This window comes from Schistocerca piceifrons, unplaced genomic scaffold, assembly GCF_021461385.2.
Source record: "Schistocerca piceifrons isolate TAMUIC-IGC-003096 unplaced genomic scaffold, iqSchPice1.1 HiC_scaffold_798, whole genome shotgun sequence".
Lineage (NCBI taxonomy): Eukaryota > Metazoa > Arthropoda > Insecta > Orthoptera > Acrididae > Schistocerca > Schistocerca piceifrons.
Genome location: NW_025729056.1, coordinates 137886 through 426243, shown reverse-complemented (window position 1 = coordinate 426243; position 288358 = coordinate 137886). Strand labels below are relative to the sequence as shown.

The 288358-nt window shown below is 39.3% G+C and overlaps 2 protein-coding genes and 1 non-coding gene across 4 annotated transcripts; 1 reads left to right on the top strand and 2 right to left on the bottom strand.

The window, feature by feature from the left end:
* Positions 1–75425: 75425 nt before the first annotated feature.
* LOC124770366 (xylulose kinase-like) lies at positions 75426–205543 on the bottom strand. 2 transcript variants are annotated; one of them, XM_047249198.1, is made up of 13 exons: positions 205367–205543; positions 181768–181850; positions 181524–181668; positions 148522–148701; positions 142305–142406; positions 123719–123850; positions 123393–123546; positions 109424–109568; positions 102205–102320; positions 89551–89724; positions 89013–89110; positions 79216–79359; positions 75426–78057 (listed from the first exon to the last, which is right to left on the bottom strand). In XM_047249198.1, exons 1-13 carry the CDS (start codon positions 205409–205411, stop codon positions 77986–77988), a joined length of 1590 nt encoding a protein of 529 aa, XP_047105154.1. In that variant the 5' UTR covers positions 205412–205543; the 3' UTR covers positions 75426–77985. The 2 variants fall into 2 exon arrangements, with proteins under 2 accessions (XP_047105154.1, XP_047105155.1); XM_047249199.1 differs by having other exon boundaries at positions 205306–205434.
* On the bottom strand, positions 182102–182176 carry Trnat-ugu. The gene has a single exon. It is a non-coding gene; the product is annotated as a tRNA-Thr (tRNA).
* Positions 205544–244474: 38931 nt separating the features above from the next.
* On the top strand, positions 244475–288061 carry LOC124770360. The gene is made up of 3 exons (XM_047249193.1): positions 244475–244561; positions 286222–286327; positions 287537–288061. Exons 2-3 carry the CDS (start codon positions 286295–286297, stop codon positions 288059–288061), a joined length of 558 nt encoding a protein of 185 aa, XP_047105149.1. The 5' UTR covers positions 244475–244561; positions 286222–286294.
* The last annotated feature ends 297 nt before the right edge of the window (positions 288062–288358 follow it).

Genomic DNA, 288358 nt, shown 5'->3' with positions numbered 1-288358 from the left:
CTAGTTCTTGTAAAATGGTAAAAAATGTATACAGTGTGTGTGCACTTTATGTCATTTGTTAATGTGTTTTGTACTCATTGCATATACATTTTGTCATTGCTTGATATGTTCTGTACTCAATGCATGTGCACTCTATTTCATTTCATGTTCTGCACTTATATATATATGTATATACTCTGTGACTGAAAAATAGATTTTAGAAAAATTTGTTGCTCGTGGCAAGTCCAATTGACTCACCATCGCTGCCAAATTTTTGCCCCCCCAGTGGAGGGTTATGTGAGAGGTCCGAGCAGATGTAATTTCGATGAATTGCTCATGCGCTGCCTGCAATACGCAAGGTATAAGAAAATCTCTGACCAGAGAGCAGTGTTGACTGCAGTAGGAACTGTGTAGCTGTAGCAGTAAGTTGTTGCTAGTCTGGAGTCTGCTTTGGTGTGGCATGGTGTATCGTGTTGGCTGGCCAGGTCGCTGTGCAGCGATGCCGGAGCCTGAGTATTATTGTATAAGGTAAAAATGTTTTAAAACTCTCGTAATAATAATCTTCCTCATAAAAAGTAACTTTTAACAACCATTCATTTCAATTTAAAGAATTTACTGATTTCTCCCATCCATGATCATCCCGATTATTGCAATAGAAAAATCAGTTGCTTCTTTTCATAAATGACAGATAGGTCGGCCAGCGTTGCACAGAGCTGTGCCGGAAAAATTTATTGTAAGAGCAGATATATCCGGCGACTTCATTGAGGTAAGAATTTCTCCTTTTTTTATTCAGAATGACCTTTCAGGGCCATGACGCAGCACTCCTGTCGTCCAAAATTTACCAGGTTAAATTCACAGTGAAGTATTGAAAAGTCATAAGTGAGCGACAATTTAATTGAGAGGTTAGTTACATTGTTTTATTACCAGGTTACTGAATTTTTTTTATTGGGACGTTACACTGAATTTGAACGCCATAATTATAATTTTTATTGCTGAGAGGTTTAGGAATTTTTCTGTTATGAGGTTATGCTAAATGTGAATGAATTTTGAGCTTAGATTAAATCAGAAAGAATTTTGTGTGGAGATTATATGCAAATGAATTTTGTTTTGAGGTTACACTAAATTAGAATCATATTCATATTATTTATTTTATTTTTGTGAGGAGGTTACAAGATGTATTTGTAGTGCGTGGCCTGGGTAATGGGGACTAGGAGCAAGAGGAGGTACCTTAGTGCCAGTTCGCTCATGGACAATGAGGAATGAGGTTTAATCACACTAAAAGTCGTCAGAAAGGATGGCAAAACGTCTTGGAAGTAGGGTGCAAAGTGGTTAACCATCCTTAAGGTTCTAGGAAATTGATGGTTAGCGTGCAGAACTGGATAGTGTGGGGTAGGATTATTATAGGTGAGGCGGTGGGAGGCATTCCAGTACGGGTTTATGGGTAGTGTAGTGTTGAGGTTGGTGTTAGTCCCCAGCGTTTCTATGCGTTTGGTAATGTAGTGTAACCCTTTTGCCGTCGTCGTCATCATCGTCGTCTCCGGCGCCGCCGTTATCCTTCCTCTCCAATGATCCATGGACCTTGCTGAAGAGGTGCGGTTAGCGTACCTCAGCGATACAGATTGCCACACAATAGGTACAACCATCGATCTACGGTGATGTATGTGGAAGGTTGGATATGTTAATCGGGTAGGTAGCTTCGAGAATTTAAAAAGGGGACTGGATAGGCTGAAGTTGGGTATAGTGAGAATTAGTGAAGTGCAGAGGTATGAAGAACAGCACTTTAGTCCGGTAGGTATAGGGTTTTAAATACAAAATCAAATCGGAATAATTTAGTAGAGGTCTAATAATGAATAAGAGAATAGAAATGCAAATAAGCTATCATGAACAGCGTAGTAAACTGACGATAGTAGCCAACGTAAAAACGATGCCAACACCCGCCACAGTTATACAAATTTCCGTGCCTACGTGGCCCGCAGATGACGATGAGATCGAAACAATGTAAGTTGAGATAAAATAAATTATTCAGAGAAGACAGACCAACATTTAACTTTAATGGGCGACCGCAGTTTGATGGCAGGAAAACGAAGAGAACGGAAAATAATAGGAGGTCATGAACTGGAGGAAAGGAATGTAAGGGAAAGAAGCGTGATGCAATTTTTCACAGAGCATAATTTAATCATTTCTAACATTTGGCTGAATAATCATGAGAAAGGGGGTATGAGTGGAAGAGACAAGGAGACACACGAAGGTTTCAGATAGATTACGTAATGGTAGGGCAAAGATTTCGAAATCAAGTTTAGAGCTGCTAAACATTTCCAGGGGCACATGTTAACTCTGACCATAATTTATTGGTTATGAACTGCATAATGCAACTGAAGTAACTGGAAGAAACGAGAAAATTAAGGAGATGGGGCCCGGAAAATTGAAAGAAATAGAAGTTGCTGACAGTCTCAAAGGAGGCATTAAGCAACGAGTGACTGAGAATGGAGAAAGGAATGCAACTGCAGACAAACTTTTCCATCTACTTGACCAGAGGTCCTGTTCTTCCTGTCACTACACTTCACTAATTCTCAATATGTGTAACTTCGACCTATCCATATCCCTTTATAAATTCTCTAACCGTCCCACCCGATTAACAGATCTACTGTTCGACACTCAGGCCCATAAATAGGTGGTTGTGCCTACGGTAAGGAGTGGCGAAATACCCTCTGACTTAAAAAAAAGTAATAATTACAGTTCAAAGGAAGATACGCGCTGATAGGTCTGAATATTGCCGAACTATCAGTGTGGTAAGTCATGGCTGCAAAATAACGAGACGCTCGCCTAAATTTCCGAAATCAGGGATAGTTTCTATACGGGTTTAATCGTAGCGTAATATTAACGTCTAAGGCAGAATGGAAGGACGCCAGTATTTTTGTCATTCTTCATCGGCCAGTTTCCGTAACCAAACTTTAAACTCGGAGGGCGGGAGAGAGTTATTGATTACAGCGCAGGAGATACATCCTTCGCCAACTGGAACACCTTGTCATTGTAACCCATATCTACACGAGCTTGAACCCATAGAAGGTAGATTCCCATACCTCTTCTTTTCTTCTGTAGTGTGACTCCTAAAATTTCCAGAATCAGGAAGTGCATTTTACTGTCCGCAACATACAGCTAGCATTCTGTCTCTGTAACTCCTGCTCGCCCTCCGCAAATTACCACACTTCCCGACGGAAAAAGAACGAGCAATACGGTTTAATAATTAACCAGCGACGGTAGGAAAGTTCTCTTATACACTTGTCCCTGTCTTCCGTCTTAAAGCACAACCAATTTCCTCGGCACGTGAGTGTAATCGCACGCTGTTGTTACAGTGTCCTTTCTACAGTGTCATTTCATCCAAGTAAAATCATAAAGAAAATAGTACTACCGAGCAGACGTCCATTATTAAAATGGTTTACGTCGCAACACAGCTGCCGCCTACACAACTCGTCACTCATGTTGCACAATTGGATTCCAGCTGTTACTTCGTACCGTGTTGTAAGACCTGAAAGGGTCTGTGCCGAAGCAAGTATGCTATTTGGCCAAAGGCCTTGGTTTGTTTTCGATTTCTGCCGACTGAAGACTGCAAATTACCACCGCAGCCAGTAATTTTGCTGGAACCATGATTCGGTTGGTATATTCTGCTGTGTAAATCAAAAAGAAATCAAGAATAAGACTTCTGCGGCTGTTTCATACTATTATGGGTGTTGTTAGTCCTTGTGCCTTAGGACAGTTTTACACTGTTCATAGAAGCCGAGCCTTTATGTAAACAAGTGATTGCACGGCCATTGGTTGTCGTCTACGTTGCTGAAACATCTGAGACCCAGAGACAGATACAGAGACAGAATGCTAATCGTATGTCGGGGATAGTAAAATGCACTTTCTAATCATGGAAAAGTTTACGAGAAACACTACAGAACAAAATAACTGGTATGGAAATGTAATTTCTGTGGGTCGCTCTGTAAGTAGGCCCCACTTATGTACGTACGGGCTTCTAAAAGTGGGCTACACATGTCAACCCAAATTGATTTCTGTCATCGAGAAACTGAACAGAGGCCGGCCGCTGTGGCCGAGCGGTTCTAGGCGCTACAGTCTGGAACCGCGCGACCGCTACGGTTGCAGGTTCGGCTCCTGCCTCGGGCATGGATGTGTGTAATGTCCTTAGGTTGGTTAGGTTTAAATAGTTCTAAGTTCTAGGGGACTGGTGACCACTACAGTTGAGTCCCACAGTGCTCAGAGCCATTTTTTTAAACTGGACTATAGGTAGACCTTTCCGTTGCTTATAGAGACTTGTTGACTATATTGGGGGTGGGGGGGGGGTATAGCTTTGGCAGTTCTGCCAGCGTCGTAGGGTCACCTCGATGCAGCGGCTGGATCGTGTCCAACAGCGTTCAGAGTATTGTGCTATTTGTTTACAAGAGACTGATGGTTCTTTTGTAGGTCAGGAAGTGGGGAGTAGGGTATCCCACGTCAAGGAGTTTCAAAAGCGACCGGGAGCCAGGCCTGCGCTGTAGACCCCTTCAGCGTGCCGTTAAGCTAAAACAGCCCGCTGAGCTTCTGCGCGGAACTGAACCAGTGAGGCCGGATTATTTCAACCTCGGAGCTACCGTGAGGCGAAGCACGCGCGCAGCTTCCGAGAGAGGCAGGGGGTCCGCTTTGTAAACAGCTGCTCCGGCGGTTCCTCTCGTAACACGCGGAGGGCCCGTTTGTTAGGCCGCGAAAATACACACGCTGACAGCGCACCGCAACACGCGGCCGAGTGGTCCAGCCACGGCGGCCCACCGACCTTGCCGCTGCTGCCTAACCTGGATAGGCCCAGTCAGCACTCTCTGCCGAACCCTGCTGTAGCACCATCCGCTCTCCTCAATTCCTTTTCAAACGTTGTCGTCCTGTCTTCACTCCTGTGTAGAATAAGAGGAAAAGTGCTCCTGTCGGAGCGCAAAAAACGCTAATATTTCCCTGTTTATTTAAAAGACTGACTGAAAAGTGGGGTACCAGCTGCCTCACTCTACCTTCCTCTGCATCTTTAAAAATTTTCCCAAAAATTTTGGCTTGCGAACATATTCGCACATTTTTAACGTGCAAGTCACCTCAATCTCCCACAAGTTCCCTACCTTTAACTCACTCACACCCGCTAGTCCATCACTGTAAGTCGTTCATAACTATCCACTCCCGTTTGCCCTTTCCCACTCTTCATTCAGCCCAACTCATTACCATTACCTCTTTGTGTCTCTCTAGCATTGTCTCCTGTGTCACAGCCACAGTCCCCATTGTTCTATCCTACTACAACAGTCTCCTCTCACTATCACCTTCTCACTCTTGCTCTCTCTCACTGCTAATATTTCATTCCTTTCATACTACTGCTGCTGTCTCTCCTCAGTATTATTATCTCTCGCTTTTTCGTTGTCATTGTCGTATACTCTGTCTCTCATTATCACCGCGTGGCTTTCACCCGCTTCCAATTTCTCTTCCACTTTATTCCCCTCCCCTCCCACCTTCCCCTGGCACAGACTCCCTCGCTCTTTTCCTAGCACTATTCTGTCACTGCCAACCATGTTCCACACCCAATATGACCCTCTCTTTCTCTCACGCTGCCATTGTCTCCTTCGCTCTTTCTATAACACATACTCTGTCTACTATCTTCCACTATTTATTAATTTTCCGTCTCTTTGCCAATGCGATTGTCTTCTTCTCTCTCAACATAAAAAAGCACGAATATGTTTGCATGTCATAATTTTTTCGAAAATTTTTAAACATGCTGAGGAAGATAGAATGAGGCAGCTCGTGCCCCACTTTTCAGTCAGTCTTTTAAATAAACAGGGACATATTCGCATTTTTAGTGCTCGATAGGAGCATTTTCCCGCTAGTTCCCTTCTTCTCACCGAGTGGTTCTCGGCGCTTCAGTCTGGAACCGCGCGACCGCTACGGTCGCAGGTTCGAATCCTGCCTCGGGCATGGATGTGTGTGTCGTCCTTAGGTTAGTTAGGTTAACTAGTCCTAAGTTCTAGGGGACTGATGACTTCAGAGTTAAGTTCCATAGTGTTCAGTGCCACCTGAACCATTTGAACCCACTATCCTCATTACTTGCGGCATTTCGCCGATTCCCGGAAGAGTTCGAGCGTGGTGTCCATCCGCACTGAACAGATTACTGGCTGTCCTCGCCTTAATTATACGTATGTGGTGTCTGTTCCATGCCCAAAAGAACAGACCCCACATAAATATAATTAAGTGTAGGACGGCCAATGGCGTCTTCAGTACAGATGTACACCAGGCCTGAACTCTTAGGGGAATCGGTGAAATATCGCGAGTTATCATCACATATAGGTATATAAATTTGGATAGTTTACTGATATGAAGGTGCCGTGGTCTTCGGCGGAATCACATCTGACCCGTTTGCTGTGGAAAGAGGGGTTCGTCAAGGCTGCGTATTGGCTCCCACTCTGTTCAACATTTTTTTCTCAGCACTCCTCAAAGTTGCTTTTGGTGAAACTAACCTGGCATTCATCCGTAAACCAGAGCTGCTGAGAAGCTCTACAACATTTCTCTACTCAGAACCAAGCGCTTCCGAGAAGACTTGCTTGTAAATAGCCTTTTATTTGCTGACGATGCTGCATTTGTAGCGCATACTCAAGACGATCTGCAAGAGCTTGTGGATAAATTCTCTACTGCATGCAAGCTCTTCTCCTTGTCTATAAACGTAAAGAAGACGGTTGCCATGACACAAGGATACACAGATCCGCCTGTCATCAAACTGGACGGCTCCTTGTTGAAGGTAGTCGATGATTTCTGCTATCTTGGTTCAATAAAGACAGAAAATCTCTCCCTGGACGACGAGATAAATTCTCGAATAGGAAAGGCTGACAGCACATTCGGAAAGTTCCGTACACGAACATGGGACAACAAACATCTAACATTGTCGACAAAAATACTTGTGTATCAATCATGTGTGCTGAGTACTCTCCTATATGGAGCTGGGACTTGGACTTCGTATGCCAAACAGGAACGAAAGCTCAACGCCTTTCACCTCCGGTGCTTACGGAGCATCTTGGGTATATCATGGAAGGATCATGTGACAAATGATATGGTTCTGAAAACTCCAAAACAACAGACTATCACTGCCACGCTCAAGCAACGTCGCCAAGGGTGACTAGGACATCTGCATCGTATGGACCACTCCCGTCTGCCCGGCGCACATTACTCAGTGAAATAGCAGGAGCAAAGACACCTCGTGGAAGACCTTCACTACGATTTAGTGACAAAAACATTAATTTCTTTTTTAATTGTTTCTTGGTGAACGTTTGTTAAACTCTAATTCGTCTCTCTTAAACCTCCACCCTATGGGGAGAGGGAGAGTTTTAGTTTCAGCGAATCAAAATTTACGAAGTAAATAAGTATTTTTTATTTTCCACGCAAAAATGAGAACATGGATATTCTAGAATTACAGCGCCAACTACCAAGAATCAAAACAAATGTTTGAGACAGAATGTTCGTAGTTTTTATGTAGAATCTGATTCTGCAATAAAAAATAGGTGTTCCCATTTGAATTTTTAAAGTTGCCTCCCACCCCACTCCCAGGGGGCTGGGGTGGCGGGCTAATTTTAGCACCGGCAGATGTCCCCCTCGAAAATAATCAACTTTGGATTCTACACATTTTTTCGTGTGAAGCTTATTTTTCGAGTTATTCTGGTTTGTCAACTTGAAATTTAAACCCTGTATACCGAAAGCCCGATTGTCGAGGCACACTGAGTAAATGGATTAATGTTTTTTAATTTAATCGTTGGAGAAAGTAGGTGGATCAATGTTTGTTAATAATAGACACATGTTCGATATGTTAATAAACATTGATCTACCTATCTTCTCCCACGATGTAATTAAAAAAGTATGACTATTAACTATTTTATACCACATTTCCTTGTCAACCCACAAAACAATATCCGGACTCCCCGCCTCGACCGTCGGGCATTTGATATATATCGCTCGCAGTGAGGGTGCGACTTCGATGCCTAGGGTTTCATGGAAATTTCCGCTGGCTGGCATATATGACTACGAATTTCATAAGACAAGTTTTACTAACTCTGTGTTAAGAGTGACCAAAGGCGCCCATGCCCTTGGGTCTGGGCCGTCCCTACCCCCGCCCCCCTCCTAACCGCCAAGAAAGGAAAAAATATGGTGAATTCAGCTGTTTTTCATTCAAGAAAGCGATTTCAAAGTCAGTAGGATAAGTGACAATATATTCCGCCTTCTCCGTTATTGATAGACGAGTGAATGTGTCATTGGATGGATAAAATGTCTCTAATGGAAAATTTATACATATGACAGAACTTCTGGCAGTGTTATTGGGTTTGAGGACTTGGAGTTTACATGCACAACATGTTTTCCCCCCAATATTTGACAGTGGCTTGTCCCACTTAGAGTAATGTAAAGGTGGCAACAGGCTACAATGACTAAAACACAGTATGCCTACGGAACGACAAATGGTGAACTGACCCGTTTTGCATGTAGAGGTATATGTCTGTGCTTTTTACGTGTGAATCTGTGTGTTTATATTCTTTTGATATCAACGTGGTAAGCTACAGCTCTATTCAACGTCACAAGTGTTTCTTCACGAATGTGTTGTAACTTGCTACTGGATTCATGATTTTTATCCCTAGTTGCACTTATTTTAGAATTATTTTTAGAACATCTGTATCTTCTGATATTACACAAACTCTTGGAGGCGAAAAAAAATTAAAAATATTTCGTAAATCACATAGGAAAGGGATGCAAAACAAACATTATGCTTACAGACATCTGACGTTTTCCTTTCTCGCCGCTTGGAGTGGTAGCGTCGTTTCAGTTGTCAAAAGGCAATAACTTATACAGCAGTGAGTGTCGCGACTGTTATGTTAGACTGTGATTTTGTCTCTCTTCTACAACAACAAAACAGTTCACAAGAAAAATAATTTGGCCTAGATGTCACACAGGCTAGACAACGACATTATGTGCTCTCTATGAAATGGTTCGAGAGCTCTGTGTGTGAGAATGATTTCTGCCGAAGCCTGGAAGTTCGTATTCATTGACTGGCTGCATTTAGTCAGTGCAGTGCATCACAAGCTTACTCTGTGTTCCGTAGGATTCAGATCCGGAGACAACACAGGCCAGTCGATGTGATTGAGGCCTTCACCTGCAAAATTAGATTAGATGATATGTTGTACAGTGTTAGACATAAAAGCTGACCGCCAGCCAGCTGCCACAGAGACTAAGTCCGAGTCGTTCACTTAAGGTGGCCAATAAAACCGACCGCCCCTGACAATGCTAGATCCGGCCATCTGCACAATCTGGCAACACTGTAAGATGCAGAAGTGTCAGGAGGAAGTGTTGTCTACTTCCGAGGAATTCTTGGGTAGTGTGAGCCCTTGGTCTGGTGGTAATCGTCCGTGCATTCTAAACTTATAGTTTCGTGTTCGCGTCCAACCGTACTTTTTTTTTTCAGCACATTTCCGCTCTCATCTAAAGTTACGAGTCTGATTGAACGTGGAAGATAATTCGCTTCACATCCTACCCACCAGTGATAACAAATACTTCCAGAAACAAGTCCGCAGGACAGCTCGTGGCTGCATCATTGAGCAGAACAGCTTACACTCCAGCATTTCTTGAGCTGCAGCAGCCAGCTACCGGCCACCGGCCAGGCGCCACCCGCCGCTTGAAATTGGGTCCCGCCCAGGTGAATGCGGCGCGACACTTTCAGTGTATGTATCAACCGTTATTTTCGAATTTGAAATTCTAGCTATCATCTTGCAGTTAAACATTGGATTTTGCATACTTGAAAATCATGAACTACGGTTAAGCGTTTTAAAATTGGGTCGCAAGTGGAAAAAGGTGTAACATCTGCAACACATTATTTACTTTTGGTATAACAGAGGGGTGAATGCAGAGGAGGCAGCACGAAAGATTTGAACTGCGTGTGGAGCGCGTGCTTTTGGGAAAAATACGTCATAAAAAGATTTTATTGTTTCAACAACGATCGTTCTCGCATGAATGATTCTCCACGTTAAGGAAGTCTGGACAACTGATATAAGTGCTGGATTACCATTTAACCATCATGAGCCATTTGCCTTCAACAGGCAAGGTTCAGACGTCTGGTGTAGGATTACTGCATGTTCTAATTCGAAACAAAAAAAATCAATGGAGTGACTATTATTGTAGTTTTGCTTGCTCATTGAGCATTCCTATGCAATACTGTTACTGGTGACGAGTTATGATGCCTTTATCGTTAAATTCCTAAGAAGAAATGAAAGGCTCAGCCCCACCAAAGATCGTTAACTCGAGCAAAGAATAGTGTGAACATTATATTTTCCATCTGATAGCTCCAAAAGGGTGTTTTGCACTACGAATTCTTCCCCAAGGGTGTGTCCATCATAACTGGAATTTGTTGCCCACAATTGAGACACCTTTTAGTTGCAGTGTAAGAAAATGGGCCGACAAAACTACATCACGTGTGCTACTGCATGATAACACACCCTGTTGATTTGAGAAACAAAACTATCCAGGAGATTGATAGGGAAGTCATCTCTCAGGCACTTGTATTAACAGGGAAGTCATCTCTCAGACACTTGTCCATCTGACTGTATACTCGTAAAATTTTACCTTTCCTACTCTTGATCGTTCAACCGTTAAGGAAATCCATTTCTAGACGAAGATGCTCAACAAACTACTTTGGATTAATGACATGATTAGAACCAGTACGTTTGTACAGGCGTAGTATTTGTAAACTACTTTATCATTGTAAGATTGTTTTAGATATTGTGAAAGAATAGTAGTTTATTACCGACTTTCGACTTCGAGAAGGTCTGTATTTACTTCATGTCCTGTATCATAATCAGGTATTATGAAAATGTGGCAGTTCATAGATAAAATTATGTATTGACAGCAACAAAAAATATGTCGGCAGAAAACAAATGTGGCATTATGAATTTTACAGTATCATAAGGTTTTCGCTCTGACACTAAGGGATGCTGAAAGTAGCGAGACGAATTTTGCTCGAGTGTTGTCTTACGATTCCCTTTTTGAGTTTCTGCCTGCTTGTAGCTCTGCTACAAAAGAATTAAAAATTTGGCTTTCAGCGACTCCTGAAGGCGAATGGAAGCAGCTTGCACCTGGTAGACAAGCGTGTTACCTCGGAGCTGGTTTTTTCCTAAAGTGGGTAGACATAATTTTGAGGTTGTATTGTTGACAAATGTCAATCAGATGTGTGCCGTTGGTGTTGTTGTTGCAGGGTGCTGAATTTATACCAGTGATTTTTCTATAGGTTTTTTCTGTCCCAAATTGAGCGTTGGAAGTCTCCCATTAGGATATTCACGTGGTTCAAATGGCTCTGAGCACTATGGGATTTAACGTCTGAGGTCATCAGTCCCCTAGAACTTAGAACTACTTAAACCTAACTAACCTAAGGACATCACACACATCCATTCCCGATGCTGGATTCGAACCTGCGCCCGTAGCGGTCACGCGGTTCCAGACTGCAGCGCCTAGAACCGCACGGCCGCACCGGCCGGCGATATTCACGTCATCTTGGTTAATTTTACTCATGGTTTTTTCGATTGTGTTCCATAATTTATGATATTTTGGGTTTTTCTTATTTTCTATGTTGGTGGGGCATGTGCATTGATGAGTGTATATTTTTTATTGGTGCTCTGAATGCGTATAGTCATAAGTCGATTGTTGATGGGTGTGATTTCTTTGACAGAGTTGATGATGGATCTGTGTACGAGAAATTTTATACCGAAGACTGGTACGCCTTTCGCTACCGTTTGTTGTGTTTTGCTCTTGAAGATGGGTAGTTTCCGTAATGCAAGGTTTCATTGTCAGTTAGTCATGTTTCTTGAAGAGTAAGGCAGAAAATTTTTTGTCAGTCAATTTCCTATTTGAGATTATGTAGTTTTCCTGTTTGGTTCAATGTATTGATATTTAGGTATTGATATTTAGGGTTCCAATGAATGTTTTCTGCTTGTAGGGAAGCTTACCAGAGATTTCCTATATTCTCTGCTGTGCTAGCCTGGAGTCACCAGAATACCAAAGTCCAGTTGCCATCTGTCGATGGGCGGGTTGTGTACCACCTGGGATAAAGCTGAATTTACTTGCACACTTCATGTTTGCGTGTATTTCATTGGTTTGGCCTAGATGAAACCAGGACCGGATAGGACCATCCTGCCAGATGGATTGGTCAAGGAGGAACAGTTACTTGGCCTTCTAGGTCTCCTGATTTAAATCCTCTGGACTTTTTTCTTTGGGGAAGCATTAAAGACGTTGTCTATCGCTATATTCCAGCAACCGCAGAGGACATGCAGGAACGTATCGTGCTTGCTTGTAATTCTCATCAGCAGGCAACACAGGAAGCAATAAATAATTCTTTCATTCCTGAGTGCACCAGTGTATCGGTGTTCAGGGTCACCACTTTGAGCACCTTTGAATGTTCTACTCCTGGGCAATGGTACAGGAGAGTCAAACTCAATTTTGTGTTACTTTTTTACTTGGTTTTCGTTTGTTTTCTGATAACTCCAACAAGTGGACGAGTTTGTGATCTCGGGCTCAAAGTCAATGTTATGTTCATAACGTTGTGTTTCAGTGAATGGCACATTGTGATACATTTTTGAATAGGTTTTTAGCATAATGAATTACCGAATAAAAAATACGGGGTGCTGTGAAGATAAAAAAACTAGTTTTTCACAATTATCAGATGTAAGATGAAGTTTGTCCGATTCCACTAATTATGACTGCATTATTAATTGTTGGTTCACAGGCGCTTATCTGTCGCCTATTGTAACTGTTTCTTTGAATGTTTGAGCTGGAAGAATAGAAACATCAGATTTTCGCCATATGGAATATTCAAGATCACCATAAGTCTTCACGTTTCGAGCAACGGCAGAATATCCGTCAGAAAAGCTGACAACAAGAAGCCAGGTCATGCCTGTCTTCTGGCAGGTGTGACAATGACCGTGATCTCAATAACAATATTGTATATCAAAGATATGTTGCCAACTCAACCACTGGAGAAGCTCCAAAATTGTGAATCGCATCTGATGAATGCGCTTTGAAGGTTGCGGTCCGATTAAGACAGTGAAACACAAATAACTGTCACAGTTATTAATTTATCACGTTTCGTTTGCACTCATTGCATCGATGTATTGCAAGTAATTACACGCTATCCCCTTCTAACATTCTGCGTGGTGTCTGTTTGTTCTAAGTCGTTTCGCGCAACGACGCTCTGAGCGTGTTTTTTAGGGAATTGACTAGTTTGAACCTGGGACCTGTTCCTGGTAAGGAGACGCCAGACCACACATGACATGCAGAGTTCAGAAGAGTCCAGTGAGACTACCGATGATATAACCAAATACTTAATGATTTCAGCGTCAGCTCCACTGCACTCCCTGTAAAAGAATCTTAATACTAACTAAATTTAGTGGAAGGGGTTCAAGGCTTTCCTATTTTTAGTTAGCTGGTAAAATAACGTCGAAAAAGCAGTTAAGTTTACCATTGGAAATTTTATTCTACTCACAAAACGTTGTTTATAAATTGCACTATTGATAAAAGGAAATATTTTAATACAGGATGATAAAAACCAACTGCATTCAACAAAAATGTGAACGAATATTCCCTGAATGGGTTTCCAAGTTCTACAATGGATCGAAGGATGACCTATGCCATATCACATCTATAATCTACGTTTAAATTAAGTTTCACAAAAGAGAAAACTATCAAAATGGTCTACAGTGACCCTCAATTATCTCTAATTACTTATCTAACTTGTCGTAAATTACAGTGGCTGATGTGGCTTCTCAATAATTATATAACAGAAAAATCATCGCGTTTCAGATTTTAACTTACGTAGCAAATGTGAATACCATGAGCTTCAATTGACGATCGACACTAGTATTACGTAAAAATGGGATGTAACAGATAAGACTTCTGCAGTTCTGAGTGAAGCCTTATGCACTCAAAAATGCGGCACCGCGTGCGTTCATTACCTTGTCGGTGTTCGTCAGGGGGTGGCGGCCGGCGCAGCTCCATGCAGCTCACCGTAACTTCTCCTTACTACAATTTACCGAAGTTGGTTTAAAAAAACACTACCTGGCTGTGTTTTCATCTGACAAATCAGGGTCTCAATGTTAACCTTAAGCTCCGCCTACAAAAATTCTGTCTATCCAATGAGAAACGTTATACTTTTCGTGGTGGGGCAATGTTTTTAACGTTTGCAACATAACAGAGACTCGAAAAAGTCTCACGCTAAAACTTGCGGCTGGTGTGGCCCTTTTTGTGTTATCGTAAGATCTATACTGTTCTTCTGGAGGGCTCTAGCTTTTAACATGGGCTGGGGGGTGGTCCTGGCGGTTACTTTTCGTGGTGGGGCAATGTTTTTAACGTTTGCAACGTAACAGAGACGCGAAAAAGTCTCACGCTAAAACTTGCGGCTGGTGTGGCCCTTTTAGTGTTATCGTAAGATCTATACTGTTCTTCTGGAGGGCTCTAGCTTTTAACATGGGCTGGGGAGTGGTCCTGGTGGTTAGCTGGAAACGTGGGTGTCCGTCCCTTATCGTAGGGCCTTCTAGCTTAACACGGTACTGCTCTCGGCTTCTATTCTCGTTTCTCCCCTCGGAACTGCGTCTGTCTCACGGTGGGAAGGTATGACATGCATTTAGGCATTCTTGTGTTAGTCTGTGGTATTCCATTTGCTCACTCGTTACTCGAATTACTTTGGTTAATTTAATGTCACGATTTATTCGGGGCTATGTGACATACTACTGGATTTGCTTATCATGTCAGGGTTTCCATGGAAGGTGTTGGATTTGCCTGACACCTTACACCCTAGACCTAGTTACTGAAATGCGAAAAAGACTCATTGACATATAATGAGGATATTCCGGCCCTTGCCACCCACAACTTTGAGATGGAGCTATAATCACTTCTGAGGTCACTCACAGAACACATCAGCTGGTATCCATCCTGGCAGTATAGCTGAAACATGGCAACAGCGCAGAATATGTTTGGCAACTCTGTGACTGACGAGTTACTTCCTTAATGGTGCAGAACTATCCTGCTAAATTCACTTGATATTATCGTGTCATTTAAAGTGAATAATGTCAGCGACATTCTCTTGAGATGTTATATAAGGATTTCACTTAATGCTTTTGAGTCCAGAAAAGTCGTTTCACACGGGAATTACAACTACTCTCGTCCCTTTTGTTGTGATTTATCTGTCATAGTGGCAACTGGGCCAATAAGTACGTCACATAGAGCCGATTGGCCTCTGGAAAAAAAAAAAAAAAAAAGAAGAAGGAGAGTGGAAGGATCAACAAACGAAATTGAACAGATGGCATTGTGACGTCCGCAACGACCAAACGCAAAAGAAAGGAAGAGGAAACATGACTGCCTGCCAGGTGCAAGCTCCTTTCGTTCTCCTTTCGAGACTCGCTGAAAGCTAGATTTTTATTTCTTTTGTAGCAGAGCTACAAGCAGACAGATAGAAACTCATTAAGGGAATCGTAAGACAACGCTCGAGCAAAATTCGTCTTGCTACTTTCAGTATCCCTTAGTGTCAGAACGAAAACCTTATGATACTGTAAAATTCATAATGCCACATTTGTTTTCTGCCGACATATTTTTTGATGCTGTCAATACGTAATTTTATCTATAAACTGCCATATTTTCATAATACTTGATTTATGATACTGGACATGAAGTAAATACAGACCTTCTCGAAGTCGAAAGTTGGTGATATCCTACTATTCTTTCACAATATCTAAAACAATCTGAGAATGATAAAGTAGTTTACAAATTTTACGCCTGTACAAACGTACTGGTTCTAATGATGTCATTAAACCAGTATAGTTTGAAGAGCATTTTCGTCCAGAAATGAACTGCCTTAACAGTTGATCGATCAATGGTGGGAAAGGTAAAATTTTATGAGTATAGGATCAGCTGGACAAGTGTCTGAGAGATGACTTCCCTGTCAATGCAAGTGCCTGAGAGATGACTCCCCTGTCAATCTACTGGATAGTTTTGTTTCTCAAATCAACAGGGTGTGTTATCATGCAGTAGCACACGTGATGTAGTTTTGTCGGTCCATGCTATTACACTGCAACTAAAAGGTATCTCAATTGTCGGCAACAAATTCTAGCTATGATGAACACACCCTTGGGGAAGAATTCGTAGTGCAAAACAGACTTTTGGAGCTATCAGATGGAAAATATAATGTTCACACTACTCTTTGCTCGAGTTTATGTTTTTTGATGGGGCTGAGCCTTTCATTTCTTCTTAGGAATTTAACGATAAAGGCATCATAACTCGTCGCCAGTGGAATGCATAGGAATGCTCAATGAGCAAGCAAAACTACAATAATAGTCACTCCATTGATTTTTGTTGTTTCGAATTAGAACATGCAGTAATCCTACACCAGACTTCTGAACCTTGCCTGTTGAATGCAAATGTCTCATGATGGTTAAATGGTAATCCAGCACTTATATCAGTTGTCCAGACTTCCTTAACGTGGAAAGTCATTCATGCGAGAACGATCGTTGTTGAAACAATAAAATCTTTTTATGACGTATTTTTCCCAAAACCACACGCTCCACACGCAGTTCAAATCTTTCGTGCTGCCTCCTCTGCATTCACCCCTCTGTTATACCAAAAGTAAATAATGTGTTGCAGATGTTACACCTTTTTCCACTTGCGACCCAATTTTAAAACGCTTAACCTGGCCGGTGGCCGGTAGCTTGCTGTTGCAGCGCAAGGAAATGCTGGAGAGTAAGCTGTTCTGATCAATGATGCAGCCACGAGCTGTCCTGCTGACTTGGTTCTGGAAGTATTTGTTATCCCTGGTGGGTAGAATTAGAAGGAAGTTATCTTCCATGTTCAGTCAGACTCGTAATTTTAGACAAGGCCCGAAATGTGCTAAAAAAAATACAGTTAGACCCAAACACGCCACTATAAGTTTAGAATGCACCACGGGCTCACACAACCCAAGATCATCTTGGAGGTAGATAACACTTCCTCCTGACACTTCTGCATCTTACAGTGTTGCCAGATTGTGCAGATGGCCGGACCTAGCATTCTGAGGGGCGGTCGGTTTTATTGGCCACCTTAAGTGGACGACTCAGACTTAGTCTCTGTGGTGGCCGACTGGCGGTCAGTTTTTATGTCTAAGACTTTACATATTGATGACCTTACGAAGTATATGCTGGAGCTAACGTCTGTTCATTTCTATTCTCTTCAGGGCGGATGGGTGGGAGGGTTGTTAGTCAAGGTGAGTTGTAGAAAGATTAATGTGAATATAATAAGTCTCAGAAAGTGGTTGATAGTATTTTCAACATCTACATCTACATCCCCCTGAACCAAGGACCTTTCTGTTGGTGGAGGGATTCGAGTGGCTCAGCGCTAGAGATTGTTGCACCATAGGTGCAAACACAATGGAGATGTATGTGTTGAGAGGCCAGACAAATGGGTGGCTCCTGAAGAGGGGCACGAGCCTTTTCAGGAGTTGCAGGAGCAACAGTCTGGATAACTGGTCCAATAATGAATAAAAAATAGGGTCGTGAATAAGCTACTACGAACATCATAATGAATGCATTACTGTATCCAAAATAGACATGAAGCCCACGCCTACCACACTAGTACAAGTTTATATGCCAGCGAACTCTGCATTTGATGAAGAGATTGAGGAAATGTATGATGCGAGACGAAAATTTAATAGTCATGGGGACTGGAATTGGATAGTAGGAAAAGGAAGAGAAGGAAAAGTAGTAGGTGAACATGGAATGGGGATAAGGAATGAAAGGGGGAACCACTTGGTACAATTCTGCGCAGAACATAGCTTAATCATAACTAACACTTGGGTTAAGAATCATGAGAGAAGATTGTATGTGTGGAAGAAGCCTAGAGACACTGTAAGATTTTCGGTAGATTATATAATGGTAAGATAGAGATTTAGGAACCAGATTTTAAATTTTAAGAAATTTCCATGGGAGATGTGGATTCTGATCACAATTTATTGGTTATGAACTGTAGATTAAAGCTGCAAAACAGCAAAATTTAGGGATTTAACAAAATGGGACCTGTTTAAACTGAAACAACCGAAGGGCATAGAGAGTTTCAGAGAGAACATTAGGGAACAATTGACAAATACAGGGGAAAGAAATATAGCAGAAGAAGAATGGATTGCTTTGAGGGATGAAATAGTGAAGGCAGCAGTGGATCAAGTAGATAAAAAGATGACGATTAGAAGAAATCCCTGGGTAACAGAAGAGAAATTGAATTTTACTGATGAAAGGAGAAAATATAAAAATGTACTAAATGAAGCAGGCGAAAAGGAATACAAACGTCTAAAAATGAGATCGACAGGAAGTGCAAAATGACTAGGCAAGGATGGCTAGAGGACAAATGTAAGGCTGTAGGCGCATATATCACTAGGGGTAATATAGACGCTACCTAAAGGAAAATTAAAGAGGCCTTTGGAGAAAAAGGAACCACCTGTATGACTATGAAGAGCTCAGATGGCAGACAAGTCCTAACCAAAGAAGGGAAAGCGGAAAGGTGGAAGGAGTATAAGAGAGGGTCAATACAAGGGCGAGGTACTTCAGGATAATATTATGGAAATGGAAGAGGATGTAGAGGAAGATGAAATAGAAAATGTGATACTGTGTGAAGAATTTGACAGAGCACTGAAAGACCTAAGTGGAAACAAGGCCCCAGGAGTAGACAACATTCCATTAGAACTACTGATAGCCTTGGGAGAGTCAGCCATGACATAACTCTTCCATCTGGTGGGCAAGATGTATGAGACAGGCGAAATAACCTCAGACTTCAAGAAGAATATAACAATTCCAGTTCCAAAGATAGCTGATGCAGACAGCTGTGAAAATACCGAACTATCAGTTTAATAGATCACCACTGACAAATACTATCACAAATTCTTTACAGACAAATGGAAAAATTGGTAGATGCCGACGTCGGGAAAGATCAGTTTGGATTCTGTAGAAATGTTGGAACACGTGAGGCAATACTGACCCCACGACTTATCTTAGAAGCCAAATTAAGGGAAGGCCAATCTACGTTTCTAGCATTTGTAGACTTAGAGAAAGCTTTTGACAATGTTGACTGGAATACTCTGTTTCATATTATGAAGGTCGCAGGAGTAAAATACAGGGAGCGAAATGCTATTTACAATTTGTATAGAAACCACATGGTAATTATAAGAGTCGAGGCGCATGTAAGGGAAGCAGTGGTTGAAAAGAGAGTAAGACAGGTTGTAGCCTATCCCCAACGTTATTCAATCTGTATAAACAGCAAACAGTAAAGGAAACAAAAGGAAAATTTGGAGCATGAATTAAAATCAATGGAGAAGAAATAAAAACTTTGAGGTTTGCCGATGACATCGTAATTCTGTCAGAGACAGCAAAGGACGTGGAAGGGCAGTTGAACGGAATGGACACCATCTTGAAAGGGGGATATAAGATGAACTGTTTTCGATGCTAAATAATTTTTATATGCTGCATGCATTTGTAGATGTTACTTCAGGTAGCGTCGTCCGCGGGATATTTTTTGATATATTCTGCCTTCTTATACTGCTTATGTACTACATAACCTAGAAATCGTTGCGTCTAGTGTTTCGAATTTCTTGCCATGCTATTCACCGTTTCACGCATAGTAAATGGGAGAAACGGTGAACTCGGGCAGGGGTGATACAGTGAAGGACTTTTCTTATGTGTAAAGGGTAAAGCTTTTATTTAGGTACATCCCAACCAGGGTTTTTGAGAAGTCATGAAATGTTAGCGTTTCCTATCTCATGCGAGTGTTATATTCTGTTTTATCCGACGTCTCAACACAATCGTTAATTTAAAAATTAGTTTTTATATATTTTTTGCGAGTGAAGTTCGGTTTGTCAGTGATTAAAAAAGTAAATGTTCTAACTATCGCCATTGTTCCAGCCAAAGATGCCTACATTTTACAAAAGACAAAAAGGATCCAGCCGTGCTGATTGGACAGAGGAGTAACTTAACGATGCCGTAAAAGCGGTGCAAAATGGAATGAGCCTGAATAAAGCCTCAAAGGAGTTTCACGTTCCATGGTCAACGCTGAAGAGACGATTAGCAAACGTGTGCCTTACGAAAAAACCTTTGGGTGGGCCGCCTGTACTAGCACAAGAATGTCAGAAAAAGTTGGTAAAACATATCATAAAATTACAAAACTTTGGATTTGCACCGACAAGGACAGAATTACGTACCATGGCATATAAACTAGCTAAGAAATACAACCAACATCACAAATTTAACGAGAAAAGGAAATTGCTGGAATGGACTGGCTACATTTATTCTTCAAAAGAAATCCGGAACTCTCAATCCGCAAATCGGAAGGAGTTTCACAAGCACGGTCAAGGGGTTTAAGTACGGTACGAAAAACGTTTCAGACTATTTTTCTTTGCTGCAGAACATATCGGTAGAGCATAACCTCCTTGATAAGCCGGTATATATATTCAACGTAGATGAGTCCGGACTTTAGCTGAATAATAAACCAGGTTACGTGTTGGCAGCAAAGGCGTCTAAGAGCGTTCCAGTGATAACATCCGGTGAAAAGGGTGAAACCATATCTGTAATCGCTTGCTGCAATGGAGAGGGCATGTTTTTACCCCCAGCTTGTGTTTTGAAGGGAAAAAAATGAAAAGGCGGAGTACAAGGAATGGTATGCCGCCGGGTTCCACGATTTTCATGTCACAAAAGTCGGAGTACGTAACAACTGATATTTTTCTTCTGTGGCTAGGGATCCATTTTGCACCGAGAAAGCCTGAGGGAACAGTCGTGTTTATTTTGGATGGACATAGCTCTCATTGCAGCAGCGTGAATACATTAGAGTTTGCAGAAGAAAAAAACATAATTTTGCTCTGTCTACCCAACCACACCACACACTATCTGCAGCTGCTAGACAGAGCATTTTTTAAAGCTCTGAAATCCTATTATTACAATGCTTGCAATTCGCACATTAAAATGAATCCAAATAGAAAAATTTCCAGACTAGCATTCAAACGACTGCTTACACAGGCATGGGTACAAGCAGCTACGACAGAGAAGCAATATCGGGGTTCAGAAGCACAGGAATCAACCCGTTTAATCCTGATGTCATCCCTGAATACGCATTTTCAACATCAGCTTCAGATCAACATCAGGAAAACAACGAACGTCATGAAAACAGACCTACTTCACCTCGACCAAGTTGTTCGCACTGGCAGAAGATACCTAATCCCCCAGAAGAAGCAACTACAGACGTAGATAACGATCAGGCATTTGAACATATACAAGCTTCACCACAACTGGGCTGTTCGCAACGGGCGGAAAATCCACAGGAAAACATGCAGTCTTCATCAGAAGCAACAGATATGACCTCGACAGTGGCAACAGAAGAATCTCAAATAGCCCCTGGCAAACTCTTGGACCATGTTTCACCGATACCTATCCTAGATAAAGTTGCACCTGCAAGGAAGAAGTCCAGAGCTTTAGCTGACGTTTTGACTTCTCCAGAAAACATCGACAACCTGGGAAACAGAAAACGACAAAATGAGTCAGTGAAGAGTAGAGCAAATGCTAAAAGGAGGACCAAAGGAGAAATCGTAACCAAAGGAAAAACCGTCAAAGAGACTACCAAAGAAATTATCAAACAAAAGCAGCCTCAGAAACGAAAAGCGTCTACCACTGACACCGAATCCGACTCGTCGCTGGATATCCAATTGCAAGACGATGATGACGACGCGGAAGATGAAGATTGTTGTTGTGTAGGGTGCAGTAAACTGTACGGTTGCACTAAAAAGAATGTGGTTTGGATCAAATGTATTAGTGCCAACGTTGGCTGCATGAAGACTGTTCGAAATATGAAGCTATGTGTGACGTATGTACCAAAAAGCAGAGGAAATAAGTTCACCATTTCACCCAAAGGGCATTCGCCATTTCACCCATATACATGGGTGAAATGGTGAAATTGATAAAAATAAGTATATTTTTTAACTTTTGTAGTGCCTTAAAGAGGACGTGGTACTGTTAATGTGTTACTTATGTATTTTGCGAAAGGAGAGTGTTTTTATTTCGTTTAAATAAACATTTTCTTGTCTTCTACGAGGCCAAAACCTTTTGTTCACCATATCACCCTGATTTACCCTGTAGATTTCTAAGGCTCAGACATTGTTTCCACGGAATTTAGATAAAAGCATTTAGGCTTATTTACATTCGTTATGATAAAATTACAGTTTTGAGCCCTCTGAAAATGTACCGCTATAAAGAGGCAAGGAATGGTTTAACGAGAGGAATTTAACATTTGTTGCCCAATGGAGGTATCAGTAAATCCTCAATACTGTCTCATTCTTACGAAAGCTTGTGACAATATGCCAATTCGCAACTTCTGAAAATAACCGCCGCTATACCTGCTTTTCCGCCAGCCGAAGTCTGAGCTGGGGGCAACGGACTGAAGGGACGCATTTACACGGTGGAGTCGTAAACCGTCCATTGTGCGCACAGTCACGCATAATAAAAATTGACAAGTTTTCGTGGTCTCCGATACCGCAATATGGCCAGTGACCCACTTCCATTGGCCACCTCGGTTGTATAAGAAACTCTGGCGTCTGAGAAACGTTTAGAAATAGAATCTTTATTACACCTCATAGCTAGGACTAACAAGCTCCAAGGCACAATTGATTTAGGTAAAGATCTATAAGACTGTATCTGTTTACTTGTTGCCGTGGGAAGCGACGCGACTTTGGAGAGAAACATCTTCCCCCTCTGAGAAAACTTAAGAAAGCCACTAATTGGTGGTTCCCTTTTTCTAGAGACGCAGGTTTCGTAACTCTTGCGCTGGTTCGACATGAGTTTGTGCTGTCGTGTAGGAGGGGAGATTTAGCGCCTCTAGAGCGCTGTGATTGGCTCAAGACGGCGTGAAGGCGGTGTCGTTCGTACACTTTGAAGGAAAACGGATTTTTTTTCTGAAGAGATAAGAGGCACTCTCGTGCTGGACTTTGGTCTGGAAGAGGGGACTTCTGGTCGATGCTCTGTCGTGCGTGGTTGGTGGTTGGGACCTGTCCTGAGGCTGACTTCACTTGTGAGTAGTTTAAACTGTGTTTAAGTTCTTACTATACTGACATTGTGACTTCAAATATCTCGGACTACTCGTTTGCCAAGGACACACTTATTCGTTGTTGGTTTACCAGTCTTCACGTTTAGTATCCTAGTGCGCTCTGTCGTATAAAAGAGCCAAATTGGTCCTTGGTACGACCAGTGAACGGGTGTGTCACATACTGAAATCTATCGTAACTTCAGAGCTCTGGTAGAGAATAAATTGCGATCCGTCTGCCTGAACGCCAGACTGTGAGGTTTTTGCATTTCTTTCGTGGCCGCGATCGATTCACAGGTGCTGCCTCATGTCTCCCCTCCGTCGCACAATATCTCGCCAGCTGCAAGCTACATTGCTGCTCCAAGTAAGCAGAGTAACGTACTGCTGCTCTGGCCTTGTCAGGGCATACAGATCTCAATCGCCGCTTGCTCTCATCTGCACCTATGTAGTGAAACCACAGTAGATTTAATCAATCAAAATCTGCTTAGCGTCAGATCAGTTCAGATCGCGTTATCCATATTTTTAGGGCCAGAGTACTTGACCCACTTCTACCACCCAGGATCCTTGTCCATTGTGGTCTTAAACCACCAGTTAGTTGTTTACAGGACTCAATCAAAACTTGTTTGGCATAATTTTTGTTTGTCTTTGTTTTGGGAAAATAAATGTTGTTGGAACTCTAGTAAATTTTGCTTCATTCTCAATCACTTTTTTATAGCACCCCCACAGGGTTAACTTTCAGTTTTAATGATTGCCACTCCAATTCATGTATCATGTCTGTGTCACTATCTCCCCTATTTCGCGATAATACAAAACGAGCTGCCCTTCTTTGAACTTTTTCGATGTAACCTGTCAGTCCCACCTAACGCGGATCCAACACCGCACAGCAACACTCCAGAACAGGGCGGACAAGCGTGGTGTAAGCAGTCTCTTCAGTACACCTGTTGCACTTTAACTGTTCTGCCAATGAATCTCAGTCTTTGGTTTGCTCTACCCACAACATTATCTATGCGACCGTTCCAATTTAAGTTATTTCTAATTGTAATCCCGAAGTAGTTAGTTGAATTTACATCCTTCAGATTTGTGTGACTTACCGCGTAATCGAAATTTAACGGATTTGTTTTAGTACTCGTGTGAATAACTTCATACTTTTCTTTATTCAGGGTCAACTGCCACTTTTCGCACCATACAGATATCTTATCTAAATCAGTTTGCAATTCGGTTTGGTCATCTGATGACTTTACAAGACAATAAATGACAGCATCGTCTGCAAACAATCTAACACGGCTACTCAGATTGTCTCCTGTGTCGTTAATATAGATCAGGAACAATAGAGGCCTATACCGCTTCCTTGGGGAACGCCGGATATTACTCCTGTTTTAGTCGATGACTTTACGTCTATTACTACGAACTGTGACGTTTCTGACAGAAAATCACGAATCCAGTCGCACAACTGAAGCGATATTCCATAGGCATGGAGTTTGGTTAGAAGACGCTTGTGTGGAACGGTGGCTTGACCTTCTGGAAATCTAAAATATGGAATCAATTTTACATCCTCTGTCGATAGCACTCATTACTTCATGAATATAAAGAACTAGTTGTGTTTCACAAGAACGATATTTTCTGAATCTATGCTGACTATGTGTCGATAAATCGTTTTCTTCGAGGTAATTCATAATGTTTGAACACAGTATATTCCGGTATTGCAAAACCGCCGGGCGGCTACGCCGCCTGGTCTGAGGCTCTTTCACAGTTCCCCCATTGGAGGTTCAAGTCCTCCCTCGAGCATGGGCGTGTGCGTTGTCCTAGGGGTCGATGACCTCAGCGGTTCGGTCCCATACGAATTTATCACAAATCAACAATTTTTTTCAAAAAACCTACTGCAATTTGGTTTTAGTGATATGGGCCGGTAATTCAGCGGATTACTCCTATTTCCCTTTCTGGGTACTGGTGTGACTTGAGCAATTTTCCAGCCTTTAGGTACTGATCTTTCAATGAGCAAGCGGTTGTATATAATATGGAGCTATTGTATCAGTATACTCTGAAAGGAACCTGACTGGTATACAATCTGGACCGGAGGCCTTGCCTTTATTAAGTGATTTAAGCTGCTTTCCTACATTGAGGATATCTATTTCTGCGTTTCTCATCTTGGCAGTTGTTCTTGATAGGAATTCAGGAATATTTACTTCGTCTTGTTTGGTGAAGGAGTTTCGGAAAACCGTGTTTAATAACTCTGCTTTAGTGTCACTGTTGTCAGTGACTTTACCGTTGTTATCGCGCAGTAAGGTATCGATTGCGTCTTGCCACTCGTGTGCTTTATTTATGAACAGAATCTCTTTAGGTTTTCTGCCAGATTCCGAGACAGGGTTTCGTTGTGGAAATTATTAAAAGCATGTCGCACTGAAGCACGCGCTATATTTCGAACTTCTGCTAAACGTTGCCAATCTTGGGGATTTTGCGTTCTTTTGAGTTTACCGTGGTTTTTTCGTTGCTTCTGCAACAGCGATCTGACCCGTTTGCGGGATCAGTAACACCGCTTATTGATTTATGTGGTATACGTCTCTCAATATTGCCGTCGATACTATTCCTTTGAAACCATTCCACAGCTTTTCTACGATTTCATGATGAGATCGGAAAGAATGGAAACTGTCTCTTAAAAATGCGTTAAGAGCATTTTTATTAGTTTTTTAAATAGATGTACTTCACATTTCTTTTTGATGGTTATGGGTGTTACGATATTCAGCCTAGCAGCAACTGCCTTGTGGTAGCTAATCCCTGTATCCGTCACTGTACTGCCTATTTGTCCAGGATTATTTGTTGCTGAAGAGGTCAAGCATGCTTTCGTAACCATTTACGCTTCGAATGGGCTCATGAACTAATTGTTGGAAATAATTATGAGAAAGCATTCAGTACAATTTCGGATGACGTTTTATGCCTGCCGCCGGCTGTAAACGCACAATTTTTCCAGCATATCGAGGGTAGATTGAAGTCACCACAGACTATAATTGTATGAGTGGAGTACCTATTTGAAATGAGCCTCAATTTTTCTTTGAACTGTTCCTCAGCTGTATCTTCTGAGTCGAGAAGTCGGTAAAACGATCCAATTAATAATTTAGTCCGATTGTCAAGTATAACCTCTACCCATACTATTTCGCTGGAACTATATACTTCAATTTCACTATATGGTAAACTACTTCAGACAACAATGAATACCCCACCACCAAGTGTATTTAATCTATCCTTTCTGAACAATGTTAGCTCGTTTGAAAAAAGCTTCGGCTGAACTTATTTCCAGCTTTAGCCATATTTCTATACCTGTAACTATTTGAGCTTCAGTGTGCTTTCTGTTAGGACTTGGAGCTCTGGTTCTTTCCCTACACAGCTACGATAATTTACAATTACAGTACCGATTGTTGCTACAACTACCTTACTGTGTTTTACCTGCCTCCTTTTAGACGGACGCCCTTTGTGCGGTTTCCTGAGACACTCAAAAACCGCCCAGTTCCTTCCACACCGTCCCTTGCACGCGTGTAGCCGCTGCCTGCGTGTAGTGGACTCCTGAACTATTAAGTAGAACCCAGAAACCCCCCCCCCCCCCCAATGGTGCAAGTCAAGGAATCTGCAGCCTACATGGTCACAGAACCGCCTGAGCCTCTGATTAAGACACTCCACTCGGCTCTGCACCAAAGGTCCTCAGTCGGTTCTATCGACGATGCTGCAGATGGTGAGCTCTGCCTTAATCTCGCAAGCAAGACTGGCAGTGTCTATCATTTCCACTAGCTGCCCAAAACCAGAATGAATCTCCTCCAATCCAACGCGACACACGTCGTTAACACCAACGTGAGCCACCACCTGCAGTTGGCTGCACCCTGTACTCTTCATGGCATCCGGAAGCACCCATTCCACATCCGGATGGACTCCTCCCGGTATGCACACAGAGTGCACACTCGCTTTCTTCTCCCCCACCCCCCACCCCCCCACCCCTTGGCAGCCATGTTCCTAAGGGGCCCCATTATCCGCCTAATGTTGGAGCTCCCATCTACCAGCAAACTCACCCTCTGTGAATGCTCAGACCTAGTAGGCCGAAAAGCTTCCTCTTGAATAGGGTGGACAACTGCATCTGGCTTAAAGGCTTCATCAGCCACAGATAACGCCCAAAACCTGTTCGTCAAACAAACTGGGGAGGCCCTACAATCGGCTCCTCGGAAAGCCCTTCACTGCATGCCAGAGTTTGGAATGACCTCCCACTCGACCATGGATGAGGGGTCATCCTCAGTGCAGTCAGTACCCGGGGCAACTACAGCAGTGGACCAGTCAGGGGACATGTGGGGCATGCTCATCGTCCCTCACATCCCCGCTTCCAACCCCCCACAGTGATGTCCCTTGGCAGGAGCCTCAAGCTGTGTGATAGAAGCCAACACTGCCTGGAGCTATGAGTGCAGGGTCACCATCTCAGCTTGCATCTGTACACAGCAATCACAGTTCCTACCCCTTACTGAAATCACTCCAGTTTAAAGCTCATAAAAATATGTAACAAATGAATGGTATACTCAGCTTATTAGCAGCAGGAACTCAAGCTTCTCTCTCTCTGATGGTCTAACTGACACTGAGCTACACTAACCAAAACAAACAAAAGCCTGATAAGAGGGTCGATAACAATGGCGGTACTATACATACACTGTAATTAAAATAAAATGTTGTGCCCAATAAGCACTCAAACTCGCAAGAAATTACAAAAATAAACTAGTTACTACACAGACAACTGAAAATAAGTAGCTCCTGTTGGAAGTTCCTAAAAATGTATAACAAAGAAACGATGTACTTGCCTTATCAGCAGCAGGAACTCGAGGAGCTATCTCACTGATGGTCCAACCAACAAAACAGTAGAAGCAAAGGAAGAATGGCTTAAAGATAACTGCTAATTATTAATGACAAGAAAACTGTATGCATTAACTTAAACTGTATAAGAAACAGAAATAGGAGCAATTTTAAGTGTACCTTATGGAAGAGCCAAATCTAGCAGAAGAGTCACATAAAATTTTTAGAATTATGGGTGGATTAACATCTAAGATCAGAAAGACCATGTAGAAATGCTTAACAAAAAATTAAGCAAGTTCTGTTAAATATTAAGAATGCTGAAAGATTGTTGCAATTCTGAAATCGTGTTAATTGGATATTACACCTGGATGCATAGTTTGCTAAGGTATGAAATATTATTCTGGAGGAATACCTCTTTTGCAAAGCAGACTTTTAAACTTCAAAAGACAGCTATTATATTGATGAAGCATGTTGCTTACAGAGAATCATGTAGAGGTATTTTTGAGGCGTTAAAAATCATCACCTTACCACCTATATTTAAATTTGAAAGTACAGATTACATTAGGCCTAAGTGCCATAGAGAGTTTTCAGCGTTGAACAGTGGGATTCACAATTATCAGACAAGAAATAGGGATTGTTATCAGGTGGTCGTACACAAAAAACAAAATATCAGGGCAGTGCATTTCACACACCAAAAATCCTCTACAGTGCATTCCCAGATAACATCAAAAAATACCAAACATTAATAATTTATAAAAGAACTAAAAACTCTAGTAATAAACAACAGCTTCTGCACTCTTAATGAATATCTGGAATATTGCTAAAATCCGTAACTTCTGCCTCATAACCTTTCTAAGCAAAAATTCCTAATTATCAAAGTATTCCTAGGTAAAACAAAACTCCTTTCACTAATGTACTCATGTGTCTAATTATGTACGTATCTTTTATGTGGATATGAAATTGAACATGTTATTATGCCTATTTAACTATAATATTTTATACTTCAATAAAATCGACCAAGATGTTTAAGTAACTGTTCAGCAATATGTCTATTTTCTCTATATGTATGTACAAAATGATTATATTCTTACCCCTCATTATGTGGAATACTTTTTATGTTGCTACAGTCATGAAGATGTGCTGATAAGAAGCACCCAGCCTTGATGAAATATTACTTACTAATTATATGTGACTTTATTTTGTATGTGATATAAATACGTTTCATTCTGTTTTGTACTTTGACGAGTCCAGCATCATGAATGTCATAAAATTGGCGCTAAATAAAGAAATAAAAGTAATGAAGTACCTTGAAGGTGCATTTAGATCGGCCGTATTTTACAGTATTGGAGAAGTGGACAAATTAAAGGACTGCAAATTCTTTGAAAGTGATTCATCTTCGAGCAGAGCTATGGGACATCGAAAGTAAAGAGTACAAAGATCACAGTCAGGAAAAGCAAGTTGGCAGGTTACTGCTGAATGTTCAGAATCGCTCGATGAAGCATTTTGAAATCTTTGAACCTATGTCAAATGCAGGACAGAAAAGTTGCATAGGAAGAATGGAAAGGCATGTAGCTTGCGTTTGATGCCATGTGTTTCATATAATAGTTGAACCAGGAATTGATAGTGTGAACAGTGGTGTGTGCTGCTGAACAAAAAATAAAATAAAAATCAAAAGTGTACTCTTATTTCAAAAGTTTCTTAATGAAATATTTGAATCCTTATACCAAAGCGTTGCATATTTCTGGTACCATTCTGGTTGACGAATAGTAAACTTTAAAGAAGTAGGGCCTAATGCAGACTTCTGTAAGAATCATCAGTAGAAAACTGAAATGTGATTGCCAACTAGGTTGTAACTGGTGTATATTCTCTCATATTTGCTCTGGTTTTGATATATGCTGCGGTACTGAACACAGTGCAGTTAAACACTGCTGAGCAAGTTTATTAATAACGAAACAAAGAAACTGATTCTCCTCTGTGGAATAAGTTTGTACAGGACATTAAATACATAAGTTTAGTTGGAGACTTGAGTTACACAATAACTGTCTGTTGGGTGAAAGGTCCCAAGAAAAGTAAAAGATATTTTCTGGATTCATGTTAGATTGAAAAGTTGATAACACCAGGCATTACAATTATCAATATCGAAGTCCACACATATCCCCGGTGCAGGGGCCACTTCATGACAAAGCTGGCTGCTTCACATGTCAGAGGTCGCTGCCTAGAGTATGGCGTCGAAGATCCTGATGATTCCTTAATGAGAACTATGATTCATGAACCGCTATTCCAGTCAGCTCACGGCCCAGAGAACTCAAAGGACTGACGTAATCTGACACAGCCCAAGTGCGGCCTAAACACCATGCAGGCGACAGTATACAGCGAGATCTATCTGCGGCCATGTGATCCTGCTCAGGCAAGTTGGTCCAGGGGGTCAGTGGCCTTTGGTGGCGACCGTGCTGCCATCTGCTGGTCTGGTGGACGTGTGAAACCTTCGGGTTATCGTCTGTTGGAGTGGGTCCTGCATCTCTGCTATGTAGGCCACCCACTTAGTGCCATTATAAGGTTCACTGCAATATGATGGGTGTAATGTATCCATCAAAATTTATTAAGAAAGAGAGTATGAGATTGCATTGTATCTCTGAAAACTAATTGTTCTTGAGACAGGATACATCGCAGAGGCCGCAGTAGTAGCGGAAAACCGTCATGTGTGAATTGAAATTTGTGTTAGAGATAAGTAAAACTCACACTGGACCAGTAGCTGCGCTTTTACCTTTAAGACTACCGGTATATTTTGATGTGAATTCAGGCAAAGATATCTTTGAGGGAGAGCAGATAAGTTTGGAGATCGTGGACCGTGATAACACATAGTACAATACGACGAATGAGTTGGATTGGACAGCAAGAATAATCGGACTTCACATTTAAAGCACTTTTGACTGTTGGTTCGAATTAAAAAGATGGAAATTCGCATATAAAGCCGCACTGATAGCACGTACGGTAATCAACACATCACCAAACTAATTGCTTCCCAACTTGATTAAGTCACTGAAATATTAAACTGACATTCACATATTATTAGTAATGATTAAGGGACTTTCACGATGAGATGACAACATATATATACTTAAATATGATTATTATTATTCTAGAGTTACACAGAGTGACAGAACGGCGAACTTACACGACTCTGAACAAGAGAAAAAGCAGTTACAGACAAGGATACAAAGTGTGTGTCGATTTTGAAGGGCCACACACACAAGTGATGGATTGCAGCGGTCGGTTGCATGGGTGACCAATCGCTTCGTAGATCTCACATGTGTAGGCATATGACAGCAATCAGTATCTGATCATGATCGCATGGAAGTCCCAGGCAATCTGATGGATCACATGCAATTCGTGTTTGCAATGTGGGTGCCTGGCTGGTTGGCAGCGAAGCTTGACATTATGGCTGCAACTCACTTCTCTAGTTATTAAGTGTGGTTGTGCAGTTTTGTTACTTTTAGCTTTGCCCACATTGAGTAAAAACTGTACATAAGAATATACAGCTATTCGGATACTATGAACTACTCTGAGAAGTGAAGTGGACACAGGTATTGCCATTTATATTAATAACTTATACAAAACACATCCTCCGATTTTTTAGTGATTACCATTTTGAAATTTGTGCTGTAGAATTTGAGAATCCCATACCAACTACGGTACCCTGGACTCCCTCGGATGATTGAGTTATTTATGAAGCAAATACATGCATTATTAAAGGTTTTAGCTTGTAAACAGAGTGACATGCCATAGTATTAAGCAGACATTTAAATTTAAATGTTCACACGACATTTATTTGACAGCTATACTGAAGTCAATTGTCATTTCATGTAATTTCTATCGCCCTTATACAATTTATAACAAGAGTTATGATAACCAGTAGTATGGATGATAGGAGGAAAATTGTGGGGTCATCAGCAATTTCTACGCTATGTACTCATGTATTTTCAGGCACAGTACCTGTAAAATAGTAAACTTAACACAGTGGGTAATTGGTGACAATAACAACCATACTAGAAAAAATGGTTCAAATGGCTCTGAGCACTATGGGACTTAACATCTGAGGTCATCAATCCCCTATAACTTAGAACTACTTAAACCTAACTAACCTACGGACATCACACACATCCATGCCCGAGGCAGGATTCGAACCTGCGACTGTAGCAGTCGCGCGGTTCCAGACTGAAGCACCTAGAACCGCTGGGCCACCTCGGCTGGCAAACATAGTAGAACCAACATTTTATCGGCAGTCACTGTAGTGTTGGTTTACACAACTCTTCTCTGCCTTACACACTTTTTTCAAGAGGTATACTTTTTTTTTGAGGTTATCCAGTGACGATATTTTAACTCTGTCTTGCAACTCCAAATACATGCGTATTTTTGTCACCAGATATGTTTCGTTTTATTGAAAGAAAACAACAGCAGTGGTCTTAATGAAACAAATATACCATTTGGTTCGCTTTCTCCATCTAGAAACAGTTCATTGAAAAAGATGCTGATGTTAGCATTTAAGATTTTTGCTCACACGTTTAGAAATACAGATATCCTTACATTTTGTTTGTCAACCTACGACTTTACTTACCCTTGAGAACTCAAAATTTGTCCCCCCAGGGAGCCCACAGCTCTTTTGTGCGTACGTGTGTGGCGTGCAAGAGCCCCTGAGCTGCTGCAGCCTTTATTTTTTTCTGGGCTGCTTTACCTTTCTCTACCTTCTCCTTCCCTGTCATTCTTCCCTTCCCTTTGCCCCTTCCTTTCCTTCTCTTTGTGTTCTTCTTTATGTCGGCCTTGCTATGCTCATGACTTTCCTTCATCTTGCAGTTTTGGTTGGTTGCTTTTCCTCCTCCTTTTTGGCCTTCCTTTTTTGGTCCCCCTCAAGAGTTTGACCTCCATCTCCAAACTGGAAATCTGTAGTGTGAGCCAGATGAGGAAGAACTCCCTTCTTAGCATCTTCATCATAGGTTCCTCTCCCCCTCCTCCTCCTCTCCCTTTTCCCTCTTCCCCAACCTCCCCACCAAAGCCCTTTCACCTCCTTGCTAGGTCACCAGCTCAGCAGCCATTCCATGTGGTGGGGCTGTTATATACCCATCTGGCTCAGCCCCCTGACAGCATAGGGATCACACTGCTGGTACCTGTGCTGTCAACACTTTGTGCAAGACAAGGAGTGGTTGCCCATCTTTTTGGGGCATTGGATTCCTGGCAATGACCATCCTGCCTGTGGCCATTGCTGTGGCTGGGTGGCGCCCACAAGGCGAGTTCCTGTTCGGAGTGGATGGTACCAGAGCAGATGTTTGGCACATGAAATGCGTTAAACTCTCTGGCCGCTCCACTGCGGCTGCGTCTCTTTCTCAACATAGTTCTGTCTCACATCCTGTTTCTGCCCTCCCGGTCTTACCCTTCTTGGATGCACCCTGGGAGGAGGAGGGCCTGGCCTGCTGGCTTGGGGCGAAACACTTTCCACAGTTCCTGGTCTGTATCAGGACTAACAGCGAGACGTTTACTGTCACCAAACCCCTTTTCTTTGGGGAACATATTGAGGACAATTTCAGACAAGTTGAGTCATTAAGCAAGATGAGATCTGGCTCTCTCCTTGTAAAGACAACTTCTGCCAGTCAGTCAGCCTCCCTCTGTGCCTGCTACCATTCAGGAGACATCCTTGTGACTATCACTCTTCACCTCACAAGCCACTCAATATGACACAGGATGTAATTTTCATTAGGGATATTCTCCTCAAGTTCGATGATGAACTGACGGCTAATCTGGAATGACAAGGTGTTCATTTCATCTGGCATTTCCGGATAGGTGCCAAGGGCCATCATGTAGACATCAGAACTTTCATTATCGCATTTTAGGGGGATACCCTGCCCGAGAAGATCAAAGTTATGATGTACAGATGCAACGTGGAACTGTACATTCCACATCCCATTCATTGCTCCCATTACCTCAAGTTTGGCTACATGCAGTGCCATTTCCATCTGTGGTGACTGTGGCTGCACTCATCATATGGGGAGCCCTTGCACATTACCACTCAACTGTGTAAACTGCTCTGGTCTGTATTCTGCCCAGTCACCGGAGTGTCCAGTGTACATGAAGGAAAAAAGAATTCAGGAAATAAAGATCCTTGTCCATATCAGCTACTTTGAGGCCAAGAAGAAGTTTGACAGACATCACCCTGTAAATCTCTCCTCTACCTTTGCCTTAGCTACATCTTCCCCTCCTCATCCCTCTCCCTTACCCCCATCCTGTCACCCTTCCTTTTCCTCACCATCTGTGGCTCCCGTCGCTTCCCCTCCAGGAACTGCTGCTCCTCCTCATCGTCCTCCTCCTCCTCCTCCTCCTCCTAGTCCAGGGAAGATGTCCTCTTCTCTGGCTTCTGCTAGGGATAGGGCTCCATCTTGGAACACCCCTCCCTGGCATTCTCAGGACAGGAAGCTTGCACCTTTGGGCCAGAAGGGAGTCCGGCACTCCAAGGGTCCCAGCTGTCTGACCCCAACATCATTGCCACCTATTCCCTCACTGATAACTCCTTCTCCCTCCTTTCAAGGGAGAAGAAGAAGCGGCACAAGTCAAAGGATGAGGCTTACCCAGGTTCCCCCTCCACCTCATCTTGAATTAGACCCAGCTTTATGGATATCACCCCATCCTTGTTGGTGATGACCACCATAAAAGTAACATGACCTCCCCTTGGCTTCTTTATGTCTCACCTGGACTCTCACCACATGATAATCCAGTATATTATCATCAACTCCTGAAAATACAACGCCTTGTTTCCTCCCACTCTTCATTCTGTCTCGCTCTTCAGGAAATGCACCTTTGTGATCACCACACTCCAACATTTCATGATATTGGGCATTCTGTTGGAACCATGCCGGCTCCGGGACAGTGCCACTTCATCAGATAGGATTTTTCTATTGACCAATTTGCTACTGACTTTGATTTGTGTCTCCTCAATGATGGTTCCCCTACCCACTTCAAAGCCATTCTTGGCACCTTTATTGCTATCAATCTCACAATCTCCTCCCCTACCCTCATGACTTGCCTACATTGGCCAACCCATGATCAGCTTTGTGACAGTGACCACTTTCCACTGATTCTGTCACTCCCCTGCCGCCACTAGGCAGACAGGCCCCCACATTAGGCATTCCACAGCGCCAATTGGCCTTCATCTATGTCTACTGTGCACTTCAACAGCTCTCTCTTGAACTGGATTTATGCAGTCATGCAGGGCATCTCTGCCACTATTCTTCATGCTTCTGGCACTGCTAAACACATCATGACACATTTTGCGACAGCATTGGCGTCCTCTACCTATCCTGCTACCTTTCCCTGGCAGAAACACAGAGTTTAACAGACCCCCATCCCCTGTTTCAACCTTCACCGAGTTGAACCCTATAATGACAACTTCACTGAATGGGAATTCTTGCAGGCTCTTACCTCTTCACATGACATGGCGCCAGGCCCAGGTTCCATCCACAACCAGATGATCCAACTCTTGGACGTTACTCAGGGTCTTCAGCCGCATTTGGCTTCCAGGTGCCTTCCCCTCACAGTGGTGAGACAGTGTAGTTATCCGCATTCTTAATCCTGTGCAGAGCCAAATGTCTCTCATCAGCTACCATCCAATTAGCCTGATGGGCATACTTTGTATACTGCTTGAGAGGATGGTTAGCTTCCAATTATGTTGGGTACTCGAATCTTGGGGCTTTTTGTGACTTCAGGGAAGGATGATCTCCAACTGACCATTTGCTCGTATTGGAAACTGCAATCCAATAGGCTTTTACTAAGCGTCTGCACCTTGTTGCGGTCATCTTTAACCTACATAAGGCATACGACATGGGTTCATGCCATAATATTTTAGTTACCATCCACACCTGGGGCTTTTATGACCCCCTTCTAATTTTTATTCATGAGTTTTTATCCCACCGGCTCATCAGGGTTCAGGCTGGCACTTGCCTTAGCACCTCTCGGATTCATGAGAATGGTATCCAACAGGGTTCTGTATTAAATGTCACACTCTTCGTCATAGCCAATCCAGAACTTTATTTAGGCAACCAGCTCCTCCATGTTGTAGCATGGTCCCATTTCTTGGGCCTTATTTTTGATAAAAAGCTGATGTGGCTGCCCCACATTCACTACCCGAAGACTACATGCATGTGGAAGCTTAATGTTCTCCACCCTATGTTGGCCCTCAGGTTAGTCCGATGTTGTATGTCTATGATTTTTGCATCTGATGCAGCTCGCATTCAGTAGCATTGCTGAGCACCAGTTCCAAGGCACCATCTGACAGACCTTTGCTTGGGCCATCTCCCATGGCTCCAGTTTTCTCCCCCCAAAACATGTGTTATGCATTTTTATCGTCGATCCACAGTACATCCCAATCCAGAACTTTATTTAGGCAACCAGCTCCTTGATGTTGTAGCATGGTCCCATTTCTTGGGCCTTATTTTTGATAAAAAGCTGATGTGGCTGACCCACATTCACTACCTGAAGACTACATGCATGTGGAAGCTTAATGTTCTCCAACTTCTGGCCCACACATCTTGGGTTGCAGACCATGCTACTCTTCTCCATCTTTACCGTGTGCTCTGGTATTGTCCAGACTAGATTATGGAAGTAAGGTTTTTGGCTCAGTGGCTCCATCCACTCTGAAAGTACTTGATCCTGTGATGACCACTCCCCTGTGTGAATATTGCCCTTGTTTTCCTGTTTTTAGATTTGGCCTAGCCTTTTATGCTTTTTACAGAGAATGTCTTAACTTCATCATTTTATAGTTTGACTCCCCTGACTGCATCCATCCACTTATAGTGAACCCTCTTTCTTCTGTGAGTAATTTTTATTGTGCCATAACATACAGAGTTAAATCACAAGATTTAATGTACAGGTACTCATCAATACTGGCTATTGGTGTCTTTCACACCACTCCTGTTGACAGTGTCCTCACAGAAGAGGGGATTCCCTGGCTATAAATATGATGAATCCAACTCCTAGTTTCTAATGCAATCACCATTAGCAGTTTCCCTGACAATCCCATGTACCTGTCCTCTTTGCAAGTGAGGAACGTCTCCCTCCTGATCACCACCCACAGGTGGTATTGCTGGTTGGAATAATCTCACCTCCCTCTGTCAGGTTCTACATCTCCACTCCCTGAAATATGTCCAGGGTGCTGTCACCTTCTACACTGATGGTTCTAAGATGATAGATACAGTTCTAAGATGAAAGATACAGTGAGATATGCTTTCACATCTCCTACTGGCTTACAACACCATTTATTGCTAGAATCATGAAGTGTGTTTACAGCAGATCTGCTAGCCAATTGACAGGACCCTTCATTTTGTTACTCAGGCCTCCCACCACAGTGTTTTAATATGTACCGACTCAATAAGGAGCCTGCTACTCTTGTAATCCTTTGGTCTCTGCTACCTGTGACCTTCTCTCTTCCCTTGGCCATGCTCAGTTTTCTTTCTCTGGGTACCAAGTCATGTGGGCATCCCAGGGAATGAAATGACTGACTGTTTGGATAGAGAAGCTGATACTCTCCCTCCATTCCCTTTCATAACTCCAGCTGCGGGTATGCAGATCTATGTCAAATCTCTTTTTTCTCAAAAGTGGAATGACATCTCATGCACTATTGCTCTCAGTAATAAACTCTGCACAATCAAGGAGATCACTGTGTTTTGGTGTTCTTCCTTCTGCCCCTCTCAGAAGGAGTCCACTGCTTTATGTCATCTACACATAGATCATACCAGGCTCGCCCATTGTTTTCTCCTGTGCAGCGAACCACCCCCACAATATGGTTGCGGAGCAAGATTAACAGTATCCCACATATTGGTGGAATGTCACCTTCTTTTGGACCTTTGTGCTATGTATAGTCTCCCTTAATTTTAATATTAGCAGATAATTCATGGATAATTGAACTGGTCCTCAGTTTCCTCTGTGAAAGTGGTTATTTCCAGGTACTAGGCTTTGCTTTACTCCAGGAGCAGGGGCAGAGTGGTTTGTGGTTGAGGCCTCCCTTCATGTTTTCTCGGTCTGGGACCTGATGACCACTCCCCTGTGTGAAGATTGCCCTTGTTTTCCTGCTTTTAGATTTGGCCTAGCCTTTTATGCTTTTTACAGAGAATGTCTTAACTTCATCATTTTATAGTTTGACTCCCCTGACTGCATCCATCCACTTATAGTGAACCCTCTTTCTTCTGTGAGTAATTTTTATTGTGCCATAACATACAGAGTTAAATCACAAGATTTAATGTACAGGGACTCATCAATACTGCAATTTATGTGTATTACAGAAACAATAATTATTAATTTATAATTTACAGATGCCATGTGTATCCTGACAACAGTATTACAGTAAAAAGAGAGAATAATTATTACCGTCATTTATTAGACATAAAACTTCTAAGCTTATTTAACAAAACATTTCAGCCACTTGCTTTCTTGCTCTGATTGTCGTATTACCATTAAGAAATTCTTATAAGGAATAATAGCATTTCTGTACTAACAGTTGTCATAGTTTTTGCTTTAGTTGCCCCATCTCCATGCTGAGGATTTGTTTCATTTTTAGAGTGTTGTAAATTTTCATGCCCATGTATTATGGAGTTTGTGCAAACAGTTTTGATCTATTAGTGGGAAGCATGAAATTCTCCTTGTTCCTAGTACTGTATTGATTTATAAAAGTTATTGTCTATGAATAACTTGGGGTTACTTTATACAAAAATAATCGGTTCATAAATGTACAAACATGGAGCACTCAACATTTTTAAATTTCTTAACAGTAGGTGACAGGATACTTTCGGTTTTGCATTAGACATATTTCTAACAATTGATTTTTGTAATTTTAAAATGCTAGTGATTTTGCTTGTGCTTCCCCAAAAAATAATGCCATACCTTGTAACTGATTCAAAGTAGCTGTAGTAAACTATTTTTCTTGTCTCCGTGCTATTTGAATATGACAGAATCTTTATTGCAAATGTCAGGCTGTTTAATTTACTTGTTAAATACTTTATGTGTGAAGACCAGGATACATTTTGGTCCAAATGCATCCTTAATAATTTAACATGGTCCGTTTATTTCAGTTCTTGGTTTCTACGGCTAATGTGGAATTCTTCTACCTTAGAGTTTTTAGTTTTAAACTGCAGCAAATGTGTTTTCCCAAAATTCAATTTTAGCTCATTTAATTGGAACCAGTTTTCCAAACTGTCTTAATAAGTTTGTGACAGTTGAAGGAATTTTTTCAGGGTCATTGCCTTCAACAAGGGCAGAAGTATCATCAGCAAATAAAACTGAATGTGAATTTATTTTCAGGGGTAGATCATTTATATAAAGAAAAAACAAAATTGGACCCAAAATTAAACCTTGTGGAATGCCTTGTGAAATAATCATCCATTCACAGAAGGAATTTTCCTTACTTGATGACATAAATTCCCTTTGTTCACTGTTCATGAGGTATGACCTAAACCACTCTAAAGCACAACCCCCAATTCCATATCTTTCCATTTTATACAGGAGTAAGTGATGGTTTACACAATCAAATGCTTTCGTGAGGTCACAGAATAATCTTGCAACTTTTCTTGACTTGTTTAAGGCAGAACTGATTTTTTTCACAAACTCATTAAAGGCCTCTATTGTACTCTTGCCTTTTTGAAAGCCATATTGATGACTTGAAATTATGTTTGATTTCTCTATAAATTTTTTTTATTAGTGTTACCACCACTTTTTCAAATGGTTTTGAAAAAATTGGGAGAATAGAGATTGGGCAATAGTTCCCTATGCCTTCCCTTGAGCCTTTTTTAAACAATGGTTTTACCGCTGCATACTTCAGAATATCCGGAAAGTGGTCTTCTTGGAGTGATTTATTAATTATTGAGCAAAGAGGGTGAGCTATGATCCTGGCAGCTGCTTTAACTACCTTGGCAAGTATGCCGTCCCACCCAACAGAATTTTTGTTTTTTAGCTGTAATATAGTTTTCTCTGCATCTTCAACTCAAATTTGTTAAAGTATTCTTCTGCCCTGTGTCTTAAATGTACTTTTTCTTCATAAGCACATACATTTACATCTGATTTAGTTACATTTATAAAGAAGTGTTGAATGACACTGTCATCTGAGCCAGGTTTGTTACAATTTTACTCCCCATCTTAATTCTGGAAATACACTACTGGCCATTAAAATGCTACACCAAGAATAAATGCAGATGATAAATGGGTATTCATTGGACAAATATATTATACTAGAACTGATATACGATTAATTTTCATGCAATTTGGGTGCATAGATCCTGAGAAATCAGTACCCAGAACAACCACCTCTGGTTGTAATAACGGCTTTGATACGCCAGGGTATTGACTCAAACAGAGGTTGGATGGCATGTACAGGTACAGCAGCCCATGCAGCTTCAGCATGATACCACAGTTCATCAAGAGTAGTGACTAGCGTATTGTGACGAGCCAGTTGCTCAGCCACCATTGATCAGACGTTTTCAGTTAGTGAGAGATCTGGAGAATGTGCTGGCCAGGGCAGCAGTCGAACATTTTCTGTATCCAGAAAGGCCCGTACATGACCCGCAACATGCGGTCATGCATTATCCTGCTGAAATGTAGGGTTTCGCAGGGATCGAATGAAGGGTAGAGCCACGGGTCATAACACACTGATATGTAGCGTCCACTGTTCATGTGACCGAGACCTGTAACCAATGGTACCCCCTACCATCACGTCGGGTGATACGCCGGTATGGCGATGACAAATACACGCTTCCAATGTGCATTCACTGTGATGTCACCAAACATGGATGCGACCATCGTAATGCTGTAAACAGAACCTGGATTCATCAGAAAAACTGACGTTTTGCTATTCAAGCGCCCAGGTTCATCATTGAGTACACCGTCGCAGGTGCTCCTGTCTTTGATGTAGCGTCAGGGATAACCACAGCCATGGTCTCTGAGCTGATAGTCCATGATGCTGCAAACGTCGTCAAACTGTTCATGCAGATGGTTGTTGTCTTGCAAAACTCCCCATCTGTTGACTCAGGGATTGAGACGTGGCAGCACGATCCATTACAGCCATGCGGGTAAGATGCCTGTCATCTCGACTGCTAGTGATATGAAGCCATTGGGATCCACCATGGTGTTCTGTATTACCCTTCTGAACCCACCGATTCCATATTCTGCTAACAGTCATTGGATCTGAACCAAAGCGAGCAGCAATGTCGCGATACGATAAACCGCAATCACAATGGGCTACAGTCTGATCTTTATCAAAGTTGGAAAGGTGATGGTATCCATTTCTCCTCCTTACATGAGGCATCACAACAACATTTCACCAGGCAATACCGGTCAACTGCTGTTTGTGTGTGAGAAATCGGTTGGAAACTTTCCTCATGTCAGCACATTGTAGGTATCGTCACCGGGACCAAATTTGTGTGACTCCTCTGAAAAGCTAATCATTTGCATATCACAGCATCTTTTTCCTGTCAGTTAAATTTCACATCTGGAGCACGTCGTCTTTGTGGTGTAGCAATTTTAATGGCCAGTAGTGTATCTTTGCTGTCAGTTCTAATTCCCAGTTCTGATTTTACGATTGACCATACTGCCTTTGATTTGTTTCCATGAGCTGCGATGTATTTATTATTAACAATTGTTTTGCTGGTTTCACTACCCTTTTAAATATGCTTTTGAACTGTTCAACATAGTCAAAGAAAACAGGGTCTTTGTCATGTTTCAGTTCCTTGTGCATTTTTTTTTTTTTTTTTTTCACTGGATATTTTTTTTTCCAGCTTTGATCTAATTTAGCGTGTTAGACACTTTTGTCTGGTGCAGTCTAAGTGGAAATATTTCATTAAATACATGTAAAAATGTATCAAAAAATATGTTCAAATGTACAGAGATTGGAATCTCATCTTGGACTTGCCACTTCACCTCTTCTAATTTAGAGCAGAACAGTTTTAAGTTGTCAACAGTAAAATGTCTTTTGCTGTAATGTTTCTAGTATTTTGTTCATTTGTATTAGTCACTTCAATAAACAAAGTGGAATAGTCTGGAAGTCCTAAATCTATTTACAGCTTCCTTGCATCATCTGGCTTATGATTTGCTAGAATATTATCGATACAGGTGTCTGTATTGTCATTTTTTCTTATGAACTCTGTGCAGTTTGCCTTGAACCCAAATTTTTCGAGTAGGTCCATAAACTGTATTGAGTCACTGGCTCCATTTGATAAATTTATTGAAATCAGAGGCTATTACAACACTTTTCTTTTTGTCATTACTGACTTTCTGTAAAGGACCCATTAACTTTGTTAAACACAGTTTTGTTACTGCTACACCGGGGATTATGTATATTGATATAATGGCAATATTTTGTTTTTCTAATTCAAGTGAACAGCTTTCAAATACAGCTTCTTCATTTAGAAAATTGATATCATCTTTAACTTAGAATTCTATAGAGTTATTTAGAAGTATGCATGAGTCTCCATGAGTACTATTTGTTCTACAGAAACTTGAGGCTACACTGAAATTGTTTAGCTTCTTTAAAATTGTGATATAATCTTTTGTAAGCCAATGTTCATTTAAAGAAATAATTTTAATACTTTCGCATTCTGAGAGTAAACTCTGCAGTTCATCAGTTTTATTCACTCTACCATTATGATTGGTTGTACCTAATCCATTTATGTTCAAGTGCATTGAGAAAGTGTTGGTATTTCTGTCTAAAGTCTCAAAATTAGCATTCTTTGTAAGATTTCTACAATGACTCTTTTCTGGTTTCTTATTTATACTAGAGTGTATATGTACTGTTAAACATTTGGTTCTACTTAACATAGTTTTTTCCTCCTCCTTGTGCCTGATATTAAAAAATCTTTCAGGTGGGATGGAGGCACTATTTTTCACCTCCCTGTTTCACTACACATTTCACTTGCAACTGTTTCCTCTTCTTCTGTTGGTGGGGATGTTTTATGTGCTGGTTCTGGTCTAGACACACTGTTCATACTGCTGTTATATGGTTTGACATACTTCACTGCACTTTGCATGATTATTGTTTGCACTTTGTAAAACTATTTGCATTGGATTGACTTGGGTAAAGGAATGGCTGCTGAGCTAGATGTGCCATGAGCATTCCTCAAGATTTCTACAATTTTTTTACAAATGAAACTTTTTCCCTTCCCATTAAGGTGCAAACCAAGTCTGGTGTAGAATTCTCGGTCCATGTCCGCAGTGTCAAGAAAGAATGTGTTTTAGGAGGCCTGGCAGATTTTATAATTCTGCCTGTTGGCTTTCTCAATCTCCTTGTTTACACGTGAAGAGCTTGGGAGGCCAAATGTGTGTGGTATTCAAAAACAATTGTTGTTTGTTTCTCTAGTAGCATCAGTGTTTTTGCTAATGACTTTGTGGCTTGTTTGAGTTCATTTTCATAGACGCCATTGGAGCCCGCAATTAATATCATGCATCAATTGTTACTAGTTTTGGAGCAGTTCTTTATGACTTCACACATGGATGCACATGGTTTGACAAAATAAGTGTCGTAAAATTTTGATGATTCCTCTCCCATGACTGTCAGAATGCAAAGAGATATCATTGCTATTCTTCTGTTCTTTAATTTCATTCATGTGGCATTCTGTACATGGAACAAATTTGTGTTTCGTTACTGCATTTCATGATGTGAGAGAGTTATTATGTTTGTTATTTATTTCCGCTGCTGTAATTCCATTTTTAATAACATTTGGAGTGTGCAAACTTTGTGTCGGTATTTCGCATCTGTTATTTAGCGGTACACGTTTTTTATGTTAGTTTAGGCCTAGGATGGTAAGTCAATGAACTGTGACTGTTTATTGTTTGTTGCCTCCACAGAAAGCTGAGCAAGGTACCGTAAAATGCAGTGAACAGAAACAGCAGGTTGAATGGAAACAAAACTTAATCTGCACAACTACTTTCAAAACTATAAGGTTGTACTGGACATTAATTTTAACTATTATTGTTTTTAGGTTGGCAACACTTCAGACCAAAAGGGAAATTATGTTTTGTTGGGTTGGCAGCATTGTAGGTTGATGTTTATCCTTGTGTCTGTGTCAATAGTTTTTAAGCTGTTTACCTATCTACTTTGAACTTCGCTGGTAAGTGAACATGTATTCTACATATGACAGTTAATGGCATCATAAGTACTAGGTATAACATCTACATAAAACAGTAAGGGCTGGTTTTGTTTCACTTTCAATGAAATCAGGTCTGTGAATTTTCAATTTTTGTTTTGTTTTTGGTTATGCTTATAAACTTTGTGGGGTGAAGAGAAACATAGGAATTCTGGTGTTTCTATTCACCCCACAATAACAAAGTCTAAAAAAATCTTTTAGTATGCAATATTAATACTATATAATTCTCTAGTTATTACATGCACAACTAACGTATCTTCCATGTTTCAGACTTGCTGTTCAAATACGCCATGGAAATACAAACCCATCGTAGGAGGTGGTTACAAAACACACAGACCTACTTGTATAAACAATGCTCTCTCTGACATGAAATCAGGGGTTAGCTTGAGGAAAGCAGGTGAAAAAGATGGGATTCATTATAGTGTACTACACAGACACCTAAAAAGAGGCACCAACATTAAACTTCAAGGTGGACAAACTAACTTGTCTTTTGAAGAAGAGAAGCTGTTTGCAGACAGATTGAAAATATGCAGCGAATGGGGCTATCCTATTGACTTTACAACCTTAAGAGTTCTAGTAAAGGATTTTCTAGACAGAAGGGGGAATGAAGTGAAAAGGTTTACAAATAATTTCCCTGGTCATGATTTTGTGGAATCATTTATGAAGCGACACCAAGATCAATTAGCAGTGCAAATGTGCCAAAACATAAAATGCTCCAGATCTGGTGTTACACCAGAAACTATCAATGGTTACTTCAATGAACTGTCAAAGGAACTGGAGAATGTGCCACCATCTAATATAATAAATTATGATGAGACAAATCTTACAGATTATCCAGGCAAATGAAAGGTAGTCACATGGAGGGGAATAAAATATCCCGAAAGGGTCATGAACTCCTCAAAGGCATCAATCTCCTTAAAGTTTGCAGCTCTTGCAGATGTCACTATAATACCCCCTTATGTCATTTATAAGGCTTTGCATTTACATAGAAGCTGGACCAAAGGTGGGCCAAAATATGCAAGATACAATCAAATAAAATCTGGCTGGTTCAATTCGTTCTGCTTCGATAATTGGGTCCTTACAGTTGCTGTCCCATACCTGAAAAAGCTGAAAGGTAAGAAATGTATCATTGGGGACAATTTATCTTTGCATCTGTCCATAGAATCAGTTAAGTTGTGCAGGACAATGACATAAGATTTATATTCCTAACAGCAAATTCAACACACCTGACACAACCACTTGATGTGGCATTTTTTTGGCCTCTTTGAACTGCTTGGTGCCAAATATTAGAAGAATGGAGAAAGGCCCAGGAAGAAATGAGACAACAGTTCCTAAGGATAAATTTCCTCTGCTTTTGAAAAAGTTATGTGACTCCTTGAAGGAAAAAAATGTGATTGCAGGATTTAGGGAATGTGGGATTGTGCCTCTACACTGCAAAAAAGTGTTGTCAGTGCTCCCAGGTACTGGTACCGGTATACCAGTAAATTAAAACTGGGATAAGAACAATTTTGAAGAATCCACTAATGCTGTTGACAACGTTTTTAAGAACTCTTCCAGAGTCTTAGATAAGACCAGACTCCTAAACAAAGGAGAAAAATGACAAAAGTTAATGTCCAACCTGGTAGAAGTGATAGCGTTGATGACTTTGAGGACATGGATGAAGAGGATGTAACCCCCAGTTCTTCACTTTACGGCCGGCCGGGGTGGCTAAGCGGTTAAAAGCACTACAGTCTGGAACCGCACGACCGCTACAGTCGCAGCTTCGAATCCTGCCTCGGGCATGGATGTATGTGATGTCCTTAGGTTAGTTAGGTTTAAATAGTTCTAAGTTCTAGGGGATTGATGACCTTAGAAGTTAAGTCCCATAGTGCTCGGAGCCATTTGAACCATCTTCACTTTACAGTGATCCAATCCCTTGCACATCCAAACAAGCCAAGACAAAGAAAACAAAATACCAAGAAAAATAGAAACCGTCTTGATTCATCATCAGAGGATGGAGATGCATACTCAGTGCAGGACAGTGATGAAGTCTTGATTTTGTCCTATTCAGATTCCTCAGTTCAAGATGAAAATACTGGTATCTCCATAAGCCAAGGTGACTACATGGTGGTCAAAGTATATGGTAAAACATCATCTTTTTGATGTTATGTTTGCTGAGTTAATTACCTTATTGACAATGGTTTTATTGTAACATTTTTAAAAAAAGTTCCTCAAATGAAAATGTTCACAATGACTGAAGAAGAATCCTTTGTCTCAAGAAATGATGTTCTCCTAAAATTGTCGTCGCCGGTTCTCAGTTCAAGTGCTCGTTTCAAAGACATGCTATGTTTTGAGGATGATTTGTCTGATTTAACAATTTAATAACAATACAGTACCAGGCTCATGGTAAACATCTGTGCTCTGTTTGTTCACCTCAAGTTTGAATAGATTAGTCATGTGACACAAACATTTTTGTATATTTTACTTACTTTTAAAATTAATAAACCATCATCTTTTGAAATAAATGTTCATCTATTTATTTTATAATAGAAAAAAGATATTTCATAGCTCTTATCAACCTCTCTTTGCTTTTAAAAGAAACAATGACAGTTTTATAACACTGTTTCTGTTCACCATCTGCAGGGTGATTAGGAACACCATGTTTAAATTTTTTAATTTATTGAAAGAAAATAATTTGATAATAATATCATAAGCTGATAAGAGCGATACAGGCCTGAGTTTTTGGTAGTATTTTTTTGTTTAAACTTGCCAAACAATAAGTAAATTTTTCAACCAAAACTCAAATTTCTTGCTATTCACTCTGTCTTATGGTACCTTAATGCATCGTCGAGCATCTTGACGTAATTTTTTGCATCCATTATTTCACTGAGGAGTGACTCTGTCACAGAAAGTTCCACGCCTTTGTTGTATATTTGTATTGCCAATTCGCGACCTTTATATTTTAATCTGCATTCACACATTTTTTTCTTCATTAACTCACCCAAAACAGTCAGACTGGCACCATTTCTGAAACACTGAGCATACAAGGACTCTTTTTGTCATGTTTTCACTACACGGAAGACACTTGGTGCATATAAAACTCTCATTAAATATGGAGCGATTTGCCACCACCTGGATAACTGCTGCCGCCATCTTGTGAAAATTATATTGAGGGAATTAATAATAATTTTGATGCAGAAACACATTATCATAGGCTGAGAAGTAGGTATTAACATTAAAAATGCTACTATCAATAACAGGTAGTACGTTTATAAAGAGGTTGATTATTTATGAGATGCCAACTAACACTACTGAGAGAAAAAATACGCTTTTCATAATAGAAAACAATACGCTGTGAGCATAAAACAAATTTCTGTCTCATACTATACACAAACAGCTTCAACACAGTTCTAAAGTAAAGATTGAAGTGCATCAGATTTGACAAAAGTCTTAACAGACACAGAAATTAAATATCTTGCCAAGTGCAAGGAAAGAACTCACTAGAGTTGGGAACCTATAAGAAAAAATTTGTTTTAATGTTCTTTGTCTAGAAAAACTTATATTTATTGGGTGTAGTGGGACAATATCCTGTCCACCACAATCATCTGATTTAACCTGAATAGACTTCTATGTATGAAGCTACATAACAGACAGAGTGTCTTACCTGTGGTTAACATAACAGACGGTTATACTATAATTAAAATGCAGCTACTCACGTTGATCCAGTGTGAGCTGCAATTATTGTATGGCAGTGACACTTGGTAGTTACGCTAATGCGATGTGTTAATATGGAACTGATTTACTGGTACACTGAAAGAAAATTAGTTCTAATTTTGGGCACCAGATACAAATATGGCACTCTACTGCATCTCGTTGATGTCTCCACTGCTCATACTGAGCAGTATAAGCTGTGGTTAGTAATGAAATCAACCTTATGCCATTCTCACAGGCTTAACCTGTTCTGTGGATGACCCATTCCTAATCCTTTACATCTGGAAAGATTTCTGTATCTCTTTCTTGCATTCCCAGTGCCAGATTTGCACTTGCTGGCCAAAATTGGAACTAATTTTTTTCAGCACAAATTGGTTTCGCATATCACATTACAATATCTACCAAGTTTTGCTGCAACATGATAATTACAACTTACACTGGACATCTGTAAGCAGCTGCATTTTAATAATAACCACTCAGTATATCTTATAGTTAATAAAGAAGTAATGTTGCAGATTTGAAATGAAAATGGAATGAAAACAATTTTATTACAAAAATATTGAATTGCTTTTTGCAAATGAGTTCCCCATGCACAAAAGAGATATTCGTCATTCAGCCACACTAAAGAAATGTGTTACGTTCCTTCAAACATCAGTTGTATTTCGTTAGGCTCTTGGTAAGACCTTTAAAAATGAAACTAAATCTAGTGCTCATGAGAAAGATATGCTTTCTTCTTTTAAAATATGATCAGTAGAGATATTCTTCAGTAATGTAAATAGATTTCTGAATCTCATTCCAATTCAATTCAATTCAATTTATTAGCATCCTTGTAGTATATCATCAAAATGACATAGGACTTGTCAATAATCATTTCAATTTAAAATACATGTACATGAAAATTTATAATTGAATTTACTTGTCACTTAGACATTACAATTTTAATAGAACTATAAGAACATTAACATAAAAATATACAAGTAGGATAACAACATACAAAAAGAAAAAGCTAGTGATTCTCACATCAAATATTATTTCCATTCTTACGTTAACACTGTTTCACACTTTCATAGAAACAGCAAGTATTTAAATGTGAGCAATTACACATATTTATTATGTCAGGGAAATATTAACTGTGCATTTATTGTCAATGATTCATAAACTCTTCAATACTGTAAAAACTATTGCTCAATAACATGTTTTTAAATTCTCTTTTAAATATGTGCAGTTTTGGTATTATTTTTAGTTCTTTGGAGAGAGCACTGTAAAGGATTTTGGGTTGGTATAGTACACTTTTGTGATACATAGCTGTTTTATGAATTTCTCTGTGGAAATCATTCCTATTCCTCGTTTCGTAGTTATGAAATTCTCTGTTTAATGCAGAAAATTCCTTGTGTTCTTTTAAGAAACACATGCTTTCATATATGTATAAGGATGGTAGTGTTGTGATTTTTAATTCTTTGAAAGCATGCCTACAAGAGTCTCTATATCCTATACCTTTTATTATTCTGACTGCCTTCTTTTGTAGTCTAAATGAATGTTTTGTTAGGCTGTTGTTCCCCCAAAACTGTACACCATATCTTAATAAACTGTGCACAAATGAGAAATAAACACATAACACTGTTTTAATATTACATGAGCTTTTAAGCATTCTAAGTATATAACATGTTTGACTTAATTTTTTATTCAATGATATTACATGCTTTTCCCATCTTAAGTGTTCATCAAACCATACTCCCAAGAATTTAGTGTATGATGCTTGTTCAGTCTTACACTTACCCAATTCTACTGTAAGGTTAGTTTTTATTTTATTTCTAATATGTTTGAAGCTGATCCATGTTGTTTTTTTGGCATTCACAATGAGTCTGTTTCCATTAAACCATCTGTCTGCTTCGTCTGTTGCTAATGTGACTTTTTCCTCTAAGTCAGCAAACAGTACTGCCTCTGCTTCAGATAGTTGACTTGGTAGGTCACTGATAAATATTAAAAACAATAATGGCCCTAATACAGATCCCTGGGGTACTCCGTACAAAACTCTCTCGAATCTTGATGAATATGTCCTATCTGCATGGCTTATCTCCACCTTCTGATACCTGTCCGACAGACATGATTCAAACCATTTGTGGGCAACTTCACGTATCCCATAGGCATATAACTTCCTAAGCAGTAACTTATGGTCGATGACATAAAAGCCTTTGATAAGTCTAAAAACAATCCACAATTTAATTCCTTTCTCTTTATGGGATTTAGAACAAGTTGCAAAAAATTGAAGATAGCTGTTGCAGTTGATTTATTTTTACGGAAACCATTTTGCGCATTAACCAATATTCTATTCTTAATAAGAAATTTGTATAGTCTATGATACATTATGCTTTCTATTATTTTTGAGAAACCTGACAACATTGATAAAGGCCTAAAGTTACTAACATCATATTTATCACCGTTCTTGTAAAGTGGCTTTATAATTGACATTTTAAGTTTTCATGGAAACACCCCTGTCTTAAAAGATTCATTTATAATTTTAGTGAGATGTGAGGCTATGTTTCTTGCACTTTGCTTAATGAATTTGTCAGGAATCCCATCACACCCACAGGACATTTTATTTTTTAACTTATTTATAGCATTTAGTAACTCTGATTCAGTTACTGGATAAAGGAACATCATCATGTCATTCACAGGGATTTTTACCTTGCTATTGGAATTGCATTAGTTTTAATTAAATTTATGGATATATTTGTGAAATGTTTGGCTATCTGAAGTGGGTCCTTAACAGTTTTGCCCCCACTTTTAAATTGGTAAGGAATTATATTTTTCCTCAGAAAAAAAGTCATGGATTTGCTATCCAATTCTTCCATTTAAATTATGATTTTTCAGATGAATAAAATATTCCAAAGTGACCCCCCCGCCCAAGGGGGGGTGCAATGCGTCCCCAAGTGAGGACATTGTCTTCAAGTGGGTGCAGTATAATCCGAAAGGTCAAAGGATTTTATTTGATTTTATTTCACTGAAGTAGATAAATTACACCAATGAAACATTTGTATAACAATTGGAATCCACGATATCCAATGTCTTATGGCAGTAGACAATCCACTCTATTATTTGGATAAAAGTGTATGGGGCCTGAAGATGCCAAAATGAATTGCTGAAACCAGTTGCTTTCAGAATAAAATAAAATATCTTAAAGTATATGGCTGTCTGTGAAGTTTATTGACATTGAAAAATTCATTTCATGTCAATTTTGAGGTGGGCACAAGGCCGTATAGATTTTTTCAGTGCCTACATGATGGAAAATGCTTCGGGTTGCAAAACCAGCTAAAAACTGTGAAAATGGCTGTCGAAAATCGTGTTTAGTTTCAAAAGCAGCTAACTGCATGTTGTCTTCAGGTGCAAAGCCCACTAAATGCCCAATAGGCATGGCTGTCACACTGCCATGTCTGGATGCAAAGCACATGAACAGATATCAGACTCGCCATTCTGGACATTCAAAGCTACCTTTCAGTCTGTTACTATTAGAATGGATATTTTTCTTTTTGAGGTTTAGGTTGGCTCTGCTGTAACAAATTCATATGCAACTATAACATTATCACTGCCAATGCACTATCGTTTGGATGGGAAGAGTGTTTCGTGATTATCTCAGTATCACTTATTAAGTAGTTAGTGGGCTTTGCATCTAAGCTACTCAGCTTTCAATATATCATATGATATAAAACATGTAACATTACCTACATCATTATCCTCTTGTTCAAAATTATTCCCAGGATCATTGGATGGATTGTCAGTTTCAGATGAATTAAGAAGTTCTGTAACTTTTTTTCTGTAAGTGGCCTTCGTCTATCTTGGACTTGGGGCAATGTGAAATCACCGTAAGATGACTAAAAAGACAGCGAAATAATGTCCTAAACTTCTATACTATTACAATGTTTCAATCACAATGTCCTCATTTAGAGACACTTACCTTTTGATCTGAAAGACACTTTTAGTTTTCACCTTCGAGAATGCACCTTCTACGCACAAATAAACTTTTTTACATAAACTCAGAAGGTACTAACCGGCTGATGGGAGGTACAATGATTACAGGGAAGTGTTCATGGAGACTAATCATATTCAGTTTTGTTTTGTGCTACCACAGATTGACAGGAGATGTCAACACTGTTCTCAAATAAACTCTCTGCTTGTGACAATGTAAGTACAAAAATCAAAAATGGTATAATTCAATGAATTTTAATATATTAATCACTTATTTAGTATGTGCTTATATGATGTACCGTGACTGAAAGGGTTAAGATAATTCCTGAGATCTCTGTAAGATTTTAGTGAAAGCAGAAAGAAAGAGACCTACTTTATTCTTCTAGCTTCAATAAAACTGTACTGTATATTAAACTAGGTGGACAGTATTGAAATATAATCTTGGTTCTCAAGTCATGTCATTTCAAGTAAAACACTCAAGCTTACAATGGCTGTTCTCCATTATCATTGTGAGGAGTAAAAGACCACTGACTTCTGCAGCTGCCACACTTTTCCACTTATATAGGTATGACTGCAGCAACTGGCACCAATCAGAGAGATCCGAAGCAATTAGTGCATCGAAGGTGAATTGGATAGCTCATAGCAAGCCTGGCCTGCCACGGAATCCGAATAAGAGGTGACACGAGGGGCTGGTGTCACATTTGAAACTGCCACTCAGCCTCCCTACAACAGTCAAGTATCCATCTTTGACATCCTAACTTGCTACATGTTGCTTCTCAGAATGCAGAAATGCAGCTGGATTAGCCTCTTCCGCCAATCCACAAAGCATCCTTCATCAGTGGCACCTGAAAGCATTTGCAATGTCTCCCTTGTTACAACCATTCCCTCTGAATTTAGTCTTAAGTGCTGCAATTCAGACTGCTTATGACCTGCCTGCCACTCAACTAAAACATCCAAGAATGTTAGTTTGTCATCCTTCTCCATATCAGTAGTAAATTTACTGTTGAAATGGGCACTGTTCATATGACCAATGAACTGTCGCAGTGCATTTTCACTGTGAGGTCATGTAAGAAAGATGTCATTAGTGTAACATAAGAAGCAAGATGGAAGCAGCATTGCAGAGTTCAGAGCCTGCTCCTCAGAGTGACTGCTAGAGACAGTGATGATCTGTGCCATCTGTCATCTCATAATATTCATCGCCATACAAGATTTGAGTCTATAGCAAAGCAATGGACACTGATCAATACTTCAGTGCCAATAGTTTTCAGCAGCCTGTATGAAACCTAGAGTCTGAATTGCAACACCTGAGACACACATTTAGAGAGAATAGGTACAGCAATGAGTTTTTGCAAATGCTCTCAGATGCCACCAATAAAGGACACTTTGTGGATCAGCAGATGGGGCCAAGCCAGCTGCTTTCCTGCCATACTGTGGGCCAATGGGCAACACATTAGTACAGGGACTGTGGAGGCATGGACTGAGACCAGTGTTCCAGCCCAACCCCAGGACATGAGATGTGCTCTCCACATACCAGATGTGTATGGTGACTTTGCACAGTTGTGGAGTGTTGTACAGAGTACAAGCAACAAGCAACATATTGAGCATGGGGAACTTGTTAAGTCCAGAAACAATTTTAACAGAGATCAGGGGTACACATTTAACACGATGTGGGGACAGGCTTTGTACATCAGAGGGGCGGGGGGAGGGGAGGAAGCTAAACGGCTGCTTGACTCTTGCAGGGAAAGTGAGAGTAGCACTTTAAAATTGTTGTGCCCTCTTCTTGGTGGTCTCTGTCACATATGCTTGCAGTTCACAAGTTGATATTTTGGCTGTCAGCAAGTTCAGCTTGTGTCACAGCTCCTTGTACCTTATAATGTTATAGACTGGTTCAAAAATGGTTCAAATGGCTCTGAGCACAATGGGACTTAACATCTGAGGTCATCAGTCCCCTAGAACTTAGAATTGCTTAAACCTAACTAACCTAAGGACATTACACGCATCCATGTCCGAGGCAGGATTCGAACCTGCGACCGTAGCAGTCGCGCAATTCTAGACTGAAGCGCCTAGAACCGCTCAGCCATAATGGCTGGCTATAGACTGGTGTATTACCAGTTTTCTCATCCTGGCCTTTAACATCTTGTGTAGTGGCATAGATCCAATCATCGCTCCACATTCGCTAGTGCCTGTGGTGCATTGTCCTATTTTCAGTAAGTGTCTAGGATGTGGACCATCCCCCAATAAGCAGTGTATAGCTCCCTTAGTCAGAAGAAAATGTGACATTCTTGATCTTTCTTTTATGTTAGGAAGGAACTGATGAGTTCTGATCTCATATTTCCTTTCATTCTCTATGAATTCATGTTTTCATTTTCTTATCTCATTTACCCTATCATATGTGCCCTTTATGAGCCAGTACTCCGCATCTCTGTTCATTATGACTAGGTCAAGTGGTAGTGCATGCACAGGACTACACTTCTCTGTGATCACCTAAGAACCTGTGCTGTCTTTATCTTTGTGGCTCTATGAGCCCATATGCTCGACCTGTAGCCCTCAACAGTAATTTAAGATTGCATTATGGTAGACTCATATTGCACATAGAGGCAGCTGGTGACTTCTTTGGCCAATTGCTATTTTGTTCAGAATTTTAATGCCTCTAAGGTAAATGATTTCTACATGTGCGTTAAAGTTTTGTTTCTTGTCATTGTTTATACTTAGGTTTTATTCTCTTCACAGGTTGGTCATTTATTCCGATTGTGGGGTTTCTTGATCTTGATAACATTCGTATTAGTAATACATAAACTGTTAATTGTATGCTATTACTGCTGGTTTATTTTCTACACATCATTTACTAATTGTTTCAAGAACTTACCTGATATTTTCCTCAAATTTACTCCTTGTGTTGGCAAATACTATAATTAGCAGATCTTCTATGTAATCATATTATGAAGCTGATTCTGTTATTGACAAATTGCCTATTAGCTTCTGTCTCGGGTTCTTCAGCCGACATTCATCTAATGATTTTACTGTCATGATTCTGTAATTGCTCTATGCCAATATCCTAAAGCTCTGGACCACAAACAGATGATACAATGTTCTTTCGGGGCATTCTAGTTTCACTTGCCCACCTGTGCAGTAATCTCATAGGCTTTCAGGAGACATCAGGGACAGTCCATCTGCTCAGTCTTTTGAACAGGACAGGCCACCATAAATTAACGAATGCCTCAGCTATATAAGTCAGTATGCCTGTAAAATACTAGTCATCTCATGTGTTCACAGTATGCATTATGTGATTTACTGCATCCTCAGTAGATTAGAGTTTACTGATAGTGTATGGCAGTGGGCTCCTGTCAATTACCTGTCCATGATCCCTCAGGTGGTGGCACAGAAACGTTTCCTGTACTTCAGCTAGAGCATTTACCAAACAAATTGGCCCTTTAATGTTTTGTGGATCTTTGTCTTCTCCCTTTTTTAGTATAATAACATTCATCATTTTCCAGATTCTAGGCCCTACAAGAGACATTTGTGTAATAACTGTTAAATATGGAACAAGTTGGTCTTTTAGCTAGTGCAACACTTCTTCTATCTTCTTTATCTTCATTATTGGCAGCTTTACTTCTTCCTGGGCAAATGGAATAACAATTCTATTATTCACATGCTCCTCTAATAATTCAGAGTGAAAATACTGATGGTTCTCTGTGCCTTCCATCATTGTGTCATCTGGCATTAGTGTTCTCAGTAGGTATTGTATTCATGTCTCCCTATCTGACATTATTGTGCCATCAGATTGTCTCAAGGTTCATTATACAGTTGGTGACTGAACGTTGTTTGTTACAGGTTTGTATGGGAAACCCCAAATATCAGCTGCCATTTGGTCCTTGACACATGCCTCCCATTTTTCTACTCTTGTTAGGTGTAATAGTTTTTTATATTGTTGTTTGACTGCTCAATAGGCACTCAGCAGTCATCATCATTCTGTTTTCCTCAAGGATCCCTGGAAGTTTCTTCTCACCTGCCTTGCTGTGCATGTTAAATACTGTAGGGTGAGACTCCAGTAAATTTTAAATCCTTTTGACTTTCTAACAAATGTTGGGATTGCCTTGGTCTTGTGCATTCTGCAATGCTCGCACCAGTGTGTTAGTTTTGGTATCGACAGCAAATCTGCTTCCTTCCAGTGGCTGCATCTTGAATTTTACATTTCAACATTTCCAATTGGATTTGCATAGAATATATATTGCCTTGGACTGGATCTTAGTACCCAAGTCAATATCTGTGGCTATAATTATGAAATAAATGAGATTATGGTCACTTGTAAATCTGTCACAGTCCTCCTTGTTTCAAATGTCGTCACTGACTTTTGAGATTGTGAGGGTGACATTTATATTTGTTGCAACACTTGCCTGATTTTGGAAATTAGGCAGGTTGAGTGGCCTATTCATGACATTAAGTCCAAGTTCTTATATAGAGTCTTGAAGGCAGAGTCCTATCTGTTATTCTGCTATGCCACAATGTTGATTTCACTTTTGCACCTATTATGAAAATGTTTCAGTCATGTCAACCCAGTATTGCTGGCATTTTATCTCCTGACCATTTTGGAAATATTGATTAGTTATGTAAAATTATCCTAAGGCAGTCATTATTTCTGTCATCACCACATGTTCATTGCACCATTGATGTATCTTTGTTATTGTTATATTTTTATCCAGCACCGCAGTGGCAGTCGCTAGATGATTGTAATCTGTGCCATATGTGGCATATGATGTAAAGCCCCATTCCTGTAATATGGCTCCTATATGTGGAGGTCCACTCTTCTAACACTTTCAAAAGTTCTTGAATCACTATGATGCTGCATGCACATTTACCTGGTCAGTTTTAATCATTTGTCTGTTCCCTATAGCCATTATGGTGAGAGCTGATTTTAGGAAAAAAATAAAGGATGGAAGATTGGGTTTAACATCTCATCAACATCGAAGTCATTAAAGATATGGCACAAGCTTGGATTGTGCCAAGGATGAGAAAAGAAATCAGCTGTACCCTTTCATATGAACCATGCCAGCATCTGCCTGTTACAATTCAGGGAAATCATGGGAAAGCTAACTCTGGATGGCCAGACACTGGTCTGAACCATTTACCGTCTGAATATGAGTCCAGTGTACTAACCACTGTGCCACATCATTTGGAGTTGATTTTGGGTTTAACATCCCATCAACATCGAAGTCATTAAAGATGGAGCACAAGCTTGGATTGTGTCAAGGATGATGCTATGGAAACTCAGTGAGCACACACCTATGGAGCCATTCTCATCTATGATCATATAAAATTTGGCTATGTGTCATCTCTAACTGCTTGTAAGGATGCTTGATATCAGGTGTCTCCTGCCTCCTCTTAAAGATCACATCAAGCGGTCTGTGTTTGTAGGCAAGTTTTTGACACTGAGTTGAATATGATCAACGGGGTGGATCACAATTAATAATGAAAGCTCAGATGTATGAACATATATGATAAGACAAGCAAAAATATTCCAGTAAACATTAGTGAGTCCACAGATCAGATCAGCTAGCTGACCAGTGAATGACTAATCAGACTGCAGTGGGAAAAGATGACTCAGACAATTATTCACTGAAAAACTCAGATATCAGCAATGAGACACCAGAGTTCACTCATTCTGAGTCATTGGAAAGAAGTGCAGTGTTTTCCCTCCAATAGTATAGGCTGTTTCCACCCACTGGAACTTATTATTTCCACCAGCAAATCTCTTTCATTCCTGAATTTCGCCATATTCCACCTAAGTGTCTAAAATACCACCCTAAACATTTTGAATTGGTTCCCTGGCACCATATAAGCATGCTGCACTAGTCGCATCAAGGAAACACCTTGATAATACCATGTAACACAAGTCTACTCTCAACAGTGACTGCAATTCAGCAAGCAATTGAAATCAAAACTTTCTTCATATATGCTGTACCAATTTGAAGCTCCTCATTAAAGATTACAGCACATAGCTTTAACAAACTGCAAGTAATTGATTGCTACATTTCAGCCAATGTTCCAAAACACCCCAGACATTTCCTTTAAGATTGCGTCATTTATGAGGCCAATCGAGGTGTAATAGGAAGTCTTAGTGTTCGTCAAACGCACTATGTGTTCAGCCCTGTGAACACAGCTGTTGTCCATCTTGGAAGACAGAATTATCCATCATGAATGAGTCAGTCCAAGTTATGGCCTGACCCATGCCCCCACACACTATGGGTTGAATGACTCATTTGGTGATTGGCAAACTCAACACCTTGCATCATTTTATAAAAAAGCAAAATCATAACTTGTCACACCACACTGCATGCCTCTACTTAGGTGCTAGCCAATTTCTGTGTTGTTTGTCCCACTGAAGCCATGCCACTTTCGCTGTGAGCCATGCTGCACAACCGCAAATGTCCTATACATGCAGCTCTTTGCGGTGTTCACTCAGAAGTTGCTTGAGCTGGACCTGCATTCACTGACAATAGCAATTTCTGTTGAGTCTGAAACTGATTGTCACTGAAAAGGCGTGATAATCATCTCAGGTCCCTTTTGGTTAGGATATTTTTAAGACGGCTGTTCTTATGCAGTGTCACATGGCTCCGAGTGGTACACCATTCCTTGTAGACAAGTTGGACAGTCTGTCTGAGACACCAACAAAATGGGCAACATGATACACTGCTTGGTTATAGGCACATCCAAACAACACAGCTCCTTTCTACCATTCTGTCATGCCTCCATGTGAAAGCCATCTCATTCCACTAACTCCATACAGCCAACCAACACAAGCACTCCACTTCACTGTTATGACTTATGTAAGTGGTGCAGTGTGATATGAGTGCTTGGTATCAGTTCTGTGCCATGCACAGCCCTCTCAAATGACCAGAGTTCTCTTTGAAGGGGACAACTAATATTTTGTCTGGAAAGTTTATCTCTTCATAAGCATAACACAGATTGTGTCCAGTATCATCTCAGGTGGCAAACCATTACTGAGGTTATACAGTAGATGAAACAGAAACCTCAAATTAGTTTTCACACAATCTCTGTCAGTTTTCATTACTAATTACCATAAGCCTACATTCTGTATTCAAATTTTGCACTTGGGTGCTTCCAGCACCTCTCTGAGCTTGGCACCTCAGTGGTTACTTGTGTCACTAGGGCCATAAACCAGCCTAGACTAAACTTGTTTTAAACTTGTGTGTTTCTCATAATCCAAATTTTGCAAAAAATGATGTTACCCAATTTGAATGGAGATGGAAAACTATTCTGAATTCCACCGACCGTCATATGAAGTCTGTATGTTCGAGCCCCGAGATTGATTGCACTGAGACTATGCATGTACATGCATGTTGGTTCCAAACGGTTTTCTGCCTACCTCCTTACTGTTTTGGAAAGATCATCCAGATCTGGATGATTTCAGTCACCAACAGAATCCCTGATGTCGATGCCACAGTGACCACAGCCTAAGTCAGTATGCATAGTCTGTGGAAGAGTAACCCCTCAAGTATTGTCATCAGTATCCTCTTCAGAGTCCTTCAGGTTTAAGATGAAGGCTTTTGCTATTTATAAATGAATCCAGCAGGGGATCAACATTGTTTGCAATCTTCATGCAATGTGTGTCCACAGATCATAACAGCTAGTCAACAAGTGAATGAGTAATCATCAAGCAGTTGGAAAAAAAAAAAAAAAAAAAAAAAAAACTTTAGTCATATCAAGGAAACACCATGCTAATATCAACTAACACAACATCTACCTTTCATAATGGCCTCATTTCAACTAGGAAGATAATCACAAATTTCTTCAGATGTGCTATATCCAGCCGAAGCCAATCATTAATGATTACAGCACATAGATTTACCTAACTGCAAGTAACTGATTGCCACATTTCAGCCACTATTCCAAAACGTCTCAGACATTTTCTTTAAGGTCATGTGGTTTATCAGGCCAATTGAGATGTGATAGGATGCTTTAGTTTTTTCAGACAAACGTATGTGTTCAGTCCTGTGAACACAGCTGTTGTTTATCTTGGAAAACAGAATTACCCATCACCCATCACACAAAAGTAGAAGAAAGGGCTACACTTGGTCTCAGTGACTGTTGAAATAAACATACTCATTCGTATTTATGGTAATCTGATTGAGTCAGTGCAAGTCATGGCCTGACCTATATCCTGCGCATACTGTGGCTTGAATGTCTCGTTGGTTGATTGGTGAACTCCACATCTTGCATCATTTTATAAAAAGGCAAAATAGTAAATTGTCATACTATAATGCATGCCTCCACTTAGCTGCTGTCCAGTTTCTGTGTTGTTTGCCCCATTGAAGACATGCCACTTTAATTTTCACTGTGAGCCGTAGTGCTTGACACCAAATGTCCATTACATGCAGCTCTTTTCACGGAGTTCACTCACAAATTGCTTGAGCTGGAGCCGCATTTACTGACAATAGCAATTTCTGTTGGGTCTGAAACTAATTGTCACTGAAATGGCACCATAATCATCTCAGGTCCCTGGCAGTTAGGTTATTTTTAAGACATCTGTTCTTGCGCTTGTTGCGTGGCTCCAAGTGGCACACCACTTCTTGTAAACATGTTGGACAGTCTGCGCTGAGTCACCAACAAAATGGGCAACTTCAAACACAGTTTGGTTATGGGTGCATCAAAATACAATAGCTCCTTTCTGCTGTTCTGTCATGCCTCCATATCAAACCATGTCATTAAGCTAATTCCATAGTGCCAACCGACACAAGCACACCACTTAACTGTTATGACCGAGGTAAGTGGTGGACTGCTTGGCACCATTTCTACACCATTTGCAGCCTTCTAAAATGACCACTGTTCTCTTTTAAGGGGGAAATTACTATGACGGTCACCCAGAAAGTAATGCACTGCAGTTTTTTCTTCTACAATTCTTTATTGAACATAATGAGAATTACATACAAAAGAATGGTGTTTTATCTACACACCCTGTTTTTCCACATAATCTCCATCCCTTCCTCCAGTGCAAAACAAGGGCTTGTATGCCCTGTCAGTACCAATCATTGTCGTGGTGGCGGAGTCAGTGCTTCACTGCATGAATCACCTCCTCAGCATCCTCAAAATGCCTTCCACGAATAGCATCCTTTAATGGCCCAAACAAATGGAAGTCTGAGAGGGTGAGTTCAGGTGTGTCAGGTGTGACAACTATGGATGGTCTCCCCGACTGTTACAAATCGTGGAGCTCCACCAAACCACCTTCTGATGACCTCACCCCCCACCCCCTGCCAAGTGACTAACTGTACTTCTGTTGACAGCATATGCTCCATAGACTTTGCACAAGTGTTTGTGAATATTGCGAATATTTTCCACAGTTTCTTTCTCTGCAGTGAGAAATTCAATGACGGCATGCAGCTTGCAATTTGTATTACCTACAGATGCCATTTTGAAAGTGTCCTGCAGCTACGCTACCTGTCAGGAGCGACAGAAACTTGGTGGGCTCACTCAGGAGACTTCAAATAACACATACATAACATTTCCCATTTGTAGCATTGTGTTCAGCAGAGAAAAAAAAAAGTGATACATTACTTTCTGGGCAACCCTTGTATTTCGTCAGCTGAGCTTATATTTTTGTAAGGGTAACACAGGTTGTGTCCAGTATCAACTCAGGTGGCAAATTTCTAGGGGGGTGTACACCAGGTGTAACAACAGCCTTAAATTAATTTTCAGACTTTCTCAGTACGGCACAATATCTAGTGTCCTTGTATTTGCTCACACTATAAGCAGCTGTTCTGCACGAGGAATGCTGTTCTATGTTGTGGCCCTTCTAGGCCCCAGAAGGTTGTGGTATTGGGCAGTTATCACTGGAGGGAAGTTTATCTCACTGCAGTCATCTAATTTATGAATGCCTTGTGCAAGGTAGGCATCACATATGCCTGACAACATATTATGCATTACAATTCTGAGTTCTGGATATTAAGGATACAAACCACGAGCTTGTTTCATAAACACAGGGGTTCATTGGACTAAAAATAATAAGTAAACAGAAGCACCAATGCAGTAAAAAAGTTATGATGTGCTTGCTCTTAATTGAAGGACTTTTATTTTTAATCTGAGGGATTACAGCCATATGAAAGAAGAGGACATGGTACTGGGCCTCCTCAACTAACCTATCACTCATTAAACTTTTGTGTTAGGCATTGTGTCCAGTAATAAACAGCATGCGTTAAATTATCCTGTGAAGTGCATGGCCCTACGAATCATGTCAGCCACAGTTGCTGCCCATATATTGGAACTAAAGCAAATCTGATACCTTGCTTCCATGACTGCTTGAAGATTTGCATCTGCCCATGCATGAATGTTATGATAATGAGTTATCTCACTCTGTATGAATCTTGCTTCATCCATAAATAAATTGAAAACTGTGAACTGTGGATCTTGAATGCTCACATTGGCTGAACTGTATCTGGTATTGTGGTCTTGTCCCGACAGCTTGCACATGCTCTAAATGATATAGATAAATCATCTGCTCATGCAGAATTGGCCATGCAAGAGTGTAGTTCATGCCTTCAACAGCTGTGTCTCTTTGCACACTTGTTTCATGTTCATCACCATATTCATCATGCAAAGTGTGTAAGTTTGTTGTGCTCTCTCAACCTTGTTACAAATGATCCTATGTCTGCAAGTTTCTGGAATAGTTTGCTCAACATGTCATCAGATGAAATGCACCTTTAAAGATTTCACTTTCATGATACTTGCCTGTCAATTAAAATAATGGGTTTAACCTTAAAATACCATGTCTGCCATCTCCTGCTTGGAATGAGAGGACTCTATTCTACGTTGTTCACACTTCATGACTGGGTGATTTTGCAGACCAGGTGAGGTGCCATGGGATGCCTGAGTTTTTGTCAAATCAAGAAGATATGCATGAGGTCATGCAAACATGGCTATTGTACTGGAAGATGTGGGTGCCAATAAGATACTCATTGTGGAGATTTAGATGATACGGCAACAGTTGGTCACTGAGAATGTTGAAATAAACATCCCATTTCATTTACATGGTAACTTGAATGATTGGCCCAAGTCAAGGTACAAAAAACGCCACTAAAATACCAGAGAACCATCTCCAGGCTGAACAACAGCTTCTGCATCTTGTAGATTAAATGCCTCATTGAACAGCATGCCGAGGCAAAACCACAACTTGTGATACCACATTATATGCCTCCAGTCAGTTACTTGTCTAGTTTCTGAGCTATTTGGTCAATTCAAGATGAGCAGCTTTACGTGCTGCTGCAAGCCATGGCCTTTTGAAAGGTACCACACTCATAATGTCCATAATATGCTGTTCCTTTCACCATGTTCACTAGGAAACCAGTTAAGATGGAACTGCATTCACTGACAGTGCCAATTCCTGTCATTTTTTAAATAAACAGTCATTGATAAGATGTAGCAAGTATCTCCAGTCCCTGATGATTAGAATATTTTTAAGAACACTGCTCTTACACCACATTACATGGCTACAAGTGGTACACCCCTCCTTATAGACATGGACAGTCTGCATCAATTTACCAACAAACCAGACAACTTCACACATGTTGTGGTCGTGGGCACTTCTAAACATGACAGCTCCTTTCTGTCATTCTGTCAAATCCCTATGTATACCCATCCTACTATGCAATTTCTAAACAACTGACAGGCACATATCATACATGAACTCACTGCCATAATGTACATCAGGGGTGAGTGGTCATGAGCTCCCAGTTCTACAGTAAGTAGTGTGCTTCAGTGTGACCAGTCTGCTCTTTAACGTGGTGAGTATTATTTTGTCTGGTGAATTTATTTGCAGAAAACTTAGGCTGCATACAGTATTATCTCAGGGAACAAAGCACTAATGGTGGCTTCAATAAACATTCAATCAGTTACAAATGAAATGTGTGTTGCATAGAGAACAGTATGGAAAGAAATATCAGAAGAGTAGTTACACCACTATTATCATGGAAAGTGAAATCTTCTTCAGACTTTGTGCCGTCTTCAGCCAATAGATGCTATAGTGTTGTGTGATGGACCCTCAGTTTCCTGCACATGTTTCTTCTCAGCTGAAGCTTCTGACAACAAAAACAGAATTTTTAGTAATTGCAAATAGTTTTGTCTAGGCTGATGAGGATCTACATGCTACTGTTACAAAGAGCTGTTACTGATGGGTAACCATAGTCTGTGACTGGTTTATAGATTAATACCTGTTTACAAAGCAAGGTGGTGCAGTGGCCAATTCACTGAACTCACAGTCTGGAAGATGGTGGTCCAAAACCTCATCTGACTGTCCAGATTTTTTGCAGTTTCCCTAAATCACGTAAGGAAAATTCTAGAATGGTTCCTTTGAAAAGTATATGGGTGCTTTTCTTCCTCAGTCCAAGCATGTGTTCCAAATATAATGATCTTTTCTTTAAAGGGATGTTATGCCCTAATGTTCATGCCTTTTATTGTATCTTCTTGCTCTTCTCTGTACTGCAACCATTTATACTGTGTTACTGAGTAACATACTCCTAACATTGTTGATAGAAACCTCACATGACCCTTATGCATCATGTAGCTTCTATGTGATAGAGCTCAGCTTAGTTTGGCCATGAACACCTGTGTCAGATGTTCCTTGAGAGTTATATAGTTCCATGACCATCTCATTCATTTGATCAAACTCCACTTGATTACTACATCTGTATCTATGTGTATACTCCACAAACCATTGTAAAGTGCATGGCAAAGGGTACATCCCATTGTATCAGATATTACAGAGTTTTCCCATTCCATTCATGTATGGTGCACAGAAAGAATAATTATTTAAATGCCTCTGTGCATGCTATAATTAATCTAATCTTGTACTCACTGTCTCTATGGGAGGCAGAAGTATCACTTTCTTCAGCATCTCTGTGACACTCCCACATGTATGAAATAAACTTGTGACCATTCAAGCTTCCCTTCCCTGTACATATTCAATATTTCTTTTTAGACCTATTTGCACAGGCCCCACAGACTTGGGAAATATTCTAGGGTGGGTAACAAGAGTGATTTGTATGCAATCTCCTTTGTAGACTGATTGCATTTCCCCAGTATTCTACCAAAAAACTGAAGTATAGCAGCTGATTTACCCGTGACTGGACCTACATGATCATTCCATTTCATATTCCTACAAAGTGTTACACCCTGGTATTTGCATGAGTTGATTGATTTCCACTCTGACTCACTGATACTATAGTCATAGAATACGACTTTTTTCATTTTGTGAAGTGCACAATTTTACATTTCTGAACATTTAAAGCAAATTGCCAGTTTTTGCACCACTTTGAAATCTTATCAAGACCTGACTGAATATTTAAGCAGCTGCACTTCATTATAGTTAACTACATCATCTGCAAAAAGTATGGGGTTAATATTAATATTTTCTGCAAGGTTACTAATATACAACATAAACAGCAAAAGTTTCAACACACTCCCCTGGGACATGCCAAAAGTTACTTCTATACCTGCTGATGATGCTCCATCCAAGATAACTTGCTGCGTTCTTCCTGCCAAGAAAACCTCCATTCAGCCACAGATTTCTCTTGATACTTCATATGATTGAACTTTTGATAATAAATGTAGATATGGTACAAGGTCAAATGCTTTTCAGAAATCAATAAATACAGCATCCAGATTGCCTTGATCCAAAGCTTTCAGTGTGTCATGTTGGAAAAGTGGGAGTTGGGTTGATCAGTGATTATGGAATCCATGATGACTGGTAGGGAGCAGGTCACTCTGTTAGGGATATCTTACTATGTTTGACCTGACAATACATTATAAGATTCTACAACAAATCAACATCAAGGGTACTGGATGGTAGTTTTGTGTTTTTTGTAGATCACTTGTACCGTCCTTCTTATAAACAGGTGTGATCTTTTTGCTTGAGGGATCTATCACAGATTACAGTTAAAGGAGGGGCTTACTCAGCAGAAAATTCAGCATAGAATCTGACTGGGATTCCATCGGTCTCTGGAGCTTTATTCATTTTTAGTGACTTCACTTGTTTCTCAAAATGACTGACACTAATAGTTATTTCACCCATCTTTTCATTGGTACGAGGATTAAAATGGGGGCCATATCTCCTGGATTTTCTTTTGTAAAGGAACAATTGAAAATGTTGTAAAGGATTTAATTTTTGCTTTGCTACCCTCACAGTCCCTCTACCTTACATTTCTGAACATTTAAAGCAAATTGCCAGTCTTTGCACCACTTTGAAATCTTATTAGCATCTGACTGAATATTTATGCAGCTTGTTGCAAATGGCATTCATTATAGATAATTAGATCATCTGCAAAAAGTGCCTTATAAATTTTTCATGTGATCCCCCAATCACATGAAAATTTTATGAGGCACGTGAGGAGACTGAAGCCTGTGACATAGTTCAAATAATATCAAGGGTTGTTGGAACATGTACAACAGAACTTTATGCAGTGCTGTAGACGTAGCACCCTGTGCAAGTATTTTTCTTATTTGATTTTACTGGCATTTGGTGTACGTAGCATCCAAGCAGCAATACATCTGATAATTACAATAAATTTACGTTGGTACTTACAGAACACAGAGAGTGACGAACTGACACTATACTGGCAGAACATCAAAGTTGATAGGAGAACAAGGCATGAACACTGAAAATTAATGTTAATATGTAGTCCATGGAGCTTCAATTTGAATCATCATCATCATCATTTAAGACTGATTATGCCTTTCAACGTTCGGTCTGGAGCATAGCCCCCTTATGAAATTCCTCCATGATCCCCTATTCAGTGCTAATATTGGTGCCTCTTCTGATGTTAAACCTATTACTTCAAAATAATTCTTAACCGAATCCAGGTACCTTCTCCTTGGTCTGCCCCGACTCCTCCTACCCTCTACTGCTGAACCCATGAGTCTCTTGGGTAACCTTGCTTCTCCCATGCATGTAACATGACCCCACCATCTAAGCCTGTTCGCCCTGACTGCTACATCTATAGAGTTCATTACCAGTTTTTCTTTGATTTCCTCATTGTGGACACCCTCCTGCCATGGTTCCCATCTACTAGTACCTGCAATCATCCTAGCTACTTTCATATCCATAACCTCAACCTTGTTGATAAGGTAACCTGAATCCACCCAGCTTTCGCTCACATACAACAAAGTTGGTCGAAAGATTGAATGGTGCACAGATAACTTAGTCTTGGTACTGACTTCCTTCTTGCAGAAGAGAGTAGATCGTAGCTGAGCGCTCACTGCATTAGCTTTGCTACACCTCGCTTCCAGTTCTTTCACTATGTTGCCTTCCTGTGAGAATATGCATCTTAAGTACTTGAAACTGTCCACCTGTTCTAACTTTGTTCCTCCTATTTGGCACTCAATCCATTTATATTTCTTTCCCAGTGACATTACTTTCGTTTTGGAGATGCTAATCTTCATACCATAGTCCTTACATTTCTGATATAGCTCTGAAATATTACTTTGCAAACTTTCAATCGAATCTGCCATCACAACTAAGTCATCCGCATATGCAAGACTGCTTATTTTGTGTTCACATATCTTAATCTCACCCACCCAGTCTATTGTTTTCAACATATGATTCATAAATAATATGAACAACAGTGGAGACAGGTTGCAGCCTTGTCTTACCCCTGACACTACTCTAAACCATGAACTCAATTTACCGTCAACTCTAACTGCTGCCTGACTATCCATGTAAAGACCTTTAATTGCTTGCAAAAGTTTGCCTCCTATTCCATAATCACATAGAACAGGCAATAACTTCCTCCTAGGAATGCAGTCATATGCCTTTTCTAGATCTATAAAACATAGATGCAATTCCTTGTTCCACTCGTAACACTTCTCCATTATTTGCCGTAAGCTAAAGATCTGGTCCTGACAACCTCTAAGAGGCCTAAGCCCACACTCATTTTCATCCAACTGGTTCTCAACTAATACTCGCACTTTTCTTTCAACAATACCTGAGAAGATTTTACCCACAACACTGATTAAAGAGATACCTCTGTAGTTGTTACAATCTTTTCTGTTTCCATGTTTAAAGATTGGTGTGATTACCGCTTTTGTCCAGTCTGATGGAACCTGTCCTGACTCCCAAGCCATTTCAATTATCCTGTGTAGCCATTTAAGACCTGACATTCCACTGTATTTGATGAGTTCTGACTTAATTTCATCCATCCCAGCTGCTTTATTGCACTGCAATCTATTGACCATTTTCTCCACTTCCTCAAATGTGATCCTATTTCCATCATCATTCCTATCCCATTCTACCTCGAAATCTGAAACATTACTGATCGTATTTTCACCTACATTGAGCAACTCTTCAAAATATTCTCTCCATCTGCCCCAGGCATCCACAGGATTCACCAGCAGTTTTCCTGACCTGTCCAAAATACTTGTCATTTCCTTCTTAGCTCCCTTTTGAAGATTGCTAATTACACTCCAGAATGGTTTTCCAGCAGCTTGACCCATAGTCTCCAACCTGTTTCCAAAGTCTTCCCAAGATTTCTTCTTGGATGCTGCAATTATCTGTTTGGCTTTGTTTCTTTCTTCAACATAACTCTCTCTGTCTACCTGAGTTCTAGTATGTAGCCATTTTTGATAGGCCTTCTTTTTACTTTTACAGGCTGCCTTGACTGTGTCATCCCACCAAGCTGTTTGCTTCATCCTACTTTTACACACTACTGTTCCAAGACATTCTTCAGCCACTTCTAGTACTGTGTCCCTGTACCTTGTCCATTCCTTTTCCAATGACTGTAATTGACTACATTCAACTAACTGGTACCTTTCTGAGATCACTGTTATGTACCTGTGCCTGATTTCCTTATCCTGAAGTTTCTCCACTCTTATCCTCCTACATATGGACCTGACCTCCTGCACTTTTGGCCTCACAATCCCAATTTCACTGCAGATTAAATAATGATCAGTGTCATCAAAGAATCCCCTGAATACACGTGTGTCCCTAACAGCCTTCCTGAATTCCTGACCTGTTATTATATAATCAATGACAGATCTGGTTCTCCTGCCTTCCCAAGTATACCGGTGAATGTTCTTATGTTTACAAAAGGAGTTTGTGATTACTAAGCCCATACTGGCACAGAAATCCAAGAGTTGTTTCCCGTTCCTGTTGGCCTCCATATCCTCTCCAAATTTACCCATAACCTTTTCATACCCTTCTGTTCGATTTCCAATCCTGGCGTTAAAATCACCCATGAGCAGAACACTGTCCTTGTCCTTTATTCTAACAACTAAATCATTGATTGCCTCATAAAAACTATCCATCTTATCTTGATCTGTCCCTTCACAATGCGAATATACTGACACAATCCTAATTTTCTTGCTAGACACTGTCAAATCTATCCACATCAGTCGTTCGTTTACATACCTTATTGCAACTACGCTGGGCTCCATTTCTTTCCTGATGTAAAGCCCTACACCCCATTATGTTATTCCTGCTTTGACTCCTGACAGGTAGACCTTGTATTCTCCCACTTCCTCTTCTTTCTCACCCCTTACCCGAATGTCACTAACAGCTAAAACGTCCAGTCCCATCTTACTTGCAGCCTCTGCCAGCTCTACCTTCTTCCCATTGATATTAATAGCTCCCCATCTCATTACTATTTGTTTGCCAAGTCGTATCTTAGGAGTCCCTGGTTTGTCAGTTAGAGGTGGGACTCCGTCACCTCCAAAGGTCCGAGGCATTTTGCTCTGATTGTTGCCAGCATCATATTTAAAGTACCAGGGAAGCAGGTTGCTAGCCTTACTTGCCCCGAGTCCCATTGGGTTTTACCCCTAACGGCTGAGGGACTAACCGGTGGATTTGGTAGTCTTTGCTGCATGAGCACAAAGGTGACCACGACTCAGAATATGTCCAAGATGCCCAGCCTTATTCGAAGTAACTGGCATCCCGACTGTCGGGACCACTTACTTGGCCACTCATATGTTGCACGTGGTTCATGAACTAGGACTTGACTACAGGAACCCACACCAAGGGGTATATATTCAATTTGAATATGAAAAGAAAATTAAATTGTACCAATTCTTCAGTACATATTCAATTTATGTGATTTCCAAGTTAATTTCTGATGACCTTATCACATTTGATGATGTCCCATTAGTCAACTTGCTTGCTGGTATTAATATTAGAAGTTCATCCATTTTATTCAAGAGTCCTGTTATATCTTGATGGTTAGATGTGCTTTTCTGTACTTATTGTTCTATGCAAGATGTAATCTGCTGTTCATTGCAAGAATTTTCCAGGTCTGCATACTTCAACTGATCCAAAGCCTTTCATATTGCTCAGAAGGAACTTTATATAAGACTAGTGTTGCAAAGAATTTATGGATGTCTGATACATTTACTGTTGAATTATTGAGGCTTATGTCCAAACTAAGTACTACCTGCGCTCCCAATATGAACTACTTCTAAAACATTTTTTCTCCCTAGAGCATAAATCATAGACTACCTTGCTGACATCTCCAGATAATTACTTTTTATTTGTTACGGTAACAGGCCTATTCTGAAATTCACACACCATGATTACTACTACCCAGCGAAGCAATTTTGATTTTCTTAACCATTTCCTTCCTAGTGTTTCCTTGCACTGCTGCTCATATTTGTCATAATTTTGTAGCAATAGTTGTGATAACACACCATAAGAACTGCATCATTGTTATAAATGCAGTATTTTACATAAAATTGATACTGGCATTATTTATACTGATATCCATTTTATTTATTTATTCTCATTAAAGTTGTAGCAGTTTATCCTCTCATTCAATGCAGTAATGAATTTGATTTATTTCTTGAGTTTAATCTACTTATTTAAGAAAAGACAGTGTTTTGTGGTTTCTACGTGGTGTTGATTTGCTTAAATAGCTTGTAAATCAAAATGATTTGGCAGAACATAGAATTTCTTGAGTTTAAAAGTGTTGTCCTTTGTGCTATGGCATTTTTATTAGTGAAAATTATTCTTGGAAAATAATATGAAGGTGATTTGTAGGTGACTAATTGTAATTAGTCAACAACATGCAATAAGGTTTTCAGATAGATGATATCTGTTGCAAAAAATATGGTAATGTAGATACGATTGCTACACAATTGGGGACATAATCTTACTAAACGTCTTAGGTAAGTTCTATATGACCAGTAATTTTGCAATCAGTGAAGTGACACAGAAATTAATAACTTCTGTTAAGTAATAATATATACAAAAATTTAAATTTAGTCTGTTCATTATTGTAAAGTGAATCTAAAATCATATTTCTAGAATCAACACTCAATTTCAAATTTCTTTTTGAAATATTTTGTACATTTCTTCTGTACTCACATGAAACAGGGACTTTCATCTTTACCATTACGATTTTCACCAAGAAAAGATAGTAATAAAGCGATATTTTTGAGTTTTTATTATTATTTATTGCCACAAAAGTAAAATATAAAAGCTATCAAAAATCTATTAAAGTCACAGTGTCAACTGTATTAAAATCTTTGGCTACATCATTAAGTGCACATTTAGTTAAAGTACAACCATTAGATGAACAAGAATAAATTACAATTAAAATTAGCAACTTCTGTTCAAAATGAAAACCAATAATTTTAACTCTACAATTTTTCAGATAATGTATTATGCATAACACTTTACCAGTGGTGAGTTTTGCAACATTATGAATATACATGAAACTCCTTAGTGTAAAGCTAACACAAACATCAAAGACACAATTGTGAATGGTATTACTGAGGAAACAAAAGCTCTTAGTTATAAACAGCAGAAAAATCAGTAGCTGCCATGAAACTGTTAAAGGTAAGTTTCAATATTTCAGCATCAGAAGGTTTTTCACCATAAACAAAATGAAAAATATTATAAAAGGAGAAAAATGTGAAGATGTAGAAGAGGAAGAGCAGCTTTCATAATCAAACAAATGTGGGATATCCAGACATATTAAATTAAAATTTAACAATGAAACTATACTATCTGGAGAGACAGCCAGACTGAAAGATAAGAAGCAAAAGTAAGAGACAAAGAGGCACTGTATGGCCTTCCAGGTACTGGTGACACTGTAATAATACCTGCTTGTAGTTCTTACATGCAAACAGCTCACTTAGAATGTTGCTGTGAACATTGTCTGTAGTTAAGTTTCTGCCTCAACACACATCATGTACTTGAAGCAAAGAAATATTTTGCAGTATTTGGAATACTTTTTTTTTACTATTACATTAGACAGCTTTCACATTGCACACTTAAACACAAAAACTGATATCAAGCTGTTATAAAACAATCTCAAAATTATCCTTCTCTGTGAGATCTATCACAATAAGACACTGAATCAATTAAAAACTAAGGTTAAAAAAGACCACTTCACAAGCTCCTCCATAAATACAAGTTGTCTAGAAACTATGGAGAATTTAGAGTGATAAAATTTCACAACCATTGTTTAAATATAACAGTTAAAAGCTAGAATCCTAAAATACACTCGTGTCCATAAATAAAGGGTTCTTTGAGTTCCATTAAAAAATATTTCATCATGATGGACTAAACTGTGCCTGGATAGTAGGGAGGAAATCATGTGATGTATCATGTGACTCTGTATCACTTAGGTATAGTGATTCTAATTCCATGTTTTGTGTGTCTAACACACTGCATTTAAGATGTAATGTTAGGAGGATGACATAGTGAGCACCTCTGGATGCCACTATGTACTGGTGTTGCATTATTAGAAGATAAGTCTCCAGCTGCCTTAAGCCCCATGTGTCCAGCTGTGGAGAGGATACCAGAAGATAGGTGTGTAGATGATGTGACACAGCCTACTGCCAGAATTGTTATCTTTACTTATGCACCCACAGACATCAAACCGGCACAGCAATAGCTCTGACTTGAGACATCACTGCATCCTCTGGGTCATCATATCATCATTATTAGTTATCACTGCCGTAATCTCCATAAGAATAACACAGACCGGAAGTGAATTCTTCTGCAACATGGATCAAGTAAATATACGGGACGCGCAACAATGGTGCAACAATGCTGCTACTAGGACGCGTGTTGCGCGGCAGCCTCGCTCTGCGGCTAAGTCCCGCTCAAGGTCACCCGTATATTTACTTGATCCGTGTTGCAGAAGAATTCACTTCCGGTCTGTGTTATTCTTATGGAGATTACGGCATTGATAACTAATAATTGCTTAAAAATAATTTATTTAAACAGTGTACGTACTGTTTGGGTGGACTACTGAGTTTAGGAGAGGGGACGGTGGGTGAGTATTGTGTCTTACGCGTTTTACTGCACTTGACCTTGAATTCGGACTTAGTTTCTGGCCGCTGCAACACAATACTAGCAACTCATCAGCTGTGTTCCCCACATGGCTCAATGAGTACAGTGCCATGCCCACTTAGCAAGTGTTGGCAGTCACCTATCCATGCGACTGCTATGTTTAAGCCCAGAGAGTGACTTTTCCTATGTGTTTACCCTTGGTAAGTGTTAAAACCCTGCCATAACTGTGAAAAGGGGCCAGTATGGCGTTTTCAGCATCCTGGATTGGGAGAGCATCATATCAGGAACACTTATACCACTACATGTGTTTCACAGGGCAAATGTGATGGCTGCAGCTTATAGATGTGATGCCCTGCAATTCTTTATGTTCCCTTTTTATCGTACATTTAACCCTGACGTACATTAGAAAGACTATTATGCCTTACTACACAAGATTGGCCTAGAAGACAAGTACTACCTGTATTGTGAGGGCATTATGAATCTAGAGTGACAGTACACTCTTCAGAGTTAATTGGAACATGCATAGGGTTCTCTAAGCCGCCAAATAACTACAATCCTCATGCCACCAACACATTACCAATGCTGACTTACACTGGGTGCCAATCAAGCAGTTAGAGGAATTATCTACTGGATACACTAATCCACATTATACAGAACCATTTGCATCCTGTACTGCCATGCAAGGGTATCATACCTAGTACTGACTTTCTCCGTGTCACTGGCAGGTGGATGTGACACAGAGTAAGAGCTCCCCACAGTCCCTGGTCAGTTTTCAAGTACATCTTGTATTTATAACATTATATCACATGTTACAACATTTACAGGTCAGATTTATGTGCATTTATCATCATCATGCCTCCCGTTTTGAGAATCTCGTAGATTCCTTCACTTATGAACTTAGGTGTACATAGTCTGTTATGAAAACTCAGTCTTATATCAAATAGGTGCATTAGTTACTCATATAGTTTCTGCTACATGCTGCTCTGACTTGAATTTGCCAGTATTTCAAAAGGAATGTTTCTAACACCAAATAGAAGGTAAACCCACAGATTAAATAAAACATTTTAATTTGTCTTTCACCATAGACCACTTTTTCTAAAGGTTTGCAGTGATTAATCCTCAAAATACCTGTCCAGCTTTAAATTTATCTAGTTTTATACCTTACAACAGATGTTCTGCATCTCAGTTATCTTGACTAACTCATTTGAGATAGCCGTCTTTACTTCATTTTCTCTTCCCTTTGTATTTACACTGTCATACTTCCATCTCCTAGAAGTTTCTCCTAGATTCTCCTAGCTATTCCCACCACCCTTGACTATCCATCCCCTGACTCCATATTGACAAATTCTTGTTTCTCACTGCAGAATAATACTTTTACCACTAACAAAGCTGGATTTCCTTGTTACTGATCTTCACTGAAGTAAATTTGCAAACACAATTGAAGAGGCTCAGTTGTTGTAATGGTACTTTATTGTTGTGTATTCACTTGCTGTATAACTATGCAAACACACATCTTCAACACACTCAATACCCTCCTAATGCACATGATCATTCTCTTTTCCATAATTGTTTTTATACTGCACTCACTTGGTTTCCACATTTATTCTTACTGATTCATTCCAATTTTTTTCCTCTTATCTGTCTGTTATGGTTGTTGTATTTAATTCTTAGATATTTATAGTCCCATTCATTTAATTTTTTCCCTATTTCTTCCTATGGACTGCATCTCATCAGTTTTAGGCTTAGCCAGAACCTTCTGGTGAACTAGATGACCTTCCCTCGCAAACATATACACAAAAGTACCTGCACTTCCTCAGCTGGTAATGCCATCTATCAGATCATATGCATAAAGATGAGATGAACGAAAAGTATATGACAAGTATTAGATCCTACAGACAGGCTGATACAGACACAGACCATTATCTAGTACTCGACAAACTACAACTTCAGTTGTGTTGTAAAAGGAGGAGGAACAACAGGGTCAAGAGACAATTTGAAGTTGAGAAGCTTAAGGATCCAGAGTTGTATCACCAGCATAATATCAGAGTTCATAACAAATCTGAAGTAATGAAAGAAGTGTTAATGATCAATGGGAAGATTTAAACAGGCTGCAGAAATATGAAAGTGTGAGAAGACCTTCAACTGAGACGGCGGATATAATCTAATTGGTGCATGGAAGCAAGCTCTTGATGCAGAGAAGAGCCAGAGATATTCTTTGCTATGTTTATGCTATGATGGGAGTGGTGGTGCTGCCAGAACCGATGCTGACACCATCTGTGACGGCATGACACAACTACCAAAAAATCAGAAGCTGTCTTTGGGATGTATAATGCCACCACACCATCAGTTTTGCAATCAGTTACTCCTGATGAAAACAATGTTGTAAATATCATAAGCTTGAGGTTTTACCCTGAACTGACATGGCAAGATGTTCGAGAATGTTTTATATAGGTGGAGGCAAGTTGTTGAATGCTGAAGATCCTGAAAATGTCTTCCATGAAGGAAGAATTGCAGAGGGTGTACAGAAAGAATAATCTCAAGTAATTCAACAGGACATATGCAGAGCAGTTAAGAAACTGAATAATAATGAGGCACCAGGATAATTGCAGAGATGTCAAAGATGGAAGGTGGAACACTTCAGAAAGAGCGATATATTTTTGTAAGTGAAGTATAGAGAAAGGACGTGATCCTGAAAGAGTGGAAATCAGCTACTATCATCCCACTGCACAAAAAGAACAGTAAAAGGAATTACTGAGGTATTTCTTATCTAAGCACACCACACAAAGTTTTATCACTAATAATTCTTGAAAAGCTGAAGCCTTTCACTGAAGACATTGTTGGAGAGTACCAGGCAGGTTTTCAGGAAGGAAGATCAACTGTGGATGAAATTTTGACAATGAGGTAAGTCTGGGAGAAGTGCTGAGAATTCAACCATCAATTCCTGATTACATTTGTGGATTTCTCAAAGTCTTATAATAGTATAAACACATTAAGCATGTACAACATCCTGAGGGAGCTTGCCATGCCAAGGATATTAATTAACGTTTGAAGGTGTAGACAGCAGAGACAGAAGCTAAGGTGAGATACCACAGCAAGTTATCCAAGCAATTCAGCATCAGAACAGGTGTGAGACAAGGTGACGCCATTTCCCTATTGTTTTTCAATTTGGTCCGGCGAATGTAATTCTGGAAATGAAAGAAGAAGACAAAGGGGTGAAGCTAAACTGAAGAATGCAGTTATTGGGATATACAGTTGACATGGCAGCCACAACGGAGTCAGAGAGAGAATGGCAGAAACCATAGAGAACTTAGCAAAGAATGCCAATAAGACTGGACATGTTTAAGAGAAGGCTCAAATGATAAAAGTATCCATAGAAACCTCTAATAATGCCTAGTTATGTGTTGGAATATGAAACACAGTGAGAGTTGAAACTTTTAAGTAGCTTGGCACATGGTTCAGCAGGCATAATGACCTGAAACAGAAATTAATCAATGTACTGTCAAAGCACCTAAAATTTATTTCAGTCTGAAACACCTAATGTCATCAAAAAATCTGTTAGTTAAGACCAAACTTAAAGTGTATAATGCAGTGATAGTACTGGCAGCATTATGAGGGACAGAAACATTAAGCACCACAAAAAATGAAAAGAACCTGTTGATCTTTGAAAGGAAAATCATGAGAAAGATTTTTGGATCATCCTGCGAAGACAAAACTTGTGGACATCAAAAAGACCAGGAACTGCATGACCTGAAGAAACAACTAAACATCATTCACAAAATGAAAGAGCAGAGAATAAGCCTGGCAGGGCACATTGGTTGGGGGCCAGACAGGTGTCAGGCCAAAGTTGTGCATTTGGGAATAATTGAAAGAGCTCACCCTACTGGAAGAGCAAGGAAGTGAACTGAAGAAGAACCTTCAGCTACTGGGTGCCCATGAGAACTGGGCCCACAGTGCACAAGATCATCATCTTGTAACATTTGCATTAAAGCACCGCTTCTGGGACAGGGAGTTGTGCCGGCCCGGGATCGAATATGCATGACAGATTAATAATGAGGACTGGTGTGCCAGCCAGTCCAGATGTGGTTTTTAGGCAGTTTCCCACATCCCATTAGGCAAATACTGGGCTTCTACCCAAGTCCCACCTCAGTTAGACAATTCACAAACATTCAGAAACTTTTACTCACTTCCACACTACTTGAAGGCAGTCGGGGTTACACATACCTGTAAGAGTGTGTAAGAGTGGTGACAGGAAAGGCATCCTGCCACTCATTAAATTAGTCATGCCAAATCCATAAGTAATTATGCCAACCCTATGTTGATGTGGGAAAAGATGCAAAAGAAAGAAGTTTTTTTTAAAGAAATTGTGCTTTACTTCCTCCATCCCTCTCACCTCCACAAAACTAATGAGCTAATGAGCTGCCTTTCCTTTTAAAAAAAGGACAAAGTTCAAGGTCAGGTCAGCATGTGAAACAGACTTACTCTTACCTCCTCTATGTCATTTTAAATGATACAGTTAGCTTTTAGCACATACACCATGTTCACAATGCAAATCTTAATTTTTTGCTGCCAATTTAAATCTGTCAATATTACAAAATACTAATATTGCCATTGAGCAATAGGAAATAGTTCTTAGATAAATGTGTATGATAAATGCAGAAATTACACACATATAACAATGTAGATCACTCTGAATATCGTCCTGTTGCAATTTCTCTTTTTACAAAATGAACACAATGTTAAAGCAACTCTTAGAGAACAAGTAGCTATTAGATACATTATAGCACAACCCAATAACAAAATAGTTGGTGTTCTTAATAATAAAAAATACTAACAGTTTTATCTGGTAAGTATTGCACAAACAAGAATCTCATGTAGACAGAAAATCATCTGAGGTATTAATAATTTGCTATCAACACATAAATAGCAAATAGATGGTGAAGATTGTGGTTATAATTTTTGATGGCCATTGGTAATTGCCTGTATTATGTTTCGGTACCGTTTCAGCATTGGATCATATATCTGAAATCAAAATATCATTTGTTATATGATGGGTAATTAAAAATCTATTTTGTTAAAAATACAGCTTAATCATAAAAAATTATGCACATAAACAAGCAGTAACAAATAACTGGCAGAAGTTGTTTCAGTTTTAGTAGATAAGAAATGAAATAAATGTTGAATTGTCAACACATATTCCAAACATTCAGTAAAACTACACTGAACAAAACCAGAGTTGTATATTATGAAAATTTCCAAATTTATGCTAGTTTAAGAACAATGATGAAAATTATTTTATAGTAATGAAGTGAAAAGTTATAATCATGAGGGAAACAAATCCTGCTGCAATTGACAAGCAGTTATTGTAAGGGTGGACATGGAACAGACATCTACAAACTTCACAATGAAACAATGGGAGCTGGACCAGGGACCACATCATTTATGGTATATCATTAACTGCAACAGCAAATGTCAAATGGTAAAGAAGACACAAGCCCAAAGGTTGTGTTAAACTCTAAGCTTTCTTCTTTTATAAGAGAAGGACAATATTTTGTACTGTTCAAATAATCTGTCTCAATGCATGGTATTTATTTGGCTTGAAAACAGATGGCAGCAGGCCTGGTATCGACTTCAATTAATTATACCATGTTTTGAAGTATATGACATGTATTTGCAGCTGCAAATAGGGATAACCTTCAACTGTATAATGGAATGACAACAATGAAGATTTGTGCCAGCTGGGATTTATGCTGTGAGCCAAAACAGTTAAGATGAGAGATCGTTTAAAATGGGAAATCTGGCTATGAGTCCTGGACTAGAACATATTTTCATTGTTGTCATTCCATTATACAGCAGAAAGTTGTCAGTAATTGCAGCTGTAAATACAGTTCATGTATTTTATTATGGTTATAGTCACTGCAATGCCTGTTCTTTCAAACAAGCATGCATATTGAAGGAAACTTGCACCATACTACTTACCAACACAGGCACTGCAATATCACATTTGGAGGTATAAGGACAGTCATTTTTTCAAACCATTCTAATTTACAGAACTATTAAATACTTCACAACATCTTACAAAATTCAAATGATCATGTAATCTGACAAAATAAGAAAATATGAACAGTCTGAGATTCTTATAAATTACATAAATTGTAAGTATAAAATAATAATACTTACAGAAGCAGCATCACGATGAGGCTGACAAACCAGATGAGGGTGGCCTAAATGTGAAACCATTTCTTTGAAGGAACTTCCAGAGGCATGAACTATAGCATGCTTGGCTTGATATGCAGCCCCCAAGACTGCAGAGTTCACTATATCCTACATTATACAGAATTATTTGAGCAAAATTGTATATCACGGTGTTCCAGTGAAAATAACTATGACATGGATAAGCAAACTGTGAATTAGCTTCAGTTTAATCAAGTATTCATTCTAAATAAAATACAACTTCAACACATATCTGCAGCAATATCATAAACTGAAACAGATACATCAGTCTTCTGTAAATGAGAAAATTAATGATATAATATGGGATTACTGGACAAATTCCATACAGGAGGTTCAGTTATCTTTCTTTCCTTGGTGATATGACAGTTATATCTAGAAATACGGAGGTTAGTGTAGAACAGTTGAATCTGTTAAAATCTGGAAACCAGGATTAATTACCATTAGAAATACAAGTATATTGTAATAGCACAGGCCAAAGCCAGCATCCAGTGCTGCATATAGGGCACCAGGTCATGGTAGATGATCTGTCAACAATAGCAACCATATTCTGTGTGCTTGCTTCCACACTGACTTCATTCTGCACGATGACACCTGAGCTTAGGAAACTGGGCCCCTTTCAGCAAATTTTTGCTTGATCTAGAAATGTGACAGAGGTCAGCTACTGACAGCATGATCAACTCCAAACAGCTGTATTTAAACCACGAGCCCAGCCGAGTAGGTTATTGGCACAGCAGGGTCATATTACATCATCTGCTAAGTGTCAGTTGCCACCACAAGATTGACAATGCTCTACAGACACAGTCATAATTGGTGTAACTGTACTGGATGATGCTGCCAATACTACACCAACACCTCTATGAGACCATCTGTCGAGAAACTTGCTGCAGCTTCATGGCCCAAGCCACAAACGGACAACCAACTGGCTCCATTTGCTGGGGGCTCCCTGCCACCAGCTGCTGCTCTCCAGGCAAAGGTCCAGAGTTTACCTCTGTGTGTTGCCATCATCTGCCATAGCACTAGAAGATGCCACTGGCTGCTTCTTGCCACTGGCAGATCCATGTTATGTGTTCCACTCAGCTGCCTCTGTGTCAGCATCCACCAAGTCAGCATTCCCTGAGTAAACAGCTTTCCTTCCAATAGTTTGTGTACATCACCAGGCCATACAGTACGCATACGCAGGGACTACATGGGATGATGCCAGCTTGTGGTCCATATAAGACACACTCATGTAATTGTTCAAGTCTACGGTATTGTTATCTTCACACTCATGTGCGTCTGCAGCCTGTCTCTCTCAGCTTCCTACGAAGCTACACTCTGGAGTCATTCCTACCTCCCTTGCCAAAATACAAACCCATGACACTCCAGGTGGAAGTTGAATTCCTCCTGACAAATGGCTCCCACCACCCAGTAGCAGCCATTGCACGAACTCGCCCACTTCATTGCATGAACTCGCCCACTTCATTGTGAAGTCAGATGTGGGATGACTTGAAGACTGATTGAGTGACAGAGAAGAAGAAGTCCACTTCATTCTGGTGAGAGAAGCTGATGGAGACTGCAATGGTGACTCAACTTGGACAGCACCAATGAAAGTAGCAGCTCAAATTTTGGATTTTCATTCATGGGATCCACATACCTGTCCATCCTCCTGACCTTGAATTTCCACCCTCCTACCACTGCGCCCAGTTTAGATTCAAATTTTAATATTTGGTAAAGGCCCCAGGGTTGAACTATTAACAGATGTTGGTATACACATAGTGCAGTTTGCCAGGACACAGCTCCATGCACTGAACCACAGAATTTAGTTTGCTGGGTATGCCAACAGAAAGGGCATTGCTCCAGGCAATGCAGAGAGGGTGCATGGTTAAGGCGATGAACCTTAGGACAATGTAAACAGTAGGTGAATATAAGCATGGATTGTTATATGCAATGGAGCAGACGTTTATTGGTCTACATGAGTGTATCTGATATGCCTTTGTGAACTAGTGTGAGTACCAGGAATAATTAAGTATTTGCTTGAGTAATGGATTAAAGCAACTTTTAGGCGAGAAATTATGAAGAATGTGTACTGTGGCAATGTGAATACTAGAATCTTGGCATGTTTAAATTAGTAAGAAACAATGAAGCTTTGTATCATGATATGTTGAATAATAGGGAATTTGACTGTTTTTGGAAATCATTTTAACATGGCGTTGTTTTCCTGCTTTCTAGCACTGGCCAAGGCACGCCAGTACCCTATGTACCTGTGGCAACTGAGGTATTCTGTGTGCCTGTATGTGTTGCTTCACATGAACTATTGTCCCACAGCACTGTTATTGCTGGCAGACAAGATGTCAGAAGTCAGTACCCATCTTCTCTGTTCATGTTGGCTGGTTGCTTGGCAATTTCTATTGCCTCTCTAATCTTCCTCCTGAAAGGAAGAGGCTGTTTCGCCAGTACACATGCTTCACCAAAATCAATCTGTTTGCCACACTCCTGCTGTTGTTCAAATTGACACAAGCACTGCTAAAGCAACTAGAATGAATTTTGACAGAGCCAGAAGACTCATCCCACAAGTTCCACAGGCACCAACAAGATATAGTTTATCGAAGGTACATAAAGAGGCCTTTCCATTACGACCAATTGTGAGTACCATTAATTCACCGATGTACAGTCTAGCAAAGGAACTGGCTCCAAAGCTCTGACATTTGGTGGGCCACACAAATTTGTACATTAAGGACTCCACCAACTTTTAAAAGAAAAGTGTATCTCAGCCACAGACCTGATGGTTAGCTTCAACATAAAGTCTTTATTCATGAATGTACTGTTATAAGACACCATGATAATCTTAGAAGAACGCATGGCACCTGATATCTGCGATCTAGTGCACCACTGTTTAATGACCACCTATTTCAGGTGGAAAGCGGACTTTTATGAACAGACAGATGGTGTAGCTATGGGCTCCCCTCTCTTGCCTTTTGCAACAGACATCTTTATGGAAGCATTCGAAGAAACAGCTCTCCAGTCCACACCATTACACCCAGAATGTTGGCTCCAATATGTTGTCAATACTTTCGTTATCTGGGCACATGGAGAGGAAGAGCTATGAAATTTCCCCCAACACCTCAACCAGCAGCACAGCAGAATTCAATTCACTATGGAGATAGAAAAGAATGGGTTGCTGCCTTCCCTCAATGTGGAAGTTTACAGAAAGTCTGATGGTAAACTGGGCCATAGAGTATATAGGAAGCAAACTAGTACTGACGGGTACCTGCATTCCTCCTCACATAATCACCCTATGCAGAAGAAATCCACCCTGCATGCTTTAATCAAGAGGGCTCACAGGATCAGTGATAAGGAACATCTAAAGGATAAACTACAAAACCTCAATTCCATTTTTTGTCCCAAGGGCTGTGGAATGAAAGTAACAGATAAAACTATGGTGTCAAAGAACAAAGGCAATGGAGGAGGGCAAAAGGAAGCACAAATCATCACTGTATTATCATATGTTCATAGTGTCACTGAATGGGTGGGAAAAATTCTCCACCTAGCAGGTATCAAGCTGATTTTCCGAAGCAACAACAGAGTAGAAGATGTTTTTTGCACAACAAAAAGATACATTTGACAAAATACATGCTGCTGGAGTTTATGAAATCAGATGCGATTGTGGATTAGTGTATGTAGGTGAAACAGGGTGACCTATCAGCACACGGATACCTGAACACGAAAAATATATCTGACTAAGGCAGCACACTAAGTTAGCAGTGGCAGAACAGCAGCACGAGTGCGGCAAACAGATCGATTTTTGGTGAAGCACGTGTACTGGCGAAACAGCCTCTTACTTTCAGGAGGAAGATTAGAGAGGCAATAGAAATAGCCAAACGACCATCCAACATGAACAGAAAAGATAGGTACTGACTTCCGACATCTTGGCTGCCAGCAATAATAGCATTACAGGACGACATCTCACAAGAAACAACACATACAGGTGTGCGGGAGGCCACAGCAGCTGCAGGTACATAGGATACTGGCACACCTCAGCCGGTGCTAGAAAGCAGAAAAACAATGCCACATCACAGCTGCCGCCTGGTCTTCCATTTACCAATTTCCACCAATTACAAGCAGTAATGCAAATACCAATCAAAATTTTGGGTTTCTACCAATGAAAAGAAATAATAAAAACACCAATAAAGACTTCTAAAATCCCTCCCATTTATCCTAAAGAGCCTATGAAAATTAGATAACAGCTATGTCTCCAGGTATATAAGAAACAAAGTTTTCTCATTCAGCAGTAAACAAAAACACCCTGTAGAAGGTCTCTTGCAACAGGGACCAAAACGTCTGTAGTTTTATATATATTGACAATGCAGTCACAAACCCAGAAAAATTTTATTGAATGTGACAATGGCCGCAGAAGCCTACATTTACATGTCATTTTATGTTCATACCATGCTTTTTCTTTCATGAATTACAGTATTCCTTCATAAAAATGGAAATGAAATTCAAAGCATTTGAAAGCCCACTAAAATGCTCTATTCGAGTCACATGATGCCTGTGATGTCAGTGGCTAGCTCACTGCTCCTACTATCATAAATATAATTCACAGTGATGTCTTGCTTTGGAATTTACATTTTCGAAAATGGATTACAAATGGTGTGTAGTAGAACACTGTACACATACAGCCATAAAAACTCTTCAAAAATTGTTTTTGAGTGTTTCAGAGAATGAGAAGGTGCATAAAAATTGGTCGCACTGTACCAGCAAAATTTCATTATGTTGATGCCTGAGTTGCCTTAATTAAAAATGTCTTTCACTCTGAAGTTAACAGTAATTTACCTCCAACATAGCTTTTCCACTGTTACAAAGAAGGGTAGCATGTCAAAAAAATTAAATTCTTACTAAAATTATATCTGCTTACAGTATATCTGCTTAACTGGTAGCTCGATTGACATGTTGTGCCTCTATTTGTGCACCTGTCTGTCTTTTTTGTGGGCCTTAGCTGTGTCCACACTGGCATCCCACATACGCACCCCCCACATCTGAAGGATTTCAACATTCAATTACTGCATGGCGTAGCATGCAGCAACATTGAGATTAAGTATCTATTAATGATGTAAACAGCGGTGTGGCACAACCTCCCAACATCTATCCAAGCAATGTGGTATCACATCGCTTGTGGAAAATTCAACACTAACCAGCATTTACAAGTGATTGTTTTAAAGGCCAGTCCTTTATGCTCCACCTGTCACTCAGTGAATAATGACACCCATCGCCTGACCTGCATCAGTGTTCATGAAGTCTGGACATTAGGGCAACAAATGGTAACCTGTTTACTCCTCGCCCCTCCATCCATGGTTGAAACATATGCTTTCATTTCTCATGCAACAGTCTGGGTCAAAGGATAGACGATCACCTAACTTCATGGGGTTGTGGACAAATCGTGCCTCAGTCTTTGGAACTTCCTACAGAATGATGTCCAAGCTACCATGCCTATTTTGCCAATTACCTCTGAGGGGTTTTGCACGATGCCCTGCTCAGTTGGAATGTGCCAGGCATGGTTGGCTCGATTGCTGTCAACGAGCACCACTAACACTTCCCTCATGTTATTTCAAGCCCCTGGCGGGTGCAGCACCTGATACCCCAGTGTCCTTGTTTTCCATTCCTGTCTCCCCTACCTACCACTGGTGTGTCACACGTTGAAAGTTCATGGTTACAATTAAGTATCTCATTCTCTGACTGTCCCATCTTGATGTCTTCTGGTTAGTTGGTAGTGTTCAAGACGCCATGGTGGCCAGGCCTTATGTGGCCGACCCCTGCCTACCCTGCCGCCCCCCCCCCCCCCCCCCCCCCCCACTGCCCTGCCACCGAGCTGGAGGTGACCTCCGCGTACTCGTGCCCCATTATAATATTTTAACTTATTTATAAAACAAATTGATGGTCCTTTCAAATGAAAAGCAAATCACAATTACAAAACTTCACCACAACAATTAGAAACAGAGTTTCAGATATTGGCATTAATTTACACTTACAAACAGTACAACCCTTATGTTTGTGTTACTTGCACATTGTACATGCTTCATATCTCTCCATATACAAAATCTCATTGTCCTAAACCTTGTATGATGATATCTTCACTACTCCCAGTGCTTTCCGAAAAGATAATTGTTTGTAAGGAAAGTAGATGCATTTATCCTCAGTTATCTACTTCTCAGCCTTAGATTAATTTGAAGCTATATGCAATACATCCCACCATCGAAGCAACTGCTGCAATGAGCTTTTGCTAATGCTACTTTCATATTTTGTGTAAAACTTTTAAAAATTAGTAAATTGTGTAGTAAGAATAATTAGGTGATAAGATGACCACCAGGCAACAGTTAGTGAATACTATTTCATTCCCAGATGTAAGTCAGATGATAACATAGATGTAAACAATGGTACAACGCTGACAAAGCAGACCATGGATCAAGTGTCATGATAGTATCAGATGGAGAAGATTTCCTGTCTTAACACTGTACAACGCTGACACAAAGCAGCAAGGCACTGAGGCACCACACAGGTTCAGAATGAGTCTTTGGTTCTGACATGAATTAAACTTTTTCAGGTCCCTTGAGATACAGAGAGGAAGATAGCCAAAAATCTGGCAACAATATCTGTCTAGGCTAGAGATTTGACATTAGGGGGTAATAAGTCAGATATTAAGAAATAATGTTGTATAAAAGGTGTACTATGGGCACTGGAGGATAGGTGAAAAGTGACTGTGCCCCCAGGAACTAGTAAGTTCATTGTATAGTTGAGCTCTCTGAAGCAGGGATGCTTCAATAGTCTCTAGGGGTGAAAGATAACTGTGAGTTAACGTATTAAGGTTTTATGCGAGGGATTTCTTATCAGTCAATGTGTCTGAGAATGTGATTATAGTGATGCTACCACTGACTTCTTTCTTTTTTAAATAGTTTTCCTCATTTGCTGTACCATAGTGATAAGGCAACACAACAGATTAACACAATTGAGTTCACAGAGGTCAAGAAGTATCTGGTTTTTTATTTTAAGTGCTGGACAGTGGATGACATTGTGAGAGTTAAGGCAGTGTCTAACTTAATGGGATATGCAAGAACTTTTAACTAGTTATTAGAGGTGTACTATGTTTATATTATGAGAATGTGTGACATTCAAATTTTCACTTGTGATGTTTTTATCATAAGACCTTGGGTATCAATCCAAATTGACAAAAAGTTAGTAGTGTTAGAGTGCAAATATTACTTGGGATGAATATCAAGGTTATGCTGATGGGTGCCATCCTGATACCTATCTCCTTTCCCATGGTGTGAAACAATAAAGCTGCTAACTGGACTGAAAAGAAAAAAGAGCAAACTAGGAATTGAAAACTCTGTTTTGTGAAACATTGATCTGAGTATAAAGAAAAACGAATGCCAAAGTGTGAAGGTTATTTGAGAGGGTTTACTGTGGACTCAAGATGAAGAATATGAAGTGTAAAAACAATTGTAACATATGCATGATTGCATTTCAGTTAGATCAATATCAGGAATCTGATGAGGAAGAAAGTCAAGGCGAGGACCCAGTGCCATATCTAGAACACCAGCAGCTACAGCCAATGACCTGCCAACACAGCAGCCCTCCCCTATGTGCCAATTTCTGCTCTGACCTCCTTTCACATGATAACAGCAAGGTCTAGGACACAGGTCCTCATTCACGATACTTCTGTGTGACCTAAGAACTCGACAGTGCTACATTCTCCATGTGGTCAGCTCCAGGCACTGGTATTTAAACCCTGGCTTAGCCAAGTAGATCATTGGCACAGCACGGTCATGTAATGTTGCCTGCCATGGGTCAGTTTCCACTGTGAGATCGACAGTGTTCTGTTGATGCACTCATAATCAGTACAAATGGAATATGTTGCACTGGACGAGGCCATACTTCTGATGCAGCCAATACTCTGCTGCTGCCTCTATGAGACTTCCTGCAGAGCAACCTACCACTGCCACGTGGTCCAAGGCATGAATGGACAACCGACTGGCTCCATGCCACTGGGATCAACCAGGCGCCAGCTGCTGCTCTTCAGCCAACTGTCCAGATTTTGACTCTGGTTGACAACAATAGTAGATGGCACTGGATGCCTTTTGCTGGCAACAGAGCCATGACGAGTGCTCTGCCTGGCCACCACAATGCCAGCATCCGCCAAATTGGCATTCTCCGAGTAAGAAGCCTGTCTTCCAGTTGTCCAGTTGTCTGGATGTGCCACCAGGCTATATGCTATCATGCCTTTATGATGCAGGGACAACACCCGACTGTGTTCTGTACAAATATGTACACATATAACTGTTCAATTTTAATGGAGTAACAAAGAATTGTTATGTTCACACTCATGTCTATATGCAGCTTGTCTCTCAGCCTTCCTGCAATGCTACACTCAGGAGGCACACCTGTCTCCCTTGCCATCATGCAAACCCAGGACACCTCAGGTGGGAGTTTAATGTTTCCCGAAAGACACAAATTTTTCTTCCATCACCCAGTAGCAGTCATTGCACACCTTCATCCGCCACACTATAGTTATGTGCATGAGTCTCATGATTAATTTTAAATTCAGTGTACTGAAAAAAATGAGATATTCAGAAAAGATGGATTTCTTGACAAATTTGTCACAAAGCTTATGATTGACCACTTTTCTAGTCAAGTGCAAGCATTCATCACAGGACGGAGAAAGTTGACTCATATTCTGATGAATTTGTTAACAAAAATTAAGTTAATGTGCATTGTACCTGACCTTAAAGATTCGCTTCGAGTTAACCAACATCAGTGTGGCCTACATGTTGAAAAGAAGTCACAAATTTGTGAAAAAAAGTTAAATGGAAATAAAATTATAGCACTAGGAATTGCACAAAACAATTTCATCAGATGTGAGTGCAAAATATGCTGAATTCCTGAAAAATAAAACAAATGTTTATTTCAACAAAACAAAAACAGCTATATACTTGAAACTGTTCAGCTCCCCGGTACTATGACAAAAATGAATGAAAGTAGAGTAAAAGCTGAATTCACAAAATGTTCGGACTACATTCATGAAAGTTGGCTTGACCAGTGTAATATAATATATTTTAGCCTAACCTCCCTTTATAAAATTCATATCGATAAAGACTCCAATGATAAAAGAGGACTATAGTATTACAAAATAGCACAAGCAACTATTATTTCTTGCAACATAATCTGTGAACAGAATAGCCTCTGCTGTAGTGTGTAAAGTGCAACATAAAACAAGGTGCTGTCTTAAAGACAGTATACACTCATTGAAAGTGTCTACATTTGGCAGGGAGTAGTCATTGCACATTATCCTGTTATTAATAACTACTGTATCATATTTAAAATACAAGGTTGACCTACACAATTTACTTTACTTTTTATCTCAACTTCTCTGATTTAGGTGGTACAGTGAGAAGAAATCAAACTCGAATAGAGGTGGACAGTGGTTTGGACCTCTGTCTGGTTATCCAGATTTATGTTTTCCATAGTTTTCCTAAACCAGTTATGGCAAATGCAAAGTTGATTCTTATAAAATGACTTGAGCAGTTTCCTTTCTCAGTCTGAGCTAGTGTTCCATCTCTAATGATTCTAATCTTCATTCCATTTTGATCTCTATTATCCATATTTCTAAATTTGTTAACAACTTTCAACAATGCAATATAATTGAACTATCGGTAGTTCATATGTATTTATGCACTACATAACAACTGTAAATTGTCTTTCATACAACTCACCAAAACATAGACATCTGCATTGAAAACATCTGCTAAGACCTGAAGAATAGTTTGGTTTGCTGATGCACCACCTGTTGCCAGGATTCTCATTTCATTGCCTAAAAAATATATAGTTATAAGATTTTTGAAGATTTGACAATCTGTCTTCACTAGAAATTGGTAATGTTGTGTTACATTATTAGGTGAACGACTAACAGAACTTAACATATATGCACTGGCACAGACATTCATCTACATAAAATTATATGAAGCCGAGGTCCCATTCCTTGTTTCAATCTTTTCATTATTCCTTGCATGTAAAAATAGTTGAGAGTATTTCTACAGTTTTTTGTACTTTCAAACTATAAAATACTAAAATGTTCAACCAGAATCAAAATTAAATGTCAAAACAGAAGATAAAAATGGTAAAGACAGCTAACAATCTGTTATCTGATGTGGGAAAAAATTCAAATTATCTTCTGGTTTAGATCATCTACCAGTCACATAACTGCACAGTGTCACATGCATTTGAAAAAATACTTAGCACAAAATTACCAACCTACAGAAAGACCAAGATCTTCTGCATGAGCTCTCCGTGCTATAAACTGTCCTTCGATGGCAGCTCGAACTTCTACTTCCTTACTACTGAACCTAGACACTCGATCACCAGCTTTGTTGTAACGAAAATCTCCTTGAACAAATGGTATAATTTCTTGTGCATCAAAGTAAAGACCTGAAACAGAATGGAATTGACTAGAATGAATCACTCCTAAAATTAATAATAAATAGATAGATTATGAAATAATCTGTGTCCATGAAAAATTGAAGTCAAACAAAGACGAAAAAACACGTATTTATACAGTATCAGCAGATACAAACATGAAAAATTCTATCTTTCAGAAGAAGAAGAAACTCCATCTCTTAAAAGAAACCAAGCTGATATTTGAGACAGAGATATTAAATAATTAAGTTGGACAATCGAACAAGATTCCTGATCAAGAAAAAAGCAGCAGAATAAAGCAGGGGGGAATCAACAATCAAATGTAAACAAGAGATGATGTTTGGAAGTTAGAATGCAGGGAGTGAAGATTAACAGAAGAAGTTCAACTGAGACAAAGGCGAACAGCAACAGAGGAAAATGAATGAACACGTAGTGGAGAAGAATTGGAAGGAGAGGAAAGAAAACAAACAAAGACTCAAACTGTTAAAGATGAAGGAGAGGACAACATAAATACACAGTAGGTAAATACAATGACAGAGATATGGTGGAATAAAACAATAACATAGAAGACAACAAGCAGAGAAAAGTTTATGAAAATAACCATGCACATACTTTGTGGCAATTTAAAGGCTACAGATTCTGAGATCCTGGTCCTGATAGGAAGAATCCAAATCACTAACATGATTAAAAAACCATCACAGTGACCATTACTGCATTTCAAAGTGTGCTCTGCATGGCCCATTAATACAGACTCTCTGCCAGTGCTTGGTGAGAAATTAATGGTGACACTGATTTATAATATTTATACCTACAAGGAAAGATGAAAACAGTTTTCTTGTCACCTAATACATGACATTGATTGTCCAATGAGTGACTCACTTTGAGGTGTAAGCCTTATTGATGAAGGTATTGGAAAGAGTTGAAGGAAAGTGCATAGGATAAGTTGTTGATGGGAGTCAATCTTGTCAATGCATACCACATGGCAAGGAAGTAAGTTGAGGAGCAGCTAAGTGTTTGATTACATCAATTTTGGGGTTTGACGGGTGACAAAAGCTATTGCAGGCTGGTGTGAAGGCAGTAACAGGCAGGAAGGGACCCACTTTGAAGCATGATGTAAGAAAATCAATGTTCAGATACAGCAGTTCGTTAATGATTGCCAGCTCATGACAGAAATGTATGACATGGGTTGCCCTGATTTGCTGATTTGTGTTATGAGTAAGTAGTACTGCCAATATTTCAGATTTACAGCAAATCTTCTTCTTAAATAGTTTGGTAGTGTGGTTGTAAGATGTGGAAATAATGGAGGCAGGTTGTGCATTCTTAAAGTTGTTTCTCTGTATATGTTTACACATGATGAAATTTCAACTCTCCTTCTCTCTTTCACATCTGTATATCTCATTTCCTTGATTTTCTATTATTTTAACATATATTTTTCTTATGTGTACAAGCATAATTCTTAATATTTTCACTTGTCAGATGCCTTACAAACTGTACAAACTGTTCCCATCTTTCAAATACACTTGCATCATTCTTTCTGCTATGTTCTCATTACTTCTATGTGCCCTTCCATTGAACCATTATTCATATTTGCTAAGGTACGTGTATTTCTTGTCCCACAAACCTGAGCGATTATTCCCACACTACACTTCTTGTGTGTCTATCTTTATGGTAATATTCGTGAGATCTGTAATAATCTAGGAACAATATTGATCGATCCAAATAAGTTCTTAAGCAACAAACACAAACACACACACACACACACACACACACACACACACACACACACACACACACACACACACACACATTTGCACGAAATCTGTGGTGACGAGCAGGCACGCCGCCCTCGCCTGCAGCTGTTGTCTGCCTTCGTGAGACGCGCACCTGTTATCTCGCTGACAGGCAGTGACTCGTGCCCTTCCATTGAATCATTATTCATATTTGCTAAGGTACGTGTATTTCTTGTCCCTCAAACCTGAATGATTATTCCCACACTACACTTCTTGTGTGTCTATCTTTATGGTAATATTCGTGAGATCTGTAATAATCTAGGAACAATATTGATCGATCCAAATAAGTTCTTAAGCAACAAATGTCTGGGGAAATATGGTACTCACTTAAACAGGTTAGGCTCCAAGACCTTCACTAAGATGATTACTGATATTTACAACATTATAAATAATAAGAGAAACTAAAAAGCAGAAGAAGGGGTGACCATGTACAGAATTTGCCTGAAGAAAGTGATATTTCTTTCCTACATTAAAATCTCGAGGGATTAGGTAAGAAGATTGATGTTTTTGACCATTATCTTACTGATATTACACCCCACATACTAGTTGTCAGTGAACACCAAAAATCTGCAGAAACATACACCTGTTTAAAATACAAAATTATTCATTAACTGATTTTTACTGTCATTCTAACCATAAAGGTGGAGGAGTGGCTCTCTACCTGAGAACAAATAACTTAGTAGAATCTTACAAAGATATCACTTGGGTAAAAGAGTATTCCTCTAATTTGCACCATGAAATTTTAGCAATTAAGTTAAAAGTCTTGTCTGTTGTATACTTTATCTTAGCATGGTATAGATCACCAAATGGAAATTTTGAATTATTTATTAATTCCCTTGATACAGTATTATGTAAATTAGTGTCCAAGTAAGACCATATAAATGTTATATTATTAGGGGATATTAATGTCAACAGGTTACAAGATTCCCAAGAAAGCAAACGCTTCAAAGACTGTATCCATTCTTATGGCGCAAAAGATCTGTTGGTAGACATAACCACCAGAATCACTCCAACTACTATAAGCTCTACAGACCATGTTATTACTAATTGTGAAAATATTGCAACAGCTGCTGTTGTAAATGGTCACATCTCTGACCACCTAGGCCAACTATTACTGCTAAAGGAAGATCCTTGTATAAAACCAAAGAAAATTTATGAATACAAAAGAAATCTCTGTGTTATCAACATTGCCAAACTGAGAGAGAGCCTTGGTCATGAATCTTGGCATCTAGTATTTCAAGCCAAAGGAGTGAATAATAAATGGGATGCCCTTCTAGACACATTATCTTATCATCTAAATAATACTATTCCCATCAGAAAGATAAATATTAATAAGAAATCGACAAGACAGTCACGACCCATGGAATTTGACAATTCTACCAAAGAACTGAAAGAAAAAATGGAAGAAATGTATATGATACAAAGAGCGACCAAAAACAATGAGCACAAGAATAAATACAAACAATACAAGTACAACTTTCGCAAGCAAGTCAAAAGATTGAAGGCTGAAAAGATTAACTCGAAAATATAAAATTCAGATTGTATCCCCAAGACCAGCTGGTCAATAGTAAATAAAATAAGAGACAATAAAACAAAACTAAAATGTACTATCAACACACAGATATCTAATAACAATATTGCTGTCACCAATGCTCAAGAGACCAGTAACATTTTCAATGACTATTTCATAGATATCATAGAATCTGACTTTTGTACTACAGATAAAGTACCTGTTGGAAGTCTTGCTGAGGACAATTCTGAAGCTAATCAACACTATGAACTTGAAATCAAGGATATTTCACAGCTTCTCAGAGAATGTAGAAACACAAAATCTGCTGGCTGAGATGAAATTTCTCCATTTTTACTTAAACAGTGCAAAAACAATCTAGCATATTCTATGGTGCATCTAATAAATAGCGTCCTAAAAGAAAGAGTGTTCTCTGACATACTAAAATTAGCCAATGCTAAACCTCTCTTCAAAAAGGGTGATAAACAACTAGTAGAAAATTACAGACCACTCACTTTAACTTCCATTTTTAGCAAGTTAATTGAATAAATAATTCTGTAATATATGTTAGAGCATTATAATAAGCACAACATCCTGGGAGATTTTCAGCGTTGTTTCAGATGTGGTCATAGCGCCATGACTGCAACACTTCAATTTATGCTGAAGCTCTTGACAAAATTGATGAGGGCATGCAAGTAGCTGGAGTTTTCCTAGACCTATCAAAGGCTTTTGATAGGGTTGATCATAAGGTACTTCTGTCAAAACTGGCCAGAGATGGCATAAGTGGAAAACTATTGCACCTCATCCCATCATATTCAAAAAACAGAAGACAGTGTACCTCAATCTCACACAATAATAGAGAAACATTAAAAAGTTATAAATCAAGGGTCAGGAATATTGAATTTGGTATGCTCAGGGATTGATAATTGGTCCCTTCCTTTTTATATGTTACGTTAATGACTTCCCAAAGATAGTAACAAATGATACCTTCATCACAATGTATGCAGATGACACTTCAGGCCTTTGTTGGGGAAATGATATTCTTAATCTTGGCATAGAAGTAAAAAAGTTATAGATATTGCAAAGGAAAAGTTTGAAAATGACAATCTAAAAGTCAACTTACAAAAAACAAATATAATCCCCTTCAATGTTGGTGATTTGCAAACTTGTATTGATTCTCAAGACAGTAATATTTTATGGAAAATCTGCAGCGAGTGTAAATTCCTAGGTATATGCATAGATAGCAAACTACTATGGACACAACAAATTGACAATGTATGTGCAAGGGTACCATCTAGCCTATATGTTTTAAGAAGAATAGCTCTATATGTCAATACCCAAATAATGAGGATGATGTATTTTGGTTTAATACATGCATTTATGGCATATGGTCTTTTATTGTGGGGCAGGGCTTCCAAAACTCATGTAGACTGAGTATTTAAACTATAGAAAAGAGCCTTGAGAATATTAGGCAAAAAAGATGCTAGAACATCATGTAAAGGATTGTTTATAGAATTTAAAATTCTGGCTATCTATTCTATGTATATGTTTCAAACAATAGTATTAACCATAGAAGATAAGAAATATAGATGTCGTAATGCAGAAATTTGTGATCACAATACTAGGCTAGTGCAAAATTATCATATGATGCACAGAAGACTGAAAAAACAGCTAACAGTCCATATATTAATGAAGCAAAATACTTCAATGCACTGCCAAATGAACTGAAGGTAATAACTGGAGAGACATTCAAAAAACATCTAAAATTGTGGCTCATTGAGCAGTGCTTCTGTAGCCTACTGTAGAAACTAAAATCTAAAGTTATTATATCAAATAATTTAAAGTACATTCTTAAGTTCCTATTATAAAGTAAAATTAGATTGTATACTGTTGTATTGTACTACCAATTACTATGCAAGTAATCACATGTTTCATGCAAATAAATTACAAATTACAAAAAATTACAAATCCTTACATACACTTTCTTTTTAATTTAAATGAAAAAAGAAAACAGTTGTTTCCAAAACTAGAAATTCAGTGCGTTTCATGTACTTACATCCACTACTATCTGCTACAGTTACTTCAATTCTATGATATCAACAGATGTTTTTCTTCACACACACACACACACACACACACACACACACACACACACACCGAGCGAAATCGCGCAGTGGTTACCACACTGGACTCGCATTCGGGAGGACGACGGTTCAATCCCGTCTCCGGCCATCCTGATTTAGGTTTTCCATGATTTCCCTAAATCGTTTCAGGCAAATGCCGGGATGGTTCCTTTGAAAGGGCACGGCCGATTTCCTTCCCAATCCTTCCCTAACCCGAGCTTGCGCTCCGTCTCTAATGACCTCGTTGTCGACGGGATGTTAAACACTAACCACCACCACCACACACACACACACACACACACACACACACACACACACACACACACACACCACAAGTGTGCATTGCATCTCTTCTTCTTTCACATGTTGTGAAGAAATTGATTTTATTGAATTAAATTATTTGCGCACCAGTAAAACACTGACATCATATACACAAGGAAAAGTTAGAGTAATTGGAGGCAATATCATGTTCAACCTGTTTTCCTCTTTTTCAACTTTGTTGAGTCATATGAGCTACATCATGTCTACAGTGTTTGATGGCTAGTCATCATAAGCAAAGAGGAGGATTGCAAAGGACTGCAGGCTGTCTGAAGACTAAACATATCTCAATATACAAAATTAAGACAAACATATCTACCAAGGATTTGGTTATTGTTCTTTATAATGTGCAATTCATTTAGTTTTTTGGGGCCATAAAGATAATTACAAACAGATTATAATTTTGAATGAATATCTATTGGGAGACAATTCTTGGTGTAGCATAAGATGGAATATCTCAATTTTGTTATAAAATCATGGAATTGATCGATGCCATCTGATTTGGGGAAAACAATTAGCAATGAGTCCACTCCAAGTATTGCATGTTGGCAAGCTTTTAAATTTTTACAAAAGAATTTGGTGGAAACCATTCCACCATTTCTCAAAATACTTGCCTTTCATTAATTGATGCACTCATGAAGTATGCTGGGGGTGCTGGGGGTGGGGGGGAGGGGGGGGGGGTGGAAAGAGCAGTGCCACTCGCTGCCACGGAGTGTAAATATCTCACTGTAAGCACTTAGAATGTGAAATGTTCACTGTTTTGATTCCAGTAAGCTGTTAGTTACTTGGCAGCACATGTTAATTCCTTTTGTGAAATGACTTGGTGTAAATAGTTAAGAAGGTTGAAGTTTTCCAGACAAAATGCAATAGTTACTGAGAAGAAAGACCATATACTGCAGGTAAAATTGTTTTATCAGAATGGCAGCAATAGCAGCACAGCATTTCAGGAATATCGCTGACAGAAACAGCTGCAAAGAGAGCCATGTCAATAAATGGGCTAAAGAATACAATCAAGAAATCAGGACAAACAGGTGAATTAGGTGGTGCAGCAGGGAGAAGGAAGTGGCCCATTCCCATGGCAGCTGTTGATGAAGTTGCTGTAGCAATAGCTAACTGTACAGTACATGCCTCAAATTCTGCAGCCAGTGCCCAAGCTGCGTTATGGGAATTATCTGTCCCCGAGTCAACAGTTCAAAAGATTTTATGGTGTATTTTATATCCTTACAAAATTCAGAATGTGCACCAAATGAACCCTCAAGATAGGCTTCTGTGATGTGACTTCACCCTTTATGTTTTGGCACACATCAAAATGGATGATATGTTGCCACGAAATATTCTTTGGACAGATGAGACACATTTTATACTGTATGGTACTGTGAATGCTCAGAACTGTCGCATATGGGGTTCTGCTCCATCACATGTCATGCAGGAACATCCACTGCACACCACTTATGTGACTGTATGGTGTGGTGTCACAAGCTCCTTGTGCTTGGTCTGTTTTTCTTCAAGGAGGCCAGTTAGGCCTACAGTGGCATCTGCACTTTATAAATACCCCCTTGTACAACATGTGATTCCAGTTTTATAAGAATACAACTGGGTCATGTACCACAGTGTTCATGCAAGATGGGTGACACCACATGGCACTTGTCAGGAGAAAGATTTGTTTTGAGAAATCTTTGGCAACAACTTTTGGTTTTGAGGATATCTGAAAAGTTAGGTCTATCAGGTATGTATCCACACTCTTCTTGACCTGAAGGACAGCATTACATCAAACATGCTCCAATAAACTATTCCCACCGCTATGTAATGGATGCAGCATGTCACTGAGTGTGGAAACCATATTGAACATGTGTTGTGACTCTTGACTATATCCTAATAAACATGCTAGAACAGCCGTTATTATGTGTTTTGTAGTTTTTCCCCATTTCATGCACCCGCATTACATTCTGAGTGCTTCCAGCGGCATATTTTCAGATGGTAGCAGAAAGTGGAACTGTTATTTTTTTCAGCATACTTCACAAGCACACTGATTAATGAACATATCTGCAATGTTTCAGCATCCTGTGATGTACACAGCCTACACTGCAGCACTCAAAGCACCATCAGTTTTATTATAACCACCTGGTACTTTTGCATGCACTTGAATTATATAAGAACATTTTTTTTCATTCTGGAGCTTGAATCTTGAAAACGTGGAAATCTCTAAAGAGCATTAAATTTGACTACTGAAACATGAAAATAATTTGAACATTATAGGAAGTAAAACAAAAGTTGTTAAAATAGAAAGTAGAGTGAAATTTGCATGGAAGCACAGGTGTTTGAAGAACATTCAGCCTTTATCCCTAAAGATGCAATACATAAATGTAAAGGGATATCTGCTACAGGCATAACTAAACAAAAGTAAACCACAGTAATCAGAATTGTAAGCAGTACTGCAGTTTTAGCTAAATCCAAAAACAACCTTCAAAAACATACAAAATTAAAATAAACTAGAAAAACTGACATTTTAGAATGTAGCAAAGTGTTAAAAATAGGAAATACAAGCAATATATGGAGAGAAACTGGAGCAGGCTGTCAGTAACTGACCACAAACAATGGGGCATCTAGGGTGGTTGGGTATAAGGACTTCAAGAAGCATATAGAAGATAAGAGTGTTGGGAGTGTAAGGGGTGAGGGGAGAGATGGACTTTGGGGAGAGGTACTGGGATGGGCCTAAGGATTTGAGGAGAGACTGGAGATCCTGCTGGATTTCTGGATAGTGGTCACTGTAGCAGAGTTTGTTGGTGAAAGAATCTCATGGCTGGCAGAATCCTTCTGCCAGGTAATCCTTGCAATCCTGAACAACAGTGGTGGAGCCTTTGCCAGTGGGTAATATTATAAGGCTGGGATCAGTTTTTAGGAGGTGGATTGTAGTTCTCTCTATTAATGTATGGGTAGTTTGCATGTTGAGGAATTTGTGCTACAATGGTGAGGCAAGGTGCATGGTTAAGAAATTCTGGAAAGTCAACAGGGGGTGATTTGGGGGCAGTGGGGGTTGATCACAATTAGATGGAGGAGTGAACTGAGTTAGGCAGTGTTTAACATTGGTCTCTGGTTGAGTCTGATTGGTAGTGTTGGCAGCAAAACAGTCCATGGTAGGGACTTTGAGAAGGGCAGAAGGTCCTTAACAAGTCCTGCATGATTGAATTTGGGAGTGGGGAAAATGGTGAGGCCTTTGAAAAGGATTGATACTTCTGCGGGGATAAGGCTTTTGGAGGAAAGATTCATGACTGTGTTACAGGTCTGTTTACCTTCCAGATTCTGTGTGGTAGTGGGAGGGAGTTTCTGAAGGTGGGGTAAATGTAGTAGGTCTGTGAGGCAGGGTTTGTCAGTTATGAGGGGATATGGGGGAGATTTGGAGGTTTTAGTATAGGTGGCTGATAGTGGTAGTCCAAGTTGGGAGTAGGAATTGAACACAGTGGAGAGTTTTTGAGGTGGCATGTTGCTCTAGTTCAGGGAGGGCAACAGTTTCATTGTGTGATATGGGAGTCAGGAATTTGAGATTGCATAATGGGAGAATTTTATGGATGGAGAGGAGGTATTGCAAGAAGGTTTGGGACTGATTGATATGGTTTTGCAGGACTATGTTGGTGACTGGTAAACCACAGGACTGGCAGAATCTGTACAGATGGAGTTCATTGAGGAAGGCATTGTGGCAGCCAGATATGGGTAATTTGATGGTAAGGCCATTTGGGGGGGATTGAATTAGCCAAGTAACAACACAGGAACAGAATGTGGGACTGGGTTCTGGCAACGGATAAGGAAACTTTTCTGTATCGACACAGATGGAAGGAGCAAGGATCCATGGGGGGAGGATAAAAATGCATAAAAATACATAAATAATGTAAAGGAAAACAAGAATAACTCTGAGGAACCAGGCCAAAAGTGAAAGGTGGAAACCAACTGAAATTGGAGTGAAGACACAAAGAGGTCAAAGAAAAAACAAATAAAAAGATTGTAATTTGGGTTTCAGGTCAGTGGGTGGATAAGTGTGAGGGGGGACATCAGATCTGACTAGATTAGGTGAAGTTAGTAGTTGTGAACTGGAATAGAGTGGAGAAGGGGGAGGGGGGGGGGGGCAGGTGGAAAGGGGTTGATAGGCTGAGATAAAAATTTGTGGGGCACTGGAAGGTATGGGAAATAAAAAGTGAAAATACAGGAGAGTGATGCAGGAAGATTGCTCAATTTGAAGGTATGGGATTAATGATAGCGGGTGTTGTGTGACATGAACTGCTGCAGCAACAATCAGTGCAATCTTGGAGCCATCTATTGTGTGCAGCCAATATAGCTGATACAGTGTGGCTCATAAATAGAGAGTGCTGTGTGGTTTGTAAGGCGACAAGAGAAACACAGGAAAGAAGAAAAAGAAGGAAGGTCACTGAGTATTGTAATGCATTAGAAAATAGTAACAAAGGAGAACAGCACTGGGTTATGGGATGGAAGAAAAGCCATTGGGCAAAATAAAACAATAGAAAATCCAGGATGGAATGCAACAATTTTATGAAACAAATAGTTGTTACTCAGCATATAGTTGCAGACAGGCACAAAAAAATGACTGTCAGGAAGTGAACTATCAGCCAAGTCCAAGGTTGGAAATAGACAACACACACACAAACACACACACACACACACACACACACACACACACACACACACAACCACAGTCTCTGGATGCTGAAGCCAGACTGTGAGCAGCAGCACATGATGTGGGTAAAGAGGACGCTGAGGCAGGGAGGGGGAGGAATAGCAGGTTAGGGGTGAAGGACAGTAACGTGTTGCTTGTTGGAGCCTACAGGGATGAGGTGGAGAGAGGGTAGAGCAGCTATGTGCAGTCGGGAAGTTTGACGAAGTGCAGGGGGGGAGGGGAGGGGGGGGGGGGGAGGAAGCAGAAAAATAAAAAGACTGTGGGTGTGTTGGCGGAACAGAGAGCTGTGTAGTGCTGGAATGGGAACAGGGAAGAGGCTAGATTCATGTGGACAGCATGCACACCTTCACTTCACTCCTTACTCCCACCTTTGGCCACCACCAATCACAACCTAAACTACAATCTCCAAACATCCCCCACATCCCCTCATAGCTGACAAACCCTGCATTGCAGACCTACTTCATTTGCCCCACCCTCAAAAACTATCCTCGTGACTCAGTATCACCCAGGACAGAGCAACCGAAACACATTCTCCACCAGGGTTTCGACTACCTCTTTTCATGCCCTGAAATGGGGTATGTCCTACCCACTATCCTTCCCATCCCAAATACTGGGGTCATGTACATGTGAGTTGAGTTCGTGCACACCTGTGTGTGTGTGTGTGTGTGTGTGTGTGTGTGTGTGTGTGTGTGCGCATGCGCACGCGCACACGCTGTCTATTTCCAAGCAAAGCCTTGACCGAAAGCTCACTTTCTGACAGTCTTCTTGTTGTGTCTATCTGCCACTCAGCATCTTCACTGTATGGTTAGTAGCAGCTATCCTTTTCATGGTATTGTTACATTTCATCCTGGATTTTCCATTGTTTGATATTGCCTTCCGAAATGTTTTTGACAGTTGTTTAAATGATTAATTTTCTCCTTAAAAAGCAGGGTTGCCAAACAGCAGCAGTGTTGGCAACTTTCTCTTTTTGAACTCTGTTAATGCTTAAAAATGATATATGAGTGAATCAGAATGTTTTGAAGAAATGGCTTTTTTGTTTAGTGTGCCACATAAAGGTGTCATGTTAATGTTTCTAGCTTTATTTTCTGCATTTTGATCACATTTAAGCTCATAACAAAATAGTGCCATTTGACATATGGCAATGTTTAGTCTACAATTTCATGGCACACTACCAGTCATTCTGACTTGACATTCTTTTTAACCTGATGCAGCCAGTAGAATAGCTGGGTACAGAACTGGGGCTAACAAACATTGAGGCCAGGGGGATTAATGGACTGTTGTAAGGAATCAGAGATGCTGGTAATTGGTGGAGGGAGATCCAGATGGCACAGACTGTACAGCAGCCATGGAAGTAGAGCATTTGGATGGATTAGAACGTTATGTAACTTGGGTTGGGTGACAGAATTTCATTTTGAGAGGAGTGGAAGGATTATGGATAAGATATGCCCCATTTACAGGCATGATTATAAACAATCACAGCCCTTTCAAACCACGTCATTAAGTTGTTAAGAGTCTGTAGTGATAATGGGTAATGAGGATGGTGCTCTTTTTCAGCTGGTTTGGAGGATTAGAGTCACGTGTGGATATGACATGAGACATCTGTTTGCAGACTACTCTTGGAGGATAGTGCTTGCCTGTGAAGGCCTTAGCAATGTCTTTAGCCTACTGGGCAAGGGGTTGTTTGTTACTGTAGATGGGTGAACAGCCTGCATGAGAGAGATTTTTTGCTGTGGATGAGATGCAGTTATTAGAATCAAGGCACTGTTAATGGTTGGCAGTCATGAGATGAGCAGAGCTTCTTATGCATCCACAGAAGATATGGGGGTTGTTGTCCTGATTGGAACAATTAGCTATCTGTCAACAGCTGTGCCAAACTGAGACTTAAACCTAGGCCTCAGATATTTTTTGCGACCGTTCTACCAATTATGAATGTTTAATGATCAGAAAAGAGGAATGATTACCAACTAAAATATCACTGACAAAAAAAGTTTAAAACATTAACTTGGAAAATAAACAAAGTAAACATGTCATGAATAGAAAAGTAGTTTAGTTTGTGAAGAAATTATTTACCCATATTTCCAAAGTTGCCTCTAGGTGTACTGTCCAGAAGCTCATTGAAAAGATTCCATGATCCCTCTGCACAGTCATCTCTAATCCGTTCCCTTGTGAGAGATCCATTCTTAAAACTGAAGCAAAACAAACAGTAAGTAAATGAATGACAACCAAGTTCATAGTAAATTGAAGCAGTCTACAACATATCACTAAAAATTTTTTTGCAGCAATGAGATGAGTCCAGTGAAAGTACATCTAGTGCAATGACATAAAAATTCATGTGTTCAAAATTATATCATGTGTTAGCTAACATTGCCAGTGAATGAGTATTTTATTCATTGATTTATGTGTTTGCTAACATCACCAGTAAATGAGTATTTTATTTTTTCCTTTATTTATCAAGTTCCATGCAACCATGCTACCCAAAGCTACTTGGTCATGGAACGAGTTTATTGTCGGTTGATTTGAAAATATATAAACAAAGAATAAATAAAACATAACAAAATTTGTGAGAGATTAAATAAACAGCATATTAGACAGAAGTACCAAATTACTGCAAAGGACTCCCAAAGAGAGTAGAAGGAGCATGCCACAAGGAAACCTGTCATCTTATATTCAAAGACTTGGGGTTTACCACCAACTTATCAAAAATAAAACCTGTTAAACATTTCATTTCTGTCAGTACAACGCTTAATGAGTGTTATCTCAGTGTATATCATTTTTCTGTTTAGTGTTCACTGAATGAATGTTGCAGTTTCTTCTGGTTGGGTCAGTATTGTAAACAGCAAATCCTGTAGTGGAATATATGTACAGGGATTGCCTTAGTATTCTGTGACACCTGAACAGTGGCCTACATGAAGTTCATGAATGACACCACAGTTCAGTCTGACTGCCCACTTTGGGATAAGAATATTCTCCGTGAGTGCACAGAACTTCCCCAAAATATAACACCATACAAGATAACAGAGCAAAAGTAAACAGGCCTTTGTGTTTCATTTTCAAAGACAGTGGAAATTATTCTTGCTGTAAAGACAGCAGCATTCAGTTTCTGCAGAACATCTTGAATGTGACACTTTCAATAAAGCCTTCCACCTAGCCCCAGTTCTAAGAATTTAAAATGGTCTGCTTTGCTGATTGTATGACCAAGTTGGGACAGTAAAATTTTGTTTTTACAAGAGTTCAGTGTCAGAAACTGTATGCATTGCAATTTGTTGCAGTTAAGCATTAACATGTTCTGCAAAAGCCAGACCCTATTAACTACCTTGCTTATATTACACTGCATGTTTTTCATAATAATGCAGAAGTACTAGGAGGACATTTCCCTCCCTCCCTCACACACACACACACACACACACACACACACACACACACACACTTTTCTCTAATCCCATAAAGTTCCAACTTACACAAAAGTATTGCATGATCCACATAATTAAATGTTTTGTTAAATCAAAGAAAATAGCTACTGTCCTCAGCCTAGCTCTTACCACTGCTAGTGCCTCACATACAAAAGAATACATTACATTTCCTGGGCATACTCCTTTCCAGAAGCCAAACTACAAGTTTGACAGCAAATTGTGTGTACTGATCTGTGGCACTAATCTCTTCTGTACTTTCTTCTCGGATATTTTTGTTAACACTTGTAGCAAAGGAAAATTTCTAAGTTATCTTTTTAATCATTTTATAAAGTGTTTTCACTAATGACAGTTTTAGTCTTTCGGGAAACTGACACATACTTGGGATAGCTAGAATTTCTTCCAAAGTGTTGTCAAATGGTATTGTTTCTCATCAATGAGTGAAACAATTAATTGCAATTAATAAATAGCATTGACCGTCTGACAGAGGTAGCAATCACTATGTCGATGTACATACACACTAATTGTGTCATCAGATCTGGAAAATCTCCTTCTGGTGCATGCACATGATCTTGCTGCACTGATACTTTTGCCATACAAAACATTTTGAAAAGGAAAGTTGATGATTTAATCCCAGAGTGTCTTTGTGTGCAGTTGTTGTTGTTCAGTCTAAAAGCATAGATGTGTGGCTTGTGATTGGTAAAAATTGTGAACTCTCTGGCTGCCAACTGGGGGAAGGGGGTGGGGGCAAGTACTTGATTGATTCATAAATACAATAAAGTCTTGATCGTAAGTGCTCCACTTTTGCTGTGAAGGTGCAAGCTTCTGTGAAAAGAAGGCAAGTGGTTGCCAAGCACCATCAACTAGCTGTTGTAATGCAGCACCAATAGCAGTCTGGCTAGCATCTACCACCAATCCAAGAGGTGCGACCATAGTGGGGTGTGCCAGGACTGTGGTATTTGCTATGCTTTGCTTTGTTGCTTCAGAGCCATGGCTCATCTCGTCTGTTCATTGGCTCAGAGAATTCCCCGTAGCTTTAGGTTCAGAAAGTGCTTTACTTAGTGGTTCTTGCAACTTGGCCAAGCCAGGCTGATGATGCAGGTAAAGATTTAGCAGTCCTAAAAAGAATATACTTTCCTAATGGTTATATCCTTGAATTTTTCATGATAGCTTCTACTTTGTCTGGAAGCAGTGGTCACCCTGCTGATGAAATCAGATGGCCCAAAAAGTAATCTGTGCTTAACCAAATACACACTTGGCAGTGTTTAATAGCATGGTTCAAATGGTTCAAATGGCTCTGAGCACTATGCGACTCAACTGCTGAGGTTATCAGTCGCCTAGAACTTAGAACTAATTAAACCTAACTAACCTAAGGACAGAACACAACACCCAGCCATCACGAGGCAGAGAAAATCCCTGACCCCGCCGGGAATCGAACCCGGGAACCCGGGCGTGGGAAGCGAGAACGCTACCGCACGACCACGAGATGCGGGCAAGTTTAATAGCATATTATGTTGTTCTAAGTGTTTAGAGACTTCCACCAAGTGTTGCTGGTGCTGTTTAGCAGTGGTTGGAAGACGAGAATGGCATCTAGGTAGGCTAAACAAAATGACAATCCTTGCAGCATGGAGGCAATAACTGTTTACGAAGACTATGCAGCATTGCATAGACCAAATGTCATGAATAGACACTTGAACAAGCCAAATGGCATGATTATGGATGTTTTCAGGATGTCCTCATCTGCATCAGGAATTTGCTTGAAAGCCTTTGCAAAGTTTAGCACACTAAACCCAGCCACACCACAGAGAGCATATTCATAATCTCTTAACATGGGAACTGGATATCTATTGGGCACTGTCCTTGCATTCAGTGCATGATAATCATCACATGGCTGCCACATGCCATGCTCCTTATGTACAAGGCACGGAGTTCATGACCACAGACTGCTAGAAGGCTGAATAATACCTTCTTTGAGCATACAGTTAAATTCTGCCTTTGCAATAGCCAGACAGTCAGGACCCGATCACCTAGGTCTGCACTGATTTACCTCTCTTGAAGTGCCTGGAGGACGTATTATAGCTGTCAACTGTTCATGTACTCAGCATATTTGCAACTTGCCATCTGGACAAACTTCGCACTGTGTATCGCTCCACTGCATTGGCATCCAGCACTTGTAAAGCCTGAGATGCTGTTGGCAAGTCTTGAATTCATCACATCTAGTACCAGATGATAATGCACATGAAGTCTGCTCCAATTATGGGTCCCGTGCAGTCAGCAACGGCGAAATTCCAAGGGGAAGGCATGGCGCAGACCCAATTCCAACTCAATAAGTTGACTGCCGTAAGTCACTTTGGATGAATTGTTTCCTGCAGAGAGACAGAATGAAGTCCATTTTATGTACTGTAAGGTACATGGATAAATACACAAGTTTTAACCAATCCAGATGAAATTTTGTCCTGTCATCTGAGACGCCGTGACTGTGATTGGCAATCGGATGTGTCTATGTCCAACTGCCACTGGCATTTGGGTAAGCATAATGTGATGCACATTTTTGCGTCTCATCTCCAAACTCCTTTGATATCAGAGAAAAGAAAGTGGCTGCACTGTGGCATTTGGGGCCAAGGAGACAGTGCAGGTACAACTGCACGATCTCTTGCAATAGCATCCCCTGCCACTGCTGGAGCAGTGACAAGCCAGCAGTTAATTAACTTTTCTAGTCAGAGCTTTGATCATGTCTGCAAGGCAGATGTAAGCTGCATGAGTCACCTTGGATGACATAGCACTGTTGCAAGGCACTGCCACTACATTTATCTATGCCATCATTATTGGAACTTGTGTCATCTCAGGTAGGTCCATGATGGTGGGTAATGGCATTTCTGTCTGAGACACTACTATAGATTTCACCTGGGCTAGAAGAAAGCTACCACAAAGTACACAGCAAGGTATTAGGTAAAATGCCTGCATCAACTTTAAGGCGTAAGTGCCTGAGATATTGTGATGGTTTTCTGTCATCGATTTCGTCTTGTATTTGGTCTTGTCACATGCACTCTTCTTATGAAGCAGAAATCCTGCAAATTAATTTGACATTATTTTGTCAAGAGAATCTCACTCAGGAGGTGCAGTTATTACATCTTCAACTTCAGCTGCATGATGATTATCGAGCTGGCTGATCAGGAAGGCAAATTCATAGTTATTCTGTCATAATAAAAGCTTGCTTCTGCCTGGGTGAACCATAATGCACAATTAAGTGGCCACAATGGAGGAAATCTCACAGTGAGTTGTGATACTGGAGGTTCTTCAGTGGCCATTGTGTCTTGCTTGTGTGAAAATTCCTTATTCACTCTTAAAAGTTAGTCCTGCTTTTTCTGATTATATAGACTGAACATGTAGGTGTCAGCCAACCAAACAACTGTAACTGAATGCTCAAGATACTCAGCCAATTCTACAAAATATAAACCCCAGTGTAGCACAAAGAAATAACATTTGTTATCTAATAAACAAAGAACAGAGACTTGAGACTAAACCCAGTCTGCTCAAACACTGCACTTGATGTGTGCATTTAAAGTTGGCAGTGTAACAGTTTAATAAGTGAAAAACGAGAAGTGTGAGGACTAGGCATGGGGTGCAAACCAGTCACAGCCCAGTGGTCACTGTCTGTTATGACGTCGAAGATCACACATTGTTAGGCTTTGTTTTGTGTGAACATAAGCAATATGTGTTTCTACCACATGCTTATCCTGCCCATGAAGTTGTGGAACAAAAATTAAAAACTTTGGGAATTAGTACAAGAATGGTAGTAAGTAAGGGAGTGTTACTGCAAAAGCTGAAAGATGTAGATGTGAGCTTAATGGTTCATCTTGCTTTGCAGAGTTATGCCCAGATATTTAAACAACAAGAGTGTGTCAAGCAGGACACTAGTAATACTGTATCTGAACATTACAGGGTTGATCATCCACATTAACTTACATTTTTCCACATTTAGAGCTAGTTCCACTCATCACACCAGATGGAAATTTTGCCCCAGTCACCTTATATCTTCTTACATTCACTCAATTTCGACACCTTACTGTGCACCAAGGCATCATCAGCAAACATCCGCAGGATGTTTGCCATATCATTTATATATAGAGAGAACAACAGTGGTCCTATCACACTTCTCTAGGGCACTCCAGATGATACCCTTGCCTCTGATGAACCCTCACCACTGAGGGGCAAGACACTGGGTTCTATTACTTAAGAAGTCTTCAAACCACTCACATATCTGTGAACTTATTCCGTATGCTCTTAGCTTCATTAACAGCCTGCAATGGGGCACCATGTCAAATGTTTTCCAGAAATCTAGAAATAAAGAATCTGCCTGTCACCCTCCGTCCATTGTTCACAGTATATCATGTGAGAAAAGTGCAAGCTGAGTTTTGCACAAGTGATGCTTTTTAAAACCATGTAGAGTACTGTTTGTAAAATCAAACTGGGGTTGCATCCAGGCTTGGTGGTAATGCACTGAAAGCTGGGGCAACAGAAGTAAATACAACCTACCCAGACAAAGTATATAATTCAGGATGAAACAGTAACAAAACATAAAAACACAGTACCAGACACAGAATTTATGTTTGATCATTACACATGTTTCATCTGTACAAAATACATGTGTCATTTGTTGTAGCACAAGTAACATGAATATCTTACCCCAAGTAGCCCCTGGCATATATAGAATGGCTGGCAGTTGGGAGCAGTGGGGTGAAAATCCCCATTCAGTCATCCTGTCATTTGACCAAATCCTTTGATGCCAAAGCATGAACAGAATTACAACGCTTTTCTATGAAGGCTGCGTTGTCAACAGAAAGTCAATGCATAATTCCTTCCCATTCTAATCTCTGATTTAACCTACCTGCAGTCTCCCTATGCACCTCTATCACAGATCATCCATTACATGATATCTCAATGTCATTCAAGTAAGTCAGAAGACCAGAAATGTTCTTTTACTTTCCGTTACATAGAGTTGTTGCAAGTGCTTAGTTGCATCACTGGTTTTTATGTATTAAATCTGTACTTCTATGGTAAAAACACATTAAAATTTCTTGACATTTTCTTGAATTTGTTGACTTGTTTGTCAATTTCTCTGATTTATGAAAACCAACATAATATTCATTCAGCTTACATATTCCAAGACTGAGTCCCTTCATGTATGATTTCTTGAATTATTGTTTTTGCTATAACCTAGTAGATGACACAAATATCAATTTTCATTCCTTGATTCAAATAATTGACACTTGAATGAACAATACAGATACAGAAATGACTCAAAACATTACTTATCTTTCAGAAAGTACCCTTCTTCTAGATAACTAATACAGAAAACACATATACCTCCACAGTTACAGCGTTGCAGCTGACTACATTGTACTGTGACTGCAGTTTGACTGTTGAGTAACAGTCCTGATACAATGTAGTTGTCTGGGACAATATTGTGGTGGTGGTGGTGGTGGTGGTGGTGTGTGTGTGTGTGTGTGTGTGTGTTTTCTGTTAGCTCTGTAAACGTAAATCATCCAAAAGCTCAGCAACATTTTCAGTCTTGTTTAAATGCCTACAAGGCACTCAATGCCCCAATTGTGTGAGTTGTTACTTTTACACCTCACATTATTTATATTCCACTAAAAACTTTCAGTTACTTCATTTCATTTTAAAAATGGTTGTTCCAACAGTATAGCAAAATATAAGTTGCTCACTTCAATACTTTTAACAAAATTTTTGATATCATATAACAGTTATTGTGTTAAAAATATAAGAGAAAAAGGCAGCTCAGATCACTATAGTTAACACATAAATAAATAATGTGATCTGGACTGCCTTTTTCATTATACTATTTAATCAAAATGTATTACCACAGCAGTGCCATATACTCCTCGCTGTTGAGTGGATTGCAGAGAACATGGCCATAAGGAAGGGTGTGTGGCTTTTCTAACCACAGGATTAGTGTGTCACTTGTGCCAAGACTTACGACGACGTCATTTTTAGTTTGTCGCATTCCTATAAATAAAAATAAACCTTAAAAACATAATAAGTATTTTGAAAAAAAAAAAATGGTGCGTTTTTAAAGAGTATAAATCTTTCTGACAGAATAAAACTGTCTTCCAGGCAGAGGCTCAAACCTGAATCTTTGTATTTTTACTGCCTTCAATTGTGAAAGGCAAATATTATTCAAGTCTCAGTCTTAGGTACAGTTTTAAACACAAAAATACATTCATAGAAATTTGCCTACACCACGGAACAAAATGGAAACACGGGGGAAAAAATTCTCTTCTATTAGGAAAGAATTTTAATCTCCACAATAATAGTGCGCAGAAATTGCTTTAGTTAACAGAGAAGTAGAACGTAATGTGCTTGCAGGTGGTTTAAGGTCATAATTTGTGAGGTGACACTGACTAATTGTTGAAATACCATTTCTCATGTAATCTTCGTTACAGTCTACATGTAAATTACTCAGTTATAGATGTAGTTATCTTTGTCAAGAATGTTATTTGAAGAAGTGGTACACATACAAAAAATTGTAATTGTCTCACTCGACTGTACACCAGGAACTCATTAAAAAACTTTCACAGACAAACTCAATACACTAATATCATTAGTTTCAAGATACACACATCACAAAGCTTTCATAACCGGTGACATTACCATAAACATAAGGGAAAAAGAGAGAATGTATCTTACAATAAATTCATTTAATCTCTACTGCACCCATGAACAACCCACAAGGCAAGGAGATTGCTTAGGCATAGCAACCAATGAGCATAGATATTATGTAGAATGTAGGGTGATTAAATTAGGAATATCATAAAGGGCCATGTCTAAATATACAAGTGCCATTCTCTGAATGTACCAAAAGTTTTCTAAAGTATAGAATACTAAATAAAAATAAGACTGAAAATGTTGTAAGGGAACTACAATTAGTGGACTTTTTCTGTAAACTGACCACTGAAAAAACTATTGATGATTGCATCACTTTGTTTCTGAACATTTTTCAATGCACGCTAAATAGCAACTGACCAAACACCTGCAAGAAAAATATTAATGACACTAAATGTGACCACAAAATACTAAAATATGGTATAATTTGAGACTGAATAAAATAAGAATGCTACTTCTTATAGCTAAAGACAGCTCTATTAAAAGGGGTGAAGTTAATACACAAAACTCAAACAAGTCTACAAAACTGATATTAAAACAGCCAAATGTGAAGCAATTGACAGCTACATTTTGAATTCTAGAAACAGTAGCACAGGAGCATGGAATGTCATTAAACGGTGAAATAAACTAATGTAAAAAAAGACAATACCATTCCCATAGGTTCAAATGCATTAAATTAATACTTTGTAACTGTACAGGCTGTCATCATTCAAGCTGCAACAACAGCTCAGTTGCTGAGACACTTCTACCCCAAGAAAAAAAATATAAATACGTTACTGTGGTCTAAAATTACACCACATAATATTAGCAAAGCAAATAACAAGCTTGGAAATTCTTTCCAACAATGGACTATTATGGAATGAACAATTTCGTCATAAAGAACATCACAAATGAAATTAAAATGCTGTTGCTTTATCGAGCCATCAGAATTGTGGCAGATGGTACTTTCCCTCAAACACTTAAAATAACTGCTACCTGTTGGTGTTTCAGAAAGGAGAAACACACCTCTCTAGTAAGTATAGACTAATCTCAATTCTCCAATTCTACCAAAAAAGAATAGGAAGCTTTTTATACAAAAATAAATATGCAACAATTTTGAAAATAATGAGTTACTGATTGCAAACCAACTTAGCTTTAGACCAAATCTGTCAACAGTAAAAGCAGTAGGGTATCTGTTCCATATTATGTTTGATAGTCTTGTTAAGTGATGAGCTACTTATGCTATGTTTCACCTACAGACTTTGGCAAAGCCCTGGATTAGATGTCACATGAAACTACATCAATAAAATTACCTCACTATGTCATAAGAGATACATTATTAAGCATATTTAGAACCAAGAACAGTTATTGAAAATAAAATAAATGATTTCTCAAATCACATAGTATGTGAAAATGTGCTGCATGCTGACGACATCACACAGATAGCGATAGCGACAGGTGAAAACTTACAAAATGTTCAAAATTACAACAGAGAAATAACTGAGATGACAAATCTGGGTTCTGGCCAACCAGTTGTCCATTAAGAAACATAAACAGAAGAACTTTATCTCAGTCTCAGAGTAATGAACACTGACAATAAGAATGTGAAATTACTTGGACTGGATCAATAAAAAAACTGTTGTGGGATGCACATAAATTACTTAAGCAGCAAACTAGCAAAGAGTATATTTTTTGTTGCCAGTACATAAATTAAGACAATATGTCAGTAACAGTCTGCTACTATACTCTTATTATGTGTTGTTTCACTCAAATCTGCAATATGAAATACTGTTGCGGGGAAATGCACTAGATTCGAATTACAGTGTATTCTAGTTTTGTCTCCAAGGAAGATTTGCAGAAGTCATTTCAGATCACTTAACATTATGATAGTCCCCAACTTTTAGTTCTATAGGTCTCCAATTTGTGCAAAAGAAAATTAAAACAAACTGAGACAAGAAATAATGTACTTTTGCACAATACAAGAAATAGTCACATGAGAGATTTACCATACCCAACACTTTCTCACATACATAGTAGCCATATACATATGAGACTAAAATTCTGTAACACATTGCTAAATTGACTCCCTTACACATGTTTAAAAAAGTTTTAGAGACTTTATTAAAAGAGCAAGAATTTTACAAGTTGGTGAATTCATGGATAGTGTTTTTCATGAATAGTGCTTTGAGTAGCTGTACTTTTCAGTAAAATCATATCTAAATAATCATACAATTAAAATTAGAATTGTGCATTTATCCACCAGTAAATAAGTATATTAGTATTATTGCTTAAAGAAGCTATAAGTAATTGTAAATGTAGGTTATTAATATGTAAATGCAAGTAATTGATATACAATTTTAATTATGCATTTATACATAATGTGTAAACAAGTACTCCAGTACCCACACATAGACATTAACAAGTATACCAGTAATCTGCATTGTACTCTACTTATACATGCTTTTATTTTCTGATAAAGCTATTGTATTAACTGTACTTTACAGGCTGGCAAGGCCAATTGTATCAAAATGCACTGTACAGCTGATAATAAACATTGTAAAATGTTAAAAGTAAAACCACAATAATTTTTTTTTTTTGTATATTGAATCCTTAAGTGGCACATTAGGAATGGTCAGGTAAGGAAAACGAAAAGCATGTTCTCCATCAACAAAAAGCAAATCTTATTGTCTACAGGAATTATTTAGTTACTTTCATGTTCCATAGACCATTCATTTCCAAATTGCTCTTTGTCAGACTTTTGGCATCATTGGGTAAGGGATTAAAATTTTTGGTAGCAGCAGGGTGCACATCTTTCTGTGCAACAGACAATCTTAATGTGGAATAATGATTGTCATTTTTCTTCTGGTATTGTCATTATGTACGTCGTTGTTCCATTTGAGTTGTAGAGGGTTAGTCACAACAAACTTTATGAGGAAATAAATATACTGTAAGCAGCAGTCAAAATGCCTAACTCCTAAAAAGGGTGTCTACAAGATGATTGTGGATGGGGACCACATTTTATTGTTACAGCACATTTTTGAGCAATGATAACTTTCTTTCCTAAGTGTGAGTTGGCACAAATTATTCCATATGTCATTACTGAATGAACATATGGGATGTGTGTTGATTTACTGATTTGTCTTTCCCCAAGATTTGCAATGATTTCAAGTGTCACATTTTTCATTGATGTAGTACCTTTGGTGTGCGGAAGGTGTTAATATGTTTTGCCTCTCTGAAATTGCAAAATTCTTCTGTTGTCCTGTGCATGTTTGGATTGATCACAATGCAACTGAAGACTAGAAATTAAAAAAATCCTCTAAATGCCATAATCATAAATTGGGGAACATGATTTTTAAGACTACGAGGTAATTAATAGTCATAATTTCAGTGTAATGTGTTTTATTTGAAAGTTAAGCATAACATGGATCTCGTTTCCAAATCAACTTATGAACATTATATTGTAATATAATGAAAAACTTACTGAAAGTGGACATTCAACAAAAGGCTCTAAGTTCCACAGTTCAGTACTCAGCACAAAGATAGTAAAGAGAACAAATGAATGAAACAAAAGCTTTCTTATTCATACACAAAAAATTCACCACGTAACGCTTTCGTAAAACCATTTGAGTCATCATGTGTCTGGTGTAGCATCATATCAGTCTAATCTTTCTTCTTTTCTTGAGATACATGGCTTTTAACACCTAGGGCACATAGTTGATTTTTCTTGAAGTCCTGTGCTTGTAAACATTTTTTGAATAGTGATATCTTTCCAGCCTCATTTCATGGGGCTTATGTTTGCCCAATCACAGCCACTATACTTTGGAAATGTTTAGTTTTGTTGTTTTTGTATTACAATTTGCCACTTTCTTGAAATCTAAAGCGTCAGATACATTCATGTTACTGTTGATAAATGGCTTTATTTGTGTAAATTCCTTTACATTATCTGGAACAATACACCTGGTAATTTTCTTTTCTGAATAACAGTGAAATCCCTGTCACAACTTAAATGGAGTGATCTGATATGAGGAACTTGGGGTTTATTTTTTCAAAAACATCTGTTATAACTAGGTACATCCAAAATCATGTGCACATCATTATTATCAGCTATATGGACACTGAAGTTGTAAATGAAAGTTGTGTGAGGTAAAACAGTAGACTATGAGTCAAAGTTGGAATGAACAGCACTTGCAAATCAATGAATTCTGTACAGATAACAATGCTAGGCTTCTAGGATTAATTTCGGTCACACTTCACCATATCTTTAGTATCTCCACCAGTGCACATTACAATGGAGGCAGATGAGCTGGTGCACATAGCACAGCAGAATGGTGTGGAAATCTGCCATGGAGAACGTACATGACACATAGTATGGATAGATATACTGGCTGTTTACCTTGCGGACAGTAAGCCAGGCAGGGCAGTTCTAATACTAAGTTCAACGACCGTAGACCTAGACTTGTGCTTTATATTGAGTGTTGTTGCTGAGCGCTCTATCATCAACCTGGTGCAGCCATGTGCAGGGTTTATCCCCGTGTCTCTATGTGGTTTCAGAAATTTCTGCTTCTCTCAGATTAACTTGCACAGCAAGTTTTTATTTTTCTTAAGGCAGTTCTGTTCCCCATCATTATTGAGCCACTGTTGGCCCATGAAGTACCTGCACCAACAGTGTGATGTAGCTCCATTGTCATGCTTTTGCTGGTACCAAAGTGCCAAAGTGGCAATGAAGGACATTCTTACATGCAATGAAGGAAATTCTTACATGTGAGAAACCCCTATTTTTTGTTTCCATTTTACCATTGTTAATTTTGGGCCACCATGGACTCAGCATTTCTGCAATTCAGGCAGGAATAGTTGCACCCACACAAGGAACAGCAACAGGGGCAGATGCAGGTGCTGATGAACCAGAGTGTGAATTTGGTTTGCACTCTTGCCAATGGAACATTAGGTGCCTTTTGTGCATTCTTCTTCCATGTCCCTGATGCTGTTGATCAGCTTCAATCAGTCTACAGAGATGTGGGAGAATTACCTGGACCAGTTCTTGCTGCACTGCCAGTAACACCACTTTTCTGTTGTGCAGCCACTTGGGTTCATTTGAAGCTGTTCAAAATTAAAGAACTCCATTCACCTAGAGAAGCTCCCCTTTCTCATTTGCTAATGCAGTATTTCAGACATCAGACCAATGTGGCGGTAGAACAGCCGCAGTTTAACCCGAATATGCGGCCTGGATCACAGCAAACCATGAGTCAGCCATCAGACACCCGTGCGTTTTCTCTGGATTCTGGGACCATCCCCTATGTTCAATATGGATCACCCCAGTGTATTTTGCTGACAGTGGTTGTGGAGCAGCAGCCAGTAGAATGTCAAGCAGACATTGGAGCAACAGTCAGCCACATTAACTTAGATACTTACAGCCTTTTGGAGTGCCAAGAGTAGCAATGACTGCTATGTCAGGTTGTGCCTTATAGTGAACTGAGTCTTCCTCTGTGGGGACAATTCTCCATCTCTATGCATTATAAAAAAATTCAGGATAGCAACTTACATTGTTAATGGCATCACTATTGGTGTAAAATACACACATCAAAAAAAGTTTTGCATCATCCTGGTTCCCAAACTCCTGAAGACAGATGTTGACTGTGGATATTGTATCACAGACACAGTCTCTTTCACTGTTCAGAGATGTCACTAAACCCACCTAAAGATGTAAACAACCATACATGAGCAGCGCCTATTAGATGGAGGGGTCTGACAGCCAATCAGTTCCAGTCATTACACCAGGAAGGAGGTACACGGCTCATGTTGTCTGTAGTTCAATCATGCCTAGATGGCCAATACTGAGGTTCGATCACGTCTGCATTGTTACATTCTGCCTTGAAGGGCTCTCAACAAGGGAAGTGTCCAGGCATCTCAGAGTGAACCAAAGCGATGTTGTTCAGATATGGAGAAAATACAGAGAGACAGGAAGTGTCGATGACATGCCTCACTCAGGCCACCCAAGGGCTACTACTGCAGTGGATGACCACTACCTATGGATTATGGCTCGGGGGAACCCCGACAGCAATGCCACCATGTCGAATAATGCTTTTTGTGCAGTCACAGGACATCATGCTACAACTCAAACTATGTGCAATATGCTGCATGATGTGCAACTTCACTCCTGACGTCCATGGCGAGGTCCATCTTTGCAACCATGACACTATGCAATGCAGTACAGATGGGCTCAACAACATGCTGAATGGACCATTCAGGACTGATATCACGTTCTCCTCACCGATGTGTGTCGCATATGCCTCCAACCAGACAATCGTCAGAGATGTGTTTGGCGGCAACCCAGTCAGGCTGAACAACTTAGACACACTGTCCAGTGAGTGCAGCAACGTGGAGGTTCCCTGCTGTTATGGGGTGGCATTACATGGGGCCGACGTATGCTGTTGGTGGTCATGGAAGGTGCCGTAACAGCTGTACGATATGTGAATGCCATCCTCCGACCAAAAGTGCAACCATATCGGCAGCATATTGGCGAGGCATTCATCTTCATGGGTGACAATTCATGCCCCATCGTGCACATCTTGTGAATGACTTCCTTAAAGGATAATGACATCGCTTGACCAGAGTGGCCAGCATGTTCTCCAGACATGAACCCTATCGAACACGCCTGGGGTAGATTGAAAAGGGCTGTTTATGGATGATGTGACCCCACCAACCACTCTGAGGGATATACACTGAATCGCCTTTGAGTGGGACAATCTGTACCAACAGTGCCTTGATGAACTTGTGGATAGTATGCCAAGACGAATGAAGGCATGGATCAATGCAATAGGACGTGCTACTTGGTATTAGAGGTACTGGTGTGTACAGAAATCTGAACCACCACCTCTGGAGGTGGTACAACATGCAATGTGTGGCATTCATGTGCAATAAAAAGGGTAGAAATGATGTTTATGTTGATATCTATTTCAATTTTCTGCACAGGTTCCACAACTCTCAGAACTGAGGTGATTCAAAACTTTTTTGATGTGCGTATTTTTAGGCTCGACATCTTCTTTGCTTTTGGCTTCCAGATAGTTGACAAAGTGCATTTAGTTCCTCAGTCCATGCTTTTTCTTGATTCGGACTTCGTACTGCAGTCATACAGCCCACTGTTTGAGAATATTTTGGGCTGGGCATAAAATTTTGAGACTTATATTTCTCTTAAGGCATCAGCAGTACCTAAATGTTGCATCCTATTTCATTGAGTCAATGTGCCACCCCTTTGATGGTGATACAGAAGCCCAAGAGCGCCATGTGCCTTTGTGGAAATTTTAAACAGACGGTCAATGTGCATTGTGCCACAGATTCTTATCCAATTCTGTGGTTAGTAGAGCTGTTGGCAAAGATGTTGGGGGAACCAGTATTTCTCACCTACCTGCAGTTTCCATTGCACACAGTCTTTGGGTCTTCCTCTGTACTCAACCCCTTTGGCTATATCAATTTAATTGATTGCCTTTTGGAATCTTGTCCATGCTTGTAATTTGTCAACAGCATTTGGAACACCTGATTCAGGGCATTCTCTGTTTCAGCAATGATCTTGGTGTCATCTGGGTAATGGACTCCGCAAGAAAGGAGCATTTATGAAACATTCATTGGTTTTACACAGCCTTGTGGAGAATGGCCTTCATTGCAAGCTGGGAAAGTATAGATTTTTTTCTCCAAGGATGCATTTTTTGGGATATGTGCTTAAAAAAGATGGCTTCATCTCTATGGACAACCACATCAAAGCCAACATCAAATAGCCACTGCCCAAGAACCTCTTTATGCTGGTGAACCTTTACCCTGGCCTGTGATGTGTCCCAATATGGCATTGCTAGATCAGAATCTAGATGGCATCAAACAGCCCATCACTCATGCATCAAAGATGGTTTCCACTGCACAACATGTTTGGGGTTAAAAAGTTTCAATTTTCTTGTATGGGATGAGGTTCCTGCTTATCACTGACCACAAGCTGCAGGTTTTCTTATTTGGCTCTCATTTTAAATTGTCTGATAAGATTGCCCACCAATTTCAGAAGTGGGCACCCTTTGTCAGTTACTGTTGCTACGACATTCATTACTGCTCCACTGTCCATCATGACAATGCTGATCTGCTATTGCAGCAGCTGGTGGGGCCTGATCTGGAGCCTGATAGTCAGGAGGCTCTCGTGTTTGCTTTGGATGATGCCTTGCAGCAAATTCTGTCAGATTTTCCACTGACAGCATAAGAGGTTGTGACTGCCATGGCTGCTGATCTGCTTTTCTGGAAAATTATTTCAGGGTCCAGATGCATTGGCCAGAGCATGACAGTTTTCAAATTGGATGGTCCTGGAGCTCCCTTGAGAATGGGTGGTTGTTGGTGGTTGATGCACTGTCCAGTTTCCCATACATAGACATCTGTCCTCCAAATTGTCAGCTATCAGTTTTCATGCGTTTTCAGTTATTTTTGCCATTGAGGGATCTGAAAGAACCCTCATGTCTGATAATGATACAAAATTTGTGTTGCAGGAATTTGAAGACTTCTGCATTTGCAGTGCTATCTGGCATCTGACTACCACCACATTACACCTTCCTTCTAACTTGGAGGGAGAGCGCTTTGTGTGTATGAAGAAGACCATGTCTGCCTCATTCTGTGATGATGTGGTGCATCAAGAGGCACAATCCAGTGGATCATTTGTGAGGCACCAGCCATGGATCTCCTGGATTTGCTGCAATCTGAGTCGCATTCCATATACCACCATGCTCTGCAATGTTTTCCTCTGCAGCTAATGTTTGGGCCTGGTCCTTTGACCAGCAGCAGCAATGGCTGCCAAGTGTCATGGTGGGTCACAAAGGTTGACAGATGCTTATGGCAAATTTCAGCGCAGGGAGCAGCCTACCCATCATACAAATAAGTTGTGCCCACATCTTGTTGGGTTATCAATCCTATGGTCTTCTAGTCAGGCAAATGGCACATGTTGTCATTGTGTTGTTCCAAGGACATGAATTCCACTAGCAGCAGCGTGCCTCTCCATGATAAAAATGTCATGTAATGTAAAACTCTAATTTATTTTCATTGTTATATTAAAAATTGTTCAGCAGTTGTAAATCATTGTTGGTCTTGATGGCTTTGAACATTTAATGTACATTAAGATAGAGACTGAGACATTCTTTTTCAGTTTTGCATCCACTTTAGTGATTTTGGTCTCATGGAAAAGTTCGTTCATGTTGTGTGGCACATGTTGTCATTGTGTTGTTCCAAGGACATGAATTCCACAAGCAGCAGCGTGCCTCCCCATGATAAAAATGTCATGTAATGTAAAACTCTAATTTATTTTCATTGTTATATTAAAAACTGTTCAGCAGTTGTAAATCATTGTTGGTCTTGGTGGCTTTGAACATTTAATGTACATTAAGGTAGAGACTGAGACATTCTTTTTCAGTTTTGCATCCACTTTAGTGATTTTGGTCTCATGGAAAAGTTCGTTCATGTTGTGCCACTTGATTTTCTATTCCTTCACTGAATTTTCTGTGTTGCATTTTAGTACCCCTTATCTCCTTGTATGTTGTAAGGCATTTTTTTCCCTTTCTTCCAGTTAGTACTTAGATTTCCTTCTGAATTAATGAAAATATTTTAGCAAATGTTCCTCTGAAAATTTACACTGCATCACCTTGCTCATCTGCAGCAGTGTAATGAATAGTTGCTTGTCTCCTGCTCTGTGTAGAGTCATCATTGGTACCATGACATTAGCCATATCAAGCTACTCCCTTGTTTTTCAATACCTGCCACATTATAAACATTTTCAAACAGTGCAACTTTGAGTTCATAGTTAAAGTTCTTGCATTTATACTTGATGTAAACTGACTCTGAAAAGCAAGAAGGAGAACACTGTGCACTATATCTGATTTGTTTTTTCTTTTCACAATCAACATAAGTTACTGGGATGTTATTGGTGCTTTCAAGCTAAAAGATTAAACAGTTTGTCCAGATATGGTTAGATTATTGATCAGTAATGAGACTATTTCCTGTGCTGGGCAGGCTTTTGCAGGAATGCATTTATTACTTGAACTTATGTATTCATTCCCTCCATTTTTCAACTTTTCTTCTCACTGCAGCCACAGTATCTTCTCCTTTAATTCATCATTTCTTCCCACTTAAAATGTTACAAACATCTGTTACCATCACCATTTTATTTAACTCTAAGAGTAAGTGTGGAGGACACAGCACCTTTCACATGTTAACAGCAGAAGCTGTTAAGCTGTATGTCATCTGTTGACTGAATTTGGTACTGCATATTCATTCATGGCAGTTCAAGACTTTTATACATTACTGGGCTTGGCATGTAGATCCCATAATACACAAAACTTCAAAATTCCTTATTATGGCACTTACAACATTTTTTATTTCAAGTTTTCAGTCACAATTAGCTAAAAGCTTATTTACATATATGAGAAACAATAGTGACCTAAGACTGAGCCCTGTGAAACCCCATAAGTGATGTCTATTCAATCAGAAGAATCTTTTATGGTCAAATTTGTTGAATTATTAAGTGCAACAAGTATTACGGGATGTATTTCATCTTTCTGACTGAAACAAAAGCCTTTTTTAGACCAGAGATATTTCATTTTATTTTAAAGCATCTTCAGTGGTCACTGTAACTATTGTGTTTTTCCTAAATAATATTCATATTACAGTTGCAAAGACTGAATATATCCTGTATAACTTGTAAACCTGAGACTGTAGAAGAGAGGCCTAAAAGATAACTTGTATTAAGTACAACTATTATGATTACTCATATGTCAGTTATCGCTACATCTTGTCAACTACCAGAGTGGGGGTTTTAACATCATCAAAATATATTTTTATTATTACAGATTCATTATGATAGACTACCCTAATTTTTGTAGTTGAGCTTCACACTTAATGAGAATTATTACAGGAATAACCATGATATTAAAATAATTTTTGTCAACAGTAGTGTTGAGAGCAATGAGACAATTCCTACAGACATTTAATATTTCAAATGTTAATGTACTGTAACATACATATATGAGTATACTTCTGCTGATATTTTGTTCAAAGACAATACAGTGCAATATGTTCACAAATCAAAAAATATGACTGACAATGTTCTAATGCAATCAACTAAGTGGTTAATGTTATTTTCTCTTTATCTTCCACATTAAAGAGAGGCTCTACCAAGCTATCATGCAGCTGTAAGTCTAGCAGTCTTGGGAAAAAAAAGAGAAGACAGAAAGAAGAGGATACAACGGAGAGTTTGACTTAATCAGGAACTTTACAGTAACACCAAATATCACTTCTAGTAGCTTATTTCCTCAAATTGCTCTATCCCTGCCACAATGCTTCCTCTCCCTGCTGATCACCAGCTTCACACTTCTCCACACCTCTTACTATATTTTTATTTTTACCATCATAACCAGATTTTTACATTAATGTGTTAATGTTGCATCGGGCAGGTAAATAAATGTTTAATTGTATCAGAATGAAATATAATGGGAAAAAACATTAAAAAATTGAAAAAGGTCAAATGTTTTGACTAAATTAAGAAGTAAAATGAATTAGAGAAACATTTGACGTGCCTTTGCATGATGCTCAAAACCATGTGAAGCAAATGACGTGCTAGTTGAGAGTTTAAAATTTAATGTTCAATTTACAATCTTAGAAATTTAAAGAGTAGTAGAGGATATTTGGCTACTGGATTATATAGACTGTGCAGTCTGCTGTTGTGTGGCTTTGACATGTTTACATCATCTATGACTGAAAGCATAAAAAAGTTCCAGTAAGTTTTTAGTCATAAAAATTTTTCAGTAGAGAATCCTTCAAATATCAGGAAGGAGCAGGCACACTGCCAATCAACACCTCATTTCCAGTAAATAATTTTGAGTATCATTCAAAGGTGCATCAATCAAATGTTTCTCTAATTTATTTTATTTCTTACTTTTAGACAAATCATTACACAAAAAAATGACCATTTTTTTCTTTATTTTTAAGTTTTGCTCAGAAATATGTTCTCAAAATGTCTTAAATGTAGAACTTGATTTGGAGGAAGCCATTTTAAAAATCATATTTAACCCCATGCAACATTCTTTACAAGAATAGCTATGCCCGGAACAGGCCAACTTTTTGATATGTCATTTCTGGTTCCACAATTTTCTGTTCTTGAAATGTCCTGAATTAAGTACTTGGTGCAAAGAAAGCCCATTTGACAGTTAATGTCAAACCAAAGCAACTTTTCATGTGTGAAACAGCTAGTCCTCGAAAAGATGAACTTTCTGACACCTTGTTTGCATTCCTTCTGTCTTCTGATTTCAAAAGTCTTAAATTTAGTTCTTGATTTGAAGGATACCTTTTTGACAGTTAAATATCACACCAGTGCATCCTTTTATGTGCATGATGGCTAGGCCTTGAAGAAATGAACTTTCTGACACTTCATTTACATAGGTGGGGCAGTTGTCATGAAATACCTCAATTTTTCCTGGAATCACTAGTTAAGTTTTTCATAATTACATTGATTTCTTTCCAAAAATTAAATCTTTTTTTTTTGCAAAACTATACATCACATTGGTCTACTTAATACCCCATTTGTCCATTTTCGACTCTGTTTGGCTTATGAAAATTCGAACAATATTTTCCCTCAAATACAGTATTAATTTTTTCTTAATTACTCTGATTACTTTGAAGCATTTAAACACTTTTTTACAAAACTAGACCTTATGGTCTTCAATTTGAAACCCCATTTGCCTGATAATCCATTCGTCCATTTCCCACTCTTTGTTTATCTATAAAAATTCAGACAAAAACCCATTTGTTTATAGAGGGTCATGTTTTCATTACATTCAAACATTTGACCAAAAACTGCACTGAGATAAAATACCTTCTGCCAATAGACAAGTGTAAATATGTCTATCGGCAGTACGGAATGTTGTCTCCCAGATATAAGTACTGGCCATACTTACTGTCTCTTTAAACTATTATAATTTAACACTCAGTCCTTTCTTAATGACCTGATTATTTAATACCATTCAGGCAATGGTAATCTTGCCAAATAAGGAATTTGGAAGTATACAGACAATAGTGAAATACATAGTGATTAGAGAAATGTCAAAATAAACAGTAAAAATTTAAGACAACTTTTAAGAACATGTGGCTTCATTCAAAATCAATAAATGTTGCATACTATACCAATAAGTGATGCTGGGTTATCTCCAGTAAAGGCCACTACTTTGCAGTCAGTATTGAAGTCAAACCGTTCAACGAAATAGTTAGAAACCGGGCCCAACAAAGTGTAAGAGGGTACAGGCTCCCCCAACTTTTCAGAAAGACCAGGAGCACAGGCCTATAAAAATGAGCAGGTGATTTCTTGATAGTTATTTTTTTGGACACAGACCTTAGAACATTAACAAAATCAATGTTTGTGTTGGAGTTCAGGTTACTTTGTGTCAAATTTTCACTGTTTGAAGTACAAAATGAAATTAAGTGTGCCTTAATAAATATTTCTAATATCTCACCTCAAGGCAAATTTTGGACCATTTCTTCTGTGTAATGTCCATTAGGTTCATACCAGAACCATCAGCATAGTCTATTGGAGCATAGTGACCCAGGAACAGTGAACATACAAAGCTGCTTACTACTGAGATTCTCTACAGAAAGCAAAACAGAGTTGTAGAGATGAGATATTTGTACATTTTTAACCAGACACATATTCATACTAGGTAGTATTTCATGAAATTATCACTATACTGATGTAAAACTGCTAACACTTTTTTTCAATTTTTTCCCATGAGTTTACAGGCAAATTTAGTGATGTGGTTCAGTCAAATTCATCACTTTTTTGTTAGTCAGTCATCAACTCCAAGTACTCAATTGACCTCTAATGATCAGTTGCTTCAGACTGAAATCTTTGTTTGTTTTAACCCACATTTTCATTTATTAAAAGTTAGTTCTTATGTACATAACAAATACATTTTTTTACTACATGAAATTACTTGACTTATTATCCGTCTCTTTTCTTACCTAATATTCTACTTGCACGTACTCACCCATTGATTCATAACTTCACTTTTGGTTTCCATTTTTGAGCTCCTAACATTTACTGAAAGTCTGAACAGTCTTTTATTTGCAGCGAGATAACTTGTTGTGTGGGGGTAGCTTCTATGTGATAATACCCTCCAGCATGATTCTTAAAACATGATGAATTACTTCATAATAATGCATGTAAACTTCTTCAACAACTTCACAAATATATTACCTTCTACAAAATTTGATTGCAATTCATACTCCCCAAATCAAATGTCATCAGTTAATAAACACAATAACAACAGAGCACTGAATTTTTATTCTTCTAACTTTACAGAAAGTTTTGTTTTGGCATGTTTTTAGCTGTTCTGTCCTTGAGTCATCTGGTTTGATCAACTTACTATAAATGTGAGTTGCATTCAAATAGAATTGGCATCTGTGGGGAACTCTTGCTTCCCTTAAGATACATTGAATAATACAGAAAACTGGTTTTCAGCTTCATTTAAAATTGTATGAAATATAAACTGAACCAAGCAATATGTCATTATGACATACTGTAATAAAACTGATTATGGTGAGATAAATATGCTAACTGATCTTGAATCATATGAAGTGAACGATCATACCAAAGACATAAAATCCAAAAATCTCTACTACATGATTATGCGAAAATCTTTAAATGTCAATGCTTATAAATAATTATGAAATTACAATAATGATTATGGACTTCTCAAAAAGGTAGACAATTAATTGTATTTTATTTATGAAATGTATGTTCCAATGATTGTTGTGCATACCCACAGATCGATATATGATACCAATTTCTTTGTTACATGTTGTTAGAGGTAAATCTTTGTTCTTTTGTTCAGATGGTTGTTCGAGTTTAAAGTGAGAGGATGGAGAATGAGTTATGTGTGTTTTATTGGTTTGCTTTGGCAAGTGAGATGACTTATAATGTACGTAGATGATTATAGAAAGATAAACCACAGAAAGCAAATGCACAGCAAGCCATCAACACACAACAAAGAAGAGCAACAACAGCATTAACAGAACTAGTTATTTAAATTTGACTGTCCCTGCTACTCACTGCAGAGTCACTATCCCAACGTGGCAAGTGCTGTGAAAATGTGACTAGCTGCCTAAGTTACTAACTTACTCCAAACATTAATAAATCAAATTTGGGCAACAAGAGGGCGTAGATGGTCAGATTATGGTGATGTCATCCAGGATTTTCTGAAAGTGGTCTGTGAATATGGAGTTGGACTATTTTTCTTGTTGCAGATTAAAAGATGTAGTGAAATTTTTATGTGAACAATCAGCCAGATATGAACCACAACTGCAAACCAGCAACAATAGCAGCAGAAAGGAGTTTTAAGCAAAAAGAAGAAAAGGATGAAAAATAAAAGGTAAGGTGAACAATTAACAATGTCAACATCCAACAACAAAGCTTAGTATTGGACTTTTTTTTTTTTTTTTTTTTTTTTTTTTTTTTTTTTTTTGTGAAGTGTTTTGATGTATAATTACCAACAATGACAGGCAGTGAATCTGGAACAGTAGGGAGTAATACTGACATGGGAGACTTAAATAGTGTAGTGAAACAAGAACAGGAAAATGTTAGTGATGAACATGTAAAACAGAAAAAGCTAATGGAGTACTTAAAATAAGATGATAATAATGACATAAGCACCATGCTGTAATTGTTAATAAATATGAGCAATGATAATAAGAATCAGTTCACAGAAACTGGTCATTAAATAGGAGCATTATTTGATTGTGTCAGTAAAAATATAGCTCAAATAAATGATATCAGCCAACAAATTGATAGATTAGATGTTCAATTAGAATCTGTTGAGTATAAATGAAAGAAGTTGGATGTAACTTTAATATTGAAATTAAAAATGTCACAGATGAGATCACTGAAGGTAGGTAGAAAAACAAAATTGCTTTCGAAAATGTGAATGAGGAAATAAGTCCCTTGGACAAAAATGTAAATAATTGAATTTCGAGATTGGAAAGTAATGCTGACACCAAAGTGGCACTTGTTGAAAACAGTTTTGTTGAACAGATGAAAACAGGAGACAGCAAATTCATAGAAAATGTGAAAGGTACCATGTTTTGCAACATTCCAGTGAAAAATTTTTCCAGTGAAGGTAGTTTACATACTGTAGATTTTCTGCAGCATTGCAGAGATAATTTTGTGTCTAGTATGACTGATATTATGAAAATCAAGTTTGTTAAGAAGTTTCTGGAAGATGAAGCATTAAGCTGGACAAATCAGTATACCAATGATGACACAACCTATGAAGATTTTGAAAAACGATTTTTAGATAAATTATGGTCAGAGACTGAACAAGCTAGAATAAATAGTGAATTTCTCAATGGACCAAGTTACAGGGAAGGGCGTATTAGCATGAAACAGTTTTGCAAAAATGAGCCAAAAAAATTACCACATTTGTGCAAACCTTTTGATGACCTGACCCAGATTGATGCTTTAAAAAGGAGGTCACTAGCTGAGGTACAGTGGTACCGAGTCTGTGGGCCAGATGACACAGTAGTCCATTTTTTGAAATATGTAGATAAATTAGATAATTTTGGGGGAAAAAAAGGGAAATACAACTACAATTGACACATAAATTTTGAAAGAGGTGTTAAAGTAAGTAAATCAGAACCGTGTTTCCTCTCCTCTCCTATGGTGGTGCTTGGTTCTTTGTTGTGAACTTCTTTGCTCCTAAGAGTTTATTTTTTCCTATGTTTTTACTCTTTGGAGTGTTTGTTGTTGCTGTGAGTCATCTTTTGGATATTAAGAGAAGAAGACCACTATTCCTAAAAGGGTTGTGCACTTGTTGTAAAATTGTATCCTAAGTCCATCCACAACAGGTTATGAGCCCAGGTTTGAATGCTTCAGACTCTGGGAATTAAAGTATCCATTTGTGAGACTATTTTTCCATTTACTAGGATATTTGTGAGACTGCAAAATTTTTGGAATGGCAGACACAGCGCTTCCATTGAGTGATGATATAAGTAAGACAAACATTTGCAAACTGTCAAGTAAAGATCAGTGGGAAACATAGAAATGGCAGATCCAATTTTGTTTAAAGGACCAACCTCTTCATTCTACTATAGATGGTACACATCAGTGTCCGTCATTAGTGGAAGGAGAAGAACCATCCGACACATATTGGTGCTGGCAACGGGCAGCTCATATCATTGGAACAGCGCTTGATGAGGAACCTGCTTTTCGTGTAAGAAAGAAGACTGACACAAAAGAAATTTGGGATACCCTTATGTCAGTATACGAACATTCTTCATTGCAGTGACTAGATAAATTGTTCAATTGTTTCTTTGAAATGTCAAAAGATGACGTCATGTCTATAATAATACACATGTCGCTCCTTGCAAACATTTTCCCTGACTTGTGCAGTAAACTGAACAAAATTAATCCAAATGCAACTTTTCCCCTTTCACTGCTCCAACATCGCATTTTCAAAACATTATGACCCGAATATCAGTTTTACAGGTCGACCTGGTATTGTGTTCCTGAACCTGAGCAGACGACACAGCTTCTAATTGAGAATTTGCGTTTGATTGAGAATTCACTAGCGACATAGACAGCTGGTGCTTCTTACACAAAATCAAAATTGAATGAGCAACATCAAAAACATAAGAGATTTGCAACAGAGGGGAGTAAGTCAAAGAAGAAAAAAAGTTGTACATGTCTGTATTGCAAGAAAACTGGACATATTATAGCAAACAGCTGAAAGCGCATAGCCGCAAAAGAAGCAAAAGTGACAGCTAACAACAATAATAATTCAAGTTCCAGTTTAAAAGTGAGTAGCAAACCAAATACATTTCTAGCCACTAGCTTGTTGTCACATGTTAATTTTGATAGTTCAGATTCTTGGATTTTGGACTCTGGCACAACACATCATATTCACCAAATAAACAGCATTTTGCTACATTTGAAAAGTTTCCGATTCCACAATGTATGCAGACAGCTGCCAAAAAAGTTATTTTTGCACATAGGACTGGCAATATCCATATTGAAATATTCATAAACAAAAGGTGGACACCTGTTTTGCTTTAAAATGTCTGGTATGTATGTGATGTCAGACACCATCTTTTCTCTGTCCGTCAAGCTACACATTGTGGATATAATGTGACTTACAATAACAAAGGTGTTATCATTCTGTGACATAATGAAGTAGTCGCAACAGGAAGACTAGGTGGTTCAGTATACATTATGAACATGTGAGTTTGTCCTCCAGGTTCATAAGTAATGATTAACATAACAACTACAGAAGAACTACAGTGTTGGCATGAGAGACTCGGTCATCAAAATAAACGTCATGTACAAGATGTGCTCTCTTGTTTCAGTATTTCAGTTAAGTGCCCTGATACCACATCATCTTGTGATGGATGTGTTCTTGGCAAATCCCATTGTAAAACATTTAGCCATCACAGAGATCGTCCACAAACTGTTGGTGAGCTGATCAATGCAGACGTTAATGGACCCATGTCTATTGACTCTATGAATGGTTTTCATTGCTATGCAAAATAAATCTCAAGTGGCTAACAATTTGAAAACATTTTTGAAGGAGTGTGATGCTATTGGTTATAAGGTAAAAGTATTTTGGTCTGACGGTGGAGGAGAGTTGAATTGTAAACTGGTAGCTACTGTTCTATGAGACCATAGTATTGAGTTTCATCTTACATGTCCAGACACTCTTAAGCAAAATGGTGTTCCTGAACAAGCAAATGCCCATATAGTTGAATCAGCTCACTCAATGTTAATGTCCAGCAAGTTACCTAAATTGTTTTGGTCTCATGCATGTGACACAGCCATTTTTCTACTCAGTCATACTGGGAAGTCAAGTGTTGAAGGTAAAGCATCTTCGAATTGTGGACGGGCAAGGTGTTTGACAGTTTTAACTATCTAAGAAATTTTTGGATTAAAGTACTATGTTTATTTCCCAAAGAAATTTTGGTCTAAGTTTGACGAAAAGGCTATACCTGGTCATTTCATTGGCTATGTGAATGAGAAAGATGGTTACAAAGTGTGGATTCCATCAAAACATCATGTGGTGACATCATGAAATGTTGATTTTCAATCAGAAAAGCTATGTAAAACTGGAAATTCGATTGAATTGTAATTTAATTCTGTGCCTGAAGAAACAGGAGAGGATAGTGAATCTACTGTTGATCAGATTGAAACTAGTGACCAAGAATATTGGAATGAGTTACCAAATCAATGTCCAGTTCGTGAAACATACCCCCACTAAAATTTAGTGACTACAAATTAGGATACCAGTCTCACCACTCTCAACAAAAAAAAAATGCATTAGTTTGCCTGACAAAACCAATCCATGAAGAGCTTGCACCAAAGAACTTCAATGAAACTATGGAAACTAGTAATTCCAATGAATGGTTTAATGCGATGAAAGAAGAAATGAAGGCATTTGAAGAAAATGATACCTGAGACTTGGTAGAACTGCCTAAACGAAAACGTGTTATCGATAATCGATGGGTGCTTCATATTAAATATAAGCCTGCTGGATCGATTGATTGATACAGTGCTCGCTTGGTTGTGCGCAGTATGTTTCAAAGTGCCGGACTTGATTATGATGAAACGTTTAGTCCAGCTGCTTGTTATGATGCCATTCATGCTGTAATAGCGATTGCAGCTGAAGAAAATCTGAAACTTGCTCAGTTCAACGTTAAGACTTCTTCATGACATCAGAAGTGTTGGTCAGCCAGACCATGCGCCATTGATCCAAACATGTGATAGTCAGAGGGAGCAACATCTGGAGAATATGGCGGGTGGGGTAGGACTTCCCATTTTAACATTTCCAAGTACGTTTTGACCTCTTTTGCAATGTGGGGTCGAGCGTTGTCATACTTCAAAATCACTTTATCATGCCTCTTGCTGTATTACGGTTGTTTGTCTTTTAATGCTCTCCTCAAATGCATTAATTGTGTTCGATAACAAGCACCTGTGATTGTTTCACTTGGTTTTTAACATCTCATAGTACACAACACCGAGCTGGTCCCACCAAATGCAGAGCATGATCTTGGAGCCGTGAATATCCAGTTTGGCCATCGACATGGAATCATGGCCGGGATACCCCCATGATTTTTGCATTTAGGGTTATTGTAATGAACCCATTTTTCGTCCCTGGTCACAATGCGATGCAGAAATCCCTTCCGTTTTAGCCCCTGAAGCAACTGTTCAAAAAACACACAAACACCGTTCAACATCTCTTGGTTTCGGCTCACACGGGACTCAAGTTCCTTCTTTCTGAATCAAGCCCATAGCCTTGAGATGTTTTGAAATGGCTTGCTGTGCCACTCCCACTAATCGTGCCAATTCTCCTTGAGTTTGACGTCAGTCTTCACTCAGCAATGTCTCCAATTCTGCATCTTCGAAAACATTCTCTCTTCCACCACTATGTCGGTCTACGACATTAAAATCATATCATGTTGAAACCACTCATGACATGTTCTTTCACTACTAGCATCCTTACCATACATACTTGAGAGCATTCGATGAGACTCAGCCACTGTTTTCTTCATATTGAAACAAAACAGTAACACCTCCCACAAATGACATTTTCAATCATGAACAACTTTATGATGCAGACACAAATCGACAAATGCTTGAATGAGGTTACGTTGAGTGAGGTCCAAGTTAACTTCCTGATGTCTGCGATCTGTTTTTTTCGACCGCTACTTACCGTTGTCACCACCTTTTGGCAAACGGCAAAAGCAAAGTTGTACACCTTATAGTTCAACAGCAGATCTATGCATTTACCTTCAACCAACCAAAGCAGAAAAATTGCTGATTGCTATTTATTTGATGATGGACTTATCACAGGAACAACTGAAAGTGCGGTGAATTCATTTTTAGATATGTTAAAGACTGATTTGAAAATAACAGTGGGTTCCTTAGACTCATTTTTAGGTATGCAAATATAGCAACAAGAGTCTGGCTTGTTTATTTCACAGCAAGCATACACAGAGAAGTTCTACATTGTTTTAACATGGCTGATTCAAAATGATTAAAAAATCCGTGTGATAATGAAAAATTAGACAGTGAATATAGCAATACTCTTGACAACAACATTCCTTATTGTTCAGCTGTGGGATCATCAATTTACTTGGCAGGCTCTACTCATCCAGATCTTGCTTATGTTGTTTCAAAAGTTGCTTGATCTATGGCTAAACCCACTTCTTCTGATTGGAATGTTGTAAAACATGTTTTCAGATATCTTCATAGTACTTCAGACTTAGGTCTCTTCTATACTTCATCCGGAAATAAACTTTGTGCCTATGCTGATGCTGACTAAAACAAGATGATCAACAAATGATTTTGTTTCAATGATTGGTGATACGGATGTATCATGGACATCTCAGCTGCAGAAATCAGTTGCACTATCCACCACTGAAGTGGAGTTCATTGCTGCAAGTGAAGGAGCCAAGGAGTTAGTTTGGCTCAACAGACTGCTGTTGAAGATCAGTGGAAAAAGAAACACGCCCGTATTGTTCATTAACAATGCAAGTGCATGAACTCTATCAAAATGGGGATATCAATGTAGAACACGTGTGTTCTGAAAATCAACATGGTGAATTGTTTACAAAGCCTTTAAAATCAAACAAATTCAAAGCAATGTGTACCAAGATGGGACTTTGTAACTAATGTGTTTTGACCTCTTATTTTTTATTTAAAAGTTGTTCAGTGCACCACAGTTTGATTTGGGGAGAAGTGTTAAAGTAAATAAATCAGAACTGTTTCCTCTCCTCTCCTATGGTGGTGCTTGGTTATGTGTTGTGAATTTCTTTGCTCCTAAGAGTGTCTTTTTTTCCATGTTTTTACTCTTTGAAGTGTTTTTTGTTGCTCTGAGTCATTTTTTAGATATTAAACGAAGAAGATCACCATTCCTAAAACTGTTGTGTTTTTGTTATAAAATTATATCCTAAGTTCATCCTCAACAAGAAGTAGTTATCAAAATTAGCACAGTAGTAATCACAACAGGAGGGAATATAGTGATAACAATTATCATAAGAAGGAACACACTAGGGTAAATGATAACAATTTTCATTCTGGAAAGCAACATAGTTGCAGCAAAAAGAGAAAGAAAAGAAAAAAAGTTATATGTATCTGTTCCATAGAAAAAAATGTTGCAGGAACAAAATGTTTTCTGCCATACGTAAATAAATATACAGTTACAGTTGTTCAAACATTTTTGTGCAAATGATTTAAAAGTGCTAACTTACTATTTTTGCTTGTGCTGTGTTACTTTCCTACAAGTTGTAAATAAGACATGATTTGTATTTTATCATTTCTTTTCGTGAGAAGTAATTAGTTTTTTTACAGTGTTATTTTCAATGTTTAGAGTAAGCTTTAAGTGCAAGACTCAAACAATTCCTGAGCATTTATTCAGATCTTAATATAATTTTCTTTGTGATATATAATATGTTGAATGTCATAAAGCTGGATTTGGAATCTGTAACGTGGTAATGGGAAAATGAGTGTTATGGTACTGTCATGATGTTTCTGTAAGGTGAGCTACTTACCCCCTCTCCCCTCCGCACCTTCTCTCCTACCCTCTGTCTAAACTGCAACACTTCACTGTCCGCCACTCCCACCATACTATCCCTCCCCTTCCCTGCCCCAGCTTCTTCCTTACCCCCACCCAGTCATCACTCCCATAATGCACTGGTGCTGCTGCTCACAGTGTAGTTTCAGCTCTCTGAGACTGCAGATGTGTGTGCAAGTTGTGCTTGCGTGAGTGTGTGTGTGCGTGTGTGTGTGTGTGTGCATGTGTGTCTACTGCTGGCAAAGGCCTTAATGGCCGAAAGCTATGATTGTGTGCATCTTTTTATTGTGCCTATCATGGCTCAGCATCTCCGCTATATGGTGAGTAGCAACTTTCCTTTTCTCGTAAAATATTACTATAGTCAGCCAGTGTTAGCAATACCAAAACATCTAGTGCTTTAGTGAATAAAAATGTGTATGGAAAATTAAAAAGTTAGCAGTTTACAAGCTATGTCAGTTCAGTTATTATTGTGGTGTCTTTGTGAGGGAAAGGCATAATGGAGAGTGTTGTTTTTCAGACCTATGTGAAGTTAATTATTAACATATTTTTCTTGGTTTATAACACATGTTGTATGATTATGAATAGAATACAGGAACTACAATGCAGAGCAATTTTTCTATTTGAGGTATATTAATGATACTGTGTGGTGTTGTGAAATATTTTGTAAAGTTGATAGGTTTATGTTGAGGTGAAGTGGTGTGAGAGATGAAGGTTTATTGTATTGTGAACTATAATGAATATGTGAAGTTTAAGAAGATTATGATGATGTTAGGGAAATGAAATATTAGGGACTTATTGGTGCTCTGTCTTGAAATGCATTGTACTTTTGTTTATGATGGTATGCTGTAGAAAATATTGAGAAATGAATAAAAGGAAGTTAGGAAAAGTGATGAACAGTAGTCTTTGATTAAATGATTGATGTTTATGAAAGCTTGAGCTCAGTCTCATTTGCTGAAAATATCTAAATTTTATTTAGCAACTGTATGATTCCACAGCATTGGCATGAGAAAGAGTTCACATTGGCAGGAATTAACTTACATGTACTAAATATCTTGTTGCTGACTATAAAGTATTAACAATTAGTAAAGTCATTTCCATGTTAATTTTAAAGCAGATTTCAGTTTTGGTAACATTTTTGGCATAATTTATGGCCAAGATCTTTTTTACATAAGTAACCAAATACCTCAGTTTTTAAGAAAACATGTGAGAATGAGCTAGTTGTCTCATCTTGCAACGTAATTTGAAAGACTTGGAAAGCAATTTTTCATATGCTACTGTACATTCTATTATGTGATACGAAAACTAATGAATGCAAAATATTTTTAACAATCAGAGACTAATGGACAAAATAAGTGATAAAACTGATTCACTTATGCATGGAATGCGTAGGGCGTCAGCTGACTTTGGTAGGCACACTATGTGGTGAGTGGTGCCTTCCCTAGCAGGGTGTATCCATTCTTTATCTCTGGTGTACTCTATTCTAACTCTTTCCTACCCAGTTTATGTTCCCACTGTGCTCTTCAATTTTTCTTTTTTTTACTATTTTTTATTCAAAGTGTATCCTATTTCCTGTCACCACAACTTTCATGGATGAAGTGGGACAACAATTCTGCACTTGTAGCTCCTGCCATGTCAGGCATTTAAAAAAAAAAGAGCCCCTTGCAAAATAGACGAAGAAACAAGTTTTCTTATAGCATGTTTTTATATGCCAATGGCTCAGTGTTCTGCATGAAAGGTAAATTTACAAGCAAGACCTGGTAAAATTTTACAAAAGTATTTCACTGGTGTTCTGAGAAAAAGCAGTAAGTTCCTAACTAATTACATTAATTTTGCCCTGTGATCTAAAGTACTTTGCAACATGCGTACCAACAACCTCAACCAGGCTTTCCTCTTGCACAACTAACTCACAAACTTTTTCTGTACAAATCTTCTAGACAGTCTCTTTCTCTTGCTTTTAAATAAAAACACATTCTACTTAAAAATAAAAACAAAACACAAAAAACACACTACGTCACCAAGGACATGGCTTTCTCTAGTCAAGCACTGAAATGAGATCCTCTCTCCCTAACATTCTTCCCACACTGTCCACTATCTTTTTCCATTGCCCTCCTAACCTCTGTACTGTCCTTGTAAAACCATATGGCATTCTCAGGCCGCCATCTGTATCCCTGCAGTCATATTTCTGTAAAACCGGCCCCATGCACCCACCCCACTATAACTTAATCCAGCCCCACCATTAGTAGATCTTTCATCAAAGGTAAAGCTACAAGTGAAACTACACACATTGTTTACCAACTAACATGTGATCATTGCATGGTTTTTATTTAGGAGTAACCACAACTATGTTGGCTGGGCATATGAATGGACACAGAAGAACTGACTGCCTTGGGTACAGCCAGAAAACAGTTGCTAGCACATTCTACAGCAGGCTGTGCCAACACTACCTACCCACCCAGCCCTCCACCCCCACTTTGTCCCTCCCCTAAGATTGGTGCCTGCAAAGGCTCTTGTACACATTCGCAGATAGGTGCAAATGTTGTATCAACCCCACCAGATGGCCTGACTGCAAGTCTTCTGCGCATGCACAATCTGATTTGCCACCCCTGCATGCCTGACCCTGGCCTGTAGATTACAATCAGATATGCTATGGGCTGGCTGACAGATTGGCATTTGTCCACTTCTGCCCATCCTGTGCCTGTACCCACAACTTGGGCAGTGCACAATCTGGAGCAGCCTGCTCTATAGCATTACTTAAGAGATGTGAGTGTCTGCTGCACCATATTGGCCTTTCATATCCCCCATCCCGCACAAATTTCCCTGAAATATGGAGATGGGAATTTGGTCTACATCAAGTTCCCACATCCCATCACCCTCCTCCTGAGTTTAACCTCTGTTAACCTCTCCCCATCCCTGCCCTTCCCCTTCCCCCACCCCTACCCCCACCACCACCACCACCACCACCACCACCACCACCACCCTCACCCCCACCCCACCCCACCCCACCCCCACCTCCACCCCCACCCCCACTCCCACCCCCATCCCATGAGTCATTTATGGGCAATGTGCCGGCATCCATAGGAGAAGGAGGCAAGTAGATTGGCTCTGACAGATGATGGTCATCCAGTTCCTGCATGGGCACGTCTCCTGGTGGCGTCCGTTCTTGTACTGGCACCGAGATGATGGTGAGAGGGCTGCGTTGTGAGTAATGAGAGGTGCCAAGATCCCAAGCATCAGGTAGAGCTGAAGGTGGTGTAGCGGAATTTGGAACAGGTGTTGCCGGCACACGATTCCGAAGCTGGTCCGAATGACGCACTGCAACACCAGTGTCCATTTGGATTTCATACAGGCATCGGCCACGGTGTCGTAAGATGTGGCCCGGACTCCATTTGGCCACCTGCCATATCCCCATACCCAGACAAGGTCGTCGGCAGTGAACTGGCCAAGCGAAGGCACCCGTGGCCGTGAGGTGGGAGGCCGCAGAAGATGAAGTAGCGTGCGGGGCTGTCGGCCATGTAAGAGCTCAGCTGGGCTGTGGTCACCCATGGGGGTGAAACAGTAAGAAGCCAGAAACTGTAGAAGCACATCATCAGCAGCAGAAGAAGTCAGGAGTTTCCACATCTGAGCCTTAAAGGTGTGGACCAGTCGTTCAGCCTCACCGTTTGATTGTGGATGGAACGGATGGGCCGTGACAAAAAATCCACAAATTCAGAAGAGGCAAATTGCGGACCATTATCAGCAACAAGAGTAGACGGAAGGCCTTCCAAAGAAAAAATGCGGGCGAGAGCACTTGTGGTTGCCGCGGTGGTAGGAAAGTTAGAGTAGGCGTCAAGTACGAGGAGCCAATAAGTACCTAAAATAGGGCACGCAAAGTCAGCACAAATGCGCTCCCAGGGCATCTCAAGCGAAGGCCACGGTGACAAAGATGACTTCCGGGCGGCGGCCTGTGACGTACAAGGGCCGCAGGCAGCGACCATGTGTGCTATTTCAGAGTCGATGCCAGGCCAGTACACATGACGGCGCGCCAGAGATTTTGTGCAAGACACACCCCAGTGCCCTTGGTGAAGGAGGCGCAAGACTGAAGCACGCAAAGATGCAGGTACCACAACACGCAGCGAAGCATTGTCGGTGGAAAGGAGGATAACACCATCCCTAGCCATGAGACGGTAGCGCAAAGCGTAGTAGTTCCGCAACGGGTCAGAAGTCTTAGCGGACGGACGATCTGGCCAACCCTTCTGAATACAGTGTAAAACCCGGGAGAGGGTAGGGTCAGAACCCGTAGCCGCTGGCAGCTGGTCCCCTGTAATGCGGAATCCGTCCACAACCCGCTGCTCGGCAACATCCACATGGAAACACAAATGTTCGTCCTTATCGAATGCCGGATCAGAACCCATGGGAAGGCGATACAGTGCATCAGCATTCACATGTTGAGCCGTCGGCCGGAAATGAATCTCATAATTGAAACGAGACAAGTAAAGAGCCCAACGCTGGAGGCAGTGTGCAGCCTTGTCAGGAAGTGACAATGATGGATGAAACAAGGAAACAAGCGGTTTGTGATCTGTAACAAGATGAAATTTGGACCCGTAGAGAAAAACACCAAACTTATGAAGAGCATAAATAATGGCCAAAGCTTCTTTTTCAATTTGAGAATACTTTTGTTGGGGATCCGTGAGTGCTTTGGAGGCATAAGCAATGGGTTGTTCAGAGCCATCTGAAAAACAGTGCGCAAGGACTGCACCGACCCCGTATTGAGAGGCGTCTGTGGCAAGAACAAGATGTTGGCCTGGTCGATAAGTAGCCAGGCACGGGGTCTGTTTCAGCATAGTCTTCAATTTCTGGAAAGCCGCATCACATGACCAGTGAAAAGGCACGTTTTTATGCAACAGGCGGTGCAACAGCTGAGCCACCGAAGCAGCAGACGGTAAGAACTTGTGATAGTATGCTATTTTCACCAACAAAGCCTGCAGTTCCTTAACAGATGCAGGGCAAGGAAGGGCATCGATCGCAGCAACAGTTTGCTGATGCAGACGAATACCATCCCGAGAGAGTTGAAACCCCAAGTACGTGATAGATGCCTGAAAAAATTGTGATTTCTGAAGATTACACTTAAGACCGGCAGTCTGTCAGACATGAAAAAGTGTGCGGAGGTTCTGAAGATGTTCTTCAGAGGTGAAGCCAGTGACAACAAGGTCGTCCACGTAATTTATACACCCAGGGACAGGGAGCATTAATTGTTCCAAGAATCGCTGAAAGAGAGCAGGGGCGCTGGCAACCCCGAATGGCAATTGTTGGTATTGATAGGGGCCAAAAGGTGTGTTAAGGGCCAGAAACTGCCGGGAAGCAGTGTCGAGAGGAAGTTGACAGGTCAATTTTAGAAAAATATTGGCCTCCCGCAAGTTTAGTGAACAATTCTTCAGGTCGGGGCATAGGGTAAGTGTCGACGAGGCATTGCGCATTTACAGTGGCTTTAAAATCGCCACAGAGACGAATATCACCATTGGGCTTAGCAACGACAACAACAGAACAGGGCCACTCACTGGAAGTGACAGGAAGCAAGACTCCTGAAGTAGTGAGACGATCCAGCTCCCGTTTTACCGGATCACGAAGGGCCACAGCAATGGGCCAAGCCCGAAAAAACTTAGGCCGAGCAGTGGGTTTGAGCGTGATATGAGCTTCAAAGTCATTTGCACAGCCTAACCCAGGAGAAAAAAGGGACGAAAATTTCGTCGACAAGGAATCCAATTGGGCATAAGGAATAGCATCAGAGACAATATTGACAGAGTCATCTATGGAGAACCCAAAAACGCGAAAGGCATCAAAACCAAAAAGATCCTCTGCATTATTCTGGTCGACCACAAATATGGAAACAGTGCAAATGACGGATTTGTAAGATACCTCAGCATTAAATTGTCCCAAGAGAGAAATCTTCTGTTTATTGTATGTCCTTAATTGTTGAGTGACAGGTGATAGGAGTGGAGAATCCAACTGAAGATACGTCTGAGAATTAATTATAGTGGCAGCAGAACCAGTATCCACCTGCATGCGAACATCCTGACCAAGGATTTGGACAGTGAGGAATAACTTCCCTGAAAGGGAAGAAGTGCAATTGACAGACAACACAGAATCAGAATCAGCGTCATGTTCATGAACATCATGTATGCAGTCGGATTTGCAAACGGAGCACACATGACCATTCTTTTTGCAATTGTGACACACAGCCAATGTTGGGGACAATCCTAGTGTGAATGTTTCGTAAAACACCGCGGACATGAAGGAAGTTGCCGGGGTTTTGATGCAGTTCCTTAGAGGGTTGTTTACGGTTAGGCCGAGGCTGCGCGTGGGAGCGTACTGCAGCCACGTCGGCCGGTGGGGACACGCCGCACGCGTCGTCAACAGCGCACAGAGGTTGTATCCCCCAACGTCACCCCATGCCTCTATTTGCACCCCAGCGGCACAAGAAATTTCAAAAGACTGCGTGATGGATAGGACTTCATCTAGAGTCGGATTTGCCAACTGAAGGGCACATTGCCTAACTTCTTTGTCGGGCGCCGACCGGATAATAGCATCCCGTACCATGGAATCGGCATAGGATTCTTTGTGAACGTCAGTAACAAATTGACACTTTCGACTGAGGCCGTGAAGTTCAGCAGCCCAAGCACGATAGGATTGATGCGGTTGTTTTTGACAACGATAAAAGGCAACACGAGAGGCTACCACATGCATTTGCTTTTGAAAATACACAGACAGAAGTGAGCACATTTCAGCAAAGGACAAAGACGCAGGATCTTTCAAAGGAGCCAATTGCGACAACAACCGATACATTTGAGGTGAGATCCAGGAAAGGAACAGAGACTTACATGTTTGTTTGTCCGTGACTTGAAATGCCAAGAAGTGCTGTCGAAGACGTTTTTCATAATCAGACCACTCTTCCGCCATCTCGTCGTAAGGAGGAAAAGGAGGCATAGCCAACAACGAGAAACGCCCTGCATTTGACACCGCGACGAAATCGCGAATCGCTGACGTTTGAAGCATTTGCTGTTCAATGAGACCTTGCAATAGTTGCTTGACAGTAGCCATGGAAACCTGTGGGTCAACGATGAAAAGGAAAAATCCACTACCTCGTCACCAATTGTTATAACGTCAAGTTGAGCACATATATTTCAAAACGACACAACACATATAAGTCACTGAGCAAGTTGACAAGCAAGACATGTGAACACGGTAACATTCGAATGAGCACTGAGTCCAAGTCTAGCGGCCGCTGGCTGGCTGGCTGCTTAGGTGGCACGGCTGCTGCATGGCTGGCAGACAGCGCCGCACGTAGAAGACGTGCGTAATTGCGCAGCGGCACTTTGAATGATCGGCGAGTCACAACAATTCTACCCCTCTTGAGCAATTAACTTTTTTTCTCTCTATATTTTAGTTGTGCCTAACTAACGCCACTATGTATATTATATACACTCAAAATTGAAAAAACACTATAATGCAATATTTCTCATTAATTTATTACTCAAGGGGTAGTTTTCACTCCACGGGTTAAGATGATATAGTTAGTTTTGCTGAAATAGGTGTTAACAAAGAGTACCACCAACTAATAATTTAAATTATTACTATATCATGTAGTGATAAAAACTGCATGAGCGTATCAACAGATTTGAGAGTACTGATATCACTCATTAGTTATCATTACAGCACATCCTCCAGTCCTATAATCCCTGTAGCCTCAATCTCCAGTAACTCATTGTCCCTGGACCATCCACACAACAGTTTCCACTTCCTCTGCTCTGTCACCCCCTCTCATATCATGTCCCCATGTTGCCTTCAGAACATGCTGCTTACCACCAGCCACTACAATCGTGCTGGTCCATATATCTGTCACCTCTTCCTGCTGCATTTCTAGCCTACAAACTGGATTTGAACAGTTAGCCAATGGCTGAAAAGTAACATTGGCACTGTTAGTCAAGCCAGCAGAGGTTTGTGTGTGTGTGTGTGTGTGTGTGTGTGTGTGTGTGTGTGTTTTGTTTTACTCTAGCTCATCAAAGGATAACTCTGAAAGATAGCAAGTTTTCTTTATTTCATGTGTGCCTATCAACAACTCAATGCTCCTGCTTTTCAGTCAGTTGTAGCCTTTAATTCTAAAGCATAAACAAATATCAACAACTCTTTCAAATTGTTTACTGTGATATTACATTTAAAGAGAGATTCTGTCATGTGAGAGTGACAACAAATCAAGAAGTGCATGGCTTATAAGATATCAGTGTCAGCTGTTATTAAGTAAATGCAAGACCAAGTTTACAATGGACAAAACAAATCAATATTATTTGAATGTAACCTCAGTATTAAACCACTGCACTCTGTGATATTAGGAACTTACAACAAAATAACTATTCAAAACATTTTAAGGTGGAATTGCCACATTTACAGCTTTGTTTTTGATGTGTCTCCTAATACCTCTTATTTTACTTTTTGCTGCTCAACACAAGTTGTTTACCTTTTTATTGTCCCTTTGCACAGATAACAACATTTAATTTCATGATTAGATATTATCTAAATTAGAATGACTGAATGGACTAATTAAGTTTAAATAAAAGCCCTTAGATCTGCAATCAGGCAGTTCGCCCACTCCAAACAATCACACATATATTGATCAATCCAACAGAAGATAGTACAAGAATTATTCTTAAAATCCTAAAATCCCCCCCCCCCCCCCCCTTCCACTCCCGTTCCCACCTTCACCCCTGAACCCATAAAACAAAGAGTGGTGCGCATGTCTTGCAAACACAAAACTGATATGGTATATGTAAAAATCAGATCACATATGCAAACAAACGGGTAGTCTTTTCTGTCTATTACTCACTAATGTAACCAAGGCTGCAATTTTTCTATAATGACTTGAACAATACGAAAAACACACATAGAAAATAAGAACTACAATAGGAAGATCACAAATGTGCGTAAAGGAGATTCTTATTAAACAATTACCTAGAAACATTTTTCTCAGTTTTCATAATTATGATCTCTCCTGTAGATAAATTAATATTTGTGTGCTATCCTTGGTACCTATTAAAGTATAAAGTGCATGCATAACTGATTTCTTCTGTGGCACATACATACTGAGTAACACATTTGGTATTTTGAACTCACACATGTTAGAAATTCACCAGTGAGATTCATATAACGGTGTTCTGATTATAGTTGTCATTGTGTTAATGGAAAGTTCTGGTAGAATGTAAATCATTTAGGAGCTCACCAAATAGTGTAGGTGTTGAGTCTTCAACAGGCACGATTATATGTATTCAGCTAGTAAAATGTAGCCATACAAGTGTGAGTTTGTGCGCATATTATCTGTCTAGTTTGAAAATAATATTTGTCCAATAGCTAATAGAGTTTTCAGTCTTGTCTATATGCCTGTCAATGACTTAATGTCTCTATTATTTGGTAAGCAGTCATAGCGTTAAGATACATTTATATAAAAGATTATATTCACCTCTGTATTTTCATATGCCGAAGGCTTCGTCTGAAATATTTTTGCAATCTGAGGGCCAGTGAAGCGTTCATATGCTTTGGAACCTGTAATTTCTGCCAGTTTCTGGAAGTAGTTTTTAGAAATAATCTGAATTAGTTTATTATATTTTATGAATCTGAAGATAAAATTAAAATTTGGATGTCAGATGCAAATATAAAAACTACAGCTAGTGTCAAAGTACTCATAATAAGCAATACACAATACGAAGTTGTGAGATTTTTTATAATCTCTGATTTCACAATCTCTCTTACTGAAGGTGCATTTAGTGGCAAAATCTTAAGAGTCATCTTTAGTTGTTCCAGTCTTGCCTCATCTGCTCTACGTTCTGCAGTTTCTTTTAAATTTTATAGAGTATACTGCTTAGTTTGTATGAACAAAACAATCTACATCATGTTCTTTATTTTGTGGTGATAACTGGTTTGAGCCAAATCAGGCCATCTTCAGATCTAGATTTAGAATTAAAAGAAAAGAAAAATATAACCATTAATTAATCCCTATCAACTAATTATAGTTGTACATGATAAGAGCTGTATTATTTTGTAATGCAAAATTACAACACTACAACATACAGTAGTTGTTTTACAAGCAGCCTCACATGTGACAGAAACCATAGTTATTAGAGGGATGACAAAAATTCATGACATAAAGAAACATGAACAACAACTTTTTAGAAAAATCTATGCCACTGTACTCCAAAATGGAAATTGGATCAAATGACCTACTAAGGAACTCTACGCACGCAGTCGACATCACAGTCAAATTTAGGAAAAGATGCCTATAATTTGACACACACCTATGTAGGATGCATTAAAACAGACTCTCAAAGAATATTTTTAACACTCAATGATAGCAAATTAAAGACCAATTTGATAAAAGAAAAACAAGATGATCTGCAACAACTAAAAATTTCAAAAGAAGAAACTGAGGACAGAAAAGTTTGGAAGTAAAATCAAATACAAGAAACTTGAACAAGTCTTCACAAAAGAAGCAACAGAGAAAATGGACAGACCAAATGAAGAAAAAACACAATGAATTAATGAAGAGGTTTTGGAAAGAAAAGAAAAGCAAAAAAGAAAAGGAAGTGAAGCTGTGACGGCTCAAATTCACACATTTCCCTAAAAGGGAATAATTGAGAATAATGTTAATAAATGTACCAGATTACTAAAAATCAGTAAAGCAGTTGCTATCATCAGCATTAATAGTTCTGCTTTTCATTTTCCTCTAGTCTAAATTTAAATCTGAATTTGTCATGAATTTGTCAGATGAATATAAGATACACACATATGTCATTCAAAAAAGACTGTCTGCTTCTTTTTCAATAATAGAAAAGAACTGTGTATTATCAAGTAGTGATATGCATAAACTTTAGAGAAATGTAAGTTGTCCTATTATATTTGTGAAGAAGAGGTACATAAAATTAGCACAATGTACATAAAATTACCACAACAATTTCCAGTGTCACTGCAGATAAATGTCTGTGAACAATATACCAAATGCTTCAAAACAAAAGGACAGAATTCAGTTGCTTATTACAGAAAAACTATAAAAGACAGAAAAAACATTGAGTATGTCAACAAATAGAGGAAGGTTCAACGTTTTGATGCAGCTGCACTGTCATTTCTTTGTAGCAACATGGCAATTGCGCTACAAGAGAAATCATTTTGTATGTTGGAATTTAAGTGAATCAATCCACTGTTCAAGTGCAATTTGCATTCCTTACACCTTCCAATTTTTTTCTGTGGTGTGCATAAAAGGCAGAGTCTTTATCCCACCTATGGCAACTACTCTTCAAGAGCTGAGAAATAAAATTGTAGAAGCTGTTCATCTAATAAACAGGAACATTTTGATTTGTGTATGTCAATTATATTCAGGAACAGAATGTATTTACTGCAGAGCTTAAAACTATTAAGACACAAATCTGTTTTCTCCATTTATTTGATGTTGCTAAAAAATAAACTACCACTAAAACTGAGCTTTATGTACATGGAGTCACCAATAAAAGTTCAAAAGTTCACACCCATGTAAGTTGATAAAATGAATCTGTAATTCAATAATTGTGTAATAAATTTACTTCAATTTCTAGAAATGAGATACTTATAACTATTCTAAATCATAATGACCCTTTACAAGTTAATTATGGAGATCTTAAGGGCAAGGAGGAAATGGACAGAGTGGGAAAGAGGAGACAGACACACAGAGAGAGGGGAAGGAGGAGATGGACAGAGAGAGAGGGGAGAAAGAGATATACAGTGAGAGAGGGGGGAAGAGATCGACAGAGAAAGAGGGGAAAGAAAAGGAGAGAGATGGGGGAGGAGGCAAAAAGAGAGAAGGGGGAGGAGGAGATGGGCAGAGAGATGGTGGGAGGAGGAGATGGACGGTGAGAAGGGGTCAGAATGGGAGGAGAAGGAGGCAATGGAAGGTGGAGAGGAGTTGTGGGCAGGTGGGAAAGGAAGCTGTTGTTAGGAAGCAGGTGGGAGAGGGAGTTGGTGCACGCCAAAATGTTCTAAAACAACCTGTTGGTAATTTATTTCCTGTATTTAGTTGACATGGAGTACTCTAAAATTATGAAGAGCAATTTGCTGTTCAGTGTGTCAATCAGATTATGAGAATGAGCACTGCAACAAGCCAATAATTTTTTCAATCTATTGCAGAACCCTAGATCATTGCACACAGCTTTACCATCCTCTTCAGAGTCATATGGTGTAAAACAACAGAGAATCAGATATATATGTGTCCAATATATGACACAATTGTACATACTGCCATGGCCATAGTAGTGTGTGTTTGGATGCCCATGTGGTGATGGGTGAATGTGTGCTATTGCTATAAAAAGATCTAGTGCTCAAAAGCTAGTGTGAATACAGTTTTCTGTTATGTGTTTCTCTGCTCCATGCATTGATCTACTACATGACAGTTGTCTTTCCTTTATTTTACATATTGCTTCATCCAGAAATTTCCATTTTTGTTGTAAGTTTTGCGTATATATGATTCATTATTTGTCGTGATACCTATATAAAAATACTGTAAGGATAATGCACCTCCACCACACCAAGGGAGGTGGGTTAGAAACAATAACATGGAAAAAAATTAGATAACAACTGATATTAGTATAGCATCCACAGTTTTCAGGATCGCTAAGCTCACAGGCATGGGACAAGAAACATTTCAAAGCCAGAGATGAGATGGAAGGGCAAAGACAGTGACATATCTCTGTAATGCCTGAAATAATTTCTACTAAACTTGTCACTGTATCACTTGCTGTCTTGGAAAAATGACTTTATCAGTATTACACCCATATGTGTGAAGGTGGGAGTGAAAAAGGCTGACAAGAAAGCATAACTCAAGAACATCTGGAACAATTTCAAGCAAATTTGGTAAGTACATGATTTATTTACTTGTATAAAAATACTGTGGGAATATGATACTCCTATGTGAGGGCATAGGGATTAGATAAGGTGACATGTAAAACTGTTGGAAAACAGCCTGCTTGTATTTCTTTCCTGTACTCTAGTTGACTTGAAATTATTTAAAAGTATGGAGTGCAAAGTGTCTTTTATATGCATTGTTCAATGCTTCGACCAAGTCACAATGAGCACTCCAGCGAGCCAATAATTTTGTCACTGTGTTTCATGCCAAAGATAATGCTACACAGCTCAACACCTCAGATACATTTTACGTCCTCTCTGAAGTTGCATGATTTAAAGCTGTGTAGAATCAGTTAGTTGCCTGCCTGAAATATATTTAACTCATATGTGTGTGAACCAAGAAATAAACTTGTATTTTATAAAAATGAATGTTTGTCATCTCCTCCTAAACCACTGGATTGGTTATGATCGAACTCAGTACATATAGCATTTACTATCTGGAAAGAAGCATTGTGTAAAAACCACATATCTTCGAAAGGGGTGGAGGTGACACATAAGATTATCTCAGGAATGTCTGGAGTAATTTCAATAAAATATTGCACATGCATGACTCATATTTGTATTATTAGTATAAACCATGATCAACCATTTCCAGCAAACACAAGTAATCTCCCTTACGCCAATAATCTGGCATTAGCGAGTCAAGAGAATCTTTTGAAGATGTTGAAACCCACCTGCCAGAGTCGAATGTCTATTACTTCAACAGTCAACTTCATCCAAACCTAGCTAAAACCCAACTGCATTTGTTTCATCTTAATCATGTATTTTGCAAACTTAACATCACATGGCAAAGGATATAATTAGTAAATATGGCTCATCCAAAATATCTGGGAGTCACTCTGGATCATACTCTCATGTACAAGCAGCACTCTGAGAATATGAAAACGAAGGTGGAAGCCAGAAATAATATCCTCTGCAAGATCACTGGGGCTCTCAATCACAAATCCTCAGAATGACATCACTGGCAATATATTACAGTTCTGCAGAGTGCATGCCCAGTCTAGTAAAAACTACCCATGTAAACAAAGCTGACAAAGCCAGTGAACAAAATGCTTAAGCTTATTAGAGGATATCTGAAACCTATGTCACTTGTAAAACTCTACCTGTCCACAGCCATAGCACCATCATATATTCATCATAAAGTAGCAGCCAATTTGGAGAGAACTAATCACACTTACCAGCAAAACCATCCATTACTTGGGCTCATTCCAGCAGCCACACAGTTGAGGTCCAGAAGAAGTTCCATCAAGACTACAAACAATGGCAGCTTCAGCAAGGAAACCACTATGGATCCCTCAACTTGAGAAAAATTCAAACTAGCCATCTTCTTTGAAAACCCTTCCACCTCAGCAAGAACAGAACTGGATGACATGGAGGTCACGCAACCACCTTCCGTCTGGAGTTGGAAGTAACCTCCAGAAATTGCACTTCCTTGTGCATACCATCAACTGCGACTCCAGAGAAGAACATACCAAGGAACACTTACTGGTCTGTTAACTATGCCCTGCATCTTGCACAGAAGAAGACCATCTGCTCATGATTCCAGGTGCAATTGAAATTGCACCATTTTGGGAAACAGTAATGTAGCTTAATAATTTTTCTCTCTTTTGTTTTTAATGGAAATTATTACATATTGTACTTGCTTCTGACTAGAATGAATAACATAATTTGTATAAAAATACTTTGAGGGTAATACACCTGTACCTACAACCCCTATGAGTGGATGTGAGGATGAGAAGCTGAGACATGTAAAAATGTTTGATAAGGACTAATATTAGTATTGAATTGATAGATTCTGGGGTTGTTGATAAAGTTTCACTCCTAGATGTGTGTGTGTGGAGGGAAGTGGGGGGAGGGAGGAGTGCAAAGACAGTGACATATCAGCACATCTCTGTAACACCTGAAGCAATTTCTATCACACTGAGTACATACATCACTTGCAACCTGAAAAAATTACTATGACAGTTAGACTCACTAGCATCCCTATGGCTGAGAGTGGGTGTAATTACCTTATGAATGGGAATGGGGATAGGGATGAGAGAGAGAAAGAGAGAGAGAGTAAAATGACCTGTTGGTATTTTTTTCTTGTCTTTAGTTGACTTGGAATACTTGAAAAGTATGATGTGTGATTTGCCTCTTATCTGTGCTGTTCAGTGTATCAGTCAGGTCACAAGAATGAACGTAGTAGTGGCCAATAATTTTGTCAATACATTTCAAGACATAAGATCATGCCATACAGGTGAGTACCACAGATAAATCACCAACCTCCCTGGAGTTGTATGGTGTAAAACAGCAGAGAGTCAGACATACATGTGTGCAACATAAATGACAAATACGTAGGGAAAGGGGCAGGTAAAAACTTAGTTATATAAATAAGTCCTCCCCACCAAGTAAAAGAGGTGTGTAGCAGCAGAAAGGAACATAGAAAAGGACAACAAACTGTCAAGTTTTTAAACGAAGTCATCCTTTGGAGATAGCCCCCCCCCCCCTACACACACACAAGATATTTGTGTAAAACATAAAATTCTCCTTGGCAAACAACAATGTTATGGCATTAATGGCATCTCTATTGCATAGGTGGAAACCTTTATAACACAAAGTGGAGGAGTTGCAAGAAATAAATGACCCACAGAAATAAAACTAAACTCTGCAAGAAGGAATATAACATTATGGAGCTTCATAATATTATCTGTTTTGATCTTACAATCACTGATATGTATTCTCAAAAACTGCGTGTGAAATGCAACACTCACCAATGGACCTCCAACAGCTGCCTCTAGCTGCTGACATTGTTTGGAAGTGCTTGAATCTTGCCATACAGGTGATTCTTTCACTGAGAAACAGCCACTTAACTGTTCATGCATGAAGCGATCTGGTGAAAGTGATTCCAAAACTTTCTCACTTCCACGCTGCCAGTAGACAGATCCATGTTGCTATAATTGGATGAAAGAAAAGATTTTAGGTCTAGTTATTGCATGTGGTTGTTGCATGTTATCATCACATCTGTACACAATAAGTCCCATTCATTTTTCAAAGATATACAATGAACATCAAACTGGGGAACAGGGAAACTCAAAAGGTATGCTGGACAATCTAGTAGAGTAATGCCTCAAACCAGTATTCAGTAATCCAGATTTAGATACAAATTAATTCAGCAAAATGTTCAAAGTCTTAGCAATAAGCATAATTATTTATATACCACTGCAGAGATAACTCTGATGTTATAGATACAAGTGAACATTGGTATACAAATGAACTAATTTGTGTATGTCAGCCACTGTCCATGATCTTTTGCTCTGCCTTCAGCAGAAAAGAGAAACATAGCAGTGTAGTTGCAGCTCTAATGCAATAGATGTAAGTACTTTCACCATAGAGGGTAGAAGAACTAGCAGCAATTAATTACAGATAGAGGAAAAAGAATTTGTTTATTATAGTCTATATAGACCTCCCTGTGATAACCTAGATACTTTCTTTGAAACTCTTAATAAGCTGCTTGTTAATATAGACAGTAAATACTGCAATAAAAACAGCTGGGATAACATCACCAACTGAAGATATAAACAATGACTTACTGTGTACTGACTCCAGCTAAAAAAACCTATTGCTAGTACTTGATCTTTCCTGATAAATGAATGAGCCCCCTACAGAGGTCAATACCAGAAAATCTTTACTGGCAACATTATAGCTAAAATGTTTCACTTTACATGTAATGCATCAATTTTGAAACTTGCCATTTCTGAATTTCTGAAGACAATGCTTTTCAATTACTGACAGAATCTGAAATTCATTACGTCAGCAGAAAAAAATTTCATGAGAAAAACTTTAAGACTTTTCCACTGTGCAGTGCTAAAGGATGGTAATAGTCAGGAACTATAGACAGAATTCAAGAACTATCATGATCATTACAAACATTTACTATTAGACACTAGAAGCAAAAAATCCAGTCACTATGTGAAGAAACTTGAATACCACTAGCATTACTGTTTTGGAAGTTATAAACAGCTTCAGGGATAGTGATCTTAATGTCGACTATACAGGGAGTATCATCAAATATCACAGTAAGATCACAATTGTTTTTAAATGAATACTTTTCTTCTGTTGAAAAATTCTTCAATGACCACTTCAACAATGTCCAGTATAGATACGTGATCATTCCAGTTAAACAAAGCATGTACTTGGCCCCATCTAACAGCAAGGCAATAAAATACATAGTAAGGACACAAAAATCCAAAATCAGCAGGCTGTGATAGGTTGTCAGGCTATGATGGGTTGTCTATCAGCACTTTAGAAAAGTCCACAGAGAGCAAGTCTGATGCTTTTGCCACACCAGTAAATGATGTTAACTGCACCCAGTAGCTTCCCAAACAATATAAAAATAGCAAAAGTAACCCAATTTACAAGAAATGTGAAAAATCTAAACCTGAAACCTACCAACTCATTTCAATTTTACCTGCATTTTCTAAGATAATTTAAACTAATGACAATCCTGAGTAAATAGAAACTAATATTTGAAAATCAGAATGGCTTTGTGAAAACAAGTCAACTTTAGTAGGCCCAGCACAGATAATAGATGAAATTATAACTGCCATAGAGAACAAGGAGTATGTTACTGGAGTGTTCCTTGATCTTGAAAAAGCTTTCGATTGTGTCAACTTCATCATATTACTTGAACAGCTGTGAAACTTGAATATTATAGCAACTTGCTATGACTTGATAAAACAGCATACAAGCAATAGAAAACATTTTGCGTTGTTTAAAACCAACAGATGGTCAATCAAATCCAAAATTACTATTACCAAATATGGAGTACCTCAAGATTCAGTGTTGCAATCCCTTCATTTTTTGATTTATGTTAATGATATACTCTTCTTGTAACTCAAGAAATATACAGGTGCTGTGCAAAGTCTTATCAATGAAACAGTTAAGTGTTTCAATGAAAGCATCTAAATGTAAGTGCTTCAAAGACTGTAATAATGGAATTTAACTCTTGGAAACAAATAGAATTTAGTAGGAATTGACATTGGAAAAAAGGAAAAATGGACAAAATTCTTGAGATTCACAGTCCAGGACAACCTCATGTCGGAGGTGATATAGATTTCTTAGCCTGTAAGCTATTTAAAAACATATTTTGCCATAAACATGACTACCATATATTGTAAAGATATATATGTGTTAAAATGCATATCATTCATTATTCTCATTCAATTTGAACTATGCAGTATAAATATGGAGTGCAACAACACAAATCAACCTAAACACATTACTAAAACTGCAGAAAAAAAGCTTTCAGTATTATTTGTGGTGCCAAGCGCAGATACTCATATCGGAGCTGGTTTCCAAAATTCAGTGTGCTTATCACTATAGAACTGCAGTTAGCCTACACCCTAGCTACTTAAAACCTTACAACTCTCCCTATTAATAAATTAAATGACCAGCTCAAAAGAATTTTAACAAAAAACTCATTTTATTCTATAGATGAGTTCTTTATTTTTATGAAAATGCTTTACAAGAATATCGGGCTCACAGTTTTGGGCAATACACAAGCAATCTAATGATAATAATAATTTCTGACACTCTTTCTTACACATTAACAAACATAAAGTGTACTGAAGTGTCAAAATGATGGTTAAACACAAAAGTTTAGTTTGTAAACTGTAAACTGAAATATTCAGAAGAATAATCTGTACAATGTCCTAAAGCTGTATTATTTCTGGGGATTGTATAGGGTTATTCAATGTTGAATTATTATTATTATTATTTCTTTCCTTTCTCAGACATTATGTCTGGTTAAAAATGGAAAGTGACGCGGACCTTATTATTATTATTATTATTTTATCATTATTATCATTACTATCAAATTGATAAAACTGACAAATTCTCACTACAGAATAGTGTAAAAATTTTATGTAGGGCCAAAACTGTAGATAACTACATTATTACCAGCTCTAATCCCAAAAGACAATACCACATGATGACTGACACATCAAACTTTATTATGTCTAGAAAACAAATTATAATGGGTACACTAGCCATGGAGTGGCTCACAATAACAATATGACAATATATATGCAGAGGTAAACACGTAACTGAGTCAGTGCTGGCTGGGCCTGTCCCTAAATGCTGACAGCCAGCCGGTACAGTGCATGGATGAGAGACCATGTGCACATCCACAAGTGGTGGCCTCCAACATTTGTCAAATTTCCTGCTGGGTCTGCCAACTTCTGTGGGGTGCTTCACAACATTTGTCAAATTTCCTGCTGGGTCTGCCAGCTTCTGTGGGGTGCCTCACAACTGCACACCAGGATCTTGGCTGTGGATCTATGTGGGTCACTACCTTCCTTTGCCCCATTGGGGGCAGAGTATTGCTGACCCAAAATGTGAGTTGTGGATGGATGTGATGATGGCATCCACATCCATGGAGACCCCAGAGGGGAGAGGAGTGTGCAACCCCCAGCTCTTGCCACAGATCTGAGGATACAGAGCAAAATTGGCCAGTGGGAGGAGAGCCCCATGCACTCCCCCCCCCCCCCCCCCCCCCTTTACCCATCAAAACATGATGGGCAGTCCTAGGTGGGATCCATGGCGATGTCCAGCAGCAGTGCAGAAAGTGGAGGCAACACCACTACAAGTTCAGGTTCCTCCTGTGACATTGAACCAGCAAGGAATATGCACTCTTGCTGGTGTGCCTCCAGAAATACTGCCAGAGGCTGTGAGGCCATAGGATCTTTGTGTGGAGGTGCTGCCACAGGTGGGAGAGAAGGCTGGAACCCTTGTAGATAGGCAGCACCCAGTGACGGGGATACTGGCATAGGTGGTGTGGCTCACCTGGATGCAGAGCTGATTTTGATGGCACCAGAACTCATGGTCACCTGTCCATAGGGTGGAGACATGGTGGACATTCTGGCACACTATGACTGCTGGTATCCAGTTGGGGGCTCTGATCAAAACCACACAACCAGACTGTCAGCCACAGCTTAAAACCTGGTACACCAGAACAAAATGGCAGGTGAGATCCAGGACACCCTCTGTGTCCTTGACTGGCATCTGTGTAGAAGCTCTGCTAGACTACAGGAACCAATAGGAGCCATCTGATAGGCCATCAGAAAAAAATCTAATGCCTCTTTGGTGGGGAAGTCTTGCAGATATTTTTTCTTCTGGGACTTAAATGTGCAAACCATGAGCTCGGCCTACCTGTTAGATTGTGGGTGAACGAGAGGGAAGCAAATATGGCAAATGCCTGACTACACACAGAAACACATAAGACAAGAAATGTGGTCCATTGTCAGAAATGAGGGTAATTGGAAAACTCCCACAGAAAATTTTTTTGACAGAACTTGAATAGGGTCTTCAATAGTGGCCATGGGGCACTTGACCATAGATGGAAAATGCACAAGCATTTCAATGACAATCAGCCAGAACACATTCAGAAACAGACCCACAAAATCAACATGGATTCGTTTCCAGGGCTGGGTTGCCAGAGGCCAAAGAGAGAATGATTACCTGGGAGCTGCCTGTTGACTAGCACACTAGGGACATGCAGCAACCAAGTATTCCAGCTCTTGGTCAAACCTGGGACAGTAAACATGTATGCAAGCAAAGGGTTTGGTTCAGGGAGCACCTCAATCCCCCTTACATAACAGCTGTAAAACCTCCTGCCGCAAACTCCCGGGAATGACAACTCAGGGAACTGCATTGTCTGAGGAGATGAGGATGACCCCCTCTAACACTGAGAGATGATGGCGCAAGGCAAAGTAGTTGTGAAGTGGATCAGGCAAGTGGCCCAGAGGCCAAGAAGACCAACCCTGTTGGATGAGGTTGACTACCTGTCTGAGGACGGCCATTCTTGCCTTGGTGACTTGGGCACTAGTGATCGCAAAACCATCAACCGTTTGGTGGGAGGAGACATACACTGAAGACATACACTGATAAGCCAAAGCATTATGACCACATGCTTAATAGCTTGTTCTGTCCCTCTTTGAATGTAAAAGACATCACTGATTCTGCATATCGGGTATCTGACAGTTCGTTGGTAGGTTTGTGTGGCATTAGATTTCTATGCACAGGTATGCAATTCACATAAATAACAGATCACTGGTTTGTGTATGCAGTGATGGTGCCTGAAAGTGACCCAGGTTCCATAGGATATACATGAGGCAAATTTGGTCATTGAGAGATCAACATGAGTTCATGCTCCTCAAACCACTGTAACACATTTCTAGCTCTGACACATTGACAATTATGCTGCTGGAAGATGACATCACCATTGGGGGAGACATCAAGCATGAAGAAATGCAGGTGGTTCACAGCTGTCAGCAGGTCTTCGATTATTACCACAGGTCCCACGCAAGTGCAGGAGAATGTCTCTGCATAGCATAATACTGTTCCCACCAGCCTGTGTACATGGCATGTTGCATGTTTTGAGCTGTTGTTCACCTAGATGACAGTGTTTGTGGAGACAACCAGTGACCTAGTGTAGCAAAAGTGTGATTCACCCAAAGATTGATGGTCGAATACCAATGGTCCCATGCCCACTGCAATCATAAATGACAATGTCGTTGGGTCAACATGTCAACACATAGAGGTGGTCTCCTGCAGAGCTCTACGTTCAGCAATGTACGAGGTGCTATCCAAAATTTTTGGAACTGGTGCTACCATCTGTTGAAAACCTTACCTTTGGACTACTGTGTCACCATCACCCTCGAAGTAGTTCCCATCTGCATGTACAAAACCAGTCCCAGTGCTTCTGCCACTGGCCAAACATTTTCTGGAAGTCCTGTTCTTTGAGGGCAATGCTTCTTGAATCTTCTCTAGAGTGTCAAACTGACAGCCTTTTAACTTGAGTTTCAGTTTTGGGAATAGCACAAAGTCACAAGGTGTCAAATCTGGCAAGTACAGTGGGTGGGCTACATCCACCATGTTGTTTTTTGCGAAAAACATCCTGGTGAACAAGGACATGTGACAGGGAGTGTTGTCATCATGCAGCAGCCAGTTTCCTTGACACCAAAGGTCGGGCTGTCATCGCCGCACGTTTTCATGGAGCCGTCGCAAACCATTACAGTAGTATGCGGAATTCACTGTTTGGTTGGGTGGGACAAATTCTTTGTGCACAATTCCCATGGTATCAAAGAAAATGATGATCATGCTCTTCACTTTGCTCTTCACCTGTCTCGCTTTTTTGGGTCTTGGAGAGCCACTCAAACATATGCATATGGCTCATGCTCTGTCCCCCAAACACTTGTTGAATCATTGCAAGGGCCTCCATAGCGCTTTTCCCAAGATTCACATAGAATTTGATACACACGCACTGTTCTGTTCGTGGATCCATCGTAAAATCGCCACACACCAAACACAGAGCATTACGGAAATCACTGTGGACACACAGCATGTCCTCCCAGCTGAATGCCACTCTGCCCACTGACTCATCAGATATGCAGCTCTTGCCACCTAGCGGTGCAAAGATCTACTACTCCTACTTTCCAGATGGCAACACCAGTCCCGAAAAATTTTGGATTCCACCTCATAGATGAGTGGTGTGCTCCAAAACACTTGTGCATGCACCAGCTTTCAGCAGACACACCACAGATCACTGTCTATCCTACATTACAGAGCACACAAGCCGCTGAACCCCAAGTTCTATAGTGATTCATGGACGTCCAACCATTTAGTACCTTGTGGTAGTTTCACTGTCTATCTACCTCTTTCTGTGGGCACTCACAACAGTAGCATAGACATTCAACCAAATTTGCCATTTTGGAGATACTCGCTCACAGGCTGTTCTTAAAAATAATCTGCATTTTGTCAAAGTTGCTTATCTCAAAGGATTTACCCATTTGCAGCCAATATCTTCACTAGAGTGATCCCCCATCTATGTCTGCTCCACTTACATACTTTTGTTACCACATCACCTTCCCAAAATGCCACAGTGTCACTGTGGGCAGTGGTCATAATGTTTCGGCTTATCAGTGTACGTGTCACTTATGACGAATTTATTACTACATTTTGATTTTGTATGCCCTGAATTAATGGATATTTTCTAGATAGGATAGGAACCTTGGAATTATCTGACATCACAACTGATTATTATATAGTGTATGTAATGAATGTGGCTGTAGTAATGAGAGTTTTATAACTTTTCTAAGTTCAGGAGGGCAGTGCATTTGGCTGCCTTGAGTAACTATCGGTTAATGACATCCCTTTTTATTATTCAAGATGATTGTGTCACAATGGCCAGTCATACTGTCAGCCACACATACAGAATGTTGGTTTCAGCCAATAAGTACTACATCTGTAACAGGGCATGAGTTACAACTTGAGTGGTAAATATCTCATGAAGACCAGACTAGTATTAGCTCATGGTTTAGTTCACATCAGCACTTTACCCAAAAAGTAATTCATCTCAGGGTTTAGTTCATGTAAGTATCTTATTCAAAAAGCAACCCCTTGTGCAACAGAGAGCATTTATCTGACCAACCGTGGATGTAGCTCACAAAGGGAAATGAGGCCACAGCTTGAAGGGGTGGGGTTATTCTGAAGGTGCCGTTTGTGACTGGTGTGGAGGATCAGTCAATGAGACATATTGCAGAGTATCACTCACTACATTCTTTTAAAAGTGGTGGTGGTCTGACACAAATAATTTGATCTACCTGTCAAATTTGAACACTAGCCTATATATGAATTGTGTTTGTACATGTCCTGTAATGCTGTACTGTACTAATAACAACAATTATTATTATTATTATTATTATTACATAGTGCCAGAAAAAAATAGTAGATCTGGAAAGACGAAATCGATTTTGATCCGGTGACAGCATATCCCACCTGGGGGATAAGAGATTACTGATAATGGTTTCAGCCATCTGTGTCTACCCTTTAATAAAATGGGAGTTTGAAAAGTCTGTGCAAAAATAAAAACTACTTACGTGTTTGGGGTGAACCTTTTTTATGTTTCGACATAGTCTCCTTTTAGACTTATACACTTCGTCCAGTGCTGTTCTAATTTGTTGATCCCTTCTGAATAACAGGAATTGTCCAAGTCTGCAAAACAGCTATTAGTCGCCCTCCTCATTTGAATAAAATCTTTGTCCCGCCAGTCATTTCTTCAAATTGGGGAACAAATAGTAGTCTGAGGGAGCCAAGTCTGGAGAATAGGGGGGATGTGAAATGGGTTGGAAACCTATTTCCATTAATTCTGCGACCACAACTGCTGAGGTGTGTGTTGGTGCACTGTCATGATGGAAAATAACTTTTTTGCAGTCCAATCACCGGCGTTTTTCTTGCAGCTTGGTTTTCAAACAGTCCAATCACTATGAATAATATGCACCTGTAATATTTTTACCCTTTTCCAGATAGTTGATGAGGATTATCCCTTGCAAATCCCAAAATACAGTCACCATAACCTTTCTGGCCGAAGGAATGGTCTTCGCCTTTTTTGGTGCACTTTCTCCCTTGGTAACCAATTGTTTAGATTGTTCTTTGGTCTCAGGAGTACAGTAATGTATCCATGTTTCATCCACAGTGATGAAACAACGCTTAAAGTCCTGCAGATTCTTCCTGAACAGCTGCAAACCATCCTTGTGACGCTTCACACGATTCTGTTTTTGGTCAAGCATGAGCAATTGCTGAACACATCCTGAGGATAGCTTTCTCATCTCCAAATATTTATGCAAAATATTATGTACCTGCCCATTCGCAATGCCCACGGCACTAACAATCTCATGCACCTTAACTCTTCTGTCATCCATCACCATATCATGGATTTTATCAACGATTTCTGGAGTCGTAACATCCACAGGGTGTCCAGAACATTCAGCATCACTTGTGCCCATATGGCCACTCTGAAAATTTTGAAACCACTTATAAACTGTGCTAATCGAAGGTTTCAGAGTCACTGTAATGTTTATAAAGCTTCTCTTTAGTCTCCTGAGGCGATTTGCCTTTCATAAAGTAATGTTTAATCACCACACGTAATTTTTTTTTCGTCCATTTTTTGACAATCACTTGACTTCATTGATTCACACGAATGCCAATCACAAAGAAATAGACCAATATGGCTGAAACTTGGTGTTCGTTCTTTCCAAAGATGCTACTAGCTAAACATGACCTCGATACGCGCCGGTGGTGCCATCTCTTGGGCTTTTCAAATGCCCCTCATAGGGAATGCTCACAGCCAAATGGCTCAGTGTGGTGCAAATGTGTGAAGCAAGTAGACAACCAAACCATGAAGATACACTTGTGCTTCCTACAGCCAACTGAGCAAGTTTGAAAGGGGGCAAACTGTGAATTTTCAAGTGGTGGGACAGTCCTTTCAGGGAACTGCCACATAAGTTGGACGTGCTGTGGTTGCTGATATCAGCACAGACACTCGCCATGATCATCGTATTGTAAGGGGAGCAATGGCAGACTGTACAAGTACCATAGCACAGATAAGAGAGTTTGTGAGCCCAGACGTGTCAAGACAAACTGTTGTGAACTGGTTATTAGCAGTGGTACTACAAGCCTTCACACCTCTAGCCCATCTTCCACTCATGTCACACCACTGACATGCATGGCTCGACTGCCTTCAGAGGATCATTTGGAAGATGTAATGGGCTGCCCTGGTCTTCAACAATGAAAGCAGATTCTGCCTGCACAGTAGTGATGGTTGTTTGTGCTACAATGTAGACCCTGTGAGTGCTCTCTTGTAGAGTGCATTCATCCAAGACTCACTGGCCCTATCCCAGGCCCTGCAATGAGCTACAACTCTCATCCACCTTTGGCGCTTCTGGAGGATATGATAATCAATGCTGGTGCATGTAGAATGTTGTTAGACCCGTTCTTTTCCCACTCTTGTCACAGGAAGGTGATATGTTGTTCCAACAGGATAATGCTTGTCCACACAATGCCCATGAAACTCAACATGCTCTGCAAGACATGCAACTTCCTTGGCCAGCACGTCTCTGGATTTGCCTCCAATTGAGCACATATGGGATACGATGGAACGAGAAGTGACTCATATGACATACCCAACAACTCTCACAAAACTATGTGTACAGGTTGAGCAGACACAATATAATTTATCCCAGGACAGATTCGCCATCTGTACCATCAACTGGTTGCCAGAGGCAGCACCTGCATTGCGACTTGTGGAGGCTACATCACTTACTAACATGGGTGATTGAGAATGGGTCAGTACCTGATACCTAAGAACTGCTTGTGCTATCAATCTGTAAATGTAATCATTTCATATATTCCATACGCACTGTTGCAACAATAAATCTTAAGTGAGCTGGAAACCTTTAAAGGGATGTACTATTTTTTTTTGCCAGCCGTGTATAATAGGTTAATTTGGAATATGACCTTGGAAGGAACACTAGGACGCACTTAATGTTGTTGGATGTTCACATTCTTCCTCCACTCATGGACAATATATATATATATATATATATATATATGCAAATAAATATACACTGCTCACCATTGAAACTGACACTTAAAGAAAGATTTTAAATAATGAAATCTCTTATTGTGGCTCTGTAGTATAGTAGGAAGAAGACATGACAAATGTATGTCATTTATTGGTATATAGAAAGCAAAATTTAGTATAAGGCTTTCTCAATTGCTCTGTGAGAACTGCTACAACACAGTTAGGCTCTGGCTCTGAGCACTATGGGACTTAACTTCTGAGGTCATCAGTCAACACAGTTAGGCATCAAGTCAAACTGGGCTTGAATTATTGATATGGACACATTCTTACATTTTGCTTCAACTCTGTTCCAGAGTTCATCAATCATAATGGCTAATGCCATATCCTAGGCAAACTATAACTAGATGTTCTCAATGAGTGAATTGGCAAATGTACTGGCCAGGATAACAGTTGAACACTCTCCATATAGAGGTGGGTTAGGACTACATGCGACCTTGCATTACCTTGTTGAAAGATGTGTCAACTGAATCTACAACCTTGTAATACCTGCTATCCAAATTTCCAGCTGTGCTAACAAGAGGGGTTGTGCTGAGTACCCAAAGACACCCCAGCCCATCGCACCGAGTTCTTCACCCATATGACAGTTTTCCACATCGTGATGCTGTATTCAGTACTACAGCATCACAATGTATTAGTCTGAAACTTGTGATGCTGTATTCAGTACTACTCTGAAACTATCACATGGCACCACTCCGGTGTCCAGTATTGTCATTGGACACTGCACCGTTGACATATGTCTCTGCTGCCACATCAAAGAAAGCTGTACCAATTGTTGCTGAGCTGATAGTCCACAGTCCTCCACATGTCTTCCCACTGCACATGTGGATATTTGTCATGCTGCTAACAAGTCCATTTCCTGACTGTGGCTGCATGATCCTGCAGCACTGAGTGAACAGTAGGTCTATCCTATCAGGCAGTAGTCACATTGTATTGTTGAGGTCCTGCATGGGTTTCAGTACGACTGTTCTCTAACCCATGAATTTCATATTTACATGACAGTCATGTGATCCCAACCAACAAGAGCAACAATATCTTGGAAAGGTAAATTGCAGTCACAACAGGCCACAATCCTTGATTTGGTAGACACTGCTCCTTCTTACAAGAGGCATAACATGAGCTCACAAACAACCAATATTAAAGTGTGATTTCTACATGAGAAATCCACTGCATAATTTGTCTTATAACAGAATGTAGATGGTATTACTCCTACCTAATTTGTACAATTGTACTGAAGGGGTAATGATTTGCATGTTCAAGCATGTTATACACTCCATGGCAATTTGACATTTGTTGCATGCTGCCTTCGTGGTGTTGCAGTTTTAATGGCCATCAGGGTAAGTACACAGGGTATGACAACATAGCTTCCTGATTTCAAAACAGAGTGAAACCCATTTTATGGATCAGATTACTTTTATTTTTTAAAAAATTATGTAGGCACATAACTAAAGTTTTGTTTTACACAGTTCTGAAAATCATATCAGGCAGGAGACGCTCCCCATGGCCAATACACTGATTAAGCCAATTTCTAGTGTTTCTCATGATCCTTACCAGCATAGCAGCAAGTTTGTTGACAGTTACTGCCTGGATATTGGCCTTAAGGTCTTGCAGGCTCCTAGGACAGGTGACATAAACACAAGATTATAAAAAACACCAAAACAAAACAAAAAATCACAGAAGCCAAATCACCCAAGTTGGCTGGCCACTTCGAATTGCCCATTATTGAGATGAAGTGTTCCAATAAGTTTTCCCTCAAAGCAGCCACTGATGCTCTTGAAGTGTGAGCCATTGCTCCATCCTGTTGGAATCAAATGTCCCCTTAGTCCAAGTCATCACATCATGGCAAAAAAAAAAAAAAAAAAAAAAAAATTCTCCAACATGTTCACATATCATTCTGAATTCACTGTTACTGTGACCCCATTTTCTTCAAAAACCCAGGGATCAACAATCCCAGCTGAGAAAATTGCACACCACACTGTAACTATAAATGACTGCGGAGGACCCTGAAGCATTTCTTGCGGGTTGGGTCAATCCAGTAACACATATTCTATTCGTTGACGCATCCAGTCAAGCGAAAATGGGCTACATAATTGAAAAAAAAACTGCGTCCTCAGGAACTTTTTTGAGAAGTGCCTCACATGTGTTCCTCTGAGAATTGAAGACACATTTGAAGAGTTCCTGCACAATCACGAAATTGTATAGATGGTAATGAGAGTCATCATGAAGAAATTGCCTCACTGAAGAATCAGAATGTCCAAGGGTAGATGCATATCTGCATGCAGTTTGCCACAGGGATTGCAAGAGAGGAACCTCTCACTGCCTGAATGTTTTCACAGATCAGATGGGTCCAGGGACTCCAGTTCTTCATTTTGTCATACTTGCAGTTTGTGTGAACATAGTGACCCGTGTAACATTTGATTTCCGTTCCAGAACACGGCCTAACAGGACTACATTGAAGTGATTTCAGATGGCATGCTGAGTTGTGATCACGGAGGATCCATTCAAAAAGTAGGCCTTGATGGCAAACACATGCTCCTCACTGTTCCATCACATGATGGTGACTGACCTGGAACAGAACAACACTTTAGAACTATGCCTATCAAATGAGACCACCCCCACTATGACTGCTACAGCCCAAATGGCATGCATGTCAAACAAGGAAGCTATGTTGCTGCACCCAGGTATTGGGGGTGTCACATACCTGATTTAATTTTCAGAATCATTTAAAACTAAATTAGATATGTACCAACATTATCAAAAAATTCTGATTCATAAAATGGTTTTTACTGCATTTAAAAATCAGGAAGTTATGTTGCTGTATTTTGTATAATGTAGTATGGGACAGAAAAGTGGTGTGCCCCTTTTACTGCTGCTTTAATAAATAACAATGATATATGTTATCTTACTTCCTGTAATATGTTGATTTGGGTTGATGCCAAAACTAATATATCAGAAACTCTCATACAAAATCCAAAAGGAATAACTTGAAATGGTCACATTAATTTAATCACAGCAAAGGCAAATGCTAAGTTTTAATTCATTGGCATAATGCTGAGCAGTTGTTTTTCTTTTAAAAAGAGTATCATCCAGGCAAAACATACCGTATATTTTTATGTATTTAAAACAGAAATATTATACTTTAAGAGGCATATGAATATTAGCGATGATAGATGATGAAATTAGTGACTCCAAAAAGAAATCACTGCTTTGCTTAAGACCTAGTTTTTAAAGACCTAAACAAAAATTCAAGTATTGTATGTTTTCACCACATACGAGTTGTGAGTATGTAAGGGTATGTGAGTATGTAAGGGTAGAGCAAGAACTGCATATATCATAGAGGAAAGTATCCACTGGTCTTCCTTAATAGTCAAGGCAAAACCTGTACCAGAATGGATGTAATAGCTATGTCATGAATGCAAGGCCTTGTGATTATCCAAACATAATATCTCTAGAAACTCTAAGTAAAGGTCTAGCAATGCTTACAAGCCTATGAATTAATCCTTTCATAGCTTACATTATGCATTTTCAGAATGCACTTGTGATTCTTTATTTCTTGATCTGTATTAGTTTGTCACATATTTTGAAATGTATTTCAGCTTTTTATTTTCCTCGTCTGTTGATGTCCAGCAGGGGCTTTCCACGCATCTTTTTTGCCTATTTTCACTAGAACTTCTTCATCTCAGACTGGATTTGTCCACTTAATTTTTAATATTCATTCATAATAGAATGTATCAAATGCATTCAAGTTTCCATGTATTGTTTTTCCACTGCCCAAAGATAATTCAAACACTATACTGTGCTTTCGAAGCAAAACATCAAATTCTGTTCTCAATTCTATGACAGAATTTGATGCCAATGGGTCTGTTTTTGTTCTTTTGAACTGTCACCCATTCCAGACTCACACGTTACTACAAATAAAATTTTTACACTTCTTCTGCTATGATATCTCATTTTCATTTTTGATGTTTAGCTTCTAATCATTCTCCTTTTCATTATTTTTCATCACTTTCATATTATCCATTTGTCATCGCACCAAATTCTTTGCTAGAGATCTTATCTATTCTGTTCAACAGTTCATACCAAATGTGCATTGGTTTCAACAAGATGAGCTTCTTCACTGTGAATGTTAGCAATGACAGGCTGTTTGTTCCTTTTGCAGTTTTACTTCTTGTTGGAAATTCTTTTGTATTATCTATTGTTTCCTCACATGACTTCAACAATACTGATAACAAGCCATAATCCTACCTTACTCTCCTCTTAAAATTAGCTTTTCTTGATTTTCCACTTTAATTAATTTTTTGTGGGGACTGAAGATTATTTGCCTCTCTCTGCAATATACACTCAATATTTTCAGTGTTGTGAACATGTGGTGCTGTAACAAAATTTGTAAGTGGAGCACATATGAATGGGGAACCATTCTAGTGTCAATATTTGCCGTAAGTCAGGAAATCCATTGAGAGACAAGATTCTGAGAAAGGGCACATCATTATGGCCCAGCACCTGAGAATGACCTTCTCAGAAGCAGCAAAGCTGGTGAGCTGTTCATACGCTTCTGTCATGAGCATCATGTAGCTAATAGGATAGTCAGTAAAATCAGCACATGGATATCAGAGAACTGGTTAATGTTTAATTGTAACAAAAGGCAATATGTATAGTTTTTATACCTATACCTGTACTCTGCAAATCACTGTGAAGTTCACAGCAGAAGGTAAATACCATTGTACCAGTTATTTGGGCTTTTTCCTGTATCATTCCCATATGAAGCCTGGAAAGAATAATTGCTTAAATGCCTCTGTGCATGTTGTATTTAGTCTAATCTTGTCTTCGCGATTCCTATGGGAGCAGCACACAGGAGGTTTTAGTATTTCCTACATTCATCACTTATAGTTGGTTCTAGGAGCTTTCCTATTAGGCTTTCATGGAATAGTTTGTATCTATCTTCAAGCTTCTACCAGTTCAGTTCTTTCAACACATTGATGATGCTGTCTCATGGGTAAAAAATCCAAACATTTACACATATGAGATAAATTAAACAATGAAACATCCATGATGGAATAATGACAATATTATGAAAAGGATAGATTGCTACTCACTATATAGAAGAGATGTTGAGTCACAGGCAGGCACACAAAAAGACTGCTAACAATTCAGCTTACAAGCAAAAGGTCTTCTCCTAAAGTAGACAACACACATGCACACTAGCATACCTCACACACACATGACCACTGTTTCTGACCACTGAAGCCAGACTGCGAGTGACCAGAGGCAGTAGTCGTGTGTGTGTGTGTGTGTGTGTGTGTGTGTGTGTGTGTGTGTTTTTGCTACTTTCGAAGAAGACCTTTTGACCAAAAGGTCAGATGTTATCAGTCTTTTTATTGAGCCTTCATGTGACTCAAAATCTCTGTATGGTGAGTATCATTCTATCCTTTTCATGAAAGATAGCTTAAACATTTGTGATAAGTTAAGGCTATGTATGTAGGACCAGGAATTCTATCTAGATGTGTACCTTACAGACTGTTTCCTTTGAATTAAGCCATGTATGTTGAAGCTCTGACATAGTCTTAGAGTTTTGCTCACACGCTCAACTGAATGAACACTGTTTGTGAAAAGCATTATATGATTTTAACTTGTCACAAATAATCAAAACAGTGTTTACTCAACCAACAATAAAAGAAGAGTGTCTCATTTCCTAGATTCAGTTCATACCACATGATAGATATTGAAGCAACACCTTCTGAAAAAAGTTACTTCATTTATTTTATTTTATTCCAGCCCCACTTCTAGTTTCCTTCTGCCATATTTTTCAAATAATTCTTGCAGTTCAAAATCACATGTACATTCAACATCAAGCCCTCTGTATTGTAATTCATGAAACACGGAGGAACTGTAACCATTGCACATGCTACACATGCTTCAAATGCACAATAAGTAAATCTTTACAAGCACCATGAGAGTTATCACTAATGAAGTGAAAGGTGTTACCTTCAGTCAGGACAAAACACCCTAAGATGTATGAGAGAATTGCTGAAATAGACAGTCATGTCATACCAAGAAAAAAATAAGTAGCTCCAGTGTTCACATAAAGAGCTTTAGTGGAAATGCAGTTATCACTATTGTACTCATTAGCAATTGAGCACTGCAAGCATGCAAAAAACAGCTGGGATGGTAAGCATGTTGATCTACTTATTAGTCACACAAAACTACAAAATTCCTCTGGTTATATTTGCTGACTGAACTGTTGTTGTCTCACTCACTCTGCAACCAAGAACACTTCAAATCACTATACAGCCAGCTATTTTCTATTTAGATGCTTCTTCAGGCCTTGAATCTCATCCAGTGAACTGCATGCCACTAGAGTATTTGTTAGTATGGTAAGCTTGGAATCCAAGACTATAATACAAGACCAATGCTTTCTAACACTTTCCTAATGAATCGCTACTAACACAGGCAAATTAAACAGGAAACCTGCTGTTTTCTGTTACTATTTCTCCTTTCTTGAAGCAGTTTCCGTATAATATGTGCAGGAAATGCCCACTGAGTTCATCATGTTGAAGAATTAAGACAGCTGTGGAGAGAAAGAACTAGGAGTCAACGTTCTCATTAGCCAAGAAAATATGAGTAAATACCACTTTCAGAGGGACTCTCTCTCTCTCTCTCTCCTCTCTCTGTTTTTCTATCAGTCTGCACAAACAAACACCACACCAATTTAATATGTTACTTAAACAACATACAAATTCTTAAATATCTTATTACTTCATCATAAAAAAGTATAGAACTGTAAAATAAATATGATAATGGAAACTTCTTGATGGAAAAAAAATTAAACAGGAATAAAGGTAACATTCAGAATACAGTTGAAGCAATGAGTGATCAATAGGCACATAAACACAACTAAAAACATTGTTAAAACTTTGAACACTGTCATTCTTCAGTGCTAATTAGTACAGAAGATACATTCATACACACACACACACACACATACACACACACACATACAACACACACACACACACACACACACATTAGTCTGAAAGTTTAGTAATGTTTTCAGTCTCTTTTATGTGCCTGTTGCTCCCAAAACACCTCAACTATGTGATTAACTGTAAAGTAAATATATGGAACAAATAAATATCATTCTATACAGATTCATCTTCTACTTCTGGAACAGTAAATAACCAAGAATAAATCTCAAACTTTATTACAATCAGAGAAAATAGCCATGTAAAATGAAATTAGAGATTATAGTAATGTTAATAACAACAAGGAGACCAGGTTTAAATGTTAATTTCTTATAATGTGGTGTATATTTATTACTTGGTGGTTATGGCAATTTCAGTTATTGTCAAGAGAAAATTGCTGTCTGTTGATACATTCTGATGACATGTGAAAGTGGCACTTCCAGGTTGGGGAGGTGCACAGGCCTCAGACACTATCAGTCCACTGGATGAATGACAAGGGTGGGTCAGTATGCCAGCCAGCCTGAATGTGCTTTTTAGACAGTTTGCCACATCCAACTAGATGAATACTGGACTGGTAGCCAAGTCCCACCTCAGTTACACAATTTACAAACATTTAGGAAAACATTTGCAATCTCTCACATGGATAACACTGCACGCAGACACCTGGGGTACACATATTCCCTCCCCGGTATATTGAGAGGACAGGGGAATAACATGGTGGTGACAGGAAGGGCATCTGCCCACCCTTATATTAACCATGCACACAGTTTTAATCTGCCAGGAAGTTTCATATCAGTGCACACTCCGCTGCAGAATGAAAATCTCAGTCTGGAACATCTCCCAGTCTGTGGCTAAGCCACGTCTCCACAATATCCTTTCTTTCAGGAGTGCTAGTTCTGCAAGGTTTGCAGAAGAGCTTCTGTGAGGTTTAGAAGGTAGGAGATGAGGTACTGGCAGAATTGAAGCTGTGGTGATGGGTCGTGAGTTGTGCTTGGGTAGCTCAGATGGTAGAGCACATGCCCGCGAAAGGCAAAGGTCCCGAGTTCGAGTCTCGGTCTGGCACATGGTTTTAATCTGCCAGGAAGTTTTATAATCACAGTTGTTGTCCCTGTTCCCCTCACATCTCCCAAAACTATAGTTCTCTCCCCTCTTCCTCCCCCCCCCCCCACCTCTTTCTCTCTCTCTCTCTCTCTCTGTTTCTTTCTCATAAGTTTAAATACACCCTGCCCCCCCCCCCCCCCCCCTCCCCTGCACTCATTCCCTACTCCTCCTCTTTCTTCTCTCATCTTTGGCCCTCTCTAACAATCACGGAGTACATAATCATTTATTTTTACTTTTAAAGAGGATTATGATGCCTTACTTGTTCTAACTGTGTCATAAAGAATATTCCTACAGTGAAGATCAAATTCTCTTTAGTAACTAACATTTGCATAATGTTAATTATTTTCACCACAAGGCAATTCAACTAAAGTAGTTGTGTTTCCTACAGACCTCATACTTGTAGTGTGGTGGAAAAGTAGTACAAGGTATGATCAAAAAGTGATGGGAATTATTTAATTTTGTGGGCTTTTTTCATCCGATTTTCAAATATTTTTTTTATCTTGTTGGTACACATGTTCCTGATGTATACTTGCATTTTGAACTGTTTTGAATGTTTAGTTTATTATTGACAGTCCAAAAAGTTATATGTGTTTTCAAGTTACCAACAAATTTTTACTTTTGGAAAAGATGGATCAAAGAATATGCATTAAAGGTTGCTTGAAAATGGAATAATGTGCAGCACTACATTCAGAATGTCGACTGTGGCTTTTGACAAATCAACTATAAATAAGGCAAGAGTTTATGAGTGGTATAAACATTGGCTGGACTCTGACACTGTGTGAATAGGACTGTGGTGGGATTGCTTACTTAAAGATAGCTGGCACTACTTTGAACAGACTCAAACATGAACTTGTGTTAATGGCTACTCCTCACAGTCAATGGGCCCCTTCAGTGGTAACAGCACACAGTCCCAACAGCACTTTGAGAATTTAAAGTGATGGAAAACGCACAAGCTGAAGTGGAAAGTTACCCGCTATAGACCCATAATGAACTCTGCAAAATTAGGCCATGGCAATTATTCAATAAGATCAATCTCGCAAAGGCACATCATCAAACTCTCCTGGATGCAACATCACAAGCTCACCCACTGTTCAATCTACCATAAGGCCTACACACACCATTATAATTGGTTACCCTCTAGAATCTCAACACCCCTTGCCATATGCCAGTGTTTTACAGATCAGGAGCTGGCAGCAAAAGGACTCAAAGGATAAATTGAAAATTGTTGGATGCTTAACAGTACGATCATCAGCAGCATTTCTCAAGATCATGATACTGTTTCAGTAAGAGGACTCAAATATAAGATGCACAAGTGTTATTTCATGCAATCATCATTGACATATTTGGGGTTCACACTCTCAGCCAATAAACATGAACCTATGGAAGATTATTTTGAAGGAATTGACAACAGGCAGCCATTGATGAATGTCAAAGACAAACAAATGTTTCAGAGGTTTCCCCAACTGAAGGCCGCAGTCTGGCAGAAGTGATTCATGGCCCCCTCTCCACACCCTCTTAGGTGAGTTGCATCCACCATCTGCAGATAGCATTGCCATGTCCTCTTACTACTGGGTGGAAGCCCCTGTGTGGGCCTGGAAGTCTGGATGCTAGCCATCCTGGATCTGTGGGGCAATCTCTGGCTGACCCATGTCCATTATGTATACCCTGGCCTCTGCCCATGGCCTTCTGTGGTACCATCAAAATCAACTTCATCTGAGCCATTTCGTCAGCAGCCACCTGCCTTCCACAGTGATATCCATGGACAATGATACAACACCTTTCCCAGTAACAGCACTGCCAGACCATGGACTATCCTCTTCTTTCTCCTAGCAGTTGTTGCTATGGAAACTGAGTAGCTGGCACAACATTACTGCAGACTGTCATGGTGTCGCTATCCATATGGGGCTTCTCATCATGATAGCTCTCTGAAAAGGCCGCAGCTACCAGAATCCTGCATATAAGCTGGCCCAGACCAGTCTGAGCCAATTGTAATTCTGGCATGGAAGTGTACATCTGTCAGTCTACTGATTTGGTTCTCATTGGAGACTTGGTTTACGAGTGTTTACCCTTTGAACTTTGTTAGTAACTGGTTGAACTCTTAACACCGCACAAGTTTTGAATGTAAATCACATTTACAGTAACCTCCATCCAATATTTACACTAAGTGGCTACTTTGGCATCGATCAGTTCCTTGATTGTCCCTTGTACCTTTTCTACATCTAGCTTTACATTTCTACTCTTTCCCAAGGAGCTGATTTGGCAACACATGAATTAAATAGTCACTATATCTACATACATATTCTGCAAACTGCTGTGAAGAGTGTCATAAAATTGTACTTAGCATGAAATTACATGTTTGTTCCCATTCCACTTATTATGGAACATGGGAAGAATGACTGCTTAAAATTGCCCTTGCGCCTATCGTAATCAAACTAACTTTGTCTTCAAAAGTCCCTACAGGAGCAATTTTATTATTCATTTATTTAGTGCCCATTCTATCACATTCATGACATTGGACTTGTCAAAGTACAGAACAGTATAAAGTATTACATATTTACATCATGTACAAAATCTTATCATTGGAATCAACACATCTTTATAACAAAAACATTATTCTGCTTAATTAGATTATAAAATTATGTATGTACATACAGATCGAATAAAACTAGTGAAACTCCTTGGTTGAATTTACTAAAACTGTTAAATACCAGTACTTCAGTTAACTAGGCATAGTAACATATGGCACAAAAGCTAGGTGCATAATTACATACATACATGGATGAAAGAAGTTTGGTTTTTTCTAGGAATGGTTGATGATTCTGAATTTTTGTTTAGAGAGTTATGAAGCAGACTACAGATTTGAGCAAAATTCCAGGTATTCATTAATGCTGTAAAAGGTGTTGTTTATTAGTAAATTTTTTAGTTCTTTTATGAATGCATTAATGTTTGGTATTTTTTTGATGCTATCTGGCAATGCACTGTACAGAATTTTTGGTTTGTAAACAGCACTGTCCTGATATATTGATTTTCTGCGCACATCCCTATTATAGTCGTCCCTGTTCCTTGTTTGATAATTGTGAATCTCACTATTCAAAGCTGAAACTTGACAGTTTTTAATGAAGCAGGAGCTTTCAAATATAAATATAGATGGTAAGGTCATGATTTTTAATTCCTTAAAGATATGTCTACATGGTGCTCTGTGAGCAACATCACTTATTAATCTCACAGCTTTCTTTTAGCAGTTACAAGACTGCTTTGCAAAAGAGGTATTTCCCCAGAACACTATACCATACTTCAGTAGACTATAAACGTACGCCTAATAAGCACTTAACACTGTTTCGGTATTGTAGCAATCTTTAAGCACTCTTAATATGTAACAGTACTTGCTTAATTTTTTGTTAACATTTCTACATGTTTTTCCCATCTTAGATGCTCACCTACCCATAATTCTAAAAATTTTATGTGATTCTTTTCCTGAATTTGGCTTTTTGGCAGTGTGAATTTTATATTGCTCCTATTTTTGTTCCTTATATGGTTGAAGTTCATCCACACAGTTTTCTTGTCATTGACAACTAGACAGTTATCTTTAAACCATTATTCTGCCACTTCTGCTCTTTTGTCAACTTTTGCTGCATCTCATAATCATTCTTCCCTTTTATAATGAAACTGGTATCATCTGCAAATAGTATGGTATCAGCTGTTGAAAACTGTTGTGGTAGGTTATTAATAAAAATCAAGAATAATAATGGTCCCAATACTGAGCCCTGGGGCATCACATAATTACCTCTTTTACATTCAGAATGGTACACATTTCCATCCTGAGAGACTTGTACTCTTTGTTTCCTATCAGTTAAGTATGACTTGAACCGCTCATGGGAAATACCACGGACACCATATTTGTACAGTATTAATAGCAGTAGATTATGATTTATAAGATCAAATGTTTTGGAAAGGTATAAAAACAGCCCACAGATCAGTTCCTTGTCCTCAACAGCTTTGTAAACAAGTTTTAGGAAACTGAAGAGAGCCATTTGTGTAGATTTGCCTTTTCTGCAGCCATTCTGTGCATTTACAAGAATCTTATTTTTGTTTAGGAAGTCTAGCAAACTGTCATACATTATTCTTTCAATTATTTTCTAAAATATGGACAATAATGATAGTGGTCTGAAATTTTTAATGTAAAACTTGTCACCACGTTTATAAACTGGTATTACTGTTGACTGCTTAAGTTTACTTGGAAACGCACCAGTTTCAAAGGAGTCACTGATTATGTCCACAAGTTGAGAGACAACATTATCAGTACTATATTTAATAATTCTGTCTGGGATACCATCAAATCCGCAGGTCATTTTGCTCTTTAGTTTGCTGATTGCCGATTGTACTTCTTTGGATGTTACGGGATATAGGTACATTGTCCTTTCATTTATTGGAGTTATTTCCTTTGTCTTTGGATTATATTTAGTGGTGATCAGGTTTTGGGCTACATTAATATAATGATCATTAAATATATTAGCTATTAGAAGTGGATCATCAACAATTTCATTTCTGTGTTTTATGGTGATTTTTATTACTTGCATTTTCATGTTTGCCTGCATGATTATTAATAACTTTCCACATAGGTTTCATTTTGTTGCTACCCTTTCTGATATATGAATCATTGTGCTTCTTTTTTGCCCCAACTATAGCTTCCCTGTGTTTTTTCCTATAACACTTTACATATGGTTTCAAGATAGTATTTTGCTTTTCACTTATATAGCATTCTAAGACTTTCTGATGACTCTCTGATTTCATTTGTTACCCATGAATTTGATTTGTTGTTTATTTTCATTCTCTTCAGAGGGAATTAAATATCATACCAGTATTTATAATTTGACAAGAATTTGTTGAATTTCATATCTACAGAACTACTGCTTTCCATGTCCCAGTCTACATTTTATAATATTAGATTAAAGACCCTAATGTTGTCATCATTAATTAATCTTCTCTCAATGTATCTCCTGTTGTCACTTCTCTCATGAGATTTCTCTAGAGTCAATTTAACTGCTTGATGATCAGAGAAACCTGTATACACTACCTCAGATTTAAAGCCACATTTTAATTTGTCAATGAATATTTGGTCTATAGTACTTTCACTTTTGCTGCCGTATCTGGTGGTATCTTCTACACACATGTCCATATTGTATGTTTTTAGTAGATTAACCAGTTTCTGCCCTTTTTTACAGTTGTCCTTCAAATTAACATTGAAATCCCCAAGCACCATTATGTGTATTTTGACTGACTATTTAGATAGTTCAGAAGATTTTCCAAATTTTCAGAGAACAAGGGACTGGAGGATATCTCTACATTCTTAACTTAGTACTGTTCTTGAAACTTTTTATTTAGGCCTTTGCAGGATAATTTGCATCTACCTTCAACAGTCTGCCAGTTTTTCAACATTTTTTGATGCTCCTGTGTATGTCAAACAAACCTGTGACCATTCGTGGCACACCTTTTTTTGTTTTTTAAATAAGTCCAATATCCTCTGTTAGGGCTATTTGGTATGGGTCCGACACACTTGAGGAATATCCTAAGATGAGGTGAACAAGTGATTTCTAAGCAGTCTCCTTTGTACAGTGACTGCATTTTCCCAGTTCTCTGCCAATGAACCAAAGTCAGCAACCTACCTTACCTATGACTGATCCTGTGTGATGATTCCATTCCATATCCCTACAAATAGGTATAGTGAGGTGTTTATATGAACTGATTGATTCTAGTTGTGAATCATTGATATTGTACTCATAACATACTACTTTGTTTCATTTTGTGACCTGCATAGTTTAACATTTACGTGCATTCAAAGCAAGTTGCCAATCTTTGCAACACTTTGGAATCTTATCTGAGAATTGACTGAATACTTCTGCAACTTATTTCAGACAGTACTTCATTACAGATAACTGTGTCATCTGAGGAAAGTCTGAGGTTACTATAGGTATTTTTACTAGGTGATTTCTCTGTGGCATGTCTGAACTTACTTCTACTTCTGTTTATGACTCTTCACCAAAATTTAACAAGCTGCACTCTGCCTACCAAGAAATCATTAACCCAGTCACAGATTTTGTTTTGTACCCTATATAATAGTACTTTTGTTAATAAATATTCATGTGTGCCAGGTCAAATATTTTTGGAAATCATGAAATACTGCAACAACCTGATTTCCTAGGTTCATTGCCTTCAGGATATCTTGTGAGAATAGTGCAATTTGTGTTTTTCATAATGAATGTTTATTGGAATCCATCGTGCTTACCACGGAGGTGGTCTTCCTTTTCTGGTTCTTTATGTATCCACAAAATTGTTTTCATCCACCAAAAACTTGAAGACATCTAATTTCACTCTATACCAAAGTCAAAAGTTTCTCTTTTCTTAAATGTCTCAGTTTTGCTTGTGTGTGGCAAAATTGGGATGGCCCTTGTTTTCCAGAACTCTTATCTTTATTTCCTTTTTTATCATTCCAAGTATCTGGCTGAAGTCATTGATTTTTGTTTTAGCTTCAGTATCTCCTGTGGCACTCAAATTTGTTTTGAAGATATTTTGAATCTGAGACTCCACATGACAAGCTTAGGATATTAAACGTAATTTCTCAGTGTCACCTTGCAAGTTATTTTCAGTTCTTTGTGCAATATTCAAGTATATTAAGTATAAATAGTGATTAGGATCAAGTAAGAATTCAAATAAAATCCAGTTGTTATTTAATATTTAAATCCCTCAGGTGGTTGTTCATGTAAATATTAAAAAGTGAATGGGATGCAGAGAGCAACTCTGCCTTACGCTTTGTTAACTCATTTACTAAATGACCATACAGCTCTAATACTGTTGAAGAAACATGGTGCCTCTTCGTAGTGTCATAATTATATTTCTCACAAGAGTTTAGCTCTTGCAATATTACCAAAATCTTTTTTGAAATCTACAAATGCTCAGTGCATCACGTGACTGTCTTCCCCCATCTCTTCTTTACTTGTATTCTATTATCTTCCTCTCCTATCTCTTCTCCCATCTCCATTGCTACTACTTCCCTTATTTTGAATCAACCTGCCTGCTATGTGTCTTTCTTGTTCTACTTCTCAGGGAAAAAACTTTTCCCCCGTATAGGTACACTGTTTATGTTTTAGTTATTCTGAAGCGTTTGATTTTATTGAAATATAAGGGTTACTATAACATGTATGTCATAATAAATATAAAGTAAAATATGTTGATGCCTAATTAAATTGAAGGTAGGGTCTGATGGCCCTTAGCTTGTCAGAATAAATAAGATTTAAGTGCAGCTTTCAGTCTATTGTTCAAAACTCTTATTATTTGCACACAAATCACACAATCTTACATCAGTATACACATTTCAGAGTGGAGATAGAAGAGGGTGAAGAGCAAGTCCTTGGCACCTTAAAATACAGGCTGTCTGACTAAAGTCCAAAGGAAAATCATGGTGCTAAAAAAAGGGTTTTGCGGGGATCAGCAGCTTCTGTGTATTAAAATTCTATGTATTCATAGTGCAACATAAATAAAAATTCTAAACCCAGAACCACTCCTAAATTGCTAAACAACATTACCACTTAATCCCTGAATAACTCCATTTTTTTATATCCTTTGTATTTTGTCACATGAAACCCTGTGGATCCCCATAACTTCCTTTCTATCTCCCATGATCTTATATTTTCTTCAGTCCTCTCTCCTCTTTTCAAGGATGAAGAAACCTCTGCTTATGAAAACTAGTGTTTTATCATCAGTTTGCATGTCTGCTGTAGTCAGTTAAGTGGAACTGTTCTCTAGTTTCATTTGATTGTAGCTTCATTTTCATTATTTGCTTGCATTATTGCATTTCTATAGCATATTCTGCATTAGTACTAACACTGAATTACGATGATAAGTCCATTTCAAACTCTACAGTCTACACCTATGTTTTGTTTTAGCTCTGTTTATCATTAAGTAATATTTCTTGATTTTTTGGGCTCCCAAGAGAGACAGAGAGAGAGAGAAAGAGAGAGAGACATAAATGTTTGTTAGATCTGAAGGAGGACTTTGTCATGAAACTTACCAGTTCAAAACATTTTTCTACATGTCCATCTGTGGCTCAGCACATCTTCTGTTTGATGAGTAATGCTCTGTTTGCATACTGATAATTAAGTGTTGATGAGTATTATTCTATGACAAATATCAGTGTGGCAATTTAAATGTTTAGGCAAAGCAGTACATAAATAGTGGCTATTTAACATACATGATGATTCTTATTAACATTTAAAAATACCTGAAGTGAAGAGGATGCCACTGCGACATATTAAAGACACATTGGGCTGCAAAAGTCAAAAATAACCAAAAAGTGGATTTCAGGTGTTGAATATGTGATGTCACCAGATGATGTACCTCACCACATGTGCAATGCTTGGGCTTGTTGCTGTACCCTGCTAGTAGTGCATGTGAGTTTGAGTGTGCCGAGTGTGGCAGCACTGCACATACGCACTTGAATCAATCAGCACACCAGGAGGAACTGTTGGTGAAAGTATCGGGTCACCAGTAATTTCTAAAATTGATTTGTCTGAAGTGTATCTGCAAGTTCCTGTGGATAAGAAGTCTCACCGAGTTCTGGTTTTGAATATTCCTTTTGGTGTCTATCAATATTTGCATCTTGCTGTTGGTGTGGCTAGTGTCCCTGCCATTTTCCAACAATTTTTAAGGCAATTGACTATGCCTGTCCTGAGTTGCATTAATTATGTGGATGATACTGTTGTCACAGGCTCCTCCACAGCTGCTCACTTGAAAAATTTGTGCACTTTGTTTCCTGTCTTACAGTCCACAGGCTTACAGCATGACCTTACAAAATTTCAGTTTTTTCAACCTTCCACTGTTTATTTGGGGTTCAAGGTCTCGTGGGACAGGGTTCCCCTCTACTAGAACACATCTCCACTGTTACCTCTATGTCTCACCCCTCATCCACGAAGGAGCTTCAAGACTTCCTATGGAAGATAGCCTACTACCATAAATTACTAATGCTTGCAGCCACATTAACCCACCCATTGCATGCCTTGTTACACTAAAATGTACCTTTCTAAAGGAGCCAGGATTGCGGACATGCTTTTCAAATGTTGAAATCTGACTCCTCTCGGTGCCTTGTTTAGCTATGTTCTCTCCAGCACATAGTTTTGGCGACCAACACTTCACAGTATGGCCTTGGTGCAGTCCTAGCACACTGATATTCTGATGACTCTGAGTAAGCAGTTGCTTTTGTCTCTAAATCTCTCACTCCAGTAGAGTAGTGTTACTCTCAAGTGGAAAAAAAGGCTCTTGCCATCATTTATACTCTCCAAGAATTTCATGATTTTTTTGTATGGCTCCAAGTTTCCTTGTTACTGACCATAAACCCTTGGTTTCCTTGTTTAATACTCACACTTCCTTGCCTGACAGGGCAGCACACCACATACAATGCTGGGTGCTTTTCTTATTTCACTACAATTACAAAATCCATTTTCAACGTATGTCCAAACATGCCAATGCAGATGCCTTATCTCACCTTCCTGCGGGTCCTGTTCCCGACTTTGATCATCAAGAATTGCTTTACTTCCATCTTTATACTGAAATGTAGGCCACGGTCAAGGGTTTCCCAATTACGAGCTTGCACAAAGCAGCTGTCATTGCCACCAATCCATTTCTTCACCAGGTGGTTCGGTTTGTTCAACAGGTCTGGCCAGATAAGCCACCAGGTCAGGCCTCAGATCTCTTGCATAACTATTTTTCCTTACAGTATCACCACCCTGTTTTTGATGGTATTTTGCTGTTATCCACAAAAGACCTCTCTCCCAGAGTAGTCATTCCTGCCACATTACAAAGCAAGGCTCTATGCCTCCTCCACCAGGTCATTTGAGTTCTATGTGCACTAAATGGATAGCTAGGAGACATGTGTTTTGGTTATGGCTTGACGGCAAAATTGTCCATTTTGTCATGGCTTGTGAGTAGTGTGCCGACAACAGGCAGCTCCCAGGGTGTCTCTGTCCCCCTGGCCTGCTCCACACCTGCAATAGAAATGCTTTTGTGTAACTTTGCAGGTGGATGCATTTGCCTGGTTTCCTTACATTCTCAGGTGTGTGTGTCAATGTTGGCTAAGGTCACAATATCCTTTTGAGGGTTTTATCTATTGAGGGGTTGCCTTATACCTTAGTTTCCAAAAATGGGTCCCAATTTGTTTCTCACACCTTTCAATTCTTTTGTTCCCATTGTAGCTTCTTTCAGGTTATGGCTGCACTGTTCCCCCTTAAATTGAGCAGTGAGGCAGAATGACTAGTGTGTGCATTTGAGTCCCAAATGGAAACATTTGTCGTGGATTCTGCACACTCCTCTAGCTTCTGCAGCGTGCACCACATCTTCTATGGTCGGCTTTGTCTGGCTGCTTTGCACTGGGATTGGGTGTGAGGGTTTGGTTACTGGCCCAAGTGGATACCGCCGCAGAGGATGCCACCTTCGTGATGTCTGTATGGCCAATGGACTGTCAGCACACCACTCTGATCAGTTGCAACCTCGCTTGCCACCAGCAGCTACTGGTTCCCGGGTATGGCCCCCCATCACCACAGCCCACCCTGCCCGGCCTCCCTCTGCATCAAGCTCGTTATCATCTGCTGTGGAGGTGCCTCCATCCCACTGGCTGCCTCCTCCACATGTGGCACCCTGGGTTTTAAGCTTCTTGGCACTGGGCAACACCTGTCTCTAGCCTCAGGTCTCTTGCCACAGCCTGCTGTTCCGGATGGGCCGCCTCCATTGTCTCCCTCAGTCATCGCCTCAGCCTTCATCATCAGTGGGTTCAACCCATCTCCTGCGCACAGGGACCTGCCTGCTGATGCACATCAGTTGTTCAGGGGTTATGAATAAAGCCATATTTGTGTGATTTTGATTGGTTTTGTGTATTAATTGGTTACTATTATGCTTGTCGATCCTACACTTGCTGGTATGAGGCATTGCTGCACATTGCTCCAAATTTGAAACTCCTTTTGTAAATGATTAATGTCCTCACTGTAACCAAAGAAAAGCTGTTCTTATTTTGTGTTTCTTTCCTTTTGTCCATGCTTTTTTTGTTCACAGATATTATTTAGTAAAGAGAACGTAGGTCATTTACAGGTAAAGAGGAAATTTGGAAGCATATACTTACTTACTTGTGACACAATATGATGGGTTTCTGTTGTACTGTACTTTGCGGAGACTGTGAGACCAGTAAATAAAATAATAAATCTTACCTCAGTGTAAACACATATCTGAAACAATGAAAAAAATACTGCCTGCCAGATGCAAGACTTGGACCCTGAGCCCTACGTGCTAAAGTCATGCACGGAGGCCCAGTGCCACACCAATGTGAATACTGACTTGGGTATGAATCATCAGGTGCAACAGACTGATAGGCTCAAATGCTGCACATGCAATGATGTACATCATCTGCTGACAACACATGTTCAACATTTGTCAGCCAATTCTGGTGTATTTCCTGACATTTGTGGCCCCATGTGTCCTGTATTAAATTACTTGTCTCAGCATCATCTACATCACTTTGGAGGTTTTTAAATGTTAATAAGAATCACCCTATATGTAAATGAGGAAACAAAGGAAAGTACGAAAAATCAGAATATAAGTTCTACCAATGATATGGCCATCAGAGATGGAGCACTACCTTGGACAGGACAACGACAGGAAAAGGCTTCAGACAGATCCTTTTCAAATAAATCATCCCAATGTTTTCACTAATGACTGATTTAATGAAACAGCTGAAAACCTAAATCTGGATAGGCAGATAGGAATTTGAATCCCAGTCATCCCAAATGCAAGTCCAGCCAGTGTGCCACTTTACTAGGTCTGAAGAAGCAGCAGCCTCATCCAATCACTTTCTTTCCATTTCCTAAAAGTTTCAGTACCTCCAAATGAATGTGTGCCAGCACATATAGCAGTGCAGTAGTATTCATTGCAAATAAAGTACAAAGATACAGATTTTAACAGGAGATTCTCTTTTGTAAATGTATATTTTTTAATGTTCCATATCCCTAGAGGTTCTCTACCATGACAGGATCTGCAGAACAAAGTGAATATATGTCTTTTGGGTATGCTGCTGGATTATATTTAGTGCATCCTGCAATATTTACTTAAAGCAACTGCTCAATAATTGCCACTCTCCATCAATAATAAGTGGCCACCACCTGGTGAGGTCAAACAATTGCCATGAGGAAAAATTGTAGATACACAAAATATGATCCAGTGGCATCTTGCTATTTTGATGTGTTTTCTGTCTTGAAGAGAAGACCATAGCAATAATATCTATTCATCTTGCTAATTAATTCATCATCCAAAATTTTCCTTTACTTCCTTTACTGCTTGTTTCTGTGGTGTCACCGCCAGACACCACACTTGCTAGGTGGTAGCCTTTAAATCGGCCGCGGTCCGTTAGTATACGTCGGACCCGCGTGTCGCCACTGTCAGTGATTGCAGACCGAGCGCCGCCACACGGCAGGTCTAGAGAGACGTCCTAGCACTCGCCCCAGTTGTACAGCCGACTTTGCTAGCGATGGTTCACTGACAAATTACGCTCTCATTTGCTGAGACGATAGTTAGCATAGCCTTCAGCTACGTCATTTGCTACGACCTAGCAAGGCGCCATTATCATTTGCTATTTATCTTGTGATGCATGTACCGTCAGACCGATGTTCACCAATTATGGATTAAAGTTAAGTATTCCAGAAGCTACGTACCTTTTTTGCTAGTCTCTATTCCTTTAATTGTTCCAGACCTCACGCCAGTCTGCGTGAGCTTAAACGCGTGCCTTTCGGCTATCTCATAGTGGCTTGGCTGTCTTGCCAAGTCACAACAGTTTCACATTCAAGTTAATCAGCTGTGGTGATAATCTACAAATCTTTGTTTCATCCCTTTGAATGGACTTCAGTTACCTTTATAGACTTTGTAGGAACCACAAACATCTAAAATTTCTGTCTGTTGTTATATTGTCTCTTATTTCAGCAACATAGTGTGCACAGTTCATGCAAAGGAATATGCAAGCAACAGGTTAGGTTAGTTATTACCTGTTGTGTGACTCTATATAACAATTTAATGAGAACCTGTGAACAGCACTCATCTTACCTAAAATACAAATAAATATTTGGTAGTGTTGGACTTGACATACTACTAGGATAGTTTCTTACACTTTTATATGTGTCTATAGCTAGTACAAAAATTTTGCCTCCTAACGTAAGTACTGGCCAGCAGTTCTGTCCATAATTTTACATTCTTCTCAAATGATTTTTTTTTAACAATAAACTTTGGATAACATCATTCTGAAATGTCATCATACTTACATAATATATCAGTCACAAAAACTCTAACTCTGATTTATGGTAGTCACATTTTTGTTGCCATTTACCTTTTAAATGTTATATAATTTATTGAGTGTTCTTTGAATGTGCTGCCTTACTAATACCATGAAACTAACACATAGCACAGGAACACCATTGCAAAGGAGTGTGTGATATCAGCATGTGAAAAACTACTAATTTACATAAATTATGTTTTCTTTTTAAAAAACAAACCAAAATCAAAAGAAAATAACGGAAAAAGTTTCTGTGGAGATTTCAGATACATACCATGTCATTACTGAAGAGACCAGCACTTTCCTTTTTTTATTTTAAGTAAGCAGAAGTAGTTTAGAGACACAGAGAGATAACCTTCAGTATCTACGCTGCAATTTAATATACACCAGTTGCCTTCTCATCAAACAATGAAACAAACTTAATCTCCTACTTACATTCCTCTCACACCCATCCCCTCATCCCTCCACCTTCGGACATTTGCATTTCTTGAAGGGACTTCTGTTGTAGTAGCTCAAATTAAATAAATAAAATGGAACAGAAAATGTAGGGAATTTGAATGATTGCGTTATTTAAAAATATAGCTACGAAATATTAATCATAAACTACATTTCAGATGCACTTTGCCATCCAACAAGGACTTCTAAGTGCATGCATATTGACATTGTTCCAATGCTAATTTAGATTTATATCACTAATTTTGTTTTGCTAGAGGGAGCACAAGCTATCCCACTTTAACAGAACTTCCAAAAAGTTTTTAAATTACAGTTTCTTCCCACAATGAATTACAGTATTAAAAACCCAGGTTTTGACCTAGAAGAAATGGTCTGTTTTAGAAATGTCAGTACACATAGAAATTAAAGAAAATATTCTGCATGTATTACTTGTGCAGTTCCCGAGATCGCAGCAATCTTCTCAAACTGAGTTCCAGAAATTCTAAGCCTGTCCATGAGCATATCAAGTGCTTTTACCCACATGACTGGAGAGGCCCACACCTCCCTGCCCTTCCGTACCACTCCTGCATGTGTCCTGTAAAAAGTTCAGATCACAGTCACTCATAATGTGATATCACATACAATTGAAAAATGAAGTTTACGACACTGAAAAAAAGAACTTACTATACCGTACCTGAATTCTGGCAAATCATTGTCAAACTGAACCTGTGCTTCATGTAGGACAGTTAACTGATTGTCAACTACTACTGCTTTAAGCTGTAATAAAGAAATAAAGAGAACTATAATTATCAATACAGTCCTTCAAAACAGTAAAACGTTGACAAACTGACTTATTTCTCATACTCTGTATGTCTGCTAATAATACTTTTGAAATAAAGAAAATGAAATGACCAGCATTAATGAAACAGCTTTTTGATTCTGGAGATATTTACAGAATGATAATTAAATCGACACCCTAGCTGCAAACAGGCGTTGATATACATAATTGGGAACATGTTGAAAAGGTGTGCCCCCACCGGGACTCGAACCTGGGATCTCCTGCTTACAAGGCAGATGCTCTATCCATCTGAGCCACTGAGGGCACAGAGGATAGTGCGCCTGCAGGGCCTTATCCCTTGCACACCCCCCCGTGAGACCCACATTCCCAACATGTCCACACCACTACATTCATAGAGTGCCTAATAGATGTTTGCACACTCATTACTCATGGCAGATTAATCTACCAAGTCCCGTATGAGTTGGGGCATAGCGTGTGCATTTGCACAAGAAGGTCAATGGCCGGGTAGCCATCTTTTAACTATATAGTTATTTTAGTATATAGTATATTTTAACTATATAGTTAAATGCAAAATGCATGCCCATCACATAACACGATGTGTTATACGTGTGGAAAAAAAGGTCATGTCCAAGCAGTTTGTTTGCAACAGCACTAACACGCCAATTTTTCCCGCTCCCAGGAAAAAACAGGCTCATGCATATACAGTGAACATTGTGTTTTCCAAACCTACAACAGGTTCTGAAAAATGTAAGATTAAGGTTGTGCCTCATTCTCACTATAGTGCTGTGCAACGACATTCTAAAAAACTATTTGTCTCATTACGAATTGCTGGCCATCGTGTGAACTTCCAGTTGGACAGAGGTGCATCAGTCACTTTGCTTAATGGTGCCATATACAAGCAGTTAGGCCCACTATGCCTTTCTAAATCTAGCAAGCACCTTACTGCTTACAATGGACAGGAAATTCCAATGCTTAGACAGTGTAGTTTGCCTGCCACATACAAATCTCACACTAGAACAAAGAATTTTACTGTGTTGAAATTGCAAGACAGTGAGAACATTTTTGGTTTAGATGCCTTTGATTTGTTTGGTCTTAGCATCCAAGACAATGTACTTTCCATATTGGCTTTTGATCTGAAAACCAATGTAGCTACTAGCTTGCTTAAAGAACTTCCTCAACTATTTTCAGATCGAATGGGAAATGCTAATAACTTTGTAGTGCATGTTACATTGAAAGACGGTGCACAGCCTAAGTTTTTCTGGGCCTGCCCCATTCCCATTGCTTTATGAGACAAAGTAGCCAGTGAATTGAAAGAATCGCAAGACATTGGTGTAATTGCTCCCACTCAAGTTAGTCAATGAGCCAGTCCACTAGTTTTGTTGCCTAAACCTACTGGGCACATTCACATTTGTGTTGACTTCAAGTCTACATTCAACCCATAGACAGTAGATGGCACTTATTTGTAACCTCACCCTGAGGAACTCCTGGACAGGCTTGGTGCAGGACGGTACTTTCATAAGATAGATTTGCATGATGCCTACTTGCAAATTCCATTGGATGAAGAATCACAGAAAGTGTTTATTGTAAATACGCACTTAGGACTATTCAAGTATTTGTGTTTGCCCTTTGGCAGTGCTCCCATTTTTCAATGTTACTTAGAACAGTTGATGCAAAAGTGTCATTTTGTTCAAACTATGTTGATGATATTGTTGTCTCAGGTCATTCACCAGGGGAACACATTGCCAATTTGTGTGCTCTTTTTCGAGTGTTGTCAGAAGAAGGACTCAAGCGTCGTCTCGAAAAGCATGACTTTTTTCAGACTGAACTACAGTTCTTAGGTCATGTGATAAACAGTCAGGGTGTGCACCCCCTTCAGTCTGATTTGCTTGCAATCCATGACCTGCCTGTTCCTTGCAATGTATCTGGACTGTAGTCAGTACTAGGCAAGATGATGTACTACAATCGTTTCATACCGAATACCACTCAGATCACAGCTGTATTGCATCACTTGCATTGCAAAAATGTACAATTTTGGTGGTCTAAAGATTGTCAAGATGTACTTCAGAAACTCAAAAATGCGTTGCTTAGTGACAGATGCTTAGTGCATTTTGATCCTGCCGAGCCAATAGTTTTGCAAGTCGATACTTCTTCCTATGGAATTGTTGCACAAGATAGACCTATTGCTTATATCTCAAAGTTCTTAACTCAAACTCAGAACAATTACTCTCAAACTGAAAAAGAAGCTCTTGCTATTGTGTATGATGTGACAAAATTCCATCACTATTTGTATGGTCGCAAATTCTATTTAGCGACAGATCAAAAGCCTTTGCAGTCCTTGTTTCATCCATGAAAGCCATTCCCTACATGCACTGCTCAAAAATTGCAATGCTTTATATATTTATTTATTTAAACGTCAAGTTCTGTAGGACCAAACTGAGGAGCCAATTTACAAGGTCATGGAACATGTCAGTACATGAAATTATAACATAAAAGTAGTAACAGATAAAAATAAAATGTTTACGAACCCAAAAAAAGTCAATCATAAGTTTAGGTAAACGCAATCAACAATACAATAAGAATCAGCTTAATTTTTCAAGGAATTCCTCGATAGAATAGAAGGAGTGACCCACGAGGAAACTCTTCAGTTTTGATTTGAAAGCGTGTGGATAACTGCTTACATTTTTTAATTCAAGCGATAGCTTACTGAAAATTGATGCAGCAGTATACTGCATACCTTTCTGCACAAGGGTTAAGGAAGTCCGATCCAAATGCAGGTTAGATTTCTGCCGAGTATTAACTGAGTGAAAGCTGATTATTCTTTGGAATAAGCTAATATTGTTAACAAGAAATGACAGTAAGGCATATATATACTGAGGGGCCAATGTCAAAATACCCAGACTCGTGAACGGGGGTCAACAAGAGGTTCGTGATCTTACGCCACTAATTGCCCGAATCGCCTGGTTCTGACCCAAAAATATCCTTTTAGAGAGGGAAGAGTTACTCCACAATATAATGCCATACAACATAAGCGAATGAAAATAAGCGAAGTAGACTAAATTTCGTGTTGAACAACCACTCACTTAAAATACCGTTCGTATAGTAAAAATGGTAGCATTAAGTCTTTGAACAAGATCCTGAATGTCAGCTTTCCATGACAGTTTACTATCTACCTGAACACCTAGAAATTTGAACTGTTCAGTTTCACTAATCATATGCCCATTCTGTGAAATTAAAATGTCAGGTTTTGTTGAATTGTGTTTTAGAAATTGTAAAAACTGAGTCTTACTGTGATTTAGCGTTAGTTTATTTTCTACAAGCCATGAACTTGGATCATGAACTGCACTATTTGAAACTAGGCCAATGTTACACATGACATCCTTTACTACCAAGCTAGTGTCATCAGAAATATATTAGAGTTACCCGTAATACTAGAGGGCATATCATTTATATTAATAAGGAACTGGACACTGATCCCTGGGATGCCCCCCACTTGACTGTACCTCACTCAGACCCACATCACAGCCATTCTCAACACTATGAATAATGATCTTTTGCTGTCTGTTGCTAAAGTAAGAGGTGAACCAATTGTGAGCTACTCCTCGTATTCCATAATGGTCCAGCTTCTGGAGTAATATTTTGTGATCAACACAATCAAATGCCTTAGTAAAAACAAAAAATATGCCTAGTGTTCAAAACCTTTTGTTTAACCCATCTAGTACCTCACAAAGAAAAGAGAATATAGCATTTTCAGTTCTTAAACAACTTCTAAAGCCGAACTGTACATCTGATAGCAAATCGTGTAGTATAAAATGATCACTTATCCTAACATACACAGCCTTTCCAACAACTTTAGCAAACACTGCCGGCATAAAAATAAGTCTAAAATTGTCTACATTATCACTTTCTCCCTTTTTATAATGTGGCTTTACTACTGAGTGGTTTAATCATTCAGGAAACTGATGATTCCTAAAGAAAAAATTACAAATGTGGTTAAACACAGGGCTTACGTGCACAGCACAGTACTTTAATATTCTGCTAGGCCCTCCATCATATCCATGAGAGTCCCCAGTCTTCAATGATTTAATTATTGACTTAATCTCCTCGTTGTCTGTATCGCAGAGGAATATTTCAGATATCAATCTCGGAAAAGTATTTGCCAGAAAGTTATAGGATTCCCTGTAGAAACCAAATTTTTATTTAATTCACCAGCAATGCTCAGAAAATGATTGTTAAATACTGTACATATATCTGATTTATCACTAACAAAAATATTTTTACTATGGACTGAATTTATATCGTTGACCTTGTGCTGCTGACCAGCCACTTCCTTCACAACTGACCACATGGTTTTAATTTTATCCTGTGAATTAGCAATTCTATTTGCATACCACATACTCTTTGCCTTCCTAATAACATTTTTAAGCATCTTACAATAATGTTTGTAATGGGCTACTGTAGCTTGATTGTGACTACTTCTAACATTTTGATATAATTCCCGCTTTGTTCTACATGATATCCTTATCCCAATAGTCAGCCACCTGGGTTGCCTATTACTGCTAGTAACCCGTTTAGAACATTCTAATGGAAAGCAACTCTCAAAGAGCATGAGAAATGTGTTAAGGAAAGCATTAAATTTATCATCTATGTTATTGGTACTATAAACATCCTGCCACTCTTGTTTCTTGAAAAGGTTTAAAAAACTCACTGTTGCTGTTGGATTAACTTTCCTACACAGTTAGTAATTATGTGTGATATTTGTTTGAGTACAAAAGTCTTTTAGTGTTAAAATTTGTGCATCACGGTCTGAAAGGCCATTTACTCTTTTACTAACAGAATACCCATCTACTAATGAAGAACAAATAAAAATATTGTCTATGGCTGTGCTACTGTTCCCCTGCATCCTTGTAGGAAGAAACGCAGTCTGCATCAGATCATATGAATTTATAAGATCTACCAACATCCTTTTTCTTGCACCATCATATACAAAATTTGTATTGAAGTTACCACATATAATTAATTTCTGGTACTTCCTACAAAGTAGATCAAGAACCCTCTCTAGCTTGAGCAGAAATGCTCTGAAGTCAGAGTTAGGGGACCTATAAACAACAACAATTAGAAGTTTAGTTTCACTAAATTCACCTCCCCTTGCACAACATTCAAATATCTGTTCAGTGCAGCGCCGTGATACATCTATGGACTCAAATGGACCACTGTTTTTTACATATGTAGCCACTCCCCCACCCTGCAAGGAACTCCTTGAAAAACAGACAGCTAATCTGTATCCTGGTAAAGGAAGCCTCTGAATTGTCAAATTATTTAAGTGGTGCTCTGATACACCAATAATTTCGAGTCAACATCTCCTTCTCTACTTGGAAACATGACGTCCTCTAAAGGTGAGCCCTTAGTTAGAGGGACTTCCTTTAAGCAGGTATACCTGTCGGCTGACTTCAATTTAAAAAAGGTGCAGCTCTAATACCAACTACTACAGAAATTTTTCGATGAGTGATCCCACCACCACACACTATGCTGTCACCTATAAGCTTTGCCAGCTTCCCCTTCCCATACCCCAGGGCTTTGTTGCTTTCACAGTATCGGTAGAAAATTATGTACAGATTTACAGCAAAGCATGGCAATGCAGATGCCCTATCTTGCCATCTGATTGGCCCAGACTCTGATTTTGATGCATCTGCTGCATCTTGTTGTCATATTGATACACAGGACTCTAAATTACTGGAATCTTTTTCCTTGAACTACAGAAAAATAGCACAGGCCATGGAAGCAGATGTCAACATCAAGATTTTGTTTCATTATATTCACACGTCATAGCCTTGTTCATTGAACAGTATCCAGATCTCAGATGTGCACCAACATTTTGCGCATCAGCATAATCTTTTAGTTCAACAAAGTGTGATTCTAGCTGAAAATGACAATGGACAATTCCATGTCCTTATTCCAAAAGTGTTGCAAAAGGATGTGCTGGGATTGTTCCATTAAGGACATTGAGGAATTGTTCACACTAAATAGTTAACGTGCCAGCACTGTACTTGGCAGGGCACGGGGACCCACACTGAACAGATGGTGGCACAGTGTGATGCATACATGGAGAACCAACCTACTCCCACACAGACATTTGCAGCTTGGTCTAAGACTCAATCACCATGGCAATGAGTGCACATAGACTTTGCAGGACCATTTTGGAACAGTCGTTGGCTCACAGTGGTAGACTCTTTTAGCAAGTTCATATTTGCAGTGCCTATGAACTCTACCACATCATGTAGCAGCATTCAAGTGTTGTCCTCAATATTTTTCATAGAAGGTTTGCCAGAAGTACTTGGATCAGACAACAGACCACAGTTCACTTCACTTGACTTTGAAAAGTTTTGTGAACGCAATGGTATTTGTCACCTAACAAGTGCTCCACTTCACCTGCAGTCCAACACTTTCACACTTTCAAGCACTGGATGGCCATGCTTCGCACCACCTACACACGGGAACAGGCACAGCAACCCTTTCTCATCTCATGTCACTCCCACCCATGAGATGGACCATCACCTGTGGAACTCCTGCATGGCTGCTGCCACTGGGCGCTGCTACACTTGCTACATCCACTGCAGCACCCAGTGTCGCCAGTGGTCCACAAATATTGCTTTGTGCCATCCGATCTTGTTCTTTTCAGGGTTTGTGGCAACTGTGGGTGCTGGGAAAGAGGCATGATCCAGGAACACATTGGTTCTTTTATGTATTTGATTGCAGGTACTGATGGTTTGCAGCACAGCCACCAGAACCAAATTCGCGCACATTAATTGCCCTGTGATTCTGTTGCTTTTCTTCCACCAGATTTATGCCTTCACTGGACTGCTCAGACTTTGCAGCCACCTGCTGGTGCCACCAGGGCACCCCAGAACATCCCTGCTTGTCAACCCCATGGACTTGGACCCACCATCGCCGTCCCCATCACCGTCATCACCCCAGCACACGCCTTCAGGTCTGGACGCCTACCCTTGCAGCAGTTTTCCAGATGACGTATCTCTTGCCTCACAAGCCAGACGGTGGGGTACGGTTGGGAGGCTGCCGTTCTCCACAGTCACGGTTCCCAGCCATCATCACACCCAGCATCCCGCCTCCCTCCCAGTTGACATTCACAGCCTCACTATATGACACTGGTGTGGCATTTTGGGGGGAGGAACGCGCTGGTATATGCTGGCGACAGCACACCATGCAGCACAGAGGTTATGAGAGATCGATCAAGGCCAATGACAAGACTCACTGGAAACGTGCCACAAACGCCCTCTCAGCCGTCAGTATTTAGGATCGCCGCTGCGGGCCAAAGGGCTAGTTTAGCCAGTTAGTTGAAGTCTGTTTGCCTTGTAGTTCCCGCATGTCACTGAGGTGGAGTCATAGACTTAGCCTTTAGCACAGAGACAGACAGCACATAGTAACCTTATAGTGAACATAGCAGACTTCTACTTCAACAACATTGAGGCTACGTGGAGTATACAGAAGAGAGCTTGTACCGCAGCATACGGAAACATTTTGAGTTAAATAGCTCTTTGTTTATGAATAAAGAACTCAGTTATTAATTGCGTGCAGTTGTGTTATAGAATGAGGATACCGGACACCAACCCACCCCTCTCCTTCTGCCCATGGTACAGCTCTACAGGGACAACAAGATGACATAAAAGCAGCTAAAAGAATACAACAATTAGAATAGCTACTTCACACACAAAGGCATTCAAACAATTGTTATTTCCCAATGAATGGAACAGGAAGAAATCCTAATAACTGATACAATGGGAAATTGTTTCTGCCATTCACCTCACAGTGGTTTGTGGAGTATAGGAGGAGATGTAGATAAAACATGCTGCTCCTCTATGGATCCTCTCTATTAATTGTACTTTGTAAAGGTCACAGACTAACAAGCAACATTCAAGATCAGCTGAATAAGGGTACTGTAAACCACCTAATCCATGGGTGAACTACTTTTCAGTGGCTAACTGTTAACAGTGTAATTGAACTATCTACATCATATTCATACTCGGCAAGCCACTGTAAGGTGCATGATGGAGGGTACCCTATACCACGACTAGAAATTTTCTTTACTGTTGCGCTCACAAATAGATCAAGGGGAAAATGACTATCTATGTGCCCCCCCATGAACCCTAATTTCTCATATGTTATCTTTGTGGTCCTTACACAAAATGAACACTTGCTGTCAAGGACAGCATTCTGGGTTCTATTGCTTAAGAAGTTTTCAAGTCACATGTCTGGAAACCACATTTAATGTATTTGCAGTTGTGAATATGGATAACCATCAGCTACATCGTAATGGGATGACAACAATGCAAAACTGTGTCAGACTGGGACTCGAACCCAGACTTCCCGCTTATTGTGAGCAGCCGCCTTACCATTTGGCTGTCCACAAGCATGACTCACGGCCAGACCAAAACTTCCACATTTCATCAACCATGGAAGTTTGGATCTGACCATGAGTCATGCTCGGGTAGCCAAATGGTAAGACGACCGCTCGAAAGCGGAAAATCTGGTTCCGAGTCCCAGTCCAGCACAAATTTGCATTGTCGTCATTCCACTGCCTCCACGCATGCCCGAAGGAACTTTGCATCACAATTGACAATAACAAATGCACTGCAACATCATATCTGGGAACCTGTACCATGTGCTCATAGGCTTCATTAACAGTCTGCAGTGGAGCACCATGTCAAACACTTTTCGTAAAACTGGAAATATGGACTCTGTATGTTGGCCTTCATCCCATAGTTCACAGGATTATGTGAGAAAAGAGCAAGCTGAGTTTTGTATGAGTGATGCTTTCTAAAACTGTGCAGATTTGTGAACATAAGCTTTCCAGCCTCTCATTTTTTTTTTTTTTTTCCAGTCTCTTGGGATTTTGCACTGGGCAAGAGATTCATGATAAATATAAATGTATGCTAAGTAGGGGGCCAATGCCGTACAGTACTTTTTGTAAAACCGAATTGGGATTCTTTCCTGGATTTATTTGTTTACGACTTTTTCTGTTGTTTCTCTGCACCAGGAATTCTTATTACTATGTCATCCATATGGAACTCTGTGCAATAGTCAAATGATGGTATGTTTGTACAATTCTTGTGCATGAAAGATTTCTTAAAAGCAAAATTTAAAACTTCGGCTTGTGTTTTCCTATCTTTTATTGTCACACCAGGTTGGCGAACAAGGGACCGGAGACATGCCTTAGACCCACTTAGCGATTTTACATAGGACCAGAATTTTCTCAGGTTCTTGGTCAGATCTTTTGTTAAGGTATGACAGTGGTAGTTGTTATATGCTTCTTGCATTGATCTTTTCACTGATACTCAAATCTCTACTAACCTTTGCCTGTCGCCATTTGCATATTCCCTTTTGAACCAATACTGCAACAGCCTTTGCATCTGTAGCATTTTCTGGATTTCATTGTTAAACTGCAGTGGGTCTCTTCAGTCCTTAATCCAATTATTAGATACACTTTTGTACAGAACACAATTTACAATCTGTGTAAACTTTGTCCATAGTTCCTGTATATCCATCATAGAAGGACTAAATGATGTCAGTCCATTGTCTAAGTGAGATGCTAACTACTGCTTATCTGCTCTTTGTACCAGAAGCACCTTTCTAGCCTTCTTGACTGATTTATTAACTTTTGTAGCCATAGTCAGTATGACACCATCATGATCACTAATCCCCATCTCTATACTGATGCCATCGATAAGGTCTAGCCTGTTTGTAGCTACAAGGTCTAAGATACTTCCATGGCATCAATCCTCAGTGCAGAATATGACTTGACCACAGACATAAGCAAATTAATATATTTTATATAAACAAGCAGAAAGACTCAATATTGACAGTTTTGTGAAGTACTTTTGAATACATTTTCTGAAAACTGTCTGAGCAGCTAGTTTGGCAGAAACTAGCTGCTCAGACAGTTTTCAGAAAATGTATTCAAAAGTACTTCACAAAACTGTCAATATTGAGTCTTTCTGCTTGTTTATATAAAATATATTAATTTGCTTATGTCTGTGGTCAAGTCATATTCTGCACTGAGGATTGATGCTCATATTCATTTAAAGACAAAAAGTTGGTTTATTTTGTATATTTTCATTCACTGTTGTCTTACAGAATTATTTTCTGGGGGCAGTGAATCTAAGTAAATACAGTATTTATTCGGGAGAAGCATGCAGCAAGAGTTCTCTATAAAACAGATAACTGCACTTCTTGCAGCAGTAGTTTTAATTATCCTGGAACTTTTACATTCAGTTCCCACTATATTTACACCTGAATGGTTGTTGTTGTTGTTGTTGACAGTAATAACTTGTTTCAGCTGAACTGTGATCCATACAATTGGAATACAAGATACAAAAAAATATATGAAATTTTTGTGAATTAGGAAATGGCAGAGTAATGGTCAATGTATATAACAGAGCACATTGTAAACATTTGTTCATCAAATATAAGATTTTAACAGTAGTTAATTTGTATATTCTTGACAGTTTTAATCACATACTTGCTGAATTACCTAATTTAGTTATAACAAATCAGACACATGATAATAATACAAGAACCTGTACTTCTCTGATCTTATCTAGATACAGATTAACAAAAACTAGTAACAGCAATATGCACATGGTGTAGTGGTTCGTGTCATACAAGAGCAAAAGATACATGGCGGAACAAGATATTATATGAAGCGTACTCTGGTGCAACTGACTGCGAGAAAGCAGCATTATCGCTGACCTCTCTCTATTCCTTGAGCTAAGAGAGCTTTGGTTCAGTATTAACTATTGTGAAAAGATATAGTCTAGCTGCTGATCTTAATGAGTATGGATGAATGTATTATGGTTTAATAGAGAAGGCTCTGTTGCAAAACTGCCATCTTGGCAGCATAAACAAGTTGTGTATTGCATAAATTATTCTCCATCTTATGGTTTCACATTTTCAAATATTTGTGCATGCCTACGAGACATATCTTTGGACTGTGGAAGCTCGAACCTGCAAACCCTATATGGTCATTAATTTAAAGACTCTTAAACAAATCCACTTCGACAGACAGGCTTCCATGGACAGGAGAATTGGACCGTAGTTAACATAGACTAAGATTCCTCCAGATTTAGCACACAGTTTGACAACTGGCATTGAGTACAGCTTACAGTCAGTATGCAGCAGCAGACCTCTAGTCTACCATGCACAATCGGCTGAGCATAAACATCGTCTAGTGGGATCTGTTTGGTTTTTTATTCATTTCAAAGATCTTAACTCTTTTCTTAGAGAGACTGAATAATAAAGAACTAATTTCTTGAATCAGTAATAATAATTAAATCAAAGCAGTAATTAATTGAATAATAATAATAATAAAAGCAGTTCATTGAGGCTATTTTTGTCTCTGAAAGGAAGTTTCCAACACAGATCTCCACACAATAACTGGGTTCAGGGTGAAATAATGACTCCTCTCATTGATCATTACATCTCAGTAAAATTACAACAATTTACCTTTCACGTGAGAGGGAGTTACAATGGCACCCTATGTGACAGGATGTCTAGAAGTGGTATGAGAATTGAATATCTACTGAATTTTGACTTGTGGTAACTTTATTTTTCTGAGTGACAACAAGTAATCATGACAAAGATAAATTTGAAACCTAATCAGTTTCAATGAAAAAGTATTAATATGTGCATCTTAGGTTAAGTTTTTGTCATTTGCGTATGCATTACTATTATAATAGACTAATGAATGTGTGATTTGTTTCATGTCCTCCCACAACCAATACTTCCTGTTGGAGAGAGGTGATATCCTATGAATGTGGAGCACTGCCAGCATCATTTCTCATTGAAAGGCAAGATCAAGAAAAGACTTTGGCAATGCTCTTTCTGTGCCTTATCATAACAATCTCAAACTGACAGAATTAGTAGAACTGTAGATTTTCATTGGTTGAGGATAATAATTTCCTAGTAGTTTTAAGTAGAATAGTATTTATTTATCTGAGATGTATAGTGACTTTCTATGAACATATTTTCAAAGTGAATAATTTGGGTGTTACAGATTATTGCATTGCATGTGTCTAAAGTTCACCTAAGGTGTCTAGTGCTTTTGTGCAAATATAGGGTGTGTCTTTTTTAATTTTTGTGTGGATGTGTAATGGTTAAAACCCGTACCAAATACAAAATGGAGCAGCAAAAGGATTTAGACAATTTTGAGATGGAATCGACTCAGAATGTGGTAGTTGAACATGGTGATGCAAGACCTGCATCATTGGATCAGTCAGAAATGTCCTTTGTGGACAGATTTACAAGAGAAGTGGGCTCTTCATGCAAAACAGAAAATGTACCAATGAGGGTAGTAGAAGATACTATTGCCTGAATGCTAATAGATTTTCAAAAATTAATGGTGCGAGGTATGAAGAACATGGAAGAAAATAAAGAAAAGAACTTAAAGAAGTATTGATACAAATAAAGGATTTGTAAGAAGCTAATAAAACTGCAATTTTATCTATAAAGAATGAAACAATTACCAAGTAAGTTCTAGACTTGTACAAAACTGTTGCTGAAGTGAATCAGAAGCAAGAACAACTACCTGTGAAGGAAGATATACAACAGATGAGAAAAGAAATGAATGATGTCACTGAGAAACAACAATCAGTAGATGAAAAATTATATAATTTGTCAACAGTAGTAACTGAAATTGCTTCAGGGTGTGAGAAATTCATTGCACACAATATCAACAAGAAACATGCTGCTTATGAATAAAAATTAGAACAATGGATACAAGACAAAGAAGTTTCAGTAAGCACTTTAGTTGAGAAGAAAGTAGAGGAAGGAATAAGTTCTGGTACAATCAACATCCCTCAGATTGAAAGAATAGTAACTGAATGAATGAAAGTAATGCAAAACAAATTTTTGGAAGAGCTTAACACAGTGAAAAGGAACTTTTCACACATGTCAGATGAGTTGAAAATGTGTCAGTCATCATCTATGAATAACAGACAGGAAGATGTATCGAATAATCCTTGGGGACATGTCGCTACCAACCCAGAAAGTAACAACAGATCCGGTTTCATTCAAGAAGGAAGCAGAAAACATTGTCTAGTGAGATCTGTTTGGTTTTTTATTCATTTCAAAGACCTAAGCTCTTTTCTTAGAGAGACTGAATACTAAAGAACTAATTCCTTGAATCAGTAATAATAATAAAATCAAAGCAGAGAGACTGAATACTAAAGAACTAATTCCTTTAATCAGTAATAATAATAAAATCAAAGCAGTAATTAAATAAGTAATAATAATAATAAAAGCAGGTTACTTTTTGACTCTGAAAGAAACAACTCTGAAAGAAACAACAACTGGGATCAGGGTGAAATAATAACTCCTCTCATGACTCATTACATCTCAGCCAAATTACAACTTACCTTTCATGTGAGGAGGAGTTACAATGGCTCAAAAATTTATAACAAATAACCAAAGTATGCCCCAAGCAAACCATTTAACATAAAGTTGCAGAGCTCCTTGTTAGCCAACCCATATTATTCATTAGAAGAATTTTAATACATGCCCAATATGATCATAACAATGTAATTGTAATATGTTAAGTGTTCTGATGAAGTCTATTGTATGTACTAATGCTGAATGACTAACACTGAATCTGAACAAAATAATTTTCATGTAGATCTTGCTTCCTCGTCTGGGGTTGAGAGTGAAGTTATGTAATATGAGGGAAAGGTATTCAACCAGCTCCCACCTAAACTCTGTAAAGTTCCAATGTTTCAGCGACCGTTGCTAGGCACCTTCCTCAGGGTGTGTTGCCAACTGCTGAGTGAGCACTAGTTTGGATACTTATGGAGGAATGCTGTCATTGGATGTGAGGGTGAGGAGGAAGGGAATTTGGAGTTCATTTTATTGGTCTTTGCATTGCGTGTTGTCATTGGCGGAAATGGGTGTTTTCCATTGGAGTTTCCTTTACTGCTTGCCATTGTTAGAAATCGGCAAATAGGAGACTACGTGGCAACTACAGTCTAGCGTTGTTTACTAACTGCCTAGTATCGACTAGTCTGCGTCTGCGCTCTGTGTACCCTCCACCGCTGTAGCTACCACATGTCTATTGCTCTGCAAGAACTGTCCTTCCGCAAAGCTGTCACTGCTGGGAGCCAAGACGCTGCAAGTCGTTACCCATCTTCTCTATTCATATTGTCGGGTCACTTGGCTATTTCTATAGCCTCTCTAATCTTCTTCGTCAAACTAAACAGCTGTCTCGCCAGTACACGGTCCTCTCGAAATTCTATCATCATCCTGCACTGTTCCTGATGTTCTGTCACCACTGATTTGTTGTATTGTTTGAGGCAGATATATCTCTCCTGTTCAGTTAACAAATCAGCGGTGGCAGAACATCAGAAACAGTGCAGGATGAAGATCGAATTTCGAGAGGCTCGCGTACTGGTGAAACAGCCGTACAGTTTGAGGAGGAAGATTAGAGAGGCTATAGAAATAGCCAAGCGACCCAACAATATGAACAGAGAAGACGGGTACCGACTTCCAGTGTCTTGGCTGCCAGTTGTGACAGCTTTGCGGAATGACAGTTCTCACAGAGCAACAGGCGCACTGTAGGCCACAGCAGTGGAGGGTACACAGAGTGCTGAAGCGGCGTAGTTGATACTAGGCAGTTAGTAAACAATGCTACGCTGTAGTCACCGCTTAGTCTCCTATTCGCCAATTTCCACCAATGGCAAGCAGTAAAGGAAACTCCAATTGGAAATGCCCATTTCCGCCAATGACAACACGCAATGCAAAGACCCATAAAATGAACTCCTAATACCCTTCCTCCTCACCCTCACATCCAATGACAGCACTCCTCCACAGAATATAGGTATCCAAACTAGTGCTCATTCAGCAGTTGTCTATACACCCTGAGGAAGGCTCCTTGCAACCGTCACTGAAATGTCGGAATTTTTTAGATGACAATGCGGCCTCAAACGCAGAAGAATTTTATTGACTGTGGCAATAGCCGGGGAAGCCTATGTTTACATTCATTCTACATCACTCAACAGTCTCTGTACTAGGAGAATCCAAGGAACACACTGAATGAATGCACAAATGACTGAGTCAATCAGTGTGGAGCTTCCTGCATTCCACTATTACTTCCATGTAGACAGCCTGACAGAGTTTCTAATGTTATCTAACTGGTCATTTACATATATTGTTAACAGTAACAGTTCTGTAACATTCCCTGAGCTACATATACACCTGATGATATCTCTCCATTAAGAACAACATACCGAGTTAACAGCTAGAACTCTTAAATCAAATCACAAAGCTTCCAGTGTTAGAATTGAAAAGAAGTTTATAGTCTCATAACTTACAATTTCAAGTCACATCTTCGTGTACAGGAAACTTGCCACAACACAACAATTAATTCACCATTTTCCTTACAATATCATTAATATAATATCCTGTACTAAATATATAATTGCTACACAAAACATGACTTTAAAAAAAATGTATTATAAAATGCTATGCAAGTGTTCTCTCATGCTAAAATTTTCAGATTGTCTTGGCATGAACTCTTCAATGGAATAGCAAGATTCCAAACCAGTCTGACGAGGTTTTTTAAATGTGTCTAAATTGATAGTGAGCAATTTTTATCCTTTCCCTTTGCTGTAAATTTTCATATCCATATACTGCAGAGTTGAGCATAGAGTTCTAAATGGTGGGTGGTCAGTGTAAAATTATTTCAATTTCTGGTGGTGTGACCATGTTGAAATTAATTTGCTACAAATGAACCAGGGGTACTATGTACAAAGATAATCAGTTCATAGGTGTACAATGAGGGAACACTTAATATACTCACATTTTTTAACAGCGGGTCACATGATTTTCTTTGCTTTACATTGTGAATATTTCTAATGATAGTTACTTGAAAAAAACAAAATGAAATGACTGTATGGCATCGTTGGCTGTGAGGCCCCATGCGGGGAAGTTCGACCGCTGTATTGCAAGTCTTCTTTAGTTGACACCACTTCGGTGACTTATGAGTCAATGATGATGAAATGATGATAAAGAACACACAACACCCAGTCATCACGAGGCAGAAAAAATCCCTGACCCTGCCAGGAATCAAACCCGGGACCCAAAGCGCGGAAAGCGAGAATGCTACCGCAAGACCACAGAAGTTTTAATATTACAGATATGTGGTTCAAGCTATCCCAAAATGTAATTCCAAACCTTATTACTGAATCAAAGTAGCTGTGATATACTATTTTCCTTATTTTCATGCTGGTAGCATTTTGTCGTACCATCATTACAAATGCTAGGCTCTTTAATTTATTTGCAAGGTACTGTATATGTTAGTTCCATGATAAATTTTTATCTAATTGCATTCTAGGGAATTTCACACAGTTAGCTTCCTGCAAATCCTGGCTTTTAAGATCGATTTGAATATCATATAACTTTGCTTCTTTTGTTTTAAACTGCATTAATGGAGGTATTTCCATGTTTAATTTTAACCCATTTAAATTAAATTAGATATCAAATGTCTGTATGGAACCTACAACAGTTTAAGGAATTTGGTCAGTACTATTAGTTTCAATGATTATGCATGTGTCGTCTGCAAATAAAACAAAGTGACACTCAGCATTAAGCGGTAGCTCATTTACGTAAAACAGAAACAGAATGATGCTAAAACCGAACCTTAGTGTACTCCTTTTGAAACGGTTTTCCATTCTGAGGCATAATTTCCTCTCTTTGATGTTGTAATCCTCTGTCTTCAGTTCATTTGGAAGGACTTAAACCATTCTAATACAGTAGCCCTAATTCTATATTTTTCCAGTTTAGAGAGTTGCGAACAGTGGTTCACGCTATCAAAGGCCTTTCATAGGTTACAAAAAATTCCTGTGCTTGCAGGGAGTTGTCTAGAGAGGAGCTAATTTTGTGTACAAACTGGTTGGTAGGAGATAATATGCTTTTGCATTTCTGAAACCCATACTGACATCTTGAAATTAAACTTTTGTAAGAAATTTTGAATTTGTATTGTCACAACCTTTTCCAAAATTTTTGGCTGTGGCAGGAGGAGAGAGAGAGGGCAATAGTTCCCAACATGTCCTTTTCTCCCTTTTTTGAATAGTAGTTTATCTATGTGATATGTGATTTATTCATCTCATTACGTACAATTTTCAAATCATTTGATTTGATGTACAGGAGACATGTCAAGGTTTACAAAAGAAACTTTTTTCACTTTTTTAAGAGAAATGCAAAAGTTTACATTATATTTTACATTTTTAAGTTACAGCGACACATGTACATAAAATAATACATGTAATACAATCCCTGTGTTCAGACTGTGAAGCTGTACTCAATAAATTCATCAACAGAATAATAACACTATTGCGTACTTCATTGCATCTAGAAAACAACCTTCTTCAAAGGACTGTTTAACTATTGTGAATAGTAGCTGCACAATTATTTTAGTGACTGCCTTTAACCCTTTTGTTGGTATTTGTATAGCATTCCCTACATCTTTTGCAGTAGTTTTGGTGAATGCACTGAAAAGTTCACCTTCAAATTCCTCAGTGCTGAAGAAATTTACGTATCTGCGTAATTTTCTCATCAATGTTTTATCTGTTTACATTCAAAGAGAATTTATCGAACAGTTCTGAAATTTGAGCAACAATTACAGTACTTTTGTCCCCTACCTTGATTTTGGCAATATCATGGGCTTTAGTTGTAGTGCCTGTTTCAGATTTGATCACTGATCGTAGCACTTTGATTTGTTTTCCCTATTCGAAATAAATCTATTATTTGCCAGTTCTTTTGCTGCCATACTTAAGCTTATATTTTGCTCACTAGCTGAAAGTGCAGAACTTGATTGAATTGCTTTCAAAAGTTAAGGAATATGGCACCAACCTGGGTGCCGCTATCTACTGCCATCTGGATCTCGTGGGTCACAAGTTGCAGAATTCACACTGATTTCTGTAGAGGATCTTTCTTCTACAATTGATTAATACAATCTAATACTGAGAGCATTTTTTGCAATGTGGTATGGCCTTGGCAGGTCTATTGTTCCAGATTATATAGAGAATAATGTAACTTCTTAAAAAGAAAAAAAAGAAAAAAAAAGTTATATGTGTTTCATACATTGTCAGTTATACCAGTAGCTTTATCTGTCTTCTTGGCCACAAAGTGTATGTCTAAAAGTTGAAACTTGGATTGTCACAGAATTGCCAGAAGGTTGGACTGCCTCTAGTTAACTGTGAGTTTTAGCCAACATTTCATATATCTTGGTAAGGAGGCTGATCTAAGATGCCTTGTCTGCAGAAAGATTTAGTCTTTGAGTACTTTCAGTTTCTCAGATACATTATTTAGGGTATTATACTCTGATACACCCACCTCCAGTAGCTTCCAGTTTTCTGACAAAAGTCAACCCAATTTTCAACTACCCATGAATAGTAGCCAACTACTTCTATTTTTACATAAAAACAAGCATTTGTAACTCTATGTTTAGGAATATGAAATGAATAAAAATATGTCTATTACAGTCACTAAACAAACTTCAGTTGTACAGGATATCAGGATTACAATTCCTGTTTCTGTAAGCACAGTCACTAATACATGCCAGTATCATGGTACTCATCTCAGCGATACCCAGTTCAAATCACTGTGGCTGAAGATATTTACACCCCAGTATTTTAGTGAACAAGAAAAGGTGAGATGGTGGTGCAAAGTTCTTGGTCATCAGACTTCGCCAGTGTCCTGGATTAAATACAAAATACTCTCTGCAGAGTCTTGTGGAGTCACACCTTGTGACACATGACAGTAATCTGTTACGTTCGGTGGCTTCCTTGGTACTACCTGATGGGAGTAAACTACTGTGCACTGGGGATATAGCTCATTTACAGATACATGAATTAAAGTACTTATTTCTGTTCAAGATTTCATTTATAGTATATGAGACATTTTTATGGGGAAACAACTTTAAACTGCATATAAACACATTCCTGCTGCTTGCTGAACTTTTTATTTCTGTGTGTAGATATTAATTGTTGCATCACTTAACATACCAAACTCAATTTTTATTGATGATATTAACTGTATATTATTTAGCTTATACTGAATACAGAGACATACAACTTTTTCTGTTTGTACTTCTATCAAATGTGCTGTGTGTAATCCATTCATTTTAACATTTATATTACAATGGAATGTCATTAATGTATCTGTCGTAATAATGACAGCATTGATGCTTCAGCTACATTCCAAGCTACAAAATATATACATACAAAGTTGGCCCGGGTCACCTATTTGCTAAGTTTGATTTACTTTACACTTATTTATTTATCCAAGGATCATCTCACAATGATATTATAATATAATGAAAAAACTGCTCAAAATATATGTACACAAAGAGTGCATAATTATATCTTTAAGAGAAGGGGCAAATGGCTGGCCATACAGTTAGCACTTATGTATAAGTGACAAGTTACAGCAAAACACCTGTTGTGCCTTTTGTCATTTTTTCCTGATGTGTACATAACCCTTACTGCCAAAGGGAAATCTTCATTTAGCACATAAAGCAGTCGTCCTATGCATCTCCGACATAATTAATCCTGAATCCTGTAGAGAATATTTTACAAGAAACTATAATACTGACTGTTAAACTCATTCCTTTGGAGTAGGTCTACACCAAAGAAACTCAACATAAGCACAAACTGTGATAGTCTTTACTCAAGTGTTTCACTTGTCAAACACAGATAATCAATACCTCAGTTACTAGATTCAGAAATATACAAGAGTTATTAATACAAAGGAAGGTAACTATTTAACATGCTGCTAACACAACCATGATACGTCTCTCTGATAGCCTTCAGAAACAACACACCAGCGTCTACAAAGTATGTGTGGTGGACACATTGACAGCAGATCAAGATCATGATGTGTTAGTTGTCCATCTAAACAGTCAAAGGAATCTTCATAGAAAAGCCATTATGTGGTATTCTGACTAGATCATCAGTACAAGAATTATAACAGAAGAAGGAATAAAGATCTTCAAAAATGTGCTTGCAGGATTGACTGGCAGTCTGAAGTTATAGGATTGGGACCAACTGACACTTTTAAATATTTTAAGGGTTTCTTAAAATTACTGCATCCAGTCACCTTTGGCATTGTTCTTCAGTTTTTATTATCTCATTACCAGTTTTGAACCATCTACCTTCATCAGAAGGTACATATTTATAGATTACTTATAGCAGTGTGGGAGTCATGCAGTTGTGGCAAGATGTATAAATGAAACATGTAAGCACTGAGTGTGGAGAGAATTATTCACATTTTTAAATGCATCTCCAGATCATCAAAATAAATCTAGAGAACTGTTCCCCATCAGTAACCATAAGGAATCCCTTAGATAGATAAACTACTAAACAGAAAAGATTTACACAGAGACAAAGCATAGTACACCCCCAAGCTGGAACACAAAGTATGTTGTTCTGCTGCTAAATAAATGACCAAGTTCAACAGCAACATATGCCTGGGCAAAAGATATGTTTCATTGTTGTTATCTGAAAGCTACACACATCTACAGAAAGGAAGTAAAAGTAGCCAAGAAGGCACATAATGTCTGCTTCATTTCTGAAGCTCCCAAACCCTGCAAAGCAATTAGGGAACTTAACAAGCACAGAAACAGACCCACAACCCCAGTCCTGGTGATTGTTAACAAATATTTTACTGATGATGATGGGAATAATGCAGCTGAAGGACTAGATTAAGAAATTGTTATTACAAACAATATAAGCATTAGCAATAGCAATAGCTGCACCTTGGACAGGTGGAAGTGCTTCCAGAGCATATAGTGAAAATCGAGAAAGGTTTTAAAAACACTCTGTTAGCACACATTCATACGGAAAATCATGTGCTGTATCTGATATTGCTAAACCTTTGGCTCCTGTTATTAACCACTCACTTGAGGTCGGTGCTTTTTCAGACTTCTTAAAACAAAGACAGTGCCATTGTATATAAAAGGTGATCCTAACAATCCATCCAATTAGACATCAATTTCTATAATTCCTATAATAGCAAAAGTGACGGAAATTATAATGAAAACCCAGCCACTATGTTATTTCAAAGACAGCAACCACTTCCTGGATAGACAACAAGGATTTAGAAGAGGGAAATCTACATTTACTGCAATGCTTGATGTAATAACAAAGATAATGGAAGCATTTGATGAAAAGAACTGCAAGGCTTTAATTCTTTAAGATCTAAGCAAGGCATTTGATGGCACCTCTGGTAAGATACTCCTGGAAAATTAAAAGCTTATGGTATAAACGGTGTCATTTTTGAGATTCTGTCATCTTACTAGGAGCACTGTCTCATGAAGTGGTATGTGAACAGGGTGTACCACAGGGCTCCATACTTAGCCCTCTGCTCTTTTCTTATGCCTGTCAATGACTTAAGTTGTGATGGCTCTACCCTGCTTTTTTGCAGATTATACAACATTAATGACTAAGGGTAGAAATTCATCTGAGGCACTAAAGGATGCTGATTTTTGTTTGAAGTAGCCAAAAAGTGGTACAAAACAAACAAAATGAAATTAAATGAAGATAGAGCCCAGGAAATATGCAGTCTTAGTGACTGTGGACTCATAGTAAATGTTGATAATGTCAAACCCCTGGGAATCACAACTGACAATAAGCTGCTGTGGACCAAACACACTGCATGTGTGTGTTCTAAGCACTCAAGAGTAATTTACCTTGTCAGGATGCTCAAATTCCTGATAACAGATCAGTACTTAATCACAATATATTATGCAATGTTCCACAGCCACATTACATATTGATTGATGTTGTGGGAACACTCTACTGGAAGTAAAAACATATTGCTCCTACAAGAGAAGGCTGTAAGGATAACATCGTCCAGCAAGAAATTTGACCACTGTAGACCCATTTTCAAGCGGATGGGAATAATCACAATATTTAGCCAATATGTTTTCAATTCTCTCGTCTATATAAAAGAAAATCAAGGATCCTTCAGCAAGAGACAAAAAATTCACAACTATGAGACATTAACTAATGCCAACACTGATATTCTAAGCTTTTGCCTAAGTAAAACATTGGACAGATTTCCCTCAGCAGCCCTGTAGAGCTAGACTGATATCAACCAACATCCACTAGGCCTATATTCTGTAAATGAATTTTTCTCTCCAAGTGGAATTTTAGAATGGTCAACATGATACAATCACATGTAGATCCACGAACTGTAAACATCTAAGGGCTGCAAATGGTTGTTTATAATCATTGTTTATAACATTTGTGTTAGGCAATGCTTCTTGTCTGTTATCTTAGTTTTAGTAGCGATTTTAATACATAATCACTAAAATGTGATGCAGTCTGCTTGCCCCTGACCTGGGAACAATGCTGACTTAGTTCTTGCACTGTGTTCTAGTACTGTATTGACTGTCTTATTCTTTTTGTTTTTACAGTACCCATTTTAATATTGTAGTTCCAACAGCAATATTTCATTCATTTTATGTATTATATATTATTCCAAACTTGATGTTGTTTGTTTGGCAATGGCTGGTGAATGACATAGAATTAGTAATAAAGGTAAAAGGAACATATCATGTATGTCTTAAATTCTTCTGTTGTGTAACTTGCTTTTTCTTTAAGCTGGTCTTCAGAGGTGTTTCTATATACTTTCAATGATACATTTTGTGCTTCTGTTGATAACATATTGTATCTGCACCTCTTTTGTGTATTTCAAAGTCTTACACGAAATGTTAACTATTTACATTTATAGCTCACATCACAGTTCTGCACCATACAAATGACAACATGGATGATACACAAAATTAAATTCCTTAACAGCCTCGAGTAGCTATCATAGTCTGCTTTAAGGACATTTCTCCAGCATCTTGGATTACTGATAAATGCTTTCTTATGTGGGGCTGCAAGCTGATAATGGTAGTCCACTGACGTGCATTGCCTATACGTAATATTCATGTATTTAGAAACCGTAACATTAGTGTTATGTCTTTTTTTTGCCAATAAACGGTGGATTCACATATTAAGTGAATAAAAATCTGCTAAGAACTCGTTCACAAACGAGATGAAAATGACAAATTAATGCAGATATGATTTAATATAAGGTACCGCATTTTGATGACACTACCACAGTTGTCCTCTGTCAAACAAACTGGGATATTACTGAAATCGCTATGACAACACCACAAGCTTATTATTCGAAAATGGACTATATTAAGTGCCAAGACAACCTAACCTATTACAATTTTACTACACGATATCGAACAAGCCTCGTCATGTAACCATAAAAATTGCGTGGGATTGTGTGTTTTCGTCTGACATGCCACATTAGATGACATTGTCGTGCGCGTAACAACGTTGTGAGAAACCTCCGTGAACACAATAAAATATCATTTACCGTGCATATTAATTAGGAACCCACTTCCAAAGACATGAGCCATTTCGAAACCAATGTTCACCTGTTGTGTGCTTAAATCAATCCCCAGGTACGAGTTATTCTCCATGTCAGACGTTGTTGGTACACAGCCGCTAACTGTGCGTGTAGGCGTCAGCTGTGCACCAACTAAGCCACTTATTACTACTTCCCCCACTATTACAGGAGCTGGATTCGGAATGAAAGTGATAAGCAGGCGATTAATGCAGTGTCAATAGTTCAGAGTGATGTAACCCACATGTCCAGATTAGCATAACTGAAAAGACGAACTTCAAAACTGTTTCTTGAAAGAACCTTGCGAAGACCTTTTTCAGTAAAGATTTCTCGAGCTATTCTGCTTGAAGATTTACGCGGAAACAGACTTATCTTAAAAATTTAATAAAATTGCCAAACTTAATAGCATGACACACAAACGGCATCATTAACCTATATTTTATCGACTTATACGAATTATCCTTCGGTCCACACGCGGTTTCTAAAATGTTCTAAATGTTATTGCTTTACTATAAGTCTCGTTCGGAAACTTTTACTTAGGATAAGAAAAATTTTCGTCGGGTATACTTTTTCTTTAGTGGTTATTTGACGGAAAACAGAAGCACAATTTGCAAAGCCTTCTACACAAATTATCTAAAGACCTTAACCAAGCAATGGCATGAAAAAGGAGGCAGGACCGCAGTCTTCAAGACGCAGAAATAAAAGCGCCTACCACCGACAGGTAATGCTACAAAATCCGCCAGTGATATAGGAAGGAACTTAGGAAGTGTACCCAAAGCCCCATCAGGGTCAAAAGTCCGGTACATACGCAACGATCTGTATGCGCCGATGTCTGTGCAGGCACCTTCAGTAACAGCAGTTTGCACACATTTATTTACTTCGCCAATTATAGAAAGAGCCTGATGTCCAGAAAAATTATTTACGAAAGGCCATAGAGATATACAAATATCTACTGACGCTGTAACTTCTCACATTCCATTTCCTCTGCTCTTGCCCCTCTCTTCTCTTCCTTAAATGTCCTCATGCTGGGTCTCAGTATTTTTGAAGAGACCAGAAAACAATGGAGATCCAAACCATTCTTGGTTGTCCCCGGCTCTAGATGGGTTACATATTGGAACTCTTTGATAAAATGTTCGGATCGACATTTTTTAACCGTTTCGTTGCCTGCCACTGGGTAACTCAAGTGTACGGTAATCATAAACTGCTGCCGTTTTATTGTGATTTCCTTGCTCTTAACTTTTCAGAACCACTAAATCCTGTATATTTCAGTAAATTCAGCAACAAAATCACTAGTACACTGGCGCTTATTAGTCGTTTCACAATTCAGTGTTCAAGCACATGGTGAGAAACTTCGAATGGAACGAACAGCTGTCTTCACGTTTCACGTGTGAGATTTGCAGCAGTTTCCTGTCCTCATTATACACTTTGTGCCCACAGATTTGAGGAATTTTGCTCAAACCTGGAACTCCAGCTCCCAATTTTGAATCAAAAAGATACCAGGAAACCAACATTCTATCCCTGAATCCTATTAATTTCTGATTGCTAATAAAAACATTTTCAGTCTCTTCGGTCTGCCCACAAATCATTGCGCAAAATTCAAGTCCACACGCTACAATCGATCTACGCAGATATTATAAGCTCAGGCAAATTTTTGCGTAGGGGAGTCTGAAACAATAGCTCAATATATAATGTAAGTTCAGTGGTCCGAACGGAACAATGTTAGTAACGATAAACAAGAGCTGTGGTAGCTGTGAAACTTATTCTTAAATAATTTATTTGGCTTGTTTGGGGCTCGTCAAGGCAATTTGTTATACACTTTGACTGACATTTACACATGGCCTTTACTACTTTTTACAAATCTGTTTTTTGCTGAAAGCAAAACAGTACAGGTTCTGGTATTATAAATGTTTGTGGCAATTAGGTGGTTCAGCAAGAGTGTACATTGACAGGTACTGTTACCTACCTTTGCCATTACTTACTTATTTATTTACCGACTAATGATGTACATCTATTGAGCATATCCAGGTAGTGAACATTAGCCTTACCAATTTCATCAGTAGATTTGTTTAGATAACTAATAAATTTTAGCCACAATACTTCTCTTTTGATTTTAATTCTAGATACAGTAAGCTAAAAAGATTTTATAAGGCATATGTATTCTAAATACATAAATGAAAGAAAGAAATCTAATAGCTATAATTCTGTGCTATGGTTACATCCTTTAGGATATGACTGTCATACAAGGCACAAACATTACATTACAAACATTTACATTAACAAAAAAATTAAAAGCAATAATATTGTACCAAAGTTACAACAGTTAGATACAAAAATGCTGTTACGAAGTTATCTCGTTTTACTTTTCATTTTTCTCTCTCCCTGTGTATCCATCCACACACAAGAAGAGAGAAAAGCATTCATTCCCTCAGAGAGATGCTCAGCTCTAAATCTATCTCAGTGCACACTAAGCTGAAAATCTACAACACAGTTATATGCCCAGCAGTAATGAATAGTTCAGAAACATGTAGCATGACTAAGCCAGAAAAGGAAAAACTATTAATATTTGAAAGAAAAGTAATGAGGGAGATATGGGGACCAGTTTTAGATAATGGAGAATGGAGGAGGAAAAACGAGGAAATCTACCTTCTGATGCGGCAACCAATTATCCTACAGAAGATAAAGAGCAAAAGAATACAATGGGTGGGCCATGCAATCTGTATGCCAGATGGAAGACAGGTAAAGATGACACTACAGGGGAAACCAAACACCAAATGCCGCATTGGACGACCAAGGCAGCTCTGGATGGACGACCTGACGAAGGACCTAGCAACCCTGGGGATTTTAGACACCTGGAAGAACCAGGCACAAAACATGAAGGAATGGAGGTACTTTGTGGAAGCAGTGTGTGCTATGCAGGGCCTGTGATCGCTGTCTATCTCTTCCTGTGTACATTTTTACTTCATTGCTCTGTCTGTTTAATTCAGTTATTTTCATGTGAAAGAAATTCTCTGACTGAATATAAAGGGGTTTTTAGTAGTAGAAGTTAGATCAAATGTAACTTAACTTTCGATTTGGCACTAGTGATGTGTGGATAAAGAACTGAAAACTTTGCTGTCAGGTAATCACTGCTTCTCTTATGTTATGTTATGCCGTGGAATTCTCGATTTCAAGCAATTTCTAGTGGTGCTATATACAGGGCTATTACAAATGATTGAAGCGATTTCATAAATTCACTGTAGCTCCATTCATTGACATATGGTCACGACACACTACAGATACGTAGAACAACTCATAAAGTTTTGTTCGGCTGAAGCCGCACTTCAGGTTTCTGCCGCCAGAGCGCTCGAGAGCGCAGTGAGACAAAATGGTGACAGGAGCCGAGAAAGCGTATGTCGTGCTTGAAATGCACTCACATTAGTCAGTCATAACAGTGCAACGACACTTCAGGACGAAGTTCAACAAAGATCCACCAACTGCTAACTCCATTCGGCGATGGTATGCGCAGTTTAAAGCTTCTGGATGCCTCTGTAAGGGGAAATCAACGGGTCGGCCTGCAGTGAGCGAAGAAACGGTTGAACGCGTGCGGGCAAGTTTCACGCGTAGCCCGCGGAAGTCGACGAATAAAGCAAGCAGGGAGCTAAACGTACCACAGCCGACGGTTTGCAAAATCTTACGGAAAAGGCTAAAGCAGAAGCCTTGCCGTTTACAATTGCTACAAGCCCTGACACCCGATGACAAAGTCAAATGCTTTGAATTTTCGGAGCGGTTGCAACAGCTCATGGAAGAGAATGCGTTCAGTGCGAAACTTGTTTTCAGTGATGAAGCAACATTTTTTCTTAATGGTGAAGTGAACAGACACAATGTGCAAATCTGGGCGGTAGAGAATCCTCACGCATTCATCCAGCAAATTCGCAATTCATCAAAAGTTAACGTGTTTTGTGCAATCTCACGGTTTAAAGTTTATGGCCCCTTTTTCTCCTGCGAAAAAAACGTTACAGGACACGTGTATCTGGACATGCTGGAAAATTGGCTCATGCCACAAGTGGAGACCGACAGCGCCGACTTCATCTTTCAACAGGATGGTGCTCCACCGCACTTCCATCATGATGTTCAGCATTTCTTAAACAGGAGATTGGAAAACCGATGGATCGGTCGTGGTGGAGATCATGATCATCAATTCATGTCATGGCCTCCACGCTCTCCCGACTTAACCCCATGCGATTTCTTTCTGTGGGGTTATGTGAAAGATTCAGTGTTTAAACCTCCCCTACCAAGAAACGTGCCAGAACTGCGAGCTTGCATCAACGATGCTTTCGAACTCATTGATGGGGACATGCTGCGCCGAGTGTGGGAGGAACTTGATTATCGGCTTGATGTCTGCCAAATCACTAAAGGGGCACATATTGAACATTTGTGAATGCCTAAAAAAACTTTTTGAGTTTTTGTATGTGTGTGCAAAGCATTGTGAAAATATCTCAAATAATAAAGTTATTGTAGAGCTGTGAAATCGCTTCAATCATTTGTAATAACCCTGTACCTTCATTTTTGTTGAATTTATCTTTATAATCCCAAGTAAGGATCGGAATTTTGTATGTGCAAAAACTGTAGGAAGTTAGAATGTTATATTTTTTGAAAATTGGCTTGCAGCTGTCTCTTTGTCTTAAGATATTTTTATTATTCTGAATGATCTCTTATGTAATTTGAATATTTCAAATGCATCAGTCAAGTGGCCCCAGGTCTTGACAAAATAGCTCATTATAGCACAGAAATATGAAAAAAACGCCAAGCACTGATCATCTGTAGTTATTAGTTGCTTAATTTGTCTGTAAAAACAGCATGGCTAAATTTATTGCTTACATTGGCAACTTGATCTTTTCATCCTAAACAAATGTCTACAGTGATCCCTAAAAATTCTGCACTTTCAATTGTTCCATTTAGCTCTTGCAATTCGAATAATTCATCTCTCTTTCTTCTGTTGTTTCTCAACAGTACTGCAGTAGTTCTCTCATAATTGAGAATTTGCCTACTCACTTCAAACCAGTCAGTAATCATTTCAAATATTTGATAACTTTTTGTTACAGTCCATTGTATGTTCAGTCTCACAGTTATTCTTTTTGTGTGATCTACAAACAGCGTCAGTTGACATTCTGTGTTATAGTGTAAATCAATTACCTACATAAGGAAAGCGAGAGGTTCTAGAATTCCGCCCTATGGCACACCATGTTCTATGTTTTGTAGTTCCAATAGGTGATTCCCTTGCTTTTGTTAAACTTCCATTGCCTACTTTATGTTCTGCAAAAATAGCTTTATGATACTGAGGGCTGTTTCTCTAATTCCATATTGGTGTAGCTTCATCATTGCCCGTGATCAGGCACATTAAGTGAAACACGAAAATAAGCCTGTTTGTGCAAAGTTTATTGTAATGTGTAACAGCCTACAACTAATAGCAGACAACGATAGATACACTGAATAAACAGCAAAAGCCAAAGCATCTAAAGAACTGAAGACAACACAAAGCAAAGAAAAACAGTGTTGCTTCTCAAAGCAGTGACATTGTACCATTAACACCCTTAATCGATGTTAATTATCAATGTTACAAAACAAACTATAAGATCTAAGTAAGTTCTGACAAGGCTCCAAATTTTTCAAATTTTATTTTATCTAGTGGCTTTGTCAGAAAATCAGCGTTTTGGTTATTTGTGCTAATGTATTTTAACATAGCTTTCTTAGTAAAAAATTTCTCTCTCACAAATAAAATTTCACAACTACATGCTTTAGTTTATTCTGGAACTGTGGGCTCTTGCAAAGGTTTATTACTGCGTACTGTCTTCAGAAAGTACAACAGCGCTTTTACTGACTTTGTTACAAATTATTGAGCCAAAAGGCTTTACTAGTTGCCAAGGCCACAAATTCAGATGGTGTTGATGACAGAGACACTGTCCATTGCTTTTTAGATGCCCATGAAACACTACAATCCGAAACTTTGAAAAGATAGCCATTTGTGGAGTCTCTGTATACTCTGTCACCAGCACAATCAGAGTCCACAAAACCAGTTATAGGATCAGTACACTTTTCATTCTTAGTATATAACAGACTCAGTTTTAGGGTTCCCTTAATGTAACGCAAGACACGTTTTAAAGCATTCCACAAATCCAGACTTGCCCGTGATTGGTAGTTACTTAGAATACTTATAGTTATGCAAATATATGGTATGAAACCTAACATCGCATACATAAGTGATCCGTTAATTTTCTACAACTTTCTCAATATCTTCATTTTCAGGTCCTGAAATCATTGAACAAGCAGTTTCAACCAAGGTGCGCATTTCCCTTTCAGCTCTTCCATTTCGTTGTGGTGTGTACACAATGCGTCTTTGATGGGCTATGCCATTTTTACTCAGAAATGTAGCTAAGTCAGTTTACATAAATTCCAGTAAATTATTACTCCTTTTCAGAACAGTTTCTCACTCAGTTGTTGAAATAAGCTTCCTAATCAAATCTTTAACTTAGTTCTTTTGTTTCATAAAGAATACTTTGTAATAACCAGAGTAGATCCTTCAAAAGCGAAAAATATCTTGCTCCTTCAAGAAAGTTAGTCTCTATCGCTCGACATCCGCATGACCCAGTTCGAGTGGGGCATTAGCTCTCAAGCAACTGACAGCGAAAGGCAAGCGATGTTGTTTACCTGCCACAAACATCCTTCACAAGAGACAAAGTCGTCAATGAAGCTCATTCCTTTACATGACAAAAACTCTTTCACATGCTTAATGCTGTGATGGCACGATTTTTTATGCCAGACACTCATGTGTTCAATAGTGTTAGACAAACTGATCAGGCCACTATCAATATTGACTGGCGAAAGCTCACTAGTGTCAGTACTGTCAACCACAGTGTGTGTTTTATCCAAACACGCTGAAGTAACTACTGAAAATTCTTATCATGTTCTGTTTAGTGTAAACAATATATGATACATTCTGTTGACACATTTTGACAATGCACGACATTCACCTTACTGTTCAAGAATTCACGCTGTTCTCTGTTCGACACTAAAGCATATTTTTGTCTAACACAGTTCCTTTAGAAAACAGATTGAATTTCAGTTCAGGCACAAAAGCGCTCCACTAACTACTGTTCTGACAAATTTAAGTCCATTCCATGCATGCATTTCCACAGTACCATGTAGAATCACATCAAGAAGTTTACTGTTACCTATAGTACCTTTCATTGAGCTTTATCACTGTCCACTTTCGTAAACAGTTCTCTCTTATTGCACATATGCTCCTAGCACCGTTATCCATTATCCAATAATCTTCTAGGTCAAATCATTGATTCACACACATCAAGGGATTTACATCCCGACCCTTTTTTGCCTTCCTTCGATTTCAACAGCCTGCAAATGACTTCTTTTCTTACAATAATTGCAGCTACTCGTTTCTCTATTCGCTTTGCATTTACGCTCTTTTGCATAATGGCCCTTCTTACCACAAGGATAACAGGCAATTTTTTGCTGCCTGATAACATTGGCGAAAGCTACCTCTGGCTGATCGGACTGATTATTTCTCTCTTCCTCAATGACCAATCTTGAAGTTAACTCCTTAAGCATTTGCTTCTCAAAGGAGATGGACTCCAGTGCTGAACGCAAATGTTTATGTCGCTCTGGCAGTAACATTAAAATTTTTATTATTATTATTTTATCTGAAACTGGCTCACCCGCTTGCTTCAATTTTGTGTTGAATTTTTCTACTTTCTACATAACTGTAACACCCGAGTCTTCACCAAACTGGAGTAAGAAAAACTTTTGCTGAAGGAGGTGAATACTCACTGCAGACTATTTTTCATACACAGTCTTCAGGTTCGACCACATGCCAGCTGATGCCGTACACGAAAGTAGATGAGTGAGTGGTGATACCTCCATCTGCACCACAGTAAGTTCCTGTGCTTTTGGGCCCTTTTCCAGCCATGCTTTTACTTCAGCTTCTTTCTCCTCTGTTGGCTTAATAAACATGCTTTTGACAATATTTAAATGGCCTTTTTCTCTGAATATCACTTCCATTTGGAATTTCCACACCGCCCAGTTGTCTCCTCCAGACATCTTTAAACACTGAAATTGATGGGTAGATTGTTTCATTCCTCCACACCAACATTACGCCTGTAATGTTAAATTTTGCTGTTATGAACGACGTCACCAAACAAATCTCTGCCACTACACTGAAAAACAGACCTATGCACCTGGGCCTACAACCTGTGAATAGGTGCAGTAAATGAAGCCTGTCTGTGCAGAGTTTAGTGTGATGTGTAACAGCTTACACTAATGGGAGACAACAAAACACACACAGAATAAATAGCAAAAGCCAAAGAATCGAATATCACACAAATCAAAGAAAAAGAGTGTTTCTTCTTTAAGGTAACATTAACATTGTACCATTAACATTAACATTTGATGGTTATGAAGAACAAAGACGTCAGATGAGTCCCAAAACACACCAACAGGTATTTAAACTCGCTCTAGGCCTGCTGAGACAATATTAATAAATAATGAGTTTGAAACCAGCTAACACTGCAGAGTTTCCTCTCTGGGACCCAAAGAGCCTACAGTTTATGATACAGATTTTATTAAAAATGACATTAACCAGACAAATACTATTCCTTCTAGGATCATCGACAAAGTTGGCAAGAGGCTAACTGTTCTGACATTTTCTGGGCTTATAGGATCATCTTTTATGAAGCGTGGTAAAATTCTGGCAATCTTTATTTTATGTTGGGTTATTTATTTTTCTAGACATGAATTGGCTAAGTGACAGAGGATTTCAGTAAGTTACTTAGTGGTTAGCTTCAAAATTTTATTTGAGAAGTCCTTAAGTATGTGGAGTCTTTATCGTTTTTAGATTTGCTGTTATTTTTCTTGTTTCTTATTCAGTTGCAGGATGCAGGTGACATGAGTGTCTGGTTCAGTTTTTTTTTATTTTCGAGAAGTTTTTGGGCTTGCAGAGAATCACTGTTGTTACGTTATGGAAGATTTTGGCAGATGCTAGTAAAATATTGGTTGAAAGTGTTGCTGATAACTATTTAATCTCCTGTTATAGAAGTATTGACTTTCTGGTTTAAGCTTTTATTGTGATTTTCTGATGCCTTTCCTGTTTCTCTGTTTATTATCACCCTCCTCTGACTTTGCTGGGGCTTGTGCAATAATATTCCCACTATGGTATATAGTTTTTTGCATCTATTAGAGTTTTACTGAAAAATTTTTATAGGCTCTGTAAAGTTTCTGATAGCCTTATTCTTAATCACAAGAATTTCATTTAGTTTTTACTGTTTCCCCAAAGTATTAATCCATAACTTAATTGCTGGGTTCAAATTAATGATATGAATATAATAGAGGGAAACATTCCACGTGGAAAAAATATATCTAAAAACAAAGATGATGTGACTTACCAAACGAAAGCGCTGACAGGTTGATAGACACACAAACAAACACAAACATACACACAAATTTCAAGCTTTCGCAATCAACAGTTGCTTCATCAGGAAAGAGGGAAGGAGAGGGAAAGACTAAAGGATGTGGGTTTTAAGGGAGAGGGTAAGGAGTCATTCCAATCCCGGGAGCGGAAAGACTTACCTTAGGGGGAAAAAAGGACAGGTATACACTCGCGCACACACACACATATCCATCCGCACATACACAGACACAAGCAGGCATTTGTAAAGGCATAGAATTTGGGCCTTTTTTTCCCCCTGAGGTAAGTCTTTCCACTCCCGGGATTGGAATGACTCCTTACCCTCTCCCTTAAAACTCACATCTTTCGTCTTTCCCTCTCCTTCCCTCTTTCCTGATGAAGCAACCGTTGGTTGCGAAAGCTTGAATTTTGTGTGTATGTTTGTGTTTGTTTGTGTGTCTATCAACCTGCCAGCGCTTTCGTTTGGTAAGTCACATCATCTTTGTTTTTAGATATATTTAATCCATAACTTAAAATAGATTTAAAAAAGCAAAATATGATGTCCTTTCATATGTGAAAGTGACACCAGACATCAGTCTCTTCACCAAATATATTACTTTTGATAATCTAACAGTTACTCATTCAACATGGGAGGAGCATTTTACTTTGTTGACATCTACAATGGCTAAAAAACATTTTGTTTTCCTATTTTTATAGTTTCTGGTAGACTGAACCACATATTCTGGGTCTTTTTTACATTTAATAGTAAATCGTTGAAACTGAAATGTTATTGTCACTTTTAAAATCTCACCGCCTAAGATACTGATGGCTTCACAGCTGTATTTCTTCCAAATTTCCTTGTTTCCCTTTTATTCATTCATTGGATGTCTGCTACGTGTATCCACCATAATGTTAAATGTGGTCAAAACTACCACTTTTGTTTGGGTGAGCTTGGCTGCACACTGGTAAAGTCATGCATGGTGTCATTATGGAATGTACATGCTGTATCGAAGAGGACAGAGGCTGTGTATCGACTTTTGTGTTTGTTCTAGACACCAGACTTCATTAGTTTATCATGCAGATTAATTAAAGGAGCACTTCATTATATCTTCAACTGGTATAGTTACTGCAATTTTTGAAGCTATTGATCCCTTTATTTTTCTTTTGACATCCGAAGTTGCCAACTTTTGTAAAAATATCTCACAATACTATTTGTATATAGTAAAACTGGCAGTTTTGGAAGCAATGTCACTGTGATTCAGTTGGTGAAATGGAGATTTATGGTAACAGAGATCCTGTGGTCAAAACTACCAATAGGCTGACTTTTTTTAATAATGCGAAAATTGCCACCAAATAGCACATTAAACTTGATGCAAGTAGGGAATTACTATCAGAAATCATTCAGAATGAGATTTTCACTGTGCAGCAGAGTGTGTGCTGATATGAAATTTCCTGGCAGGTTAAAACTGTGTGGCAGATCGAGACTCCAACTCAGGATCTTTCATGGACAAGTGCTCTACCGACTGAGCCACCCAGGCACAACTCACGATCCAACTCCACAGCTTCTTTTCCGCCAGTACCTCATCTCCTACCTTCCAAACTTCACAGACGCTATCCTGCGAACCTTACAGAACTAGCACCCCTGGAAGAAAGAATATTATGGAGACTTGGCCTAGCCATAGACTGGGGGATGTATCCAGACTGAAGTTTTCACTCTGCAGTAGAGTGTGCGTTGATATGAAACTCCCTGGCTCCTGGAAGGCAAAAGTCCCAAGTTCGAGGCTTGGTCCAGCACAGAGTTTTAATCTGCCAAGAAGTTTCAGAAATGATACAGTTGCTAAAATTAAAGATTGAAATGTCTGACATCAAATAATAATTTCATAGGTATTCTCCATATTGTCAAAAAGTTATACCTAACTGAATCACTGAAGAACTGCGTCAGTGTGTCTGAAGTTGTTCTAGTACTTTATTAGTAAGGATTATTGAATTCAACCTTCGAACACGCTTTTGAGATTTTCAGACTCACTAGAGAGAAAGACAGGTGCCAGTCTGACTTATTTTCTACACTCCTGGAAATTGAAATAAGAACACCGTGAATTCATTGTCCCAGGAAGGGGAAACTTTATTGACACATTCCTGGGGTCAGATACATCACATGATCACACTGACAGAACCACAGGCACATAGACACAGGCAACAGAGCATGCACAATGTCGGCACTAGTACAGTGTATATCCACCTTTCGCAGCAATGCAGGCTGCTATTCTCCCATGGAGACGATCGTACAGATGCTGGATGTAGTCCTGTGGAACAGCTTGCCATGCCATTTCCACCTGGCGCCTCAGTTGGACCAGCGTTCGTGCTGGACGTGCAGACCGCGTGAGACGACACTTCATCCAGTCCCAAACATGCTCAATAGGGGACAGATCCGGAGATCTTGCTGGCCAGGGTAGTTGACTTACACCTTCTAGAGCACGTTGGGTGGCACGGGATACATGCGGACGTGCATTGTCCTGTTGGAACAGCAAGTTCCCTTGCCGGTCTAGGAATGGTAGAACGATGGGTTCGATGACGGTTTGGATGTACCGTGCACTATTCAGTGTCCCCTCGACGATCACCAGTGGTGTACGGCCAGTGTAGGAGATCGCTCCCCACACCATGATGCCGGGTGTTGGCCCTGTGTGCCTCGGTCGTATGCAGTCCTGATTGTGGCGCTCACCTGCACGGCGCCAAACACGCATACGACCATCATTGGCACCAAGGCAGAAGCGACTCTCATCGCAGAAGACGACACGTCTCCATTCGTCCCTCCATTCACGCCTGTCGCGACACCACTGGAGGCGGGCTGCACGATGTTGGGGCGTGAGCGGAAGACTGCCTAACGGTGTGCGGGACCGTAGCCCAGCTTCATGGAGACGGTTGCGAATGGTCCTCGCCGATACCCCAGGAGCAACAGTGTCCCTAATTTGCTGGGAAGTGGCGGTGCGGTCCCCTACGGCACTGCGTAGGATCCTACGGTCTTGGCGTGCATCCGTGCGTCGCTGCGGTCCGGTCCCAGGTCGACGGGCACGTGCACCTTCCGCCGACCACTGGCGACAACATCGATGTACTGTGGAGACCTCACGCCCCACGTGTTGAGCAATTCGGCGGTACGTCCACCCGGCCTCCCGCATGCCCACTATACGCCCTCGCTCAAAGTCCGTCAGCTGCACATACGGTTCACGTCCACGCTGTCGCGGCATGCTAAGACTGCGATGGAGCTCCGTATGCCACGGCAAACTGGCTGACACTGACGGCGGCGGTGCACAAATGCTGCGCAGCTAGCGCCATTCGGCGGCCAACACCGCGGTTCCTGGTGTGTCCGCTGTGCCGTGCGTGTGATCATTGCTTGTACAGCCCTCTCGCAGTGTCCGGAGCAAGTATGGTGGGTCTGACACACCGGTGTCAATGTGTTCTTTTTTCCATTTCCAGGAGTGTATGAGACAACAGAGCAGTCGTTAGTCACATCTACTGCTTCATTTAACTTCTCTGTTGCTGGAATACTTGTAACTCGAACTAATCCACTTAAGAATACTTTTTTCATCTGACGCCAAAGGATTATACTTAACAAGCAATCAGGAGGATAACTGACCTTTATCCAAGAGTGACAGTGCAAAACAGAAAACTTAAAAGATGGAACATAAGATCCAGGGATAAACAACATTCATGGAGAAGGCACAAGCAGGCATAAGAAAGGCCAGCCCCCCAGTGGCCAGTCGCAGAACTTTTTGACAGTCGCAATTCATTTGTTACACATGAAAAACACAATGTCTCTGGTGGGCAACATGGAACTATCTTGACAGCTGCAAGTCAGCTGCTACACCATGTGACACAGTGATGTACAAACACTATGTGAACAATTAGCTCATCTGCATTACCTCACAACACCTGTCATGTTGGATGCTATGTCAGTCTCCTCAGTGTAAGCGGAGTGTCAGTACTGAGGAAAAGTGAACACAGCATCCAGAGTGGTCATCCATGCCACTGGATGTTCTGCACGTGGCTGCAGCGGACACAGTGCTTGCGGCTAGGTTTCTTGTTCCAGCAGGTTCCGATGCCTCTTCACGAATGTATGCAGGCTTGACTCTATTCAGAGAAATGATCGTTGAGTTGCCATCCACCAATATTCCATTGTCTGCATACTTCTCCATAACACACAGTACAAGCCAGTGTAATGAGGTTGTAGTGGTTGTTTTACATCATCAGTGCAGAGAATGAAATGAGAGCAACGATCCAGGTCCTGAAGCACATAACAAAGTGCCATGCTGTGATGTGAAGCCTTTGGAGGATGGATCTGTGGAACATGGTTCCACTGGTTGGTCTTGCATCGATGTTTGCAGTGTATCAGCGTCGAGGAGATCACTGGGCAGATGTAAAGTCTCTCTGTAGACCAACTCCACGGCCAATCAATCGATGTCGGGTTTATAAGTTGTTTGCAGGTCAAGTAGAATCATTGGGAGAGCCCAAGCATATGTGTTGCAGGGCACATGAGTGCCACCTTTAAGGAAAATACCAGCCATGTCATTGCTAGCGAGATGGTAACTGGTGATCTTATGGTGTATATGCCCTCAAAACCTGGTAAGTTGCGAGGACAGGCCCAACTCAAACTGCCATCCACGGTCAGTAGTGAAATGCTCGCTAACCACTTTGACGCAAAGGTAGAGGCTAAGGTTTTGGTGGTAACGCTATCAACTGGCACTGCGGCTGTCCAGAAGGTAAAATGACCAATCATTATGAAACGATAGTGTTGAGTGTACGATGCAGCAAACAGTCCACAACAACCAGATGTGTATGGGAGAAACTTACAATTGTACCTGGAAGGTCATTGATCGGGATATGGACATCGTGAGACACTTCACACCTTTGGCATTACGAACATGTCCTTGTCCATTCTCGACAGTCTTTTCCCATGCCTGGCCACACAAAGCATTAGGACACGAGTCCAACAGTGAGGTGTACTGCTGGATGGCACAAGTTTAGTATGCTGTCAATGGCTTGTGTTCTGAGTGCTATTGGAAGAAGTGGGCGAGGTCGCCCACATGAGAAACCACATTAGAGCTTGGCATCTTCTCCCAGAATTTCGACAAACTGCTACTGTAATTCTGACATGGCATTGTAGAAGAATGTTAGGAGATCCTCATCTTCTTGTTGCACTCAGGACACAGCTGAAAAGTCAGTAGGCCTTGTGATGCTGCTGACACATGAAAATAGTCACCCACTACATTGGTAGTAGTGGGGCAAAGACAGCATCGAGCCCCCTCTACGTTCATGCCAAATTTATTCAAGATGATGGATCCAAGACGGTGGCCATACATGTGACAACATTGCACTGATATCATGGCAGGAAATTGAAATTTTGCCAGGAAAATAGGTCAATTGGCTACCTCCACTAACCTAACTCCTCCCCCTCCCCTCTCCCCATCTGGAAACTGGCAGGAAAAAAAATGACTCTGAGCACTATGGGACTTAACTGCTGAGATCATCAGTCCCGTAGAACTTAGAACTACTTAAACCTAACTAACCTAAGGACATCACACACATCCATGCCCGAGGCAGGATTCGAACCTGTGACCATAGCGGTCACGCGGTTCCAGACTGTAGCACCTAGAACCACTCGGCCACCCCAGCCAGCAAACTGGCAGGAAAAGCGCTAAGTCTGTGCGGGGCTGACAGGTAGGATGGACATAAGTACTTATTTTGTATGGAGTGCAGTACATTATTTATTTAAATAATTCCAGTTGCTTTGATCAAGCACTAGACAGTAGCCCCATCCAATGGGTTCACCTTAAGGTCCAGAGACAACTGACCTAGTTCAGAACACCAACACCAGAGGGCACTGTAGTCCCTCCCCCTTCCTCTCCATTCCACACTGTGACATCATCCAACATGGCGGCCTGGGGAAAATAGGGTGGGAAATTCGCTCAGTCTTTGTAGAGCTGCTGGACTGGGAAGACCTCACAATGATAGGCTAATACACCTTGCACAAGGCATTGATTTAAAAATTTGTTTAAGAATACGGTTTTTTATTTCTGACATCATTGGTGTTTAAGCAATTTTTATTCGAATAGCGAAAGGAACCACACAATTACACTGTCACAGATCATACTAAACATATCTGAAAAACGTCATCTTGCACGTTCTGTACACCAGAGCTGCGGCAGCTGGAAGAAGCCATGGCTTGGTTGGCTCCACCCTTTTCACCAGTTACCAGCATCTGGAAGAGCCCCACTGAGCACCTCCTGTCATGCTGGAAATACTTTGGCCTTTTTTGTGGCACACAGATACCCCTTGTCACTGAAAACGAACTGCTTCAGGTTTATTAAATCTGGTGTTTAAGCAGTGTACAGAATACTGTCATATACATATCTTGAAGATGCCACAGGAACGAAATGTACTATTGTACAAAGAGGGAGAGAGCTTGTAAAGTATGTATGTAGTACCGTAAATGGACCCTAGCCAAGGCTCGACATACGTACTAAGAATAATGGAGATTAGCCCTTGTGCGAAATTTCTGGTTAGGCCACCTCACAAGAACAATTATAAATTTAAAAATTACAGAGTCGCCACCAGCCCAAGCACTTCCTAACAATTAAGAAAAGACCAAACTGGAAATTACAAGCTTAATTACATTAAGAATTTAATTATAAGGATGCAAATTTGTAAAAGAAACTAACAAGATAAACAGCATTGTATGCCGTAGATTAATGACCTTGTTTAATTAAATGTAAATTCCTTAGTTTTGAGACAGTACACCGTTCACTTTGATTTTTCCTCCCATTTTGTTCATCACAAGCAAGCAGGTTAACTTTTAAAAACTCATGGAATAGAATATTAATTTGAAAAGTGGCATCAATGAGAAAGATAAAGGATGCAGAATTTATTTTTTACGTAGTACATTTATTTCATGACTGAATTTGATGCACATCCTATGAATACACATGACTGGTGCCTGAATAAAAAAATTGACTAAATAATTCGCAAAAATAGTAAGATAGCGCAATGAAAAACGAAAAACACGCAAGAGGGAAGTGAAACACAATCATTCAATCATTCCATCTACATACCCATGACAGAATGGTTCAGATACCTTGACAGGTATGCTCATGCACTATCTTGGAAAGAGGTTTATCCGATTCGCAAGGTTTTGTAGAGTATATACGACATGGAAGACGCGCCTGCCGCTTACGAACAGCCAAACTTCAGCACATGGTAAACTTGATTACTAGTTAACTGTTCAGAAATTAGACATTAAACCAAGCACAAATGTAAGAAATTTTAATGGTGCAGTATCAGAATTATTTTTCCACCACGAAATAAACTTAACTCGGCAAGGCAGAAACTCCCTCCTAACCATTTCAACTTACACGTGATCTGTTCAGAAAGAAACTGTTACAATCATTTCCTCTATACACACGAAAAACGGATATTTTACTGAAATTATAATACACAAAACAATTAAACTGGTAATATGAAAACCTATTGCAGTGCAGTAGTAGACCAGAAGGATCATTGATTACCAAACATGAGGTACAAGACGAACACAAAAAGACAACAGCATCTTCCACAAAAACATAGAATATAAGAACAATAAAAACCACACTCACTCGAAAACATTATTATTCTCACGTCCACCCAAAGTTATACTGACTAGTTTTTCCTAAGCGTATTCGCTGCTATAAATTCCACACCATGATGTCCGAAACGAACAAAACAACTTCCACACCTTTAATTTCAACCACCATCATCGCTGATTTTTTTTAACAAAATAATTATGCCACAATCCGAAAATATATGTCTACACACGCTTCAGTTAAGCTGAAGTACTTAAATATTCCATGGGGAAGTTCTAATTCGATCGACTTCCTATCAGCGAAAACCTTCTCTAGGAGCTACAAACTGTGCTCACCAAGCGCTAGACGCAGAGTCCTTTCTCCACTGAAATCCGCTTAACTACCAGTGCAACAGAAGCTACCAGAGGGGTAGGCTTCCGCCACAAACCTGACAGACAAACCAACCTCAGACTAAAAGGGGTAAATCTCTCTGTCCAGGTACTGGGATTCTAAGTTGGTCATCCTGTGCTACCCTCCAAACGAGAAGCAGACATCACCTGCTCCTAGCAGACGACAACCAACTCAGAGTCCTCCACAAAAGAAACCAGAAACCACACGTAAAAAGACTCATTAGGTCATATTCAAGCACACATAATGTATGTTGAAGGGAGAACGTAATAAATGCAGGTCATGATTTCCTATGCAGTATAAAAAAATCAAACAGTATACCATTTAATAAGCTTTAGTTTGATTGCTCAGTCTTCCTGGGAGAGTCAATAAATTAAACGACAATCAGGCAGTGGACAGAATAGGATGCACAGAATATGCACAGAATCTAGTGAGACAAACATCTTATGAAACGACTGCACAGAGACGTTCCATCACACTGAACCCCCCCGCAAAGACTGTTTAGGGAACGTTATTGCCATGCTATGACGTTACCCAACAGGCTTTTCACCTTGCAAATTACACGGAAAAAAACGTATAAATTCAGCCAACCAGTAATTGCAAAACTCAAGGATAAATACAAGTTTATACTAAAACCATTGTAGTATGAGTTTACGTGTGGTACTAATTTACTGAATTAAAAAAAAAATAGGCCTCATTTGGTCAGCAAAAGGGACATTCATTTGTTTGCAGAGTACCACAAGAAAATGATGTGCAGGTATGATTTAAAACAGTATACACAATAGAACATCTTATCAGCAATCATATTTAATTTATGAAATTACAACTTATAGTGAAAGTTAATTGTCTTACTAATTTACTAAATTAAAAATGACCTCATTTTTTCAGCGAAAGGGACACTGATATGTTTGCAAAGTACCATAACAGAATGATAATGCACAACATCATAAGAATATATGACACACAGACATAATGTTACATAGTTTACAGAAAATCATAGTAATAAACATACACAATACATAGACATAATTTTACACAGCAATCGAAAATCATAGTAATAAACATAGTTGAGTCATGAAAACAAGGTTCTGACATGTCACAGAAAAACTAGTATGTATCAAATCATCAGACATAAAACGCCACTAATAAACATGTAAACAACAAAATTATTCCTTTCAACTCTACATGAACGTTAACATACCAACTTTTGTGGTCCTGTCCTCCTCAGTTGCGCGTAATACTACGGTATATTGATAATTTTCACTTATGGACCGTCTGACAGCAACTGAGTAAAACACAATTTTAGTGCCATACGCGTTTCGCCTTTATTTTCTGCAAGGCATCATCAGTGGCAGGTTGCGTAGACAGTTTCTTACATATTACGCTCATGGCGCGAAACGCGGTTGGCACTAAAATTGTGTTTTATTCAGTTGCTGTCAGACGGTCCACAAGTGAAAATTATCAATATACCATAGTTAACATACCATGTTACAAAAAAGGAAACAAGGTATCTCGACTAAAAAACTTTGCATTTACACAAATATGTTGATGAGTTAATTAATCTAATTATTAAGATATTAAAATTCAGAAACATATAACTTTACAAAAATCAACATTTGAAAATGTACATACAATCATTTATAAAAGCACTCTGTCTTTCTTTGATTTGGCCTTTCGAGAATGATGAACCTGACAAAAAAATGCTGGAAAATTTGCGCATTCGTTTACAAAAAACAAAAAAATCACTTGCCACACTGAAAATTGCACTGCACAATCAAATTGCTGTATCCTTTTCGACACTTCCAAAATTTCAAATTTACGTAGAGATGTAGGCAACTTGTCAACCTAATTCACAGTGGTGTATCCAACTGTCCATTTTGCCGACGATCTTATTGTTCTCCATACTCAGAAACGTCAGTGAGAACTCGCCCAGCTACTGTCGTCTCTGAGAAACGTCATGAGGCAATTTGTCGATGCAACTTGCACTTGCGACGATTATATCGTCCTCAGCACTCAGAATGTCAAACAAATCTCTTGTGGCTACTGCCGTCTCAATGACGTGGAACAGCCTATTCCATAAAAAGTAGCCTAAATCTTTTCTTCCATCCTCGTGACACAATGAGATTTTGGTCATATGGATACACTGGCGCGAGAGCGACACTGACTGGCTCTTCTTTGTGCCACCCTCTGCAGCACAGAGCATCGACCAATATGTAGTGCCACCAGAACTGCCTAACAGCAACTGCTCACAATGTATAACAGGTGACATCATGGTGGGTGGCACCTCAGCAGCATCCCACAATGCCACACGAAACTGTGGATCCAACTCTTCCTGTCACGCTCGTTTTGTGGCTGAGCGACTATTCGTGGTTGAGCGACTATTCGTGGTTGTTAGCATGTCCTCATGCAAGGATGGCGCTAATTGGCACTTCTGCTCACTATCCTAGGCAGCAGAGGACGTCGACCATTCCACATTTTCTCCATCCATAATGCAGCATGCCTGTGCAGCTGTCAGCTTCTCAGGCACGCCCTCTTCCACACCGGGTTAGAAATGTAGTCAGCCCAGATGTCCACGTGGCTATGGTTTGACAACTAGCCAGACCTTGTCTATCTCCAGTTTCATCGGTGCCTGTCATCTGTTGTTTGTCTGCGGCCTCTGACCTGGCTGGTTGTTCCCGTTAGCGGTTGCTGTGGACACAGAAACCGCGTCTGACAAACCCATCGACCTGTGTGTGGTGAGGGAGGGGAAGGTGTCTGCTGCAGCGGTGTCTCATCAGCTTGCCTGAGCGAAAGTGTTTTCTGAGCACCACTATCTCCCGTCCCAGACTTCCACTGTTAACTGGCATGTGCCGTTCATCAGTTTGCGCCATTCAAACAATTCTGCACTGACAAATTGAGCTTCCATTTCAAACTCCATCATCTCTCCGATTTTTAACAAGCATGGTTACAAGGATAAAACTTAACTGGCCCAATAAGATTTCATAAAAAGGGCATTTATCTAATTAATATTGGACTAAAAATTTGACCCATAATTGGCAATATATCGAAAACAAAATAGAATGGCACAGAATTCTAACTGACTAAATCTCTAATGCTTACTTGCACCAAAGGCAAGAAATGTTTTTAAAATTTTTTAGAACAAGTATAAAAATTTGATGTTAAAACAGTTTTCTTAAACAGGTATTCAGTAATCACTATGCAAAATTGTGTCTAGTCTTTGATGCACTGATCTGTTTAAGCACTACTATATCACAAGAAACAAAGTAAATTACTCAATGTAAATTATATAGGAGTGTTGTGCTCACACATCAAAGAAAACTTATTTAGCTAATTCAATAAATATAAAATATTCAAAAGAAATCAATAATCTGTGAATCATAAAGAAAATTACAATTGTTATCTCAGAATCTTATGGATTTACTCCTCTGATTACACTTTCAAAGGTAACTATTACATAAAACAGTTTAAATTATGGTACCAGAAGGATTCTTCGAGCTCCTTGAAAAGGGACTGTGATTACATTTTTGGAGTAGGAATAAAGACGCACAAGGAAAACCGTTTAGAGACATTCCAACACCTCTTAGCTACTTTTAACTACATCCTACATAGAATCAAATGCAAAATCTACTTGTTATCACAACGGAACTCGTCCGCTAATTTAAGGCATTTGTACTATATGCTCGATACAGAATACCACCACTATCCAGGTTTGTGGTGTGGTGCCTCTCTCTCTGGAGTGGGTAACACTATATCGACTGAAATCATTGACTGGCATCCCCTTGAACATACATAAATGTCATGTATTATTTCACTAATAAGATTACAAACACAAAACCTCAAGTCTGAAAAAAATCATTCTTATTACAACATACAATTATATTAAACTCTTTAATATTTGTTTTACTCTAAATCTTCTTCATTCATTTACTAATTTACGATTAACTGCTGATTAGCATACTAACAAAATATAAGTTTAAATTCGATACTTCATGTCACCATGGTCAGCAGTCTTCTGTCCTCTTTTCTTAGTACATGCAGATTATTTGCTGGCACACAAACTGCTTGCAGGAGAGATACCTTGAACATATACTTCAGATCAAAACGACAAAATATACAGTTCCATTTTGTACACAATACCTCTGTATACATCATTGCTTGACACAACACAACTGAAATAATATACAAATATACTACTGCTGAAGATTGTTTAACACAAGTCCATTATTACTTCTCCTCGAAGAAAATACCTCTTCATTTAGCGACGATAACTCATTCTCGAACACCTCTGTTCCAAAAACGGATTCACATTCGGTATGTGGTGCAACCCTTTTGATTTTCGGGTGCATAGTCCTTCTATTTCCACAACATTCGGATGTCGAATACGCTTCACTCGGTAAGGTTCCATTGAACAGATTGAAAAACGTTTTGCACACCCCTGTCCGTTTATTCGACAACTTGTGGGCCCTCACGAGCACTTTCTGCCCCAGTGTGAATTTTTATTTCTCTAGTTCTCCTTGTATATGCCTTCACTCTTGCATCAGTGGCCCATTTAATGTTCTCCAGTGAGAGGTTTACCGCAGCTCTGTGTCGTAACCTCGGTTCTGTTGGCCAAGGCTCAGTCTTTAATCTTACTCGGTGGTTCAGTGTTTTTTAGCACTAGGACAGGTGGCAGCTTCAACAAGGTATTAGGCAACTCATTTAGTGTGTCCCTGCACACTCGCAGTGTTCCTGGACATAGAACGAGCCTTCGACAAACTATGGCACCAGGGCCTGCTGTTCAAACTAATCAGCATCGGTATCCCAACCAAAGTAGTCAGGATTATCCAATCCTATATCACCAACCAGACCTGCAGGGTTCACGTCGCAAATCAGGTGTCAGAAGCCTTTACCCCACAAGCTGGCGTCCCCCAAGGTGGCATCTTGTCCCCACTACTGTACACACTTTACACTGCTGACATACCTACTATAACGACTCTCCACGAAGAAATGGGACTATATGCAGACGACACGGCTTACTGGTGTACGGAACTACACACAACGACACTGCAACGAAAAACGACCACATACCTCCACCGCCTAGAAACCTGGATGGCAAAATGGAGGATACGACCTAACCCAACCAAGACACAGACACTTAACAAAAAAGAAACAACAGAACGAAAATGAGATCCGACTAACCCTCTGGAACAGCCCCCTACAACTAAACGACACAGCTAGATACCTCGGAGTATACCTAGACAAACATCTCAACTGGAAAACCCACCTGACGTACCTCCTTAACAAAACCCGACTCAGACAAAACCTAATACGACAAGTGCAAGGACGCTTCCATGACCGCAACACTCAAACGGCACTACATACCTACGAAACCTTCATTCGTCCAGTTCTAGAGTATGCGGCAGCCCCCCTGGGAGGCATGCATGCACCGATTGCAAAAAGACTGTACAGCACAGAACGCAGACTAATACGAAGTATCGCAAGGCTGCCATATCTGACACCAAGCAATGAAGTATATGAGACAACCAGAATGGAACCACTACAAACCAGATTAGCCAAAATGAGAGCCAGATGCGGAAATCATATCCTAAACAAAAGACCGGACATGGAGGACCTAATAACAGTCAACCACAGAACAAAAAGGAAACCCAAATATAAATACACAACACCCACCCACACAATCGCCCACAACACAGCTAAGATGTACCCCGATCTCGCCCCAATCCTAGCACCACTAACAGCAAACACCACCATCCCCCCACACCTAGACGAAAGGACTCAAGCATAAAACACAAACACCACCAAACACACAAGAACATGGTCCACAAAGAACCACCAAAATACACCTAACCCAACTCCCTCTACTCCCCCTCCCTCGCTCTGTACACTAAACAAGAAATACAAAACAAATGCATATGTATAGTAGAATAAGCAGTTGCCCATATTATAAGATATCTGTAATTATAAACTATTAGCGACTAAGAATAAATGAATTGTAAAATAAACTGATGAAAAACGAAACTGTAATGTAATATTAACCAAACTGTTAAAATACCACAGAAATTGCTAAAATATTATTGTAGTTGTCCAAATCTCATTGTATTTGTTAAAATATCACTAAAACTGCTAAAATATCATTGAAATTGTTAAAATCCCACAGTAAATGTTAAAATATCTAAAGATCTTTGTAATTGTTAAAGACCGAAAGGAAACTTGCACTATGTAGCAAGACAAATGTAAAAATTGTTTAAAAATAAAATGTACAAACCCATGGCTGAAAAGGGCAAATAGCAAGCCCTAAAACAGCCCGCTCTGTCCCCTCTGGGCAGAGAATGAAAAGTGCAAAAAAAAAAAAAAAAAAGTCTTGGAAGGTACTTAGGTACGTATCCCACGACCGATAATTGTGACTACAATACAAACGACACAATTTGTTTATTTCCTTAATCGTTCACTCACGCAGATTGGAGGCTGCATGAAATAAGGATGTAAATATTGGCTAAATTTTCCTTCTGTTTAACAAATATTTCCAAGGTCTTGATCTAAACTGTGGTCCTTTGTCTGAGATGACGTGGTTCACGGGACTAACACCTTTTACGAAGTGGTTAACAAAGGCTGCCGCCACCGTTCTTCCCGTGGCTCGTCGCAATGGTGGCAGGTTCATGAATTTGGAGGTGAGTTCGACCGCCACTGAAACATACGCATAGTCTCTCTGAGAGCGAACGAGAGGCCCTAGGAGGTCGATAGCAGCGATTTCCCTCAGCCTGCTAGGAACAATGGGATGTAGTGGTGCGGAATATGACACAGTGGGCGGTTTTGCTCGTTGACAGGGCCGACAAACTCTAATGACACGATGAATTCACTTCAGCATGTTATTGAAGTAGAAAGTCTCCCGCAGCTTTTCAAAGCACTTCCGTGCACCAGAGTAATCATAGCTCAAGTGCACATACCATACCAGTTTGTTCACTAGTTCGTCGTGAATAGCTAATAGCCACTGGGAGTCGTTTACTCCTCGCCTCTTAAACAGAATACCATTCCGCACCAGGTAATGCTGCCACAGCGCGGCTTTGTTCCTGTCATGCCATTCCGTTTTAATGTCACACAACAATTCATCCTTATCCTGCTCGTGACTAATGTCACTCAGCGAGGCATTGATATGGTTTTCCAATGCAACTCCTTTGATGTACATGACACTAAAATTATTATCCCCTAAATCACCTTCCTCTGTATGTTTGAGCCCTACCGGAACACGTGACAGTGCGTCTGCAACCACGTTTTCTCCCAGAATATATACTATAGTGAACCGATACTCTTGGAACAAAAGGGTCCACCTGCCTAATCTTCCCTGCCCAATTTTCTCTCTTGTTAAAAATTGTAAGGCCCGATGATCAGTGAAAACTCTCGTAGCTCGGACGAACAATTAATAACGAAACTTTTTGAAGGCCCATACGATCACTGGCGCCTCGAGTCAGCTACCGAATAATTTCACTCGCTGCGAGTGAACACATGACTGACAAACGTAATGGTTTTCCATTTCCTGGGTTCATCTTCTCCACCTGTTTGGAACTCCACCGCCCCCAGACCATTAATCGAGCTGTCCATCATTAAGCAAAAATCTTGGTTCAGGTCGAGATGTGAAAGTAATGGTGCATTGACTAATGCTCTCTTTAAGCTATTAAATTCTTTATCTGCCTGTTGGTCGTATATCCAGACGGTATTTTTACTTTGTCCGTGAACACAGACGTGGCATGGATGATATCCCCACGTCGATAAATCTTTTGTAAAAATTACAGAGCCCTAAAAACGCCCTCAGTTGTCTTTTTGTTGTGGGAGTTGCATATTCGGCTATAGCCACGATCTTATCTGGGTCGGGGTGGATACTGTCGGCAGAGAGAACGTGTCCTAAAAAGTTAATGTCTTTGCATCCGAATCGTGATTTTTCTTTAGTAGATGGTTACCCCGCATCTGCAAAGACATCCTAAAGTCTGTTCAGGACCCAGTTATGTTCCTCTCAGGACTTTTCAGCGATTAAAATGCCATCAACATATATCGTAACTCATGCTTTTAAATCATTGGGTAATATACTGTTCAATCCTCTGATGAACGCAGCAGAAGGTACGTTTAGCCCGAACAGTAGGCGGCAGAACTGGTAACAATTCCCATAGCACAAGAACGCAGTACACTGCCAGCAGGTATGATCGAAGGCTGTCTGCCAAAAAATCGATCAGAGATCGATTGATGATAATATTTTAACACCATGAAAGCGTTGGAGAACCTCGTCCAGGCTTTCTGGTCTGTCCATTTCCGGCATTATTATGGTATAAATAAATACAGGAGTTTAACACTCAACGGACAGAATTATCCCGCTTTGGCACCACCAGTAAGGGCGAATTGTATGAACTTCATGTCATCTCAATAATACCTTGCTCTAAAATCTTTTTTAATTCCTTTTCTATACTAGCCTTGTACGCAAGTGGGATAGGGTACGGCTTCACGAAAAACGGTTCATGCTCACATATCCTGAACCTGTAACTGAAGCCCTCTATCGTGCCTGGTGCTTCTATAAGCATGCTTGCGTGGTTTATGATTATCTGACACAATGCTTCCCAGTCCCCATCCACATTTCCGGAACAGGAAATCCTCTCATTCAGAATACTGGCAAAAACCCCATTCTGATACTGTTCAATAGACATTGAAACCAACCCATCCACCAGGTTAACATTGAACTCAAGTTCAGGTTGCGATTCGGTACAAGTGGGAAATCTCAGGCAACTCACTTCACTTTCATTGTGGAGCATGTGCTCATCGAAAATTAAACTGACGGAGTTACGTTGAACCTCCACTGTCATAAAACATCCACAAACGTTGATTATTGCATTATGTGCATACATAAAATGACCGCCACCTGCATGGGGGTACAATATAAAAATTAAACTATTAAAATTAAACTAAAATTCGTTACCTTGACATTTGAAGTTAATCTGAGGTCACTGTTTGATCTCCACGCTTTTTCCATAAATTGCTCCCGTTACTCTGGTCGCTTGCACCAGAAGAACAGGCCAATCTCTACCCTTCTCGCACTACCTAAATGTGCCCTCACAATAACTGAACACGAATTCCCTGTGTCCAAAATGCACTTTAACTGCAACTCTCTAATTGAGGTAGTGACAACGGGCATAATAACTGGCATTTCACTGCCTGGAGCCTCTCGTAGTAAATCTTCCAGTATATCATCGTTTTCCATGTACATAATACTCAGATTAGTCCTACCTGCAATTTTGTTCCGTTTCGCGCCATCCAGAAGTCAAAGTTCTTGCCACTCATTTTCGACACAAAGATTGTGTTGGGGGTTTGCAGGCCCAATTTCCACCCCAGGTGGTGGTCACACATCTGCATTTCTATCCTCATTACGTTCTCTCCGTAACTGGTTTCTGACCTCCTGCTGTCGATTTACACTGTTTCCAGGGTTTGTATCATAGTTTGCATGCACCCTCTCATTTCCAAAATGACGGCTCCTGTTGAATCAATTGTTCAAGTTATTCCCACGGTTTGGCCACCCGTTATTACTATTCCCATTTTGTCGATCATGGCCCTCTGATCGATTTTGGTCGCGTCCTCTCGATCTTTCTTGCTCGCGTCTTCTCACGCGCCCCCTACGAGTCTTGTGCTTCCACATCACAGGGTTCGCCCGCATAATTAGATGCATACGCCTCTGAGTCATCTTCTAGGTCATGCGGTATTCCTTTGAAAGCTTCCACATCATCTTTGCACTTTGCAGCAAGGATGATGTGGCGCATATGTGCCAGCAAATTTCATTAGACAAACCTGGATCAGCTCTGCTGGTCCATACGGGACATATAAGTATTGATTTGCCTGCATCATGTGATGGAATACACGAGCCGCACTCATTAAACCTGAGTTCCTCAGGGAGAGTATCACAAATATCATGTTTTACCCTGTCCCGTGTAGCTTTCGACCTGTAGGCCGAAAGAAAAGCTTGTTAAAACTCACGCACTGTGCCACAACTGCGCGCTACGGTTCTCAATCGCGCTGCGGATTCCCCCCCCCCCCCCCCCCCCCCCCAGGAAACTACACATGAACTCCCTTTTATGAGTGCTGGGCCATGTTGGAGACTGTTCTATCCAAGAAACGGGGTGGATTCTCCATCACTTGCGTTTTTAAATACGTCAATCTTCCTCAATGAAAGAAAGTGCTTGAAATCGATTTCCTGCCTTTCTCTTTGCGGAAATCGTTTGCATGAATTCCTTGTTCGCCCCCATGTATTTTGGGTGGCATCGTTATCTCTAGAGTCCCATTCGTCCTCATGCCCAGAGTCTCTCTCAGCACTTCCGTGTGCTTTATTTCGTCCGGCCACCCGTCGACCATGTTTTATACGTGTTTCGAGGTTCCCGATACGTTCATTCAAATCACGGTTACCCCTGCTTGCTGTCGATTGATTCACCCAAAGTTATACTGACTAGCTTTTCCTAAACATTTTCACTACTAGAAATTACGCACCATGATGTCAGAAAGGAACAAAGCAACTTCCACACTTTTAATTTCAACCACCATCACCGCCGATTTTTTAAACAAAATAATTATGCCACATTCCGAAAATACATGATTACACACGCTTCAGTTAAGCTGAAGTACTTAAATATTCCATGAGTTTAACATAGGGAAGGTATAATTCGACCTACTTTCTATCTGCAAAAACCTCTATGTGCTACGAACTGTATTCACCAACCGCTAACTGCAGAGTCCTTTCTCCACCGAGCTTCGCCTTAACTACCGGTGCAACGGAAGCCACCAGAGGGGTAGGTTTCCGCCACCAACCTCAGACTAAAAGCGGTAAAGCTCTCTGTCCAGGCCGGCCACTGTGGCCGAGTGGTTCTAGGCGCTTCAGTCCGAAATCGCGTTGCTGCTACGGTCGCAGGTTCGAATGCTGCTTCGGGCATGGATGTATGTGATGTCCTTAGGTCAATCATATTTAAGTAGTTCTAAGTCTAGGGGACTAATGACCTCAGATGTTGAGTCCCACAGTGCTTAGGGTCATTTGATCCTTTTTTTTCTGTCCAGGTACTGGAATCCCAAGTTGGTCTTCCTGTGCTACCCTCCAAACGAAAAGCAAACATCACCTGCTCCTAGCAGACGACAACCAACTCAGCGTCCCCCACAAAAGAAACCCGAAACCACACGTAAAACCATTCATTCAGTCACATTCAAGCACACATAAGGTAGGGTGAAGGGAAAACGTAATAAATTCAGGTCACGATTTCCTATGGAACATTAAAAAAATCAAACATAATATCATTTAATAAGCTTTAGTTTGATTACTCAGTCTTTCTGGGAGAGTTAATAAATTAAAGCGCAAACAGGCGGTGAACAGAATAGGATGCACAGAATCCAGTAAGACAAGCGTCTTATGAAACGACTCCACAGAGACGTTTCAAGCTTTGCAGATGACGCTAAAATATTTAAACAATATGCGATGTAATTAGACTTTTTATTCCGAGGAATATCCGCCATAATTCAACACACACTCTGAAAAGATTATGGCTCGTTCTGACATACACTTGTGAAACCTCCCAATATTCATCCAGCCCCCCAGCCAGAAACACCTCACTCGCTTTTGTGGGAAATGGAGCCCGAAACTGATATTAGTTGCAATATCCGATTTTACACGCCAAAACGACGATATTTCAAAGCCGAAATAAATATCTCAGTAACTTTAAACAGGAGGCTCACCACTTTCCGAGCTTTAGCTGCTTGTTTGAAAGCACTGGCAGAGAGAGAAAAATTTCTGAGTTCTGTAGCTGTTGTGGCGTTCATCACTTATCTGAACTGCTGAATGGGCTTAGTTTATATTTGCTGCTCGAGTCTGTGGTGCTAAGTTTCTTCTTTTTTTTCCTCACTTTTCGTAGCAGACTGGTGTCTAAGAACAGATGGGAAATTCAGAACAATTATGTTTCTAAAAGTTCATGACATATTTCGAATCCCACAACAGATCATGATAAAACACACACAGAAATCGAAGCACTGTCGCACAGACGAGAGAAATGGGTGGAATTTTCTGTGAATTTTCATGTCCTACTACTGTTGGTCTGGAGACGCTCTAATGCCACAATGGCAGGTGGAGGACAGCATCCCACCTGTCCGAATCAAAGGAGGCTGATCTGTTTGGACTTGTCTCTGAACACTTGAATAAAGGAGACATCATGTGACTCTCAGATGTCACGGAACTTTACATAGATACCTCACCCCTGTCTTATTCAAACTAGTCCGTAGCGGCTCCTACGACACACAAAGGATGTCTTAAGACTCCCTAACGTCAAGGAACTTCCACTGAACGTAGCATTGTGATTGGTTATTACTGAATTTACCTGCCAAATTGCTCCTGCCAGTATGGGAACACTGTCTGCCACTTTCTGCAGATGGACAAATTACCAGAATTTCAGCAGCAAACTGTTTTGTACATATCGACTAATGTACAGCTGTCATATTGCACTGACAGTTAAATCCCTGAAAAAGTTATCTACAGATCATGAAATTCGGAAGTCATGGCCAGAGACACTTCCTCAATTACACTGTCGAGGAAAGGTTGAACTGATCTGCTGTTTAGCGAAGACTGTTTGGCACCAATCTTACTCAAGGCACCCATAGAAGTGCACAAGGTCTCACCAGATGCGCGCAAGTCGAGGAGGCATGCACCCCTTATCGGTGGATGGTAGATATGAGAGTGTTGTGATGATATAACAGACGATTAAGATGAAACGGGTGACTTATGCAAAAAATGGTTCAAATGGCTCTGAGCACTATGCAACTTAACTTCTGAGGTCATCAGTCGCTTAGAACTTAGAACTAATTAAACCTAACTAACCTAAGGACAGCCCACACATCCATGCCCGAGGCAGGATTCGAACCTGCTACCGTAGCGGTCGCTCGGTTCCAGACTGTATGGCTTATGCATGATGGAGCTACAGATGGATGGATTTTGAAGCAATATACGTAAATAAACTGCTCTATTAATTTTAAAGTATTGTTCTAGTCGCTTGGGTCAGTACCAAGAAGATATATGCAAGAGAGGAAAGGTCATAGAACATAAACGCATGCACTCTTAAGGCTATACAGTTCACCACTTAAACACACTACAATGTTAAAGCCAGGTGGTTTCCGAAATATTAGTCGTGAGGAGTGCAACACTCTTAATACTGTAATGCAGGACATACATATCCAACATCTCACATATGTCCACTCTGCAAGTTTTCTTTCCGACTCACTACAGTGAGAAACTTTAAGACGATAAAACTAGTTCCATCTAAACTACAGAATCTTTGTGATACATGCACAATATAGCTTTATGTAAGTGCTAGAAATATGTGGATCGATGTAGGACGCTGTCTGGTATACTTTGGTATATATGTTCGAGAATTAACAATGAATTAACATACTGCATATTTATCTATCAACATTCGCAATCTAGAATATGGTACTCGCAAAGTTGTGGAGCGGTGGTTTAGCGATGATACAGAAATTGGGGAGCTTGCTACTGTGTCATTGATCAGTGCTGAGAGTACAGAAAAAGTGGTCAAATTGTTAAAACTGATCATGCTATCAACTGTGGTGCTTATTACAGTATATTGTCGCAAAATCGATGGTGTCTTTTCCATCTCATCCATCGACTGGTATGCTGTTGATTACCACACAATGAGTGACTGACACCACTTGTTTGAGATGGAGAGAGAGTCTTGGTGGGAGTAACAAAACAGTGATTGTACATGACTGTAATGTTACGAATCAATCAAAATGGAACACCGAGGCACCTGTGAAAGATGGACTCTTTGGAAACTCTCCACAATGCCGTGAACTCTTTCAGTTTCCGTATGCCACAAAGCTGCAAACTTTTCTAGTTTCCATATGTTGTGATGTCTTCCACATTTTTGTCAATAAGAAACTCCACCTCTGTCTTTTATTTCAATCGTTCTGTGCATTGTAGGAGGTGCAGCATACTTTACGCTGCACGATTTCCAGTTTTCTGTGAGAGCACCTGGCACAGACCTCAAAGTCATGTTGGATAAACAGAATGTATGGTGGTGTACAAAGCTATAGGCATACACTGCTTGGACGTGTTACAGCAGAAAAAACAATGTATCAGGTAACAACACAGAGACCCTCTCTCGCGACTGACAGTCTGTGGGATATGGTCCTCCTGCAGTAAAGGTGAGGAAACTTCACACTGATCTGTGCAAGCGACTTCGATTTGTGGTCACCTGCTCCAGCAGACTAATAAATGTATATTTAACGGTATCACCACATATGGTCAGTGTCAACACATAGATGATATTTGTTTCCCAATATTTTAGAATTGGGAGATGCAATAAAATCTTATCAAGTTCTCTTGGATGACGTTAATGGAGTTTTTATAGTTTGTAATTCTTCTCTCTTGGTTTGTTTTCCAATATATCAGAAGAGGGAGACGCAATAAAATCTTATCAAGTCCTCTACTGGATGAAGTTAATGGAGTTTTTATAGTTCTTAGTTCTTCTCTGTTGGTAGGTACAAAATAACGATGACAGACAGAATGTTTGGGTGATAGATGTGAACGCATCCTGAGGGATGCAGATCTCCTTCAAACAAGCAGTACATGAATGTAGTTTGGAGGCACACCTTAATGCAGTAGCAAAAACCTCGTGCTTCTTCCAGTTCCCGTATGATGTGGAGTCTTCCTAATTTTCTGGTATGAAACATCACTGTAACTGCTCGTCTGTCTTTTCTGCTACATCATGCTGCAGGAGAAAGCGTCGTTTGACGCTGGCCTTACACATTGTACATAGTTGGCGGGGCTGTGACAACATGTTCCCAGTCCGCAGCTCGTGGTCGTGCGGTAGCGTTCTCGCTCCCCACACCCGGGTTCCCGAGTTCGATTCCCGGCGGGGTCAGGGATTTTCTCTGCCTCGTGATGACTGGGTGTTGTGTGCTGTCCTTAGGTTAGTTAGGTTTAAGTAGTTCTAAGTTCTAGGGGACTGATGACCATAGATGTTAAGTCCCATAGTGCTCAGAGCCATTTGAACAATTTTTGAACATGTTCCCATTTCCACCGAGCAGGCAAAACACGGCCCTGTCATGTTGACTCAGCTGACCATGTTACTTACAAGTGTTGCAGAAGGTGTTAGATATAGTGCTCTCTGACTTGTGTGCAGCTCCACCATTAAATTGGGGCGATCACATGGACAAAGCTGCAGGGAGGGTGGGGCAGAGGCTGAGGAACAGTCACAAGATGCAGAGGGATTGTCTAAAACCATGTTGGAGGTTTTGTTGTATGGGGTCTTTAGCAGATAGATTCGAAGAAGGTGACTCACATCGAGATACAAGAGTGCCACGAATGTGATTCATTAAAAGACATCTAGATAGGATCCAACGCAAGTATGTGGCTGAATGCAGAGACTTGATTCCAAATCACAGATAGCATATCAATTGAAAGAGAAACACTATAGATCTGAAAGCCAGCGTATTGCTCATAGGATTTTGTTCATTTCTTATGACAACAATTTAGCGTTCCTTTTTTTTTAAGTGATTCATCACATAGTACACCAGCTACTGTATGTGATCACTCTCAATCAACCATCATCCTCTCTCTTGCCTGTAGCCCAGTGGATATATTTCAGAACCTCTGACATGGCATCGAGACAGAATGCATCATAAATACTGTTTGTTAGCGTGGGAAATATCTAGCGGTGGCATGAGGGAATTGCAAATTTCGATTTAATATCACGTTCCTTAGCCGAATCACTTTCTAAATTCGGTGAGAATAGTGATTTCATTACTAGCTTACTCTGCCAACGACGTGCACCTGCGTTTTTGGTCTGTTAATACACACCTCAGCGATCACCGTCTGCATTCAATGTCACGGTATTTGTGCTGAAAACCGCTTCATTTGGAAGCAATACCATACCTCGATTTATAAAGCTTGTAAAGTTTTTAACATGGACATCTATAGCGACACTTGTGTTGTCCTGTGGAACCAAGACAGCTTTTTATGCAGGATGGCAATAACATTGTTGTTGCTATGGTGTTTTTAATAGCTGGTCGCTTACAGAACGATTACGTCTCTCTTCATGAGACACAGTGGTGCCATTCGCAATAAAAACAAATGAGGCATGACAATCCATTACGGATTTTCGCTCAGTACTGTTTGGTGTCATCCACATTCACTTATTGGTGAAGTATTATACTTAGTAGGGAATGTGTGACAGATTCGCTGTGATCAGCGGGCTTATAAAGTATGTGCTGGGGTGTAACGTTATTGTAGTCATTGTTCCACCATGTGCAAAGAAAACGACTATGTACTGTCGTAAGGGAGATATGGGTTTGACATGGAGGATTGCAAGCAGTGCATCAATAGTTGTAAAGGGGAGAAAGATTTTTACACGGAACATTATGTCCAGTCATAAGGATATACACTGAAGCGCCAAAGAAGCTAGTATAGGCATGTATATTCAAATACAGAGATATGTGAACAGGCAGACTACGGCGCTGCGGTCGGCAACGCCCATATAAGACAACAAATGTCTGTTGCACTTGTTAGGTCGGTTACTGCAACTGCAATGGCAGGTTATAAAGATTTAAATGAGTCTGAACGTGGAGTTACAGTCTGCGCACGAGGGATGGGACACAGCATCTCCAAGATAGCAATGAAGTGGGGATTTTCCCGTATGAACACTTCACACGTGTAGTGTGAATATCGGGAATCCGATAAAACATCAAATCTCCAACATCAATGACCACTAAACTTCCTAGACATGAACATAATTGAGCCTATCTGGGATGCCTTGCAACGCGATGTTCAGAAGAGATCTCCACTCCCTCGCACTCTTACGGATTTATGGACAGCCCTGCAGGATTCATGGTGTCAGTTCTCTCCAGCTCTACATCATCCATTAGTTGAGTCATGCCCTATCGTGCTGCAGCACTTCTGCGTGCTTGCACGGGCCCTACACGATATTAGGCAGGTGCTCTAGTTCCTTTGGCTCTTCAGTGTAGATAATGACATTTCCAGAGCCTCAGCCGTCAGGAGGAGGTCTATCCAATACTTCGCTTATTGTCGAATGTTGTCATATTGGTGCTGCAGTCGTGATATTTAATAGTAAATACAGGGATAAATACGTGTCTGGTATCCTAGGACGATTCTGCCTGTTGTGCAGGTGCACGGCAGGGGTGTTCGTTGACTGGAGCAAATTGTCATTTCCGGCTTATAGTGGGAACTGTTGCTGAGCCACCTGAACTGGAGATGTGGGGGTACAAGAATGGAGCTGCCCTAACTGTGTCGCCTTCTACGCAAGTGAATAGTGAACTATTACTCCATATGTGCTCCTCAGCTTTTGTGATAGCATGTGCTGCGAGTGTTCTCCAGGGAAATTTATGAAAGATTCAATATGGCTAGTATTTGCGCTGGACAATTGTTCCCTCCCATGTAAATTGACTATTTGGCTACTTGTACTACGATTCCACTCAGTTCCCGTCTTTATTTTGTTGAGAGAACATCAACTGTGGTGTGTGTTGTGTGCATCTAGATGGTGAAAAACAGATGAAAAAGACTTTTGCTGGTTCTCTAGACATTCGATTGTAAGTATTAGAATCATAGTTGACTTTGTACAGTACAAGGATGATTTGGAATCTGGTATATCATTGGCATAGGTATTCGTTGAAAAATACGAGTGAAAGTACTAGTTTTCTCTATTTACGAGATTTCACGTAACGATCTTCACAGACGAGATAAGTTTCTAGTTACTCTTTGGGTTGCAGCACCTCGCACATAATGACCTCGCTAGAGATTTGAGTATCTAGAGATATAATTTCCACTCTTTATCTTCGGAATTATAGCGTGCAAGCGATTAGTGGCGCACTGCTATGTGGTCGATATCAAGAACGATCGCGTAAATGGTATGATAGTCTGGCAAACCATGTGAAAATACTTACCTTCTTGTAATTTCAGAGTCTGGAGATGATCGCAATTAGTTGCAGAAACCACTGCAGCAAGCTGGTCAGATTGGAAAAGGTATCATCAAGGCATGCCTGTGTGCCGGGGGGAACTAGCCCAGCATCTTTACACCAGTTCGCAGAGTGACCGCTATTCGCAGAAGGCGCTCTGATTGCGCATCAAGCCAGCATATGCCTGGGGCAGTTGAGTCATGACCGTTGGCTGAAGTGGATGACCGACCGACCTCGCGGGAAACATCTAGTGCTGCGACTATACACGGTGCATGTGCTTACGGTTTATGGGATCTGTCTGCCTTCATGATGTGTGTACGAGTGTCTGGTGGTCGTTAGCTATATGCAGGATGCAGAAGTGATGATTTTGTATCCTGCAGAATACGAATGGTGTTTACTACATCGATGTGGTATGGTGGTACAATCCTTTGTGGTGATATAGCCTGATTGGAGATCGGTTTCATGCTGAAAAATTCAAGGAGAGCAGTGCAATTGAGGAAGTGTCTCTGGCAGTAGTTTCTGTATTTCATGAACTGTAGATCACTTCTGCAGGGTTTAAATGTCAGTGCAATATGACAGCTGTATGTTTGTCATTATGTAGAAAATAGCTTTCCGCTGAAATTCTCGTAATTTGTCCTTCTGCAGATAGTGGAAGACAGTGCTCCCACACAGGCAGCAGCAATTTGGCGGGTAAATTCGGTAAAAATCAATCACGATGCTCCATTCACAAGAATTTCCTTGATGTTAAGGAGTCGTAAGACATCCTTTGTGTGGGTCATAGGAGCCGCTACAGACTAGTTCGAACAGGACAGGGGTGAGGTATCTATGGAAAGTTCCATAAAATTTGAGAGTCACGTGATGTCTCCTTTGTTCATATGTTCAGAGACAAGTCCAAATTGACCAGCCTCCTCTGGTTCAGACAGGCGGGATGCTGTCCCCTACCTGCCATTGTGGCTTTACAGCATCCCCAGACCAGCAGCTGTAGGACATCGAAAATTCACCGAAAATTCCATCCACATTTCTCGCCTGTAGAACAGTGCTTCGAATTCGGTTTGTGTTTTTTCACGATGTGTTGTGGGATTCGAGATAAATCATGTACTTTTAAATATGTAATTGTTCTGAATTTCCCATCTGTCCTTAGACACTAGTCTGCTTTGAAAAATGAAGAAAATAACACATCCAGCAGCAGATATGAACTAAGCCTGCTCAGCATTTCAGAAAACTGAACACCACAGCAGCTGTAGGATGCAGAAATTTTTCTCTCTCTGGCAGTGCCTCAAACAAGAGCTAAAATTCGAAAAGTGTTGAGCGTCCTGTTTAGAGTTACGGAAATATTTATTTCGACTTCGAAATATCGTTGTTTTGGAGTGTAAAATCGGATATTGCAGCTGATATCAATTTCGGGATCTATTTCCCACAAAAGTGGGCGAAGTGTCTCCGGCTGAAAGGCTGGATGAATATTGGGAAGTTTCACAAGTGTGTGCCAGAAGCCGCCACATCCTTTTCAGAGGATGTGTTGAATTATGGTGGATATTCCACAGTATAAAACGTGTAATTACATCGCAAAGTGTTTAAACATTATTGTGCCATTTGCAAAGCTCCCTCTCTCTCTCTCTCTTTGTGCAGTGGTACATTTAGTTCCTGTGATATCTTCAGGATATGTATATGACAATATTTCACACATTGCTTAAACATCAGATTTAATAACTCCTGAAACGGTTTGTGTTCAATGACAAGGGGTATCTGTGTGCAACAGCGAAGGCCAAGCATGACAGGTAGTGCTTAGGGTGGCCCCTGCGGTTGCCAGTGGCTGGTGGCCGATATGGAGCGGCCCAGCACATGGCTTCTTGACTCTGGTACACAGAGCACACGCTAGAACGTTTTTCAGATACGTGTAACGTGATTCCTTTCGCTATTGGAATAAAAAATAAGGTACCACAGTTGTTTTACATCGTCTAAATTATTTAAACATCAACATCAATTCTGAGGTGTACTGTCTTTTCAGAAATAAATAAACAGTATTTTAAAGACACTGTTTAAACAATACCTTGTGCACATTGTATTAGCCTGTCACCGTGAGGTTCTCTCATACCAGCAGTTCAACACAGACTGAGCGAATTTTCCGCCATTTTTCCCCAGGCCGCCATATTGGATTACGTCACAGGAGGAGGGTGGGAAAGGGGGGTGGGTCAACAGTCCCCTCTAGTTTTGGTGTTGTGAACTAGGTCAGTTGTCTACAGACGTCGTGGTGAACCCATTGGATGGAGCTACTGTCTAATGCTTGATCAATGGCAACTCAAATTGTGGAAATAAGCAACATGCCACATTGCATACATGATAAATGCCTATGTCCATCCTATCCAACAGCCTAGTACAGAGTCCTTTTCGCACCAATTTACTGATGGCGGAGGGGGCTGAGAGGGGAAGGTGATGGAGGCATGTTAGTGGAGGTAGCCCAACTGAACTACTTTCCCAGCAAAATTTCAATTTCCCATCCTGACATCAATGCGACGTCGCCACATCTATGGCCGCCATCTTGGATACCCCATCTTGAATAAATTTTGCAAATGCAGAGTGGGGCTATGCTGTATTTGCCCCACTACTTACGTTATCGATACCTGAAATGTGCTAGATGTCAGTAGTGAACTGAGTTATGAACTCTACATGATTGTATTGGTGAGGAGAGGAGTTGGCACTGTTATGCTTGAAGGCAAAGGTCGATGGTTTACGGTCTTTGAATATCACGAACACCTGCACTTCAACTTGAGTGTGGGAGTATTTCACTGTGTCGTCTATGGCCAGGAGCTCGAGGTCATAGGCTGTGATATTGTCTCTGAGATGGAAACAATTTTCGTTAGCAGTATGCCCATGGTTGCCATGAATCGTCTGACCACTGCTGTAGCTTCTTGCGAATAGCCATCTGGCTTGCAGTCACTATTCATGCAGGAGGGCCATCGATCGTAGAATGAGCTAGAAGCACTGAATCAGCCATGTTATGTTTCGTCGCCACAAATGCAGCACACACAGCCTCAGTCGACCGCACTGGGGAGTTGCCTTTCGCCTTATTATCCATATAATAATGATTGACCTCTGATTTTGAGCTCATATTCTGGCCACATTGCATGGCGAACTTCGATGTGCTATACCTTACCAGTATCGCGGAAATGTCTACTTTTAATTGAAAAGGGAGGACATTAGCGGTACCATTTATGAGAAAACATGCTTTTTCGACCATTTTTTGGCGAGGGTCAAGTTTGTAGAGTCATAAAAGTCAGAGCGAAATTAGCAGAATAATTTTCGTCTCGTAACATAATTAGCTGCCTTGTAGTTATTTGAAACCATGCATAATTTCTGGAGTTGCGGAATTAACGTATAAGAACTACGGGATGAACTTGGCTTTTGTCAGGGATAAAGACCTGAAATTGTCTGTGTTTCAACAGGCTGTCTTCCTGAAAGATCTCTGTTAAGGTTGCACCTGCCCCCATCTCATTACGCGATTGTTGTACAGCGGGGTTTACAGGCTGATGTGGTTCAAAGTATGTCCCTGAGCTTTGTGGACCCGTAATGTATGCGTCCTCCATTTGCGTGTCTATAGTCGGTGCTTCTCGTGACAGCTGTGGTATTGTTTCCACCGCATGTCGCATTTCTCTTACCTGTGACGAAACTTCGTCTCGCCAATGTGGAAGGTAGTGATGTATCGTGTGCTTTATGTGGTCTATTTCCGAGGAGCGTTTGTTTTGCTGTGCAGCATTCGGCCATCGCTTCGCTCTCAGCGCGTTGTATTGCGCGTTTCCACTCTGAATTTATTTTATCGGTGAGCATTTTGTCTTTCTGTTCAAGCCCCTTGGCGAACTCGGTATTTAATTTTTCACTCTGCTCATCTAGCCTGGTTTTTAACACTACTTCTTCTGTTTCTACGGACAGGCTGTCCACACGTTGTGTTAATTCGCATGAACGTATATTCTATCGTCTTCTGTGGTGGTTGTGTTGCTTCCATGTATTTTGATAGTTTGGAAACAGTTTCTGGTAAATCCTTATATGCCTCCTTTAGGCTGTTAATTTTGGATGCTATTGTTCCTAAATCCCCTGGGGTATAACACGGAACCCATGCTGAGGTTTACAGGTGAAGACTTTAATGGCAGCGATGGCGGGGAAGAAAGACTTCGGAACGGCGAAGGTGGCAGATGAAGCAACCCATCTTTCTGGGGATTACGTGAGAAGGGAACCACTGCCTTGCGGTGGAGGAGAAATTCCAAAGGCTTAGGGAGACAACACCAACAGAAAATCCTGTCTTGTGTTAGGCCTAGTAAGCCAGTAGGAAAGTCTTCATATATTGCTTTCAAAACACAGACGAGCCTCAGAACGAACCACTCAGGATTTGACCCCACTGCTCCTTCAAGTACTGGTGCGAATGATGGGGGACCTGATGATATTCGTCAGTACAAGAAGATGAAACCAAATTGACTAAAAAATAACCTAAATATTGGCACCCTTAATATATTAACCCTCAATGGAAAAGTGGAAGAAATGACAGATGTACTAACAGAGAGAAAGTGAGATATTTTGGGATTAAGCGAAACGAAGTGGAAGGGATAAGGTGAGAAGAATTTGAGAGGAGGAGGAAAAATTGTACTGGAATGGGAATAATAGGTTTGGAAGAAATGGTGTGGTGGTGATAGTGAATATGAATATACAAAGCTGTATTGAAAGTGTGGGATATATATCAGACAGGATTATAATCTTAAACCTGATATTCCAAAAAGAAACACTAACAGTTATCCAGATTTATGCGCCTCAAGTGGGATGTAGCGAAAAAGAGAAGATGGACGTTGAAAATGAGTTAGGGAACCATATAGAGAGTGATAATATAGTGATGGGAGATTTTAATGCACATGTAGGCAAAGACAGAAAGGGATTTGATTAAGTATTGGCATGTTTTGAATATGGAGGCAGAAATGAAGAGGGGGAAAGACTCCTGGATTTGTGCCAGAGGAATGGAATGAAAATATCAAACATCTGATGTATGAAGAGAGAAAGTCATGTAATCTCCAGATACAGGTGGGATGGAAGAACCAAGAGTTTAATTGACTGTATTCTAGTCGATAGGGAATGGGGAGAGAAAGTAACAAATGTGAAGGTAATACCAAGTCTGAGTGCAGATGGGGACCATAGACTACTGTGGGACACTGGAAAATATTAGTGTGTGAAAAATAGAAAAGAGAGGAAAGTTATGAGGATACGGGATTGGAAACTGAATGAGAGTCAAAGTGCTGAGAAGTACACAGAATTAATCACACAAAAATTTCCAAAACAAATTCTGCAAAGTAGAAAAAGAATGGAGTTTATTCAAAGACACTTTAGTCAAAGCAGCACAAAAAGTATGTGGTAGAACATCTGGAAAGGAAAAAGTAAGACAGACAAGTTGGTGGGATGATACCACAATCCAAGCAGTTAGAAGAAAAAACGGAACATGGAGAAAGTGGTGGAAAACTAAAAATGATGAGGACCATGAAAGACATAGAGAGGAAAAGAAGATGTACAAAGAAATAGTGGAAACAATAAAGAAAAAGGCATGGGAAGAGTTTACAAAAAAACTTGAAGAAGATGTGGTGAGCAATTATAAAATGTTATATAAAATGATGGGAGATAAAAGGAAGGCTTCTGAAGTACCAGTAAAGATGGAAACAGAGGATGGTACTGTGATTGAAGATCCAGGAATATAAAAGATCTCTGGAGAGAACATTTTGAGAAACTGTTAAATGCTGAGGAGCAGGTACATGAGGAAACAACAAGTAATGGAGAAATTGAGAGAAGTTGGGAAGCAGAATTAGGACAAATTACACAGGAAGAAATGCAAATAGCTGTGAAGAAGATGAATGTGGTGAAAGCCCCAGGACCTGGTGAAGTATCAGTGACATGATAAGAGCAGCAGGTCCCGTGTAAATGCAGTGGCTGTATAGAGTACTGTCAAGTGTGTGGAGAAATAGTACAATACCTGACGAATGGAGAAGAGGAGACATTATTCTCATCTTCAAAAAAGGCAATAATAGACTTTGTAAAAACTACAGAAGAATAACCTTTATAAGTCATACAGCCAAGATTTTACAAGAATTCTACTAAATCGAAGTGAAAAGATAGAAAAGGAGCTGAGAGAAGACCAGCATGGGTCTAGGAAAGGGAGGAGCACTACCAACCTGATATTTTTTATCTATCAGCTGACGGAAAAGTTGGGAGTATAACAAAATGGTTTTTATAGATATAGAAGAGTTATATGACACGGTTAACGGGGAAAGACTGGGAAGAAATGAAGAAGGCAGGTATAGAAGAGGGATACATCAATGTAATAAAGACAATGTACAGAGGACACAATTGTAGAATTAGAACATCACTGGGGAACTCTGAATACTTCGAAATTAAACATGTAAGTATTCTATCTCCTGCACTTTTAAATGTTATGATGGAGTGAATGAAAAGGGCAGTTAAAGTTATAGTAAAAAAGAAAGACAAAAAAAAAGATTTTTGATGGGTGATATGGTAATATGGGACGATAAAGAGGTAGATATACAGTTACAACTTGATGTGTGGAGGGAAATAATGAAAAGATATGGATTAAAAAGAAATAAAAATAATAGTGGAGTAATGGTGTTTGGAAGAGACAAAGGGATCAACGGGAATATGATTTTGAAAGGAGAACCGCTCAAACTGGTAGACAGTTCCACTTATTTATGGAGAGAAATATTTAGTGATGGAAGAATAACCAACGACATTAATAGGAGGTTACAGAAGGGAGGCAATTTCTACCAAACAATAAAACACCTGATTTGGAATAAGGAAGTTTCAAAAAAGCAAAACTCCTTATGTATAAGAGTTTTTACTTCTCTATTGTGACCTATGGAGGAGAAACATGGAGACTAACAGAAAGGGACTTGAGCAGGCTGCAAGCAGGAGAAATGAAAATTCTCAGGGCAGTTGAGAGAAAAACAAGAATGGAAAGAGTAAGGAATGTAGATATTAGAAAGGACCTTAAACAAGAAAGTATGAAAGAAGAAATCGAAAAAAAAGTGATTAAGATGGTATGGGCATGTTAAGAGGATGCATGGGCAGAGACTTCCCAAAAATTGTGGAAGAACTAAAGATAGATGGAGAAAGACCTAGAGGACGCCAAAGAACAGGGTGGAAAACGGGAGTGAGAATATCTGTGGAAAGGAGAGGTGTGACCTGGCAGCACGTGGAGGAAGAATAGTGGTGGGAGGTCCGAGCCAAATGGAGAGGACTCATCAGCGCCCACACTCGGCAGTAGCTGGAACAGTATCCGGATACAACATTGTTCCTAAACCAGTGTTTAATTTTCTTTTTTACTAATTCCTCATTTACCTGAGTGATTTGAGATGTCAGCGTTACATCTCTCTCAGCAAGATTAGTGTTTATGCGTGAAACAAGCGCTTCATCGCATATGTTAATCATCTCAGCAGTTTTATTGAATAACAGAGAAAAGGGATCTACGATGGGAGGAGGTACTTGCTCGGCACTTTCGATTGCTTGCTCCTGCGTATTAGCTTCTGCCTCCACATTCTGATCATTGTATTCTGTCACCATCACTATTGTTACAGCTATCGATTTTATTTTCAGAAACACTAACATTTGCGAAATCCATGTTTTCAGGTTTTCCTATATTTGTCATAACACAAATTGAAAATACATATCGAAATAATATCTCTTGACATCACACCGAATAGTTAGCGCAAATTAACCAAAAACTAATTGCTGTATTATTAAAATGACAAGATGGTTGCTTCAAACTAAAACAGTCCACTATCATTCGTTTTCATCTTGCTTGCGAGCAGCGGAAAAACAGCCATGTTAGTATAGCGCTTAGCAACAAAGACAAATACAATTACAAATTATGCAAAATGCAGAAAATCCAAAATTTACCATGAATTAAATGAGCTACACGTCGCAGACAGCGAAAGGAGAGGCAACTGGTAACATGTTGATAACCATACCTTTTTTTTCCGTGTTGCTGCTTGGAGTCAGCTGTAATTCCCTTACATCAGTTAATTTCGTTTATGTTTCGTGTTGCGGTCATCAGTTTTTTCTTGTCTCCAACAATACAGTCGATTCATGAAAAACAGAAAAAACAAGCATCAATTAACGTCGTACAAGTTTTTGTTTGAGCAACACGCTGGCTTCGCCAATTTAATATTTATGGTATTTTTTAAAAAATAGTGTAGTATTATATTTATCACTTTTGCTGGTGGCAAAGCTTCTGAAATGGTAAAATTGTGCACAGAAAATTTTTACTTATGGATAACTAAATTATATATTTCGCCTACCAGCACCAGATTGCCATCACACCGACGAGGACATTGACCGACGGCATTGTTTAGAGGCCAGTGACCGATCACAAAATTAAACAGTTTGCGTAATTACATTGCCCGGATACTGATAGAAACGACCGGCAAAAGGGATCTCAGGGACGTTGAAATAAAAGTTTGATAAAGTGATAGCCGTTGGAACCCTAGTAGCGTACGGCTGTGGCCACCAAACAATTCGTCGGCAACTCTCCTTCGCTGCAACCTGAAAAAGTTCTAAAATGCAGCGTAATAGTTTGATATGTGGAATTAATGAAAAAGGAAAGCAGATTGTAAATTTAAACACGGCTATTGTAATTAAATTAGCATAACTACTTAATCAGAGTTATAGATACGGGAGCGACCCTTACATTTTGTGAAACAGCCGTCGAAAACAAACGAGAGAGCTCACAGCTCCTGCTTTTATATAATCCAAAAACAAATTACGGCAAGTTTAAGGCTTTGCACTTTCGATGCACATTCTATTAATTATTAAAAAAGCAACATTTCAGAGGGTGAAACCATGAACCATGTCAGATGTAATGATCATGGCCAAGATCCACAGAAGCCTTACAACTAAATTCCACGTCATAGCCATGGCCTGGGACAGTGTGCCCAAGGATCAGCAACCCACTCTGAATCTTCAAGAGTGGCTCATCCTTAGAGAAAAACGATTAAACGATGTGGAGGACATGTCGAATTTTCCAACAGCGACTTCATTTCAAGGTTGGAAGAAAGAGCATATGGGCGAGAAGAAGAAGAACCCAAATCTGGCGATTCCAAGAGGAAAATTTACTTGCTGGACCTGTGGGAACGAAGGTGATCTGTAGAGAAACTGTCATACTAAAAAGAAGAAAAATAGCCAGCAAAACTGAGTTAATGTAAGTGCGTTCGTTGTTACCAACGGTTGGTCACACTTAAAAGTTCCCCATGAAAAAGTGATTGAGCCTATGCTGGCGTAAGCGACGTCTGGGTTACCGAAAGAGGGGCATCGCGGCGCATTACTTTTCGGCGGAAATGGTTCAATGAAATTCTCGAATGTCAACACACTGAAATTTCAGTTAGAGATAACGCTAAATGCGAAGCGAAGCGAATCGGATCAATAAAAGTAAATAAATTCGTAAACGGGCGTTGGAAAGATGGATCAATTTATGATGTGAAGCACATCTAAAAAATAAGGAAGAATTTGTTTTCTGTCGGTATTTTTACGATGAAGGGTTTTGAGGGGAGCTTTATAGATAAATTTGTATACACACCTCATGTTGGACGTGCCATTGTCCTAGGAAAAAACCAGGAACGAGATCTGCAGAATATTTTTGTTTCAGGCACCCAATGTGACATTAATTTGACAACCACAAATAACCTCAAAACCCGACACAAAAGATTTTGTTACATAAATGTCAAATTAATTGCAAGTTGTTCCTTCATAAGCAGTTTAAAACATTGTTTTTTAAAGCGGTATTTGACTTCAGCTTTGTACACTACCATCACTGTTTTCTACCATGGCTTCAAAGTCTGTATCGGGTGCTAAACTGACATCAACATGTTTCGATTCACTGGCTCTCACAGAAAGCTGAACCCCACGTGGTGTAAACTATGCAACTCCCACAACACACAGGTTGGTAGAAATAAAACACAGAAGCAAAGTTTCTCATTGACAAAAACGAGGATGACATCGCAACATATGGAAACTGGAAGAGTTTGTGGCTTTGTAGAGCGCTTCCAACAGCTATCCAAAGGTGATAACCTATACACTTCATCTCATCTTCTACAGTGATGGGGTAGTAGATGTCTCAGTGTTTTGTTTAAAAGATCATTGTTTCCTCATTTTGCAGTCATGCACACATGGAGGTAAGAATAAAGGGGGCCGCCGCGACGTCACAGCTGTGAAGCTATGTGAAGCCGAGGGTAGCCATCTCAATCCGACCAAAACATTGCTGCTGTAAGCTTGTGTGCATAGGCTTGTCGCTCGCTTTTGGAAGGATTTTGCGCTGTTATGGTGACTTGTGTGGTGTTCGGATGTACGAATCGTTCTGATTGTGCTGCGAAATCGAAGGGAATAACATTTCATGTGTAAGTTGTCTCGTTAAGTGTGATTTTACAACTTCATTGTGAATGAACGTGTGCTACATCGGTACTTGTACTATAGCGTGTTTTTCTCCTGTATGATTTTAGATTTCCTAAAAATGAAAGTCGGAAAGCTCTGTGGGAGAATGTCGTGAGGAGGAAGAATTGGCGTGCGTCTAAATGGAGCACTATATGTTCTCAGCATTTCCGAGAAGAGGACATAGACCGAACTTCCCTTTCAACAGTAAGGCTCCGAGAAAATGCTGTACTGTCAGTTTTCCCTACACACCCAAAACATTTGCAAAAGGTATGTTAATTCATAGAATTAAATTCTTAGTTTTCAAGTTTACGTTTCAGTATAATACATACATATCGTCGATAATTGAAGTGTTGAGTAACTCACTTTGTCTTCATCATGTACCAAATTAAAAGCTAACACTACATTAACTGGCGTAAAGTATAGGCCTAAACAGGACACTGTGTAAATTTGCCATTCTATGTACCGTATTTCAGTAAATATTGGTGGTAATGAACAGTGTTTCCCAGTAGTGTAACGTAACTGAAATGTCCCAGTATGTATTACAAACAAGATGTATTTATGGGGCTTTGGAGGGAGGGTATAGCTAACTTAGTTTTCAGTTTCTATTATTTAGTTTGTGATACACGTTTATTACTGAATTAACAAAATTGTATCGTTTACATTGAAGGCTAGCTTTTCGTAATATTACATTAAAAACTATTTTTAATCAGAAGAATCGCGGAATTTCACCTTACGAGATTTTATTTTAAACAAAAACTTTGACACAACCCATCTGATGACGTTATATGCGTATATGGTGCAATTAGCGACTGTAATACACGCAGTGCTATAGCACACTCGCAATGTTTTGGTCAGAGTGTCATGGCAGCGAGCCACGCCCCCATGGCTTCAAAACGTAGTACGGCTGGGATACGTAGCGCCCTTATTCTTACCTCCATGCATGCACATGATTGCTGTTCTGGTGTTGACATCACTGGAAGGTGCTGTTCAGAACTGACGCGAGGTAGTAGAAATAAAAAGAGATACTGTTATCTTACTTGTGAAAAAAAAGTATGGAAGGCATCGCAGCATATGGAAAAAGGCCAAGTCTGGCGCACTGAGGAACACTTCCAAACAACTGTCTGAAGGTGATGCTCTCCACATTTAATCCTATGCTTCACAGTGACAAGTAGCAGATATCCAGTGATCCACCAAGGCTCTCTCCATCTCAACAAAGTGGTGTCAGACAATCATTATGTGCCAATCAACATTGTACCTGTGGATGGACGGGATGGGAAAGACATTATTGATCTGGGACAATGTACCGTAATACAGACGACAGTTGATAGCACGATTAATTTTAGGAGTTTTACCAGTTGTTCCATAGTTTCAACGGCAGCCAGTGACACAGCAGTATGCTTCCACATTGCTGTATCATCGCTGAATCACGCCTCCACTACTTTGCAGACGCCATATACTAGATCGTAAATGCAGATGGAACGTGGAACGTGTCCATTTGGTCACATACCACAAAGTATACGAGTTCCATAATTTCAACGCCAGCCATGACACAGCTGAATGCTTCCCAATTTCTGTATCATCGCTAAACGACCCCTTCAATACGTTGCAAGCACTATGTAACAGATTGCAAATGCAGGACGTCAATTTGGTCATATACGCCAATGAATACCAGATAGCGTCCCATACCGATGCAATTAGGTTATCTACATATTTCCAGCATATTCATCATAGAGCAGAATTTACGATTACGACTGACCTACTTTCCCTGTGTGGATGAACATACGGAGTATACTAGCATTCGTAGGATAAAGTCGGACATTGACAGATCCCTCCCACATTGTCCTTGACCAATACTTCCTGCAACACGGTCTCCAAATTAATATGCAACTGACCAGAAGTATGAGGGCCCTACACCCAATGCATTCTGCGTGTTGTGAAGGGACAGGGCGAGCCGCGTCTGTAACTGCTGTTCAACGAAGACTGTCCTGCACCAATCTTACCCATGGCACCCATCCAAATGCACAAGATCTCTCCAGGTGTGTGCTTGTCAAGGTGGGTAGCACCCCGTATCGGTGTATGGTACACATGAGAGTGTGTAATGATATAACAGACAGTTAAGAAGAAACATGTGGTTTATACATGATGGAGCTCCAGACAGATGGAGTTAGAAACATTTCATGTAAATCAACTGTCCTATCAATTCTGAACCATTGTTCCACTGTCTGGAGTCAACACCAGGAAGTTACTGGCATGAGAGAAATGACTGTAGAGCATAAACACACTCTTATATAGCTACATGGTTCTGCACCCAAAAATGCTATATTGTTAAAGCCTTTATGGTTTCTGAAGTATTAGTCTTTTCACTGTAATGCAATATATATTTATCCAACCATTCTTCAAGTTTCCTACCACAATCAGTGCAGTGACAAACTTTAACCTGGGGAGGATGTGGTGCAAAAAGCGTACATCAAAGATGTGGAGGGTCATATTGACCATGTTTTTCATTTATATTTGTTAAGTATTTATTGACACTTTTTTAACAAAAGATGGGAATTAAATTTATGAATTACGTATTAATTAAAGGATTTTCATAGAAATGAACACCATTAAGTGCACAAATACTTTATTACCTAATTTTTATATAATGTCTACAAAATAATGATTTTAACAGCTCTTAATGTTACATATTTTTTTAAATCTACAAAACTATACATTCTCATCAGTAATTCGGACTTTTTCCTAAGTATTTACGAGATAAATCTTCTTTGAACACAACATTAACAATAAAATGTTGACATAAGATGTTAATCATCTCTTGCCATAGCACTTTGTTGGATGAATGAAACAATGTGTTCTTGACAAATGCACTTATGACAACTTTCACAAACATGAGGTGTCTTTCGATGTCTAGCATAGGGACACTCTTGATATCTTTTTCGTTCACCTTGAAATTACGACACTTATTGTTTTTATTATTATTTGATAACTGAACAATAGCCGCACTTATGCTGGCCATATTCAGTATTGCATAGAATATAGTCTGAAGCCTTTTTTTTTACTTTTGGATTATGTCATAAGGTCACTGACAGCTCATCTGCAATATCAAATCCCCCTTTCGTAGAAATATAAAACGTGAAGACTAGACATGAGCAAAACAACTCTGTTTTCCTCTGGTATATGAGAAGCAAGTGTAAAATCCTTTTGGAAACCGAACTCAGATGAGTAGATTTCTCTACCATGAGTTTTGCAGAACTCAGGAGGAATTTGCCTCTTGTGTTATTTCAGCAGATTTGACACTAGTTCATAGCTCATAAACCAAGTATCAGAAGTCATATTATGGCTTGTTTTTGAAATGGGTTGCAACAGTCGATTTACCTCGTCAAATGGTTTATTACTGAGTGAAAACGGTCCCTCTGGCTGTTTCCCAACGTATATTTAGAGGCTGAAGATATAGAAATTCTTTGCGTCGACCAAGGCAAATATTTTTATGCCATATTTGTCTGGTTTTGATGGAATGTATTGTCTAAATTTGCATCTGCCTCTGAATGCAAACAGCATTTCATCTATGGTTATCTATTCTCCTTGTACATAGCCTTTCTTGCAGTTTTCAACGAATATTTCAAATATCTAACATATTGGCGCTAAGTTGTCCAGCTGTTTTCTTTCTTCACATTTGGATTTATCGCCGAAACGAAGACAGCTTTGAATAAAATGAAAACGTTGCCGTCTCATTGTCAGCCGAAATATTTCAACGCCTGTTTCGTCTGGTGCCCAAAGGTCAATGGTGTTCTGCCTCGCAGATCGGTAAAATCCAGCAATGTACAAAAAACCATTATAAGCCTTCATCTCGTTCAAGGTCATTTCCTTCATAAAATAGTGATTTGCAACTACTTTACAAGCTGCTTTCCATTCTGAAAGTTTGTGTATTTTAAGATACTACTAAGCATATTTTCATTGCAAAACAGACTCCAGCTTGTTAGCTCTGTCTTTGCTAATCTTGACTCTAAACTCACACCTGATAATATTTTCAGAACGGGTCCGAACTTGTTGTTGAGGTGGATTTTTGCACCACTTGGAACTATCTTTACCAAAATAAAATGAACTGCGTACCTGATTTTCTGATCGCTCGATTAATTCTGGTAACGCAGCACTGTGGGCAGTATTTTATTGCTCATTTAGTGGTATATTATCTTCTTTGTCACTGATTTCACTCGCAACTTGCTCAGTACCACTACGCTCACTTACACAATCTTCATTTCTACTGCCATCTGTAGTAAAGTCATTTTCATTGTCTGATAATTCCGCCAGCCAACGACATATGCACTCAGGCTCCTTTTCTTTGTGGTTCATTTTGACTACAAACACCAAAAACTACAAACATTCATGAAATTAGATAAACTGAAAAATGCCACAGAAACCTTGTGGTTGTGTTTAAAAATGTGTGAAATCTTGTGGGACTTAACTGTGCAGTTGTGGAAGGGTCCTAAATATCGTCTTACCGTTTGCATTCGTTTATCCCTTTCACGGACATCAGCTGACTGAGTGCCTGCACGCGTTAGGGAGGGGAGTTCAATAATTACAGCTAGTGTTAACTTCGACAATGTGCAACTGCACAACAAAGAAATGCCAAGAAAACAAAATCAGCAGGGTCAAACTGACCCTACCACATCCTCGCCGGATTAAAGCGATAAAACTACTTCCTTCTGCACTATCCTGGTTTCATAGGAAGCCAACGTCAGTGTACATATACCGATCGAGCTGCTTATAAACTAGCTAGAATGAAATCAGGAGACTGCTGTTCTGTCTTTTAGGAAATTGATGGAGTTATACATCTTTTTAAGTCAGACATGTATGTACCCACAACCTCACTTCCCATGTCAGTCGTGCTTGTGGCTAGTAGCTGTATCAGTTTTGACAGATGTGGCTATGTCTCACTAGGAAATAAAGCTAGGAAAAAAACGACACAAATATTTTCGAAAGTTAATACACTGAGTTACCAGCCACGTCCTGTTGCAAGAAATTACACATGAATGAGCAGCAACTTCTTATGAGGGAGTAAGCACCACAATCAGTAGCTAGAGAAAATGTAAGAGTCTTATTCTTTTACAATAGCATCAAGACGTCTCTGGTAGCATTCCTCTCGCACATAGAAATCCTGGTTTGGTGTTAGGACGTTTTGCTCATATATTGGATAATATGGCAATTTAGTCCTATCACCACATGTTTCAAGTACACCCACCCTCACACTGTTAAAGGTGATTTATGTGGCATCAGTCCAACTCTGCTACAGAACGCTCTAGTGAACGGCTTAAGTCTAATAAAAACAATGATTCTTCTCCTTAATACTAATGGAATAACACTGCTTATGAGAACCAACTGTAATTCGGTAATAGCTATATTCGACTGCATGAACGCAAACACATTTATGAATTCGGGTACATATGTTTCGCCTGCTTTAATATGGCATCTCTGTACGATAATTATATCGCCTCTGCTGAAGTATGTGGTACGAAAACCCATGTAGTTTACAGGAGGAGGGAGAGGGGTAAAGCTGAATGCATCCAGAGCATAATTTTTCAGGTTTTCTCAGTCTTGATTCTCCGCATGCTCCAACCCACTTCATTTCTCCGTATTTCATAGTACTTTTTCTCTAATCTTATGTATTCTCTGTCAATTACCGTAATTTTCCTAGTTTTTTCGTGATTTTAGATGTTTCTCTGTATTTCCTTCAATTTTACGTATTTATCATCAATTTATCATAATTATACCAGGTTTTCCTTGATTTTTCCTGATTTTATGTGACTTTTTCATACTTTTTCCAGTATATATATATATATATATATATATATATATATATATATATATATATATATATATCTTCATATTCCGGCACTGCTTGTTTTTATTCAACGATATTTGTGTGTCCAACACAACAGCCTACTAGAAAATTCTGAGAGTTCCCCACTTCCCCCAGATAAGTCTTAATGAGTGGTGCAGATTGCAAATTCATAGTCTAGACCCAAATCCATGTGTTGTTACAACACATCAGAGAGTGATGCAGTTGATGCAAACTCAAAGTCTGGCACAGTTCTACATGTTCATTTGACTTCCGCTCTACCATGTAGGGGTCTGCGACAGGGGATTGAGATGTGTACATAGTTGATTTCTGCTAATGCTCTGATATTTTTCCCCATATGTATATGCTCTTATTGCTTACCAAATGAGCTTTGTTGCTTTTTTTACAGTTTCCAACTCTGATACTTCCCCTCAACCATGTCAGGACATCTACAAACTGTAGATTTTTTTATCTTAGTAATCAGCTCTTTGTTTGTTGACAGTGTGTCGACAGCACTTAGTGTCGTGAAAAGTGAGATTTTTCCTTCCCCATACCTACAGATTATGCATCCCTGGCAATGTAGTTTATAGACGAACAGTTAGCACATCATGCACTCCAACTGCAACCACTGGCCACCGACAGTTCTACACACATTCATATATAGAGATTATGCATGCATATTACCAATCGCGAAGTCTCGATTTGAATCAATTGTACATTAATTTCGACAGTGCTGCAGCCCGCAAACAGCGAAAAACTTTTCGCAAAACGATTCCTTAGGGGATACAAGCACATTTAAGTTCATCCCGCTAAAGAGCATAACATCTTTGGTGCAACTTATATTACCGATATTTCATAACAATATTGTCAAGATTCTTCAGTAATGACAATAAACTGATGCATTCTGCTATGTACATCACATGTCCTTTTATACTCCTATTAAAGATCCATGATGATGGCACATGATCATCCCAGCTGCGCAATTTTGTGTGCTAGATGTCCATTGGAAGGATGGAGCCCATTCTTCATGAGCAAAATTCGAAATTACCGTCAAAATTCGAATTCCTCACCAATAGGGCAGTTGGGGGAGGAGGGGGGATGGGGGTCAGTATTATGCCCAAATTTCATTCATGGTAAAATATTACACAATATGCGTCCATTTACAGGCTGAGGAAAACACACAACATCATCTGGCACTGTGGTTGTTTGGGGATAATTAATTGAGCGATTTAATTAATTTGAATATCAACTTGATATCAAAACTGCATCCTTGCCGCTACCTCCCTACTAATAACGAGGTCTTCAAAAACATGATTTACAGACAGATAAATTGTGTCATCAACATACCTATACATCTTTACATAAGAATTTGCCAGTACCAGTAAGTCATTTGTTTGTGCAAGGAATAAAAGGGCTCCTAATTTAGATCCTTGTGGCACTGAAAGTTAAACATCAAGTGTGCTTGTCAGCTGAATTCCTGAACTCACCACATGCTTACTTTTATTAAGGGATGATTTGATATGTTTAAACATTTGCCACAAATTCTATAGTACTGCAGTTTAGAATGCAAAATAGTGGTCAACACAATCAAAGACCTTGCTTAGATCACAGAAGGTGACCTGTGAGTGAGTCTAATCCTTGAATGCTGATGAAATACCTCTCCCTAATAGTTCTGTGGCATGCTGTGCTGATTTTTCCTTCCTTTAATGATAGATCTTGGCTAGGGTGCATGCAGAATGACATATCTAGTAGATGCACAGTCAGCTGAATATGCATGGGGAGATTGGTAGTGGTTAGGGTTGTGGGCAGGCACTATAGGGAAAGTGCCAAGTGCTGGAGGGGTAGTGCTGTCCTAAACTGAAGCATACACTCATATTTTCTGCAAACACTAATTTTAGCTTCTCCATGCCCGGACTTATATGGTACCATTCAAAAAGATCTGTTATCACCTCTGCTTTGATTAGTATCTAAAAATATAGTTGTATTGGAAATGCAACAAAAGCAGTGATTTATTTTCAGCTGGCTTGTTAACCGTTTGTAACTGTCAAAGAAGTGTCATGAGTGGCTAATTGTGTGTAAAACTTACATTTCTCTTGTTGCCATGTTAAAATTTGCTTCTTTTGCTAAGACACAATGGAGTGTACACAATGTCACCTCACTAGTATGTTGTTCATATGCCATTGTAAGAGTCTGAGATAGTGGTTAACTAAGTTTAATAGGTGAGGAACTGAGAAAAACTAAGGTCACTAGCTTATGAAAAAGTACATCCCACATACATGCATAAACCTGTAATGTCTTCACTAATGTTGTTACCAAACCCATTTTACATCAGGTAACTCTTATTGAAATTAGTGACTAATAAAGACACCCACTGAAGTCTAAAGAATACTTCAATACTTCACCTAAACTTCATAAACAATAACATATTACATAATATGCACGAAACGCAAAGTCGTAGTGACACCTATTTTTCATTGTAACTTTCTCGAATTTCGCGCTCTGTCTTGCTTAACTGCAAATATCACAATAACCACGACCATTAACGAAATGATGGGCACATCATCATAAAACTGGCAGTTAAATCTATAAGTAAGGCAAAAATTAATTCTTTTTACAGAATAGTTTCTATAAAATCGTTTGAGAATAATTGTAGGGCGTGTGCCTTAGTTCTAACATTGCAGCATGTTGCTGATCAGCCAAAAGCAAGTAAAGAATGTTAGCCACCCCTTCTGAAGAAGCGAATGACTTCACCCTGAACTTTGGACGAAAATGCGTCGCAGTGCATCGGTCACTGTATCCTACACAGACTATAGTACTTGGATTAGTGAACTGGACCTTTAGGTTGCAGTCTTACATTTGCTATCTCTCTTACAGACTCGAGTGACTTTTCATAGTTTGACAGGGTCTGAAGAAACAACCCTATGAGACACAAGTTTATAGAATATCTTAGTGATACTAACTTATAATGTACAATTTCTCACAGTGGATTATTTGACATTTAAAAATATCTCTGCTACATGAATTTTCATTATTTTGATAATTTTAAGGCTTTTCTCACTATACCACTCTAAAATTGATTGAAGAAGAGGTCTTATAAACGTTATTAAGTCTTGTGTTATTGAGATAATTATATATATCAGATTTATTAATTAACTATTTGGTTTCCTTTGCACAGCTTACAAATTATTTTTTGAATGCATCTGCTAGTATCTGTGTTATTAAAGTGTCTGACTTCACATGTAATATTATTAATTACTTGCAAGGCTGTTTGCACTGGTTTTTATTATTTTTAATTAGTATTTATTGTTTAGCCAACTCCTAATACTATTTCTTATACAGTTTCTTAACGAAGTTTTCGCTGATCCTTAATTTCAGAAGCATTATTAACTTTGCCAGGGTCTTTTAGAAGCAGCAGCTATTTTTTAAATTTTTCAATTCTTTGGAGTTCCATAGTCTGACCATTCTCGTTTCACAATACCTCATTGGAACTTGATGCCCATTTAAGTACTTATTAAAATTATGGAAGGCTTTGTACATTAGCTAGGCATGGAACCTCATCTTACCAATAAACTGTTCAAGTCAGTTCTAGTCAGCTGGTGCATTAGCTTTCTCCGAGTGTATTTTGGTAGCATCAGAGTACTTGTTGCTTTGATCAGTTCATTGTATTTGTGACAGATTGAAGATGTCAAAAAGATTGGAAGTTTGCATCCATTGCATTCACAAGTCATTGTGGTAACGATTAAGGGTTGGATATTTGTTCAGCTACACCAATTCTATTTGAACTTGTTACTACTGATGCAGTTACGTTTAGTAGGATGTGGTGTGGTCCTGAGATGTATTTTAGATGCTAGTGAAAGCTATGAACTCATTTTCAGAGGCTCCAGACTGGAGTGGTACGGAACTGTACAGCAAATGAGTAGAAAAACTGTGTAGTGAGATATGCTGTGCAGCATATTTAGTCATGGTGATGATAAAATTCTTGCATACAGCATGTGAACTGTATTGACAAGAGCAGCATATAGTGATGAACTGTGAACACTTATTGTGGAATAACATGCATTAAATATGTAAAATATTAACCACTGTGCATGTTTCAAATGATATTACTAAAATCCAGGCTGAACTGAAAGAGCGAGAGAGAGAGAGAGAGAGAGAGAGGGGGAGAGAGAGATTTAATGATGGTAATAGTGGTAGTAGCACCAGCAGCAGCAGCAGTAGTAGTAGTTTATGTATGGATAGTGTACATTGCATGGATTTAGTTAGAAAATACGTAGAATAAAAATAAAATAATAATAATAATGTAAGGATGTGCAGTACCATACACAATACAAGGGCGCATAGCACTCTATATATCACATTCAAAATTGTACATACAACTTTAATTTTTACAAAAACATAAGAAAAATATTTTATATGGAGTATATAGTTGACATTTACACACAAATAAATAATAATTCTAACACTTTTGTTCAACATATTCATTCATATCATAGCAAGTAATACATGACTATAATTATTTACTACAAGGTTATTGCAGGTATCCTGTTACACTACAATAGCAGTTGGTCATCAAAAATTTTAATGCTGGTGTAGGCATTATACATGTGATTAATGAGAAGTGTTTGACATTATGCATCATAAAATTACAGAAAGCTGGAATTTCAATAATAAGTGATGTATCAAATAGGTTGCTGTATTCGTACCTCAATGATAGGAAGCAGAAACTAGTATTTGACAGTTTAGAAAATTTTTGTAGTGGCTTCGATTTAGCAGAATGGAGAATCATCAACTGTGGAATGCTACAAGGATCCATTCGTAGTCCTTTACTTTTACTGATATTTATAAACTACTCACCACAATGTACAAAGCTGCAATGAAATGTTACAATTTTATGAATGATGTCAAATTCCTGATTAATGGCCAGCTTTCTGGAAATCTCCAAGGATCTATTAATAATATTCTCCTAGATTTAGTAAAATGGTTTAATGTCAGCGGAATCTCACTAAATTGTAATGAAACTCATTATATTCCGTTTCCTGTAACTGCCAAAACTGTGGAAGAGCTAAAATATGAATGTGCCATGTAAGCAGTAGAAAGAGTTAACACAAATAATTTCCAATTAGTTATGACTGACTGCAGAAGAAACTGGACTCATAAACATTAAACCGTCAGTAGAGTCTCAGGTAACTGATTTTTGACTCACATATCATCTCTGACCGTGGCAACTTAAAGATTACATAGTCAGTCTGCTATATGAGTCGCTAAAATCAGTATGCTACAACTGATATTTTGATGAAATTGGTGGGCTTGTTTGTAGTGGATGACCAATGTATGGCGTAGTCCAAACTCTAGGTTAGATTGAAAGGTGGTACTGTGGTTGTGAGTTAGCGAAGCCAACAAATGTGAACACCAAGTTAAGTTTGTGGTAGCAGATTAAACTGTTGCACAGTCTAATGCTTACATTCACATGAAACATACCAGTATGTGATCATTAGGATAAGTACGACATTAAGTCTATACTTTGTTCATCATGAGAATAAACTTGATGTAAACAAACACAAATGCGATGATTGGTCGACAACGATGTCACACATACACTTCTGTCTTTACGCTCTTGGTAGCAGGTCTGTTTTATTTATTAAATATCTTGTTTTATGTTACAGTAAACGAAACTTTAAGGTATTCTAATGTATTACAAACTTCGATGTATCTCTTAATCATATTCTACCTATGTGGTTTTTATTTCAAAAATCATGTACAGTCGCTGTCTCTGTACCGTTGTGCTCTGATTGTCACGCTGTTAATATGTACTGTGAAAAAGAAACACTCACGTAGAACATCGTTCAAAAGTGGCGAGAAACAGATAGTTTTCAAAGATTTCACAAATTTACAGAAAAAATTGGCTTTAAATTTTCTGGGGACTCTGTTTAATAAATTAAACCACTTCAGTATAAGAAATGCATAGCTGTATGGCGTAACTTGAGACAGACTACAGTCGCTGATTCAAATCTCGCGGTGGTCCTTTTTTTGCTTCAATTTGGAATTCCTACACTTCTTAAAATAAAGTTCATCAAACATAATTGTGGGAATTATCACATATTTAACCATTATATTCACGAAAAATGCACATTTTAATTTTTATAATTAATATTGCACATAAAATTCAAGTTTTCATTGCAAACATAAATTCTTGATTGTCAAAGATTCTTGATATTAAGAAAACATGACAAACCAAAGTTTTAGGACAAAAATGAAAACTCAAATACTCTTTATTTGGACTTTGACCACTGCTATATATCATAGAAGTGCCCTTACAAAAGACGAGACTGATAAGCATCGTAGAAACATGGGAAACAAGAGTTTTCATGACATCGAGCACACAATACAAATTCCGCATTTTTACAACTGTCACCGTACCATTGAAATATGAACCCAACAAAACTGGTCTGGAGCAAAATTAAGAGATTTGCCGTGAGAATGACAAGACATTTAAGCTGCGAGACATACTGGAACAAATGCATGAAGCTTCATCAAAGTTTTCTGCTGAATGTTGGCGGGATACAGCACAAAAGAAGTGGAGAAAATATGACGCTTGGATAGCTTCGTGAATTGTTGCTCGACTTGACAGATGACTATTCCACTTTTGAAATGTTTTTCTCGGATACAGATATCCAAGGAGTTCAAAATTACCAGATTATGATTGTAATACTTTCAGTGACTTCAATATTTGACTATATGATGAAGTCCCTGCAATACATTTTTCAGCCACAGACAGCTCATGCGGAAAAAGTACCCTGTAATTTGTTGATGGTGTACAGCAACCAGCCACAAATTATTCAAAAAGTTCCGTTACGGGTATCGAATTTTTTTACGATTCATCAGACGGTTTTTTCATGCCTTCGTCAATGCATATTATACGTCAGTTTCCTGTGAGTTGTTTTATATGCCCATCTGGCACATTTGTATTTGCAGTTTTCTTAATAAAATAAATGCACTAGATGGACTTAACACGGCAACTCACAGAAAACCGCTGAATAATCTGTAAAAATGAAAGAATAGAAAGATCCTCTGATTGTGAATTGTAAAAAACTCGAAACCAGTAATGGCACTTTTTGAACAAACTAACCTAAGACCAGTTTGTAGCTGGTTGTTGTACAGCCACGGTCTATATACGACAAAATTGCAAAAAATACCTTATGTTTAAATTGAGCATTTTCATTACTCTTGTTCTTAATTACAATACTGTGTTAGCTAAGAACGAGAGCTTGTTATAGTTTTCATCTGTCCCCATAAGAAGTGTGTTGTATTGCTGGCATTTTGCCGAATACTATTTCATTCTGTTAAATAATTAAATGACTTGAACCTATATTGTTTCTCTGTTCTTCTCTTTTTACGCTGTAACTGCAACTGCTCACATCACTGCAGATTAGTTGGACAAGGTGGCTGGCATGCGCTGTTCAAGTAAATCAGTTGGTAAAACTGTTGTCATATTATTGTCAGTCATATGCGCGTAAACTACAGCGTAAAACGTATCTCTGTTATCGTACTTGACAATACTCGAGACAGCTTGGCCTCCGCTCCACGTGAAACGAAATCCAATGAGATTCCAGCAAATGCGGAAGAATATATGCTGTCATGGTTACATCAGTTTTATTCTTACGATGAACACAGTATAGACCTCAGGAGTCAGGCTGCCACATTTACAGACTTACATAAATTTTGTAACGTTAGTGTTCCATTCATCTGTTCATTTTGAAACTCAGTTTATGTTAGAGATTCATATTTTGTCACTAAAATATTTCTGTTCTGGTTCGACTGCTACTAATCGATACTTAAACGTGTATCATAAACAATTCTCATTTTGCAATTCTATATAACACTTTTCATAAGAAGTGAATCTAGGTTTTCGTTGGCGTTTTTGTAAAGAAGTTGTATACGTATTAGGAACATTCTCCAGCCAATAACTTGCCTGATACAAGTGACTTTGCAAAACGTATAGTTTGCGAACATATTTTGTAAATTTCAGTTCTGAAAAACGAATCTCGCAGTGCATATTATACGAACATAAAAGAAACAAATTATTGTTTAATACTCTGCTACCAGTCTGCGAAAACCAACATGATTTCGATGATAATCCTCGCATTTTCTGTCCATAATAATGGGTGACATCACCTGTAATTATTGAAATGACATACAGGCTGTGGCGAAATCAGTGATGAGAGAGCCAGTTTTGAAACAAATTTCGTGCATGAAACCTGTACCAGTCAAATCAGTAAATACTATATATATTTGTAAAAGCAAAACTTCATGTCAGCCTGATTACTTACAATATCTCTTGGGATACCAAATCGTTAGCTATGCTCTGAAGAGCTCAGGAAGTTGCAGCAAATTTGGTGAAGCAGATACCGTCAACTCTTTTTACAGCCACTGCAGCGTCGGAATTCGTCGACAAACTATATGAGTATTTTCTACTAAATGTTAAACACAAAAAAACAATGTATTAACTTGAGATAAATGGGGATTGCACACCTTTGGCCCAGTTTATTTCCCTCGCCATATTTAATGGATCGGTTTCAGAGATAAGCATGGGTGTTCCAGAGAGAAGCATCGGTTAACTGTGCTTGTACATGTGCTAACTGAAATGTCACACATCTACACTAACGGAGAATATGTAGATCTGGCGTATGTTTGTGGTTTCTGCAATGGTAGTGCTCCTACTGCGGTCGAAGAATGGGTACTTTGTGGCATGTCGAATTCCTGATTGTAGAGCATTTACTAGAGTTTTCAGCACACTGAATAAAATAGATATTGTTCCTAATTCCCATTTTTCTTCTCAATGTCCTATTACCATCACACAACAACTATCTGCATGAATCAGAGTACCATCAACTATCTGCATGAATCAGAGTACCACAAGACTTTTGTATGACAAACATGACATGTGGGAAGCATGTACCCATTTCTCATTCAGTATGTCCACAGTCTTAAGATTGTTGAGAATCCAACAAGACCTGAATTTCGTCACTGGTAAAATAACAACAGCCATTTGCTTCCATTAACACTACTCGATGTTGAAGTCATCTTTACAGGGAATAGAACCAACAACACAAGTAATAATAATCGATGGTCCCAGGAAATGCCATAAGCTACAGTTCAAAATTTATTTCCAAGTTCGTTTTTCGATTGGTGTTTGGCGTGGCATGACTGTTTACATGTTGATAGATCTAGTCAATTTAGAAGACCGAGGGACAGAATTACTTCCATTTTTTAGAAAATTTGTTTGAGAGTAGAGTAGTGTTTTATTGGTCCTGGTAATCATATAGTACACAAATAGTACATTCTGATGTAGAACAAGTCAATGTAAAGCAAAATATAATGTTAAATTTGCATTAATTTCGTTATTTCTACATTAAAAGATCACTGAGTTACAATATACAGAGCAAATATTGTACAAAAATATAGATATTTTAAATCAGAATGAGTATGTATTATGCTGGCAGATTAATATTTGTATTACAGCTACATTTACATGGTAAATCATTTAAGTTCTAGTAACATGTATATGATACATCACTAAGGCAAAGACACACATCATTAGTGAGCTTCCTGAAGGAACTCGTGCTGGCTATAGAAGCAGTGATGAGTCAAATATGCCTTAGCAGGTGACTTGAAATTTTCCAGGCCATTTATTGTTTTAATTTGTGGGGAAGTTTATTATAAACAACTTTCCCAGAACACAGGGTTCCTTTTCATTTGGGGTGGTGCTGGTGGGCTTTAAATGAAAGTTTCCTTTTTGCCTGGTGTTGTAGGAGTGGATATTTTCATTTTTCTGGAAGAGAGTTGAATTTTTCATTGAATATTTTTTCACAAACGCTGTTATCTAATACATATATACACATGGAAGTGCGTGGATTTCTAGCTATTTAAAGAGTGGTCTACAGGTTTTGTTCCATGTTACACCTTCCATTATTCTTATACGAGGGTTGGAAATAAAATAGTGGCAACTATTTATTCACAACCGATACAAAAGGTCTACATGTTTGCACCTGTTACTGACCCTCAAAGTAGTCACCAGTGTTGTGTAGAACCCATTGCCAGCGATGTGGAAGGCGTAGTATACCGTTAGCAGAGCCTTTTCTGTTGATGATGCGAATGGAGCGTTCTACTGCCAGTCGAATCTCTGGAACAGTTCTGAAGCGAATGCCACGAAGTGGTTCTTTCATCTTCAGAATCAAATCAAAGTCACAAGGCATTAAGTCTGGGGAGTATGGTAGATGGTGCAGTACTTGCCAGTCCCATCGACTGTACAGAGCAGCCATAGCTTGCACTGTATGCGCTCACGCATTGTCGTCCAAATTATGGGTGGGTTGCACAGAAAGTGTCGCTGTTTCTTTCGCAAAGCTGGTCACAGGTGATGCTCCAAAAACGAACAGTAATACTATACACTGACGGTCTGCCTTGGAGGAACGTAATGCGTTACGGTAACACCATCACGGTCATACAAGAGTATCACTATAACTTTAGAGCGCTCCATTCGCACCATCAACACAACAGGTTCTGCTAACGTTATACTACGCCTTCCACATCGCTGGCAATGGGTTCTACACAACGCTGGTGACTATTTTGAAGGACAGTAACAGGTGCAAACATATAACCCTCATATTTCTTTTTTGTAGCCTAAATAGCTTTTTGCTAAGAGAAGAGTTACCGCAGAAAATAATTCTATATTTCAGTTATGAGTGTATATAGGCATAATACACAATTTTCAGAGAATCTTTGTTGCAGCATCCCTCTGATATTCTCATTAAGTAGCATGTAGTACTTAATTTCTTATAGACTTTTTCAATATGCATCCCCCATTTAAGATTATCTTGGAGCCCTACTCCCAAGAACTTAATGTTGTCTACATACTGAAGATCTTTGTCAGATAACTGAATCTGAACAGTTTACTCACCTTTTATCACATTATAAAAATGGATGGAGCTGTCCTCATTAAGGAATGTGCAGAAGCTCTCAGACAAGCAACACATATTCATCCACCATTGCTCAAATGCTCTGAACTTGATAATGGGATAGTAGAATATTTATTGTGAATTGTGCAACAGTTGTAATGTTTCATATATGATAATTCTGAGAGGTGAATTTGTTAAAAATGCTTATTTTTCAATTAATGCTTTGTAAAATGCCTTTTGAAATGCTTACTAACTGTTGTACACATGTGTATGTATGAACCTGACAACACACTGAGTAACACAGAAAATAAAAAACAATGTACGTTAAATGTGGCCTATCTAGGAAACCATTCAGATTAGGGCACATGTCCATATGAAGCTTTTTGCTTCAAGTGAGAATTCCTCTCATATCCATGAATATTGACCATTCCTTCTGGAACACTATTATATTACTGCTTATGTGTTTCACTAGTAAAAACACTAAAGTTTGTAAAAGAAATAGTGTTTCTCATGAATACAATAATAGTGAGAAGCTTATTTTCTGTGGTGATTGTAAATGTCTAACGATTTTGCAGAAAGGTGACCAATATGCTACTATAAAAGTTTAAAGCGCTCTCCTTCCAGAAATTAAATGTAAGTTAACATTGAAGGAGCGTCTGAGGCAATTTCTTTTGTCAGGATTGTTTTACATTCTGGAAGGGTTTCAAAATCACAGAGGAAAACTGTCTTGGATCTATAAAATTTATACAGTATAACAGTGAACAATTTTGTAGATCTCATGTCATGTACATAATTATTTGAAGTGGTGTCCTCTTTATGCTTGACTTTGCTATGTCTACTATATAGTGTAATTTGTTATGTTACCACACATGTATATTTTTAATATAATCAATTCTAATTTCAATTTTGTCTTTTTTGTAATTTTACTAACTGTGTGTTTAAAAGCATTGCTCAACGTCATTATAGTGTAAAAAAACTGATACATTCTATTTCCTTGTGAATTTTTTGCAGCCAAATCTATGGAGAAAAAATAACTAAATAAAAAAAAAAAAGCAAATTCGATGATATCTGCTGTACAAATAATGACCAACAGAGTATGATACAAGTTCTGCAAAAAAATTTCTAACTAGAAAGTTCTGACCCCTGTAACTCTCACGGAATCAAAATCTGATGTCAGATGGTGAAACAGACTGTTCTGGGTGTGGACAGAGAGTGCAGTTGCTGTGTCTTTTAAGGAAGTGTGTACAGCTATCTAGGACAGACTAAGGTCCATTTATTTTCTAGCTAGTCCACCTCCATAGCTCAGTGGTCACTGTTTCCGGCTGCTTTCTACAGGACTTGTGTTAGATTCCCGCTACCACCATGAATTTTTCGTTTGTGGAGAGACTGGAATGGGGTGTACTCATCCTCATCCTCATACCAACTGAGAAACTGCTAGACTAAGGAGAAGCAACTGCATGGTAAAAAAACTGATGATGACCAGGAGAGTGTACCTCTCCATATTGCATTCAAATAATGCCATGGGCAGAGGATGGCATGGCGGTCTGTCAGTGCTAATTGATGACCAATTTGAACCAGACTGCTTCGAACCACTGATTCATTCTGGGAACCTTTTACTTTGTGATATATTCATACACTTGTGTTGTTTGTTAAATGGTTCCATGAGCAGTGATGTGTTGATAAAGATACCATTGAAGGAAATGATTATTGGCAACATTTGTATCTACTGTAAAATTGTAAACGGAATATTGTGCTGGAGATAACTGATGTCATCCTGTCATCCTGTGACAGCTAAGATCTATTCACACTTGATGTCAGTGGAACAGAACAGACCAAATGATGACATCATTGTAAAATGATGAATTGTTCACCTTAGACAGAATATCAGCATGATATCACTCTCCTTAGTCAAATACCACGTGGTGAAAATGAAGTCATCAGATTCCATCTATGTTGCAAATCATCAGAATAGAGCCACCATAATTAAGAAATTTGCAATGACTAAGCATCTTAATGACCAAAGTAAAATACATAATGGACATTCTAGATAATGATTCTATAGTAAACAGCTGAGAAGTAAAAAGATAGAAAATGTGTCTTCCAAATATTTCAGATTATCGATTTTTTTTTCTAGAGGTAATGTACATGTATAAATCCATTAAACAATATTTTGAATGTAATACATAGAGGATTTTTGCAGTGCTCATTGTTTTTCCCTTTCTAAGTACGAAATAATGTCAAAACCACAGTATTTTTCTCCTTCAATAGAGATGACAGTTTCACTGTTGAAGAATAGTATTATTTAATGCAAATTGCTCCATCAACTTATCTTGTTTTTTGCACCCCTTAGACTTTTTCTGCATCCAGGTACTGTAAAATTTTGATTGCTCTTCGCTTTCAAATAGCTGTCCTCTTTTGTGAAGGAACATTCATGGGAAATTTATCCAAATCTTAAATGAGTATTTGCAGCGTATCACGAAAACAAAAGAAATGATAAAATAAAAGTCGAGAAGTCAGAAAAGCACGAAATCTGTTACTATAATATGAAGAGCGCTGTGGGGCTATGTTGATATCTAATGTTAGCAGACGACACAACTGATCCCCCACCAGTGTCGAAGCATTATTCGCATGAAGCCTTGATACTGATGTTCCATTTAGTTCTGTTCTGTTGGTAGCCTGTGTCAGTGCTGCCATTTGTAATATATTGTGGAATGTTTTAAAAGTCTGTTCGATTAAGTGTTAAACAAGATTTATTACGATTTATTACTTATTACCATTTATTACCAAGTCTGTGTCGTTCACCAGCCATGGCTGGATAGACCCCACAAAAAATTACAAAATCGACAGATTACAACCCAAATGATATGTAATTTACAAAAAAAGTGAACAAATGAAGCATTTTATGAGAGAAACATTTCATTTACCACTGACATTTTAGTTCTCTGACGGATTTTTTAGTTTTGAAGAAAGTTCGAAAAATCCAGTCACTTTTCTTAAAGTCAAAAAATTCCTGGACTTGAACCTCTCCATGGGCAGTGACATGCACATTTGCAAGGCACTCGTCAGAAAGCTGCCTCCTTCATTTGGACAGCTGATATGTTAGTACACTTGTGTTCTCTTTGTTGAAGATTTTGTTGTCACGTGTCTCAGGTCTATTGCTGAAGGGATCCAGATTTTTCTTAACATCAAGGAGGCACAAAACTACATGATGGCTGTAAGCAGTCATTATTCCCACTTTTGTGAATAATGCTGTGCAATACTCCCGCCACCTACTCGATGTAATAGTTCTTACTGCTTTCTTCTGCAGTAACAGCACATCCTTGCACACTGATGGATGACCCTAAAGCTGTAGTCCATAGATAATATGCTTATCGAAGAAGGCATGATATACACTTAGCAGATGTTGGTCTGTAATTGTGCTTTTTAATCTCTTTAAGAGCTGTACTACAAGTGATGTTTCTTGCATGTATGCTTATTGTGTCCATTCCATGTGTTACACAATCTAGCAAAATAACAATTTCTTCATTTCTCAGAAATATACTTTTGCAGAGGATGCATACTGCATACTGAGTTTTGTCTGCATTTCTATTCGTCTTATATGAGGTGGAACATTCCTTGGCATTACCAAATAGCTTGTCTGATTCCAGGACTGCTTGAGTTGAATTTTCCAATTTTCAATAACAATAGTTTCATTGACTAGGCGTAGCGCATTATCATTTTGAATTAGGTCATTTACAAAAACGGGAAAGAGGAGAGGGGATGGGTGGTTCATCCTGTTCTGTTTCTTCTCCTGAGATGTCACTGCTTGGATTGTTTTCTCAGTAGCACTGAAAAGTATCTACAACAGCATGTACTGCACCACAGCATTTTAATTTTTTAAGTAACGTTTTATGGGAAGTGCAATCTAATGCTTTGCTCAAATCCCACCGACTCTGTCTCTTCGAAACCCAGCTTTATTTTTTATTTTTAAATATGTGTAAAGCAATATTAGTTGTAGACTTTCCCTTTCGAAAACAGTTTCGTGCATCATGGAAAAGACTTCCTTCCCCAAAGTAATCCAAAAACTGATAGTTCATAATAGACTCCATCACTTTAGCTAAGATTGGAATGATTGACTTTGATGTATAGTTTAATACTTGATCTTCGATTTTCTTTTTGTGAAGGACTGATTTACATTAGACATAAACGGAAAGGAATGTAATGGCCAACGAAATCAGTGTCAAATGGTGGTGTGGTGACACTAAGTGAAACATCAACTCAGTGTCACTTCGCTTAGCCTGATACTAAACGATGAAATGTAGACTATGAGATGCCATCAGTCATAGAAAAGGTTGGAATATACACTCTAAGACAAAAAAAAAAGATGCACCATGAAGGAATTATCCAAACGAGATTGATGTTGGTAGATATGATGTACATGTACAGACAGTCAAATGATTATAGTTTCAGAAAAATTGAATGATTTATTCGATAGAAAGAGCTACACAAATTGAGAAGCCCAATATTGTGTTGGCCCCTCATTGGCTCTTATGCAAACAATTATTCGGATTGATATTTTTTGATAGTGTTGCTAGCTGTCTTCCTGCGTGATATAGTGCCAAATTCTGTCAATTGGAACGTTAGATGGTCGAAATTCTGAACTGATTGGAGGTCCCTGCTTGTAATGCTCAAAACATTCTCAACTGGGGAGAGATCCGGAGAACTTGCTGGTCAAGGTAGGGTTTGGCAAGCATGAAGACAAGCAACTGGATTAGAATTACCTTCAGCAACGAGTCGCAGTTCCAACTGAGCCCAAATGACCAGTGAAGATGTGTCTAAAGATACCATGGACAGCAGTGAGATACCAATCCAATTGTCTCCCGCCATACAGCTCAAAAACCAGGAGTGATTGTCTTGCGTGCCATTTATTTTCAGGGCAGGACCCGTTTGGTTGTCACTGCAGCACTATTACTGCACAGTGTTACGTCGATGATATTGTGCACCTCGTTTTGTTGCCCTTCATGGCAAGCCATCCTGGGCTTACATTACAGCAAGATAATGTGCGCTCACACAAGGCAAGAATTTTTATTGTTTGTATTTGTGCTTACCAAACCCTAACATCGCCACCAAGCTCACCAGCTCTCTCCCCAACTGAGAAACTCTGGCGTATTATGAAGAGGGCCCTCGAACAAGTTCGGAATTTGCACGACTGAATGTGCCAGATGAACAGAATTTGGCACAATGTCCCTCAGGAGGACATCCAACAACTCTATCAGTCAATGGCAAGCCGAATATATGTTTGCAGAAGGGCCAGAGATGGATCAATGGACTATTCACTTGCTCAATTTGTGAAGCTCATGCTCTTGAATAAGTCATCCAGTTTTTCTGAATCTGTAACCATTTGTCTGTTTGTAGATGTGCATCGCATTTACCGAGTTCCAACGAATCTGGTTAATTCGTTCATGGTGCATTGTTTCTTTTGTCTTAGATTGTAGTATCAGAATTAAAGAACCAGCAACGAGAAAATTTATTAATAGTCAAAGCAACTTCATAAATTTTGTTCTTGACAAAGTGAGCCACGTTGCATTCGATATCTCGCGTCACGCTCTCGCATTCGTTATGTTTTGCCAGAAAAGAAGCCGCGAGGTGCGGCGGGAGCGAGCCGAGATAGTCGAAATGTAGGTAGTAACGGTAGAATCGGTCAGTGTTGTGGCTGTGTGGGCCACTTCCATAGATCCGAAGGTTTGTTGCCTGGTGCTGACCCGAAAATGTACTTTGATGGAAGGCAACACAAACGGATTGAGTTGGAGCCTTCTGGTTAGCAGGAAGATATCCACCATTAATCTGGGACATCATTTTGGAAATCCCGATCAAATGGAATCACATTTGGCCTCTCCAAGCTTCTTCATCTCTGCTGTCATCTTTCTGCATTAATCTGGGTGAGCAACTTCTAGAACATTCTTTCTTGTAAATGTTCATGTTCAGCATTAAGCCATCTGACACAGTATTATTGTACACATGTGTGTATTGCTTCGCGTGCAGTCGTTTAGTAGTAGTCGTTAGTAGTAGTTTGTCCTGTAGTGAAGTAGAAGTGGATAGTTCCTGTTAATTATTATGGGTGGAGGTTACACTCAACAACCGAGCTAGGTTAATAATTGGCTCCTTTTACCGACCTCCCGACTCAGCAGCATTAGTGGCAGAATAACTGAGAGAAAATTTGGAATACATTTCACATAAATTTTCTCAGCACGTTATAGTCTTAGGTGGAGATTTCAATTTACAGATATAGACTGGGACACTCAGATGTTTAGGACGGGTGGTAGGGACAGAGCATCGAGTGACATTATACTGAGTGCACTATCCGAAAACTACCTCGAGCAATTAAACAGAGAACCGACTCGTGGAGATAACATCTTGGACCTACTGATAACAAACAGACTCGAACATTTCGACTCTGTAAGTGCAGAACAGGGAGTCAGTGATCATAAGGCTGTTGCAGCATCCCTCAATATGGAAGTTAATAGGAATGTAAAAAAAGGGAGGAAGGTTTATCTGTTTAGCAAGAGTAATAGAAGGCAGATTTCAGACTACCTAACAGATCAAAACGAAAATTTCTGTTCAGACACTGACAATGTTGAGTGTTTATGGAAAAAGTTCAAGGCAATCGTAAAATGCGTTTTCGACAGGTACGTGCCGAGTAAAACTGTGAGGGACGGGGAAAAACCCACCGTGGTTCAACAACAAAGTTAGGAAACTACTGCGAAAGCAAAGAGAGCTTCACTCCAAGTTTAAACGCAGCCAAAACCTTTCAGCCAAACAGAAGCTGAACGATGTCAAAGTTAGCGTAAGAGGGGCTATGCGTGAAGCGTTCAGTGAATTCGAAAGTAGAATTCTATGTACCGACCTGACAGAAAATCCTAGGAAGTTCTGGTCTTATGTTAAATCAGTAAGTGGTTCGAAACAGCATATCCAGACACTCCGGGATGATGATGGCATTGAAACAGAGGATGACACGCGTAAAGCTGAAATACTAAACACCTTTTCCCAAAGCTGTTTCACAGAGGAAGCCCGCACTGCAGTTCCTTCTCTAAATCCTCGCACAAACGAAAAAATGGCTGACATCGAAATAAGTGTCCAAGGAATAGAAAAGCAACTGGAATCACTCAACAGAGGAAAGTCCACTGGACCTGACGGGATACCATTTCGATTCTACACAGAGTACGTGAAAGAACTTGCCCCCCTTCTAACAGCCGTGTACCGCAAGTCTCTAGAGGAACGGAAGGTTCCAAATGATTGGAAAAGAGCACAGGTAGTCCCAGTCTTCTAGAAGGGTCGTCGAGCAGATGCGCAAAACTATAGACCCACATCTCTGACGTCGATCTGTTGCAGAATTTTAGAACATGTTTTTTGCTCGAGTATCATGTCGTTTTTGGAAACCCAGAATCTACTCTGTAGGAATCAACATGGATTCCGGAAACAGCGATCGTGTGAGACCCAACTCGCTTTATTTGTTCATGAGACCCAGAAAATATTAGATACAGGCTCCCAGGTAGATGCTATTTTCCTTGACTTCCGGAAGGCGTTCGATACAGTTCCGCACTGTCGCCTGATAAAGTAAGAGCCTACGGAATATCAGACCAGCTGTGTGGCTGGATTGAAGAGTTTTTAGCAAACAGAACACAGAATGTTGTTCTCAATGGAGAGACGTCTACAGACGTTAAAGTAACCTCTGGCGTGCCACAGAGGAGTGTTACGGGACCATTTCTTTTCACAATATATATAAATGACCTAGTAGATAGTGTCGGAAGTTCCATGCGGCTTTTCGCGGATGATGCTGTAGTATACAGAGAAGTTGCAGCATTAGAAAATTGTAGCGAAATGCAGGAAGATCTGCAGCGGATAGGCACTTGGTGCAGGGAGTGGCAACTGACCCTTAACATAGACAAATGTAATGTACTGCGAATACATAGAAAGAAGGATCCTTTATTGTATGATTATATGATAGCGGAACAAACACTGGTAGCAGTTACTTCTGTAAAATATCTGGGAGTATGTGTGTGGAACGATTTGACGTGGAATGATCATATAAAATTAATTGTTGGTAAGGCAGGTAACAGATTGAGATTCATTGGGAGAGTCCTTAGAAAATGTAGTCCATCAACAAAGGAGGTGGCTTACAAAACACTCGTTCGACCTATACTTGAGTATTGCTCATCAGTGTGGGACCCGTACCAGTTCGGGTTGACGGAGGAGATAGAGAAGATCCAAAGAAGAGCAGCGTGTTTCGTCACAGGGTTATTTGGTAACCGTGATAGCGTTACGGAGATGTTTAGCAAACTCAAGTGGCAGACTCTGCAAGAGAGGCGCTCTGCATCGCAGTGTAGCTTGCTGTCCAGGTTTCGAGAGGGTGCGTTTCTGGATGAGGTATCAAATATATTGCTTATCCCTACTTATACCTCCCGAGGAGATCACGAATGTAAAATTAGAGAGATTCGAGCGCGCACGGAGGCTTTCAGACAGTCGTTCTTCCCGCGAACCATACGCGACTGAAACAGAAAAGGGAGGTAATGACAGTGGCACGTAAAGTGCCCTCCGCCACACACCGTTGGGTGGCTTGCGGAGTATAAATGTAGATGTAGATGTAGATGTTTGCAGTACCATCACCATGGCCTCTCTTCCATTTAATTTAGAAGCTGTTGACTCTGTGTTACCTATAATTAACGGTCGAGTTGGAATCACTGCTCAGCCTTCCTAACTTGATATGGTATTCATGTATATATTTGCAGTGTGTTAAATTTAGAATTTCGTTTTTTAAAAGGGAAATCATTGATACATAGATTGTGTATTTTGACTGTTTGTTTGATCTCAGGAGGTGTATCCTATGTACCTTAAGTTTTGTGAGCTCTTGCTGGCAATTATATTTTGGTAGCGGTTTCGTAAACATGGTTTGTCTTAACTGCAAGTTGCATGTGGCTGCTCGAGTTCTGTTCACTCATGTCAGAGACCAAGTTTTCTTAGATGCTTTAAGCCTTTAAGTGAACTATCTTCTTGTGTTGTTTTCTTGGCTGGCCAGCGCTTATGTCTCCATTTAAGATTGTAAACTTTAAAACAATTAATAAGGATCTATGGCCTGACCATGCAATTCTCAGCTGTTAAAATTGTGAAATGGACTGCTCCAGCCCCAGGCTTAAGTTATTTATTAATCCCACGATCTCACCTTTTGGGTGCATGTGGCATGGATCTTTAAGCTGGCCTTTATTTAATGAGTTATTACATTTTGAAATGTTTATTATTCTGTTTTGCCTTCATCATGTGCGAGTGTTATGTTAATTCTGTCATTGTGGGGTTCCACAGTCTATAGAATCAGAGCTTTGTCCTTGTAAATAACTTCGACACATTTAATTATTTCGGAAATAATTGTCTGGTTCGGCTCTGGAGTTTAAGAAACTTGCTGACCTTTGCACTATCATTGATTGTTGTCACTTAAAGCTAATTTGATCTTGGGACCAGTCCCACAATGGCTATAAATGTTCATTAATGTGATCTGTTCGCATTTATGTTGCAGAATGGCCTGGGTACTGGCATGACTGTTTGTAAGACATCCCGAAAGTTTGGGCTATGTTGTTAACCAAGGAGTGTCGTACTTGAAAGCAGACTCCACTTATGTAACGCATTTTTCCTAACTGTGGTAACTTGTTATGACCAGTAACGTTGTCAGTGATTCTTCTTAAGCAGATGTCAAGAACACTAGTTGCTCATACAAGTGGTAACCTTTTGAATAAATTTCTTTTAATACTTGTTTATAATCGAATCATTGGTCTCATGATTTGATGTGAAACACATTTGATTGATGTATGTTCAATAAATGTATTTTAAAACTTGTCGATGCCATGAATAATATTCAATGCCCCTTTGGTCCAGTCCTTCTGATCCCAAGGCAACCAGGGACAGCAAGTCATGCATGAAAATGGTACCAGAACGTCGTTGCCTTTGGAGGTGGGGGCTATTAATCTTGAACTGAGCGCCATTCGTGTCTTGACAGCAATATCCTTTTAATAAAGTTACAATAGGATTTTTGCTATAGATTTTCGGTCTACTTGGCAATACTAAGGGCGCTTGAGTGGTATTGGGAGTGAGCTGCCTGGAGAAGGAGCAGTTATGCTGCAAACTTCATTACAAACTTCATATTCATGCGCAATCTGAGGAAGGGGACGTCGTGGAGCTGTCAGCACTGTTGCATGGAGCATCAGAGTGTCCAGTACGGGTAACAGTGGCTCATATTGGCCAGGTGTGTGTTGTTATTGAATACTGTGTCTCTTTCCTCTCGGACTTTGAATAAGATACTGAGTTTATGAAAGATAGCAGTCCATCTCATGCGTAGATGTGTCGTGTTCAGGCTCAGATTTCTCAATGGTTTGTTAATATGGAGGATTTTATTTGATAGCCCATGATTCAAAAGAGAAGTCGAGTGTAAGTGACTTACAGTACCAGATTTCAGTTTAGGTTATGTGCCTTGGAGTGGGGTGAGAAGCCAGGAGTGAGTGGAGAGGAAAGTGCTCTTTTATTAGAAAACATTAGTAGTTCTCTGCGTAGAAGGGGTAGTAGTTCAGATAGAACAATGTCTCAGTTTGTTAAGCTACCTAACACTCTTATGACCTTTTTAAGGAGTAGATTCTCTCGCTATTGACACATTCCAACAGATAGTAAGAGTTTTATGTTTTACCGTGGATGTGGAAAGGCAGGTTAGAGTGTTTAAAGTATTTCAGAAGGTCATTTTGCGACTTTTATAACCTTGGTGTCACAGGTCCTGGGCTGAGATAGTGATCGTTACTCTGAGGGAGTGAGCATGTTTGTGGGATTATGCATCAGAATTCTGAGAGAGCCGGTGTCAGCTGGAGTCAAAGAAGATTTAACGAATCAGTATTTCTTTCACATGCAACACCCCGAAGAATCATTGATCGATTTTGTCAGCGATGTATACAAGGTAGCACCTGGATTTCAAACGAACTACCCGTAATCGTAGTTTTCACCATCTTACAAGAGATAAAACTGGGGGACCATTCCTATATTTTATTTGCAAATAAGCCCTGTAATTATAGCGACGTAATTCAGTGTGGGAGGGGCTAAACAGGCTGACCGAAGGCGAGAGAGCAAGATGCGACCCTTGGTTGGTTCCGACGAGCGGAAAGCTTTGGTTTAGAAACATTGGTGCCGTTAATAGAAGTTGTTATCGCTGTGGACTGTTGGATCATTTCGCCTGACGATGCCAGTCTCCCCACACCAAGCATTCAGACAGCTGACGCCAGGGGACGCCGCCTGGACATTGGCCATCTACCTTGCAGCATGCTTGTAATGGGGTAAGGATGGTAGCAGGTGATTCACTCCCGGGGGTCTCTGTAAACATTAATCATGAGTCTCTGTGCACCCTCTTGGAGTCGGGTAGCAGCGCATCTTTGTTAAGTCATGAGTGGTATTCCCGGCGTCGATATAATAGTCTGACATTAAACCTGTATTTGAGAATTGTAGAACTGTGAATGGTCAAGTGCTCCCCTTGGTGGGGATTCTTGAGAGTTTCTTGTAGAATTAAAGATTTTTCATGGCCTGTTGGTGTGTTTATGATGAAGGATTTGAGTACCGAACTTTTGTTTGGGTGTGATTCATTAAGAAGACAGGGTTAATTTTAGATTATTTTGGAGGGAAATTTTATTTTGGGTTCCAGCCATCACTATAGTTCATATTACACAGCCATGCCAGATGGTCAGGGTTGTGTAGGGCAGATGATGAGTCGTGAATTTTAAATAGAGCATTTGTCTCCACACAAAATGAAGGATTTACTTAAAGTCTTGCTGGAGTTTCCCGAGGTATTATCTAAGAAGCTAGCAGTCGTCAATGGGATACAGTATCACATCCAACTCTCAGATCAGGTGCCTGTTAGACAATCGCCCTATCGATTGTACCCATCTAAAATGAAAGTCTTTCAGAAGTTGTTAGAGGAGATGTTAATGGATGGGATTATCTGGCTGTCAACATCAACTTGGGCATCCCTGACTTTTTTGGTTGCTGTGGCTAATGGGGGCAGTCATGGCCAGTTTTAGATTACCATCGCTAAATCACATGGTGATTTTGGAGTTTGTCTCTCTCTCAGATTTACAAAATTGTTTCTCCCGGTTTGCAGGGACGCAGTATCAATCAAGCATACTACCAAATCCCATTAGCTAAAGAGTCCTGTGAGATTGCAGCCTTCGCAATATACTGGAACTTACATGAATTCAATCGGGTTCGGTTCGGCTTATCCACAGGAGTGGCGGTACTAACCAGACTGCTTGATTCTGTGCTAGGGGTATTAATTTCAAACATTTCTACAACTATCTTGATAATTTTGTAATATATAGCAAGTCGTTTTCCCAACATGACAGACACTTGCAGGAGGTGCTCATGTGACTCATAGAGATCAGGCTGGCTGTCAAGCTGTCAAAGATTGATTTAACATTAGGGGGAATCTTTTTTGGGCCATTTTGTCTCTACAGAGGAGACCAGGTAAACCAATCTACGACCTGAATCACATACAAGTTCCGTCTGCCCAAGACCAAACAGGGGTAGCCAATTTTATCAGCGTGGTTCTTTCATAAATTTGTGCCGAATTTTGCCGAGCTAGCAGCACCTTTGAACGGTTTGCTCAAGAAAGGGTAACCTTTTAACTGGGTGGGAAACCAGCAGGTCGCATTTGATGCTCTTGAAAAACCTCTGAGCAATGCTCCTGTTTTGGCGATTCCCGATTTCGAACAGGCCCTTATTGTCCAGATAGACGTCTCCAACTCAGATCTTGTTGCAGTCTTGCTCCGAGAACAGTACATGGAGTACTGAACCCTAACATATGGAAGTGTTAGAGGTATTGTCTGCCATTGAAAAATTAAATTTAAGTATTATTTGGAACATCAGGAGTTTACCTTGGAGACACATAGCCAGGCAGTTAGTTGGGTTCTAGCGCGATCTCGTAAGACGAGACGTATCGCATGCTGGGCTGTGCAAATCTTGGCGTTTTGTTTTTTTGGTGCGCCATATAAGGGGCCAAGATGATGTGGAAGTTGATATCCTCAGCCGAATGTTTGAGGAGGAAGAGGAGGAACATGGTACTCCTGAGAATTCAGAAGTGGTTGGGGTCATGGGGGCTGTTCTCACAGAGGTGCAAGCTCTGTTGGTGGATCTGAAGGAACAGCAGGAGCATGATCCAGGGTTAGATCTCGTCATGCTCTGCTACGTGTTTTGCTAACTTCAGTAACTTGTTTTGACTAGAAACTTTTTCAGTGATTTTCTTGAGAAAATGTCAAGAACACTAGTTGCTGACACTACCATAGAATGAATTGGTGAGAAGTGCAGCAATTATGGGAAAAATATCTTCCAATAACTTCAAACCATCGATGTTTGTTTACTAGGAAAAATATATGCTTACATGGGGACTTCACGTCACGTTTACCACACAATCGACTGTAGTTTTGTGCTTGCGTTCTCTGGAATTGTGAGAGTGTTTTAGCTTGTTCAGTGGCTGTCTCTGGTGTGGATGTGGTCTTGTATAGCAATCATCCATGTAATAAAGAGAGTGCTATCTCATATTGAGGCGTGTTATCTGTCAGCCTGATGCTATCCATACAATTGCATCAAAAATGTATATAGGGCGAAAGATAGAGTATCAAATTGTTAGTTGTGTTTTCCATCCTGAGTAACAAATAATGCCAAAACAACTATATTTCTCTCCTCCTATAAAAGTGGTTTTCACTGTAAGATTAATTAGTGAAAATTTTCATCTATTAATCTTCTTATTTACACATAATTTAGATCTTTTCCTAGTCCCGGTATTGAAAAACCTAAATAATTTTTCCCTTTCAGGTATCTGTCTTCTTTAGTGGAAGAATACCCAATGGGAAAATGAAAGAAAAAGTCATGATAGAAAATTTGCATTTTGTCATGAAAACAGAACATAATAATAAATAAAGACTAATAAGACACAAACAAACGAATTCACTATTATATTACAATATAAATAATCATGGCAAAAATAGCTTAAAAACTTTTGATGTTACAGAATGATGACAACTTTTGCTGCACTGAAGTCAATGTCAAATTTTCTTACCAAGAAATCTTGATCTTAACGTACAGTCCTGTTCTGGTGATGGCATATATAAATTCTGCCATTAAAAATGTAATGTCGAATCTTTTGAAATATCGTTCCATTCTGTCAAGTGTGAATCAACCTTTAATTTACATAGTCTGAGGTTGCCATCTAACGAGACACCTCCTACGACTATGATCTAAACAGTTCTGTGTAGCAATGCGATATTTATTATCTTTATTTTTGTGGGTATATTTTTTTCTTCAGTCGATCAGAATGTCCAAAAATACCGAATGATCCCTTTCTCTCTGAATGGATTTAATGTCTTCTGCCAAACTCTCTTTCACATATCATGCTAAATATCCGAATTTATTTTCATTGATACAAAGTTGATGCAAATTACCGACTAATTAATGGATTAAGATTCAAATTCTTTGTCAATCATTCAGCATTAGCATGTGCAGTAGACTTCATCAGTATCCTTACCTTATTACTTTAACTAAAACACGTTTTAAACTGTTACTTTCATACTGAGCATTTCTAAAAATTGTTCCAATGAATAGAACGGGTTAGGTAAAAATAAGGTGGGTAGCTTTTTATTAATTTGATTGGCATGCATGAGATGTGTCTGGACAATTTGTTATACATGTACATATGGCTGTTATTAGTTTTTGCTAATAACCTTGTGGTATGATCTGATATTATAGTCATGTCTTTGATTTATGGCAGTTAAATTTGGCTTTCAACAAGTGTGTTTCAATGCTATCAAGACTAATTAAATTAATTACTGTTAAGGTTTAGAATGTTTTCTGCTATCTACAGTTGTCATTATTCTGTTTGCTTTTCCACAAATTCCATAGTACTCAAGTTTAGAGAGAAAAACAAAATGGTCAGCACAGTCAAAGGCCTTAATCAGATCTACGAAGAGTACCAATGTGTGAGAATGGTCCTTGAAAACTGATAAAATATCCCTCACTAAGAGTTCTGTGGCATGCTTAACTGATCTTTCAGTCCTTTAATGAGACTGTAAGATACTTAACATCTTATTCAGTTCTAGGTCTCATATACTTTCTAATACATTGTACTTTCAAAGACTGTGGCTAGGACTGGGTTTAGTGGAATTAGCCTACAGTAAAGACTTCTACTCCATACTCTTCTTTCTTTTCTATTACAGAAAAATATTTCGCATATATGTGCTGTGTACAACATATGTATCTTCCCTTTTCCGTATTCAAGCGTTCTGTAACTTTCGGAATTGCAATTGAACCCCTTCCTCGATCGCCCACACATTAATTCAATTGGCGCCGTATTGGAAAACTAAATTGGACTTGCTCAGACTGAAAATTTTCATGCCCATGAGAATGTTCACTGGTGCATGCTGAAGCCAAATGGCACATGTAAATATAACTTTGTTTAAGTTTGCCAATCTGCTCCCTATTTCTGAATGAGAGAGTCTTAAGACCAATTGATACTGCCTGTCACATCACATCTTGTCATGTCCTGTCATAACATTCTGCAATGCATTGCAAATAGCTGCATTCACACTGGTCATTCTATCCCATCACATCACATCCAAGCACCATCAAGGTTTCTTGGGAAGAAAGGTTTGACTGCTGACGTCATCCATCCATTGCTGATAATGTAACTCCTAAGCTTATTTTCTCCCAATACACAACCATGCTCACATGTCCATATTTCGTTCCAGTGTGGTTTTTGTGGTTGATATCAGTTGTACGTTGATCGTTATTTGTTATAAACTGTTTTGTTTTGTTACTTCATTTGATAAAAATTTATAATAAATGATGGAAGATTAATTGAAGCAGTGAGGCAGTAATCTGAATTGTATGACATCAGCATACTAAATTACTTGCCCTCTACTATATTTATAAAGTGAATTGTTATACATACACTAATATTTTACAATTTAATGGATACCAATATGGCAGCAACTTATGGTGAAAGAAGTCCTTTGGATCGAATTAGATTAATTAGTTAATCGAATCTGTGTATTTTGTTAGGCATTTATAAGGCTTCGTTAAGGAATGGGCTGAAACCTTCAGGCACTGTAAATTGGCAAAATGTTCTTCTTTTTGCAAAGTATACATCAAGTGATTATTAGAGTTGTTCATTTAAATATGTGTTAGTGACAGCTTAGTTGCGTGTGAAACAGTTTTGCAAGTATCAGTGGTCAATATTTATGCGGTTTCACTAACTAATCCCAGTACAAATAAGACATTTTAACTATTAAAAGCATGATGGAAAGAAAACCTATACATCTTGAATGTAAAAGTATTGAGAGAGATATGACTATTACATAAAGTTTTACACTGGACTGGCAACAAAACTTAACCTTAAACAAAGTAATTTTTCATAGGATGTGATAGCACCTCATAATACTTGCGTTCCTTTTAGTAATTCTGGGTGCCATTTGGTGTAACAAACGAAAAAAAACCTGTGCTTCGACTTTCTAGGATATAAAATGCAGATTCCTCCTCCTTGAGCTCCTTGTGCACTGTGTGAAATTTCTCTTCTGTACCATGTAATGATATTATTCGGATTCACACTCCTTTTTGTGTTGTTTTGCACTTCTGTCTTCCTTAACTTATGTACAATCTATTCCTGTAAACTCCAAACCATTTGAGACCAATAAATGTCGTTTTCGTGCAAATGTGAACTCCAGCATCCACTTATATAAGCTACCGGGTGTGCACTTCCTGCATAAAAACAGTTAAAAGGCATCTAGCGAAGATCGCAATTCCTGTGAAAAAGTAGCTGAGGACAGCCCTGTGATTTGACTTGACATACTGTGCCGTTACTGACAGTGTGACCATGTGAGTACAGTGTGAGTACACCCTGACGTGATGGTGCCGTGACATGATGGTGCTGTGATGGACAGTGTGAACTGGCTTTTATTGCAACCTGGTAAAGTCACAAGTGACGTCATTATGACGTGTGCACACTGTATAGATGACTACAGAGGCCACGTATCGCATTTTATGATCGTTCGAGACTCTAAACTGCGGTAGCCATTTTTCCAGACAAATTAAAGAAATAGCTCATCATAATTGCTTCCGCAGTTTAACGTCTCAAACAATCCCAAAAGTCGATACGCGGTCTTTGTCGCTTTCGATACAGCATGTACACATAATGCTGTCACGTGTGACTTAACTAGCGTGCAATAAGGCTGAGTTCACAGTGACACCAGCAGCGGTAGTCAGACACTGTCGCCAGAAGTCGCCTTATAACATCGGCCGACAGAGTGGTCATAGTGTTTCATAACTCCTTCGTCAGTTATTGGCAGGGTCAACAAGGTTAGGTTACGTTAGAATCTTTTCTATGTATAAAGTAGGTTAGATGCTAACCACTTATTATGGGATGGATACCACAACGCCTTTCAGCTTGGATATGAGTGCTACGCAGTGGCTTCTGTTATTAAAGAGACGCCGAATGCGTGTGAATGGGCTTTCCTGACTCATAAAGAACGTGGTGAATACTACCCATTCTGTCCTCACTTATCAGAATAACCAGACAAGTTATACAAATATATGAGATGACAGAAGAAACGTCCTGCTCATACTCGACATTATTCATGGTGACCTTGAAAAGCAATTATAAACACTCTGTTTCGCTACATTTATTTAAAGTTGTGCAGACATACTTCAATTAACATTCAGTGAATGTCATTTCGCACATGAGTGAAAGACAAGCATAAAGTGTAGCCACAAGATGCTCTGAAAACGTAAAGCACTTAAAAGTGGAAATACATACAATATATCACATTTGCAAACCACTTCATATTAGCAGAACCACTACTCTACTGGCACAAAGTGTCAGTAAGCAGTAATAATAATTTATAGACAACGAAAGACAACCTACCACAAAAAAGATCCAGAACAGTAGCCATAAACATGTAAGATACGCCACCCTTTCCATTTGAACAAATTATTTTTTGAGGTTATAATCTATGCCTAAGATTTCCTATAAATATTTGGCCTATGTGAGGTTTCGAATAATCCTTCGGTTTCAGTACATAGATTGCAAACTATATCCAGATTATGATCTTTTCATCCACAGGATGCCACAAAATCATTCTTGCTTGGACAAAACGTATCAGTTTCTCATTCTCCATATTTCGTATACAGGAACATCGGTCGATTTGACTGAAGAAAAAACGTATTTGAATTGCACCGATTATTAAAACTCATCCTAGATGTGATGGAACCACATGCGGGAATGGACAGCTTAATTGTAAGTATCTCGATTTCAATAACGATTCATATTTCTTAACTGAGTAGTGTAGTGTATCAGTCCATGGCCAGAAAATTATCAAGAAACATCAATATTTGTGAAATAGGAAATTTTATTCTATTCTTAGAAAGTCGCTGAGTTTTTAAATAGTTGTCTTGAATAAACTACATATAGTACTTTCTACCAAATGGATTTTAATTAATATTTAGTCGATAGATGTAAAAAGTAGTTTTAAAATTCATTTTACTATGGTAGACCACACAAACAAGTTTGTGGGGAAAAACAACTAAAAAATTTGAGTTCATTAAGATAATTCTATCTATTTACATAAATGAATATAGATTATAGTACGAACATAATTAATATACACTGATGCGGGATGATACTATTGGTATCTCCCTTTCGGTGTGGTGTCATAAAATATTCTTTGAATCCTTTTCGTACTGCATATGCATCACAGGAAGTTCTTCGAGCTACCTTTTATTAATTCGTTAAATATGTACAGCTACGATTAATTGTGTCCACTATCTAAGAGCAAGTCCACCATTATCTACGTCTTCTGTGTCCAAACTCCTTGGAGGTGGTCAAATAGTTCTGGATGTTTACTTCGCCTTAAAAAATTCTGGAGATACATACAAGGTTTTGTAACTTTTCAGCATTCTCAACTTTAAGTGACACTGACTTTGTGAGCACTCTAAAAACCGAGGGCATTATTCCGAAAGAGTTTTTGATAGTACGTTGTACCCGAGAAAGTGTGTAATTAAATATTCTTTCGTCTGATCTCGGTATCTGCCCGTATACAGTTTCATTATATTTATAGTCAATGCAAATGCTCGTCCACTACTAACATACATGGTGTCAAGTTTTCTCGTCCTGCAAGACATCCTGGGGGAGGAATGTTTATTTTCTGTTAACGCTTCATGAAACTAAGAGTTCTTGAAAACTCCTCCATTTGATATGCGGCCCTGACAACCGACAGGTACATATTGAAAGCAGTAATTTGCGTCTGCAGTCAACATAAAGACAACGCTAAATGTTTTTTTGTGGGTAATATATTCACTTCCAGCATTCTTGCCATCTCTGGCTCATATACAGGAAGGGAAGTTCCACTTCACTTTAAAGTTTCTGGTAACATACTTCCATTCTTCAGTACCCTTTGGAATCTGAAAAGTAAAATATAATCATTACTTTCCCTGTTTTTTTTTCCAGAATGACGACACAGAGGACACAGAAACAAAAGATGAAGATGCAAGTCAGCCTTCTGAAGAAAATGCGTCTCAAACACCAACTACATCTCATGAGCAAACACAGAGAATGAGATTTACTAAACCCAAAAAAGAACAACTCTGGAAATGGACAGAGGTGCTCGAACGAGCTGACGAAGGTCGCCAGATTTTAAAAACAGTTGACAACAGAGATGAAAAGAGCATGTATGGAGAGTTCATCGGCTATGAAATGAGAAAATTCCCCCTGGCAACACAAACATATGTGAAGCACATCCTTGCAAATGTGCTATTCAAAGCAGCGTTGGGAGAGTATGAGAATCGAACTCCCAGCATCACATTACTACCATTTATTGTATCGGAGAACAGTGCAGAAATTAGTGGTTCAGAAGCTAACTGCGAAATTATATATGTTGACAATGATATTGGTGAGAATAAAGAATTTCCTGAAATATCAGGTACATCAGAAGAGCTCCATCAATTTTTGCAATTTGAACAGTATCTTATGTAATTCTTCAGTACTGATGGAATAGCTTCAGATACTTCTGGCACTATGAGGGAAACAGCAGAATATGAAACTATGAAAAAGTACATTAATGACTTGTACGAATCGTAATGTGATTCCCAGTCGAATATTGTCTTGGCAATTGGTATCTTTCTTTAGAATAAGATGTATAGTTAACTGCAGTAAATAACTGAATTCTGGATTGGACATTCTCGTAAAATTACTAAACAACTTATAACGGTATAGTCTCCCTCTAGATTCACATGAAATGTCTGATACCACCTTTTTTATGCATCTGGGTGG

Coding starts and splice junctions, on each gene's coding strand:
- LOC124770366 (XM_047249198.1), bottom strand. CDS start 205,411: ATGGAGAATAACTCGTACCTGGGGATTGATTTAAGCACACAACAG. Junction 142,407..148,521: donor CAGCTGTTGGAGGTCCATTG/GTGAGTGTTGCA, acceptor AACTACTTCCAG/AAACTGGCAGAAATTACAGG. Junction 109,569..123,392: donor TAACCCAGCATCACTTATTG/GTATAGTATGCA, acceptor TTTTATTTATAG/GAATGCGACAAACTAAAAAT.
- LOC124770360 (XM_047249193.1), top strand. CDS start 286,295: ATGGAACCACATGCGGGAATGGACAGCTTAATT. Junction 286,328..287,536: donor CGGGAATGGACAGCTTAATT/GTAAGTATCTCG, acceptor TTTTTTTTCCAG/AATGACGACACAGAGGACAC.